Source organism: Bufo bufo, chromosome 11 (assembly GCF_905171765.1).
Source record: "Bufo bufo chromosome 11, aBufBuf1.1, whole genome shotgun sequence".
NCBI lineage: Eukaryota > Metazoa > Chordata > Amphibia > Anura > Bufonidae > Bufo > Bufo bufo.
In genome coordinates, this window is record NC_053399.1 from 77,197,746 (window position 1) to 77,486,103 (window position 288,358).

General features: G+C 45.9%; 5 protein-coding genes and 1 long non-coding RNA gene across 9 annotated transcripts; 2 read left to right on the forward strand and 4 right to left on the reverse strand.

The window, feature by feature from the left end:
• Positions 1–404: 404 nt before the first annotated feature.
• On the reverse strand, positions 405–53,071 carry SPINT1 (serine peptidase inhibitor, Kunitz type 1). 2 transcript variants are annotated; one of them, XM_040411710.1, is made up of 10 exons: positions 52,402–53,071; positions 27,394–27,548; positions 26,145–26,289; positions 24,418–24,597; positions 22,063–22,095; positions 21,792–21,917; positions 13,546–13,596; positions 11,435–11,605; positions 2,681–2,737; positions 405–1,167 (listed from the first exon to the last, which is right to left on the reverse strand). In XM_040411710.1, exons 1-10 carry the CDS (start codon positions 52,796–52,798, stop codon positions 980–982), a joined length of 1,503 nt encoding a protein of 500 aa, XP_040267644.1. In that variant the 5' UTR covers positions 52,799–53,071; the 3' UTR covers positions 405–979. The 2 variants fall into 2 exon arrangements, with proteins under 2 accessions (XP_040267644.1, XP_040267643.1); XM_040411709.1 differs by lacking the exon at positions 52,402–53,071 and adding an exon at positions 39,249–39,681.
• A 29,205-nt stretch (positions 53,072–82,276) lies between these two features.
• On the forward strand, positions 82,277–102,227 carry PPP1R14D (protein phosphatase 1 regulatory inhibitor subunit 14D). The gene is made up of 5 exons (XM_040412138.1): positions 82,277–82,336; positions 82,443–82,719; positions 97,357–97,446; positions 99,963–99,995; positions 101,968–102,227. The coding sequence occupies exons 2-5, from the start codon at positions 82,474–82,476 to the stop codon at positions 102,034–102,036; spliced, it is 438 nt and encodes a 145-aa protein (XP_040268072.1). The 5' UTR covers positions 82,277–82,336; positions 82,443–82,473; the 3' UTR covers positions 102,037–102,227.
• Positions 102,228–122,031: 19,804 nt separating this feature from the next.
• On the reverse strand, positions 122,032–164,424 carry ZFYVE19 (zinc finger FYVE-type containing 19). Of its 2 annotated transcripts, XM_040411918.1 has the most exons (11): positions 164,311–164,424; positions 161,891–162,012; positions 160,810–160,866; positions 158,965–159,125; positions 155,510–155,655; positions 147,696–147,807; positions 140,325–140,543; positions 133,301–133,377; positions 130,790–130,909; positions 123,343–123,500; positions 122,032–122,323 (listed from the first exon to the last, which is right to left on the reverse strand). In XM_040411918.1, exons 1-11 carry the CDS (start codon positions 164,362–164,364, stop codon positions 122,245–122,247), a joined length of 1,305 nt encoding a protein of 434 aa, XP_040267852.1. In that variant the 5' UTR covers positions 164,365–164,424; the 3' UTR covers positions 122,032–122,244. The 2 variants fall into 2 exon arrangements, with proteins under 2 accessions (XP_040267852.1, XP_040267853.1); XM_040411919.1 differs by lacking the exon at positions 160,810–160,866.
• Positions 164,425–164,714: 290 nt separating this feature from the next.
• Positions 164,715–192,902, forward strand: DNAJC17 (DnaJ heat shock protein family (Hsp40) member C17). 2 transcript variants are annotated; one of them, XM_040411677.1, is made up of 11 exons: positions 164,747–164,839; positions 172,440–172,509; positions 175,254–175,312; positions 175,698–175,785; positions 176,648–176,724; positions 177,652–177,748; positions 186,835–186,860; positions 190,379–190,456; positions 191,500–191,580; positions 192,148–192,282; positions 192,769–192,902. In XM_040411677.1, the coding sequence occupies exons 1-11, from the start codon at positions 164,747–164,749 to the stop codon at positions 192,886–192,888; spliced, it is 924 nt and encodes a 307-aa protein (XP_040267611.1). In that variant the 3' UTR covers positions 192,889–192,902. The 2 variants fall into 2 exon arrangements, with proteins under 2 accessions (XP_040267610.1, XP_040267611.1); XM_040411676.1 differs by lacking the exons at positions 186,835–186,860; positions 190,379–190,456; positions 191,500–191,580; positions 192,148–192,282; positions 192,769–192,902 and adding exons at positions 181,440–181,590; positions 183,552–184,206 and having other exon boundaries at positions 164,715–164,839.
• Positions 192,903–203,329: 10,427 nt separating this feature from the next.
• GCHFR (GTP cyclohydrolase I feedback regulator) lies at positions 203,330–227,981 on the reverse strand. The gene is made up of 3 exons (XM_040411678.1): positions 227,844–227,981; positions 204,579–204,673; positions 203,330–204,064 (listed from the first exon to the last, which is right to left on the reverse strand). The coding sequence occupies exons 1-3, from the start codon at positions 227,877–227,879 to the stop codon at positions 203,941–203,943; spliced, it is 255 nt and encodes an 84-aa protein (XP_040267612.1). The 5' UTR covers positions 227,880–227,981; the 3' UTR covers positions 203,330–203,940.
• Positions 221,986–222,488, reverse strand: LOC120981897. The gene is made up of 4 exons (XR_005774809.1): positions 222,402–222,488; positions 222,226–222,253; positions 222,066–222,093; positions 221,986–222,013 (listed from the first exon to the last, which is right to left on the reverse strand). It is a non-coding gene; the product is annotated as an uncharacterized LOC120981897 (long non-coding RNA).
• Positions 227,982–288,358: the final 60,377 nt, after the last annotated feature.

Genomic DNA, 288,358 nt, shown 5'->3' on the forward strand with positions numbered 1-288,358 from the left:
CCTGGTCTAAAATGTTCATCATGGCCGCTTGAATAGGACTTGAAACTCAAACATGGCACTGTGTCTTTAGATATTTCAAGATCCCCTGTTATAAGGCCTGCTCCTTCACAATTACTGTTATCATACTGAGATTTTACATTTCTTAGGTTCTTTTTTACAAAACGTTGTGTATGTTGAGAGTTTCTGACCATCAGATACATTCAGTAGTAGCATCAACCCTGCACATGGCCAGGTTCCATTCTAAGGTCAATGTAAAAGAGGACTGTTAGGACAATAGGTACTGGTTGACAATTGAGAAATAATAAAAGACTGATGGGTTCCATCTTCTCAAGGCAGACTAAACAGAAAATTAAATGTGAAACCACTCTAGCCCATACCCAAAAATAGAGGATACCGCACTTTCGTTTATATACAAAAGATTTACTCATGAAATAAAAGCGGAAACGTTGTCTCTTCAAACTATAAAGAGTCACCAAACAACACAATTCATACAATACTATATCTACATTATAGGTTAAAATTAAAAAATAAAGTGATGTCAGGCCGCCGGGTAGTCAGATGGAGTATTAGAATGGTGTATATATAACTTAAAAGTGCCACGTAATGTCATTACATCATGGGACATCACCTGGCTGCATAGTCACTGGGTACTTATCTACTGCTGCATAAATTAGGAGCCTGTATCACAAGGGGGCGATTCTAGCGAGCAGTGGACAGGTGCACAAAGCCATCAAACAATGACATTATGTAAAGAAATGAAGCTAAATCCCCCCCCCCCCCTCCCCAAGAATAAAGAGATTCTGCCTACGCCCTTGACTGCTGGGTTTATGGCGTCCACCATTTGGCAATGGAAGTGATACATTTTGCAGTCTTTTCCCTCTAAGGGGCTATGTGAGAGCTCCGTGCACTAGACTTTAGTGTGGAGTGTTGAATAAAGTCCAATGGTAAATACATTTCTCCATAGGTTGGCACCAGCTAATCAAACTGGCTTGGTGGTCCGATTATATACTAGGTGTTCTGTGTCTCCCGTTGCAGACACAACAGTATTGTTGACGTTTGCTTGCCGCTTACTGCTCTTCTTCTTTTTCAAATAACAGTATCCAATTACAGCAAGGACAACCAAGATACAAATGCCAAGAAACACTGCAACGGCTACCTCAGCTGAGCCTGTAGAAGAAAAGCACAGATATTTTTATTCAGATTTTTTATTTTTTTTGCTTAACCCTTCAGATATGAAGGTTTAAAAACGCCCTCCCACCCGCATCCTGCTGCCCAAGCTCTGCTCGGGCTTTGGGAAAATGGCCTAACAGTTCAGCCTGAAAAGCAGGGTGGGGGGCTGCTTTAAGCCTTCGTGTTTCAGAAGTTAGAGATATGGACCTGGTCTTGTTTTAAAGCTTAGATTGTAATTTTTCAAACAAGACCAGCATCACAGCATTACCTCCTCTACATAGCCTTTAGTAATCAAAAGGGACAACAGGCGAAAGTGAAAGCAGGTTTCTGCTACTTTCACTCCCAACCAGATTTCTAAAAGGTAATCTCTCATGTTACAGAGGAGATAATGCTGAGATTCTGGGTTTGTTTTAAAACTTAGATTGTCAGCTTTCAAATCTTCTACAGAGCCACTAGATGAAGGCTTAAAGCAACTCTTTCCCCCCCTTCAGATGGCTGTGATCTCGGACAGCCTGGAAAAGGGGGAGCATCTAACAGGCTGCAGTATAGGGGGGCTGGGGAACCCCCTCTCCAATGATAACCATTATCACCAGAGAGGAATCTAATATATTAGCTCTCATACAGTTATTTGTCAGGAAAATAAAAATGTTCTGGGTCTTGCAATTCAGCAACACAAACTGATTATTTTGTAAAAACAAGTATTATGCAGTAGTATAACATAATAAGAATTAAATAAATTTGGCATCATAACTGCAGTGGGGGGAATGTATCGCTCAACAGCAAAAGCAGGATTGAAGCACTCAAACCGGACCATCAGATTCGAAACAGAACCTGGATTGGTCACTAAAGACGATATGGTTCCATTCTGTAGCAATTCAGGTTTATTGTTCATGACACCACTGCAAATGAAGCTGATGGTAGCTGGCTGTCAATGTCAGGACATGTAATGTATGCCGTGACCCCTAAAGTTCCTTCTGCTAAGCTTCTGGAAATGGTCTGGGCAGAGACAGGGGTGTGGAATGAAGGTGCCACCTCTGTCTACATGGTGGACAAAAACTGTCGGAGCTGCTCAGGTTTGTCTGCAGATTAAAAAATCCTCTCTACTGGTGGTCTGTCATCCGAAGCTTGTTTGCCATTTGTACGTTTCCCTCGTGTCACCACTGCTCCCAACAACTCATAACAGCTAGGTCAGAGCTGGCCTAGATGGCAGGCAATACATCAAGTGGCCATCTTTCTTCCCTCAGTCCAATGATGCGCCCCTTGTCAAATTCTGTCAACTGGGCAAAATGTCTTCAAGTGCATCGCAGAGGCACATCTAGCAGTCAACAACCTCTCATCAAGAGGTACACAACCAAAAAGTAGCCTCTGAGAGCATTTTATAGTGGGGGGGGGGGCTTTTATGCCCCCTTGTGGCAAGACCCAGTGTCAATTTATTTACATATCTGTTTGAGACATAACTGCATGCCTCTGTATTACATACATATACACACAAATAGAAAAGTGCACTCACCCAAACCCGCTTCTTGTGCACTAGGATCCTCTTTATTTGTTCTAAAAATATCCTCACCTGTTAAGAAAAAAATAAAAATTATTAATTTATTCCATTATGTACAACGTAATATAATGTAGAAAGTTGGTAAAGTAAGTACGGTGGAAGAAATATTTTGCAGTCTCCGTGGCCATTAAAGGGGCTGTCGCAAGTAAGTGGCATTTATCATGTAGATAAAGTTAATGTATTGCGATTGGCCATATTGCCTCTTTTGCTTTCCGGATTCATTTTTCCATCTCATTATACACTGCTTGTTTCCATGGTTATGACCACCCTGCAATCCATCAGCGGTGGCAGTGCTGGCACAGTATAGGAAAAAGTGCCATTATTCCGCTGCAAGAGATGTATACTCTAGGTTAGACTATTTTCTAATACAGATACAGCGGTATCCCTCCTTGCCTTCTACTCGATTGATTCTAGGACCTTCTCTGATCACGCTATGCTCCATGCTTTTCTGAGATTTCCCCTCCCAGCACCTAAGTCCTGGCAGTGGCGACTGAATGAGTCCCTGATACAGGACTTTGTAATCTCTCAGGACATCCATACGGTTCTCTCATGGATAACGCTGCTCACAAATGTGGTCAGGTGAGCGCTCATCAAGCATGGAGCCAGACGGAAAGAGAGAGAGAGCAGAGGAAATCTACCATCTTCTGGCTGAGGTCTCTCGTCTGGAGCTGGTTCACAGTCACATGCCCAGGCTTCTCGCACAGCCTTGTTGATAGCCAGGAGGAAACTTAAGGAAAAACTAGACATACACACCAAATTCCTGCTAAACAGGGGCAGACGACATTTTTTAACAAATGTAGTAGGACTCTAGCTCAATCATTGCGAGAACAGAGAGCGAGAAACTATGTCCCACTGATTGCCAATCCCAGGGGCCACAACCTAAATGATCCAGATAAGATAACGGAAGCTTTTGCCCAATACTACCAGTTCTTGTATAATCTCCCTTGCTCTAACTCAGCTAGCCCCTCTCTAATACTAGCCATGCGCAAATACCTATCCGACTCAGGTCTCCTGAAAATCCCACGAGAATGCGGAATTAGACAGGCCCATCTCGGAAGAGGAATTAACAGAAGCCTTAAAAACTATGCAACCCGGTAAAGCACCTGGTCCGGACGGACTACCGGCATCTTATTATAAGATATACTTACCTCTCCTACAGGCCCCCCCTCACTAAGGCACTGACTGTAATAGCAAGAGGGACTCCTCTACCTAGAGATAGGACTCGCACACATATCACAGTCATACATAAAGAGGGAAAGGATCCAGCAGCCTGCGCAAGCCATCGCCCTCTGTCATTGCTTAATGTAGACCTCAGGTTGTTTGCAAAGATCTTGGCCACGCGCCTAGTCCCTTTCCGGTCAGACCCGATTCACTCTGATCAAGTAGGCTTTATCCCATCTAGAAGGCTAGGGATAAGACTCCGAAAGTGCTGAACCTGATTCACCATGCTAAATTACAACGCGCCTCTTTCTGCCTTTTATCGACAGATGCTGAAAAGGCGTTTGATAGGGTGGGCTGGCAGTGGTTATTTGAGGTCTTAAACCATGTAGGCATAGCTGGCTCTATGATGGCCTGGATGTGTTCTCTCTATACCTCCCCCTCTGCTGCAACTAAAGTGAATGGGGTCCTATTGTCCACTTTTGAAATACGAAACGGGACCCGACAGGGTTGCCCTCTCTCCCCCTTAATGTTCGTGCCTTCACTGGAACCTCTACTCCAAACAGTCCAGTCAAACCCTAATATTACAGGCCTCTCAGTGGGGGGACAGGAATATAAAGTGGCGGCATACACAGATGACTTGATATTCACAATTACTAAGCCCATGACCTCTTTCCAAAGCTGGATCACTGAGTTTAACATGTACCAGGCAATGACCAATCTAAAAACCCAGAGGCAAGCCCTCTAGAATCCAATCTAGCGGCCTCTTTCTTTTTGATGGGCGGTGGGAGCGGTCAAATATCTGGAAATATGGATTCCACGAGACCTGAGAGAGGTCTATAGCACGAATTTTGACCCTCTGCTAGGTCGGATTAGGGGGATCTGAATAAATGGTCGAAGGGCCTGTACACATGGTTTGGGCGTTGTGCCATTTTTAAGATCAATGTTCTCCCTCGTCTGCTATATCTATTTTAGACACTCCCAGTAAAACTACCACCTAGCTTTTTTGTCACAATCCACTAAGACCTCTTTAAATTCGTCGGGGCCAGAGGCTGGCCCGCTCTCTGCTCCATCTCCTGAAGGAGCGGGGTGTCCTGTGGATTTCGGATCTCCGAACATATTATGCAGCTACCACGCTTCAGTGTGTTTTGGACTGGTGTCGCCATGCTCCTTTTAAGCAATGGGTGACCATTGAACAGCGCTGCTCACGGGCCCCTCTGGAGCTCTTACCTCGGGCGATGGTGCAGACCCCGACAGCACTCTCCACCCACCCCACCCTCCTCCAATTTCACAAATATCCTAATGTGAGCAGGATCTCGCCCACACCTTCCCCTTTATTTCTAGTCCTGCGACACCCAGAATTCCCAGTTAGCTGTTCCTCGGGCCCCTTTTTGCATTGGCGTTTAAGTAGAAAATGTCGAGCTCCCTTCTTTAGAACAGCAGGGAGATGGCTTACACATTCTGAATTACTGGAGCTGTCGGACCCTTGTGCCCTGGGACAGTGGAGAGCTAGACAAATATTTTCTCTCCTCTGTCCCCTCGTCCCAGAGTTTCGACAGGCCTCTTACCCCTTTCGAAAAGGTATGCATAGGCTCAGGTGTATACGGCATTGGTAGTGCCTTACCGGACTTCTGCCCTCCATATATTGACAAATGGAGCTCTGATCTTGGAGTGGACATCCCCCCCCCCCCCCAGACCAGTCATCTCGCGCATAAATCCTCCATTGCTAGTAAATTCCAGGAAGCAAGTTACAAAATACTGTCTAGATGGTACTATGTTCCGACTCGTCTTCAGAAAAGGTTTCCATCTGCATCTCCACTGTGCTGGCGTTGTGAAATCCGCGCCAGGCTCTCTGATCCACATTTTCTGGCATCGCAGTAAAATTAGGCAATTCTGGGAGTCTGTGCATAGCACCATAGCCTCAATCTTTTCCTTTCCCATACCAAACACCCCGGGCTTCTTTCTGTTACGCCTCTCGGACCGATCCAGCAATTTGCTTAATAAATCAATCCTGTGTCACCTAGTTAGTGCAGCTAAGGCCTGCATCCCAGCTAGATGGAAATCACCTTCCCACCCTCTATAGACCTCTGGGTCCACAAGTAGAAGATATTAGGAGAATGGAGGAACTCACAGCTCTAGTGAAAAACACCAACGAGGCATTCAATTCTGCATGGATGCCGTGGTTTGTATTTCAGAACACCCTGGAATACCAGGTTTTATTGGTCTAATAGAAACCTCCCTCATCATTTAATTCCATTTTCCCTAACACCCCCCCCCCCCTTTAGTTTCGATTTATCTACTCGACCTTCCCTAATTTTCCCCTCATGTTACAGTCCGTCTCCCTCTTAATGACATTCCATGTCCCCCTTTGTTCATGATATGTGTTGCACTGGAATCATAAAAGATCGCATATAGATTGATTGTGTCCCATCGTACAAGAACAACCTTAGGACTTCCTATTTTTGATGACCCTGGTATTATTCTACTTTGTTAGGGTACTTTCACACTAGCGTTTTTTGTTTTCAGATATTCAGTTCTGTCACAGGAGCTCAATACTGGAAAAAAACTGATCAGTTTTATCCTTATGCATTCTGAATGGAGAGCAATCCGTTCAGGATGCATCAGTTCAGTCCCGCTTACGTTTTCGGACGGAGAAAATACCGCAGCATGCTGCAGTTTTCTTTCCGGCCAAAAATACTGAACACTTGCCAGATCCGGCATTAAGTGTTTCAGCAAAATGGATCTGGCTTTCCAGTCTGCACATGCGCAGACCTTTAAAAATGCAAAAAAAAAAATACCGGATCCGTTTTTCCGGATGACACTGGAGAGACGGATCCGGTATTTCAATGCATTTGTCAGAAGGATCCGCAACCGGATCAGTCTGACAAATGCCATCCGTTTGCGCCCAGATTGCTGGATCCGGCAGGCAGCAAGTGTGAAAGTACCCTTACACTGATCGGTACAGTCGGCCCTTCGTCTTGTAGACTGATTATTAATGCATTGTCTTTGATTTGACAACGATTGCACTCCACACATACATGTAATCGACTTTTTTTTCTGACGATGATACATTGGTACCCTTTTTTTATTCTTTAAAGGGCTTCTGTCACCCCACTAAGGGCTCTTTCACACTTGCGTTGTTCTTTTCCGGCATAGAGTTCCGTCGTCGGGGCCTGATCAGTTTTATCCTAATGCATTCTGAATGGAGAGAAATCCGTTCAGGATGCATCAGGATGTCTTCAGTTCCGGACCGGAAAGTTTTTTGGCCGGAGAAAATACCGCAGCATGCTGCAGGCCAAAAATCCTGAAGACTTGCCGCAAGGCCGGATCCGGAATTATTGCCCATTGAAAGGCATTAATCCGAATCCGGCCTTAAGCTAAACGTCGTTTCGGCGCATTGCCGGATCCGACGTTTAGCTTTTTCTGAATGGTTACCATGGCTGCCAAGACGCTAAAGTCCTGGCAGCCATGGTAAAGTGTAGTGGGGAGCAGTATACTTACAGTCCGTGCGGCTCCCGGGGCGCTTCAGAATGAAGTCAGGGCGCCGCACGCACAATGATGACGTAATCGCATGGATCACGTCATCCATGCGCATGGGGCGCTCTGACGTCATTCTGGAGCGCCCCGGGAGCCGCACAGACTAAGTATACCGCTCCCCACTACTACTATGGCAGCCAGGACTTTAATAGCGTCCTGGGTGCCATAGTAACACTGAACGCATTTTGAAGACTGATCCGTCTTCAAATGCTTTCAGTACACTTGCGGTGTTACGGATCCGGCGGGCACCTCCGGCAAATGGAGTACATGCCGGATCCGGACAACACAAGTGTGAAACATTTTTTTTTTTTTTGGTTACTTATAATCCCTATACTGTGATTTATGCATACATACTGTAATTAATCATTTTGGTTTAACAGATTCTGTTAAAAACGTACTTTTATAATATGTAAATTACCTGTCTACCAGCAAGTAGGGCGGCTACTTGCTGGTAGCAGCTGCATCCTCCTATACTAAAGACGCCCCCTCCGCATGTTGATTGACAGGGCCAGCGGACGGGATCTTTCTCTGCTGGCCCTGTTGTTTGCATTCAAAATCTGGCGCCTGCGCCGTACCTGTCTTCAGTCGGCGCAGGCGCACTGAGAGGAGGATGCTCGCTCAGCCGCTCCTTCCTCAGTGCGCCGGGTGTAGATGTGACGTCATCAGCGCAGGCGCATTGAGGATGGAGCGGCCGAGCGAGCGCCTCTCAGTGCGCCTGCGCCGACTGAATACCGTTAAGGCGCAGGCGCGAGATCTTGATAGCAGACAGGACCAGCCAGAGGACAATCCCGTCCACTGGCCCTATCAACAGGCGTCTTTAGGATAGGAGGATGCGGCTGCTACCAGCAAGTAACCGCCCTACTTGTTGGTAGCAAGGTAATTTGCATATTTTAAAAGTAAGTTTTTAACAGAATCTGCTGAACCAAAATTATTAATTACAGTATGTATGGATAAATCGCAGTATAGGGACTATAAGTAACCCCAAAAAAAAATAAAAAAAATTTAGTGGGGTGACCGAAGCCCTTTAAGAAAATTTTAAAAGTGCCAGCCCCGTCTTCTCTGATGGCTGAGGCCACGGGAGCACACACAGGCTGGTGCTTTTCCCTATAGTGTGCAAGCATGGCCACCGCTGCTGGATTGCAGGGTGGTCATAACCATGGAAAGCAGCAGTATATAATGCGATGGAAAAGTGAATCCACCAGGTGTCTATGCTTTATAGCATATGCAAGGACTGGAGGTTAATGGACAGGGAAAGGTCAATAGACATTAAGGCCAGGGCTACACCTGGATTTTTTATTGCTGCCTACGAAATAAAAAAAATAAAAAAGGGGTGTGAGCTGCAGAAAACAGGAAGAGTCAAGTTGTCAAAATTAATCGCAACAATAGGTCTTATTTGGCGCCCTTAAAATGGTGTTCCCAGTAGACATGAAAAACAGGCTGTAAAATTCTGGGTCAAGCCTTCCCCACGTCTGCACCATATACAGTACAGACCAAAAGTTTGGACACACCTTCTCATTCAAAGAGTTTTCTTTATTTTCATGACTATGAAAATTGTAGATTCACACTGAAGGCATCAAAACTATGAATTAACACATGTGGAATTATATACACTGCTCAAAAAAATAAAGGGAACACAAAAAATAAAAATGGAAAATCAAATTTTTCAACCCATGGAGGTCTGGATTTGGAGTCACAATCAAAATTAAAGTGGAAAAACACACTACAGGCTGATCCAACTTTGATGTAATGTCCTTAAAACTTGCAGGATAACAGGCCGAACTGGATGGACAAATGTCTTTTTTCGGCCTTATGTACCATCTTACTATGTAAACAAGGCAAAATGAGGCTCAGTAGTGTGTGTGGCCTCCACGTGCCTGTATGACCTCCCTACAACGCCTGTGCATGCTCCTGATGAGGTGGCGGACGGTCTCCCGAGGGATCTCCTCCCAGACCTGGACTAAAGCATCTGCCAACTCCTGGACAGTCTGTGGTGCAACGTGACGTTGGTGGATAGAGCGAGACATTATGTCCCAGATGTGCTCAATTGGATTCAGGTCTGGGGAACGGGCGGGCCAGTCCATAGCATCAATGCCTACGTCTTGCAGGAACTGCTGACACACTCGAGCCACATGAGGTCTAGCATTGTCTTGCATTAGGAGGAACCCAGGGCCAACCGCACCAGCATATGGTCTCACAAGGGGTCTGAGGATCTCATCTCGGTGCCTAATGGCAGTCAGGCTACCTCTGGCGAGCACATGGAGGGCTGTGCAGCCCTCCAAAGAAATGCCACCCCACACCATTACTGACCCAATGCCAAACCGGTCATGCTGGAGGATGTTGCAGGCAGCAGAACGTTCTCCACGGCGTCTCCAGACTCTGTCACGTCTGTCACATGTGCTCAGTGTGAACCTGCTTTCATCTGTGATAAGCACAGGGCGCCAGTGGCGAATTTGACAATCTTGGTGTTCTCTGGCAAATGCCAAACGTCCTGCACGGTGTTGGGCTGTAAGCACAACCCCCACCTGTGGACGTCGGGCCCTCATATCACCCTCATGGAGTCTGTTTCTGACCGTTTGAGCAGACAAATGCACATTTGTGGCCTGCTGGAGGTCATTTTGCAGGGCTCTGGCAGTGCTCCTCCTGTTCTTCCTTACACAAAGGCGGAGGTAGCGGTCCTGCTGCTGGGTTGTTGCCCTCCTACGGCCTCCTCCACGTCTCCTGATGTACTGGCCTGTCTCCTGGTAGCGCCTCCATGCTCTGAACACTACGCTGACAGACACAGCAAACCTTCTTGCCACAGCTCGCATTGATGTGCCATCCTGGATAAGCTGCACTACCTGAGCCACTTGTGTGGGTTGTAGACTCCGTCTCATGCTACCACTAGAGTGAAAGCACAGCCAGCATTCAAAAGTGACCAAAACATCAGCCAGGAAGCATAGGAACTGAGAAATGGTCTGTGGTTACCACCTGCAGAACCACTCCTTTATTGGGGGTGTCTTGCTAATTGCCTATAATTTCCACCTGTTGTCTATCCCATTTGCACAACAGCATGTGAAATTGATTGTCACTCAGTGTTGCTTCCTAAGTGGACAGTTTGATTTCACAGAAGTGTGATTGACTTGGAGTTACATTGTGTTGTTTAAGTGTTCCCTTTATTTTTTTGAGCAGTGTACATAACAAACAAGTGTGAAACAACTGAAAATATGTCATATTCTAGGTTCTTCAAAGTAGCCACCTTTTGCTTTGATTACTGCTTTGCACACTCTTGGCATTCTCTTGATGAGCTTCAAGAGGTAGTCCCCTGAAATGGTTTTTACTTCACAGATGTGCCCTGTCAGGTTTAATAAGTGGGATTTCTTGCCTTATAAATGGGGTTGGGACCATCAGTGGCGTTGAGGAGAAGTCAGGTGGATACACAGCTGATAGTCCTACTGAATAGACTGTTAGAATTTGTATTATGGCAAGAAAAAAGCAGCTAGTAAAGAAAAACGAGTGGCCATCATTACTTTAAGAAATGAAGGTCAGTCAGTCAGCCGAAAAATTGGGAAAACTTTGAAAGTAAGGGCTATTTCACCATGAAGGAGAGTGATGGGGTGCTGCGCCAGATGACCTGGCCTCCACAGTCACCGGACCTGAACCCAATAGAGATGGTTTGGGGTGAGCTGGACCGCAGAGTGAAGGCAAAAGGGCCAACAAGTGCTAAGCATCTCTGGGAACTCCTTCAAGACTGTTGGAAGACCATTTCAGGTGACTACCTCTTGAAGCTCATCAAGAGAATGCCAAGAGTGTGCAAAGCAGTAATCAAAGCAAAAGGTGGCTTCTTTGAAGAACCTAGAATATGACATATTTTCAGTTGTTTCACACTTGTTGGTTATGTATATAATTCCACATGTATTAATTCATAGTTTTGATGCCTTCATAGTCATGAAAATAAAGAAAACTCTTTGAATGAGAAGGTGTGTCCAAACTTTTGGTCTGTACTGTATGTAAAACACCACAACTAGGTACACTTACCAGTAACTCCTCTACAAAACTCTTCACAGTCGTGTTCGTGAACAAAGTTATTTCGGTTTCCCATACAGCCCCCATAAGTAAAGCCCAAGCACTTCTGGATTACAGGATCAAAGTACCAGCGAGAAAAGCTGGCTCGGCATGGACCAGTAACAGGCAATTCCACACATCGAGCTGAAACAAATGAAAAGTAATAAGCATGTGCATGTCCAGTAAGGAATCCACACAGTTCCCCCTCACGTTCAGAGAAGGGGAGATTTATCAAAACCGGCTTAGATTCCACCTCTTATTTTTCTTTGCAGAGCGAATTTCAGGTTATGAAATTTGTTTACTGGTAAAAGGTGAATTGCGTTATGGATTCCGTTACCACGGACCATAACGCAGTTCTATGACTGAATGCCTTTAGAGGCATTCTGTTATTAATTCCATCAGAATAGAAAAGTCTATAGGCTGCAAAACGGATCCGTCCCGTTTCCGTTATGCAGGAGAGGACTCAGGATTAGGAGAGGATTCCCCTGCATAACGGACACAGAACGGATCAGTTTTGCAGCCTATAGACTTCTATTATGGATGGAATGAATATCGGAATGCCTCGAAAGGCATTCAGTCATAGAACTGCGTTATGGTCCGTGGTAATGGAATCCATAACGCAATTCACCTTTTACCAGTAAGCGAAGCGTGAACTAATTTCAAAATATGAAATTCGCTCATCTCTACTTCCTATCCGTCAAAAACTAAACTACTTGCGTTTCCTACATCTACTATCCTACCTAAATCTGATACAGTGCTCCCTCAAGGTACAATATTGGTTCCAGAACGACCATTGTAAGTTGAGTAATCGGTTCCAAAGCCCCAAAAAGTCATCCAAGATCAGAGAAATTGAAGATTTAAGAAAAATAAGCAGATAACTAAGAAAGGTCAAACAAGTCCTTGCATAGAACAGTCAGGAAGAGCTGCTAACTAGTAACTAATCCAGCGATTATACCAGAGAAGGGACCTTGACTGGTTGGATCCAAGTCTGAGGAATTGCATGTTGAGTCTGGTTTCATCTTACGATGGGTCAGAAAACACCATTGTATGTTGAAAATATTGTATCTTGAGTGATCACTGAATTTCTGTGTGTGGTACTACCATAACTCCTGGGCTGCATGACCTCTGTTGGGGTTATGTTTGACCATGATCATTTCTTCCCCCCCTATATTCTATCACTTGCTCGCTCATGCCACCTGCACCTCTTTCTATCATCGGCATTTTTCCTTCTGTGGAAACAAGAACTTATTGTTGCTCTGATCCTCTCTCTCAACTCTTGTACCAGGGCCCATAAGCATTTAGCTACGCCCCTGATTTAATGTTTCATGCCAGCAGAGGAGGTAATGGTTGGCAGGAACAACCACCCTTTTCCTCCTCTCTTGGTCAGAGTGGGCATAGTCCTGCTTCTTGCCAGGATGGGGAGTTCTAGGCTAATGAGACCAAGAAAGGAGTTTGTTTAGATAGTGGGGGAGTGAGGAAGCATGTCAGAGCTCCCACTCCCAAGAATGGTATCTTATTCCACTAGGAGACCAACACTCCAGAGAGGTAAGCAAATCCAGCTTCAAGAAAGCAAGACACGACAGCCAAGTGATCAGCAAAATACAGCTTTACAGACATTGCTGCAAGGTGAGGGACAACAGGTCAGACACCACCACCTACCTAAACCATCGCTAGGCCAGACCAACATTAAGCCTGTACTACAGTGGACCGCTATATATCCACAATTGCTTGCTAGTGCTAACCTACTGCCCATCAAACCTGCCATTATACCACCTCATCTGATGCCAGAGAAACTGCACTGTGTTGCTGCTGGATGTGCACAAGTTATATTTCGCACTAGTAAATAGAGACTGTTCTAGGTTAGTTCTGGCCCGCTTCTCCAGTACTACACTTCCACTGCACCAATCCCCAGGGAGCACTCCAACATGACAACACTTCATCAAGGCCACTACTACTCCCATCCTCTGCACATTCTACAAGGCAAGCACTATGTACAATTGCCATTTTCGCATTATAAGGTGCTGTGGAATATGTTGGTGCTATATAAAGAATTATTATTATATTATTGTGTCTGCAGCACATACCTTTATTGTTTGGCACGTCCAAGTTTTGCAACTTCTTAAATTCTTTATCGTCTACAAAGAAAAAACAGTTATAAATATGCTAATGATAAACTGTATACAGGGCCAATGACACCATGAACAGTATCACTAACCAAGTGAGGGCTCATGCACGGATCAAAATCTCACGGAAGCGCCCTGTAGCGCTTCCGCTCCGTATCTTGCGGATTGCAGACCCATTCAAGTGGATGGGTCCGCATCCGTGATACAGAGAGCCCACAGCCAGTGCAAGGTATATTGCGGACCGCGCACATGACCCCTAAACGAAAGGCTCCATATTTTACTCTACACAATCCAGTCAACGATCATCAAGCTCATCCACAAATACGGACGTGATCGATCAGTGGTGACGTGGAAATATAGGATTACACTTACCGGTAATCATTTTTCCTTGAGCCTATGACAGCACCCATGGATAGCATCCGCCCCCTTCCTCAGGACAGGAAACAGGAAGCACAGCTTCTTCAAAAGGGAGGTACAACCCCCAACATGCCAGTCCTATTCCAAGAACTAAGGAGACAAAAAACCAGACTACACCGCAACAAATCTACAACAGAACAAATGCTTATATCCGTGTGTATATAGAAGTATATGTAAACACACACGTACATCTCTATATATATAAATATATATATATATTTTTTTCTTTTTTTTTTTTTTTTTTTTTTATTTATTTTCTTATTTGGGAGGGAATTAGGCGGGTGCTGTCATAGGCTCAAGGAAAAATGATTACCGGTAAGTGTAATCCTATATTTCCCCCCTCGCCTATGACAGCACCCATGGATATCTAGGCGAGATTATCTAGGGTGGGACAACTGCTTGGAGGACTTTACGCCCAAACCCTAAACCTTCCTGTGAAGGAAGCTGCAGTCTATAGTGCTTAAAGAAGGTATGAGAAGAGGTCCACGTAGCAGCTCTACAAATCTGGTCAATAGAAGCGGAAGCTCTTTCTGCCCAGGTTGTAGATACCGCTCTTGTTGAGTGTGCTCCAAACCCGGCAGGAGGAGGAACCCCTTTAGAGGAATATGCAAGATAAATGGCTTGCTTTATATATCTGGCAATGGACTGAGAGGAAGCAGGGGAGCCCTTCTTCTGTCCCTGAAAGGAAACCACCAGTTTAGAGGACGACCTCCAGTCCTGAGTGGCAGAAAGGTATTGAATTAGACACCTTCTAACATCAAGGCAGTGGAATTCCCTTTCCTTCTGATTCCTGGGTGAGGAACAGAAGGAAGGTAAAACTATATCTTGAGACCGGTGAAAGGATGATGAAACCTTTGGAAGGAAGGCAGGGTCAGGAGATAAAATAACCCTATCTTCTAAAATATTAAGATATGGTCTCTCGATTGAGAAGGCCGATATCTCACTCACTCTTCTAGCTGAAGTAATGGCTAGCAAAAAAACTAATTTATAGGTTAGGATCTTCATTGAGATATCCTCAATAGGCTCAAAGGGATCCCTGGTTAAGGCAGACAAGACTAAATTTAGATCCCAGGGGGGAACCCTAGACTTCTGGACGGGAGCAAGTTTAGAAATTGCAATTACAAATCTTTTAATCCAGGGGTGGTCTGCTAACTTATACTCAAAGAGAGCACTTAAGGCAGAGATATGAACCTTCAAAGTACTAGGCCTTAATTTTTTATTCCAGCCCTCCTGGAGGAAGTTAAGGACTAGAGGTAATTCAGGGGGCTCCAAGACATTAACTGGCTTATCTGCAAATCTAAGGAAGGCCCTCCAAACCCTCAAATAGATTTTAGAAGTGACAGCTTTCCTACTGGACAAGAGGGTGTTTATCACTTCCCCAGAGAGACCCTTCATCTCTAGGATCCGCCTCTCAACAGCCAGGCTGTCAAGTGCAGGCTCTCTAATTCTGGATGAAGTATCGGCCCCTGCACTAGTAGCCCCGGGAAGACAGGAAGTACCCAGGGATCCGCTACTGACATCCTCCTTAGCCAGGAAAACCAGACCCTCCTGGGCCAAAAGGGGGCTATAGTAATTACTAGGGCCTTCTCCTCCCGAATCTTCCTCAGGACCCTTGGGAGTAGTTTTATAGGAGGGAAGGCGTACAGGAGGCCTACTCTCCATGATTGGGCCAATGCGTCCACTGCCGTGGGCCGCTCTGATGGGGACAGAGAGAAGAAACTTTTCACTTTTCTGTTTCCCCTTGTGGCAAAGAGATCTACCACCGGGAGACCCCAAAGAGCCACAATGTCGCTGAAGACCTGTTGATTCAGGGACCATTCCCCCTGTCGAACACAATGCCTGCTCAAAAAATCCGCCGTCACATTCTCCTTTCCCTTTAAGTGTACTGCTCTGATTGATGGAAGGAAAATCTCTGCTAACCCGAAAATCTCTTTGGTGAGGGACATTAGGTCTGGAGATCTGGTCCCCCCCTGACGATTGATATGAGCTACTGCCGTCATGTTGTCTGAGTAGACCAAAATATTTCTGCCTTTTAAGAGGTGGAGGCTCCTCTTCAAGGCCATGAGGATCGCTAGAAGCTCCTTGAAATTGTGAGATTTGGGAACTATCTCCTGATTCCACTGCCCCTGCAGAAGTAGAGAATCTGTGTGAGCTCCCCAACCCCAAGGGCTTGCATCTGTAGTCAGAGTAAGGGAATCCTTCCTTGACCAAGGAACTCCTTTTTGAAGGTTGGAAGGTACCGTCCACCATTCTAGATCGTTTAACGTTTGGGTTGAAAGGAAAAAGAGAGAATCCAAGGATTGGGGATCTTTGTCCCAAACCCCCAGGATCTGCAATTGAAGTGACCTCGAATGGAAGTGGGCCCATTCCACCCCCGGGATTGCGGCCGTCATTAGGCCTAGAACTGACATAGCCTCTCTTAAAGAGATGGAGTGGCGGGCTACCATGTCCTGAACCCTGGAGACTAGCAGAGAAATCTTCCGCGCTGGAAGAAAACATGTTTGCTTCTGGGAGTCGAGGAGTAGCCCCAGAAAGGTGCATATCTGGCTTGGCACAAGATTGGATTTCTGGAGATTTAACTCCCAACCCAACTTCACCAGCACCTCCCTGAACCAGGAAATCTGATTGATTAATTGATCTGGTTCTCGAGAGAGAAGGAGGAAATCGTCTAGATAGGGAATGACAATCAGGTCCTTCTCCCTCAGATGAGCCATCATCTCTGCTACGATCTTTGTGAAAAGCCTGGGTGCCTGAGACAACCCAAACGGCAGGGCCCGAAACTGTACATGAAGGAGTCTGTCCGGGAACTGAACTGCTACTCTTAGATACCTCTGGTGACTGGGATGGATTGGAACGTGGTAATAAGCGTCCCTGAGATCCAGGGTCGCCATGTAGCAGCCTGGAAATAAATTTGGGATTATGGAACTGATAGTCTCCATACGAAACCTCTCGTACACCAGGTATTTGTTGAGCAACCTCAGATTTATTATAGCACGGAAGGTGCCATTTGGCTTTTTTACAAGGAAAAGCGTTGAATAGTATCCCGTCTCCCTCTCTTGAGCTGGGACCTCCTGCAGGACCCTTTTCTTCAGTAAATCCGAAATCTCCAGACTTAATGCTACTAGCTTCTCTGGGCTGGAGCGATAGTCCGTCAAAACGAATCTCTCTGGAGGAGTTCTTAGGAAGTTCAGGCAATAGCCCTCTGAAATGATTGAAAGAATCCAAGGGCTGTTCGAGATCTTCCGCCACTGCTCTGTGAAGAGGGAGAGGCGACCTCCAACCGGGGGTCTGGCGTCATTGTGGAGGTTTTTTAGAGGCCTCTCCTCCTGAAAAAAGAAACCCCTTGTTTCTTCTAGCCGCGTTACCAGATTGTCTAGGGGTTTCTCTTCTCTTGAAGTTAAATCTGGATGCCTGAGAACGAAAGGGCTTCTTAGGAGGCTGCTGATACATAGAAGGGAAACCCTTCTTTCTGTCAGAAGCCTTTTCCAGCAGATCGTCCAACGTGGGCCCGAAGAGGAATTCTCCCTGACAGGGAATAGCACACAATTTCGCCTTTGAACCTGCATCTCCCTTCCAATCCTTTAACCAAATCGCCCTGCGGGCGGAATTTGAAAGAGCTGCGGCTCTCGCTGACAGCTTCAGGGAGTCCACTGAGGCATCTGCTAAAAAGTCCATGGCGCTATACAGAGTTGGAAATGACGAGAGCAATTGTTCCACGGGCGCTCCCATCTTTATTTGCTCTTCCATCTCTTTCATCCACACCTTCAAAGACCTAGCAACAGAAGTGGCGGCTATAGCGGGCCTGAATGAGCCAGCTGTTGCCTCCCAGTTCTTTTTTAAATAAACCTCGGCTCTTCTGTCCATTGGATCCTTCAGAGTACCCGAGTCTTCAAACGGGAGTGCTGCTTTCTTAGAGATTTTTGCTACCGGAGCATCTAGCTTCGGGGCTCTATCCCAGTCAGCTGAGGCTTTGTCTTCGAAGGGATACTTCCTTTTTAAGGCAGACGGCACAAAAAATTTTCTATCTGGCCTACTCCATTCACTCTTAATTACTGAAGTTATGTTTTCATGTAGATCAAAACACTTCAGCCTCCTAGGCCCTAAGCCCTCAAACATGGAATCTCTCATGGACTGGGGTTCTGCCTGATCGTCAAGCCCCATAGTTGCCCTGACAATCCCAACTAGGGAATTAATGTTCTCTGGAAGGAACAGAGGTCTCCCTGCCAGTTGCTCATCCTGGGAGTGATCCGAGGACGGAAGTTCTCCTTCCTCCTCTAATCCCGATAACAACTCCTGATCACTTGAAGCGGGATTAGAGACAGCAGTGGAAGTGCAAGGGCGATCTTCAAGTAGATTACTCAAGGACTTCTTCACTGATTCTTTAACCTCATCCTTGATAATCTTTTTTAGGCTTGACAAGAGAGAAGGGGCCTCATCCTCCAGCAATTTGCTCACGCAGGCCTGGCAGGCAGGTTTACCCCAACCGGACGGTAGCTTTCCTTTGCAAATAGCACAGCCCCGTTCCTTGGACCTTGACCCCCTTTTCTCTTTGGAAGTCTAAACATATAAAATAAACAAAAGACTCCCATCAAGATCTGAAATGAATGAAAGAAAACAGGGCATTCACCCCTCTTACCCCCACCGGTACCAAGGAATCGTTGGTGGTTTCAGTGGGTTCTGCGCGCTGTGTGGGCTCCATTTTCTGCCACTGGCTTTCATCTATGGAGGTCACTGCAGGCCAAAACACCAGCCTGTAGTGAGAGCTGGCTGGATTTGAACTTGCCGGGCGCGAACCGGCACCCTCCTCTTCCGGCCCAAGGCCACGCCTCCTCCCACTGCAGGATCCGGAGGCCAGGATCCGGCGCCAACTAATGACGTCAGCGCCGGCCTGACCTACCCGGAAGTGATGGCGTCGCGCTCCACGCGAACGCCAACCGCAGCCGAACATACAGCACGGCCGCAGCGGTTCGCCGCGCTGGGGACACACAGGGCGGCCCCGACGGGGGAGTGACCGGAACGAGGGGGAGTCCAGAGGTCCAGGCTTCAGCAGCGGCTTCCAAGGAAGGCTTACGCCGCTCGGGTAGGCCCTCCTCCCACGGGTAACAAAACCAAGGGGCTCCCGCAGCTCCGTCTCTTAACTGCTGTGCATCCACCCTGTCCCTTAGGACAGGAAACAGAACTGGCATGTTGGGGGTTGTACCTCCCTTTTGAAGAAGCTGTGCTTCCTGTTTCCTGTCCTGAGGAAGGGGGCGGATGCTATCCATGGGTGCTGTCATAGGCGAGGGGGGAAATCAGTGGTATTATTGCCTTTGTGGTTGTGGACTGTGCATGTTTAGGCCACTACTCATTTCTACAGTCTGTATATTATGCATACAAAAGTTTCCATGTTTAATTAATATAAACTCATTTTTATGGAAGAAAAATTCAGTTGGGCTAAGAGCTTAAAAGGGTTGTGTCACTTCAGCAAATAGCATGCATCATGTAGAGAAAAGTTAATACAAGGCACTTACTAATGTATTGTGATTGTCCATATTGCTTCCTTTGCTGGCTTGATTCATTTTTCCATCACATTATACACGGCTCGTTTCCATGGTTACGGCCACCCTGTAATCCAGTAGCGGTGGAAATGCCAGCCTCTCTGGTGGCCGGGACCGTGGGAGCTCACATAGGCCGATGCTTTTTCTTACAGTGTGCAAGCACGACCACGGCTGATAGATTGCAGGGTGGCCGTAACCATGGAAATGAGCGTGTATAATGTGATTGAAAAGTGAATCCAGCCAGCAAAGGAGGCAATATGGACAATCACAGTACATTAGTAAGTGCCTTGTATTAACATTGTCTACATGATAAATGCCATTTGCTGTAGTGACACAACCCCTTTAAAGTCTATGGACACTTTTGAGCAATTTGATTGCATTTTACTCATTTTGGACGAAATTTTTTGTCAATTAGTCGTTATAAAAAATTCAGCAGTTTTTGAGAATCCGGGAATACAGTGACAGTCACACTGTCACTTTCTGTTTACTCTGAATCCCATCATGTGATGGCTCATGTGTAGCTCTTATCTCCTGACCGCATAAACAAACACTCATTATGGCTAAACTCTTCTCAAACTGATAAAGGCCCCTTTACACCTCCCAAACGTTGGGCAGATTATCGCTACTGAACATTTGTATGAATGCATGTTAGCAATAATCTGCCTGTGTAAAGGGTATATTAGACTGCCAGATTTTTTTACCCGATAATCGCTAAGGAGCGCTCCTATGAAAGCTCGTTAGCGATCATCTGGCCATCCAATACTGCCTCTAAATGCCCGATGAACGAGCTCGTTCATCAGGCAGTGCAGATCTTTCAGCATGCCGAAATATCTGGATGTGTCGGAAGCAGATCGCTCTGTCTAATAGTGATCTGCCACCGGTACACCGCTGTCCTGCATGGGGATGAGCGATGGTATAGCAAATCGCCTCTCCCCATGTTGTGGAGGCAATGGCGTAGCGTGGGGGTGGGGGAACTGAGGCCCGGGCACTAAATTTTAAGGGGCGCCAGCAGAGCCGCACCGCCAATTAGGCAAAGTGAGGCGATTGCCCCAGGCGGCACGGCCCTGGCAGGGCACAGGGAGATGAGCACTGCCATTGTGGAAGCGCTCATCCGCATAGTCATCTGTATCGCCGTCCTCAGGACAGATACATATGGAAGTGCTGCGGCCGAGCAGGGGAGGGAGAGGCGTCTCCCTTCCCCGTTCCTCTGATAGGCTGCAGGCGGCACGAAGACACCATCGCGCCGCCTAAGCTGTACAGCGCGGGATACAGGCCGGAAGAGGCCTGCAGCGCATCGCTGCCATGAACGTAAGTATAAGTGTTAATTTTTTTATATGGTACAATACTGGCTACTGGCACATGGTTGGGGGGAGTCTATGGGGCACTTACTGGCACATTGGGGGCATTTTTTACTGGCACATTATTGGGTGGCACTATGGGGGCATCTACTGAGGCCACAAAGAAGGAGTATTTTATATGGGGGGCACTGTATAGGGGCATTTTATAGTGGGGCACATTATGGTGGGTACTATGAAGGAGGGAAAGGAGTACTATGGGGTCATCGACGGGGGCACTAAGAAGGGGTATTTTATACTTGCAAATTATGGGGGAAACTGAGGGCATCTACTGGGGCATTTTATACTGGTACATTATGGGGGCACTAGGAGGGAGGGGGGAGAGGAGCACTATGGGGGCACTAAAAAAGGGTATTTTTTGCACTGTCACATTATAAGGAGAATTACTACTACTGGGGGGCATTATGGTGGGCTTTATTACTACTGGGGGTCTAGGGCGAACATGATTACTAGTATGGGCACTATGGGAGCATTATTACTTCTGGGGCACAGTGGGGACATGTTGGGGGCACTATTACTACCATGTGTGCTCTAGCAGAGAATTATTCCTATTGGTGGGACTTTTGGGAGCACTATTACTGTGGGGGCACCTTGGCACAGTATCAGCTTACCACAATTATTTTTGGGGGGACGTTAGGTTTACAATATTAGTGTCAGGGGCACTATTTGCTGGGCGCAATTATTTTAGGGCACTGTGTGCCAATAATTATTAAAGGGCAACCCCTTTAATCTTATTACAAAACCTGCTGAAAATCTTTAATTAAAAAAAAAAAACTATTGAAAAAATTATTTGTAGCCCAAAATGAGTAAAATGTCTCCAAGGTGTACGTAGCCTTTAATCCTACAAAAACTAGGAGTAGTGATGAGCAGCAGATGGAGAGCGGGAAAGGATACTCACAATTGTCACAGGAGGACTCATCAGAATTATCATTGCAGTCTTGAGCATCGTCACATTGTAATGCCGCGTCGATGCAGCAGCCGTCAGCACAGCGGAACTGGGATCGCAGACAATTACCATCACACACTGTTAGGATACAGTTTGGATTAGTACACATTCAAAGCATTTGTAAAACAGCATTATAAACCTTAACGTGACCAACACTGAAGCTTGTAAACCTGCACAGGAGGTAGTAATAAAAATACTCAAAAATAAACCAAAATGTATTTACCTGGCTCCGTTCTCCGTCCTTTACCGGAATCATCTGCCAAACAGAAATGGAAGATAATTTAATGCCAACTAAAAGATAAGGTGGAATCCACAGGGGATGTCCCAAAAAGCACATTGCGATTTTAAAGGGAGTCTGTCACCTCATTTTCACCCACGTAACTAACAGCACTGCCCGGGAGAAGATCGCAAAACGCATACTAAACCCGTGTGGACTTTGTGTCCTTATTCCATGTCCAGAAAAAGGACTTTTATTTTGCTGAAAAATGGCTCCCAAGTGAGAGCTTTCACTCCTGACTGTTTCTAACAGCTGTATCTTCCTATATAGCGGAGATAACGCTGTGATTCTGGTCGTGTTTGAAAGCTTGGAATGCCAGCAGGCTCCTATTTCTAGCTTCTACAAATGCCAAGATATGAGCAGCTAAAGCAGCGCTCCCCTCTTCAGTCTGGTTTGTATGCGTTCTTCTGTGGGGCAGTGCTGTTAATTATATTGATGACAATAAGGTGACAGACTGCCTTTAAGAATGTCCCACATCATATAGTTAAAGGGGTTGTCTGAGATTTTTTTTTAATTGATGACCTATCCTCTGAATAGGTCCTCAGTATCTGATCACACCCAGGTCCACCGACAATCAGCTGTTTGAGAAGGCACTGGCGCTCACAGTAAAGGCGCGGCCTTCTCTCCGCTTTCCCTAGGCCAGTGACGTCACATCTATCACATGGCTTAGGCGCAGCTCAGCTTCATTGAAGTGAATGCACCAGTGCTTTCTCAAACAGCTGATCGGTAGGGGTTCCAGGTGAGGTTTTGGACCAACCGACCCCCCCCCCCCCCCAATCAGATACTTATGACCTATCCAGTTCAAAAACCTCAGAAAACCCCTTTAAGGAGACACCCTCTGGTCCACTATTCTGGGTAAGGCTACATTCAAACTACAGGGAAGAAAAAAAAAAAATAAAGAAGTACAATACTTACCTCATCCACTTGAATTCATGGGGACACTAGTTTATCTAACCCTTGCTTTTCAATCAATGCTGTGGGACCCGACGTTCCCAGAGATGTGACATCACGATGCTGGGCGCGCAGGTCCTGCAGCATTCAGTGATTAGAAAGTGTCCCCACACATTCAAGTGGATGAGTTCATTTTAATTTCTGAAAGACACTTGTAGAAGTTTTGGCAGATAGACCAGTGCGTTCCTGTCTATGCGGCCGTTAACAATTGATTTCAATTGAGTCCGTCTGGCAGTGAAAACGGCCAAAAAATAGGATGTCCTATTTTTTTGATGGCCTCTGTCGACTGGCCGTTTGTTGCTTAAACTGAGCTTAGTTGGTTGGGTTATGGACTAAGGTCTTGATCGTTTTCAGTGGTTGTAATGCATTTTTCGATTTATTGAAAAACAAAAAAAATAGTGGGAGTTTGGCAGCTTGACCCCTACAATCTCCACAACAAGCTGGCACTGATCCCCACTGATCCTCAAACTGTGCTCAGTAGAGATACAAAGGAAAAGACAGCATGAGACGACATCTCCTGGATATCGCAACAAACTAGGTGGATAAATAGGGTTTTACTGATATCCATCAGAGGTCGTAACTCTCTGTATGGACATAAATTTAAAAGACAAAATGTGGACTGTCTACAGCCACCACTAGGGGGAGCTCACTACATATAAACATGTGCAGTAAGCTCCCAAATGCATTTAGTGGCAGCTGTGGATTTAAAAAAAAAAAAAAAAAAATTGTATTTTCTTTAGGAAAAAGACGTGGTGTTTTTTTTGCTTTAACGCTATAGACACATTAATGTTTTTTGTTAACTTGCTTCCAAGAAATGTAGCAGATTATATATTAGGTTTGTGGAACTAGAATTTAAAGGGCTTTTCTAGGCCTTGGGTCACCAATATCAGATTGGTGGGGTTTTGACACTGGCACTCCAACCGATCTGCTGTATGAGCAGCCGCCAGTGTCGGAAACTATACAGTGCACTGTGCTGGAGGCAGACAGCACCATACACCGTGTAGTGGCCATGCTGGGGTACTGCAGCTCAGCTCCCATTCACGTGAATGAGAGTTAACAGTACACCAGCGCCTGTCTGTCTCCGGCTCCATATACTGTATAGTCTTCGGCGCTGGCGGCTAACTTAAACAGATTGGTTGGTGTGGCGGTGTCAACCCTTTAATCCCTTATCGCATGACATCGCCCATATGTACGTGATCAGCATGAAGTGGTTGTATGAACTCACGCCATGAGGCGAGATGGAAGGTAGAAAGGAGAAAGGAAAAAGGAAAAAACAAAAACGCAATGCCAAACATTGGCCCAGTCCTCAAGGGGACTTTAGATAGAATATTTTTTTTAAAACACATTTACCTGTACTTTCAGCAGAATTTACACACGTTTGGCGGCAGTCCTCTTTTCGGACATAGTTGTTCTTGTTTGGGTGACAACCTCCGAATATAAACTCTTCGCATTCACTGGCCGTTGGATTATAATACCATCGAGGGAAGGAACCGCGGCATCGACCCACTTTCTTGGGAGAATGACAGTATTCTGGGAACAAATAGGGTTTAGAACTGCATTTATTTCCTGGTATTTCACAGCAAGATCTAGAGGGAGATTTATCAAAACTGGCTTTTTGCCCATAGCAACTAATCAGATTCCACCTTGTATTTTTAAGAGCTCCTTTGAAAAATAAAAGGTGGAATCTGATTGGTTGCTATGAGCCACTAAGCCAGTTCTACTTTACGCCAGTTTTGATAAATCTCCCCATAGAGTTTTCTTATCACATGTATTTACTCATAATAAGATATTTAAACTAAATAAATAAATAAATAAATAATGTAATAAATAAAAAGACGTTCCCAAGAGGGTGAAGGCAGTGTGCATGGCTGGGTGGTTTAATTGGTAGGTACTCTCTATGACAATCGGAGGAGAGGTGATAACGCTTGATGGCAGTGACTCACGTAGGACAGGTCTAAGTTAATGACAGTGTGTCAGTGCTGGGTAGTTGGAGATCATGTCGCAGGGTGTGACGGTACAAGGAGCATGTAAGCAAAAAAAGTGCAATCAGGACTTTCTGCAGTAACCGGTATAAAATCGATTTACATCCTTTGGACGCCATCTTATAGCTTACACGAAGAATTGTTCTACAGTTGAGTAACTTTACAGATCCATTGGATTAATGGGTTAAACGGATTCGGTGTGCACTCCAGGCCACTCATTTTCCAGGATGCCATATATTAGACTGATGGGGGTCCTAATGCTGAAACCCTCACCAATCACGAGAATGGGGGCCCTGTACCCCGTGGAGCCCCTCCCTGAAATGTATGGAGTGGCTGGTCCATTCATCTCTACGGGAGTTCCAGAGAGAGCAGAGTACAGCTCTGCTATGTCATTATTCCATTCAGGTCCATGGGAGCCATAGACATGAATGGAATAATGACGCACATTTCTAACCAGCCATCCATCCATTTCAGTGGGGCTCTATGGGGTACAGGGCCCCCGTTCTTGTGATCAGTGGGGGTCCCAGTAGTAGGACCCCCCGATCTAATAGTTATCCCCTGTCCAATAAAAATAAAAATTATAATCTGAATTGTGATCGTTTCGGGGTAGTGAGCGAGCGTAAAGCTGGCCATACACATTACGGCGGGTTCGTCCTACACACTAATGTGTGTGGGGAGCCTATAACTCTCCCCTGACAGGTGATGTTGGGGGGAGACCAGGACTGTGTGAATTGAATATTTTCACCCAATCCTTTTGCTCTCTGGGGAGATAAGCTGCCGCCAGAAGTGTCTGGCACAGTCTTTCTCCGCTCTCCCCATAGCATATAGACACGTTCAGCCGAGCCAAACATGTCTGTGTACGGGGGAGATGGCTGTCGGGAGACCAATCGTTCGGCCAACAGCTATTGAACATGTATGGCCAGCTTAAGGGTGTCAGTCACACACGGGGCAGATCGGCAGGGTGTCACTGCATGTTGCTTGTAACAATGGTCCAGGAAAGACCATCATATGCTGAAAATATTACAACTGGAGGGATCCCTGCATGTACACAGGTAGACGGAATCACTTTTGTACACCATTATACAGCACACTCACCCTCAGTTTCTTCCGTGGTTAGCACAGTGATGGTGACCGTGGCGGAGCTCTGATGACTCGCAGTGTCAGTAACTACCAGCTCAAAGATGTACTGTCCATACTGAAGATTAGACACCTGCAGGTAAGCTGGTTGGTCTGCAACTGGCTGTAAGAGAATTTTTATTTCCTATGAATGGAAATCCATTTACTACATAGAATGGTACTTCAGCTGGAAGAGGCCCATGAGGGTCAAGCTGCTCCCTCGCACTGTTATATAAAGGAGGTCACGGGAGAAGACCTATATAACAAGATGTTTTTCAAGTTGTGTGCAGGAGAACCTGCCGTGTCACAAGTTCAGCCCTTCTAGCCTTCCTTTTATGAAAAGCAGATGTTCTCTACAGACATTAGACAACCACAAGAAGTTGCTTCCTTAATCCTTACCATCTTCTTCCTCTTTTTTCCCCCCCTCGGTCTCATTTCACTGCCAAGACCGGATACAAGCTAAACCTAAACTGAAACCAAAGCTATGGACAACATGACAATTCTCAGAGCAGCAGGACGTACAGACGGTCCATAGGCATACATATTATAGGAAAGTCCATCATCTCACCACTTCTATAAAGCCATACCTATGGTAATAGGCATGTGTGATATACACACTGCTCTGCTTTATCACTGAAAGGGTGGAAATGATATGTCTAGGTAGGTTTAGCATGTAGAAGGGATCAGAACACTCTAGAGATGTGAAAAATGCGCAGATTTATTTAGAAATAAAAAAAAATTCCCAGGTGGGAACTGAAACGTTGAATTTTTATGGACACAGAGGAATAAATCCACAATTTTGTTCACATCCCTGGAGTGCTGGATCAAGGTCTGGATTGTGTGCACCATACTTGGTCTCCTTTTGTTTATCTAGGTAGGTTCAGATTTGGGGTGGATTTAGACGGGGCAATAATCGGGCAGATTATCGGGAATGAACGTTCCTGCAAACAAAGGTGCAGCCGATCACCCGATGAAGGAGTGAAACGCTCGTTTATCGGTCATTGCTTCAGGCACCTAAATTATCCATTCTGGGCAGATCGCCCTGTCTAAACTGCAATCTACTGACCAGAAACTGCTGTATGAGGACGAGTGATCGCAATAGTGATGCCTCGCCCTCGTACCGTGGAGGTGATCACTCCACTTAACAAGCAGCCGACTGTCAGGAAGGAATGCTTCCTCGGCCCATCTAAATGCACCTTTATTGTACCATCGTTCCAGTGACATTTACCTCATAAACAATGTCAGCATCCCCGGAGAGCAGGCTCCATTCATAATTCACAATCCCTTCTTTATCCCAGCTTTCTATCCCACTCAAGGTGACTTCCTGGTTGGGCTGGGTCTTCACGTCTCTGCTTACTCGGGCTATAGGAGGATCATCCTCTCCTAGAGAAAAGATGGTTGACAAGTACATATTAATAAAGAATCTATACAAATGTAACCCTATCAAAAATGAAAAGAGTAAAATAGATAATTGAAGGCAAACCTTAAAAGAGCAGTACAATGAGGTCACATGCACACCTACAAATATAAACCTCACATCACCACCACTGGAAGGCCTAGTTCACCCTTCAGTGATTGTGAGCCAAAACCAGAAGTGGAGGCTACACCAAGAGAAGATAAGAACCTGCTCTGTGTTTTTGACCTGTACCTGGTTTTGGCTCACAATCACTGAAGTGAGAAGTAGGCCTAACAGGGCACAACTAGGCCTCGGCCCAGAGCAGCTTTTGTCCTTTGACTTTTATGTAGAAAGCAAAGCATCTGTGCTTCAGATGCATTTGGCTTCTGCCAAGTCATTTGTGTCCTCTATCCAGTCTTTGGCCCCACTATACTACCACACCTAACCTCTGCTGAATGTATCCGTCCCTATGGACCTTCTGGATTTCTGCAGGGAATGCACAATAAAATCCATGTGAAAATTCCATCATCTGACCATTCAAGACCGTACCTTGTTGCTGGCTTTTCCAGTTCTACATCCCACAGGATTCTCTCGGTTTTTTCTCCTTATGGACTACCATATCCTCACAGCAGCAAAGTTCTTTTTTTAGTGTTATTTTAGAAGCCCATTCACTGGATGAATGTACCTTGGAGAACCTGACTGGAGGCATCTGGACAGGGATTATGTACAGAAATGTCTAATTCCAGTTCTAGGTCTATGGCACTAACATATTCCGCAGAGCTTGGTTAAAAATTTGCCAACTATGCAGTTGGTCTAAACATAAACATAGTCGTTTAATCAGTATTTTCTGAGAGAATCCAATTTGTATTGCAATTATTTTCACACTAAGCCAATGTAAGCCTTTTATGCCTGTGTCCAAATAAGGGCTCATGCACAGACATTTTTTTTCTCCGTGTCAGTTTTTTCGTTTTTTTTGTGACCCGTATGCAGAATCGGTCACTTCAATGGGTCCGCGAAACAAAAAAAATAAACTGAAATGACTATGTGCATTCCGGATGAAAAAAATAAATAAATAAATAGAACAGGTCATATTCTTGTCCGTTTATTTTTTTTTTAAACTCGCTTTATTGAAGAACAAGCAAGGTACGTTATAGAGTATTCAGAAAAGTATGTGGCGAGTTACACATCTCATAATACAGATCGGAATTCTACAACATCGTGACAAGTAAGAGCAAAGATGCATCGATAATACAGTACGTTATTAAAACATCCTTGTTAACAGTCCCAAATTGTGTTGATTCCTTTAAAGGAGTACCTTCCTAAATTTCGGAATACTGAGTGAGAAGATATACAATGTTACTGCACCATAGAGTGTAAGTGGGCCGTCGTGACAGTCAACGGAGAGGCACACCACGGTCCCCAGATCTTTTGAGGACATCCCCTGCGGGAATAGATAATCCTCTCAAAGGGAATTAGGTTATTGACTAGGGCTTTCCATTGGCCAACCGTGGGGGGCCTGTCCGCCATCCATCTGAGAGCAATAGCCTTTCTGGTGAGGAAAAGAGCCTCCCTAATGAAAGTGAGTGCATAGAGTGATCGCAAATAATCTTCAAGAATTCCTAGGAGACGAGCTTTGGGGCATACCTCTAGAGTATCTGGGATCAAGGTAGATAAGACATCAATTACAGCCCTCCAGTATGGGCGAATGTGACTATAGTCCCACATGAGGTGCCAGAAATCCGCATTTAACTGCACACACCTGTGGCATCCCGTATGGGGCCTCCTACCCATTTTAAAAAGTCTAGTCGGGGTAAGGTAACATCTATGTAGTATAAAAAGTTGTGTCAGTCTATTAGTGAGGGACGGTGATACAACTACTGGAGCCTCTAAGGCCTCGCTACATTCTTCAGCTGACAAAGTAGGTATGTTGCCCCCCCCCCATTTGCACTCCGCACCCAAGGGAGAAGCAGAAAATTTGAGATTGCCCTTTATACACACCTGCTCAGATATCAATCCCCTTGGCCCCCCGAGTTCTAAAAACCCCAATGAGTGGATATGCCGAGATCGGCCCCTTGAGAGCTCGTAATTGGGCCTGGAGGGCATGTCTCAACTGCAAATATCTAAAGAAATGTGGTCTCAAAATTCCAACTTTGGTCTGTAACTGAGAGAAGGAGAATAGAATGCCATTTTCATATAGATCTTTCAGATAGTGTACCCCATATCCTTTCCATACAATGTCCCCTTCACAACGCAACAGATGAGAAAGTAGTGGGTTATTCCACAGTGGAATCTCATCCGGTAGGTCATTGTATTGCTGCATCTTTGCAGCTCTCCGCACCTGGCGCGCAAGTCTATGGATCTGTAAAAGCGAACCTGATACAGATGCAAGGCCTTCAAGAACGGGCCATAGAGTGCAGAGCCGCAAGTACTCCTGCAAATAATATTCAGAATTGGGAAGCTCATCCCGGGTCACCCATGGCACCAAATATCGCAGTTGACCAGCGAGGAAATACAAAAATAAGTCTGGCAAAGCCGTCCCCCCCCCCCCCTTTATCCCAGCTCCTCTGTAGGGATTTAATGGCCAGTTTCCGCCTGTTCCTGCCCCATATGAAGGTCGCCATGATAGAGTGTAATCTAGCAAAAAATGTACGTGGGATTGGTACACAGGCATGTTCCAGCAGATACAGAGCTTTAGGTTGGAGAATCATTTTGATTAGGTTTATCCGACCCATGGTGGACAGCGGTAAGGTGTTCCAAGATTTAAAATTTATCCACGAAATAGGACACCAATGGGATTGTGTTTAGCTCATGTGAGATAGCTGTGTCTTTCGTAATAATAACAACAACACCTAAATACTTAAATCCATCTACTACCATCAAATTATAGTATACGGACGGCCAGTCCGAGGCCCATAAAGGCATGATGGCCGATTTTGCCCAATTTATACATAGTCCAGAGAAGGAGCCAAACTGCTCAATAAGGGTTATTGCTCTGGGCAACGTAGATTCCACTGAATCCATGTATAAAATAAGGCCATCGGCATATAAGCCTAACCGATCCTCCCCATTTCCCAGAGCTATACCTTTGAAAGTAACATCCTGACGGATCCTCAGTGCCAGATGCTCAATAGCTACCGCAAATAAAAGGGGAGACAGAGGGCAACCCTGCCTGGTTCCTCTATATAGTTTAAATGTTGATGACAGGGATCCATTAATCATAATATTCGCGGATGGGGAACTGTAAAGGATATTAACCCAGCTGATGAACGTGGGACCGAAGCCAAAAGTGCCTGAGGACCTGTGTCAAGTAAGGCCATTCAACTGAGTCAAACGCCTTGGCAGTGTCTAGCGCCGCCAAAGCCCATCATTTCCGGTCCGCACATCCAAGCTGAGCAATAACCTGTGCCCTTCGTATGTTACTGGAAGTGGAGCGTCGGACTGGTTTTCGTGTACGAGAGATGATATTACTCTATTCAATCTGTTTGCTAATAATTTGGTGAGAATTTTGTAGTCCAAGTTTAACAGTGATATAGGGCGATATGACCCGCACTCCAAGGGGTCCTTATCGGGCTTTAGCCTCATACAATGATTCCGGGAGTGCACCACCAGCCAAGGACGCCTTATACATGAGCAGGAGCTGCGGTCCCAGAAGGTCCACATATCTGGAATACACCTCCAACGGGATCCCATCCTGTCCCGGGGCCATTCCCAAATTGAATCCTGTGATCGCCTCGTTTTCCTCCTCCAATGTAATCTCTCCATCCAACAGCTCTCTATCTGGTGCGGATAGGAGACCTCCTGGAGGTACTCCTCCAATGTATGAGTAGAGTACTGAACCCGACAACTATATAAATCCCGATAAAATTCCCCAAAACGGTCCAATATACCTTCAGGTTCAGATATCACTACCCCACTATTGTCCGCAATGCGTAATATCGGTGGAGCCATATTGTTCCTACGTACTACCTGCGCCAATACTCTACTACCCTGCTCAAAGGTCTGCTACTGCAAGAATAGCATCTTGCGATCACTTTTTTCCCATAAGTGGTTCATGTAATGTCTGCCCTTCAGCATCCAGTCTAACCTGTTCTCTGTAGGATTAGTGACGTACGCAAGTTCTGCATTCCTGCACGGTGTGCCCAAATCCTCCTCCCTACGACGGGAGAATTTCTTGATATAAGAAATAAAAGATTTAAAGCACCCTCGCAGGAAGGCCTTCAGCGTCTCCCACAGTAAGGCCGGGTCAGTGTCAGCCAAGTTAATTGCAAGAAAGGTATGAAGCTGGTCAGGTACCCGATCATCATGCCGATGATGCGCACATTGTTGCGCCGTGCCCGATTTTCAAGATCATCGCATTTCTGGCGGTACATTTCCACAGACTCCTCCACGGCGGCAAGCCTTGCCGGTAAGGGGCTAGTCAAGTCCTCCAGGTCCGATACTCGTGTCTCGGTAAGCTTAACTCTCTCGCGCAGTTGTTGCACATCCTGGCGCGAGAGACCCAAGTCCACCCTGACCTCTTCTATCTTCCCTGTCAGGGAGACCTGGCACCCTGTTATGGCCGCCATTAGTTGTTGGTGTGAGGTTTGCAGGGTAAATTCCGGCTCAGACTCTGCATCGGAGTGTGATTGCTGTGCCGCCTGGCTCCTGGCGCTGTTCGCACGTGTTGGTGAGGGAGCTGCAGCGCCATGTTGGGAGTCTTGTCTGGCGAATTCTTTAAGGCGTTCTGCCGCCATCTGAGCTTTGCTGGGGCTCACGATTCTGATCTGGCACTTTTGTAGACCTAGGGACACCTTTCAGATCGAAATTCGGCAAGTGTAAAGGTCAGGATGGCTCAGGATTGATGATGGGAGCCGGAGCTGCCATTAGATGCGTCCAGCAATAACGGCCATTCTTGTCAGTTTTGAGGACAAGGACAGGCATTGTTGTTACATTGGTAATCCACAAGAAAAAAAACACACACACAGATGTCACACGGACGCATCCTATTTTTTCAGGATCATTGTTTACAGGATCCCTACAGTGACCATAAAAGAAAAAAAAAAAAAAAAACACTAACTGTGGTGTCAGGTTGAAAAGGACTCCAGATGTCACTCAGCACCTACCATATTACCTGCTGGAACTGGCTGATGCCAGCAAAATTGCCCCGAGTGACCAGGCCACCTGTAGAAGGAAGGCGGAGTGTAGGATGAGGGAACATTCCTAGAAATGCTCGTTCCCTATAATTTCCAGAGTCACTGATCACCCAATGAATGAGAACACACTTGTTCATTAGGTGAAGAAGTCACTGATGAGGTCACTTAAAGGGGTTCTGCACTTTCATTTTACTGATGATCTATCCTCTGGATAGATCATCAGCTTCTGATCGGCGGGGGTCCGACACCCGGGACCCCCGCCGATCAGCTGTTTGAGAAGGCAACGGCGCTCCAGCAGCCCCGCGGCCTTCTCACTGTTTACCGCCGGCCCACTGACGTCACGACTAGTATCAACTAGCGTGGGCGGGGCTAAGCTCCATTTAAGTGAACAGAGCTTAGCCCCACCCAGGCCAGTTGATACTAGTCGTGACGTCACTGGGCCGGCGGTAAACAGTGAGAAGGCCGCGGGGCTGCTGGAGCGCCACTGCCTTCTCAAACAGCTGATCGGCGGGGGTCCCGGGTGTCGGACCACCGCCGATCAGAAGCTGATGATCTATCCAGAGGATAGATCATCGGTTAAATGAAAGTGCAGAACCCCTTTAAATCACCACTACTGGTAAGTAGATCATCCTGTGTAAACGAGGATCTGCTTTCCAGAAACTGTATCAGCAGTGATTCCTCATCTCCATATAGTGGAGATGACTGTTGAAAGCAGCTTTCCCCATACTCTAACATGCAGGCAATCAGGAACCAATGATTCGTTCCCAATAATTGCCTGCTCAGTTGGTTAGGGGGTTGTCTGAGTTATGGGGGAGGGGGAATCTGTGAATCTGACGGTCAGCGATATATAACTAAGCTAAGCAAGTTTTAGGCAAAAAAATACACACTGCTCAAAAAAATAAAGAGAACACTTAAACAACACAATGTAACTCCAAGTCAATCACACTTCTGTGAAATCAAACTGTCCACTTAGGAAGCAACACTGAGTGACAATCAATTTCACATGCTGTTGTGCAAATGGGATAGACAACAGGTGGAAATTATAGGCAATTAGCAAGACACCCCCAATAAAGGAGTGGTTCTGCAGGTGGTGACCACAGACCACTTCTCAGTTCCTATGCTTCCTGGCTTATGTTTTGGTCACTTTTGAATGCTGGCGGTGCTTTTACTCTAGTGGTAGCATGAGACTGAGTCTACAACCCACACAAGTGGCTCAGGTAGTGCAGCTTATCCAGAATGGCACATCAATGCGAGCTGTGGCAAGAAGGTTTGCTGTGTCTGTCAGTGTAGTGTCCAGAGCATGGAGGCGCTACCAGGAGACAGGCCAGTACATCAGGAGACGTGGAGGAGGCCGTAGGAGGGCAACAACCCAGCAGCAGGACCGCTACCTCCGCCTTTGTGCAAGGAGGAACAGGAGGAGCACTGCCAGAGCCCTGCAAAATGACCTCCAGCAGGCCACAAATGTGCATGTGTCTGCTCAAACGGTCAGAAACAGACTCCATGAGGGCCCGACGTCCACAGTTGGGGGTTTTGCTTACAGCCCAACAACGTGCAGGACGTTTGGCATTTGCCAGAGAACACCAAGATTGGCAAATTCGCCACTGGCGCCCTGTGCTCTTCACAGATGAAAGCAGGTTCACACTGAGCACATGTGACAGACGTGACAGTCTGGAGACGCCGTGGAGAACATTCTGCTGCCTGCAACATCCTCCAGCATGACCGGTTTGGCATTGGGTCAGTAATGGTGTGGGGTGGCATTTCTTTGGAGGGCCGCACAGCCCTCCATGTGCTCGCCAGAGGTAGCCTGACTGCCATTAGGTACCGAGATGAGATCCTCAGACCCCTTGTGAGACCATATGCTGGTGTGGTTGGCCCTGGGTTCCTCCTAATGCAAGACAATGCTAGACCTCATGTGGCTGGAGTGTGTCAGCAGTTCCTGCAAGACGAAGGCATTGATGCTATGGACTGGCCCGCCCGTTCCCCAGACCTGAATCCAATTGAGCACATCTGGGACATCATGTCTCGCTCTATCCACCAACGTCACGTTGCACCACAGACTGTCCAGGAGTTGGCAGATGCTTTAGTCCAGGTCTGGGAGGAGATCCCTCAGGAGACCGTCCGCCACCTCATCAGGAGCATGCACAGGCGTTGTAGGGAGGTCATACAGGCACGTGGAGGCCACACACACTACTGAGCCTCATTTTGACTTGTTTTAAAGGACATTACATCAAAGTTGGATCAGCCTGTAGTGTGTTTTTACACTTTGATTTTGAGTGTGACTCCAAATCCAGACCTCCATGGGTTGAAAAATCTGATTTCCATTTTTTTATTTTTGTGTGATTTTGTTGTCAGCACATTCAACTATGTAAAAAACAAAGTATTTCAGAAGAATATTTAATTAATTCAGATCTAGGATGTGTTATTTTTGTGTTCCCTTTATTTTTTTGAGCAGTGTATATATCTACCGGTATTTCCTCATTTCCCTGGTTCTCTTCTGGCCCTTTGTTTACTTGCAATAAAAACAACCTCTGCCCCTCCCCCGCTCTGCTAAGGGAGTGGATACAAGAGCTGCCCTGAGTGACATGTCTGCCTGCTGGGAGACTCTGCAGCATGTTGTATGTGTAGGACTACAAGTCCCAGCTGTATAATGACACTGCTAAGGGAGTGAATACAGGAGCTGCCCTGAGTGACATGTCTGCCTGCTGGGAGACTCAGCAGCATGTTGTATGTGTAGGACTACAAGTCCCAGCGGTATAATGACACTGCTAAGGGAGTGGATACAAGAGCTGCCCTGAGTGACATGTCTGCCTGCTGGGAGACTCTGCAGCATGTTGTATGTGTAGGACTACAAGTCCCAGCTGTATAATGACACTGCTAAGGGAGTGGATACAAGAGCTGCCCTGAGTGACATGTCTGCCTGCTGGGAGACTCTGCAGCATGTTGTATGTGTAGGACTACAAGTCCCAGCTGTATAATGACACTGCTAAGGGAGTGAATACAAGTGCTGCCCTGAGTGACATGTCTGCCTGCTGGGAGACTCTGCAGCATGTTGTATGTGTAGGACTACAAGTCCCAGCTGTATAATGACACTGCTAAGGGAGTGAATACAAGAGCTGCCCTGAGTGACATGTCTGCCTGCTGGGAGACTCTGCAGCATGTAGTATGTGTAGGACTACAAGTCCCAGCTGTATAATGACACTGCTAAGGGAGTGAATACAAGAGCTGCCCTGAGTGACATGTCTGCCTGCTGGGAGACTCTGCAGCATGTTGTATGAGTAGGACTACAAGTCCCAGCTGTATAATGACACTGCTAAGGGAGTGGATACAAGAGCTGCCCTGAGTGACATGTCTGCCTGCTGGGAGACTCTGCAGCATGTTGTATGTGTAGGACTACAAGTCCCAGCTGTATAATGACACTGCTAAGGGAGTGGATACAAGAGCTGCCCTGAGTGACATGTCTGCCTGCTGGGAGACTCTGCAGCATGTTGTATGTGTAGGACTACAAGTCCCAGCTGTATAATGACACTGCTAAGGGAGTGGATACAAGAGCTGCCCTGAGTGACATGTCTGCCTGCTGGGAGACTCTGCAGCATGTTGTATGTGTAGGACTACAAGTCCCAGCTGTATAATGACACTGCTAAGGGAGTGAATACAAGAGCTGCCCTGAGTGACATGTCTGCCTGCTGGGAGACTCTGCAGCATGTTGTATGTGTAGGACTACAAGTCCCAGCTGTATAATGACACTGCTAAGGGAGTGAATACAAGAGCTGCCCTGAGTGACATGTCTGCCTGCTGGGAGACTCTGCAGCATGTTGTATGTGTAGGACTACAAGTCCCAGCTGTATAATGACACTGCTAAGGGAGTGGATACAAGAGCAACCCTGAGTGACATGTCTGCCTGCTGGGAGACTCTGCAGCATGTTGTATGTGTAGGACTACAAGTCCCAGCTGTATAATGACACTGCTAAGGGAGTGAATACAAGTGCTGCCCTGAGTGACATGTCTGCCTGCTGGGAGAAAACAGCAACTTGTAAATGTAGAACTACAAGTTCCACTTATATAATGACACTGGTAATACACACAGGATCTTCCCCCTACCTGCAATGCTCTGCAGAACTTCTCCTTCAGCTCCTGTGCCCAGCATTTGTCTCCTCACTGCCTGCAGCTACACAGAGTAAAACACTTCAGCCCTGAGTCTGTGCAGCTGAAGGGGTCAAAAATCCTGGGAGAGAGCAATAAGCAGCAGCCTGCAGTGCAGGGGGGCGTGGCCAGCACAGTGTCCTGTACAGATCTCTGGAACTTTATCAGAGCAGGGAGAGAAGCTGACATCACAGGTCATGTGACCCTCAGTGAGATCTGAGAAACCAGCCACTGGAGATAAAGTGAGTTAATTGGAAATACATATATAATGGACACATAATGGACACACATACATATATTACACACACAATGATGCAACCAGCCTGTGTACGCCGTCATCTGACACCAACTTGCAATCTAGGAAAGAGTTCAAACATCTAGACAGGTCTACGTAATGCTGGATGACAATTACTGGGGCTCGGTCTAATTTTTCCTATATTGTACGACCTTGAGAGAAGATTTCTGTCCTCTATTCACTTCTCCGCTATGGGAAGGACATGGCCACTCCTGGATTGTGTGCAGCTTGGATCCATCAAAACAGGAGCGGATCTATGTTCTGGCTCACAGAGGAGTGAATTTCGAGCAGGTGACCCTCTTGGTGACCTCCATATGCTCTAACAGGGCAATATGGACAAGCTTTGTCATTATTTGACAACCTCCTCAGACGAGAGGAATAGTTCTAAAGAGAAATGGAATAAGATCTTCTGGCTTCAGCACGGTCATCTGCTTGGGTAGGGATTTTTTTTTTTTAAGTACTGGAGTCAGGTTCAGTGAGTTATACCCAATAATTTGAGAACTGTGCAACATGCTTCAAATTGGACTAGAATCTTTGGGGTTGATATCCAAAGTAACAATTAGAAAAAAATAATAAGCAAACAATAAGGCACTGCTTTCACAAATCAAGGTACCAATACACCTTAGGTTACGGGCACATTTGCACCACAAATCTGGTATTAAGGTCCAGCACGGGAACAGAATACCAGAACCACCAAAACTAGACAGATCCCATTAAGTATAATGGGGTCAGACATGAATACCAGCCAGCCAGAACCTGCGACTCAGATGTGAACCTAACATTTGTCTAAGGTCCATTCACACATCCGTAAGTGTTTTTGCGGATCCGCAAAACACTGACACCTGGAATGTGCGATCCGCAATTTGCGGACCGCACATCACAGACACTATAATAGAAAATGCCTTCTCTGGTCCGCAATTGCAGACAAGAATAGGACATGTTCTATTTTTTTCAGGAACGGAATTGCGGATCCCGAAAATGCAGATTCGAATCCGTTCCAGCCCCATTGAAAGTGAATGGGTCTGCAAATTGCTGAACGAATGCGGACCCAAATTACGGATGTGTGAATGGACCCTAAATTTGATGAAAATGGAAAATTTCAACCAAAACAATTGTTTGTTGCATGCAGTTTAAAGGGCTCTTTACATGGGCCGAGAATCCGAAAGATAATAGTTAACAAGCGTTCACAGGAAAACTCAATGGTTATCTGGCAGTGTAAATGTACTGCCAATTACCCAACGAACTAGAAAAACACTCATTGGGTAATCCGATCATTTGTGTACACACAAAAATAGTCGTTTGCCGGCAGCAGATCGCGTTGTGTAAACAGCATCTACTGCCGGCAAAGAAAGTCAGTAAGGGGACGAGCAATGGCATTAATGGGACCGCTAAAAGACACGGAGGCACACAACATTGTCATCCGCGTCCGTTTTTTTCCAATCATTTGCATGGCAAACCTGTCTTAGATTTTTTTTTTTTACTTTTCCTTTATGTCTGGCGATCCTCCAAAAATAAAGGATGACACACGGAAACGGATCACGGAACAACGGAACCCCATTTTGCGGAACGGAACACAACAACGGTCGTGTGCATGAGGCCTAAAGCAAGAGTAACCACACAATAGTAATTATCACAATGAGAAATTATTTTATCTCCTAACCCAACCAGACAACTTTTGTCCATATGCCTTTGTAGACCACGACCCAGCCGAGAGACGCACCACCTTCAGATGCCTGGCATTTCCACTAACAAAATGGGCCTCTTAGCCAGAGGGACAGCTTCGGTATGACATGGTAGCCCACGCATTTAGATGTCCCTGTGTACATGGGCCACTTGTCTGGGATTAGTCACTGATCTGACCATGAACGATGATGGTTCTGTGGCTCTTTACTGTCGGGGCTTGTAACGTTATGGCTTTACTTTGGGGGAATTGGGTTGTACAAACTAAATCTTTGCCTGGAGTGAAACAAGCCTAGTTGTCATGCCACGTTTTTCTTTCAGATTATTAACGAAGAATCACCCTGTGCTGCTGTATAAACCTGGAGGCACGTGGGTGCACAGTATGGGCACTTAGGTAATGGACACCATATCCATACAAACTTAGATTGCAAAGCACTCACCTTCCTTCTCTTCCCACAGGTGCAGATACTGGCTGCCGACGTCAAGGGTGACGTAGTTGACGAACCCTTCCTGCCGCACGAACTTGCACACAAACTCCTCTTTGTAGAGGCAGTTGAGGAGAAAACAAGACTTGATGACATCATCGTGGCCATGCTCGCGCTCCATCAGCGCCAGGTTACACGCCGGGACCCGGCAGCAGGCGGACAGGCAATCTCGGACCCGGTCCAGGTTGGGCGCAGCGAGGAAGGTCGCCCCGCTGCTCACAGAGTCGTTCAGCTCCAGCACAAAGTTGGGCAGCCCCTTGGTAAAACTGTCCAGGCAGCCCTGTCCATGGAGCTGGGGGCAGACCAGCCAGAGGGACGCGACGATAACGGCGACAGCGAACAGGAGGCGCATCCTGCAGACAAGCCGCCACAGAGGAGAAGAAAAGAGGCACCGACTTCTAGATGGTTAACCAGGGGACAGGAGAAGAACATGCTCCCTCACAGGAAACCCACATGCAATGTAAAGGGGAACTTCTCCTTTGTCATGGTTCCTTACAGTGTTCTTCTACACTAGATGAATTCGCCATAGATTTTTAGCACTTTTCAGATGAAGCAGCATCTCAGGAGACCACGAACGTTCTGAGTGTGAAGACGTCCTAGATAACACCAAGCCATTTGCACCACAGATTTCATGGAGATAAAGCTTTGAGCCCTGTCCCTGGTATATCCTGCACCAGTCTTTGCCCCCTGTACATTAGAATATAAAATATATATATATATAATTTTTTTTTTTTTTTTTATGAACCTGAAAAGGTACATATTGGCATTAATCCACCTTTAACCCTTTACCTGCTGGCTAGGTGGATGGAGTACAGATAATGCTTGTTGGTGGAAATGAAGAGGCAGGAAGTGAAATTGTACACCTGAGGCCTCCTCCCCGACCAGGAGTCACACACAGAGAAAAGCGGTTCCTTCACTAGTCGACAGTGTCACCACAGGGAAAAGGAATGACATACATACAATACAATACAATAAACCGACCGAGACCGAGCCCAGACTGGTAGAAGGCTTTAGGTGTCGTCACATGTTTAACCCAGGGGTTCTCGTTCTAATTGGGCCTGTGAAGAAGTGGAGTTTAAAGAACCGGAGTTTAAGACCAGGAGCAAGAAGTGTAGGTTTGGTAGATTTTCCTTGTGTGTTGTTGGCTTGATTCTAGCTAGTCCTCCAACTACAGCAGACAGGGTCTAATTCGCACTCATATTTACTGTTCATCCCCATTGAACATGTGCTCCATGGATAATGCTACCAAGTGTGTGTCCTGTGCAATGTATGCGTGCCTTGAAGAGCCATTCGAGGGTGACTACATTTGCACTAGATGCAATCATGTTGCATATTTGGAAGCCCAGATCTTGGATCTAAATAAGCAGCTTGAAATACTGGAGAGAGGCTTAGACCTCACTGTGCAGGTGCTGGCTGGGGGTCGGTGAAATGGAGGTGGGAGGAGGAGGGCAAGATCAGGACTATCAGGTGAGCATTTGGGTTAATGTAGGAAGAAGGGGTAGAGGGAAAAGTGCCAGGGAGGCTAGTCCTGAGCTGGAACGCCCAAGTGAATATGCCTGTGTCTGATATTAGGGATGAAAGCCCAGGGCCAGCAACACTGCAGCAGGCGTTTCTCCGAGCAACCAGGAGGATGACCGCTGCAGGAAGGATGGGAAAAGGAGTGCAGCAGAGATCAGACAGATGCTGGTGGTAGGGGACTCTATTAGGAGGACAGGGTCATCTGTCGCCGAGACCTTTGAATGCCGAACAGTGTGTTGTCTGCCGGGGGCTCGGGTTCGGCATTTTGCGGATCGGATTGAGAGATTGCTGGGTGGGGCTGGGGAAGACCCGGCGGTCATGGTACACATTGGCACCAATGACAAAGTCATGGGGAGATGGAAGGTCCTTAAAAATGATTTTGCATCGAGGATTCGTTTGTGTCATGTGACCACGGAGCGGAAGTGAAGCGCTTGCCATTACTTACCGCTCCGCAGTCACCCGCCGGCCCGTACCGCGCTGCACTGGATCCTGACACGTTGTCAGGTCATAGTGCACGTAAGCGCGAACTATGACCCGACGCTGTGTGACGTCAGGATCCAGTGCAGCGCGCGGAGAAGAGGAGGAAGGAGCTGTGGAGTGGCGCCCCTACAGGAAAGGTAAGTATTTTATTTCACTGGCGCTGGAGACATGGCACTGAAGGGGGGGGGGGGGGGGGGGGACATAGAAAAAATGTTAGTAGCAGCACAACGAAAAAATTAAACCTTTCTTGTGGTGGTGCCAACCGTGTTGGGAGCCAGTCTGAAGATCCCCCTTCAGTGCGTCGTATATGAAAAAACCGCAGCACTCGCTTGTCTTCAATTATGCAGGATTTATTCACCAACAAAAATGCGACGTTTCGACAGTCATGGTCTTTCTCAAGCGAAAGACCATGACGGTCGTAACGTCGCATTTTTGTTGGTGAATAAATCCTGCATAATTGAAGACAAGCGAGTGCTGCGGTTTTTTCATATACGACGCACTGAAGGGGGACAGCTGGCAATGGATGGCATGGCCGGGCACTGGGAGACATGGCAATGGATGGCATGGAGGGGCTGATGACACTGGGGTGGGGGACTGATGCACTTGGGCTGATCGCGCAGGGGGGGGGGGGGGGAACGAAGAGTGTTGGAAACAGATGGCAGGGGGGCTGATGAGTTTTTATAAAGGAAAACAGTCTAATAATTCATTTCTTCTTATTAGATTACTTTATTAATCGTAAAAAATTGATCGAATACTCAATTACTGAAATAATTGTTTACTGCAGCCCTACTCAGAAGCTGGTGCAGGAAGGGTTTGGGTTCATGGAGAACTGGGCTGACTTCGCGGTCGGTTACAGGCTCTACAGTAGGGACGGGCTGCACCTCAATGGGGAGGGTGCAACTGCCCTGGGGGGGGGGGGGGGGGAGGTGTCATAATAATAAGGGGGTAGATAGTGTAGACAGAGTGGGTTATAGGAGGGGACAGTGGGGATTTAGTGAGGAAAATAGGGAGAAGACTGGGCATAACTATACATAACTGAACTGCTGGTAACAAGAACCTGTCACATACAAAAATCCACCAAGGTAACCAAAAAATTGTGGATATTCACTCTACAGGTAATAGTAATTTAATATGTATTTTCACAAATGCCAGAAGTCTAGTTGGCAAAATGGGGGAGCTGGAGGCTATGGTAGTAGAAGAACACATAGATGTATTTGGTGTGGGTGAGACATGGTTGGACTCTTCACATGACTGGGCTGTTAATATTGAGGGTTTTACACTATTTAGCAAAGACCGGGTCAATAGAAAATACAGTGGTGTGTGCCCGTATGTGAGGGGTGATCTGAAGACATGTGTGAAAGAGGCAATCGTGGGTGCGGATGGTGAGGATGTAAAAACCTTATGGGTGGAAGTTCAAAGGGATATAAACACTGAAAAAAATAATCCTTGGTGTAATCTATAGACCCCCTAACATCTCAGAGGACATAGAAGCTCAACTGTATAACCAAACAGAGCGGGCGGCACAGGCTGGTACAGTGGTCATAATGGGAGATTTTAACTTCCCAGACATTGACTGGGGTCATGGTTCTGCCTCAACCGCAAATGGAAGAAGATTCCTCAACTTGCTGCAGGACCACTTTATGGGCCAGTTTGTAGAAGCTCCCACTAGGGGCGATGCTCTGTTGGATATGGTAATTTCTAATGATGCAGAGCTGGTTGGCAATGTTACTGTTCGAGAAACACTAGGTAATAGTGACCACAATATAATTATATTCCCTTCAAACTATAAGACGCAACTCTGTCAATTTCCCTGGGTTGAGGGCAGCATTTCAGGGCATAGACTGGGAGCAGCTACTGTCACATAATAAAGGCTCGTTCACACGAACATGTGAAGCCCAAGGGGATCTCAGACCCATTCACTTGAATGGCTCCACGATCCTTCCGTGCCGCAAAAAGATAGAACTTGCTCTATCTTTTTGCAGTGTGGAAGCACAGAACCCCAGAAAGCACTCCGGAGTGCTTCCGTAGTGTTCCGTTCTGCATCTCTGGATTTGCGGAGCCATTGAAATTAATTGGTCCGAATCAGTGATGCGGAATGGCCACGGAACGGTGCCCGTGTTTTGCCGCAAATGCGGTCCGCAATATGGCAACGGGCATTACACATTCGTGTGAACGAGCCCTAATATTGAGGATGAATGGGAGAGCTGTAATTCCACTAAAAAAAATTATTCCTTTAGGTAACAAGTGAAAACGGCTAAAATTAAACCCCCGTGGCTTACAGCTACTGAAAAAAGGGCAATAAAAAACAAAAAAAGGGCATTTAAAAAATACAAATCTGAGGTGTCAGCTGTAGCGTTTGAAGATTACAAAGGGCTTAATAAAATCTGTAAAAAGATAAAATTAGCAAAAATACTAAACGAACAGCAGGTGGCAAAAGAGAGTAAAACAAATCCCCAAAAATTCTTTAAATATATAAATGCTAAAAAAAAAATAAACAAGGTCTGAGCAGGTAGGTCCCCTAAATAATAGTAAATGGGGGGGAGGGTAGTCTCTTAAGATAAGGAAAAGGCAGAGTTCCTAAATAGGTTTTTTAGCTCTGTATATACAAAAGAGAAAGGAGCTGATATCTGTGGTGCTGGGGCTGTTAGTACTCAATTGGCTAACTGTAGATATGGTCCAAGATAAGTTTAATAGGGTAAATGAACAAGGCTCCAGGTCCAGATGGATTACACCCAAGAGTTCTTAAGGAGCTCAGTTCAGTCATTGCTGTGCCCCTGTTTATAATTTTTAAGGATTCTCTAGGGACTGGTACAGTGCCAAGTGATTGGCGCAAGGCAAATGTGGTGGCCATATTCAAAAAAGGATCAATGTCCTCCACAGGTAATTATAGACCAGCTAGTTTAACGTCTGTTGTGGGAAAAATGTTTGAAGGACTCTTAAGGGACTATATACAGGAGTATGTGACTGTAAATAATATTATAAGTGATAACCAGCATGGGTTTACCAAGGACAGAAGTTGTCAGACTAACCTGATTGGTTTTATGAGGAGGCGAGTAGTAGCCTGGACAGAGGGGCGGCTGTGGATGTAGTGAGGTGAGTAGTAGCCTGGACAGAGGGGCGGCTGTGGATGTAGTGAGGTGAGTAGTTGCCTGGACAGAGGGGCGGCTGTGGATGTAGTGAGGTGAGTAGTAGCCTGGACAGAGGGGCGGCTGTGGATGTAGTGAGGTGAGTAGTAGCCTGGACAGAGGGGCGGCTGTGGATGTAGTGAGGTGAGTAGTAGCCTGGACAGAGGGGCGGCTGTGGATGTAGTGAGGTGAGTAGTAGCCTGGACAGAGGGGCGGCTGTGGATGTAGTGAGGTGAGTAGTAGCCTGGACAGAGGGGCGGCTGTGGATGTAGTGAGGTGAGTAGAAGTCTGGACAGAGGGGCGGCTGTGGATGTAGTGAGGTGAGTAGAAGTCTGGACAGAGGGGCGGCTGTGGATGTAGTGAGGTGAGTAGTAGCCTGGACAGAGGGGCGGCTGTGGATGTAGTGAGGCGAGTAGAAGTCTGGACAGAGGGGCGGCTGTGGATGTAGTGTTTCTGGATTTTGCAAAGGCTTTTGATACTGTCCCTCAGACGATTAATAGGCAAAGTAAGGTCTATTGGCTTGTATAGTTTGTAATTGGACCAAAAACTGGCTGAAGGACCGTGTCCAGAGAGTTGTGGTCGATGATTCCTATTCAGAATGGTCCCAGGTTATAAGTGGTGACCCCAAGGTTCAGTGCTGGGTCCTCTATTATTTAATTTTTTTATTAAATGATATAGAGGACAAGATTAGGCTACATGCACATGCACATGAACATGAACATAAGGGTTCCGTGCAGTGGGCCAGCCGCATGCGGATCCATTCACTTAAATGGGGTCCGCGATCCGCACCGCAAAAAAGTAGTGCATGCACTACTTTTTTCCGGTGCAGAGGCACAGCCACAGACACCAAGGAAGCACTCCGTAGTGCTTCCACGGAGTTCCGATCCGTGCCTCCATTCCGCATCTCCGCAATGGCGGACCCATTCAAGTGAATGGGTTCGCGATCAGTGATGCGGAATGCACACGGCCGGTGCCAGTGTATTGCGGAACCGCTGTATGCAGGCCACAATACGGCCACGGGGGGGGGCACACGGTCGTGTGCATGTAGCCTTAATAGCACCATATCTATTTTTGCAGATGACACCAAGCTATGTAGTACTGTACAGTCTACGGAAGATGTCCACAAACTACAACTGCTGATTGGGCATCAACTTGGCAAATTAGGTTTAATGTGGATAAATGTAAAGTTCTGCATCTTGGTAGTAATAATCTCTGTGCTTCCTATGTCCTAGGGGATGTAACACTGGGAGAGTCACTTATAGAGAAGGATTTGGGTGTCCTTGTAGATGGTAGATTAAATAACAGCATACAATGTCAATCAGCTGCTTCTAAGGCCACCATGATATTCTCATGCATTAAACGAGGCATGGACTCGCGGGGCAGGGATGTACTATTACCACTTTACAAAGTGCTGGTGCAGCCTCATCTGGAATACGCAGTCCAGTTCTGGGCACCAGTCCATAGAAAGGACGCACTGCAGCTGGAAAAAGTACACAGGAGAGCGACTAAACTGATAAGGGGCATGTAGGGTCTTAGTTATGAAGAAAGATTAAAAGAATTACATTTATTTAGTATTGAGAAGAGAAGTCTAAAGGCGGGGGACATGATTAACCAATAGGAATATAAAATGGACCATACAAAAAATACGGTGAAAAACTGTTCCATGTAAAATGCCCTCAAAAGACAAGGGGGCACTGCCTCCGACTGGAGAAGAAAAAGTTCAGTCTCCAGAAGCGTCAAAGCTTCTTTACTGTAAGAACTGTGAATCTGTGGAATAGACTTCCTCAGGACGTGGTCACAGCAGGAACAGTGGACAGTTTCAAAAAGGGTTTAGATGAATTCTTAAAAGTAAAAAACATTAATGCTTATGAAAACGTGTAGAAATCTGAGTCTCTCTTCCTTCTGGGATTGGCATCCCCCACCTATCCCTTGATGGACTTATGTAACTCTGTAATCTGTAACCATTACTCATTGTAGATTCCAGGCAACAGCAACGTAAGGAAGGAATGATTCAATATGTAAATTATATATATTAAAAGGGGATGCCTGAGTGAAATTAGAATAAAAAAAAAATATTAGAATTTAGTTTTTTAAATGTATACGTTACCGCCCCAAACCACACGTTCTAGCTTTGTTTTCCTGACTGTAACCGCACATGACCACTGCTGGTAATCAATGGCCTCAGCGGTCTCGTGCCATATACTGCTGAGGCCAAAAACGTCATGACTGCACAGGTGGGGAGGTCTGGAGCAGCAGTGCCGAAACAGTGAGGATAATACATAGGGCCAGATTTATCATTCCTCTGACAGCTCACTCCACTTTCACATATGGCTAAAGTCAGTTTTAGCCAAGTCAGATTTATGATCGGCCCTTTTAGACTGTAATAAATCTGGTTTGATGGTAGCAGTTTATCAGTCAGTAAGCAGCTTTACAAAAGTCGCACATCTTTACGAAAAAGTCGCACGTTTTTATGAAAAAGTCGCATGTTCTATTAAAAAGTCTCATAAGATAAGCATGGTCCTCACTGGAGTGAAATTGGGACTTTTTTGCGACTTTTTTAAATAGTCCCAATAGTAAATCTGTCTAGAGATTCATTTACATAAGAAAACACGCCCACTTTCAGAAAACTGGCGAGCATAGTGCAGAGCAGAAAAAAGTCGCAAATTTGTGCGCAGTTTTAGCGTTTGGGACTTTTTTGGGACTTTTTCACTCCATTATTCTGACCTGAGCTAATGATAAATCTGGCCCATTGTTGTTAGTAGTATTGGGGTTGTCTGAGATAATTAAACGTCTCAGACCAGCCTTCTAATTACTTAAAGAGTAACTACACTTTTTTGAAACTTTTGATACATCATAGGGATATATCAAAAGTGTTGATTGGCGGGGGGTCCCAGCTCGGAGACTCCCACCGATCTCTAGAACGAGAAGTCATGAACGCCAAGACGAGTGCTGCTTCTCCTCTCTGTCGAGCATGGTAGTAAAGACGGTCTCATTAGAAACCCTTTGAGACCATCTTCTCTACCGCGCTCAACAGCATGGAGAAGCAGTGCTCGGCTGAGCGTTTCTGACTTCTCGTTCTAGAGATCGGTGGGAGTCTTAGCGCTGGGACCCCCCCGCCAATCAACACTTTGATAGGCCCCTATGACATCAAAAGTTTAAAAAGAGTGTAGTTCCTCCCCTTTCTACAACATCATTCTCTATGGCACTGGTCCGGTCCTCCTGCCGCTGCTTGTCTTCAACAGTCTTACGCAGAGGACAGCAGCAGCGACAGTCCATACGTCTGCACATCACATGACCACAGCCAATCCATAGGTTGTTATTTTAGGCAATTAGAGGTCTTGTCCAATTTTTTATTTTTATTTTAGGTAGGATAATTTCACTGGGTCCAGGCGGTGCTCCAGCCCTTTCCAGCTATGCTAGAAACGATGAATTCTGTCAGACGTTCCTAGTCTGAAGCTAGCCACATTTCACTGCTTGTGCTGTACATAGTGCGCCCTGCGCTGATGAATGGCGGGTAAAGTCTAAGGCATATTGGTATGCCTTAGACTTTTTCCAGGGTGCGGGTGCTCACAGACAGGGCTCTGAGTGCCGCCTCTGGCACCAGTGCCATAGGTTCGCCACCACTGGGCTAGGGTAACGTGCCCATTGTACAGCACCTGACGCTGGATGCGGCCGCCCACGGGAGCGCAGTGCAAGTCAGATAACCCCTTTAAATTAACATGTATCTGTGGAGCGTAGTCACCCACTATTTCACAGAATCAATGCTGGTTCCGGTTCTTGATGTGCAAACCAGCAGGACTGCCACCGCATTTCATCCTTTACTATAAGGAAAGAGGGAAACTGGTGACATTCCCGACTTTTTACTCATTTACAGTTCACACTGCCCCAGGCACTAAGCCGGAATATGCCCCCATTAAAGGCCTATTTACAATTGCTAACCATCATCATGATTCACTCGTTCCTGAGCAATCGCAATGTTGATTCGTCAGTGTAAAAGTAGAAAGTTTTATTGTTGATTTATCTGCATCATTTTGATGCTGTAAAAAATAAAAAATAATTTTTTTTTTCGCTCAATAAGGGTCTATTAACACGTCCTCAAAATGGGTCCGCATCCGTTCCGCAAACTGCGGAACGGGTGCAGACCCATTCATTCTGTATGGGGCAGGAATGGATTCGGACAGCACACAGTGCGCTGTCCGCATCTGCATTTCCAGAGAGCGACCCCGATCTTCCGGTCCGCGGCTTCGGAAAAAAAAAATAGAACATGTTCTATGGGGGTGCCGGCCGGGTGTGTGAATGGACCCCAAGATGCACTTTTTTTTTTTTTTTTTTTTACACAGAAGCGGGGGAAATAGCAGTGCGTCTTATGGAGCAAATACTAGTGAGCACATCCGTTATGGAAGCGCTCACTGGTATGCAGGAAGCACAGGCAGCGGTGAATGTAGTGCTACCTGCACTCAACACTGCCTAGTCTTCCTCCGGGTGCCGCGTATGTCCTGACTGCGTACAGCATGAGGACGTAGTGCACAATATGACCTGTCACCGTGCAGAGTGGGCCCAGAGAAGACCGGGCAGCAGCGAGTGCCGAAGAGACCGCCAGATTTGCAGAGTGGTGGCGGAGCAGGAGAGGCAAGTCAATCATTTTTTTTATGTCTGATAGAGGGAGGTCAGATGAGGATTGTTGGCGAGATCCGATGAGGATTGGGGGGGTGTGCGAACTGAATCTGAAGTCCGATGAGGATTGGAGGAGGGGGGGGGGGAATCTGAGGTCCGATGAGGATTGGGGGTGTGTGATCTGAGGTCCGATGAGGATGGGGAGGGGGGGGGGGCGATCTGAGGTCCGATGAGGATTGGGGAAGGGGGGGGGGGCGATCTGAGGTCCGATGAGGATTGGGGAAGGGGGGGGGGGGGGCGATCTGAGGTCCGATGAGGATTGGGGAAGGGGGGGGGGGGCGATCTGAGGTCCGATGAGGATTGGGGGGCGATCTGAGGTCCGATGAGGATTGGGGAAGGGGGAGCGATCTGAGGTCCGGGGAAGGGGGAGCGATCTGAGGTCCGATGAGGATTGGGGAAGGGGGACCGATCTGAGGTCCGATGAGGATTGGGGAAGGGGGGGGGCGATCTGAGGTCCGATGAGGATTGGGGAAGGGGGACCGATCTGAGGTCCGATGAGGATTGGGGAAGGGGGGGGCGATCTGAGGTCCGATGAGGATTGGGGAAGGGGGGGGCGATCTGAGGTCCGATGAGGATTGGGGAAGGGGGGGGCGATCTGAGGTCCGATGAGGATTGGGGAAGGGGGGGGGGCGATCTGAGGTCCGATGAGGATTGGGGAAGGGGGGGGGGGGCGATCTGAGGTCCGACGAGGATTGGGGAAGGGGGGGGGGGGGCGATCTGAGGTCCGACGAGGATTGGGGAAGGGGGGGGGGGCGGCGATCTGAGGTCCGACAAAAATTGGGGAAGGGGGGGGGGGGGGGGCGGCGATCTGAGGTCCGACGAGGATTGGGGAAGGGGGGGGGGGGCGATCTGAGGTCCGACGAGGATTGGTCAGCATTGCATCTTGCATTGAGTGCAATGTAAAAAGGATTAAACAACTGACTGAGATCAATTGATAACACTATTGATCACTTTGGTTCCAGGCGGTGGGGCTACTAGCGAGCAGATATTTATCATCTATCCCTTAAAAAGGTGATAAATGTCCATTGTGGCACAACCCCTTTCATGACTATAATAATAACTATGAATGACAATGGGACAGTCCAGGAAATACTAATGTTTTAGGGCTCATGCACACGGCCGTAAGCGTTTTGAGGTCTGCAAATATCTGCTGAGTGCATGCCGCCATATTTTTTTTTCCCTTTACTCCTGCAAAAATGTCCTATCCCTGTCCACAAAATGGGACAAGAATAGGACATGCTCCATTTATCCTGTGAGGCTACGGAACACAGGCGTGCTGTCCGCACATTTTTCCGTCCCATTGAGAAAAATGGAGCCGCATCAGAGATGCAGACAAACTATGGCGTGTGCATGAGCCCTTAAAGGGGTTGACCAGGTTAAAAAGACATAAATTACTCTTACCGGTAATTGGATTTCCCTTTAGCCTCCACAACGGCACGGGATTTACCCAGTCAGGTAGTGCCGTTGTGGGGAAAATTTTTTTTTTTTTTTAAATACTTTACTCACTATTACCTCATCGGACCTCAATCCCGGGAGTCAAGGTGCCCCTGATGTACCGAGGCTGGCAACCAGGAGGTGGGCTCCAGGACGGGGCGAGCAGTAATCAGGAGAGGGTCAGCCCCTCACCTGAGTGCACAATGACCTGTCTCACTTCTGTGGCATGCAGCCTTTAAGATGGGCCCCAGGAGGACGCCCGGTCCTTCTTATAGTCTGCTGTTGATAAGAACTTACCAACTCCATGCAGATGTTGCCCATGGTCAGGTTCAAACCTAGGACCACAACAGTTCTAACCACTGAGCCCCCTCCGTTACCCACGTGGATAACCCTGGGCTAGAAAGCCATCTATACCGCTCACAGTAGGACCTCCTTAGACGTATATGTCGCCAAAAGCATGGCCAACTCAAAGGGCTTGATCACACATTGGAGAGCCAGAGGAAAGTAAAGCTGGGCGCCCAACTGTACAGACGCAAAAGGGTTAAAATAAGACTTCTATAAAACTGGTGTCCTGGACCAACACCAGACCAAGACGTCCGCTCATACCTTGCCTCTTGTCGGTGACGTCACAGGTCCACAAGGGCAGATCCAGAGTGCTCAGCAGTACCAGGAGAAGAAAAAGAAAAGAAACTGCAGCACAAAAGGTTTTACCCGCGGCTTTCAAGGTTTGCAATGCAAAAGGTGGAAACCAGCAGAAGACCAGCAATGATTCCTCCAGCACCACCAGTTTTTTTTTTTCTTCTATGACCTATCCTCAGGATCGGCGTGGGTCCGACACCCAGCGCCGTACATTGTATAGTGGCCATGTCTGGTATTGCAGCCCAGGTCCATTCACTCCTATGGGGCATGCGATTGATGAACGTGACGTCACATGGCCTAGGAAAAGCTGCGTCACTGACTTCTCAAACAACTGAATGGCAGGGGTCCCGGATGTCGGACCCCCACTGATCAGGTACCGATGACAGAATGTGAGAGGTGCGACTTTCAGGGACCGCTCAGACAATCGGCACCAGCGACAACGGATGACGTCCGCACCTTGGAGCCCCCACAAGCCTCCAGATCCAGGGCTCTTCTTCCTCCATGGCCCTGGCACTCATACTAGACACTGGGTGTGGGGGTAGCGGGGTTGACCTGAGGCAGGCAGTGGGGCTGGCGGTGTGCTGTCAGTGTGATGGACCACTGCCTAGTAAAGACGCAGAGGGAACTGCTTAGAGAGGACAATCCCTTTAAGGATGCAGCCTCATAAAACAAAAAAAAATTGCTTTTTAATTTGAGAGCTCGTTTTATTTGGGACAGGTTCTTATTTTTAACAGGGTCTGCTGTATTGTATAACTTTAAAAAAAAAGTTCTGGGGTCCCCTTAGGGGTCTGGACCCTGCGATCACTTGTACTGTGTATTTAGGTGTATGCATATGTAAACATGTGTCGTGACGCCGCGTATTTGCCGTTGAGTAGGGAACCCGTTACATCCACGTGACCGCTGCAGCCACTTATTTTTTTTAACAACATTTTCTGCAACTAGTTTCATTTGTATTAAACTCCTGGACAACCCCTTTAAGTTAAAGGGGTTGTCTCATTCCAGCAAATAGCATTTATCATGTAGAGAAAAGTTACTACAAGGCACTTCCTAATGTATTGTCTCCATGGTTACGACCACCCTGCAATCCGGCCAAACACCCCCTCACCGATCAGACAATTATACCCCACCCTGTGGGCAGCAGGGGATGAATGATCACTACTGTGATCATTCATCTCCCTACAGATTGTCCTGTATAAATGACAGCACATTGTAGGTTTGTGACGTCACCAGGCACTCACCTTCCTTCTCTTCCCACAGGTGCAGATACTGGCTGCTGACGTCAAGCGTGACGTAGTTGACGAACCCTTCCTGCCGCACGAACTTGCAGACAAACTCCTCTTTGTAGAGGCAGTTGAGGAGGAAGCAGGACCTGATGACGTCATCGTGGCCATGCTCGCGCTCCATCAGCGCCAGGTTGCAGGCCGGGACCCGGCAGCAGGCGGACAGGCAGTCCCGGGCCCGGTCCAGGGTGGGCGCCGTCAGGAAGGTGGCGCCGCTGCTCACGGAGTCGTTCAGCTCCAGCACGAAGTTGGGCAGCCCCTTGGTGAAGTTGTCCAGGCAGCCCTGTCCATGGAGCTGGGGGCAGACCAGCCAGAGGGACGCCACGGTGACGGCGGCGGCGAACAGGAGGCGCATCCTGCGGTCCGGCTATACAGGGGCGAGCGCGGCGGTCAGAGGCTCATGTTACCGCACACACTGGGCGGCTCCCGGACTGCGGCTCTCCTCCCGGCACTCGGGTGCGTTTCTGGCGGCGGAGCCGGACAAGTCGTCGTCGTCACCTCCGTGTCCTCCGCGGGTTTCACGTGAAACTGAAATGGGTGTTTCCTATCGGCAGGTATCCACCTTTAACCCCTCACCTGCCGGCCAGGTAGACGTCTGAAGCTGGGAGCCAGGAAGTGAAACTGTACACCTGAGTCCCCTCCCCCACCCCATCAGTGACTCACCGAGGAGGCAGGGGGAGAGTGCGGTCACCTGCCTGCCAGGGAGGAGTACCTGGGGCTGGAGGGGTTAATGGAGGGGGAGAGTGTGGTCACCTGCCTGCCAGGGAGGATTACCTGGGGCTGGAGGGGTTAATGGAGGGCAGGAGGGGGAGAGTGTGGTCACCTGCCTGCCAGGGAGGATTACCTGGGGCAGGAGGGGTTAATGGAGGGCAGGAGGCTGGGGCTGGAGGGGTTAATGGAGGGGGAGGCTAGAGGGGTTAATGGAGGCTGGGGATGGAGGAGTTAATGGAGGCTGGGGCTGGAGGGGTTAATGGAAAGGGAGGCTGGGGCTGGAGGGGGTTAATGGAAAGGGAGGCTGGGGCTGGAGGGGTTAATGGAGGGGAGGCTGGGGTTAATGGAGGGGAGGCTGGGGTTAATGGAGGGGGAGGGGGGGCTGGAGAGGTTAATGGAGGCTCAGGCTGGAGGGGTTAATGGAGTCTGGGGATGGAGGGGGAGGCTAGAGGGGTTAATGGAGGCTGGGGATGGAGGGGTTAATGGAGGCTGGGGATGGAGGGGTTAATGGAAAGGGAGGCTGGGGCTGGAGGGGTTAATGGAGGCTGGGGCTGGAGGGGTTAATGGAGGCTGGGGATGGAGGGGTTAATGGAAAGGGAGGCTGGGGCTGGAGGGGTTAATGGAAAGGGAGGCTGGGGCTGGAGGGGTTAATGGAGGGGGAGGCTGGGGTTAATGGAGGGGGGGGCTGGAGAGGTTAATGGAGGCTCAGGCTGGAGGGGTTAATGGAGGCTGGGGATGCAGGGGTTAATGGAGGCTGGGGCTGGAGGGGTTAATGGAGGGCAGGAGGGGGAGGCTGGGGCTGGAGGGGTTAATGGAGGCTGGAGGGGTTAATGGAGGCTGGGGATGGAGGGGGAGGCTAGAGGGGTTAATGGAGGCTGGGGATGGAGGGGTTAATGGAGGCTGGAGGGGTTAATGGAAAGAGAGGCTGGGGCTGGAGGGGTTAATGGAGGGGGGCTGGAGAGGTTAATGAAGGCTCAGGCTGGAGGGGTTAATGGAGGCTGGGGATGGAGGGGGAGGCTAGAGGGGTTAATGGAGGCTGGGGCTGGAGGGGTTAATGGAAAGGGAGGCTGGGGATGGAGGGGGAGGCTGGAGAGGTTAATGGAGGCTCAGGCTGGAGGGGTTAATGAAGGCTGGGGATGGAGGGGGGGCTAGAGGGGTTAATGGGGGCTGGAGGGTTTAATGGAGGCTGGGGCTGGAGGGGTTAATGGAAAGGGAGGCTGGGGCTGGAGGGGTTAATGGAGGGGGAGGCTGGGGTTAATGGAGGGGAAGGCTGGGGCTGGAGGGGTTAATGGAGGGCAGGAGGAGTGGATGGAGGGCTGGAGGGGTTAATGAAGGGGGAGGCTGGGGCTGGAGGGGTTAATGGAGGGGGAGGCTGGGGATGGAGGGGGGGCTGGAGGGGTTAATGGAGGGGGAGAGTGTCCTCCATGGGGCTGCTGTGGTCACCTGCCTGCTAGGAAGGATTACCTGGGGCAGGAGGGGTTAATGGAGGGCAGGAGGGGGATGCAGGAGGGGGAGGCTGGGACTGGAGAGGTTAATGGAGGGGGGCTGGGGCTGGAGGGGTTAATGGAGGCTGGGGATGGAGGGGGAGGCTGGAGGAGTTAATGGAGGGGGAGGCTAGAGGGGTTAATGGAGGCTGGGGCTGTAGGGGTTAATTGGGACTGGAGGGGTTAATGGAAAGGGGGCTGGAGGGGAGGCTGGGGTTAATGGAGGGTGGGGCTGGAGGGGTTAATGGAGGGGAGGCTGGGGCTGGAGGGGTTAATGGAGGCTCGGGATGGAGGGGGAGGCTGGGGATGGAGGGGGAGGCTAGAGGGGTTAATGGAGGCTGGGGATGGAGGGGTTAATGGAAAGGGAGGCTGGGGCTGGAGGGGTTAATGGAGGGGGAGGCTGGGGCTGGAGGGGTTAATGGAGGGTGGGGCTGGAGGGGTTAATGGAGGGCAGGAGACCAAGCTGTGTCCCTATATAACCATAGAGCTGCACACATGGTTATGCCATAAACATCTGAATTGACAATTGCCCTTTAATGGACACACCTGGAAAATATCCAGTGTCAGACCACCTCCCCCCTTTTTTTTTTCCTGCAGACAGCAGTCTCAAAAAACATTCTGTATAATTTTTTTGTTACCCCCCCTTCCCCCCAAAAAAGACTGCTCCTTCCACAGAAAACAAGTCCTCACACGGTTGTCGGCAAAAAATAAAGTTATGTCTCGCAGAAGATGGCAACTGCTAAAAAAATGTATTTTCCATAAACAGAAATATAAATAATAATAATTAAGGGCTCATGCACACAAATAGAGATGAGCGAATTTCCGGTTATTAAATTGGTTTGCGATTTGTTTACTGGTAAAAGCAGAATTGCGTTATGGATTCCGTTACCACGGACCATAACGCAGTTCATTCCTTCATAATAGAAGTCTATGGGCTGCAAACCGGATCTGTCCCGTTTCCGTTATGCAGGAGCGGCCTCGGGGACCAGGAGTAATGGTATATACTGTATGTACAATATTTCAGTTGCTAACGCCCCTTTACATTTTATTTCCGTCCCTCGTCATTGGTTCAGTCTGGTAATGTTGCCCCCCACCCAGAAAACGTTGTGCCCCCTGGTCTACTGTGAATCAAAAAGTGTTATCTCCAAGATTTTCCTCAGGACAGACCATGGAACTTTCTGGGTCGGTCTCCAGGTCCCCCGCTGATCAGCCGTGGCGCCGCTGTGAACGCGACAGCCGACTCGCAGCTTACCAAGAACAGCGCCGCACTTTGTATAGTGGCTGGGCTTGGTATTGCAGCTCACCCCCTTTCACTGGAATAGGACTGAGCTGCACATAGTCCTTGTGACTGATGAACGTGAAGTCAGAAGAGATGGTAGCACTCACCCAAGGGTGCTGCAAGTCGGGCCACCACCGACCGGCTATCAATAGATCTCGTACTCTCGTAAAAACCCCTTCAATCACCTGCCTATAAGAAAACCTCTCCCATCAGATATTCCACGTGCCCGTACTGGGAATGGTTCTGCCAATTCCTTTCACAGTAGACGTTCTACATCATTCCAGGAGGAGACTACAGGCGCAAGGGCCCGACTCCAGAAAACCCTTTATCCTAGACTGGATTCAACCCACAATGTACGCAGGATAGCGCCTGCGCAGTCAGGCAGCCTCTGAGTACTACCCAGGGGGGTTTTATTTCTGTTGACCATCTGATGACAATTTGTTATAGGCTCCGCCCCTTTCTTGTTTCATCTTTGTGTCTTTCGGATATCGCCCTCTACATTTCTTTTTAGTTTTCTTCTCATCTAGTTAGTTGCCTAAGGGGAGCAGCCACAGATAAGTTAAATTCTTGATGCGTCTCATTCCTGTAAAACAATGGGTGTAGCCCAGCGTCCACCCCAATGCAGTGACATTCCTTTACTTACTGGCCAATTCCTCAGCGCCCTCTGCTGGTAGAACTCTACTCTTGCAGATTGCTGACCATTCGAACACCTCCCCACCAGTGGTACACTTTTATTTCAGTGATGAAGTTCAGATTGCACTGCCTCAAATCAACTGCAGGAAATGTATTTTTTTTTATTTGTGTTTTTTGTTTATTTGTGCGTCATTTTTATTTTAATATTTTTGGTTTTTATCCCTTATAGCCAGGAAAATATTAAAAAAAAGTCTATTTTTCGTGTTTTCAATTTATTTTTTAATAGCACAAAGTGCAACTTGTTATCACAGAAGTCCGTGCCCGCTGCTGCTTCATTATCACAGGTGGGCACTCACCCTTTGGTATCGGACCCACCAGCCTTCTGCAGCTCCCCTCCACCTTCTCCAGTGGGAGGACACTTGACCAATAGGTTTTCAAGCTTTCAGCAAAGGAGTGCCATATCTGTTTATCTGCCTGTGTACCAGCTTATGCTTGATTCCTGGATTCTGACCTGACCCGTGCCTTACCCCCATGGGTCAGCCGTCACCCACACAAAGACTACTCCAGGAGGTAGTGGCCTGATGGCTCTACTGCAGCGAAGTCCAGATCCCTGCCAGGATAATTCCCTTACATTTAGTGCAAAGTGAGATCTGTTGGTTGACACAGTGCGCCATACCCATATGAGCAATAACATCCTAAACTTATTAACCTAAAACACTTTTTAATAAATAATGACGCATAAACCTATGGTGAAATAATGGCCGCGGTCCTTTATTAAGGGTTAATTTACATACCAAATTAAAAATTCATAAATAATCAAATCAATAAATATCCATTGTAACCAGTAACTCAATACTGTCCCTCCAGCAAAGCTGGGTGACTAACCCCCCTCTAATTGAGGACCGCGACTTTAAACTGGGGAGGGCGGGCGGGACGACGTCTTCTTCTTTCAGTGTTCAAGGACAGACAAGCTCCGGACCTGCAGACCACCTGTATAAATACTTGAATTTCCCACCTCTGAAGCTTGGCTGACCAATCGCTGATGGGCAGAAAACAGGGAGGCAACCAGAGGACCAATCACCTCAGATGAGTAGAAATACCTGTGATATAGGGAAAAAACTGAGAAAAGGAGGGACAACGCAATATCACAAATATTTTAATATGCTCAATGACACCATGGTGGTGACTTCGGCATATGCCTACGTGCCCACTTACATGGTGCCATATGAGCAATAACTTCCTAAACTTATTAACCTAAAACACTTTAATAAATAATGACGCGTAAACCTTCTATGGGGAAATAATGGCCGCAGTCCTTTATTAAAGTTTGCAAATTTTTCCAAAATTTGGAAATTTTGTATTTTTTTTTATAAATAAAAAAGATTTATTTTTTTTACTCAATTTTACCAGTGTCATGAAGTACAATATGTGACGAAAAAACAATCTCAGAACGGCCTGGATAAGTAAAAGCGTTTTAAAGTTATCACCACATAAAGTGATACTGGTCAGATTTGCAAGAAATGGCCTGGTCCTTAAGGTGAAATAAGGCTGTGTCCTGAAGGGGTTAAACGGGTTGTGTCATCTCATACATTAGTAGGATAAGCCCCCAGTGTCTCATAGGTGCGGGTCCCACCTCCTGGCTCCACTCGGCTGTTTTTGGCACTCCCATAGAAATTAATCGAGGGCGGCTGTTTGGTGGTTTGCAAGTGGTTAAGCACTTTTTACATTTTAATATAGAATAAATATATTTATAGGGAATATACAGTCACCGCTGTATGTATGTCTTTGTTGGTGAAGAAATCAGTTTATTTAGGCTATGACTTTCAGCAACAAGAGGTACATTCATCAGGTCTTGTACAATAGTGTGCAGATAGTATATACACACACACACAGAAATAAATAGTAAACTTAACTATAGAAACCAGTGTCAGGCAGCTGCTGCCAAGGCCAGTAACATAAGGGGTTGCATCAAAAGGGGCATAGATGTCCATAATGAGAACATAAATTGTCTAGGTCATGGGTGTCAAACATGCGGCCCGCAATGAGTATCTTTGCGGCCCGGCAGTCTAGTATCTCTGAACATGAGCGCTGCTATCGGCGCGCTCATGTTCTCTCAGCAGCACGGGGAGAAGGAAGCTGTCCTCCCTCCCCCCTGTGCTGCTGCCGCTGCCACCAATGAGAAGAGAGGGGGGGAGGAGGGGCGGGCGCACTGCGCCACCAATGAGGAGAGAGGGGCGGGCGCACTGTGCCACCAATGATAGGACTATTCCCATTTCCCACACAGAGCGGCGCCCAGCGATGTCTCAGCACTCACCATTAGTCCTGGGCGCCGCTCCATTCGCCCGCAGTGCCCCATTACTGTCTCCTCTCCTGCTCCACATGCTGCTGATTACTATCGGAGCGATGGGAGGAGACATCAGCTTCACTAGTGGGCGTTCCTTCTCCCTGCGCTGCGATTGGACAGCGCTACAGCCAGGAAGAAGGAACGCCCACTAGTGAAGCTGATGTCTCCTCCCATCGCTCCGATAGTAATCAGCAGCATGTGGAGCAGGAGAGGAGACAGTAATGGAGCACTGCAGGCGAACGGAGCGGCGCCCAGGACTAATGGTGAGTGCTGAGACATCGCTGGGCGCCGCTCTGTGTGGCCTGATAGTAAGAGTCAGTCTTTAACACAATTCAGGAGGCGGGTGCCGGCAGCAGAATCGCATTGCCGGCACCCTGCCGCTGACAGGGAGCTGCGATCAGAGGCAGTTAACCCCTTAGGTGCTGCACCTAAGGGGTTAACTGCTGATCTGCCAGTACCAGCCTCCTGTATAAAGGGGAAATTTATCATTGGTGGTGCAGTGTGCCCCCCCCCCCCCCTCAACCCCCCATCCAATTAAAATCATTGGTGGCACAGTGCGCCAGCCCCTCTCAACCCCCCCAGTATTAAAATCATTGGTGGCAGTGGCCACAGGGACCTCTCCCCTCCCCCTCATTGGTGGTGCAGTGGCAGCTTCTGATCGGAGCCCCAGCTGTGTAAGCCTGGGGCTCCGATCAGTTACCATGGCAGCCAGGACGCTACAGAAGCCCTGGTTGCCATGGTAACATCCCTGATGCTGTGTGCACAAGGCACAGAGCAGCAGGGACAGTGTGAAGTCCTATTCACCCTAATAGAGCTGAATAGGACAAGGGATGAAAGATCCCAGGTTCTCGCCCCTAAGGCTACTTTCACACTTGCGTTCAGAACGGATCCGTCTGCATTATATTGTAAAAAAAAATATTTTTTTTTGATGCGGCCCACATAAACTTAAATTTTTTTTTTTTTTGGCCCATGTTAGCCTTTGAGTTTGACATGCTTGGTCTAGGTGGCTGCCACTCCACAGTATAATATATTCTGGGGCTCAGTGATGGAATAATAATCCCAGAGTAAAGATTCACGGCACTCAAGGTCAGATCATAATAAGATATCTGGAAAGATAACTCGAGGTGAAAAGCAATGGTCATACCAGTTAGTCAGGACAGGTGGACGCTATCTCCTCGACGTACGTTTCGCCGTTCTGCTTCCTCAGGAGGAGTGGTTTCAATGGGGCTAAACAATCAGTTTTTAAGGAGTGAAGTGTCCTATGGGAAGTCGTACGTCAAGGAGATGGCGTCCACCTGTCCTGACTCTAACTGGTAGGACCATTGCTTTTCACCTCGAGTTATCTTTCCAGATATCTCATTATGATCTGACCTTGATTCATGATGTTCAGAGAGTGTGGTATTTCCAGAGGGTGGTTCTCTCTGTCAAACTTAATGCATAACATGTTCACTATACCTTACTCTCTGTCCAGCATTACTCTATAGATTCACTACCCTTAGATGTACATATCCTGGTCAGGTGGCGCTTCGAATTGGATATTTTCACTATATGCTCATTATTTTCTTAATTTATAGGATCATGTTTGGTTAATTTTTGATTTGTGATTTTTTGAATAAACATTATATATTTTTAATCTATGGGACGTGAATCTACTCTTTTTAGTGTGGTATACACAAACATAGAAGAGGATTCTTTACGGTAAGAGCAGTGAGACTATGGAGCTCTCTGCCTGAGGAGGTGGTGATGGTGAGTACAATAAAGGAATTCAAGAGGGGCCTGGATGTATTTCTGGAGTGTAATAATATTACAGGCCATAGCTACTAGAGAGGGGTCGTTGATCCAGGGAGTTAGTCTGATGCCTGATTGGAGTCGGGAAGGAATTTTTTTTTCCCCCTAAAGTGAGGAAAATTGGCTTCTACCTACATAGTTAATATGGTTAATACACAAATCAAAATACAGAAACCACCACAAAAAATATATAGCCAGATACCGAGTAACAATATCTTTATTAATTAAATATCAAAGTAATAATATATCAAAAAGCAGTCACAACAACGGCAAATACATATATGAAACGGAGGTAACAGTGGTCAGGTGTTATCACATGGCATATAATAAGAGGGCTAACCAGGTAGAATGTAGCATACAAATCTATGGTCCGACAAAGTAACTTCAACACAATAGAAATATAAAGTGCATAGTGCAAACACCGTATACCAAGATATAAATCTAAGGAGGCACACTGGTTGGTATTTGAATGCTACATAAGGTTATATTTGTTTTTTCTTGTGGGGCCCCGCATGCGCAACCGCCCTCCATTCATTTCTATGGGGCCGCCGAAAATAGCCGAGCGCTGGCTATTTTCGTCGGCCCCATAGAAATGAATGGGAGCATGGGCCGCGCATGTGCGATACGCTCCCATTCACTTCTATGGGAGCAGTGCTTGGTGGGGTCCTCCAACCACAGCTCTCCCCGCTCCGTTTTCGTTATAGGTGCGGGTCCCAGCAGTGGGACCTCACCTATCAGACAATGGGGGGCATATCCTAGCGATATGCCCCCATTGTCTAAGATGGGAATACCCCTTTAAAGTTTGTAATTCATTCTTACCATTTTATTTGATTTCTTCCACCAAGATGTTAAGTGGACCCAATCTTTAAAAATAGATAAAATCTGGTGGGGACTATTATAAGTTTGTTATTATTTTATAAGAACCCTTTTATAATACCAATCAATAGTTTGCATAAATTCTTATGTTATTTCTCAGAAAGCATGGTGTACTTTTCTATCTATTTTCACAACTTAGATCACTTGTGTTTTTTCTGCGTTTTCCATGCGTTTTTAGGTATATGTGGAGTTTTTTTCCATCTTGAGTGCCATTTCTACTGCATTATCCAATTATGTCTTTATTCTAAAAAAATATATAACATTCTAAAAGATATATAACATTTAAAAAATATATATATTTTCAAAAAATATATAAATATATGTATCTATAACATTTAAAAAAATAATAATAATACTCTTCAAAAATATAATGGGGACGGTACTGTTCTCTACGACATGAAGAGGCCTTCACAAAGGAATGTCACACCGACCCTACTCCCAATAATATGGTGGGGGTGGCATAACTTATGGTATTAATTTATTTTACTAACTTTTACTCCTCTAGTCTTCAATTCCGGTGCACAAACAGCTCAGCATTACATTGATTTGGTTGTGGAAGTGTACCAGGAGACGTTTTCCAACAGGATTATTCCAGGCGCGTGTTGCTTGTGCTACTGTGAGCAGCCTGTGCCACCTAAATGTGCTACAATGGCCTGCAGTGTCTCCGGACTTGTTTCCTATTGAGCAAATCTGGGATGTTATTTGTCGACAATTGCAAAGGGACTGCCAGCAGCGGATCATGATGATTTGAGTGCCCAAGTGCATTCAGCGTGGCTGAACATTCCTCAGACGACCATTAAAAATCTCATTGACCACGAATCCCCCTCACCTCTGGATTTCCTCTGGTTTTTCCCTAGCGACTGTTAAGCGACAGATCACCTACTTGGGGGGTGAAGATTGGTAAGCGCCCTGGGTCACTGTATCAGCTAAACTACCCACCCCTCATAGCGAAACTACAGAGATGGCATTCGCTTCCCTTGTCTCTCCTCGGCAAATGTCAGCTCATCAAAATGATGAGCTTCTCTAAATTACTTTACCCCCTCCAAACGCTCCCGATTCTACTGAAACATGGTGATGTTAGTGCTTTGAATAGGGCATTTACCACCTTCTTGTGGTCTGGTCGGCGACCTCGTATCTCTCTTTCTCAAAGCTCATGTTATGGAAACCAGAGGGAGGGGTGAAATTCCCGAACATACGGGGATACAATCTATCTTGCCTTCTGAGACAGATCTCGGATTGGGTACACAATACCGACCACTTTTTCAAATAGAGAGCTGGAACAAAACCTAGTGACCCCGTGGAATCTAGTGGCATGCCTCCATTCCAATCTGGTTTTGCTTCCCAAGGATATCAAAACCTCACTCTTATTAAGGGATACGCTGGCAGCTTGGAAGGCGATTAGGAAAACAGTTGGCCTGTCTCATTCGATCTCTAAGTGGATGCCACTGTGGGAACATCCTGAGTTCCCCCAAGGGAATCGCACAGGACTCTCTGAGCTGTGGGTGTCTAGAGGGTTGGTCAGGGCGGAACATCTGATGCACCGAGAGGAGAAACGATGGCTGACCCCTAAGGAACTGAAGGAAAAATACGCCCTGCCTGACTCCTATTTCCTGTTGATTATGCAGACTCTGGGTTTCTGTACACACAGGTTACGAGACTTGTCAAAGGAGGCGACTAAGAACTCCTTTGACGATATTCTCAGTTTCTCTCCTCAAACAGTATCTCTCTCGAGGTTATATAGGGCACTCAAAGGTAACTTCACGAAGGCCAAGCCATCCACTCTGTTTAAGAAATGGGAACGCATCACCATGGATGATGAGATCGGGGAAAAAATCCTGGAGGGCTGGGGCAAGGTCCGCCAGTGTGTGATAAGCGAAACGTGGCGTGAAACATACTTTAAAATGATGCACCACGCAATTTTTTGTTTTACTTTTCCAGCCTCTCCTCAATTCCCGGACCGCATCACTCATTGTCCTAATTGCAGAGTCTCGGCAACTGACTTCTGGCATGGTATATGGACGTGTACCAAGGTTGCTAACTTCTGGGTCACCGTGGTCGCTTATATAAAAAAACACTGGCTTTTAGATTTGCCTATGGAGCCCCAGGCTCTGATATTTCACTACATACGTCTTGATGGGGGGGAGTCTGGCTGTCCGACTAAGATCCCGATCATCTTACATTCTACAGTATATTGCTGATGGCCAAAAGAGTTCTGCTGCAACGCTGGCTCATAGATACCATGCCAGACATTTCTGTTGTGATCTCTGAGTTGAAGGTGCTGATGGGTTTTGAAAGAGTGGAGGCAGTAAGACACAACGAGTGCTCGGCTTAAAATTTTTTCATCAAATGGCGAACTTCATTATTGCCCACTTTAGCCCCGCAGATATTGCGGAGCTGGTCATAGCCTTTCAGTATACCTCCTGGCACCTTAAATCCTCTTTGTGTGACACCTTGGGTCCTCTGGCAGTGTAGCCCTGCCCATCTTTTTCCCCACAACCCCCTCTCCCTCCCCTTTTCCCTTCCCCGGTTCTTGTTCACAGTTTTATTTAAAAATGCAGTCAGACACGCATGTTTAAGGCTCATAATCCTTTAAATGCCGCACCGACTCCTTTGTTCTCGCAGTGGGAACATGGGAGATTCATTGTTGTATGATTTGTCTGTACATGACCCTTGTTCTTGTCATTTTGCTGATCTGCTTTCAATAAAAAGAATAATAAAAAAAAAATCTCATTGATGGCATACCAAGGTGTGTAAATGCATGTATTTCTGCACATACCACTCATACACGATCTAATATATAAAGCTGAGTGTATGTATGTATGTATGTATGTATGTTCGCTAAAGGATTCCGCACCTTCGCATTTACAATCACGAAATTTAGCACACAGGTACATCAGGTGTCCGGGAAGGTTTTAGACCGGGTCTTAGCTCTCTAGCACGTACCGTTCCTGAGATATTCCTAAAAAATGCATTAGCCAATAGAAGCCTGGTCACATGACCCTTATCAGCCAATAGAAGCTCGCAGGCCGTTAGTCTCCATATACACACAGTTTTAAACCAGGTTTCCATAACAACCCAGCCATTTTTCTTCACTGCTGTAGGTTAGCTTTAAAGGGGCAGCTTTAAAGGTGCAGGGCGCTGTGGATGACACTGTTAAGGGAGCGGAGTGCTTTGGAGGTCAGAGTTCAGGGGCAGGTAGGGTGGCTATTCAGGCCACCCTCAAAAGACGGACTTAAAAATCCCGCCCCTGGACCCACTGAGCCACGCCTCCAATCCAACGGGGATTGAAAAAATTAAGGTAAAAATCAACTTCTGTCAGCTGCAGGGGTGGGAGGGAGGATGACTTTCTCCCTGCAGCTTACGCTCAGACAGCACAGTGCTGCTGTCTGAGAGTGAGCTGTTCAAAAGAACATCCCTGTGTCTGTCTAGGCCCCGCACTGGATGGAGGACAGGGAGTCTGAAAGCCGGACTGTCCTCCCTAAAACCGGACCTCTGGCCACCTTAGGGACAGGCTGCTGTGGAGGTCACAGTTAAGGGGACGGTCCGCTATGGAGGTCAGTGTTAAGGAGCAGATTGCTGTAGAGGCCACTGTTAAGGTGGCAAGGTGTTGTGGAAGTCACTGTTAATGAGACGGGCTACTATGGAAGTCACTAATAAAGGGGCGGCTGCTGTGGAGGTCACTGTTAAGGGGGCAGGATGCTGTGGTGGTCACTGTTAAAGGGGCGGACGCTGTTGAGGTCTCTGTTAAGGGGGCAGGGAACGGTGGAGGTCACAATTAAGGGGACGGTTCGCTATGGAGGTCAGTGTTAAGGGGCGGGGTGCTGTAGAGGTCACCGTTAAGGGGGCAGGGTGTTGTGGAGGTCACATTTTATGTTTCAAAAGGTATTGGATTTTTGCATAGGTAAGCAAGCATTTACAGTAGTAAATGATAAAATATGTTATACAGAATCAAAAACATTACTTGGAGGAATACATAATATAAAATACATTCTCATTAACATGTCAGGGTTAACACTTTTAAAAAAAAAAGTGCAGTGAATCAACAACATTGCTCAGGATTACAAAAGAAAGAAAAAGGAAACATAAGATCAAAGGGAAATACTAAATCGTAAATCTGGAGAGGAGGAGGAGGATAGCCAAGGTTCCCACACCCTCTCAAATGCGGGAAATGTGTCGGTGTGGATAGCTGACAACTTCTCAAATATCAAGATTTTATTAATCCTATCCACAACAGCTTGGAAGGATAGTGAGTCAGATCGCCATCTAAAAGCTATGTGGATTCTAGCTGCTAGTAGTATGTATTGAGAAAGCTTGAATCTTGCATAGGTTAGCCAGTGGGGTTTGTCCCCTAGTAAGCATAGTGGCAATGTTAGAGGAAAGCTACAGTCTAACACAGACGATATCAGGTTTGTTATTTGGACCCAGAACCGTTTTACAACAGTACAGGACCACCAAGTATGCAACATTGACCCTTCTTCATTACATCCTCTAAAGCACATAGGAGATATCTCGGGGTATATGCCGTGTAGCCGTGCTGGAACCATGTAGGTTCTGTGAAGCACTTTTATTGAGGTTTCTGCTAGTGTAACTTGCCAAGAACCCTTCGTAAGGGTCTGCGAGCGTTGGGACCATTTGGATTGCGAGTATTCTTGCTGTATGTCTTCCTCCCAAGCTCTCATAGAAGCTAGTTTATGACCTTCGGAAATAGAGTTGAGGGCCTCATACATTCTTGACAGGAGACCCTGTCTATATAGTGAGTAGGTAATAGAACGCTCGAACGGTGTAAATTCCATAGTTCGGTTGGGCATCTGAATAGCTCTGAAATATGAAAATACCTGGTTCATGAGAAGGTATTCTCTAACGGGGGGAGTATCTATCCTTGAAGTCTGTAAGGGATATCAGTTTACCTCTAATTAGAAACTTGTGCAGCGTACACAGTTGATTAGTCGACCACCTATTGAAGTTGTGGCATTGAAGGCCCGGTGGAAAAGCTGGGTTTCCTATTAGGCCCAGTAACGGAGATGGTTTGGATTGGAGAGCAAATTTGAATCTAACCGATCTCCAGAGTATCAGCGAGTAATATGAAAGGGGGGAATTGTTACGTAAGGCCGGAGGGATAGGTGCTGTATTCCATATCAGAGCCCTCCATGTGTAAGGGTTAAGATTGGAGCGTTCGAGTGAGATCCATAGCGGGTGTTCTCGTGGATCTAAATGGCTCAAGAACATCTGGGCCAGTCTGGCTGCTTGATAATATTTCACAAAATCCGGTACTGATAACCCTCCCTGAGACTTATGTCTACACATAGTCGACTTGGATATATGAGGACGCTTGTTAGCCCAGATAAACCATATCACATCTCTCTGAACGGATCTCAGGTCCCTCACTAGGACTGGGGTTGGTAGAGCTCTAAATAGGTATAGGAGTCTTGGGAGGACTACCATCCTGACAATGTTAATCCTACCCACCCATGAGGTCTGTAAGGTTTGCCATGTCACCAAATCTTGCCGTATCTTTCTTTAAATAGGTAAGTAATTAGTTATATAAACCATGTCAAGGGCCTTTGGTAACATAACTCCTAGATAAGAGATGTGCTGAGGTCTGTGCTGGAATGGGAAATTTTGGAGTAGTGATGATTTAGTGGAGGAAGAGGTGTTACATAGGAGCATTTCAGATTTGGTGTGGTTAATGGAGAGGCCTGAAGCTTCAGTAAAGGATTCTAGTGGAGGTCACATTTTAAAGGCATGGAGCTCTGTGGAGGTCACTGTTAAGGGGGCGGGATATTGTGGAAATCACTGTTGAGACGGGGTACTGTGGAGGTCACTAATAAAGGGGTCGCCGCTGTGGAGGTCACTGTTAAAGGGGCGGGCACTGTGGAGGTCACTGTTAAGGGAGGAGGGGACTGTGGAGGCCACTATTAAAAGGGCAGCGGGGTACTTTGAGGTCACTGTTAAGTCAGCGGGGTACTGTGAGGTCACTGTTAAGGGAGCAGGGTACTGTGGCATGGCAGTCGCTGTGGAGGTTTCTGTTAAGGGGACCGGGAATGGTGCAGGTCACAGATAAGCGGACTATAACCTATGGTCAGTGTTAAGAGGCGGGTGCTGTAGAGGTCACTGTTAAGGTGGCGGGACCCTGTGGAGGTCACTGTCAAGGGGTGGGGTGCTGTGGAACTCACTGTTAAAGGGGCAGGCTGCTGTGAAGGTCAACGTTAAGGGGGTGGGCTGCTGTGGAGGTCCAATTTTAAGGAGATGGGACACTGTGGGGGGTCAGTGTTAAGGGGTGGGGGGCCGTGGAGGTCACTGTTAAGGGGATGGGGTACTGTAGATGTCACTGGTATAGTGGATACTGTTGATTATATTTTAACGACACACACAAACAAATGAAATAGATTAAATATACCCGTGCAAAGCCGGGTCCTTCAGCTAGTACTGAATAATTTACAATGTTCTGAATATTTTGTTTATATGTGTGTCTCAAAAAATCCAAAAATTAATTTGGTAACCCAACAAATAAATAGTGGGCTGGTCATAAACGGGGTTTTCCAGCCTGCAATTATTGATCTATTACTCAGGATAAGTCATCAATATCAAATCGGTGGGGTTCGAAACCCAGCCTCCTCTATTCATCTGAATGGGAGCAGAACTGCAGTAACCCGGCACAGCTACTACACAGTGGATGTAGCTTTTTGCTCCGTTCACTGTGTTTTTTCTGGCACTGGGTAGCTGCTGAAAACTTCTGATTGGTGGAGGTCCTGGATGTTGGAACAGATATTAATGATCCTCCTAATAGGTCATCAATATCTACAGGTTGGAAACCCCTTTAACACCTCTCATGATTAATCTAAAGAAATGTAAACCCAATATCTCCCCATTCATTGCTGCAATTGCTCTGCTAGTTTTGTTTCAAGCTGGCAGCTTAGGAGGCGTGCACTTTCTGCTGAGGCTAGTGCGTCCATCTCAGCGAGCAGGACAGAGACATTGGAAAAAGCAAACAGCAGGTGGCGCCATACAGATAGTTTTCAGTGAATAACTCAGTGGTTATACAAAATTTTTTAATTACATGCAATTACAAAAGGATTCAAATGCAGGAGCTGGTTTGAAAATGTAGAATATTTTTTGTAGGACAACCCCTTTAAGGTATAATACATTCTAGGTAGGATGGAATCAGCTGAATCAAAAGCCTACATTGTTCTCCAGGATCCACAGTGAGTGATCCACATTGATGGATTGTTACAGGAGAAACTCTACTGTAGTCGCCTCACTACTGTCTAGACCTACAAGGAGTCACTATGATCACAGTGTGATTCATGGACACGTTTAAAGTTTCTATCAAGTGTACAGTGCATTTCACTTTTTTCAGTTTGTTATATTGTGGCCTTGTAATAAAATAAAAATAAAAAAAATCAAGTTTCCCCCATCAATCTGCACCCTGCCCCTTAATAAAAAATGAAAGCAGAAGTAACTAAAATTTCACATGGATGTAAGTATTTAGACCTTTTGCTTTGACACTTCAGCTCTTGAGGCCTCCCATTTCTCTTGATCATCTTTAAGATGTTTCTACACCTTGAATGGAGTCCATCTGTGGTAAATTCAGTCAATTGGACACAGTTTGGAAACACAGGCCTGTGTATACTGTAAGATGGTCTCATAGCTGACAATGCATATCAGAGCAAAATCCAAGCCATGAGGAGAAAAAAACTGACTGTAGAGATCTGGAGAAGAGTACAGACAATTTCTGCTGTACTGAAAGTTCCCAAGAGCACAGTGGCCTCCATAATTCTTAAATGGAGGAAGTTTGATTGACGATTTCTCCAGTCTTAGGAAACTTCTAGCAGCTTGAAAAATGTAGCAACAGTGACCCACGCCTGTATTGCGGTTGCAATGCGCGCATATTACATTGCCGATTGTCGCAATCATGAAAATAATCGCGAATATATGACGAATATTGTTCCAAATATTTGCGAAATATCGCGAATTCTAATATTGCCCCTGCCGCTCATCACTATGCAGCACTTCACTAATCTGAGCTTTATGGCAGAATGGCCAGAAAGAAGCCTCTTCTCAGTAAAGATTATTTAGACAGTAGGAAAGAATCACTGTAGGAACAGAAAGAAAAGGCGCAACATAGGGTAAGTACGTCTTGGGCAATTGCCCAAATACCACGGGCTCCAAATTGGAGGCTCACTTTATGGAGTTGTGCTGAAATAGGCACAACTCTATTGTAGGTTTTTTAGAGAGTACGACCCCAGTTGCCACGTATGCAGCCTCAGGTAGGGTTCCTTTAAACAGAGATGCCCAGTCTTCCAAAAGGTCAGGTACAGCTTCAGTGGTTTACCAATTGGGGCAAAGAACCATCACAACAGGAGGGAGTAGATGAATCTTCTCTTTTATTAAATTCTTGAGCAATAAAACAACGTGTTTCGGGGAAACAAAGGTCCCCTGCTTCAGGTTGAAATGGCATGCAATATTTCCCCATCATTCGTCCAATAGTCAGATGAAAGATAATTCAAGAACAAAAGATCTTTCTACAAAAGAATGTTTCCAGGAAGATCCATTGCCCGGTTTCATTGAAGGTGTATGGGCAGTTTGAACGTCTGTAACGGCCAATATGGACTAAAATGTATATGGCCATGTCTGCGAAACGAACGTCCACCAGATGTTTGTTCAACTGCTGTTCAACCATCCACCAACTTCTATGTAATGTGTATGGCCACCTTTAGATATTCAACAAGTTTACCTGTTCTAGTTCCTCTGGTTCAATAGAGAAAATCTCCTAATCTGGAGTATCCTTGTCCATTGTTTTGCCAGGTAATGCTGCACTTGATAAGAAGTCTGCAGTATACATTTCTGATGCTTTTTTCTTCTACTGTTAAAAACCTTTTACCGAACTCAGGTTCAGTTCCAAGGTACCACTTGGAACCTGTCATGGTCTTACCTTCTTGCTGTTCTCCTTCGTTTGACATGTGCTGGCGGCCATCTTGGTTTCTGGGTTTCTTGTAGCCTTCCACCCTGCGGCTCCTCCTTCCCACTGGGAGGAGCTGGATGCCTAGCTCATATATATAGGAGGTCTGTGGCTTCAGTTCCTTGCTTGGTTCTCCTGTGTTCACATGCTTCTAAGACTGCTGCTGCTTCTGGTTCCTGATCCTGGTTTCGTCTGACCACCCTGCTGGTTCCTGATCCTGGCTTCGTCTGACTACCCTGCTGGTTCCTGATCCTGGCTTCGTCTGACTACCCTGCTGGTTCCTGATCCTGGCTTCGTCTGACTACCCTTCTGGTTCCTGATCTCTGGCCTCTCAAAGACTCTGCTTCGGTTTCACCATTCGTTTGGACTTTTGCTTTACAGCTTTATTTTCAATAAAGCCTTCTTATTTTCACTTATCTCTTGTTGTACGTCTGGTTCATGGTTCCGTGACATTAGGACCAAGCCATGAGTTCTGACGGTACAGGGCCATCCTCGCTACCCATGCTGGTTGCCAGACTTGATCAGCAGGATCACCTGTTGGGTCGGTTCGCTGTGGCGTTGCAAACCTTGCTTGAACGCACGGCTCATTTCGCTCCCGATGCCGATGGGTCGGTTGTCGCTCCCACTGCCGCTCCGGTTGTTGCGCCAGAGTCTACCCCGACACCTGTTGTTGCGCCTGCGGTGTTTCGGGGTATGACCGGTTCTGCCCCTCTTCCACAGCGCTTTGGGGGAGAGCCAACTCAGTGCCGAGGTTTCCTTAACCAGGTGGGCATTTATTTCGAGTTGCTGCCACATGCCTTTCCTACTGAGAGATCAAAGGTGGGCTTCTTGATCTCGCTGCTCTCGGACAAGGCCTTGGCCTGGGCCAGCCCTTTATGGGAGAACAACAATCCGGTGGTTGCCGAGTTTTCCGGTTTTGTTGCTTCTCTTCGGAAGGTATTCGATGTGCCGGCTCGTGCTGCCTCTGCTGCGAAACTCCTTATGTCCATCAGACAGGGTTCACGATCCGTAGCTGAATACGCCATTGAGTTTCGTACCCTGGCAGCAGAGGTGGGCTGGAATAATGAGGCTCTGGTCGCTGCTTTCTCTCATGGTCTCTCGGATGCCTTGAAGGATGAGGTTGCAGCTAAGGACCTACCAGTGGAGCTCGAGTCTCTTATTTCTTTCCTGATTTTGATTGACACCAGACTCAGGGAGAGACCTTCCTTTAAGGAGAGCCTGCGGAGGTCTTCTAACAGATTGGCGCCTACGTTTGCTGTCCCACCCGTGCCTCCCTCTCCTCCCACGCCTCCTGGGGATGACTTGTCTGGGGGTGAACCCATGCAGCTGGGGTTTGCTCGCCTGTCCGAGGGGGAGAGGGTACTCCGGAGACGCGAGGGTCGATGCATGTACTGTGGTCTCGGTGGGCATTTTCGGTTGACATGTCCGAACCGTCCGGGAAACGCTCGTACCTGAGATCCTGTCGGGGGCAGATCTTGGGTGGAGTCTCCTCGTCCCCGGTTTCCCGTGTTGACAAACCACTGATCACTGTTGTCCTCTCCTGGGTCGGGGGCTCGGTGACGACCCAGGCGTTGGTGGACTCTGGTGCTGGTGGTTTGTTCATTGATAGTGTGTTCGCTGCCGCCAATTCCATTCCTCTGCAGGCTCGAGGTTCCCCACTGGCTCTTGAGGCGATAGACGGCAGACCCCTTCTGTCGTCACACGTGACTCATGAGACCCTTCCAGTGGGGATAGCCATTGGTGCCGTTCACAGAGAGTCGGTCTGTCTCCAGGTTATTTCGTCTCCACACTACTCGGTGGTCTTGGGGTACCCCTGGCTCCAGAAGCATAATCCGACTTTCGATTGGAGATCGGCCGAGATCCTCTCGTGGTCACCGCAGTGTGGGGCTAGTTGCATCCATGGGTCTGTCAAGTTGCTGTGTACTTCCTCGGACTCTCTGTTGCCTCCTGAATACGAGGAGTACCGGGATGTATTCGATAAGGTGCGCGCGGTTGCCCTACCTCCGCACCGCCCATACGATTGTGCCATAGAGTTACAACCTGGTGCCGTTCCTCCTCGTGGCAAAGTCTATCCACTGTCGGTAGCGGAGAATGAGGCCATGGAGGAGTACGTGAGGGAGGCGCTTTCACGCGGACACATTCGCAAATCCTCGTCCCCGGCAGGGGCTGGATTTTTCTTTGTGAAAAAGAAGGGCGGTGAGTTGAGGCCTTGCATCGATTACAGGGGTCTCAATCGCATCACGATCAAGAACGCTTACCCGATACCCTTGATTTCCGAGCTGTTCGATCGCCTTAAAGGGGCCACGGTCTTTACCAAACTCGACCTGAGGGAGGCATATAACCTGGTAAGGATCAAGGCGGGCGATGAGTGGAAGACCGCGTTTAACACCAGGACCGGTCATTATGAATCCTTGGTTATGCCCTTTGGGTTGTGCAATGCGCCCGCAGTCTTTCAGGAATTCATCAACGATGTTTTCCGTGACCTGTTGCAGCAGTGTGTGGTGGTCTATTTGGATGACATCTTGGTATATTCTGAATCCATGGAGGCCCACATTCTGGATGTCAGACGAGTGTTGCAACGGTTACGAGAGAACAAGCTGTTCGGTAAGCTTGAGAAATGCGAATTTCACCGATCCCAGGTAACCTTCTTAGGTTACATCATTTCCGCTGAGGGGTTCTCCATGGATCCTGAGAAGGTTTCGGCTGTCTTACAGTGGCCCCAGCCCAGTGGTCTTCGTTCCCTGCAGCGCTTTTTGGGCTTCGCCAATTATTATCGGAAGTTCATCAGGGACTTTTCCATGCTGGCCAAGCCTCTCACGGATCTGACCAGGAAGGGCAGTAATTCCCAGGTCTGGCCGCTCGAGGCCATCCGAGCTTTTGAGGCCCTAAAGTCCGCTTTTGTGTCGGCTCCGATTCTGTCGCATCCCAACCCTGGGTTGTCCTTTGTCCTCGAGGTGGACGCGTCTGAGACGGGAGTAGGCGCCCTTCTGTCTCAGCGTAGAACACCAGAGGGTCCCCTGCTTCCTTGTGGGTTTTACTCCCGGAAACTGTCTTCCGCGGAGTGCAACTATCAGATTGGTGACAGGGAGTTATTGGCCATCGTGCAGGCCCTTAAAGAATGGAGGCACTTGCTCGAGGGTTCGGTGGTTCCGGTTCTCATCCTGACGGACCATAAGAATCTGACCTACCTTTCTGAGGCCAAGAGATTGACACCACGTCAGGCCAGATGGGCTCTGTTCTTGTCACGTTTTAATTACGTGGTCTCCTACCTACCCGGTTCCAAGAACATCAGGGCGGATGCCCTATCACGGCAGTACTCCGAGCTGTCCAGGGAGGAGTCGATTCCGACTTTGGTCATACCTCCGAATCAGATCCTGGCCGCCATTCGCACCAGCCTGACCTCTCCCCTGGGTGAGCAGATTTTGGTGGCTCAATCTGGTGCTCCCTCTGGGAGACCCAACGGCAGATGTTTTGTGCCTGAGGAGTTGCGCACTCGGTTGTTGCGAACCTACCATAACTCCAAGACCGCGGGGCATCCTGGAAAGAATCAGCTGTCCTGGGCTGTTTCACGTCTGTTCTGGTGGCCTTCCCTACGTTCCGACATCGCCGCATATGTAGCGGCATGCTCCGTTTGTGCCCAGAGTAAGTCCCCTCGGCACCTTCCGTTGGGCCTTCTGCAACCCATAGCCACCGGGGAGCGCCCATGGTCACACCTGGGGATGGATTTCATTGTGGACCTCCCTGCATCCCGAGGCCATACGGTCATTCTCATGATTGTGGATCGGTTTTCCAAAATGTGCCACTGTGTTCCTCTCAAGAAGTTACCCTCTGCACAAGAGTTGGCCACGATTTTTGCCAGGGAGGTCTTCCGGTTGCACGGTTTGCCCAAGGAGATTGTGTCGGATCGGGGGAGTCAGTTTGTGTCCAGGTTTTGGCGCGCCTTTTGCTCCCAGTTGGGGATTCATCTCTCCTTCTCCTCGGCCTACCACCCTCAGTCCAATGGGGCCGCAGAACGATCCAATCAGGCCTTGGAGCAATTCCTTCGTTGCTATGTCTCCGATCACCAAGACAATTGGGTTGACCTTCTGCCTTGGGCTGAGTTTGCCAGGAACACGGCGGTGAACTCTTCCTCTGGGACGTCTCCCTTCATGGCCAATTATGGGTTCCAACCTGCCGTGTTACCGGAGGTATTCTCTCCCCAGGATATTCCGGCGGTGGAGGATCACCTTTCCGTCCTACGTGCTTCTTGGGTACAGATCCAGAAGTCCCTTGAGGTCTCTGCGCAGCGCCAGAGACTCCAGGCTGATCGCAGACGAGCGCCTGCTCCTTCCTACCAGGTCGGAGACCGTGTATGGTTGTCCACCCGCAACCTCAACCTTCGAGTGCCCACTCCCAAGCTGGCGCCTCGCTTTGTTGGTCCCTTCCGAGTGCTTCGCAGGGTAAACCCGGTAGCCTATGCCCTTGCGCTTCCTCCTGGCATGCGGATCTCTAACGTGTTTCATGTCTCCCTGTTGAAGCCACTGGTCTGTAATCGTTTCACTTCCTCGGTTCCTCGGCCCCGTCCGGTCCGAGTGGGCAATCATGAGGAGTATGAGGTGAGCAATATCCTGGACTCACGCCTGGTCCGCGGTCGGGTGCAGTTTTTGGTCCATTGGCGTGGTTATGGTCCAGAGGAGCGTTCCTGGGTTCCCTCCGCAGATGTCCATGCTCCTGCCTTGCTCCGAGCCTTCCACGCACGCTTCCCTCAGAAACCGTTTTTTGCTCCGCGGAGGAGGGGCCCTTGAGGGGGAGGTACTGTCATGGTCTTACCTTCTTGCTGTTCTCCTTCTGTGCTGGCGGCCATCTTGGTTTCTGGGTTTCTTGTAGCCTTCCACCCTGCGGCTCCTCCTTCCCACTGGGAGGAGCTGGATGCCTAGCTCATATATATAGGAGGTCTGTGGCTTCAGTTCCTTGCTTGGTCCTCCTGTGTTCACATGCTTCTAAGACTGCTGCTGCTTCTGGTTCCTGATCCTGGTTTCGTCTGACCACCCTGCTGGTTCCTGATCCTGGCTTCGTCTGACTACCCTGCTGGTTCCTGATCCTGGCTTCGTCTGACTACCCTGCTGGTTCCTGATCCTGGCTTCGTCTGACTACCCTGCTGGTTCCTGATCTCTGGCCTCTCAAAGACTCTGCTTCGGTTTCACCATTCGTTTGGACTTTTGCTTTACAGCTTTATTTTCAATAAAGCCTTCTTATTTTCACTTATCTCTTGTTGTACGTCTGGTTCATGGTTCCGTGACAGAACCAAAGCCGAGTTCGGTAAAAGGTTTTCAATAGTAGAAATTAATTTCTGAAGTTATTACCCGAAGTCTCGCAAGACTTTGAGAAGTAATAACTTCGGCTCATCTGAGCCCATACATTCTAATACTGTACGGAGCGCTCGCTCCGTACAGTACTCAAACAAAGTTTTATTCGCTCATCCCTAGTTATCATCCATCAGCACTTACACTGCCCGAAGATCGAGCAATGTAAAACCACCCTTAAAGAGGACCTTTCATCAGTTTTGCAAAAGTGCAATTAGGGTGTTACCTTATAGGGCGGCCCCCACTGATGCCAAGGCATTTTTTTTTTTTTTTCCAAAAGACCCCCCCCCCCCCGTTCGTCCACTGTGGCCCCCCGTTGATTTTGGTGCCTTGTATTATAATGAGGAGTATCGGAACAATGCAGGGATCCTATAGTGCTTACTATTATTTCTGGGCTCCACTCTGTTCGCCCGCTGTGCCCTCCGGTATTTTTCCCACTCAGTATGCTAATTACTAGCATCGGAACAGGGAGGAGACGCCAGGGTTTCTCAGTGGGCGTCTCCTACTCCCTGGCAGTAGCGCTGTCCAGTCGCAGCGCAGAGCGTCACAGGAAAAACCTCCCTGGCTTTGACGCTCTGCGCTGCTATTGGACAGCACTACTGCCATGGAGAAGGAGACGCCCATTGAGAAACCCTGGCGTCTCCTCCCTGTTCTGATGCTAGTAATTAGCATACTGAGTGGGAAAAATACCGGAGGGCACAGCGGGCGAACGGAGTGGAGCCCAGGAATAATAGTAAGCACTATAGGATCCCTGCTTTATGCCTTAACTAACGTGCTACTTATCCTATAAAGTCTGGACCCATGAAAGCTCCTCTTTAAGGCCCTATTACATGGGAAGCTTATTGTTAAGATGATCGCTAACAAGAGTTCATATGAACTGGGCTGATATAAACTGAATGGGCAATTTGACAAGAGCGTATTAAGTGCGAAAAATATGCAGTGTGTTTCCGGAATTTCTCATCCTGCTAAATGGGCATCTTTCATCGTAATGTAGGATCCCTATGAACAAACATTTGCTCATTCATCAGCTGATTGACTGCTCAATTATACGAGCCAATTATCGGGAATGAGCATTTCTATAATCACTTGTTTCCAACAATTTGACCCCCATAGAAGTAATTGGGCTGCGTGAAAATCGCAAGCATCCGCAAGCAAGTGCGGATGCGGTGCGATTTTCACACATGGTTGCTAGGTGACGATCGGGATGGGGACCCGATCATTATTATTTTCCCTTATAACATGGTTATAAGGGAAAATAACAGAATTCTTAATACAGAATGCAAAGTAAATTAGGCATGGAGGGGTTAAAAAATAATAAACAAATTTAACCCCATCCACTTTAACCCCATCCGACTGCGCTCGTCACGTGGCCCATCACATGATCCATCACATGGTCCATCACCATGGTGATGGACCATGTGATGAGCGCAGTGACGTCATCAAAGGTCCTTTACCCAGGTCCTGAAGAAAGAAGAGGAGATCCGCTACGCGACGAAGTGGATGGGGTGAGTTAAATTTGTTTATTATTTTTAACCCCTCCATCACTATTGTACTATGCATTCTGTATTCAGAATGCTATTATTTTCCCTTATAACCATGTTATAAGGGAAAATAATAAAATCTACAGAACACCTAACCCAAACCCGAACTTCTATGAAGAAGTTTGGGTCTGGGTACCAAACATAAGGATTTTTCTCACGCGCGTGCAAAATGCATTAAAACGCTTTGCACTCGCGCGGAAAAATCACGCATTTTCCCGCAACGCAGCCGCATCCTATCGCCCGTGTGAAAGAGGCCTAAGGATATATTCAGACATGATTTCCCAGTCCATGTGCTGTCCAAGTGTAAAATGGACAGGACTCAGAATGAACAATGACCTATTAAACTCAGTTGGTCAATTCACGTGAGCGATTTTCAACACGAACCATAGTTCTGCGCCAGGAAAATTACTGCACGTACCATCCAGCTCCAATTTTCCCTCACAAGTAGATCTTAACATCGCTCATCTGAAAGCATTATGTGCGCAAATAAATTCTTGCATCTTCATATCTCCTAGTGGACTTTCAAAATAAAGTAAAAATAAGTCAATCAGTAGATTTGGTTTTCAGTACCATCTCTATGCTGATGACGCCCAACTATATACCTCATCCTGTGACATCACCCCTCCTGTATTACAAGACTCCAGTGACTGTCTGTCACGGATGATGTTGCAGAAAGCTGGAACTTATAAATAAACATCCGACTGGCTTGATCCCAAACTAAGGAGCATATGGGTGAGACCTATAAAACCCCTAGAGCTCTCCCTGACTGCTATGCCCATGCAAAGGTCTTTATGGTAGACGATTGCATGCCCACGTACCTTATACTGTGTGACACCTGAAAACCCTATAATAGTGAGGGGACTCGACCACCGGCTCCCTGCACTTAATACGGACCGGGTCAGGGTCACCTACAATCAAGCCAGCAAGTAAACACAAATAAAGGAAACAGACTTATCTGAGGAATCAGCAGTAGCAGCCTCCAGCAGTGAACAACTCATCCAGGAAGAAGTATAAACCGCAAAGTGAGGCAGTATGGGAGGGAATATAAAGGGAGACAATCAGTGCAAATAGGTGACAGCTGGGAGAAGGAAAGGAGATGACAAAGTGAAACCAAAACAAAGAACGTCATGCAAGAGGTAGCGAAAAACGTCTACCAGACCTTCTCACAGAGCTGGCGGTGACACTGTCTGTCTGCCGTCTCTTACATCATGTGCTCTCTCTATGTGAAAATGAAATCTGAACTAATGTGTTCTCACCACCATCTAATGGACATAAACCTGATATCTCCCTCTCAGTGTGTGGCACTACCATAGCTCTTGGGTAGCATGCCCGCTGTCTCAATGTTATGTTTGACACTGATCTTTCCTTCACCCCCTATATTCAATTGCCTGCACCTCAAAAACATCTCTAGAATCTGCTCTTTTCTTACTGGAAACAACACAAACTCTCATTATTGCCCTCATCCAATTTCGATTACTGTAAGTCATTACTATTCGGCATTTCCTGATCTAATATTGATAAGCTGTACTAAGGACAGGTCATTAATATCTACAGGCAGGAAAAGCCCTTTAAGTGTGAAATTGGTAGGATTACAGTTTAAAGGGAGTCTGTCAGTGTCTGTGCTTTGACTGTACTAATCTGCTGACAGTACTACGTAGGGGCTGGGGAGAGCAGTACAAACATACCTTCAGTGAAGCTTTTCTCAACAGGAGTAGTGAGAATATGAAGTTTTAATTTGACAAATTCAACTCTTGCAAATTCCCTTCACTGGGAAGTGCTCTGTGCATTCAGTTGCTTCACCCCCCCGCTATGATTGACAGCTGTAACATCCAACCAGGAAACCAGTTCATCTGACAATAAAGGGGGAGGGGCTGTGAAGCATCTAACCGAAGAGAAAGCAGCTAAGGGGGTGCTGGTTCCACTTAAAGGGGTTGTCCAAAAAAATACTGACATTTTTTAAAATACCCCTCCAGTCGGACCTGCACCGTGGCTCCCAGGCTATGTTCACAAGACTACTGATATCCGCATGTAAATTTCCTGCACAGACAGGGTCACATGCACCACAGAAGCTAATGACTGGTCTCAACTGGGTCATGTCCTGTTTGGGGACACATCATCGCTAAAGCCAATTGGCTGCAGAAGTGAACATGACCCTTTCTATGCAGGAAGTTTATGTGCAAGAACTGGAAGTCTGGGGATGACAGCCTGGGAGCCACAGGGCCCAAAGAGAGCAGGTAAGTATTGTTCTCTTCATAGGTCCCGCAGGGGTGGGGGGTAATAAAAAAAAATCCTGAATAACCCCTTTAAGATGACTATATATATATATATATATATATATATATATAGAGAGAGAGAGAGACTTAGGGGGTAATTTGTCAAACTGGTGTAGAGTAGAACTGGCTTAGTTGCCCATAGCAACCAATCAGAGTCTTCCTTTCATTTTCCCAAGGAGTTGTCCAAAATTAAAGGTGGCTTCTGATTGGTTGTTATGGGCAACTAAGCCAGTTCTACTCTACACCATTTTGATAAATGACCCCTTTAGTGTCAATGGGGAAAATATTATGCAGTCTCGCTAGCGCCACCCAAGTTCTATTTTCTGGGAGATAACTCGTGCAAACAAAACTGTACAGTGGTGTCCAGCCCTGGGCGTGTGTAATTTGACACAATAAAACTTCATTTTCACTCTGCTACTGATGAGAAAAGGTATATTTGTACTGCCTTCCCCAGCCCCCGCCTAGTGCTATCAGCAGTTTAGCATCATCAAAACTGCTGACAGACTCCTGAAACATAAATTAAATTGGAAAATACACAATCTATATTATTGAAAGCGCTGCGTATTTTGATGGCAGGAGGTCTTCATCTGGAATTCATGGCAATCTTACCATAGCATGCATATTCAGCATGTCTGCAAGGGTATGTCCACACATGACCGCAGACAATCTTCAGCATTTCTGCCTGAAATCCGCAACAGAATAAAAATCACCAGATGTGTTTTATTTTGTTGCGGATTTCATTGCTTGAATGCTGCTGATCGAAATCTGCTCTGAAAATCCACAGGTCGATTTCCGCTGCATATTATTCCTGTAGCGTGTGGATGAGGATTGCTAAAAACTCATTCACTTTTGTACAATGCTGTGGATCTGCTGCACGAAAATTCATGACAGCAGATCTGCAGCATTTCAGTGATATGTATATAGGCTAACGATCTATTTGTCCTACTGTCATAATTCACCGTCTAGCATTACTTTCTAGTATCTGGCGGTGCTCGGCGTGGTACTCGTCTCTCTGCCACATTTACAACTGTGCTCTGGTTGATCTTTTACTCTCTATTTCTGAAATCATTAAACACGGCTTGTCTATTAACCCAGGCAATATCTTGTAGAAGACACTGCCTTTAATCCCCGCCATCATGATAGTATTATCTCTGGTACTGTGAAGTGAAAGAGAAAATGTGATTTCTTAAAGGGGTTGTCTCAAGTCGGCAAATGACGTTTAACATGTAGACAAAGGTAAAGGGGTTGTGCAGCCTGTTTGTATTGATGATCTGTCCTCAGGACGCGCAGCCGCACAGAGACGCGCAGCCGCACAGAGACGCGCAGCCGCACAGAGACGCGCAGCCGTACTGAATGGCATTTTTTTATTAGAAACATTTTGCATCTGGTTGGTGGGAGTGACTTGGGCAGTAATACAGACTGGAAGAACATCAATGTGAGTGAATGCATGGGCAAGCTCGCTTCTGTCAGTGTACGTGGTTATTGGGCTGACATTTTGTAACAGTTAACATTTGTACTGAACCCCTAGAAATTATTTTTCAAATCCTACATAGAACTATTTTTGATGCATGGCAAATTATCCGGATTTCCATATGATAACGTTCTTAATACATAGCCGTTACTGTATATGGTACTACACGATCATTGCATCTCCTTTTTAAAGGGTTTTTCCAAGATAATTAAAACTCTTGGACATTCCCCCGAATGATGGTAAACTAATAAAAATGACGGTGCACTTACTTCTTTCTTCAGTGCCTTTGTCTGCACCGCCAGCCCGGTCCTCCTGCTTGTTTCCAGACTGCAGTGCTGACAATCAGGTATACAGTACATGATCGCTGCAGGCATACCACTGAGGACAGTGATTGGCTTCAGCGACTACATACTGTATACCTCCACATAGCAGCAAAAATCTATGTGATCAGACCCCATCATGGGACTGGAGGAAAACCTTTCATAAAGCCTTTGGAAAATGGCTTCCTGATTCCCATTGCAGGATCCAGTTGCATTCCTGGCATTAAATATATGGACCCTGTGGGCCGCACTGGCCACCAATGATTTTAATACTGGGGAAGGAGGGGGGCCGCACTGGCCACCAATGATTTTAATACTGGGGAGGGAGGGAGGGGGGGCCGCACTGGCCACCAATGAATTTAATACTGGGGAGGGAGGGGGGCCGCACTGGCCACCAATGATTTTAATACTGGGAAGGGAGGGAGGGGGGCCGCACTGGCCACCAATGATTTTGATAGGGGGGGCCGCACTAACCACCAATGGACTACTCTGTTGGAAAATTCTGAATTAGAGGGGTTTTCCAAGACCTTTTTAACCCATAGGTCATCAGTATCTGATCGGTGGGGATCCAACACCATCAGTTATTTGAGAAACAGGGTTCCCGGGTGTTGGACCCCCACCAACCAGGTACTGATGACCTATCCAGAAGATAAAAATTCTCAGAAAACCCCTTTAATAGAATGGAGAGCCGCTACAAAGACTTTCCCTTGCTTTGTGATGCTTAGGGGGACATTTTGTAATGTTTATATATTTTTTTTTCTAACAAGTAGGGATAGTTCAAAGTGGACAACCCCTTTCAATGTGACGACTCCATGAAGGTCACGTATTAATGGCCTTCACATTATCTCGAGAGACATCTGTGTTGTGATAAGGTAATATGTGAACATTTGATCTCTGTATACATGTGACTAGTGAAACTTTAGAACCTGACAGGTATTTTGCTTCCTGGTTTCCTCTCCTCTTGTACATTTATCCCAGTCGTCTCCAGCCTCCACATCGATTCTGATCCATGCCTATACCTGGAGATCTGTTTCATTCTCAAAAAGCCGTAGAGAAGGCCAGAGACGAGCATATGGCTACAGGCAGCAGCCGTCCAGCTCAGGTCACCTTCCTGGCTCTGGAAAAACAAGATGAAGATGTGACACCCAAGAAGCTTGGTAAACTAACAGTGAAATATAACCGCAAAGAGCTCCAGCGCAGGATTAAACTGGAGGAGTGGATCGATGCCCAAATTCAGGAGCTCTACCAGAGCCAAGTAAGTCGCAAAATGGAACATGCTATTTTGGTGGCTTTTATATACAATTATGAACAGGATGCTTATATTATTAATACAATATTATGTCTAGTGTAAAAAAATTGTGTTTTGTTCATTTTTAACCAGTATAATTAAACCCCTTAGTGACCAGCCTGTTTAGGCTTTAGTAATTAAGCAATTTCATCTCTGCCTTCCAGGAGCTATAACTTTTTTATTTTTCAGTCGATGTTTTTTGTGGGGAAAGTTGTAGTATTTAATGGCACCAATTTGGGGTATGCATAACTTACTGATTAACTCTTTTTGGGGGCGTGAACAATTTAGGTTTCTTTTTACGTTTTACTACTTTTGCACAGTAAAAGCCCTTTTTTGCATTGTCGCGTACCAAGACCCATAACTTTGTTATTTTTCTTTCTACGAAGCTGTGTAAGGGCTTGATTTTTGTGGGATAGCTTACAGTTTTCATTTGTATCATTTTGGGGTACATAACATTTTTTGATCGCTTTTGGTTTTGTTCTTTTAGTGGCAAATAAGCAAAAAACAGCAATTCGGGCATTTTTATTTTTATGTCGTTCACCGTACAGCAGTGTTCCCCAACTCCAGTCCTCAGTGCCCACCTACCGGTCATGATTTGCGAATATCCTACAGAATGAACGCCTGAGGTAAGTCCCGATGCATCAACACTAATTGACAGCCACTATCAGGTCCCACCTCTGCAGGCAGACCTGGGGACCTGGATGCCATGTGAAGACATCTCATTTGCAGGGTGCTAATACGTGACAGAGTGAGCCCCTCACTCTAAACCACTTAGATGCTGCGGCCGATATTGATCGAGGCATGTAAGAGGTTAAATGGGCCGTATAGGCGTTTCTGTCGAGAGAGTTGGGGTCCTGTCATGAGATAGCAGAGCTCCTGCTCTTCACGCTTAGTAAAAAGGCGGCAGCCTAGCCCGAGGCCTGTTAGGGACCACCATAAAAGGCATGTAGACAATCCCTTTAACATAACATAAACAACCTCCAGCAGGTACTATTACCATCTACAGTCTCAGAATTTAGGAGGAGGAGGCTGAGATTAGGTTGAGTACCCTTTCTTTACTCTGGTACTGGGACGGATCGACCCTAGACTCTATAGTGAGCCCTCTTTACATCTGCCAGCCAGGTACATAACGATCTAATGCTCTCAGCAATAATTAATGCTAGAAGTATCAGGTAATCATGCACTTGGCCGGTGGCTGCAGGTGCCCTCCTGAACTAACTGTATTGCCATACTCATGATGATACAGTTAATACTGTGTCTGGGGCGGCAGTATATTGTGCTGCACTGTGCTATTTGGTTCTGCATGGGCGGTATTTTGTGCTGCACTAAGGTATTGCTGGCTCTTACCTACTTGGTATGTCCAGCCTTCTGTACCTACAACATGGGCCCACTTTTAGTTTTTTTTTCAAGAGCCACTTTAAGTTCCCAGTCAGTCCCTGCTGTGGTAACATGGCAATTTTGCCGGTAGGAATCTCTTAAATTAGTAGTACAAACTAATTGCTGTAACAGTACCCGCATTAGCAAATATAGTGGCACAAATTGGCACAGTGTAAGGGATTTTTGGGGCAGACACAATCATACTGTTAAGATGCCTTCACATGCAGCAGGATTTGTTGCAGAAAATGTCTGCATCTGAAAATCAGTTACATTCATCTGATGGCAAGGACTGGGATATGCATTACTCAAAACACAATTTCTTTTTTTACTCCAGACAGACAGATTCCGACCCGTTTTTTAGCTCTCAGTCCTATGATCCCTCAAATAGATTCCCCACACTTAAGCACTCCATCGACATCCCGGTCCTTAAAAATCACCCACTTTTACACTCCAGTCTCGAACATAAAAAAGAAAAAAAGGTCAAACACAGATTTAGAGGATGCAGGGGAGGTAGGAACAAACGCACCTCCAAACCAGAATATTGAATAGGAAATCAAAAGAATTAGAAAGGGCGGTCGGCATTTTCAATTTATCAAAGCACATACTCGTACATAATGAAATAGAACTTCTCGCCAAAGGCCTCTTCTTTTGTCCCACCAACCAACCAGACTTATTTGAATTATTCGTTGATCTTAACCAGTTTATCCGAAACTCACCCTCCATAGACACTTCACTATTAAAGACCTCCAGCATATTGATCCACAGATAGTTTCCAATGCTAACACCAACGTTACCAATCCCACACATGCCCCCGTAGATCTTACAGTCCCAGTAGTCGTACATTCAGAACCCCATACTACCCCCATCCCATCCAATGTGAAAATGAAATCCACCTTTTATCCCCTAGAGAGCAAGGGCCCTCACATCGAGATCTTTTATAACATGGTAATGGCTGATTTTAGGGAGACCCTCTGTTCAATATCCACTACAGAGGACGCGAACAATTTGAACCCCTACCTACTAAAAGCTCTTAACTCTCTGACTATAAATAGGGACATTGTGATCAAGAGTGCTGACAAAGGCGGTGGGGATGTAATTATGGACTCCACTTACTATAGATCCGAATCCCTCCGCATTTTGTCAGATAACGAGTATTATAAACCATTGGCACATGATCCTACCAATGAGTTTAAAAAGGCTTTGTCTGCCTCATAGACGAAGGTTTTAGCACCGGAGTTATTGGAAAAAATAAAAGAACTTTCTTAAAAACACTCCACCCTTCCATAGCAAGATTCTACTTTTTACCAAAGGTCCACAAATCATTAACCAACCCCCCTGGGAGACCCATTATATCTGGAGTCGGATTCCTTACTTCTAACCTCTCTGACTATGTAGACAGCATCCTACAAAGATACGTACTCGAACTGCCCTCCTATCTCAGGGATACTTCTCACCACCCTTGAGACATTTGATTGTAAAGAAGGTTACTGTTGGGCTACTTTGGACATGTGCTCACTATACAGCAACATTACCCATACCTTAGGTTTAAAATCTATAGAAAAAACAGACCCCAAGTTCAGACCCCACGATACCCCAGAGAACCTTTATTCTCAATTTCATTCAATTCATCCTTAACCATAATTATTTTATATTTCAGGATACAGTATACCAGCAAAAAAAAGGGACGGCAATGGGGACAAAATTCGCCCCAGCATTTGCCAATCTTTTAATGGGGGCTTTTGAGGGGGAATTAGGTCTCCTAACATTAGATTTTACAAAAGGTATATCGATGATATTATTTTTATCTGGGATGGAGAAGTTGAGGATTTAACAACCTTTGTCAACCGTATTAATAACAACGACTGGAACTTAGAATTCCCTTTAGAACACCACCCTATCAAGGCCATCTACACTTGAGAATAATCAATAACAAAATTACCACTGAAACACATTTCAAAAAGGTGGATACAAACAGTTATCTAGACTTTACAAGTTGCCAACATCGCAGATGGAAAAATCACATCCCATATAGTCAAATGAAGCGAATTAGAAGAAATTGCTCGAATGATAAAATCATGAAGGAACAATTAAATATTCTCAAGAAAAGATTTAAGGATAAGGGTTACCCCACTAAATTAATACAGGAATCAGAAAAAAACTATTCTGACAGAGAGCCAGGTAGATAGTTTGAAAAGCAAAAAGAGACAAGATGAACCCAAAACATTCAAATTTTAGTTTAAAAACACTGGAAAGTTTTGTTAAAAAGATCCTATTTTGGGGATTAATATTCCGAAAGTTCCGATTCTAACCTTCTGGAAAGCCCGAACTTTAAAAAACCTACAAGCGCCTTCCTGTCCAAAATTAATGAAAGATCATCCCAGCCGAGGGCCTTCTGAGAGTAAAAGCCTAATAAGACCAGGTTCCTCCAAATGCGGAATAAAGAGGTGCAAATATTGTAATATTATCTATTGTGGGAAAATCGTGACACTACCATCCCTTAGAGAACCCATTTCATTACGACACTGCATGAACTGTGGCACCTCGAACGTCATATACTTAATTCAAGCATAGATCTAATATTAAATGCAAAGTCTGCACCCACAGTGTATCCAGTTACTTTGCAGTCGTCATGGTAGTGACCCCACATTGTTCAGATTAACCCCCCTCGAATGGATTCCCCAATCTTACCAGACCCTATGCAGGAAAGAAATATTCTGGATCTACCAGTTGAACACTCTAGCACCATTTGGCCTCAACGAATCACTCGAGCATGTAAATTATTGAAAAAATAATCGAGCAAATAGCCAATACCTAGCTGAATATTCATATTCTTACCCTGCCCCACTCACTACCCATTATCTATTATATACTGTTATTTATTACGTGTGTGGTTAATTTTATAGTGTATTTTATACGTTATTTATTGATTCAGGTATTTTATTTTATTACCTATCATGTGAATACAGAATGCATAGTACAATAGGGCTGGAGGGGTTGAAAAAAAAATAATAATAATTTAACTCACCTTAATCCACTTGTTCGCGCAGCCGACATCTCTTCTGTCTTCTTCTTTGAGGAATAGGACCTTTGATGACGTCAGTGCACTCATCACATGGTCCATCACATGAGCTTTTTTTTACCATGGTGATGGATCATGTGACGGACCATGTAATGAGCGTAGTGACATCACCACAGGTCCTTTTCCTGTGCACAGCAAAGATAAAGACAGAAGAGAAGCCCTCCAGCGCTATTGTACTTTGCATTATGTATTCAGAATGCTATTATTTTCCCTTATAACCATGTTATAAGGGAAAATAATAATGATCGGGTCTCCATCCCGATTGTCTCCTAGCAACCGTGCGTGAAAATCGCACCGCATCCGCACTTGCTTGCGGATGCTTGTGATTTTCACGCAGCCCCATTCACTTCTATGGGGCCTGCGTTGCGTGGAAAACGCACAAAGAGGAGCATGCTGGGATTTTCACGCAACGCACAAGTGATGCGTGAAAATCACCGCTCATGTGCACAGCCCCATAGAAATTAATGGGTCCGGATTCAGTGCGGGTGCAATGACGCATTGCACCCGCGCGGAAATCTCGGACGTGTGAAAGGGGCCTTAATCATATACTCACTTCTCTCTAGACCGTCCCGTGTTAGATGTGTTTCCACTCTTCACGCAGACACTTTCCACTTTATCTTGTGCATTTCTACCAAACGGTCAACTAATTCCGTTAATGGCCATATGGGGAGTGGCGCTCTGTCTTTACACTTGCTGTTTCTCACAAATCAGCACTAAATAGTGGAAATATCTGTGGAATATTCCCCTTCCACCACCACCACATTCTTTTTAGTGCTCACTCTATCAATGCGATTAAGCGTTTAGTAATCACTAATGCTATTCTCAGCCGCCGTCCACCACTATACTTTTACATTCCCTCTTGGATACTATCTTTTCTCTTATCCATTACTTCTGGCGCCCAAAGGTTTCACACTCTCTTCAAAGGGTTCCATCTATCCCCCGAAGATTCGTTTAACCTCCTCCTTTTTCTTTCTATTTATCTATTCTTTGTATAATGCCCCCCCCCCCCATAGTGCCCCCAGTACTGCCTGCCTATTAAAAAAAATAAAAAATACTCATCTTGCTTCCTCACTCCGTCACCCCACTTTCCTAGACTGCTGAATGGCTGATCTGCCTAGCTATGCAGTGTTAGGGAGCGTCAGAAAGCTGACAATCTAACATTCTGGATGTATGCTACAGATAGGGTTGCCACTTTCCCAACAAAAAATACCGGCCAAGTTAAGCCACACTCTAAAGGGGGTGTGATTTTTGGGGTGTTAAGTCACTGTCATACTGTGGCTCACAAAAAGGGTCCATTCACACATCCGTAGTGTATTGCGAATCCGCAATACACCCGGCCGGCACCCCCCTTAATACTGCCAATTCTTGTCCGCAATTGCGGACAAGAATAGGACATGTTCTATTTTTTTGCGGAGCTGTGGACCGGAAGATCGAGGCCGAAGCCCGGAAGCATAGTGTGCTCTCCGCATCTCTTCCGGCACAATAGAGAATGAATGGGTCCGCACCCGTTCCCGATATTGCAGAACGGATGCGGACTCATTTGCGGATGTGTGAATGGACCCTAATATTAATGCCTCCATTACTGCCCCCCAGTAATATTAATGCCCCCATTAGTGCCGCCCAGAATTAGTAGTGCCTCCAATTTTTGCCCCCAGTAATAGTAATGCCCCCATTAGCGCCCTTCAGAATTAATATTGCCCCCATTAATACCCCTAGTAATAGTAATGCCCCCATTAGTGCTCCCCAGAATTAATAATGCCCCCATTAGTGCCCCTCAATAAGAATAATGTCCCCATTAGTGCCCCCCAGTAAGAATAATGACCTCATTAGGGCTCCCCAGTAATAGTAATGCCCCCATTAGTGCCCCCAGTAAGAATAACAACCCCATTTGGAATGATGCCCCCATTAGTGCCCCCCCAGTAATAGTAATGCCCCCATTAGAGCCCCCCCAGTAATAGTAATGCCCCTATTAGTGCTCCCCAGAATTAATAATGCCCTATTAGTGCTCCCCAGTAATAGTAATGCCCCCATTAGTGCCCCCAGTAAGAATAACACCCCCATTTGGAATAGTGCTCCCCCAGTAATAGTAATGCCCCCATTAGTGCCCCCCCAGTAATAGTAATGCCCCCACTAGAACCCCCCAGTAATAGAAATGCCCCCATTAGTGCTCCCCAGAATTAATAATGCCCCCATTAGTGCCCCCCCAGTAATAGTAATGCCCCCATTAGAGCCCCCAGTAATAATTATGCCCCCATTAGAGCCCCCAGTAATAGTAATGCCCCCATTAGTGCCCCCCCAGAATTAATAATGCCCCTATTAGTGCTCCCCAGTAATAGTAATGCCCCCACTAGAGCCCCCCCCAGTAATAGTAATGCCCCCACTAGAGCCCCCCCCAGTAATAGTAATGCCCCCACTAGAGCCCCCCCAGTAATAGTAAGGCCCCCATTAGAGCCCCCCAGTAATAGTAATGCCCCCATTAGTGCTCCCCAGAATTAATAATGCCCCCATTAGTGCCCTCTTCTCTGCAAAAAAAAAAAATATATATTCAGCTATAATAGGGACTGCTGAATACTAACTATACCTAAACAACCGCCCTCCTCACTCCTACCTTCTTCTATTGCTAGGTAGACTTGCCTTTCAGTGTTCTGGGAAAGCTGTAACATACATCTGCAGAATACTATATCATACAAGATAAATCTACCTAATTGTGCCATATCTTGCTCCCCAGCTTTCCCAGGACCATGAAAGGCAAATCTAGAGCAAGAGGGAAATATATCTGGGTAGTTATAATATTCATTAGATCTCTATTACAGATTTACATTGTTTGATACCCAGCTTTCCCAGGATCCTGAAAGGCAAATCTATATGGAGCTGTAATAAATACTATAACTACCTAGGTAAATCTCCCTCTTGCTGACAAATTGTGCCATAGCGTGCTAGATTTTCCTTTCAGGATCCCAGGAAAGCTGTAGTAGAGATATATAATACCAAATGGTGTCATTGATGGCCGGACTTTCCATTCATTAACTTGGAAAACCTGGATAGCCTTTTTCTTCTCAAATTGCAGAAAAAAATATATAAATAAACAACATATAAAATCACTTACTCCAGATGTAATTCTAGGTTCCTACATCCGGTCCTTCATCATTATTCAGCTTAGGCTACTTTCACATTAGCGTTTTTTGCGGATCCGTCATGGACATGGTCCGTTACCATAATACAACCGCATGCATCCGTCATGAACGGATCCGGTTGTATTATGTCTTCTATAGCCATGACGGATCCATCATGAACACCATTGAAAGTCAATGGGGGACGAATCCGTTTTCTATTGTGTCGGAGAAAACGGATCCGTCCCCATTGACTTACATGGTGTGCCAGCGTTATTCTGTCCGTGATGGGGACGCAACCAAACGGAACGGAAGGCATTCTGGTGCTTTCCGTTTTGTTCAGTTCAGTTTTGTCCCCATTGACAATGAATGGGGACAAAACTGACGCGTTTTCTTCCGCTCTTGAGATCCTATGATGGATCTCAATAGCGGAATTGAAAACACTAATGTGAAAGTAGGCTTACAGGCGCCATTATAGTCAATGTGAGCTCAGCCACGCCCCTTTCCCCCAAACCGTCTGCTTTCAGTGACATCATGCTGGTGCACCTCGTAGGTCTCCAGCCCAAGATGGAGGAGGCAAAGCGGCCTCAAAACCAGTACAAATTGCACTAGAGACATAAAGTTCCTGGGTTCCCGATGGAATATGTGTAACCCCCCCACCTACACAAATGGTTTGTTGTATAATGTAATATCATGGATTGTTATGTATTACACCTAGCATAGCTGTGTATGGATAGCACAGCCATGATTAACCCCTTCCCCACCACCATACTGCTATTTATGTCGGCGGTTGGGACTTTAAAGATGGTACCCGCTCCTAAGTGGAGCGGCGCCATAGCCACAGGGTGCCTGCTGTTAATATCCGCGATCGGCGGTAATTCTGTACAGAATAACGGAACAAATTCCATTATTCTGTACAAGTTGCAATATGTGGTATCCATACTGGAGAATGAAGAGCAAAAATCTGTGAATGAAAAAAGAAAATAGGTATGGGAAGGCAGGGAGCAAAAAACGAAAATTAAAAAAAAAAGAAAATCGCCGTGTCAGGAAAGGGTTATGCACTCACCTAAAGAATTATTAGGAACACCATACTAATACGGTGTTGGACCTCCTTTTGCCTTCAGAACTGCCTTAATTCTACGTGGCATTGATTCCACAAGGTGCTGATAGCATTCTTTAGAAATGTTGGCCCATATTGATAGGATAGCATCTTGCAGTTGATGGAGATTTGAGGGATGCACATCCAGGGCACGAAGCTCCCGTTCCACCACATCCCAAAGATGCTCTATTGGGTTGAGATCTGGTGACTGTGGGGGCCATTTTAGTACAGTGAACTCATTGTCATGTTCAAGAAACCAATTTGAAATGATTCGAGCTTTGTGACATGGTGCATTATCCTGCTGGAAGTAGCCATCAGAGGATGGATACATGTTCTCATTCTGTTTACGCCAAATTCAGACTCTACCATTTGAATGTCTCAACAGAAATGGAGACTCATCAGACCAGGCAACATTTTTCCAGTCTTCAACAGTCCAATTTTGGTGAGCTCGTGCAAATTGTAGCCTCTTTTTCCTATTTGTAGTGGAGATGAGTGGTACCCGGTGGGGACTTCTGCTGTTGTAGCCCATCCGCCTCAAGGTTGTGCGTGTTGTGGCTTCACAAATGCTTTGCTGCATACCTCGGTTGTAACGAGTGGTTATTTCAGTCAACGTTGCTCTTCTATCAGCTTGAATCAGTCGGCCCATTCTCCTCTGACCTCTAGCATCCACAAGGCATTTTTGCCCACAGGACTGCCGCATACTGGATGTTTTTCCTTTTTCACACCATTCTTTGTAAACCCTAGAAATGGTTGTGCGTGAAAATCCCAGTAACTGATTAGATTGTGAAATACTCAGACCGGCCCGTCTGGCACCAACAACCATGCCACGCTCAAAATTGCTTAAATCACCTTTCTTTCCCATTCTGACATTCAGTTTGGAGTTCAGGAGATTGTCTTGACCAGGAGCACACCCCTGAATGCATTGAAGCAACTGCCATGTGATTGGTTGACTAGATAATTGCATTAATGAGAAATAGAACAGGTGTTCCTAATAATTCTTTAGGTGAGTGTATATGATATTCTCATTTGGTATGATTTTGCTAACCATGGATCTCCATTGTGATTGCTGAGCCTTCATTTAAGAAATGCAGATGTGCATCTCCATGGTTATAGACTACAAACTCCCTCTGAAGTGGTATAACCCGAGAGCAGGATCAGCTGGCACACGGTGTCTGTTCAGGGGCATAGCTGAAGTGGGCATTTGCCCCAGGCACAGTTAGGAATGAGCATGGAGGAGCAATCACCTAGCCAAACTGTGTATACTGTGTAGGCGATCAGTGGATTCTAAGGCCCCCTGCACACGAACGTGTGCGCCCCGTTGCCGTATTGTGGACCGCATTTGCGGATCTGCAATACACGGGTGCCGTTCCGTGGGCATTCCGCATCACTTGACTGGGTCCGCAAATCCGGAGATGCGGAATGGTACGGAACGGAACCACTACGGAGTGCTTCCGTGGGGTTTCGTCCCGTACTTCCGTTCCGCAAAAAGATAGAACATGTCCTATCTCTTTGCGGAAAGGCCGGATCGCGGACCCATTAAGTGAATGGGTCTGCGATCCGCTGCGGCTGCCCCACGGACTGTGTTTGTGACACGCATTTTGCGGGCCGCAGCATGACCACGGGGCGCACACGTTTGTGTGCAGGGGACCTAAGTGTGGTAGTCAGCTGTGCATTGAAGAAATGTTGTTGGAGCGCAGGTAACCATAGGAGTGCATCGCCTAGTCAGAAGTGTACATGGTGCTGGACAGAACGCCTTCCTGACCATCGTCAGTGTAAACAGCCTCTGTTGCCGCCAAACAATGGGTCAGTATGGGGACGAGCAAGGGCATTAGTGATTGCTCCTCCCCATACTCCACTGACGGGCAGGTGATTGTGTTCCTTCCAATCGCCTGCAAATGTGGCCTGTGTAAAATTCACATAAAACACAATAAAGTTAAGGCCTCATGCACACGACAGTATTTTTTCGCGGTCCGCAAAACGGGGTTCCGTTGTTCCGTGATCCGTTTCCGTTTTTGTTTCCGTGTGTCTTCCTTGATTTTTGGAGGATCACCAGACATGAAAAGTGAAAAAAAATCTAAGTCAAGTTTGCCTTGCAAATGATAGGAAAAAAACGGACGCGGACGACAATCTTGTGTGCCTCCGTGTTTTTTCACGGACCTATTGACTTGAATGGGTCCGCGAACCGTTGTCCGTGAAAAAAATAGGACAGGTCATATTTTTTTTGACGGACTGGAAACACGGATCACGGAAAACAACAACGGACACGGAGCGCAACAACGGTCGTGTGCATGAGGCCTTAGATAAAAAAAGAATATGTCACACTAGCGTTATATACTGCATAACAGAATACATAACGCTGATGTGAACCTACCCTTAGGGTACTTTCACACTAGCGTTATTCTTTTCCGGTATTGAAATCTGGTAAAGGGTCTCAATACCGGAAAAAAACGCATCAGGTTTGTCCTAATGCATTCTGAATGGAAAGCAATCCGTTCAGTATGCATCAGGATGTCTTCCGTTCCGTCCCTTGTACAGTATTTTTTCCGGCCAAAATCCAGAACACTACTGCACTTGCACTAATTTCCATAGAGATGTATGAATGCCGGATCCAGTACCAAGTGTTCCGGAAATTGCCACATCGCTGGATCCAGTTTTCTGGTCTGCGCATGCGCAGTTCTTTCTCGCTGCGAAAATACCGGATCTGGATGATACCAGAAAGACGGATACGGTATTTCAATGCAAAAGTCTAACGGATCCGGAAAATATGGAATGGAACTGCCTGCCGGATTCTTCTAACGTTAGTGTGAAAGTACCCTTACCCATCACAACGTTACCCTCTTATCAGCTTTTATGTTAGTTTTGGTTCATGCATGAACAGTTTTTTGCTTTCCAGATTGAGATAAGGAGCACTCTACATAATGTCACAGTCATCTGGACCTTCGTTGCAAACTTTTACAAACTCATTCATAACTTCTAGAGTAAACATACTGTACCCAGTGGCGTGCCCGGGGGGGGGGGGCCAAAGCGCCCCGGGTGCCAGCAGGTCCAGAAGCAATGAGCGCTTCCATCAATACAGATGGAAGCGCTCATTGCTGAAGCGCTGACACCCATGACCCAGTCCCACATACTGCGGCAGCGCATAGTTCCCTGCCCCGCCGCCGCCTACTAGGCCTGTGTCGGGACTCAGCAGCACAGTGCCGGTGTTCTGAGATATTTTCCTACCTCAGATATTTTCCTACCCGCGAACTGAGCATGCTCAGTTCGCGGGTAGGAAAATATCTGAGGTAGGAAAATATCTGAGGTAGGAAAATATCTCAGAACACCGGGACTCTGCAAGCAAGCTCAGGTACGTATTTAGCTTTTATTTTTTTTTATTTTTTTATGTGCCAACTTTGGGGGACATGAGGGGGCCGGGGTGTACAGAGGACGTGTGGGGGCAAACTTTTATTTTATTTTATAATGTGCCAACTTTGGGGGACATGAGGGGAGTGCACACAGGAGGACGTGGGGGGAATATGGTGGGATACTGTGTGGCACAGTTGGGGGAAATTTATTATGGGAGGGATGGCAGTGTGGGGGACACTACTGTGTGGGGGGCAGCGTGGGGGACACTACTGTGTGGGGGCAGCGTGGGGGAAATTACTGTGTGGGGGCAGTGTGGGGGAAATTACTGTGTGGGGCACACTACTGTATGGGGGCAGTGTGGGGATACTACTGTGTGTGGGGGACACTACTGTGTGGGGGGCAGTGTGGGGGAAATTACTGTGTGGGGGACACTACTGTATGGGGGCAGTGTGGGGATACTACTGTGTGTGGGGGACACTACTGTGTGGGGGGCAGTGTGGGGGAAATTACTGTGTGGGGGACACTACTGTGTGGGGGGCAGTGTGGGGGAAATTACTGTGTGGGGGCAGTGTGAGGGAAACTACTGTGTGGGGGGCAGTGTGGGGGAAATTACTGTGTGGGGGCAGTGTGAGGGAAACTACTGTGTGGGGGGCAGTGTGGGGGAAATTACTGTGTGGGGGCAGTGTGAGGGAAATTACTGTGTGGGGGCAGTGTGAGGGAAATTACTGTGTGGGGGCAGTGTGAGGGAAACTACTGTGTGGGGGGCAGTGTGGGGGAAATTACTGTGTGGGGGCAGTGTGAGGGAAACTACTGTGTGGGGGGCAGTGTGGGGGAAATTACTGTGTGGGGGCAGTGTGGGGGACACTACTGTGTGGGGGGCAGCGTGGGGGACACTACTGTGTGGGGGCAGTGTGAGGGAAACTACTGTGTGGGGGCAGTGTGAGGGAAATTACTGTGTGGGGGCAGTGTGAGGGAAACTACTGTGTGGGGGGCAGTGTGGGGGAAATTACTGTGTGGGGGCAGTGTGGGGGACACTACTGTGTGGGGGGCAGCGTGGGGGACACTACTGTATGGAGGACACTACAGTGTAGGGGACACTACTGTATGGGGGCAGTGTGGGGGACACTACTGTGTGGAGGGCAGTGTGGGGGACACTATTGTGTGGGGGACACTACTGTATGGGGGCAGTGTGGGGGACACTACTGTGTGTGGGGGACACTACTGTGTGGGTGACACTACTGTGTGTGGGGGGGGCAGTGTGGGGGACACTACTGTGTGGGGGCAGCGTGGGGGACACTACTTTTGTGGGGGGCAGTGTGGGGGACACTACTGTGTGGGGGCAGCGTGGGGGAAATTACTGTGTGGGGGCAGTGTGGGGGACACTACTGTGTGGGGGACACTACTGTGTGGGGGGCAGCGTGGGGGACACTACTGTATGGAGGACTCTACAGTGTAGGGGACACTACTGTATGGGGGCAGTGTGGGGGACACTACTGTGTGGGGGGCAGTGTGGGGGACACTACTGTGTGTGGGGGACACTACTGTGTGGGGGACACTACTGTGTGGGGGGCAGCATGGGGGACACTACTGTGTGGGGGACTCTACAGTGTGGGGGACACTACTGTGTGGGGGGCAGTGTGGGGGACACTACTGTGTGTGGGGGACACTACTGTGTGGGTGACACTACTGTGTGGGGGACACTACTGTGTGGGGGGCAGCATGGGGGACACTACTGTGTGGGGGGCAGCATGGGGGGCCTTTCTGTTGGGGAGGCACTGTAGAGGCCAGTCTATTATTTCTGGGGACACTATACAGGGATTATTGCCTGGAGCACAATATAGGGTGTTATTATTACTGGGGGCACTCTAGGGGACATTATAGCTGATGTGGACACTATAGGAACATTTGGGGTCATTTATCAAATTGGTGTAAAGTAGAACTGGGTTAGTTGCCCATAGCAGCCAATCAGATTCCACCTTTCATATTTGACAGCTCTTTTGGAAATCTAGTTCTACTTTACACCAGTTTGATAAATGACTCTAATTATGTCTATTAGGGTCACTATTTTTTCAGCAGTATAGTACCTGGGGCATTGGGGAGCACAACGGGCACAGTATTGGGGGTGGCAGCAGGATGACACTGTGGGGACACCAGGATCGGGAGGTTGATGGAAAAACTGAGAAATCTAACGTGTCTTTATTATAAACTCTGTAGAGACGAGATGCGGCTGAAATAATTTCTCATGGCGGTCTAACGGAGGAGAATAGGAAAGAGAAGGTCTACATGACAGGAGATATCCCTGGATGTAAGAGGTATGTGGTCAATTATTGGGGGGGGTGCCAGAGAAATGACCTGCCCCGGGTGCCAAACACCCTGGGCACGCCACTGACTGTACCTACACTGCCACTCACAGTGGTGGCATCATTGAGAAAATGATGTATTTATTCCATCTCGTGCCATTTGGTAATTGCTGTGTCCTTATGGCCCAAATCTGTTTTATTGATGCCTTTCTGATCAATGTGGTCTATAAAACGACCAGACGTAAACTCTTTCTGCAGGAAAAGTAACCAGGCTGCTTTCATGTCCTGTAACAGGAGGATCTACGGGATGAAGCGGCCGAACCCGAGATCGATATTGATGATCTATTGGATCTTTCATGTGAGGAGCAAAAATCTAGGCTCCAGGTAATTCCTACGATTCATAAGCAAAATCCCCAAATCGCAACCTTTTCAGTAACAATAATTATGTCTAATAATCTTATGAGCACGTTATAGATGATTGTAAAATGCCAGCTACGTAGATTAACCTCTTAATGACACCGACAGTTTAGACCTTTTCATAGAATTTGTTGGGAATGTGTCATCAGAAAATTCTTGTGTGGGTATAACTTAAAATTTTCCATGTCCGTATCCGTAAAACCATAAAAACCTGCAGTCTTCTCATTGACTGCTAGGCTTAATAATAGGCGCCACTTCATGATCTGTACAGATCACTTTACTGCAGTTATCTCCTTATCATCACAAGCAGGATTACACTGAGAAGACAGGATTTGCCATTCATAACAGGTGATATCACAGCTTGTCTACTCCCTCCTGACCGCTGCCTAAAAAACGTTCCCATAGAAGTCAATGAGTCCTCTCTAGTGTTGAGTGAACTTCTGTTTTAAGTTCGGCGTCTAAAGTTCGGCTTCCGGTTAGCGGAGAATCCCGATATGGATTCCGAATTCCGTTGTGGTCCGTGGTAGCGGAATCAATAACTGGCCATTATTGATTCCGCTACCACGGACCACAACGGAATTCAGAATCCATATCGGGATTCTCCGCTAACCGGAAGCCGAACTTTAGACGCCGAACTTAAAACAGAAGTTCGCTCAACACTAGTCCTCTCCATTTTTTTTAAAGTACGTTGGTAATTATTACTCCCAATTTTTCATTTTCACAAAGGTTAACCTGAGAAAAAGCACCCCACAAATTGGTACACATTACTCCGTATGTGGTTGTAAACAGAGGTTAGGGCACATAGTAGGCCTCAGAAACAAAGGAGCATCGTTTAAATTTTGGAGCATGGGTTTTGCTTAACCCCTTAGTCACCACCCATACACCTTTTTAGGGCAGTCACTAAGGGGCTTCAGGCTGGTCCGCTGCCTTTTTAAGGCGGGCCTGTCTAAAACACTGCATGGGTCTCCTGTACATCGCTGTGTTGGGGCATGTCTCTTAAATGAGAGCCACGCTCCTGCTCTAACTGCCCAGACTGTTAGAAGTGCTGATCTGGGCTATGTAATCCTTTAGATGCCATGGTCAATAGCGCCTGCGGCATGTAAGGTGTTACAGGGGGTGCGCGGACTCCCTTTGTCTCCCATTGGCACCGCACAAATGAGACTGTGGGGTGCCGATGTCTGTACATGCAGACTAAGGCCTAATTAGGACCCCAGGTCTGCCTCCAGCATATCCCAGCAGGTGCACCCCTCTGGCGCGGCCTGCTGGTGGATGTCAGTATAGCACTGACTGTAAAATACACTGTACTGCACAAACAGTGCAATGTATTTTAGAAGCGAGCAAAAGATCGGCTATTATACTTCCCTTATAGGGTTAATTAATGGGTAAAGGTTTTTATTAAATAAAAAAAATTCCAAGTAACAAAATACTAATTTTTCCACTGAAAAAACACTTTTCAATGGAAAAAATTGCAAAAATAAAATATGCACATATTTGGTATTGCTGCACCAACGAACCACACTACACAATAGGATCCTTGCACACATAGTCCGTGAGCGGGCAATATGTCCCGGAGCGGCATTGATCGTGCTCACAGGAGCACACAGCATCATAGATTGCGATGATACTGTGCACGTCAGGCTGCCCGCAGGCAACATCCGTGCGGTTTCCAAAGACGGATGCAGACCCATTCAACTTAAATGGGTCCGTGATCCGTCTGCACCGCAATAGAAAAAAACAAGTTCTATATTTTTGCGGGGCAGAGGCACAGAGAGAAACCCCACAGAAGCACAATTATAACGTAAAAACTCAGTGGCAGTATTACTGTTTTTCACATCCCCCTCCCGGAAAGAGTTAATAAAAGTTCATCAGTAAGCTATGTGTATCCCAAAATGATGCCATTAAAAACTACAACTTGTCCTGCAAAAAACGCGCCCTCATACGACTACATGGAAATGGTGCTGGCGTTATAGTCTGGGGAATGTTTTTGTAGCATTTTCTGTCCCCCCCTTCTCCACCATGTGGAAGGCACTCTTAACCAATTTGGGTATGAATCCATCCTTGCAGATCACGTACACCCATACATGCTGATTGTCTTCCCTGGGACGGATGATATCCTCCAGAAAGACAATGAGAAGTCACACGGCTAGAAATGTCTGACATTGGTTGGAAGAGCATGACTAAAACTTCAAGTACTACCCTGGCCCCCTAATTCCCCAGACTTGAACCCAATTGAGCATCTGTGGGACCACCTCAATTGTTGTGGTCGCTCTATGGATCCTCCCCACGCACACCCTCCAGCACTGGGGTCAGCATGGCTCCAGATACCTGTGACAACCAGGACCTTATTGAGTTACTCCAAAGCCTTCTAGCTGCTGTCCATGGTGCACACGGTGGTTACTCTGCTGGTAGTCCTACGAATGTGACTCAACTATATAGTTCTCCATTATAACTATGTTATCATTAGTTTATATTTTTATTCTCAGGATATCCTTCAAGAGTGCCCCAGACCTGCAGAAGTGAGTAACATACTCTGCTATGATGAAAGTTTCCCAAAACTATTCCACACACAAACACATTGCATTGCCAATCAGAAGATTGGTGGGGTCAAGGTACTTTCTGGAACATTGCAGCCCCTTCTCTGCAGGACCTGTTACTGCTCTGTTTGGTACTGAAGGTCAGACGAGTTCACTTGAATGGGCCGAGCCACACACGTAAGGACTGCCCCGAATCCTTCTGTTCAAGTTGGGGTTCTTGGGTTGGGACACCCACCAATCATATATACTAAGCCCATCAATGTAGAGTCCCTTAGAGATCCTGAAAGTGAAGGAGCTGTGCTCTTTTGTTGTGCTCTCTTAGGCTACTTTCACACTTGCGTTTTTAATTCCGGTACTGTGATCCGACAGATGATTTTGCACATCAGGATGCCTCCGTTCCCTTAGGATGCGGTTGTGTGAAATCAAAATGGAAAAAACCCCGGATCTGTCACTAAATACATTAAAAGTCAATGGTCAACAGACCGTTTTTTTTTTAAGCTTCTAAAAAACGGATCCGTCACCCTTGACTTACATAGTTTTCAGTGCCAGATCCATTTTTTTCTCGTTTTTATGACCGGACACAAAACCGCAGCTTCCGGTCAAAGAAACAGAATGTTGCCAGAATGAAAGCATCCAGAACAGATCTCGTGGGACGGTCAAACATATGGCACAGCCGCGGGTCAGCTGTTCCATGCCGCCATGGCACTGGAGGCTAACAGCATTTGGAAGTTGAAGCAGAAGGCTCCTTAGGCTACATTCACACGACCCTATGTATTTTGCGGACCACAAAACACAGATCTGCAAAAAATACAGATGACGTCCGTTTGGTATCCGTATTGCATCCGTTTTTTTTGCGGATCCATTGTAACAATGCCTATCCTTGTCTGCAAAACGGACAAGAATACTACATGTTCTATCATTTGTGTGGGGCTATGGAACGAGCATACAGATGTGGACACTGTTTGCTGTCCGCATTTTTTGCGGATCCATTTAAATGAATGGGTCCGCATCCTATCCGCAAGACAAAAAGGAACGGACACGGAAACAAAATGCGTTCATGTGAATGAGGCCTTAAATGGGACCTTATGGCGCTGTCTGCCTCTAGCTCCGTACACTGTATGGTTTCTGGCGCCACGGCAGCCCAAAACAGCTGGGCAGCTGGGGGGCCGGATGCCTGAACCCCACCAATCTGATGTGGGTGACCAATCCAGAGGCTCTAAGCCAAACTTAGGAACACATACAAAACTGTCAGTGATAAAACTCCTCTTCCCTGTGTTCTCTACTCCTGCTTTTGACTAGAAAAAGGCGTAACACAACTTTATTATGTTGATTACCGCAATAAATGCAATCCGCATGACTCACATCTGCCTCCTTCACTAAAGTGAATAATTTACCCACATGGCGGTAAATGCCGGGAAAACCTCCTACAGCTCACTAGAATGGAAGAGCCTGCTGTGGTACACTGAAACTGTGATTTCTAAACTATCCTCAGGATAGGTCATCTCATCAGTATCTGTCTGGTGGGGGTCCGACACCCGGGACCCCTCTGATCGGCTGTTTAGAAGGCACTGGCGCTCGCATTAGCACTACGTCCTTCATTCTGCTCTCCAAGCACAGCGCCGTACATTGTATAGTGGCTGTGATTGGTATTGCAGCTCAGCCCCATTCTCCTCTATGGGGCTGAGCCTAGACCATGTGACTGATGAACGCGTTGACACTTGGCCTAGGAAAAGCTAGAGAAGGCCGAGGCGCTACTGTGAGAACCACTGCCTTCTCAAACAGCTAATCGACGGGGCTCCCACAGATGTCGAACCCCCACTGATCAGATACTGATGACCTATCCAGAGGATAGGTCATCAGTTAAAAAATCCCAGAAAACCCCTTTAGTATATGGACTACTTACAGAAGCTGTATAATAAGGATGCTAAACACAATATCATCTTTTCTATTCCAGGAATTCACTATGGAGCTGCTGGAGCGTCTAAAAGGACTGCGGAAATTATCAGATTTACAGCACAAATGACTTATATTGAATTTTTAGCTTAGTGTCATAACTGTAGATAGGAGGATCAGCAGTGCATTGCTCGGTACAGTCCTGCTAAAGGAAATCTTAGACCAACATGTTACAAATAGGCACCATAATGTGTGTATGACCAATGCTGTGATGTTTTCATCCATACTCCCAAGATGTATTAAAAATTCAATTCATGTGAATCAATACTACCATTCAATAGTGAGAAGATGGCTAAGCTTTGGCATCTGTCACGCTTCGGTGTGGGAGAGAAACACCACACCGAGCATAGGAGGGAAGGGGGGAAAAGGGAATCGGGCTTGAGAACTAGGGAAGGAAAATGGACACTTCCTAGTGAAAACCCTAACCAAAATCCTGACTGACTACCAGTATGAACAGACCCCAAAGGTAGGTGAGTTCATCCACAGGAATACCTATAGGACCCTGGTACTAATAGCATGGACAAGATTACCTGTTCCTCCAAAAGGAAGGACGAACAGAAGTCTCCTTCAGGCCTAATACAAACAATAGGGAAATGCAACACACAGAACCCAAACAAAATACAAAAGGGCTTCAAAGGAGCAATGAAACACCAGGAACTCAGCCGAGATCCAACCACAATCTATCCAAAGGTCCAAACAGAAGCTATAAACCGCACAGCATTGTGGGAGAAGCAACTATAAATAGAGAAGGTTAAATGACCCTAATAGCCACACCTGGGGAAAGAAGGTGTGACAAGCACCAGAAAAAACACAGACGTCATTTGATCCAAGCAGAAAACATGTCAGGTCAAACCACGCGTTGCCAGTCTCACCGATCTCCTGCCACCTGTCGCGGGAATGTCCGTGACAGTACCCGCCTTCTATGGGTGACCTCCGGACACCCAGGACCGGGTGAGACCTGTGAAAAGCTTTAACCAAACGACTGGCATTCAAGTCAGATGCCGGTACCCACATCCTCTCCTCTGGTCCATAACCCTTCCAGTGAACAAGATACTGAAGAGATCTACGGAGAACTCAAGAGTCAATTATCTTAGCGATCTGAAATTCCAAACTACCCTCCACCATGACAGGAGCGGGTGGCAAGAAAGACGGCTCCAAAGGTTCAACATATCTCTCCAACAAAGATTTATGAAACACATTATGAATTTTCAGGGCCTGAGGGAGTTCAAGACAAAAAGCTACAGGATTAAAAATGGCAGTGATCTTATTATGAACCAATAAATCTTGGACCCAACTTCCAAGAAGGTACGTTCAACTTAATGTTTCTTGTGGACAGCCACACAGAATCACCCACTCTTAGGTCCGGACCATTTATACATTTCCTGTCAGCCACACGTTTATACTTGTTGCCCATATTCATCAAGTTATCTTGAATTTTCAGCCATATAGATGACAATGATGACGAAAAACGTTCTTCCTCAGGGATACCGGAAGTATCTGAACCAGAAAATGTGCCAAACTGTGGGCGAAACTCATATGCCCCAAAAAACGGCTAACCCCCAGTAAATTCCTTTCTAAGATCATTTATGGTAAACTCTGCCAAAGACAAAAACGAAGACCACTCCTCCTGGTTCCCAGAGACAAAACATCTCAAGTAAGTCTCCAGACTCAGATTAGTGCACTCCATCTGTCTGTTCGACTGAGGGTGAAAAGCTGAAGAAAAGGACAGTTGTACCCCTAGTCTGGTACAGAACGCTTTCCAGAATCTGGAAACAAACTGAGTCCCACGATCCGAGACCACATCAGAGGGAATGCCATGTAGTTTCACAATGTTGTCAACAAACACTTGCGCAAGTGTTTTAGCATTAGGTAGACCGGGCAATACTATAAAGTGCACCATTTTACTAAAGCGATCAACTACCACCAGAACAACTGTTTCCTGAAGAATTAGGTAGATCAGTGATAAAATCCATGGTCTGGACGGGATGGGCAACAGAAGTAGAGATCCGGAAGGCCGAGTATGTGTCACCTTAGCGCATGCACAGGTACTACAAGCTGACACATAGTCCTCAACGCACTTACACAACCCCGGAGCACCAGAATCTACGAGAGATGAGGTCAGCAGTGGATCTACTCCCAGGGTGTCCCGTAAGAACCGTACAGTGATGTTCCTCAAACACCTTGTGACACAATTCCGATGGCACATACAGTTTACCAGAGGGGCAAGAATCTGGTCCATCTAACACCTTCACCTCTAGGTCAGGGTAAAGAGCGGATATCACCACCCCTTCCGATAGTATAGGACTCGGATTTTCAAAATCACCACCTCCAGGAAAACTACGTGACAAGGTATCTGCCTTGACGTTCCTAACCACAGGACGATAGGTGACAGTGAAATTGAATTACTGACCATCTGGCCTGCCTCAGGTTTAGCCGACTCCAGGTAAGCCAGGTTTTTGTGATCTGTGAACACCGTGATCCGATGAATCGACCCTTCCAACCAATGACGCCATTCCTCAAAAGCCAACTTAATGGCCAGTAACTCTCTGTTACCCACATCATAATTTCTCTCTGCGGAAGAGAGTTTTTTTTTGGAGAAAAAGGCACATGGACGCCATTTACCAGGTGACAGGCCCTGTGATAAAACTGCTCCTACACCCACCTCGGACGCGTCAACTTCCACAAAACGCCTCCCTAAACAAAATGAAATTATCACGACCCCCAGAAAATCTGTTCGGGGGGGCAACTTTAGGCTCCAGATAGGCCTGGTCTCCACCACTACCACCAGGACCAACAGCCTGTGATCTCTGCATCTGCGAGACGGTTATGCGGAGGTCAGCTACCTCCAAATATAGCCCTTGCAGCTGACCTGCCAGTGCAGCAATAGGATCCATGGCTACACACTGTGACACAGTGAGGGGCTGTGTATGGCAAGGCAGGTATTTTCCTCCCAGCATGTGCGGCTGGGCTGGTTAGGTGAGGTCAAATACCGGACCGGCGTTTAAGTGCCGGTCCGGGTTTTGGCAGCACCTGGCTGTCCTTAAATAGGCAGCTGGGCACAGTAGAGATGTCTCTGTTTATGGGATCTGAGGCTTTGTGCCATGCTGGAGGGCTGAGAGCCGCACGCTGGGGAAACAGGCCCCCTAAAGCCTGTGAACTACTGGAGGCAGAACTGCCAGCAAGGTAACTTGTGTTATATGAACTTTCCATTGTGTGTGAATTAACACCAAGACTGCAAAGTTACATGCTGTTTTGTGCAATTGCCTGAAGTGTGAATAAACACTGACGTTTTGAGTTAAGAACTTGTATTTTGCCTCTGTACTGTGCCCGCTTACCCTATCTACCAGAGCCAAACCCCACAATTGGTGGAGAATGCGGGCAAGAGCAGTGAGGCTGGCGTGAATGCAGATATTTTTAGTTTCTGCATTTTTCAGGCACGGTTGTATGTCCTAACAGTGCCCCACGACAAAATGGAGGCTGTTGTGAAGGCCCTCATGGAGGCTAATCTGCAGCAGCGAGAGACAAACCTGCAGCAACGCAAGGCTAATAAGCAGCAGCAGGAGACTAACCACTTGCTGCTACAACACGTGATGGCTTTGCAGACAGCAGGAGCAACCCCGAGCGTCCACGATGCCTGGAAAGCAGTCTGTGCTGCAAATCCTAAGATGACCCCCGCAGACGACATCGAAACCTACCTGGTGATGTACGAGAAAGTGGCCACCAGGGAAAAGCTACCCCGTGACCAGTGGGCTGAGGTCGTCGCTTCATTCCTGGCATTCGATTCCCAGCGGGTGTATTTCGACTTGCTGGACAATCAAGTGGCTGACTACCAAAAAGTAAAGGGTGAGCTTTTGGCAAGACTGGGGGTGAATGTGTTGGTCCGGGCCCAGCGGGTACATCAGTGGGGGTTTAAGCTGGCTGAGCCTGTGAGGATCCAGTATTATAACCTACTCCACCTCTTGCAAAAGTGGCTACAGCCTGATGTGCTGAGTCCCACAGCTATGCTGGATATACTATTGGCTGATATGTTCTGGAGGGCTCTGCCACCCCCTCTCCAGCACTGGATTGGCCAGGTGTCTCCTGGCAATGCCCTAGAAATGGTGGACCTGGTGGAGCGCTACGAGGCTACTAAGACTGTTACAGGGGGTTCTTTTGGGAGGGGGGCAGTTAAACCCCGTAAATCTCCATCCCAGACCTGGTGACTTGTACCAACCAAACTCCCTCTACCTGTACCCTCTACGGACCTGGCTCTGATAGTCTGCTAGCGGTGTCAGGAGCCGGGCCATGTAAGAGCTGACTCTCCCCATCAGGTGGAACGCATGGATACTAACTATGGCTACCGTCAGTTTCTATATGCCAGGAAGCTGTGTGCAGCAGGTACCCCAAAAACTCTAAACCACCTGTGCCAGGTGGAGGTAGGAGACACTCCAGCGGAGGCTCTGCTGGACTCAGGAAGTCTGGTGTCCCTAGTAAGGGCTCCCAAGTTACGGTCAGCGGAGTATACTGGCAGGAACGTCTGGGTCATGTGCATCCATGGAGACTTCGAAGACTATCCCACCGACCTGATGTCTCTAACCACAGGGGCTGGCAGATGGACTCACGAAGTGGCAGTTGCCCCAAATTTACACTACGAACTTATAATAGGGAGAGACTTCGCGCACTGTGGCCTGCTATGAGAGTGACTGATACCCATGAGACAGGGGTAACCCTAGCAGAGTGGCCCGACTCAGAGAGGAGACCAGAACCCTGGGAACCTGAGACCGAAGGGCCAGCGGTAGGGGTGACCGCCACTTCGGTGGAAGAGGGGGAGACAACCTTGCCAAGTGTTATGGTGGTAGACGTGGAGGACTTTCTGCCGGGTCCTGAATTGGCAGACCTCAATGTCTCCGGGGACAATTTTGGTACCGCCTAACGTCTGGACTCAACACTATCCCGCGCCTGAGAAAATGTGTTAAAAGTAGATGGTGAACCACAACAACCTGGGGCAAAGTCAGTGTTTCCCCATTTTGTGGTTCACCAAGATATGTTGTATCGGGTAAACCAACTATGGGGTGAGCCTATTGAACAGTTGGTGGACCCCAAGGCTTATCGCAAGCTTGTGTTAGATCTAGCCCACCAACACATTCTCGGGGGTCACCTGGCACTGCAGAAAACTCAGGATCGTATTCTACAGCGGTTTTACTGGCCCAGCCTATTCCAAGAAGTGGAAGAGTTTTGTAAGTCTTGCCCGACCTGCCAGATAACTAGCCCCCAGCCACATTTCTGAAGTCCCCTAGTACCTCTCCCAATTATCAAAGTATCGTTTGACCGAATAGCTATGGACCTCATAGGCCCAGTACTGAAGTCCGCCAGAGGGCATCAACACATCTTAGTCATTCTAGACTACGCCACTCGGTACCCGAAGGCGGTGCCGCTGCGACATACCTCAGCTAAACTCATAGCTATGGAGTTAATGGAGATGTTTTCCCGAGTAGGACTAACTAAAGAGATTCTGACCGACCAAGGGACCCCTTTTATGTCCAAGGTGATGAGGGAACTCTGTAAGTAAAACAACAAATAAAACAACTACAGACGTCCGTTTACCATACGCAAACGGACGGTCTGGTAGAACGGTTTAACCAAACATTAAAAAATATGTTGAAAAAGGTAGTGTCTAAAAATGGGAAGGACTGGGACCTCCTTCTGCCCTATCTCATGTTCGCAGTGTGAGAGGTACCCCAGGCCTTTACTGGGTTCTCGCCCTTCGAACTGTTATATGGCAGACACCCTCGCGGTCTCTTGGACGTGGCCAAAGAGGCGTGGGAACAATAACCTACTCCACATAAAAGTGTCATTGATTACGTTACCCAGATGCAAGATCGGATAGAGACAGTGTTGCCTATTGTTAGGGAGAATATGGAGGAAGCTCAGTGAGCCCATAGTCAGGTCTATAATCGGCAGGCTTGGGCGACCGGGTTTTGGTTCTGGTGCCAACTGTGGACAGTAAGTTCCTGGCTAGGTGGCAGGGGCCCTTCGAGATACTCGAGAAAATTGGAGAGGTAAACTACAAGGTACACCAGCCAGGGCGGCGAAAGCCGGAGCAGGTTTACCATGTGAATTTACTCAAACCGTGGAAAGATAGGGAAAGCTGTACAGAAGACGGCCCGCGGCCGGGTTTTCTAGGAGAGGTACCGGCCCCTCTGTCTGATGCAAGAGAGGCGGCTGCCACAGAAGAAATTCCAGACAGCCTCTCCTCTAAAACAGACTCAGGAGGCAAGGGAGTTTGTTAGTCGGACCTCCCTGGACGCGCTTCCATAATCCAGCATGAACTTGTCACTGAGCCTCAGGCAAAAGTCCGATTAAAACCATATCGGGTACCCCAGGCTCGGCAACAAGCCATATCTGAGGAGGTGCAGCTAATGTTGCAGTTAGACGTCATTGAGGAGTCAAAAAGTGAGTGGGTCAGTCCTATAGTATTGATACTCAAGCCAGACGGGACGTTGCGGTTTTGTAACGACTTTCAAAAACTTAACGAGGTTTCCAAATTCGATGTGTATCCCATGCCCCGGGTGGATGAGCTTATCAAGAGGTTAGGACAAGCCCAGTATTTTTCTGTTTTGGACCTCACTGGCAGGTGCCCTTAACGGAGGCTGCCAAAGAGAAAAATGCCTTCATCACGCCTGAGGGGCTGTATCAATATAAGGTCTGCATGGCGCCCCCGCCACTTTTCAGCGACTAATGGACATTGTGCTTCGTCCACATCGTCGGTACGCTTTGGCTTACCTGGACAATATTGTCATGCACAGTATAGACTGGGAAAGTCACCTACCCAAAGTGCAGGCTGTAGTGGACTTCCTTCGGAAAGCTAGCCTAACCGCTAACCCAAAAAAATGTGTGCATGGGTTAGAAGAGTACCTGGGGTATGTCATTGGGCACAAAGTCATCAAACCCCAAGTGAACAAAATAGAGGCGATACGGAGTTGGCCCCGACCTGTCACCACTAGGCAAATAAAGTCATTCCTGGGAATGGAGGGCTATTACATGAGGTTTGTTCCCCACTTTGCTACTCTAGCCGCACCCTTGACAGGGCTTTTGAAGAGATGAAAATCAGTGATGGTTCGCTGGGATGATTGCGTGGAAGAGGCTTTTGCCGCTTTGAAGTCGGCCCTGTGTGGGTCACCGATTTTGGTGACGCCTGACTTCAAGAGGGAGTTTGTGGTACAAACAGATGCCTCGGAAGTAGGCCTCAGTGCTGTACTGTCTCAGGAAGTCAACAGGGAGCAGCATCCCGTTGTCTTGCTAAGCCGCAAGCTCACCCCAGCCAAAATCAGGTACAGTATAGTGGAGAGAGAGTGCCTGGCTTTCAAGTGCGCACTCGAGTCTCTCCGCTACTATTTGTTGGGGAGAAAGTTCCGCCTGGTGAACGACCACTCCCCTCTCAAGTGGATGAGCCAGGCCAAAGACAGGAATGCCCGGGTCACCAGATGGTTTTTGTCTCTGCAGAACTTTAAGTTCTTGGCAGAACACAGAGCAGGCCGGTTGCAGGGAAACGTGGATGCCCTGTCCCGGATGCATTGTCTGGCGTGTGTCCATGCCCTCAGGGTTGAACAAAGGGGGAATATGTGACACAGTGAGGTGTTGTGTCTGGCAAGGCAGGCATTTTCCTCCCAGCATGTGTGGCTGGGCTGGTTTCCAGCCAGGTGAGGTCAAATACTTGACCGGAGTTTAAGTGCCGGTCCGGGTTTTGGCAGCACCTGGCTGTCCTTAAATAGGCAGCTGGGCTCAACAGAGATGTCATTGTTTTGAGGATCTGAGGCTTGTGCTGGAGGGCTGAGAGACGCACGCTGGGGAAACAGGCCCCCTAAAGCCTGCTGTGGACTACTGGAGGCAGAACTGCCAGCAAGGCGACTTGTGTTATATGAACTTTCCATTGTGTGTGAATTAACACCAAGACTGCAAAGTTACATGATGTTTTGTGCAATTGCCTGAAGCGTGAATAAACACTGACGTTTTGAGTTAAGAACTTGTATTTTGCCTCTGTACTGCTCCCGCTTACCCTATCTACCAGAGCGAAACCCCACAACACAAAAAAACTAAAAAAATTATGGTTTTGGCAGTTTATAATGTCACGCTTTGGTGTGAGAGGGAAACACCACACCGAGCATAGGAGGGAAGGGGGGAACAGGGTATCAGGCCTGAGAACTAGGGAAGGAAAATGGACACCTCATAGTGAAAACCCTAACTAAAATCCTGATTGACTACCAGTATGAACAGACCCCAAAGGTAGGTGAGTTCATACGCAGGAATACCTAGAATCCTATCAAGGCCTATAGGACTACTAATGGCAGTGACGAGACTACCTGTTCCTCCAAAAGGAAGGACGAACAGTAGTCTCCTTCAGGCCTAATACAAACAATAGGGAAATGCAACACACAGAACCCAAACAAAATACAAAAGCGAAAGGAATGACTTAACTTCAAAGGACCAATGAAAGCACCAGGAACTCAGCCAAGATCCAATCACAATCTAACCGCACAGCATTGTGGGAGAAGCAAGGTTAAAGAGAAGGTTAAATGACCCTAATAGCCACATCTGGGGAAAGAAGACGTGGCAAGCACCAGAAACAACACAGACGTCATTTGATCCAAACGGAAAACATGTCAGATCAAACCACGTGTTGCCAGTCTCACCAATCTCCTGCCACTTGTCGAGTGAACGTCCGTGACAGCATCACTTGTAACCAGCATTGGCAGCCACAGGGAGTCGCCCCTGCCAGACAACTGTCCCTGTGAGAAAAGTACATTACAAATGTTTAGAAAAGAAAAGAAGATAGGAGAGCAGCGCTGATCGGTGGGATGGCAGGAGAAGGGTAAATAAACAGGCCGGTGAGGCTCACCTGATAGGATTGCGCTAAGAGCACAATACCTGAACCAGTATGTAAACAGAAGAGTCACTGGAGTTGCTTCTCCCTCCAGGCATGGACGGCAAGGTAACAGCAAGTGAGAAGAATCGGGATTGGGGGCGGCGAGGCGCAACCAAATAAGCTCAGATTACAATACGATAAACAATATAGTTTATAGTGTATAATTATTAAGAGAAAACTCTAAATAAACTGTATTGTTTACCATATTGAAATCTGAATTTACATGGCTGCGCCGCTGCCGATCCTTCTCAATTAGATTACAAATGTTCGTCATTGTCATTACAATTAGTTTCAATTTAAAGGCAATGTGTCACCTATATTTTTTTCTGCCAGTTAAAACCAGATAGTGTTCACGTCTCCTTTTTTTCTAACCTGTTTTTATTTTCTGATTGCAGATCTTTTTTCATTCTGTTTCCTAAACTTGGTTATGGGGGCGCCCATCTTGCCTGAGCTGTTCTTAACAGCATTTAGAGATATGCTTTACAGCAGACACTTAGGCCATAGACATAATGGTCTAGAAAGGACTTCTAGACATGTTGTGTGACCTGCGGAGAGGTCATTGTATGAGGAAAGAGTGACATCACCTATTGTGAATTCTGTCACCTATATGTAGGTGATATCTGTCATTGTACAGCATCGAGATACGGCTAGACAGAGTTTTATTGGTATTTATTGGATAGCAATATCTTCTTCTTCTACTCTACCACCGTGTGGACTGAGGTAACACTGCTGTCAAGTCCAATCCTGGTCCCCGGCAGGGATCATGAGCTGCACCTCAATAATCTGCATAGGCCCTTCAGGTTGAACAGCTTTTTGGCGGTTTTTCTCCTCCTACTGTCCATACGGTCCTGTATACGATGCGCTGTACGCGATTATATTTCACATGAAATCATGGAGACCGGCATTACAATCTAGGACTGAGGTATCGGAATATGTACATATAAAAATAGAGGTAAGTTGGTCACATGGAGAGTGGAGTTTTGCTATACTGTGTATACTGCGGACAATAGACTCTTCTGACTTCGTTGTGATTTGTATGAATGTAATAAATAGAGAAAGGAGAATTGTTCCACCAAAGTCAAGTTCCTTGAATCGATTTTCCTTATGCCGGCCAATGGGATACATTGGCAATTCGCCAGGTTTGAGATTTGCCTTTGTTGAGTTTCAGGGGCTTGTTCACATTGGATCAGCTTCTGCTAACTCTACTTTTTGGTGCACAGAAAAGCAGAGTGTCTCAGGTCAGTATGGAACCGCCATAGGCCTTGTATTATGGTTTTGTGTTGTAATAGGGCAGGTACAAGAGCTCTACCTCCATATGATTCCAAAACTGTGGCATGCTACACTGCATACTGTATTACAAAGCTATAAAAAGATATAAAGAAGTCTATCCTCTAAGAGACAAATGCCGTGAATATACCGCTGAAGTCCATGGTGCCTGCTCACCTTCTTGTTTTACATAGCAGACACGGTATCACAGATCATGGACATTTGAGTTGACGCGGTGAATGCTAGGGCTCGAATGGCTTCCCTGCACCAAGATCAAGGGAGCCCGTTGGGTTACTATGGTAGCCTCCAGCCCTCTGAAGGATCCTGCCACAGCAATGTCTCTCTGGAGCCCTGCCCCTGGCAGGGCTGAATAGGAACATAGCAAATCTCCTGTGGACCGCAATGGTAGTTTACTGCAGTCTATGGAAGAAGAGAACAGATGATCATGTGTTTAAAAAATAAATATAAAAATTCACATCACTTTCCCCATATTAAAAAAGTAAAGATCATTGTCATCGCCATGTCCCCAAATACCCATACTATTAAAATATAAAGGTGTTATATCCTATGGTGAATGCAATAACAAAAAAAAAATCTAAATGGCTGATTCGCTGTTTTTTTTCATTGCTTCACCTCACAAAACAAATTGAATAAAAATCGATCAAAAAGTCTTACACACTTCACTCTGGTAAGAATAAAAACTACAGAAAACCCCACAAAAAAAATGAGCCTTGACTCAGTTCCATAGATGTACAGTGAGGAACAGAAGTATTTGAACTACCGTTTAGATAGTCTTGAAGACAGGGAGAGCTGACCCACCCAATTCAAGCAGGCTTTGTATGCAGTGGCCCTGGAGATAAGTGGTGGGTGGTGTTGGCTGCAGCAGGGCCGTGGGCAACGAGCGCTTCCATTGTGGAAGTTCTCATCGCTCTACATTCATCTGTCTTCCTCATTGTACGGTGGATGTGCTTGATATTGAAGTCCAAGACCATTCACTTGAATAGGACTGAAGTGCACATAGACCATGTAACCGATAAACATGACATCACTGGCCTAGGGGAGGCTGCAGAGTCGGACCCCCACTGATACTGAGGATAGGATATCAATCTTTTACTCTCAGAAAACCCCTTTGTCTTCTTTCATAAATGTATCTTCTAGAATTTAGAGTAACTTGGTTGAACTTAATGGACTTATGTCTTTTTTCAACCATATTAACTATGTACCTAATTTAGTCTTGGGTAGTGATTCATGTCTTTTATAAAGCAGAGAGAGCGACATGGTTTCTGTCCAGTTAAAACAAGAGTAATCATCAAGTGCTTGGTCTCAGATTAGAATACCTGACTGCACACGTCACGTCCTAAATAATGAATGTTTTATCTCTGTGACCTGTACTAATGTGTATACAGAATAATAGCCTTGGGACTGACTAAGCGCTCTGGCCTGCCAAACAAGTCCGTGCGAACATGGAGCAGACACGTCTCAACCAGTAACAGAAAAGAAATCTACTTACTGTTGTGACATCAGTGTCCCAAGCAATTTCATGCATATGACCCGATACCGGGCCCATCTCTCACCCCCCTACATAGTAAGGGTTTTACAGTGTATGATCCCCTGACCGCTGAAATGCTTTGATCCTATTTGAAGTACTTCATAATTACCAATATTATAAGGATAAAAGGGTATAAAATGGTATTGTAGATGGTAGGTATACCAAAATACCGAATAGGTGATTGATCCAGAAGGCAGAAGAACAAGTCTCCTGGCCTAACATAGCCAATTTTTCCTCAGGAGGATAATAAATTCCTTCCTGACTCTCCACCATTAGTCGTAAGATAAATATCTGGCCCTGCTTTGTCCACCTCTTCTGGTAGGCCTTTCCGAAGTTGAGGAAACTGTCAGCTAAACGCTCATTGAACCGACATCCATTGACTGGATGAGCCTGCACGTTGTAGAGAATGGAGAGAAAGCTGCTGCCAGACATACAACATGCCCGATCCTTATCTCCACCCGCCTTTGCCATCAGAGGATATTTGGAACAATGTCATACACGGTAGATGGTTGTGTTAACCTGCTAAAATAAGTGAGTCCGGCCAACGTAGATCTAATGTGTATGAACAACTTAAAAGGGGTTGTCCCATGAAAAATATTCTACAGTTTTCAAACCAGCGTCTGGATCTGAATACTTTTGTAATTGTATGTAATTAAAAATTCAGTATGGCCACTGAGTTATTCAATAAAATGTATCTGTATAGCGCCACCTGCTGTTTGTTCTTTTTCTTATTTTTTTTACCTACTCACTAAGAAGGCCGCACATGCTCAGTTTCATCCTTCACCTGCCTCCTGAGCTGTGATAGGGAGAGCTGAGACACGCCCCCTGAGCTGTGATAGGGGGAGCTGAGACACGCCCCCTGAGCTGTGATAGGGGGAGCTGAGACACGCCCCCTGAGCTGTGATAGGGGGAGCTGAGACACGCCCCCTGAGCTGTGATAGGGGGAGCTGAGACACGCCCCCTGAGCGGCAGCAGACAAGACACTCCCCTTGAGCTGTCACCTTGATATAAATCTAGCCGAGCAATGAATGAGGAGATCTCTGGATCCATGTGAGGTACAGGGCTGGTTCTAGCTTTGTTAGAGAGAGACCGCCCCGTACTATATGATGTCTGATGTTCATTTTTACATTAGCCACGGGATAACCCCTTTAACTGTAAAGAACTCTTTCCTGAATTGATGTCTGAATCACCTTTCAGGCATCATGTAACAATTGTCCTCTAATTTTTTGTGTTTCCAGAATGAATAAATTATGTGCCATTTCTTTGACCAGTTATATTCCACCAATTTAAGACTGGGCCATTTACGGTACCCCTAACTGACCAGTTGTATTTTTTTCTTATAAAAAGGAAAAATTTAAGAAAAAAAAAATAGCCTGTTTTTCACATTTCGTAATTAATGTTTTAATTGCACAGTGTGCAACTAAAATACTGTCACCTTTCTATGGTCAAACTAGGTCACCTTTCTATAAGTCATTTTGATATACGCAATACATTGGTTATGGATGCTTGAGCCAGGGCTAGAAGCTGCGTTGCTGTGTATGCATGTAGTGACACTTTTTTTTAATTATTTTTTTATTTTACATTTTGTGCCCCCTATAAGGTAATACAAGACCATTGGGGAAAATGTTATTTTAATTTCTTGCTGATTTTTCCTGTAACTGGGGCTGACATGGTACAACCTCACTGCAGAGCTGATCTGGGTCTGCTAAGGCCCAGCAGCTCCCAAAGACTCCCAACCCCTGTTGATAACATGACCCCTGGGACCAGAGCAGGAAATGGTATTGTCACTTTCCTGACCTCATTGAGTGCCGTGTATAGTTCAAAGAGGAAGGCAAGGACGGTGAAAAACCATACCTGCCTTCTCTATTGGGAGCCCTGCTGTTACTGACAGCGGCCTACCTGCTCCCACACAGCTGCTGCCTCTGCACTGATGTTTTAGGTATACGTATATGTTCATCAGGCAGTGAGCAAGGGGTTAAACAAGTAAATCCGATCACGTCAAAGGCCAGTTTTACATGAGCATGTTTAGCCTGGGAAATATACTCCATGTGACAGTTCCCAAAATAACTGTTGCCTGTCTAACGGGAACTCACTGCATCATAGTGATTTATGATGCTGGGAGATCCTACCTGACCCCGGGCCTACTGTCCCACACTCACAGCAGGTTGTGTATACATAGGGGTAGGATGGTGCTAGCCAAATGCTGCTGGACTACAGGTTATCTTTTCCTAGGCTGCGGATATTTATGTCCTTATTGGATGTGGCATTGTATTAGGGGTACCGTATGTATTTAGGGGGCTTTTGCGCACCGTCTTATTATAGACCCCTATATAGTATTTCTGTAATAGGTGTTTTAGTGGTGTCATAATAAACAACAAAATGAGCCCTAGGTTGGAGCCCTCGGGATGAAAATTCACTTATTATACAAAAGGTCATCCAGACCAAAAAATCCCTTTAGGGGTCCCAACAAAAAAAGTTTAATGTATATAAAACTAAATTCTTTAATTTGTAGCTTTAAAATTAAACCTACAGACGACAGATCATGAACAATTAAAACTATCAGGGACTGGTAATATGTCACTTGTAGTCTTGGAATTGCTGGGAGGACTCAGTGGGTGCTTTATTTATCTGTGTGTTTATGGATATTATTACCACATTGTGTTATATGGAACAGACTCACGTCCCTCTGTCACCATCCACAGTAGCCACTGGGGACGATTAGGACTTATCACAAATTGGCGATCAGGCAGCCACACTGTTTATTATAAGTCTGCGCAACACTACTTAGCAGTTTTCTGCTCAATTCACTACTGTAGGTGCACACACAATGTGGCTGTCTGTATTACCACATATCAATTGTTCCCTGCCAGCGTTCATGCACTGTGGTTATTTGTATTGCCACATTCAAATTGCTCACTTGCGGCATTTATACACTGTGGCCATTTGTATCGCCTCAAATAACTCACTGCCAGCGTACATACAATATGGCTATACTGTATATCACCACCTGCAGATTATTCGCTGCCAGTGTTCATATAATGTGGCTTTTTATATCACCACGTACAAATTCACTGCCAGTGTTCACACAATGTGGCTGTTTATATCACCACATGTGGATTGTCATTGCCAGTGTTCACACAATGTGGCTGTTTATATCACCACATGCCGATTAATCACTGCCAGCCAGGGTTGATTTGATTTAAATCACTAGTCAGTAAGGCTTGATTTAAATCATAGTTTTTTACATAAAGATTCATATTTGGACAATTTTTCTGTTGTACTTAGGAAGGAGAAAAAGAATCTTTACCTTAATAATAACAATTTAAATCGGATTTATTCAACTGAAACAACAACATTACAGCATGTTATTTGCTTAAACATCCATGTTTGTTAAAATAGATATATATTTTCTTTAGCCAAATTAGTTAAGAAACTTAGGCCTAGTTCACACGAATGTTTTTTTTTTGCGAGTGTACGGGACGTTTTTTTGTGTTCCATATACGGAACCATTCATTTCAATGGTTCCGCAAAAAAAAACAAAAATGGAATGTACTCCGTATGCATTCCGTTTCCGTATTTCCGTTCCGTTGAAAGATAGAACATGTCCTATTATTGCCCGCAAATCACGTTCCGTGGCTCCATTCAAGTCAATGGGTCCGCCAAAAAAACGGAACACATACGGAAATGCATCCGTATGTCTTCCGTATCAGTTTTTTGCGGAACCATCTATTGAAAATGTTATGCCCAGGCCAATTTTTTCTATGTAATTACTGCATACTGTATATGCCATACGGAAAAACGGAACAGAAACGGAAACAAAAAAAACGGAACAACGGATCCGTGAAAAACGGACCGCAAAAAACTATAAAAGCCATACATACGTGTGAACTAGGCCTTAGACTGTCAGCCCAGCCTACACAAGAAAAGCTTAACAATGTCCTCTGTAGCTCACTCGTCATCTTCATCTTCTTCTTTGTTCATAATCTGGAAAAGAAAAACAAGCTTTCCTGCTTTATCGGGACCCAAACGATTTCTCAATTTAGAATGAACGAGTCCAAAGGAAGAGAATATTCTTTCAACGCCCGCAGAAGAAGCTACTGCTGTTAAAAGTGAAATCATTACTTGAACAGTCTCTAAATCCAAGTGCTTAAGTGACTTCCACAAGTTCACTGGTGTGACTTTCTTTAAAATATCTTCAGCAAACATATATTTCTTGAATGGTTCCCCCTTGGCTTTGAAGTTCATTATAGTTGGCATTACAGATGGATGATTGCTGGATACCCATGTCATAGCTAACTCCTCTTCCTCAGCACTTAAGTTTTGACCCCAATACTGGATATTGACAATATTATATATATAATATTCTCAACTCTTTTCATGTTATAAATTCAATTTTGAGAACTCCAAAATTAAACCAAGCATCTGTGATAATATCTTGTAGGCAGAGAAACTACCCAGTAATCTTACAAAAACATGACATTGTGAATGGATTAATGGAATTTAACAAAAAATTAAACATATACAGCCTTATTCTACATAATTAAAAAAGTAATCTTTATTTCATAATGAAATAACCTTTGGATGGTAATATATTTTCCTCAAAAAGCATTTTATATTAAAAAATCCAATTTTTTTGATTTTGTTCAAAAAAATCATTGATTTTTATCCACCCTGCTGCCAGCGTTTGTGAAATGTGGCTGTTTGTATCACCGCACTCATTACTATCTGCCGACGTTCCAGCCCATCCACACATGCATCCACACAGTCACTCTATCTATCCTCAGCTGATGTATTGTTTCTATTGCTCAGCCCTGTCTAAAATCACACATACATAATTACTGCCCCTCCCGACATGTTTCGCCGCAGTTGCGACTTCGTCAGGGGAATAGGGGTAATAGGGGTGGTGTCATGGTTCTCATAAAATAAGTGACTGTTCTGTAATTTTCAGACATGTATTTTTTGGTTATTTTGCTTGGTTTTATGTTTTCTTCTATTGTACTCTGTGCTAGGAAATAGGATTTTGAACATAGCCTTATTTCGGGTTTTCTGTAAAAGGCCTTATACTACAGCTATTCAGATTGTAGCCACACAGCAATCTCAAAACAATCCACTTAGGCCTTCTCTTTCACATGAATTTTATTGCACATTATTTATCCACCCTCAACAGTTAGTGTCATAGCCGGTAAAACTGGGTGGTGACATGAGGCATTCTTTGATGTCTATGCTTCCCATACCCTTTGTGCATTCCTGTGAATGCATATGTATGCCTATTAATAACACATAATTATAAAACAGTAATTAAAACATAGCTTAAAAATTGCAGCCTTTTATTTAACAATTACCTCCACCAGAGTGTAAAATACTACAAACATCCCTGACAGAGAAAATAAGACATTGGAAGTAATATAATGTAATCTTGAAAGTGCGCCCACTATGTGCATGCGTCTCTCCCCTTGCTCTAGAGATAGGTGGAGGTCAATGAGCGCAGATCCCTACAGATCTAAACTTTCAATAGGTCTCAAAAGTTAGTGACCATTTAAAAGGGATATTCCATTTTTATTATAAACAGGAAATCATACAATTTTCTAATATGCTTGTATTCAAAATTCTGCATACATGCCTTGCTTATATCAGGTGCTTGACCCCTATATGCAGTAGAGGGTATAGCCCATGTATCAGCCCTGTGTAATGTATTCATGGCCTAACTGAAACATGACATCACTCATGCGACACTCTTCACATCCAGTTAGCAATGTTACATGACACACATGTGTGGGGTCAGCACACACTACATTCATGTGATAAGTAAATAAGATTAGTGGTGGAATCATGCTTTTTATTTTGGTTATTACAATAACTACATTACTGTGTATATTTCAAATGGCCACCTGTCTTGAGGTGATGTTGTCGTATTGTTAATAAAGTAAAAAAACAAACAATGCAGACACTGATAGACATGATGTGATACTGCTGCAGGTAGTAAATCTGTACATATTGTACATGTTCTGCTCCGCAATACACTACTACTGTTAGATACCTGGACAGTTAACTGAAGGCCTGGTCACATGATACTTTTGAAGGTCACATGACCGACACCACGTTAGTCCTATCCAGCTATGCTATGGATGCATTTTACAGGACTAAAATTGGCCGTACCATTTTCTTTTCTTTACGTAGAGGCTCCTAGGTTGATATAATAAAGGTCTGCAACAAATTTTTTTTTATGTATATTATTCCAACATTCTGTTTTCTAAACAAATAAATGTGATTATTAAAACCGGTATACCTCTTTAACCTCTTCAGGACACAGGGCGTACAGGAACGCCCTGATGTACGCCCTGTGTATTTCTGATCACCGCCGCGCGGCGGGCGGTGATCGGAAGCCGGTAGCTGCTAAAATCATTGAGCAGGCACCTCGGCTAAATGCGCGGGGGGGTCCCGTGACCCCCCCCATGTCGGCGATCGCCGCAAACCGCAGGTCAATTCAGACCTGCGGTTTGTGGCTTTTACCTATTGCAGTGGCGGCGGTGCCATCGGGTCCCCATGCGGCTGTAGGGGGGACCCGATAGCAGGGAAGGCAGCGCAATGCCTTCCTTAGGCATCGCACTGCCTTCCGGTGACGAGCCTGTGAGATCCAGCCCCCTGGATCTCACAGGCCGGAAGCTGTATGAGTAATACACACTGTATTACTCATACAGCCAATGCATTCCAATACAGAAGTATTGGAATGCATTGTAAAGGATCAGACCCCCAAAAGTTGGGACAAAAAATAAAGTGAAATAAAAAGTTTAAAAAATAAAGTTTTACCCCCGAAAAATTAAAAGTTTCAAGTAAAAATGAACAAAAACGTAATTTTCCCCAAATAAAGTAAAAAAAAATTGGTAGAAAATAGGGGATTTTTTTTATTTTTTTTTAACATATTGGGTATCGCCAGGTGCGTATCGACCGGCTCTATAAACATATCACATGACCTAACCCCTCAGAAAACTGTGCTAAATAAACAATTTTTTGGTCATCTTACATCACAAAAAGTGTAATAGCAAGCGATCAAAAAGTCATATGCACCCCAAAATAGTGGCAATCAAACCGTCATCTCATGCCGCAAAAAAATGAGACCCTACCTAAGATAATAGCCTAAAAACTGAAAAAACTATGGCTCTCAGACTATGGAGACACTAAAACATGATTCTTTTTGTTTAAAAAAAAAAAAAAATCATTGTGTAAAACTTACATAAATAAAAAAATTGTATACATATTAAGTATCGCCGCGTCCGTGACAACCTGCCCTATAAAAATACCACATGATCTAACCTGTCAGATGAATGTTTTAAATAACAAAAAAAAAACGTGCCAAAACAGCTATTTCTTGTTACGTTGCCTCACAAAAAGTGTAATATAGAGCAACCAAAAATCATATGTACCCTAAACTTGTACCAACAAAACTGCCACCCTATCCCGTAGTTTCTAAAATGGGGTCACTTTTTTGGAGTTTCTACTCTAGGGGTGCATCATGGGGGCTTCAAATGGGACATGGTGTCAAAAAAACCAGTCCAGCTAAATCTGCCTTCCAAAAACCGTATGGCATTCCTTTCCTTCTGCGCCCTGCCGTGTGCCCGTACAGCAGTTTACGACCACATATGGGGTGTTTCTGTAAACTACAGAATCAGGGCCATAAATATAGAGTTTTGTTTGGCTGTTAACCCTTGCTTTGTAACTGGAAAAAAAAAATTTTTAAATGGAAAATCTGCCAAAAAAGTGAAATTTTAAAAATTGTATCTCTATTTTCCATTAATTCTTGTGGAACACCTAAAGGGTTAACAATGTTTGTAAAATCAGTTTTGAATACCTTGAGGGGTGTAGTTTCTATAATGGGGTCATTTTTGGGTGGTTTCTATTATGTAAGCCTCACAAAGTGACTTCAGACCTGAACTCGTCCTTAAAAAGTTGGTTTTTGAACATTTCTGAGAAAGTTCAAGATTTACTTCTAAGCCTTGTAACGTCCCCAAAAATAAAATGTAATTCCCAAAATGATCCTAACATGAAGTATACATATGGGGAATGTAAAGTAATAACTGTTTTTGTAGGTATTACTATGTATTATAGAAGTAGAGAAATTGAAACTTGGAAATTTGCAAATATTTCCAAATTTTTGGCAAATTTGGTATTTTTTTTCTAAATAAAAATGTTTTTGTTTTTTTTACTCCATTTTACCAGTGTCATGAAGTACAATATGTGACGAAAAAACAATCTCAGAATGGCCTGGATAAGTTAAAGCGTTTTAAAGTTATCACCACTTAAAGTGACACTGGTCAGATTTGCAAAAAATGGCCTGGTCCTTAAGTGTTAAAGTCTAGACCACCGGTCCCAAAACGCTGATTCTCCAACAACTACAACTCCCACCAAGCCCTGACAGTTGTAGATTTGCAGCTGCTAGAGAGCCATAAATTAGAGACAACAGGTTTAGGTGTATACATATAATTTTACAGTATGTCTTTATTTTTGTGAAGTTTTCTGCATTTCCTGCGCCAAGTAAACAAATCATGATCATAACTTGGCCATCTTCATCTCCCTTTCTTTCTTCGAGGAGGGCGATAGGCAGAGGTTTGATGCTCCTTCCGGTCACATTCATCATGTCCTTCCCTGAAACAGAAAGAAAGAATAATCTGTCACCTAAAGCAATGGTAAAAGGAGAGATTTATGGTATATCTACAGGATATGCCGTAACTGTATCCCCTGGTGACATGGCTGCCGGACACTGCATCCTGGCAGTGTATGAATGGAGAGATGACCACAGGACTTGTGGCCACTTTTGATGCCGTTTATTTGCGCCAAAGCCAGAAATGTATTCAAAAGAAATGGAAAACGTTAAGTAAGGCCTTAGGCTACTTTCATACTAGCGGCACGGACCTCCGGCAGGCTGTTCCGTCGGGTGAACAGCCTGCCGGATACGTCCTGCCGCTAGTGACCGTGTGCCCCCGGGCTGCCTCTCCGTCCTCATTGACTATAATGGGGGCGGGGGCGAAGTTCCGGCGGAGGCACGGCGAGAGGCTTCCGGAATAAAACTACGACATGTCCGACATTTATTCTGGCAGCCTCTCGCCGTGCACTGCTGTGCCTCCGCCGGAACTCCACACTGCCCCCATTATAGTCAATGGGGACGGAGCAGCAGTCCGGGGGCACACGGTCACTAGCCGCAGGACGGATCCGACAGGCTGTTCACCCGACAGAACAGCCTGCCGGAGGTCCGTGTGTGAAAGTAGCCTTATACTTCTGCTTTCCCAATCTGCTGGATCCACTTCTGGATTTGTCTTAATAACTGCATCAAAAAATTGCAGTGGTGTTTTATTTATTTATTAAAAAGCCTATGTATTAAAAATCCTATGTTCCAATAAACAGAAAAAGCCTAAAGTGAGAGGAATTTAGCAGCAATTATATTTGTTGCAACAGAGAAAAATAAAAGCAGTCAGCAAATTTTTTCTTACTGCACTATAGGCCATACAGCTGTAATAATTTAAAAAACCGCCATACAGATCAACAAAAATATGGATTTGTGCATGGCCCCATAGAAATTAATGGGTCTGTGCACTAGCTGCAAAAAAATGCAGCTAAAACATGGATAAAAAAAATACAGTCGGGTGCATAAGGCCATAAGAAAATACCTGAAGCATCTCTTGCAGTACAGGTCATCGTCGCAATCGTGACATCGCAAAGCAGCATCCGCGTTACAGATACAACACCAGGGCAGCTCTTCCTCATCACTGTCTGGCTCTTGGACCTTTCCTGCTGTGCTCCTCGTAGGATGGATCTGTGCTGCAGGCTTATGTAGAAATATTAGGAAATATTGTCAACCGCAGAACTAGTGCCAAAAGACAAAGAAGGCTCAAAGCTCATAGAAAGAAAGAGCACTTCAATGCTAATGTTCATAGCAAGATACTGGTTTAGACGTACATAATACACTGTATCGCTTGCCAAGGCTCTGATAAACCCCCAAAACACATAATAAATTATTACTACCATCCATTTTTTATTTTAGAGATAATTGCCCCAAATTACAGATACTGCCAAGAAGTGACTGAACAGAGGAAGGCAGCAGGCACCCCGTCATATAACTGATACAGCAATGTTGTACAACCAAACAATGTCAACATCTATCTTCTTGCCTATAATTTGGAGCACCCTTTATGTGTTTTTAGTACTATTTGCTTTGTGAAGTACATATATCTGTTACCCTCCCCCCTCAAATCCTTTATGTAAGGATACAACAGAATACTGAGTAACATTATCAAAATTAATGCATGGAAAAAAAGAAAATTACTTACGGGTAATTGGATTTTCCTGAACCCACGACAGCACCACGAGAGAGGATGGATCTGCCCCCCAAAGACAGGAAACCTGCGGCACAAAAAGGCGGAGACTCCGTATGACATTTCCACGGATTTGAGGAACTCCGCCGTATACGTTAGTTTACTTTTCTATTTTCTCTCTTTTTTGCTACACCCGTGAAAACACTCCACCAGCCAAGAAGGGAGGGAAAATATAAGGGTGCCGTCGTGGGTTCAGGAAAATCCAATTACCCGTAAGTAATTTTCATTTTACCCCTCACCCACGACAGCACCACGAGAGAGAGAGCCAAGGAAAAACTAGGGTGGGATGACAGCAGAAAGCACCGAAGCTCCAAAGAATAAATCAGAAGGAGAGTTCAATTGTAACCGGTAGTGGTTAAAGAAGGTAGAAGGAGAAGACCAAACTGCCGCTTTACAGATGTCCTCGATAGAGACCACAGCTTTTTCAGCCCATGATGTAGATAGGCATAGGCCAGAGGAAAATCCCACCTGTGGAGGAAAGAAATTCAGCCCACAGGGGGATCCTTCTGGAGACAGGGAAAAAAACTTCTCCACCTTTTTGTTCTGTGCCGTGACAAACAGGTCTATATGCGGGAGACCCCAGTTTTTCGAGATCTGAGAGAACACATTCTGGTCCAGACACCACTCTCCCTGGGAAATCTGATAGTGACTCAGAAAGTCCGCCTGAATATTTTCCTTCCCCCTGATGTGGACTGCTGAGATAGACCTGCATTTGCCCTCTACCATCTGGAGGATGCAACTTAGAACTAGCATTAGGTCCTGACTCCTGGTCTCCCCCTGCTGGTTTATGTAGGAGACCACTGTTGTATTGTCGGACATAATTCTTAGATCCTTGCCTACACAGAGGAAGAGCCTCCTGAATTGCTTCCTTCACCGCCATGAGCTCCTTCATGTTGGAGGAAACCTGAAAGGATAACTTCTGAATGTGGGCCCCACGGACTTGCGTCTGTTGTCAGACAAACAATGTTGTTCTTTAGGCAAGAAAGACCTTGATTTAAATTGTCTGTCTTGAGCCACCATCTTAAGTTGAGTAAGGTCTGGAAGGATATTGTGAATTTCATATCTAGAGGCAAACTTCCTTTCTGCCAAGTCTCTAGAATCTCCCACTGCAGCTTTCTTGTATGGAACTGTGCCCAAGTGACAGCTGGGATGCAGGAAGTCAAGCTCCCCAAGATCGACATACCTTTTCTTAGAGTAATCCGGGGATGATCTATTAAGTTTAGAATTTTCGGTCGTATACCGACCATCTTCTCTTCTGTCAAAAAAACACCTCTGGAGCCTGGAGTCCAAGATTAGGCCCAGGAACTGCTGATATTGAATAGGTGTTGGTTTTGACTTCCTGTCGTTGAGAATCCACCCCAGCTTCCTCAAGATGCGGATTACTTCCAAGACCGCCAACTCGCAGGCTTTCTCTGTTTCTGCCACGATCAAAAAATCGTCGAGATAAGGTATGAATAATATGTCCTTTTCCCGGATGTGAGCTGACATTTCTGCTATCACCTTGGTGAAGACCCTGGGGGACATTGCTAAGCCGAATGGGAGTGCCTGAAACTACCAGTGTTTTATTTCTCCTTCCATCTGGACCGCAAATCTCAGGTATTTCTGATAGTCCTGATGAATCGGAACATGGAGATAGGCGTCCTTCAAGTCCAGAACCGCCATGAAGCAACCTAGGAAGAGTAGATTTGTCGTTGAGTTGATAGTCTCCATTCTGAACTTTTTCTCTAAGAGAAAATGGTTCAGTCTCTAAATTGATTATGGTTCTGTAAGAACCATCAGGCTTTTTCACTAAACATAGAGAGGAATAAAACCCCTCTCCTTCCTGATGCGTCGGGACTGCTACTAAGACCTTCTTTTCTGCTAAAGACTGCACTTCTGACGTGATTGCCCCTCCATCTTTTTGCGCTGCTTCCGTAATCACGAACCTTGAAGGAGGACTTAAACGGAATTCCAGCTTTAACCCCTCCTTTAAAAGTGTCCAGAATCCAAGGGCTGCTGGAAATCTGGGTCCATGCAGGTAGAAAGTGTTTTAACCTTCCTCCTACATGGTCCCTGGCGTCATTGCTGTTCAGACTTTTTCTCTCCTCTGGTCTGTTTGTTGAAGAAATAGCCTTTTGCTCCTTCTCTTCGGGATCTTGGTTTGTAAGACTTATCTTCCTTTGTATTTTCTCTGTTACTCCGAAAGGAACGGAAGGTGCGAAAGGATCGGTTGGACCTTTCCCTAGAAAAAAAGACGGTCTGTGTAGGAAATTTTTTCTTCTTGTCAGCAGCCTTATCTAGCAGGTCATCCAGAGCTGATCCGAAGAGATACTCTCCCTCACAAGGTACTGCACATAGTCTTTTCTTAGACTGCAAGTCTCCCTTCCAATTTCTCAGCCATAGAGCCCTGCGAGCGGAGTTGGCCAGTCCTGCTGCGCGGGCGGACAATCTAATAGCGTCCGCTAAAAAATCTACCGCTTTTTTAATAGTAGGGAGACTAGCTAAAATGTCCTCTCTAGGGCTCTTGTTCTTTATTTGTTTCTCTAGGTCAGACAACCACATAATAAGGGATCTGACAGTACAGGTTGAAGCAATCGAAGGTCTGAATGAAGACGTCGAGGCTTCCCAAGCTCCTTTCAAGAACCCCTCAGCTTTCTTATCTAAGGTGTCTCTTAAAGACCCCATGTCCTCGAACGGAAGAGCAGATTTCTTAGCTTCTTTAGAGATGGCCACGTCAACCTTTGGCGCCTTATTCCAGACAGCGGCTACGTCCTCAGAAAAGGGATATTTCCTCTTTAAATTTTTTTAAATGAAAACTCTCTTTGTTTGGTTTGGTTTACACCATTCCTCATTAATTAAGGTGGATACATTTTTATGCAAAGGGAAGGACCTAGACTGCTTTGTCTGCAGCCCCCCAAACATAATGTCCTGCACCGACCTAGTCTCCTCAATGTCTTCTATACCCATAGTTGCTTTGATCGCTTTCAAGAGTTTATCCACATCCTCGACAGGAAAGAAAGCTCTCTTAATTTCGTTATTATCGGAATCCGAGGAGAGGGATGAAGAGTCCGAGTCCAAACCAAAAGACTGGACCTCCTCCCACTCATCTGACTCCGAAGAAACCGCCTTAGACTCCTTTTCCTTTTTTCTTGATTTAGCCTCTCTGAAACTATCGGGCTTTTTGGAGGATAAAGAAGCGTTAATCTCAGCTCTTACGAAATTCTGAAGACAGCTATAAAAAGATGGGAGTCTCCTCAGCCACTGTTTTATCTATACATTGCTGGCATATCCTCTTGCTATATTCAACAGCCAGAGAACATTTGCACAAGGCACATTCTTTGTGACGTCTTTTAGAAACCGCCTTTTTAGGTTTTTCCTGCAAGACACATATACATTCATACATCAAAAGATGGTTATAAAATCAGTGGCTACACCAGCCTCTCACCCCTTCCTGGTACTGAGGTCGGGTTGGCCGCCGGGTCCTCCATAGTCTCTTTCCTTTCCTCTTCCATACTGCAGCTCCTGAGCCCAGATGCTGTCTCTGCATTCGCGACTGCCGGCAGCCATTTCCGGGTTCCAGTGGCGCTTTAAACCACACCCCCCCTGCACGTGACTCCAATCCGTGCGCTCCATGCCTCTCAACCCAGAAGTGGCGGTCTCGTGAGCAGAGCTTCTCCTACGACTCCTTTCCCTGGCCGCATCTCCAGCGCCGACGGATGCTTACTGGTGCTCGTTATCGCACCGAAGCATCATGCCCCTCCAGCGCTTAGGAACGCCGAGCCATCACGCCTCTGCAAGCCCCACTGCGCAGGGGCGTGCCGGATTAAACGGGAGCCACAGGTAACAGGGCAGCCTAGGGGGAAGAGGACGAACCACAGGCTTCCCCTCAAAGACAGGAAACCATACTGAGGGCAGAGAGGAGTCTCCGCCTTTTTGTGCCGCAGGTTTCCTGTCTTTGGGGGGCGGATCCATCCTCTCTCTTGGTGCTGTCGTGGGTGAGGGGTAAAAGTAGAGTTACCCTATCAACCCGTTTTCAGCACTCTCCCTGTAGAGGCCCTTTAAGATAAAAATAAATGCAGCAACCAAACTAGTTGGTATCGGTGACTATTTTCAATGAACTTGTTTTGATACATTTCCATGCCTGTTTGGTCTATTTTTCAAAGCAAAGGAAAAAATTTATTGGACATAGCACATAAAAAAACAATTAATGGAAGCCCAATCCCTTAAAGTGTACCTCTAGTTATAAAACAACTTTCTGTAGATAAGAAACTTTGTAATATATCCCATTAAAGAAAATGCCTCTGTATGCCGTTATCAGACTGCCTTGCCCTTTCCTAATTTTAACATCGAGGTCTACAGAAAGAAGAGGAGGAGGAGATGGCCGCTGGTTGAGAGACAAACAATCTCTAGCTTCTTAGCTCTGCTACACCTAGCACTTTTGACTCCACTATATCGAATAGGATAAGGCTCTACTACTTGTTCAGAATTAGTTAATAAATCACTTACTAGCTGACAGCAGCCTCCTTATCCCCCTTATCAGATATATTACAAAGTTTCTTATAGTCACCTATACTATTTAATTCTGAAAACTTGGTTATAACTGGAGGTACACTTTAACCAAATTCCCTGTCCTGAACTGCAGAACAATAGCCGGAGGTAAACCTTCTGTGTGAAGTCCAAGGACTAGCAGGTGTACATTTCAATGTGCCCAGTTCCAGAAGTACTGTATACCTACCAGTTCTGGTAGATGTGAATATACTTTAACCAGTCACAGGTAGGTTTGCACTGTCCCTGATCCCCATGTACAGCTAGTTTTTATCACTTATTTATGTGTACAGTTTTGGAAACCGGTATAGAATAAAAATATTGCTTAAAGGGACACTACCATTTATTTTTTTATCACACATCAACAACTATATGTGACTATTTTTATTTTTTTTACAAAAACGGGTAGATGGTTTTCAGAATAATTTTTTTTAGATCACTCCATGTATTCTACTTCCTCCTAATTTCCTCCTTTGTATGGACCATTCACTGTGGCCAAAGAGGGAGGAGTGTCTTAATTAGAACATCACACATTACTTCTGTGGGAATCACCATCTAGTCCTATGAAGAGAACAACAAAGCTGTCATCCAAATTCTACTAATCTACTATTATACCAACAGAGAACATATTTCCCAAACAAGAGCAGTAAACAATGGGATTCCTATATAGATAGGAGTTGTATCTCTCATCAGTCTGCTACAGAAGGACAATATTTTGTATGCAATTCCCAATGGTATAGTGCTGCTGAAATAAAAATGGGGAAATAGCCAAAAATTCTTAAACAGTTGTTTTCTATGAATACTGGTTTAAAAAAAATACCCCTTTCTGATGGAAGTGTCCCTTTAACTAGAGTAAGTTTGATGCCAGCAGCAAACTACGTTTATAGAGCATAGTGGACTTCAGTACCGTTAGTATCATTAAAGGGGTTCTGGCTTTTTAGAAAATCAGTCTTTTCTTCTGTTCTGCGGAAGAATGACAGTTCAGTTAGTACTTACCCCTGCGCCATGCCGCCAATGACGACCGTCTCCACTGCACTCACACAGACTGTGGGCTCTTCTGCTTGGGTCCTGATTGGATGCGAGTCCTTCTCTTCCTGTTCATTTACAACTATTATGCAGCAGAACCGGAAGAGAAGGGCCCACATCCAGTTGGGACCAGAGTGGATGAGCACAGACGGTGGTGTAATGGAGGGGTAAGTACTAACTAAATTACCTTTCTTCCACAAGACAAGAAAAAAATATAGGCGTATTTCAGCTTAATAAATGACCCCGATTGCCTAAAAAGCCCGGAGAACCCCTTTAAAAGAGGCTTTCTGATGTTTGGACAAGAAACTTGAAAGAACGTTGCAGGGTCATTACACACTGAGCAATAGTCCAACACCAATACTACATTCTAGACGTCTCTCACATTGGTTCCCAGTTACTGCCACCTAGAAAAGGTTCCTTTAGTATCAGCAAAGAAGGGATTCTTTACTGTAAGAGCAGGGGGATTACAGAACTCTCTGCCTCAGGATGCTGTAATGGTTTATCTAATTACTGGGGTCTGGATGTCTTTCTAGACAGACATATTACATGATGATATCACCTTAGATTGTGAGCCCCATTGGGGACAGTGAGTGATGCGAATGTCTGTAAAGCGCAGTGGAATATAGTAGCGCTATATAAGTGCATAAAATAAATAAATATCGGTGGTAGATGCTGTTAGATAACCTAGGAATTATTTTCTCATGACCATATTTAAAAGTCTTTTCAAGCCCCAAGATGCCATAGTCTTCATTTACATCAGAGAACTTGTATAAAAGAAGATAAACTCTCTGGGCCTGCCGTGTCCTCTGCACTTTCATTGACAGGTCCGGGCATGATCACATTTATACTTGCCTGATCCTGTCCATCAATGTGGAGAGGGCGGCGCAGCAGTTGCAGAGAGACCGGAGCCTCTAGGTGTAACGGTAACGCCCCCGTTGCTCCTAGAGGCTTATTTGCATATATTAAACATCATTTTTCTCAGCAATGCCTGCACATATGAACATGGGACCAACACAGACGCCTTCAGCTGCCAAGTGCACATGTAACAGGTCAGCCAGTGTCATAGGTACAGAACTGCTGACAGATGCTCTTTAGAGACATATGTGTGATCACTCGGTCCACTAATATAACTATAAAATAAAGCCATTGCTGTTACTATTTATCAATCTCTGATGCCTAATAAAATGAATACCTTTTGCGCTGAGGGCTGTTTGTTTCCCGCTTTCACCTCTTTGTGGTTGCTGGCAGTTCTCGTTTGATCGGAGAGATCATTATAGCCACTTGCTTTGTCCAAAAAAACTTCTTCAGACAGCTGCAAAAAAGCACAAAGTCATAAAATCTGGAAATTAGATAATGTATCCATTATAAAAACATGATCACTCTAAGATTACATAGACGTTCATAAAGATCACTGGATGTGTGAATGATACTGCAACGAGAGTTTAAAGGGGTATTCCCATCTGAGACAATGGGGGCATATCGCTAGGATATGGCCCCATTGTCTAATAGGTGCAAGTCCAGCCTCTGGGACCTACACCGAGAACAGAGGGGGGGAGGTGCTGGCTGGGAGGACCCTGGGTTTCCCCGGTTCTGGCCACCACCAAGCGCTCTACCCGTGATAGTGAATGGGAGTGCACTGCGCATGCGCGGCCACCGCTCCCATTCATTTCTATCGGGCCGACGGAAACAGCCGAGCCAGCGCTCCGCTTTTGTCGGCAGTCCCATAGAAATGAATGAAGGGCAGCTGTGCATGCGCAGTGCGCCCTCCACAACTTTCGGGGCTCCGCTCTTGGTGTAGGTGCAGGTCCCAGAGGTGGGACCTCCACCTATCAGACAATGGGGGCATATCCTAGCGATACGCCCCCATTGTCTGAGACGGGAAAACCCCTTTAAGTATACGTAGAACAGTACCAAGTGAGCTGTCCAGTGGAAGCATCCACGCAGTAGAGTATCATTCATTTACATTGGGTTTACTAAACCCCTTCCACATATGGTGGATTATCCACACCATGCCACAAACTTAACCACTATGCAAAAGTTGTGACAAAACTCCCATGTAGCACTTTTTTGGCACAAAAATTTCCACAGCATATCAGCTACATATTTACACCATAAAGTTCAGCTAATCTTTTCTTTAGTACCCAGTACACTGCCAAATGTATCCATCCAAGGGAGCCTGCCCCCCTTTGGCTATTCATACACGCTCACAATCTATGCAAAACCCGCTACTGCCCCAAGTTCCAATTTACAAAGGAAACATCTATGCACCCGTTTTGGGAGTGCCCCTTTGCACAGGGTTTGTTGGATACCCTGGAACATGAACTCAGAGACTGTGTGCCCAGGAACAGCCTAGCACCCATTTCGGTCCTCTAAGGACTATATCCTGTGATACGTACTGTTGGGGCAATCTAGGAGGCCTAGCGCCTTATGAACTGTTGTCCCATTACAACCACTTATATGACCCTTTACAAAGCTTATAAGTGTCTTATCAGCGGGGATCTGACCTCTGGGATCTCCGCCAAGCACAAGAACAGGGGCCCCCGCTACAATGCAATGGAGTCGTGGTTACGCATGCGCACTGCTGCTAAATTCAGCCCTATGGGAGTGCCAGAGATACTCTGCAATCTCCAGCAGTCCCATAGAGCTAAATGTAGACACACGGGTGCATGCCTACGGCTCCATTCAAATGGGAACACGGGCCCCGTTTCTCGTAATAGGCAGGGGCCCCAGCAGTGAGACCCCTGCCGATCAGACACTTATCCTCTATCTTGCGGACAGGGGATAAGTTGTTGAATTGTGACAACCCCTCTGGATAGGTCATCAGTATCTGATCGGTAGGGACCTCTGCCAATCAGCGGTTTGAGAAGGCAGCGGAGCTTACAGTAGCGCCACATCCTTCTCACAGTTTTCCCTGGGCCAGTGACGTCACGTTCATCAGTAACAAAGCCTAGGCGCAGCTCAGGCATATTGACATGAATGGGGTTGAGCACATCACCATGCACAGCTGCTATACAATGTACGGTACCATGCTTGGCGAGCATGGAGAAGGACGCGGCGCTACTGCCAGCACAGATGCCTTCTCAACCAGCTGATCGGGTGGGGGGAGCCCAAATGTCAGACCCAGAGCATAGGTCATCAGTATAGAAGTCTCAGAAAGCCCCTGTTTTCCAATACCATGAACTGCCCCCCACAGGGAATATATACTAACCCTGCTCCCCTCCTGGTCCCCGCACAGCCGCTTCTCCCCGTGTGCCAATGAAAACATCCGGTGTCGGGGGGGGAGCCTCCCTAGCAGGGGTGGACTGGGAACTTAAAGTGGCCCTGGAAAAAAATACTAAAAGTGGCCCCATTTTGTAGTTGGGTCAAATTGATGGAAGGCAGAGCCAGTAATACCATATAGTGGCACATTATATAACCCCATCAGAGCCAAATACCACAGTCCATCACAAAATACATCCCCAAAAACTTCCACTGGCCGGCAGTGAGGAGGGCTCAGGTGGCCACCTGGGCATCAGCCCACCGGGAAATTTCCCTGTAAGGTCTATGGCGAATCCGCCCCTGTGCCCTAGCATCGCGGGTGACGCTACAGAGGCTCATTTCCGCCTACCTTTGGCTGCCCCCCCCCCAAAAAAAATGCACACTGTCAGATATTGGACATGTATCTCCATTATTCACACAATATCAAATAAAACCACAGCCTGACCTGCTTCAGAATCCTCTGCACCGCTTCCTCCTCTGTTTCTTCATCACTATCCGGTAGTTTCAAGTTGTCCATAGTTACTAGAAATGGTTCAAAATACATTAATATTTCACTACTTCTATAAAGTTAATATTCTGAAAACGTGTGCAACAAAGTCAAATAAAATAAAGTCAAACTATCAGCCGCAATTGGCTGTAAACTACATAACCTACACATAGAGTCCCCATCACTCTGTACTAGCGACTCAGGCCTTACGCCTCCATATTGAGATGGTATTCCCTGTTTCCAGGGAGGAATATCTACAGTATCTAATATACAGGGGCAGACTGGGGACTTAAAGTGGCCCTATGTTATAGGAGAGTCCAAAAAGACAAAAAGGCGGGGCAACACAAGTAGGCAGGGCCAGCAATACTGTAGTGCAGCACAAAATACCGCCTCTGCAGAGCCAAATACCACAGTGCAGCACAAAATACCACCACCTTTACAGCAGAATTTAATAGTTTCACTGTTCTGAGGGCGGTGAGGACCAGGTGTATAACAACCTGATACTCCTACATTAATTAATGTTGAGAGATCAGATCATTATGCACCTGATTAGCAACCATAAGTAGGGCTCAGGCAGCCCCCTGGACATTGGCCCACCGGGAAATTTTCCCTGTAGGATCTATGACTAGTCCGCCCCTAGTAATATAGTCATATCTGTCATATCTCATATAATTAAGATGGAAAACAAACATGTATAAAATTGGAGGCCCTATACACTTCTGTGTCAGATGAAATGCAGAATGTAAAAGTAAATTCCCCATTAAAAGTGTCCTGTCTGACCCAGGAAGAAGTACAACAGCGACTTAAAAAGATTAAAATAGGCAAATCGCCAGGACCAGATGGCATACACCCCCGTATCCTAAGGGAATTAAGTAATGTCATAGCCAGACCCTTATTTCTGATATTTGCGGACTCTGTACTGACAGGGAATGTCCCACAGGATTGGCGCATGGCAAATGTGGTGGCAATATTCAAAAAGGGTAAAAAAAACAGACCCTGGAAACTATAGGCCGGTAAGTGTAACATCTGTCGTGGGTAAACAGTTTGAAGGTTTTCTAAGAGATGCTATATTGGTGTACCTCAATGAAAATAAGCAAATAACACCATATCAGCATGATTTCATGAGGGATCGGTCATGTCAAACTAATTTAATCAGTTTCTATGAGGAGGTAAGTTCTAGACTTGACAGCGGCGAATCAATGGATGTCGTGTATCTGGACTTCTCCAAAGCATTTGACACTGTACCTCATAAAAGGTTAGTATATAAAATGAGAATTCTCGGACTGGGAGAAAACGTCTGTATGTGGGTAAGTAACTGGCTGAGTGATAGAAAACAGAGGGTGGTTATTAACGGTACATACTCAGATTGGGTCACTGTCACTAGTGGGGTACCTCAGGGGTCAGTATTGGGCCCTATTCTCTTCAATATATTTATTAATGATATCATAGAAGGCTTGCATAGTAAAATATACATTTTCGCAGATGACACTAAACTGTGTAAAGTAATTAACACTGAAGAGGACAGTATACTACTACAGAGGGATCTGGATAGACTGGAGGCTTGGGCAGATACGTGGCAGATGAGGTTTAACACTGACAAATGTAAAGTTATGCACATGGGAAGGAATAATGCAAGTCACCCGTACATACTAAATGGTAAATCGGTAACACTGACATGGAAAAGGACCTAGGTACGTGTGGCGAGAAAGAGAGAGGCACTCATACGGTAGTGAGATTGAAAAGGTATTTAGGAGAAAAAGGGGTTGCCAATTATTGTGCTCACCTTTTGATGTTGTGCATCAAAAAGGCACAATATTCATGCTGGCGGTAGGTCGGTGCTGCCAGTACCTCTCAATCCTCGTGAGTGGAGTGGCAGGTTCTCTGAAGGAGTGATGTGAGATTCAGTTGGGGAATATGTACCAGAAACAGCGGCCGCGCTGTCTGCAGCTGTTTGGATCCCAAGGTTTGGATCATCCACATGTGAGAAGCTACCCTCTCTGCATCGGCACAGACCCCACAGACTTGAGAAAGGGGTATAATTACTCCGAAACACGTTGTCGCTTATTACCTAATATTAATAAAAATTAAAAAATGAGTTTTACCAACATCCATTGAAGTCGTGTTTGCGCCAAGAAGGTATCCCATTACTGTACTGTTTTTGGTACATATCCCCTACTGAATGGAAAAGGATCTAAGAATTTAAGTGAACCGCAAACTAAGCTGTAGAAACCAGTGTCAGGCAGCTGCTGCCAAGGCCAATAAGATAATGGGTTGCATCAAAAGGGGCATAGATGCCCGTGATAAGAACATAGTCCTACCACTTTACACATCACTAGTCAGACCACACATGGAGTACTGTGTACAGTTCTGGGCTCCTGTGAACAAGGCAGACATAGCAGAGCTGGAGAGGGTTCAGAGGAGGGCAACTAAAGTAATAACTAGATGGGTGGATTACAGTACCCTGAAAGATTATCAACATTAGGGTTATTCACGTTAGAAAAAAAGACGACTGAGGGGAGATCTAATTACTATGTATAAATATATCAGGGGTCAGTACAGAGATCTCTCCCATCATCTATTTATCCCCAGGACTGTGACGGTGACGAGGGGACATCCTCTGCGTCTGGAGGAAAGAAGGTTTGTACACAAACATAGAAGAGGATTCTTTACGGTAAGAGCAGTGAGACTATGGAACTCTCTGCCTGAGGAGGTGGTGATGGGGAGTACAATAAAGGAATTCAAGAGGGGCCTGGATGTATTTCTGGAGCTTAATAATATTACAGGCTATAGCTACTAGAGAGGGGTCGTTGATCCAGGGAGATAGTCTGATTGCCTGATTGGAGTCCGGAAGGAATTTTTTCCCCCCTAAAGTGAGGAAAATTGGCTTCTACCTCACGTTTTTTTTTTTGCCTTCCTCTGGATCAACTTGCAGGATGACAGGCCGAACTGGATGGACAAATGTCTTTTTTCGGCCTTATGTACTATGTTACTAGGTTATAGTAAATTGGGCGGGCCATGTGAAACTCCGCCCCTCCCACTAAGCCCTGCCCCTTTCTTGCCACTTTAGAAAGTCACAAATTATGGGGAAACTATAGCATGCGCCATCATTTCCAATTTTTTTTACACCACAACAGTGGCGTAAAACCTTTAGTAAATGCTCCCCACTGACTCGGCAGTGACGTTCCATACTTGCACACGTGACCGTTGAGGCCAGAAATTAGCTGCTGCAGACGTGTGACCAAGTACAGGTTCTCTTCTGGGCTGTGAGGACATATGTACCTCCACCTGAATGGCTTCTATACACAGTTGAAACTGGAATTTAAGAACCACCGTGAAATCCGAGAATCAGTGGCACTCAGGGCTCTGTCCATTTCCACGTCTGTAAACCTGCGGTCATTGTAATCCCTCCCGGGCATGGTATAGCAATGGGCACAGGAGTAAGAGATAATGGTGGACACATTTACTAGAGGAGAAAAAACTGGTTTCAGATGTCCACTTTTCAAGGGGCATTTCCATCCAAATACTATAAATGCATGACAGGGGAGAATTTCAGAGGTGGTACTAGCATCGACCAGGACAACAGAGGTCCCACATATGCCAACTAAAAGCCGTCTGCTTTTCAATAAAATCCACGGAGAGGTGGCCTCCTACCTTAAGGCTACATTCACAAGAGCGTATTTTGTTTCCGTGTCAGTTCCGTTTTTTTGCGGATAGGATGCAGACTCATTCATTTCAATAGGTCCGCAAAAAATGCGGACACCACACTGTGTACTATCCGCATCCGTATGTCCCTTCCGTAGCCCCGCAAAAAAGATAGAACATGTCTTATTCTTGTCCAATTTGCTGACAAGGACAGGCATTGTAACAATGACACATTACCATTAGGCTACATTCACACGACCGTATGTGTTTTGCGGACCCGCAAAAGACATACGGTCGTGTGAATGTAGTCTAATGGTAAGGTGTCATCACAAATGAACTATTGTCTACATTAGGTCTTTAAATTAAAAATACTTTTGGTGAATTTATTATTTTCCATTCATCAGTCGTCTCATTATCATCACAGGCAGGATTACAATGAAAGGTAACGATACTACCAATATTAGGTGATGGTCACAGCTTATCTACCAACTCCCTGAAAAATGACCTCTGTACAGGTCACAGAGCATGCCTAGAAAACTCTCTCTCAGAAGTCAATGAACAGCAAAAAAAAGTTCTATCAAAGGCTCTTGCCCATGCAGTGAAAACAGCGCTGGTGTGTCAAGGAAGTATTCACTCTACTTGGACGGGGGGTTACGGGAGGAGCACATAACCTGCCCCAGCACCCCTTGTAGACATTGATCATACAACCCGTCTCAAGATGGATCCCGGACTCCAAATGTTGTGGATATACTTTATTACACAATCTACGCGTTTCGAGTAATAACAATGCTCTTCCTCAGGAGTAGGCAAATAAACATAGAAATCAAAGGCAACACACGTACTTCTATACATCTCCAGATATTCCTACTACCAATCATCATCCTGTGACATTTGGAGACTACGATTCACGCTTCTGAAATGAAAGTACGCATGACTTCCGGTAAAGAGCTGGAAGAGATGGGGGCGTTTCAGTGTGAGGAGCAATGCGCTCCGGTGGTACAATAAAGAGACGGGAGGGCTGGATGTGCTTCATCCTGGAGCCCAGAAAGCTGAGAAGCATCTGTGCATTTCATGGCGAGTTCCACGTGAGGCGCTAGAGAGACTATAGGTGGTTTAGGACTGCGGCACCGCTGGCAGGAATCCGCAGTCTATCCGAATATAATAATGTGGTGGTTAATCGTCACATAAAAAGATATTTACAGAACATGATAATTAATTCTCACATTTTCAATGTCAATGGTGTGCGGACATCTGGGAACTATGAAAACAGCATAAAATGCAACAGAAGAAAAAAAAAAAAAAAAAAAGAAAATATCCTGAATAAATATGGATAAACGGGCACTTGTTCATCATTAATCTGCCATAAGAATAAACTATAAATGTGTAAATATTACCAAGAAACTATAGACAGAATTATATAAAATGCAGTCCTAAACCTCCTAAAACAACCTATAGTCTCTAGCGCCTCACGGTGGAACTCACCATGAAACACGCACAGATGCTTCTCAGCTTTCTGGGCTCCAGGATGAAGCACATCCAGCCCTCCCGTCTCTTTATTGTACCACCGGATATGTGCGCAATGCTCTGTACACTGGAACGCCCCCGTTCCTTCTGATTCCTTACCAGAGGTTATGTCATGCGTACTTCCATTTCAGAAGTGCAAATTGTAGTCTCCCAATGACGACTGGTAGTAGAAATATCTGGAGACGTATATAAGTAAGCGTGTTGCCTTTGATTTCCATGTTTGGAGACGTATATAAGTAAGCGTGTTGCCTTTGATTTCTATGTTTATTTGCCTACTCCTGAGGAAGAGCATTGTTATTCCTCCAAACACGTAGATTTTGTGATAAAGTATATCCACAACATTTTGAGTCTGGGGGGAGAGGTGCGGGTGTAGGTTATGTGCTCCCCCTGTAAGCCCCCCTCTCAAGTAGAGTGAATACTTCCTTGACACATCTGCTGTTTTCACTGTATGGGCACGAGCCTTTGATACAACTATTTTTTTACTTTCATATGCTTCCAGTTTATTGTGGTGTTGGACGACCACGCATTTCCACCAATACAGAGGTGGAAGTGCAGCTGCCCAGTAACCGATCTCCTGTGACATTTATTCATACTGAGAAGGAAGCCCCTCACTTTAACCGCTGTTCTCTGTGGCGCCCCCTATCACTTCCCTTACTTGTTCTGCCCAGAAACCCCTCTCCATTTTTTCTGCTTCTCTTGTCCAATAAAAGACCATGACATCCGCTTCTGATCACTGTATCTATAGTCCATGTGGCTGCTGTAAAGCATATCTCTAAAGCGGTTCACAGCGGCTCAGGCAAGATGGCTACCCCTTAATCTAGCATAAAAATTAGGATAATGAAATAGGATAACCGTATAAAAACGTTAAAAAATATAGGCGATTCATTCAAAATCACTGAAAAAGATAAAAACAAAGATAAAAACATCCTGCACTATGTAATAAATGAATACGCGGATGTCCCTGGCCACATTCATGAAAAGAAATCACAGAAAAAAAGATATTAGTGCACTAACAAAATAGATGCTAGCATTATATATGGACTAAGCCCTCACTCTGATGTAATCAAATCTGAGACTCTTAGCCAATATATTTTGATCAAAACACATCTGTGCCCGCCTACCCGCGCCAAGGTGGTCTCAGTCAGGCGTTGCAGAAAATGGGCAGTATGAATGACCGGTAGAATCTGTCTACAGGGAGAGTACCGCTGGGACCCCCGCGATGACCAGAACGGGGGCCCCATACCCCCTGCAATCCCCCTGAAACGAATAGAGCGGACGGTCACACATGCGCGTGGTCGCTCCATTCATTTCTATGGGAATTCTGGAGATTGGCGAGTACAGGGCTCCACTATCTCTGGAATTCCCATAGAGATGAATGGAGCGGCCACACGCATGCCGACCAGCCGCTCTCTTCATTTTAGGGAGGCTGCAGGGGATACGTGGCCCCCATTCTCGTGATCGGAGGGGGTTCCAGCGGTAAGGATACAGGATAACTTCAAACAACTGGATCACCCCTTTAAGTTTCTGTCTTATGTGTAAAAGGTATACAAATGACGTATATGTTAAACAGTCACCAATGGGTTCCTTGTTAAAAAAAAAAAAAAACATTATGCAGGATTCTGCAAAAGCGTAGTGTATTACACTTTTGCATCTCACCCCCCTAAACATAGGGCAAAAACGTAATAAACGAAAGCTGTGATGTGATTGGATGTTCGAAGGAGCAAAGACCATTTTCTTTTAGACAGTTGTATATAAGACATATGTGTTTATTGTAAATGTAAAATATATGTGCCGACCTAATAGCATATGTACATACCTGTCTCAGGATCTCTCCCTTGTAGTGCTGCCAGCCTTTTCGCTATCTCCAACATTTTCTCTTGCCTCGTGTTCTCATCTTGCAGTTCTATTGCTGCTTTGCTCAAAATCCTCTCTTTTTCCTTTTCCAGCTGTGCCGCATCTAATTCAGTATAAAGGCCCGTCCAGCCATCCACATTATCCGCCTTACCCAGGTCATTTACAGGTTGAGAAGGGAATTCTGGAAATGACATCGTACCATATAGGAAACATGAATATACATGTCACCTGGAGAAGTGGACAAAATGTTCTGCATTTAAACAAATGGCAAAATCTTTAAAAGGGAGTCTGTCAGAAGTTCTGACCTTGCTGAACTGCTGCCAGCAGTAGGTGGAGGCTGGGGAGAACAGGACAAACATACCTTTTATCATCAGGAGTAGGGTGATTATGAAGTTTTGTTATGCTAGATTCTGCCACACTGTGAAGTGCTTTCAGCATTGAGCTCTTTCATAGTTCTTCCCCTCTGTTCTGTAGCCTCCAACCAGGAGAACACTACAGCTGCCATGGGCTGAATGCACTTCACAGTGAAGCCCCTTCCTGAGCGCTTGCAGGAGCAGAATAAAACTTCATAATCACACTACTCCTGGTGATAAAAGCTCCACAAAAGGTATGTTTGTCCTCCTCTTTCCAGTCTCTACCTACGGCCGGCAGCAGATTAGTTTGATCAGATCTGCTGAGTTTAGAGTATGGTCCCAAGGGCAAGCGTTTTGGATCTGGCCAAAAATTTGTAAAAATCTTCTAAAAATGGGCTGGAGAAAATGCAATGGGTTTCTTCATCTTTGAATAAATTGACATGCTGAGAACTGAGAAAATGCAGCGCAAGTCAGTCTATGCTGTGAGGTTTCCATCCACCTTGATTTGTACTGTAAATGCTGCGAATTCTCTACACAAATGGCAGCATTTATGCCACGTGTGCACTTAGGGGTTCATGCAGTGGGAACTCCACCGATTGCCAAAAGAAAGGGGCTACAGCATTTTGAGGATGGCTCCTCTTAGAGAGTTAAATGACGATGACCCTTTAATGGCTATCCTGCAGGATCTATAAGGCCTTCTATCCTGCAGGATCATGCATCTTCATTATCCAACAAGATACATGTAATACGGTTTTAGTAACTATTGCCATTCCCCATGTAATAACAATTCTAAAGCATCTATTCATAGGACTCTATGCTGTGCCAATCCTCTATTAGTCCTTCTAGCAGTCTGCAATGAAGGTCCAGATGGGTGTTACCATTTGAGGGGGTGTCCCTGCACGGTCTGACTCCAAACCGTGGTGGGCGTTTCACACATGGTTTAGCTCCATTCAAATGGGCCAAACTCTAAGCAGGTTTCTGGCGTGGAATACGTGGCAGCTTTTGCCTTCGAAGAATCCGCAGTGTGAACTAGCCCTAAGATTTCTTTCATCTCGCATCAATGACACAAAAAAGCTGCTCGATTATCAAATATTTTGGATCATCAAAAGAGCGTAGGAAAGTATAAAAAAACTGTAAGTAAAAAAAAATGCTGGTGGGCGTGTAGTTTGGGCCCCGGAGAGGCGTGCTTGGGCTCTGATGGAGAGCGGGCTGGGCACTAGAGGGGGACGTTCCTGGGCACCAGAAAGATAATAACGCCCCTCTGGGCACCTTACTGCCTAATTTGCATAATACAAAAAGTGGATTTACTCAAAAATGAAAGCCAGAAATGCAGAATGAAGAGTGCATCAAGAAATAAGGTATTTTGTTCCACATGGCAATAGTTTTACTTTCATATTGGTAACCCATGTGACAGATTTCCTTTAAAAGGGTCCTCCAGGATTTGAAAAACTGCTGCTTTCTTTCAAAAACAGCACCACCTTGTCCATCGGCTGTGTCGGGTATTGCAGTTTGGCTCCATTGGAGTGAATGGGGGAGAGCTGCAATACTACATACAACCTGTGGACAAGGGGGGTGCTGTTTTTGGAAGAAAGCAGAAATGTTTTTCTAATCCTGGACAACCCCTTTAATTTGTGTATGTTTTTGTATCCTCTGAAAGAACACGTTTTGGATTATCATTATAAAGTCACTTGACATTTTGATTAGAGGTGAACAGTAATATTTTTATGTTTTTTATTAAACCCATCAAGATAAATGAATAAAGTTAAAGTGGCACTCCCACAAAAATTTTTATTCTCAGACCTGCTACAAAAAGGTACATGATGTAATCTGTAGTGAAAATTAGATTATTGTAAAACTTACCAGTAAAATCTCTTTCTCGCTCTTCATTGGGGGACACAGAGACCGTGGGTAAAGCGATGTCCTCTAGGAGGCGCTGACACTAGTAAAAGCTGTTAGCTCCTCCCCTGGCAGCTATACCCCCTCCAGCCTGTAGGAGAAGCAAGCCCACCAAAGAAAAAACATGGAATCAACCATGGCAGAGGACCCAACAGGGTTCAAACCAGCATCAGCTACAACTGTGGTTGAACAACAATACTGGGTGGTTCCTGTGTCCCCCAATGAAGAGCGAGAAAGAGATTTTACTGGTAAGTTATACAAAATCTCCTTTTCTCGCCCATATTCATTGGGGGACACAGGAACCGTGGGACGTCCTAAAGCAGTCCACAGGGAGGGAAAACCACAGACCCCTGGAAGCAAGCGTCCCTGCTGGCATCTAAGAAACTGCCGCCTGCAAAACCACGCGGTCCAAGGCGGCGTCCACCGATGCAAAGTATGCACCTGGTAAAATCTTGTGAATGTGTGTAAGGAACGATTGTGCAGCCGAAGCGTGATCCCTCCGAGCCCAAGATGCGCCCACCGCATAGAGAGGACTAATTCATATCCGAAGGCGTTAAAAGAGGTCGGCACGGAGGGACCGTATGTGCCACTCCCAGAAAGAAGGTTCTTACAGGTCCTAGGGGGCCAGAGGACGCTGGAAAAAGATAGAAAACGCCAACACCTGACCCTGCCAAGAACTAAGGGCCAGACCAAGGTCCAACCCTGATTGAAGGACAGGACCCTGGGTAGAGAAACAACGAAGTGGGGGAGTGTTCTGGTTCCCCAGAAACCAGGAAGACCTCCCGGTCCTGTAATGGATCCCGGACGATGCAGGCTTCCTGGCCTGAATCATAGTGCGGATGACGTCCGCTAAAAAACCTCTTCACGTCAGAACGGCGGTTGCAATAGTCACGCCGTCAAACGAAGAGACCTTAAATGCTGATAGAAGACCGGACCCTGAAGAGGGTCATCTCTGAGCTGCAGCAACCAAGGGACGTCTCCTAGAAGGAGAACAAGGTCGTTGTATCACGCCAATCCAGAGCGACTAGGAATGTCGTCCATGATGATCTTCCGTAGAACCCTGAATAGGAGGGGGAAGGGGAAAGCACGTAGAGGAGGGGGAACTCCTACCAAGTGGAGAGCAGGACATCCACGCCGCATGCTTCTGGATCTCTGGCTCGGGATAGAAGGGTGGGAAGCTTTGTGTAGACACAGTAAGCACACCCAGGACCAATGGGAAGGATTCCCTGTAAAAGTGGAATGGAAGGCCACAACGAATACCCCGTACAATGCAGATGAGGGAAGGCAGTAACATAGGAGCCACCAAGGCATGCAGGGTGGCTATGAGCCTTAAAAAGTCTACCTGGAGGGGCGCTGAACAACTGCCAAGCTAATGCCAGGGTAGGACCCCCACCTGAGGGGAATGCTTCACTGCAGCGACCACGAACTCGAGCCTTAGCGTAAAATCTGCCCCTGCGGAAGAGAACTGGTTGGAGCAGCTAAACTAGCGTGCCAGCATAAGCACTTTCCCAATAAGGAGGAGTGGTGGATAGAGAATACAGAATCAGCGAAAACACACAACTCGGTGGAACGCACGCACCATATTAGTGCAATGGTGTACGCACTACGTATTGATGCGGACGAATTCATGACCGACTGGAACAGTGGAGGCTCATGGAGATGGGGGGTCTCTGGGACACAAGTGATGCTAGGTAACCCCCTGAAGGCAGAGGAAGTTATAATCCTGCCCAAAACCAGCACCAAAAAGAAGAGGATACAAAGTGGAATAGCCACCACCGTATCCACTGGCGGTACCCATATGCCACTAGATGAAGAGTACCGGGCACCCGCGGGTACCGACTGGTGCCACGCCCCACATGCGAAAGAAAATAAGGCATCCAGGAAGCCAGGCAAGGGGAGTCATACTGAATTGCTAGCCCCCTACTCCAGCAAAGGAGGGGCCACCCGCAGAGGCCACCGAATTCAGTACTAGAAGAATCCGCCACCTGCGAAGAGCTGTGCAGTAAGCACCCCATAAAGCAATTACCACTCCCACAGTAGTAGCCAGCGCTTGCTCCGTCAGTGCAAAACTGAGGGGGAGGCCTGAGACTATCCCGTAGAAGCCATGGTTCAGATGAATTGCGGCATCCCAAGATGGGGGGGTGGGGTCGATGCCTACGGCGGAACTAGTGCTTATGGCGAGTCCTGTACCCCGTGGAAATGCAATTATTGCACCTAAGTAAGGGCTAATGCCTACAGCAGACGTTGCAACCGGAGATAATGTCATCGCGCCACCTATGGAAGGGGCTAATGCATACGTCAGGTACTGAACCCAGTGAAGATGCAATTCCGCCACCTAAGAAGGGGGAAAAAATACATCCGCCACTGAACACCAGTGTTATCGTACTCAGTCCACTTAAGGAAGGGGACAGATATAAAGGAGAGTACTGTATCCCGTAGAAGTGCAATGACTCTGCATATGGAAGGAAAGCCTGGACATGTGCGCGTAAGTCTACCACTCAGAACCTCGCCCCTGGCAGTTGTGAACTGCGCAGGTGGGGGCTTATCAACCAAACTACCCAGGGGGTGGAATAAGAAGTCTAGAGGTCCTCCCTTGGAACGCACAGGCAATGTATTATCACCAAACAACCCCGGAGGGTGGATTGGGAAGTGCCAAAAGGTCCTCCACTGGATTGCGCAGGTGGAGAATTATCAACCAAACGACCCGGAAGGGTGGATAGAAGTCCTTTATTGAAATGCGCAGGTGGAGAATTATCAACCAAACTACCCAGGGGGTGGAATGGGAAGTCTAGAGGTCCTCCACTGGAACGCGCAGGCGATGCATTATCAACCAAACGACCCCGGGGGGGGGGGGGATTGGGAATTCCAGAGGTCCTCAATTGGATTGCGCAGACGGTGCATTATCAACCAAACGACCCGGGGGGGTGGATTGGGAACTACAGAGGTCCTCAACTGGATTGCACCGATGGAAAATAAATCAACCAAGCTAACCCGGAGGGTGGGTTGGGAACTGTCAGAGGTCCTCCACTGGATTACGCAGGTGGAGGATTATCAACCAAACGGCCCCAGAGGGCGGAGTGGGGGTTCTACAGGTGTCCTTCATTGTATTGCGCAGGCGGGGATCCTCCTCATCATTCCCCTTGATAGCCAGCCACACCTCTCCTGCCGCGGAGGGCGGATTGGGAAACTATGAAAGGCCGTCACGTGATCCGGAATGGGGCACAGTCCCATCATGGTGCCGCACAGTCAGAGTGGATTGTGACTGAGGGGAGTAGTTCCCGTATGGATGTAAACGTTTTTATTTCTCCCCCTTTTTTTTTTTTTTTAAACTGGTATGCCTGGCCTCAAGTAATAAGAGGCAGGAAGGGGTTAACTGTGCAATATGATCCCCCGCTAGTAGGCAATTTTGCAAAGCCCATCTAACCCCTGATAATCCGATGCCGGCCTAATTGGCTGGCCAGTAAGGGTTAAAAAAAAGGACTTGAAGCCCAGGGGCGGTGCTGATGGGGGCGGGGGAAGCTAGGAGGGAAGAATTTGCGCCAGCCCGCCTCCCTGCCCCTCACATACTTGGATGGGTTGCGGCCTAGTAGGCAACGAAGCCAGGGCCTAAAGTTCCGATGCTCGGTCAACCGGGACCCTCCCCCTCTGTACTGAAAGTCAGCCGGAGGGTAGAGGGACCCGGAGCGGTGCGCGACATACACCTTCCCGCCGCAGGAGCCGCCCCACGGCCAGAATGACACAGGGGAGGAAGAACCTGTAGGCCCCATTTGAAGCCGGGGCCTAAAGTTTTTCGGCGCCCGGAGACCGGGATGTTCACCCCGCGGTCGGGAACTCGCTCATGCTCCCATGTAGAGTAAGTGCCTCGCGGCGCGAGACTCCCACAAGGGCTCAGGCGTCTGCGATAGGTAAACGGCATTAACCCTTTCTGGTGGACACTGCAGTGGGAGTCGCCCTGCGATCCAGTCTTTCGCTGGAGGTGCCCGGGGAGAAGATACATTAACCCTCTATGAGCCGGACAGCCGTCGGCCTAGAGGGGAAGTGAGAGAGCGGGACCGCGCGTCTTGGTGGCGCATGGTGCCCGCCGGATTAACCCCTTCTCTCTTTAGGGGTCTAGTCCCTAGCTAAATAAAGTCCCCTGGCCATTAACCCTTGAGGGAGGGAGGGAGAGAGGGGGAAGAGGGCTTCATACTTACCTAATCCCGTGTACTCACCTCATCTTCATCCTCTTCTCTTCACCCTCCCTAAGTGGGCCCATAAGGTCACCTTCTCCAGCAGGGTCACCTCCTCAGCAGCTGGCACCGAAGTGGCAGGAGTCTGGTATGGCGGGAGGGTCTTCTCTTTGCGGACCTAGGTGACCCTTTGGCTGGCGGGAGCAGGGGAGCGAGGCTGCCCTGGTCCACCTTGTCTTCTTGTGGGGGGAGGAGGCAGCGTGGCGAACCAACGCTGGCGTGCTCCCCCCCGGGAGAACAGGGAGGCGAGGCGACCACTGTCTCCCACCTAAAATAAAAGAAAAAAATAAACTAAAATAAAAAATCTTGAGCTCTTGCCTCCTATTGACACTAGAAAAAACTGAAGCTCTCTCTCCAGGCTGGAGGGGGTATAGCTGCCAGGGGAGGAGCTAACAGCTTTTACTAGTGTCAACGCCTCCTAGAGGACATAGCTATACCCACAGTTCCTGTGTCCCCCCCAATGAATATGGGCGAGAAAGTACTTTTCTTACCAGTGTCTGTATTTGTTAGCTATAACCTCCCTTCTGATCCTCAGCTGTGTCATGTGACCAACAGTCTGACTCCATTTTGCACATCTTATATGTTGACAGGAAGCCAGTTGCTCTATGTATTCCTATGGGAGCCTCAATGCCAGTATCATAGAAATGAATAGAGAAGTAACTGACTTCCTGTCCTGTGTCAGTTGGAGATGTGATCACATGACACAGCTGAGAAGTAGAAGGGAGGTTATAACTCACAAATACACTCACTGGTGAGAAGATTACATTCATTACTGATTACATCATGTAGCTTTCTAGCAGGTCAGAGAATAAAAATGTTTGCGGGAGTTCTTCTTTAACGTGTATATTTACTTACCTTGCTGAGAATCTGGGTCACACTTTTGATCTATGGCTACCTCATCTTTCAGTTGGGTTAGCAGGTCGTCTACTTTTTGTGTTTGGCTTCTGGTATCAGGTGCTTGATGTTGCTACAAATTGAAAAAAAGAGGAAAAAAAGACATATTAAAAAATATGGAGTCAAATATATATTGTAGAGGAACGCCACTGCTTGTTAACTCCTGCTACCTTTTTCCAGGAGTAAGTATTGAGTAACGAGTATGCTACGTATACAAAACCATACAAGGAAAACAAATACAGCAGCTATCACAACATGACCTATTGTTTAAATCCCATCTTTTCAGAATTTTTCTTTACATTTTCCAGGTCACTATCTATATTTTAAAATGATCTAAAATCCTGCAGTATTCACACTGGCCACGAGGCCTAATACTGTTCAGATGTCCTATTCTGCACAGGTAACTTTTTCAGTCGCTATCACATGATCACAGGCAGGATTACAATGACAGGCATTACCTCTGTATAGATAACATTCACAATAGGTGATATCACAGCTTATCTGCTCCCTCCTGACCTCTGCACAGGTCACACCTAGCAAACTCTCCCATAGAAGTCAGTGAGGTCCCCTCCTGACCCTTGTGTCTATGGCCCATGGGGCCATTCCCAAAGAACAGGAATTCTGCTCATATTTTAGGCCTAGTGGTCAATGTGAAAAATGCACGATCTTAGGGTTAATTACACTGCATAGGTGACCGCTTAGGCCACCGATTGGCTGCAGCAGTCACATACAGCCCCGTCAACAGGATGTCGATTCCCATAGACCCGGGACCTGCAAAGGCAGCCGTGGTGCAATGGAGCTAGCGGCGGCGGGGACAATTTGTTAAAAAATGTTAAAGTTAAATAATCCCGTAAAACTTGATTTAAACTCTAGGTCATTAAAAAGCACTTCAGCAGGATCAATCTTAATTTTAAAAAAATCAAGGTGTGCGATTGGTAGGGTTGATCCTGCTGATTAAAATGATGCATGTGTTATGAATATTGGTTGCAGTTTTCCGAAGGAAAAAAAACAAAACATAAAATAGGTTTGCAAATTAGGTCTTCAGAGGCTGAGGTCAGACCTGTCTACTTGTGCACTGAAGCCCTAGTTTGCATAAAGAATTAGAAAGTAGTTTTTTTTCTGAAGAACAGTACAATCAATTTTCATAAGACAGGTATCATTTTATTCAGCAGGATCAATGCCTGGTTTAATAGGGTTAATCATAATGACTCGTGCTCTCTAAAGGAAACCGACCAAAAACAACATTTCCCATGATCTCCGTTAGGGAGTTCCATATGTCAGCCCATACATAAAATAAAAGTACAATAAAATACTGAAATAGCTGAATTTTTTTATTTCACTATTTATATCTCAGTATTTTATTGTACTTTTTTTTTATTTATTAATTATAAGCATAAAACTGGACCCAGCGATACAGCCTCCAGTGATATCCTAACCAGTGATACAGCCTCCAGTGCTATTAGACCCAGTGATACACCCTCCAGTGATATTAGACCCAGTGATACACCCTCCAGTGATATTAGACCCAGTGATACACCCTCCAGTGATATTAGACCCAGTGATACAGCCTCCACTGATATTAGACCCAGTGATACACCATCCAGTGATATTAGACCCAGTGATACAGCCTCCACTGCTATTAGACCCAGTGATACACCCTCCAGCGATATTAGACCCAGTGATACACCATCCAGTGATATTAGACCCAGTGATACAGCCTCCACTGCTATTAGACCCAGTGATACAGCCTCCACTGCTATTAGACCCAGTGATACACCCTCCAGTGATATTAGACCCAGTGATACAGCCTCCACTGCTATTAGACCCAGTGATACAGCCTCCACTGCTATTAGACCCAGTGATACAGCCTCCACTGCTATTAGACCCAGTGATACAGCCTCCACTGCTATTAGACCCAGTGATACACCCTCCAGTGATATTAGACCCAGTGATACACCCTCCAGTGATATTAGACCCAGTGATACACCATCCAGTGATATTAGACCCAGTGATACACCATCCAGTGATATTAGACCCAGTGATACACCCTCCAGTGATATTAGACCCAGTGATACACCAACCACTGCTATTAGACCCAGTGATACACCCTCCACTGCTATTAGACCCAGTGATACACCCTCCAGTGATATTAGACCCAGTGATACACCAACCACTGCTATTAGACCCAGTGATACACCCTCCACTGCTATTAGACCCAGTGATATTAGACCCAGTGATAAACCCTCAGTGATATTAGACCCAGGGATACACCCTCCAGTGATATTAGACCCAGTGATACAGCCTCCACTGCTATTAGACCCAGTGATACACCCTCCAGCGATATTAGACCCAGTGATACACCATCCAGTGATATTAGACCCAGTGATACAGCCTCCACTGCTATTAGACCCAGTGATACAGCCTCCACTGCTATTAGACCCAGTGATACACCCTCCAGTGATATTAGACCCAGTGATACAGCCTCCACTGCTATTAGACCCAGTGATACACCCTCCAGTGATATTAGACCCAGTGATACAGCCTCCACTGCTATTAGACCCAGTGATACAGCCTCCAGTGATATTAGACCCAGTGATACACCCTCCACTGCTATTAGACCCAGTGATACACCCTCCAGTGATATTAGACCCAGTGATACACCATCCAGTGATATTAGACCCAGTGATACAGCCTCCACTGCTATTAGACCCAGTGATACAGCCTCCAGTGCTATTAGACCCAGTGATACACCAACCACTGCTATTAGACCCAGTGATACACCCTCCACTGCTATTAGACCCAGTGATATTAGACCCAGTGATAAACCCTCAGTGATATTAGACCCAGGGATACACCCTCCAGTGATATTAGACCCAGTGATAAACCCTCCAGTGATATTAGACCCAGTGATACACCCTCCAGTGATATTAGACCCAGTGATACACCCTCCAGTGATATTAGACCCAGTGATACACCCTCAGTGATATTAGACCCAGGGATACACCCTCCAGTGATATTAGACCCAGGGATACACCCTCCAGTGATATTAGACCCAGTGATACAGCCTCCACTGCTATTAGACCCAGTGATACACCATCCAGTGATATTAGACCCAGTGATACACCCTCCAGTGATATTAGACCCAGTGATACACCCTGCAGTGATATTAGACCCAGTGATACACCCTCCAGTGATATTAGACCCAGTGATACAGCCTCCACTGCTATTAGACCCAGTGATACAGCCTCCAGTGATATTAGACCCAGTGATACAGCCTCCACTGCTATTAGACCCAGTGATACACCCTCCAGCGATATTAGACCCAGTGATACACCATCCAGTGATATTAGACCCAGTGATACAGCCTCCAGTGATATTAGACCCAGTGATACAGCCTCCACTGCTATTAGACCCAGTGATACACCCTCCACTGCTATTAGACCCAGTAATACACCCTCCAGCGATATTAGACCCAGTGATACACCATCCAGTGATATTAGACCCAGTGATACAGCCTCCACTGCTATTAGACCCAGTGATACACCCTCCAGTGATATTAGACCCAGTGATACACCCTCCACTGCTATTAGACCCAGTGATACACCCTCCACTGCTATTAGACCCAGTGATATTAGACCCAGTGATATTAGACCCAGTGATACAGCCTCCACTGCTATTAGACCCAGTGATACACCCTCCAGTGATATTCGACCCAGTGATACACCCTCCAGTGATATTAGACCCAGTGATACACCCTCCAGTGATATTAGACCCAGTGATACACCCTCCAGTGATATTAGACCCAGGGATACACCCTCCAGTGATATTAGACCCAGTGATACACCCTCCAGTGATATTAGACCCACTGATACACCCTCCAGTGATATTAGACCCAGGGATACACCCTCAGTGATATTAGACCCAGGGATACACCCTCCAGTGATATCGCACCCAGTGGAGGACAGAGCAATACTTCACTTCAAAGGGAGCAGCTCTGTAGGAAGGAGCTCCCTCCAGTACACCATCGATGATGCTGTGTAGTTCTGGCACTGATTCAGGCGATGGAGCTACAGCCGAACAGCTGATTGGTGAGGGTGCAGCCGATCAACTAGTGATGCCCTATCCAGAGGACAGACCATACATCGGTCAGCAGATCTGTGCCTATGACACTGGCTGACCTGTTACATGTGCACTTGGCAGCTGAAGACATCTGTGTTGGTCCCATGTTCATATGTGCAGGCATTGCTGAGAAAAAAAAGAAGATTTAATATATGCAAATGAGCCTCTAGGAGCAACGGAGGCGTTGCCATTACACCTAGAGGCTCTGCTCTGTCTGCAAATGCTGTGTCCTCTGTACTTTGATTGATAGGACCAGGCAGTGTAAATGTCATTATGCCTGGCCCTGTGGATCGAAATGCAGAGGGCGCTGCAGTTGGAGAGATCAGAGCTTCTAGGTGTAACGGCAACGCCTCCGTTGCTCCTAGAGGCTCACTTGCATATATTAAAAACTTAATTTTTCTCAGGAATGCGGACACATATGAACATGGGCCGAACACAGATGTCTTCAGCTGCCAAGTGCACATTTAACAGGTCAGCCAGTGTCATAGGGACAGAACTGCTCACAGATGACCTTTAAAAAAACTGGACAACCCCTTTAACCTCTTAAGGACACAGGGCTTACATGTACGCCCTGTGTATTTTCGATCACCGCCGCGCGGCGGGCGGTGAGCGGAAACCCGTGCCTGCTCAAATCATTGAGCAGGCACCTCGGCTAAATGCCCGGAGGGGTCCAGTGACCCCCCCATGTCGGCGATCGCAACAAACCGCAGGTCAATTCAGACCTGCGGTTTGCTGCGCTTTCTGCAGTTTCTGATCCCCGCGGTCCGGGGATTGTGGGCGGTGCAGGAGTCGGGCGGTGCGGCAGGCGGGATCGCGATCCCCTGCCCGCCTCCCCTCGAATAATCGTTGGTGTACAGTGGGTATACCAGGGTGTCAGCACATTGCTGACACTCTGGTATAAACGGCTGACATCTGTGATGCGATGTCAGCCGTTTAACCCTTTCCATACCGTGGTCCGTACGGACCGCTGTATGGAAAAGGTTAACAGCTCAGGGAGCTCCCTCCCTCTCCCATCGGGGGGCTGCTGTGCCTTTGCAGCCCCCCGATGGGAGAGGGAGAGAGCCCCCAGACAGCCCCCCTCCTTACCCATCCCCGTCTGCGCAGTTGTGGCCACAACTGAGCAGACGGGGACGGTTCCCATGGCAACAGGACGCCTTCTCAGGCATCCTGCTGTCCATGGTGCTGAACAGATCTGTGCTAAAGGCACAGATCTGTTCAGACAAAGTGTAAGTAAAATACAGTACAAAACACTATATAGTGTACTGTACTGTATTATACAGACATCAGACCCATTGGATCTTCAAAAACCAAGTGGGTCTGGGTCAAAAAAAAAGTGAAAAATAAAGTAAAAATCAAAAAACACATTTATCACTGATTAAAAATGAAAAAAAAAAAATTATTCCCTACACATGTTTGGTATCGCCGCGTCCGTAACGACCTGATCTATAAAATGGTCATGTTACTTTACCCGAACGGTAAACGCCATAAAAAAAAATAAAAAAAAATTTTGCCCACCTTACTTCCCAAAAAAGGTAATAAAAGTCGCATGTACGCCAAAATAGTGCCAATCAAACCGTCATCTCATCCCGCAAAAATCATACCCTACCCAAGATAATCGCCCAAAAACTTAAAAAACTATGGCTCTTAGACTATGGAAACACTAAAACATGTTTTTTTTTGTTTCAAAAATGAAAACATTGTGTAAAACTTACATAAATAAAAATAAAAAGTATACATATTATATATCGCCGCGTCCGTATCGACTGGCTCTATAAAAATATCACATGACCTAACCCCTCAGATGACCACCGTAAAAAAATAAAAATAAAAACGGTGTAGAAAAAGCCATTTTTTGTCATCTTATGTCACAAAAAGTGTAATAGCAAGCGATCAAAAAGTCATATGCACCCCAAAATAGTGCCAAACTCATCTCATCCCGCAAAAAATTAGACCCTACTTAAGATAATCGCCCAAAAACTGAAAAAACTATGGCGACAAACATTTTTTTTGTTTTAAAAATGAAATCATTGTGTAAAACTTACATAAATAAAAAAAAATTGTATACATATTAGGTATCGCCTCGTCCGTGACAACCTGCTCTATAAAATTACCACATGATCTAACCTGTCAGATAAATGTTGTAAATAACAAAAAAAAAAAAAAACGGTGCCAAAAAAGCAGCTATTTCTTGTTACCTTGCCGCACAAAAAGTGTAATATAGAGCAACCAAAAATCATATGTACCCTAAACTAGTACCAACAAAACTGCCACCCTATCCCATAGTTTCTAAAATGGGGTCACTTTTTTGGAGTTTCTACTCTAGGGGTGCATCAGGGAGGCTTCAAATGGGACATGGTGTCAAAAAAAAAAACAGTCCAGCAAAATCTGCCTTCCAAAAACCGTATGGCATTCCTTTCCTTCTGCGCCCTGCTGTGTGCCCGTACAGCGGTTTGTGACCACATATGGTGTGTTTCTGTAAACTACAGAATCAGGGCCATAAATAATGAGTTTTGTTTGACTGTTAACCCTTGCTTTGTAACTGGAAAAAAAATATTAAAATGGAAAATCTGGCCAAAAAGTGAAATTTTGAAATTGTATCTCTATTTTCCATTAAATCTTGTGCAACACCTAAAGGGTTAACAAAGTTTGTAAAATCAGTTTTGAATACCTTGAGGGGTGTATTTTCTTAGATGGGGTCACTTTTATGGAGTTTTTACTCTAGGGGTGCATCAGGGGGGCTGCAAATGGGACATGGTGTCAAAAAACCAGTCCAGCAAAATCAGCCCTCCAAAAACCAAACGGCGCACCTTTCACTCTACGCCCCGCCGTGTGCCCGTACAATAGTTTACGGCCACATATGGGGTGTTTCTGTAAACAGCAGAGTCAGGGCAATAAAGATACAGTCTTGTTTGGCTGTTAACCCTTGCTTTGTTAGTGGAAAAAATGGGTTAAAATGGAAAATTAGGCAAAAAAATGAAATTCTCAAATTTCATCCCCATTTGCCAATAACTCTTGTGAAACACCTAAAGGGTTAACGACGTATGTAAAATCAGTTTTGAATACCTTGAGGGGTGTAGTTTATAGAATGGGGTTATTTTTGGGCGGTTTCTATTATGTAAGCCTCACAAAGTGACTTCAGACCTGTAGTGGTCCCTAAAAATTGGGATTTTGTACATTTCTGAAAAATTTCAAGATTTGCTTCTAAACTTCTAAGTCTTGTAACATCCCCAAAAAATAAAATATCATTCCCAAAATAATTCAAACATGAAGTAGACATATGGGGAATGTAAAAAGTCATCACAATTTTTGGGGGTATTACTAAGTATTACAGAAGTAGAGAAACTGAAACTTTGAAATTTGCTAATTTTTCAAAATTTTTGGTAAATTTGGTATTTTTTTGTGCAAAAAAAAAAATAATTTTTTTGAATTCATTTTACCAGTGTCATGAAGTACAATATGTGACGAAAAAACTATCTCAGAACGGCCTGGATAAGTCAAAGCGTTTTAAAGTTATCAGCACTTAAAGTGACACTGGTCAGATTTGCAAAAAATGGCCAAGTCCTTAAGGTGAAATAAGGCTGTGTCCTTAAGGGGTTAAATCTGCTAGGAAACTAGGCATAATGACAATATGGTCTCTCGGAAGAAAGCAGTAATACCGGCTTGGTTGCTGTAGATGGTGGAACCCTCCCTTGTAATACAGCGAGTCGATCTTCCATTTCTTGCAAGGACGGGGCAGGTGCTTGTGTCTCCTTACGTAAAGCCTCTATCCTGGACTCTATTTCAGCAGTGGAAGGGATTGCTTCTATAAAATGAGAAAGATTGACATCTCTCATAAATATAATAAGCGATCTAATCAGATATGTTATCAAGTTTATCATACATTTGTATCTGTTCAATATTTCAATACTATTAGCAGTGGCATACCTACTAGGGATGAGCGAATTTACTTCGGGTGAAACATCCAAAGTCGATTCGCATAAAACTTTGTTTGAATACAGTACGGAGAATGTATTGGCTCCGATGAGATTGGCTCCCTTGGAACCAAACCCGAGTTTGGTAAAAGGTTTGTAACAGTAGAAAATAATTTCTGAAGTTATAACCCGAAGTCTCGCAAGACTTCACGAAGTAATAACTTCGGCTCATCGGAGCCAATACATTCTAATACTGTACGGGGCGCTCGCTCCGTACAGTATTCAAACAAAGTTTTATGCGAATCAACTTCGGATGTTTCATTTGAAGTCAATTCGCTCATCCCTAATACCTACCATGGAGAAACACAGAGTAACTGCAATTGGGCTTGGCATCCTTCTTCCATTTCAAAGATACATGGCAATTTCCAGCAGCTGCCACTAGAAGGCGTTCAGTGCACAGAGATTTTTACAGCTGTATAAATTCCTATACACTGAGCTCCCTCTAGTGGTGGCTGCAGTCAGACTTTTATCATGTACCATCACTGCTTCTCAAACTGTGGTACACTATGGGGGGACTTATTTCTACTGGGGGGGGCTAGAGTTTGCTATATTAATACTGGGGGCACTATAGGGGCCATTAATACTATTGGGGCACACTATAGGAGCTTTACTACTACTAAAGGTCCTATAGTTTGCTATATTACTACTGGTGGCACTATAGGGGCCATTAATACTATTGGAGCTTTATTACTACTAAAGGTCCTATAGTTTGCTTTATTACTACTGGGGCACTATAGGGGGCATTAATACGACTGAGCCACTACAGTAGGAATTATTTCTACTGGGGCACAGTATGTGGGCTTTATTACTACTGGGGGCACTATGAGGGTCTTTTAGTTCTACTGTGAATCTAAAGAGGGACTTATTACTACTGGGGCACACTATGGAGGTTTTAGTAGCGGCATGATGGTGGGCTTTATTACTACTTGGGACGCTATGAGGAGCTTTACCTCTACTGGGTCACTAAAGGGGGAATTATTACTACTGGGGCACACTATGGGTGGTTTATTACTACTGGGGGCACAATGGTGGGCTTTTTAATCCTACTGGGGTCACTTTGAGGGGCTTTAGTACTACTGGGGGCACTATAGGTGGGAATTATTACTACTGGAAGCATTATAGTAGACTAAACTGAACAATGTACTTTCCATCATCACAGCTTTTCATTCATCCTCGACAGACATAATGGTTCACAATTACTAATGTCAGTGCACCTAGACACGGTCATAAACTGCGTCAAAATTTGGCACAAGTTAGTTCATTTAGTTGTGAGAAATCCTCTATTCCCAGCTCAACATGAGGATGTGGCTTAACAGGAACAGCAGCTTCACAGGAAAGGTGTCATTGCCTAATAATGCGACACCAAAATGACACCACAACTCTGTCTCAAAGAAAGGCAACCAATAGTTGGTCTAGAGTCAGAGAAGAGGGTCTTTCCCTGTACCACATGTATCATCCAGCCTGACCTCCGGTGATAAATCTGGGGCAGGTCTAGACGGCTGGTCTAAGCTTACACCATCTACAGGATTAGTAAGTCTGTCCCAGTATCCACTGTGCAAAAGTACTGTTCTGAGTAATTCCAGTATGATCGAATTGTTCATTCTGCACCACTATTATTAGACACTTAAAGGAAAAACATATACCGTGCTATGGGTAAAGAGGGGTCTGAGCCGGGCGGTGACATGCAACGCTCCCTCAGGACCAGAACTGAACAAATGGGGGGTTATTCAGCACACCCCAGTGCACAGGTGCACGTTGCCATGGCCGAAAGCACAACAGCAAAAACAAACACAATGCAACAGCACTCAGCAAACACAAATAATAAAGTAAATACAATCGTGTCATACTCCCTATAGAAAATGTACGAATGCTAATGCCATGTTATAAATGTGAGATTATTGGCAAATACATTTTGTACAAAATTATTTGTGCCTGTCTGCCAGTGTTAAGGCGATCTCTTTAGGACAGGAAACGACACTAAAATACTTCCTCCTATGGTGCCATACTGGCCTCCATTAATCATTTCACTGTCAAGGATGTACAGATGTAGCAGGGTTAGCACTCCAGCTCTTAAATCATCGCGTTATCTTGAGACAAAAGCCATTGAAAAGCAATTGAAGGGGTTTACTTAGATTAGATAACACAACTCAGAAATCTCAGAAAACAGGAGGGTTAACTCTACTCCATCTGTATGTAATGCGTCATGACTTTAGCCACTTGTCGCTATACATTACATCAGGAAGAAAGATCGGAGCCTGATGCTATCATCGTTTCCCTTGTACAGCCTCCAGTGACCCCAGGGGGCATAAAAGAGCATCTTATCACCCCCTGTCCATAACTAGTACACTGTGAGCCAAGGATTTACTGGTACATCTGGATCATGAAGTTTTCTGGCCTCGGCTGTCCACGTGAATGTGAAGATTTCTGTATGTAGACACAAGTTGCGTGTTTGCTCTGCTTCAGGCCAACTTAGCCACAAACCTCATTTTTTTATTTTATTGTTTTTAACAAAGCTTTACACTTTAAAGCAAAATTGAATGAATATGACTATGATTATAAAATGCTGGGTGACATTTTCACAATGTGCCAGGGGTCTAGTCTCAGAAAATATATGGGTATTTGTCAAAAGTGTGAAAACTGTTCTGACAGTTAAAAGGGTAAATGATGTACATTTTACGTAAATTGATTTATTCTCAATATGTAGGATTACTACGAGAGACCGCAGAAAAAAAATAAAAAATAAAAAAATACAAAAAAAAAATAGTCTAGACGAAAGAGAGAGAAAGAGAAAGAGAAAGAGAAAGAGAAAGAGAAAGAGAAAGAGAAAGAGAAAGAGAAAGAGAAAGAGAAAGAGAAAGAGAAAGAGAAAGAGAAAGAGAGAGATGCCACTCTCGTTTTCTGAGCAATATATATGCGCTGTCTGGGAGGTACTCTCTCATTATGGAGACCTCCTAGTATGCATGTGGAGTATTGTAGGCCAGACAACGCTCCTCTGGGTTTCTGGGAAAGATATTCAAATTAGCTTTCCTAAGCCTATAAATATGTATTTCAGGTAGAATCGATTCATACACATATCCAATGGCAAGAAATTTGCTCATGTGTAGTCTAGAGACATAGATCACATATTTACTGCTACTCACTAGGTTTGGTTTCCTGCTTGAGTTTTGCCAGTCGTTCTGCAATAGCGTGGTCTTCTGGAGACAACCCCTGATACCGGGCGTTGTTTCCAGTACATAACTGCCCTTGACCTTTCTGCATCTCTTTATTCAGACTTTGCTTGGCTTCCAGGGCTGCCATTCTCCTGAAACAAAGAATACGATTTACTTGCAATATATAAAAGAAGAAAGTCCCAAAATCTCTCTATAGCGCCCCCTGGTGTTTGCTCTTTTCCTAATTTCTCTGTCCTGCTTACTGAGATGGAAGTACATGCTCAGTTCCAAGAATGTGCACGTCCCCTAAGCCGCCAGCTTGAAATAAATCTGGCAATGAATGTTTGTTAGAAAGAGACTGCCATGTACTATATGGTATCGGATTTTCATTTATTTTTATTTTTTACATTAATCATGGGATAACCCCTTTAAAGTTTACATTTAGAAACTGCATCATCAGAACTGCTGTTTCTGTCTATTAGAAAAATCTAATAAAAACTATGCATTATCAGAACGGGAAAGGCGTATATAGGAGGTTATGGAGATGTCCATCCACTGCTCCTGTGAGTAGTACATCAGACCAGAGGCCGCTTGTCCTTCTAGTTTACCAGTGGCACATTATTACTGTCCCCACTGGGACACTTCGGTTTGGGCAGATCTTTTTGACTGCACCTGATCGTATTGCATAGCCCCAAAATGGTCTCATTTCAACTCTGTTGGTAGGAGTCTACCGGGAGGGGAGGGGGGGGGCTGGCATGTATGTTGGTCGGTCGACCAGGAGGAAAACAGATTTATCAGAAAGTAAAGGGCGGGTTAGCTAATCATTAATTGCTAGAAAATGAGGAAGAGGTTCGAAAAGTAACCCCATCTCAGCTGGTCTCCTATGCGGAGCAACGCCTATGGGTATTTTTGTCAAATGCCGGCTTGTAACAACGTTAACATTTTCATTTTATATCTTTTTAATTTTTTTAACACAAGAAAAAGCCTCCAAAAAAGTGGAGCTGTATGGTATGGTCGCTAGAGGAAAAGGAAGGGGGGGGGGGGGGGCATAGGAGGGCGTTTTGGGGCAAGTAAAGGTTTAACATTTATTTTTTCACAGTTTTTGCCCTGAGGAGCACAGAGAGGAACGATGACCGGCTTGAATCTTATGTCTCACAGACAGGGGTAGACTAGGAATTTAAAGTGGCCCTGGAAGAAGTGGCCCCATGTTGTAGGCGGGTCCAAATTGACAGAAGGCAGCCAAAATATGTAGACGAAGCCAGGAATACCATTTCACAGTCCAAAATACCACCCCAGCACAAAAAAATGCCCCAGAAGATGCTCCACTTTGGTGGCCAGCACCTAGTTCTGTCCTCCTACTCCAAGTCAGGAGGGCGCCTGTAGCCACCAGCCAGGAACATAGGTACTTGATGCCCCCAGCTCTAGTAGTGTCGGATCATTACTTACTTGGCTGGTGGCCATAAGGAGGGCTCAGGTGTCACCCGTGGGCATCAACCCACTAGGAAGTTTCCCTGTAGGGTCTTTGACCAGTCCACCCCTGCTGACACAGCTGAGAGGATTGGATCCAGGACACATAGGATGACATTCACTTTTGGGAAGAGAAATAGTTGAGTGCTGGGCCCCAACTTGCCCCAGGCCTCATTAGCAACAGCGTGGTCTGCACCCATGGTGGGTACACCACTGCACAAAAGTGTGCCAGGAGACCAGGGCCTGGGACTCTGACCAGTCCCAAGAAGCAAAGATCCTGGAGGACAATCGTGTGCAGCTACCTACCTTCCATAGAAATGAAAGGGATAATAATTCCCTGAGTGAAAAAAAAAAAACATCCATACTTACTTCTTGTAATTCTCTGGGGGAGACCATTTAGATGCATCGTTCCTTGGTGTCTTGGCACTAAAAAAAACAGCAAAAGAAACCATGATGCTGGATGATACTGTGAAAAAGCTTAAAAAGTTCTAAAAAGATAATTTTTATTTAAAGAATTTTTTTAAAAATTGCTCCAAAGGTGTAACGTCTATAAAGGAATGTCAAAACTTCTACGTAGTTCCAGCTCCTGCAGTGCCAAAAGTAACAGGTGAGCTTTAAAGGGGTTGTCCAGGCTTTTTCTAGCGGTAACGTGTCCCCAAGAGACATGTGACCCAGCAGTGACATGCCGCTGAGGCCGGTCATTGGCTGCCATCTGAGTAGAAGTTAAAGGCTATGTACACCTTCAGGGCAATTTTTTATGATCGCATTTTACTCATTTTTGGCTAAAAATCATTTCTTAAACATTTTCAGCAGTTTTGTCCACCTACGTAGGTCCAGGTCTACTTGCTGTACATTATACAGGTCTTAGGTGTCTTGATGCCACATTATTATTATTATTAATGTTTTTACATTTGTGAATGTGCACATTTTCTTGGGTTAGTTGGCCCGTTCTGGTTATTATTTTCAGCAGTTTTTGTAAAGCATGTGGACAAAAATCAGAAAACGCTTCCGTTTTGTCCCCATTCATTGTCAATGGGGACTAAACTGAACTGAACAAAACATAGTGCACCAGAATGCATTGTGTTCCGATTGGTTGCGTCCCCATCGCGGACAGAAAAACGCTGCAAGCAGAGTTTTTCTGTCCGCTATGTGGTGCGTAGCAAGAAGGATCTGTCCTGACACACAATATAAGTCAATGGGGACGGATCCGTTTTCTCTGACACAATAGAAAACGGATCCGTCCTCCATTGACTTTCAATGGTGTTCAAGACGGATCCGTCATGACTATAGAAGACATAATACAACCGGATCCGTTCACGACGGATGCATGCGGTCGTATTATTGTAACGGAAGCGTTTTTGCAGATCCATGACGGATCCGCAAAAGACGCTAATGTGAAAGTAGCGCGAGCCAGCTTTCCTTAATCTCCTCCATTGTCTTGAGCACTCACTTGTTGATACTGTCGTGACATTTCTTGCAGACCTTCTGCTTGGTGTTACCGTACGCAGGTAAAAGCGCTGTGAACGCAAGGCATCCCGCACAGAACGCGTGCCGGCAGGACTTACAGCCACACTGGGAAAGAGATCAGATGAATGCATCGTTAATATGACATTATTGGGGTTCTGTGGAGGTCATCAATATCACATCACTGGCTGTCCGACACCTGGAACCCCCATGATCAGCTGCTTCGGGCTGCCGTGGCACCAGAGACTGGCAGTGTATGGTGGGGAAGCAAAAGGCTCCCTACACCGTGTCGTTTTTGGCACCAGCGTATTCTCTTGAAAGGGAGCTGAGCTGTAGTACCTCACCACGGCCACTACACAGTGTGCGGCGCTGTCTGCCTCCAGCTTTTTTTTTTTTTTTACAGCTCTGCAGTCACTTTACAGGAGGACACATACTTTTACTCAAAAAAAATAAATGTTAGACATGAAAAAAAAAAATCCCTAAAAAAATAAAAATCAGATGCTAAAACAGGACCGCGTGTTGACTATAAAGGGGCACTTGGTCCGCACTTAACCTTTACCTTTACCTGGATCCGGGAAATGCGGTCCATGCGTCAGCTGCATTTCCCGGACAGACTGCATCACAGCGATTACATGATGAGGTCAGGACTGTACGTCCAATTAGACTGGCCGTATCATAAATCACTATGATGTCGGTTCGGGAGATGTGGAACACCGTGTTTACCGGACCGAGCAGGGTTGTGTGAATCAGCCCGTTGCAGCGGCACATAGATCATGCAGCCATGGGAGCACCTAAGAGGTCTACTGTGCATGCGCCAACTGAACTGTCGCCAGCACATGCGCAATATTTCAGGACTAGGTATCGGAACAAGGTTGATGCCTGGCCCTGTCAATCACTTGGAGAGAGAGCGTGACTAAGGCCTCATGCACACAAACGTATTTTGTTTCCGTGTCCGTTCCGTTTTTTTTTGCGGATAGGATGCGGACCTATTCATTTCAATGGGTCCGCAAAAAATGCGGACAGCACACCGTGGGCTATCCGCATCCATATGTCCGTTCTGTAGCCCCACAAAAAAAAAAAATAGAACATGTCCTATTCTTGTCCCTTTTAGGCATTGTTACAATGGATCCGCAAAAAATAAAAAATAAATGGATGGCATACGTTGTTTTTTTGCGGATCCGCAATTTGCAGACCGCAAAACACATACGGTCGTGTGCATGTAGCCTAAGACTGAAAGGTAGAGGTGAAGCGGTGCTCCAAGGGGTTAGGCCTGTCTCTCGGTGCTCCAAGGGGTTAGGCCTGTCTCTCGGTGCTCCAAGCACCTCAGTGTCATAAAAATAAAGTTGTCCAAAATGAGTGATCAAACAGCTACATGGCAGGGGTTGTTGCACTCAGCATGATCCCCCCAACCAATTATTAGGGTTGCTCATGCTGACAGACGCTCTTTAACTCTTTACATCACATGGAACGGATAAATGGAGACTCCTAACAGAAGGAAAGCATGTCCGAGATAGCACACCGTCATAAGCAAATGAACGGTAATTACAGCCGCCTGTTTCCACCCGATTTCTGGCAATCACTTTCTTTATTCAGGTTGTGAGCAGCATCTGTGTACAGCACTATGGAATATGTTGCCACTCTATAAATGGATTAAAAAAAACAAAAAAAAAAAAAACACTATTCGGATAGATGTATTGGAGAGAGATAGGTAGGTAGCAGAATGCTGATTTCAGCTCTGAAGCCAGCAGATTTGTGAAGGCACTTCTAAGTTGTCATACAAGCTGTAAGGGGGATCAATCATTTTACAGCGATTCATTCTATAGGTAAGAGTACTTTCACACTGGCGGCAGGGGATTCCGGCAGGTAGTTCCGTCGCTCCGGACAATCTGGACGCAAACGGTTAGCATTTGTCAGACAGATCCGTCTGACAAATGCATTGAAATACCGGATCAGTCTCTCCGGAAAAATGGATCCGTCAATGCAGCAATTTTAATGCCGGATCCGGCACTAAAACACTTTAATGGAAATTAATGCAAGTGTTCCGGATTTTTGGCTGGACAGAAAAATGCACCGAAAAACTTAAGAGGGACTGAACTGACGCATCCTGAAGGGATTGCTCTCCAGTTTTATCCTAATGCAGTCTGAATGATCCGTTTTTTTTTTCCGGTATAGAGCCCCTAGGATGGAACTCGATACCCGCTAGTGCGACAGTCCCCTAAAATGGCAGGTGCAGGTTTCAGTCTTTGTTTCCTCCATGAATAAGGCAGAAGCACAAACTCTGACCTCAGACATTTATTACAATTGTGGTTTTCTAGAGAACCCCTTTAAATACAGCAGTTACAGCCCACACACACAGGAGGCCATCAAAGGCACTGCACTTCTATGGAGTCACTAATGGACACTCACCTCTTTTTTGAATATAGAAAACTTGGAAGCACAACCAAAGCACCTTCCATCCATGCCAGCCGTCAGACACACAATACAAGCCCTGTGACCACTGACAGGCAACAAACCTCACAACTTTCAGGAAATATTCTAGTCTGCCCTTACAGCGTGGAATGCTGGGAAAAGCAGTCCGCTCACTCATCTGCTACTATGCATCACACGCATTCTTACACTACATTTCCCAGCATGCAGCGCGCGGCAGGGTTTTCTCAGGAACTGGCCACACCTCCCCCGCGTTGCCTCTTGGGAATTATAGTTTTCTCCCTGAGGCTGCGCGGTGACGTGGGACTGTTAGGAACTACATATCCCAGCAGGCTACGAAAACGGAAAGCGGAAAGCCGCTCAAATTCACGAGTTTACTCCTGGGGTACATATTGTCGTTTAGGAAGCCGTCAGGATGGCTTCAGGAAAAATGGCGGCGTCCAAGGAGCTGATGCAGATGGATTTGTATGGGTTGCTTGGTATAGACGCTGAGGCTTCTGAGAAAGAGGTAAGAAAACCCCAAGTCACTCAATTGTCCATGTGACTGATGGAGAGGGGGAGCCGTTGCCCATGGCAACCTATCAGTTTCAAGTTGGAAAAATCTGACCTATGTTTGCTGGAGACCATCTGGTTTCTGAGGCAGATTTGTGGTTGGTCGCGTTTTGGTGTCGACGCCATTCATTGGGAATAAAAATGCGGTGTGTGGAGACGGCTCCATGTACAGTGCCTTGCAAAAGTATTCGCCCCCTGGAGACCGCTCCGTATACAGTGCCTTGCAAAAGTATTCACCCCCTGGAGACGGCTCCGTGTACAGTGCCTTGCAAAAGTATTCACCCCCTGGAGACCGCTCCGTATACAGTGCCTTGCAAAAGTATTCACCCCCTGGAGACCGCTCCGTATACAGTGCCTTGCAAAAGTATTCACCCCCTGGAGACGGCTCCGTGTACAGTGCCTTGCAAAAGTATTCACCCCCTGGAGACCGCTCCGTATACAGTGCCTTGCAAAAGTATTCACCCCCTGGAGACGGCTTTATATACAGTGCCTTGCAAAAGTATTCGCCCCCTGGAGACCGCTCCGTATACAGTGCCTTGCAAAAGTATTCACCCCCTGGAGACGGCTTTATATACAGTGCCTTGCAAAAGTATTCGCCCCCTGGAGACCGCTCCGTATACAGTGCCTTGCAAAAGTATTCACCCCCTGGAGACGGCTCCATGTACAGTGCCTTGCAAAAGTATTCACCCCCTGGAGACGGCTCCATGTACAGTGCCTTGCAAAAGTATTCACCCCCTGGAGACCGCTCCGTATACAGTGCCTTGCAAAAGTATTCACCCCCTGGAGACGGCTCCATGTACAGTGCCTTGCAAAAGTATTCACCCCTTGACTTTTTTTTTCGTGTTTTGTTACATTACAGCCTTAAGTTCAATGTTTTGTTATTCTGAATGTTATGTGATGGATCAGAACACAATAGTCTAAGTCGGTGAAGTGAAATGAGAAAAATATATAAATAAAACTATTGTTTAGAAATAGAAAACAGGAAATTGGCCTGTGTGTATGTACTCACCCCCTTTGTTAGGAAGCCCATAAAAAGCTCTGGTGCAACCAGTTACCTTCAGAAGTCACATAATTAGTGAAATGTTGTCACCTGTGTGCAATCTAAGTGTCATTACATCATCTATCATTACATATACACACCTTTTTTGAAAGGCCCCAGAGGCTGCAACACCTAAGCAAGAGGCATCACTAACCAAACACTGCCATGAAGACCAAGGAACTCTCCAAACAAGTAAGGGACAATGTTATTGAGAAGTACAAGTCAGGGTTAGGTTATAAAAAAAATCCAAATCTTTGATGATCCCCCAGTAGCACCATGAAATCTATCATAACCAAATGGAAAGAACATGGCACCACAGCAAACCTGCCAAGAGATGGCCGCCCACCAAAACTCCCGGACCGGGCAAGGAGGGCATTAATCAGAGAGGCAGCACAGAGACCTAAGGTGACCCTGGAGGAGCTGCAGAGTTCCACAGCAGAGACTGGAGTATCTGTACATAGGACGACAATAAGCCGTACTCTCCATAGAGTTGGGCTTTATGGCAGAGTGGCCAGAAGAAAGCCATTACTTTCAGCTAGAAACAAAAAGGCTCGTTGTGAGTTTGCGAAAAAGCATGTGGGAGACTCCAAAAATGTATGGAGGAAGGTGCTCTGGTCTGATGAGACAAAAATTAAACTTTTCGGCCATCAAAGAAAACGCTGTGTCTAGCACAAACCCAACACATCACATCACCCAAAGAACTCCATCCCCACAGTGAGACATGGTGGTGGCAGCATCATGCTGGGGGGATGGGACTGGGAAACTGGTCAGAGATAAGGGAAAGATGGATGGCGCTAAATCAGGGTGGATTTGATTTAAATCAAACCGATTTTTAACTCACGATTTAAATCACTAGTCAGTAAGGCTTGATTTAAATCATAGTTTTTTACATAAAGATTCATATTTGGACAATTTTTCTGTTGTACTTAGGAAGGAGAAAAATAATCTTTACCTTAATAATAACAATTTAAATAGGATTTATTCAACTGAAACAATAACATTACAGCATGTTATTTGCTTAAACATCCATGTTTGTTAACTAATTTGGCTAATGAAAATATATATATTTTAAGAAACTTAGACTGTCAGCCCAGCCTACACAAGAAAAGCTTAGGCTACTTTCACACCTGCGTTCGGGTGTCCGCTCGTGCGCTCCGTTTGAAGGCTCTCACAAGCGGCCCCGAACGGATCCGTCCAGCCCTAATGCATTCTCAGTGGACGCGGATCCGCTCAGAATGCATCAGTCTGGCAGCGTTCAGCCTCCGCTCCGCTCAGCAGGCGGACACCTGAACGCTGCTTGCAGCCTGGCCGTGCGGAGGCAAACGGATCCGTCCAGACTTACAATGTAAGTCAATGGGGACGGATCCGCTTGAAGTTGACACTATATGCTCAATTTTCAAACTGATCCGTCCCCATTGACTTTCAATGTAAAGTCTGGACGGATCCGTCTGAACAACTTTCAGACTTAGAAATTTTTCTAAGTTATAATGCAGACGGATCCGTTCTGAACGCAAGTGTGAAAGTAGCCTTAAAGGGAACCTGTCACCGGGATTTTGTGTATAGAGCTGAGGACATGGGCTGCTAGATGGCCGCTAGCACATCCGCAATATCCAGTCCCCATAGCTCTGTGTGCTTTTATTGTGTAAAAAAAAGGATTCGATACATATGCAAATTAACCTGAGATGAGTCCTGTATGTGAGATGAGTCAGGGACAGGACTCATCTCAGGTTAATTTGCATATGTATCCAATCGTTTTTTTTTTACATAATAAAAGCACACAGAGCTATGGGGACTGGGTATTGCGGACGTGCTAGCGGCCATCTAGCAGCCCATGTCCTCAGCTCTATACACAAAATCCCGGTGACAGGTTCCCTTTAACAATGTCCTCTGTAGCTCACTCGTCATCTTCATCTTCTTCTTTGTTCATAAGCTGGAAAAGAAAAACAAGCTTTCCTGCTTTATCGGGACCCAAACGCCCGCAGAAGAAGCTACTGCTGTTAAAAGTGAAATCATTACTTGAACAGTCTCTAAATCCAAGTGCTTAAGTGACTTCCACCTGTTCACTGGTGTGACTTTCTTTAAAATATCTTCAGCAAACATATATTTCTTGAATGGTTCCCCCTTGGCTTTGAAGTTCATTATAGTTGGGTATCCAGCAATCATCCATCTGTAATGCCATGTCATAGCTAACTCCTCTTCCTCAGCACTTAAGTTTTGACCCTGATACTGGATATTGACAATATTATATATATAATATTCTCAACTCTTCATGTTATAAATTCAGTTTTGAGAACTCCAAAAGTAAACCAAGCATCTGTGATAATATCTTGTAGGCAGAGAAACTGCCCAATAATCTTACAAAAACCTCTGGAAGAGCATGACATTGTGAATGGATTAATGGTATTTAACAAAAAATTAAACATATACAGCCTTATTCTACATAATTAAAAAAGTAATCTTTATTTCATAATGAAATAACCTTTGGATGGTAATATATTTTCCTCAAAAAGCATTTTATATTAAAAAATCCGATTTAAATAAAAAAAAATCCGATTTTTTTTTTTTTTTTTTTTTGATTGATTTTTATCCACCCTGTGCTAAATACAGGGATATTCTTGAGCAAAACCTGTCCCACTCTGTACGTGATCTGAGGCTAGGACGCAGGTTCACCTTCCAGCAGGACAATGACCCCAAACACACTTGAGTGGTTTACGGGGAAACATGTAAATGTGTTGGAATGGCCGAGTCACAGCCCAGATCTCAATCCTTTAGAAAATCTGTGGTCAGACTTAGGCCTCTTTCACACGGGCGTTGCGGGAAAATGTACGGGTGCGTTGTGGGAACACCTGTGATTTTTCCGCGCGAGTGCAAAACATTGTAATGCGTTTTGCACGCGCGTGAGAAAAATCGCGCATGTTTGGTACCCGAACTTCTTCACAGAAGTTCGGGCTTGGGATCGGTGTTCTGTAGATTGTATTATTTTCCCTTATAACACGGTTATAAGGGAAAATAATAGCATTCTGAATACAGAATGCAAAGTTACATAGCGCTGGAGGGGTTAAATTTAAAAAAAAAAAAAATTTAACTCCCCTTAGTCCACTTGCTCGCGTAGCCGGCATCTCCTTCTGTCTCCTTTGTTGAATAGGACCTGTGGTGAGCATTAATTACAGGTAAAGGACCTTTGGTGACGTAACTCCGGTCATCACATGGTACGTCACCATGGTAAAAGATCATGTGACGACCGGAGTGACGTCATCAAAGGTCCTGTAACTGTATTTAATGCTCACCACAGGTCCTGTTCAACAAAGGAGACAGAAGGAGATGTCGGACCGCGATCAAGTGGACTAAGGGGAGTTAAATTATTTTTTTTATTTTTTTTTTAACTCCTCCAGCGCTATTTTACTTTACATTTTGTATTCAGAATGCTATTATTTTCCCTTATAACCATGTTATAAGGGAAAATAATAATGATCGGGTCTCCATCCCGATCGTCTCCTAACAACCGTGCGTGAAAATCGCACCGCATCTGCACTTGCTTGCGATTTTCACGCAGCCCCATTCACTTCTATGGGGCCTGCGTTGCGTGATAAACGCACAATATAGAGCATGCTGCGATTTTCACGCAACGCACAAGTGATGCGTGAAAATCACCGCTCATGTGCACAGCCCCATAGAAATGAATGGGTCGGTATTCAGTGCGGGTGCAATGCGTTCAACTCGCGCATCGCACCCGACCGGAATACTCGCCCGTGTGAAAGGGGTCTTAAAGATTGCTGTTCACCACTTGAAGGAGCTGGAGCAGTTCTGCAAGGAGGAATGGGCAAAAATCCCAGTGGTAAGATGTGACAACTGCTCATAGAGACTTATCCAAAGCGACTTGGAGCTGTGATTGCCGCAAAAGGCGGCTCTACAAAGTGTTGACTTTAGGGGGTGAATAGTTTTGCACATTGACTTTTTCTGTTATTTTGTCCTATTTGTTGTTTGCTTCACAATAATAAAAAAAAAAAAAAAACACTCTTCAAAGTTGTGGACATGATGCAAATCCTCAAACAATCCAGGTTGGATTACCAAAAAAGTCAAGGGGGGTGAATACTTTTTGCAAGGCACTGTAGTGCAGAGTGCTGGGATCAGTGTCCTCCGCCACCCCAGCTGACGACTCCCAGCATGGACACAAGCCTATAGAGTTGAATGGAGCATGCTGGTAGTTGTAGTTGCAGCCGGAGTGCTGGACAGTGCTGACCCCTGGTGGACACCTATGCTTACAGCGGAGCCTGCACAGCGCATACGCGGCGAACCGTCCCTTCGTTCCTATGAGAGTGAAGAAAATAGCCGAGTGCTGGCTCGGCCCCATAGAAGTGAATAGAGCGGTGGCTGCGCTTGCGCAGTGTGACTCCCTATCATTTCAATAGTCAATTAATAAATTTGACCCCCTAAATGCGGTGGAGCCACAATCTCGAGTTTGTGTTGGATATTTCATCGTTTTAATTCATCTATGGCCAGCATCACAGTTGTAATGATATGATTAGAAATTCTATGCCAGGTAGGTCAGGGCTACTTACTGTACTACTGGTTTATTTATGACATAAATACTGAAATATTGCAGTTCTTATATTGGCCACTAGATGTCAGCAAGCAACACTCCTTTACGACAGCGGTGGGGAACCATTTTGCTGCCAAGGGCCATTTGGATATTTGTAACATCATTCGGGGGCCATTCAAAATTCTCAATAAAAAATTTTTACTGCTGTATTTGGTCAAACATATAATTGACTTAGGGATAAGTTACAGAAATTGCACTTCAATTAAAATAATCTAGAGGGCTGTATTTTTGCAGCACAAAATAGCGCCTGCACTATATATATACAGTATATTACATACCATACAGGCGCCATATTGACCACACATAGCAGTCTAATTTTTAAGTTCAGAATGTTACTTATTTGACATTAATGGCAGGAAGCTAAACCCAGGGGGTCCAGAGAGGGGTTCACCCAGCTTTCACTCTCCCTGCCTCTTTCTTCGCAACTGTCCCTGCCTTTGTCCCTTTCTCAGCAAAATATCTGCCCCCACCTCCATCAGCCTGAAATCAGCCTCCTATCAGACCCCCTAGGCCTACATCAGCCTCAGATCAGACTCCCATCAGACCTCTAAGCCTCAGATTAGACCCCAATCAGACCCTTCCTAGCTTCAGATCAGACTCCCATCAGACCCCCAGCCTCAGACCAGACCCGGATCAGACGCCCAGCCTCAGATCAGCCCCCATCAGACCCCCCAGGGTCAGATCAGCCCCTATAAGACCCCCCAGCCTCAGATCAGACCTTCATAATACCCTCCCTAGCCTCAGATCAGCCCCCATCAGACCCTCCCCAGCCTCAGATCAGCCCCCATCAGCCCCCCTAGTCTCAGATCAGACCCCTATCAAACCCCAGCCTCAGATCAGACACCCCCAGCCTCAGATCAGACCCTCCCAAGCCTCAGATCAGACCCCCATCAGACCCTCCCCACCCTCCTTTAGCCTCAGATCAGCCCCAATCAGACATCAGATCAGATACTGTATTTAAGATAAACAAATAAACTTACCTCTCCAGCTCCGTACGGCGCTGCCTCTTGGCAGATTCACTTACCCTCCCTGTTCTTCTTCCTGCCGCACTATATTGTCACCTCACACCGCACAGCGTCAGGTCATAAGGCACGTCTACGTGCACTGCGTCCTGACGCTGGATGTGTCAGGACACAGTGTGGGGCTGAAAGAAGACCAGGGAAGGTGAGGACAGCCAGTGCAGTGCTGTTCTCACCTTCCTGTGCCTCCCGTATGCTAATGACCGCTTCCATAATGGAAGGGGTCATAAGCATTTTCACATTATGTTCTGGCAGGGGGCCGGGGGCCACATGAAATGATACCGTGGGCCGCATACGGCCCTCGGGCCGGAGGTTCCCCACCCCTGCTTTACGACAACAAAAAAAACACTGAGATATGGAATATATGTATATCTATATATGTATGTGTTCCGCAATCACTCAAAAACAGAACCATCGATTTCAACGAAACTTGGTACACACATCCCTTGCTACCTGTAGGTCAGCTTTAGGGTCCATTCAAACGTCCGTAGGTGTTTTGGGGTCCGCAAATTGCAGATCCGCAAAACACGGACACCGGCAATGTACGTTCCTCATTTTGTGGACCGCACATCGCCGGCACTATATCAGAAAATGCCTTTTCTTGTCCGCAGTTGTTTTTTTTCGGGAACGGAATTGCGGATCCGGAAATGCGGACAGCACATAGTGTGCTGTCCGCATACTTTCCGGCCCCATTGAATGGGTCCGCACCTTGCGGAACGGATCTGGACCCAAGTTGCGGATGTGTGAATGGACCCTTAGGCGGGATAATCCACCTGCGGACCCATGGCAAGAACCTGAAGGCCACCCTCGGGTCTTTCCACACAACCCTTCATGTGAACATACAGTGGCTTCACCGTGTAGCACAGCGGCAAAACTAACCCTTCTTTTTCCATTTTAGATTAAGAAGGCGTACAGGCAGAAAGCTTTAACTTGCCATCCAGACAAAAATCCAGATAACCCACGAGCAGGTGAGAAGATCGCACACATTATGGATCCTGCAATCGTCTTTTGGATCATCATAGCCGAGCGCTTGCGCTGGAGTTGAATTGAGTGGCAGCGCACATGCATGTCCGTTACTCCATTAAAGGGAGGGGAACACAGGGCCCTGTTCTAGTGATTGGCTGTCAGACCCTATCGATCAGACACTTATCCCCTATCCTGTGCATAGAGCAGTGGCAGGCAACCTCCGACTATCCAGCTGGTGTGAAACTACAACTCCCAGCATGCATACTTGTTCGGCTCTTCTAAGAACTCTCATAGAAATGAATGGAGCATGCTGGGAGCTATAGTTTCACAACAGCTGGAGTGCCGAATGTTATAGAGGATAAGTTGTCTTCACAGGACAACCCCTTTAACTGATATGTAATTTTCTTCTCCATTCACACCAAAGTAAATGTTTCTTTCTTGGAATCTCCAGGCTGCTATACATATACAGTCAGGTCCATAAATATTGGGACATGGACACAATTCTCACATTTTTGGCTCTATACACCACCACAATGGATTTGAAATGAAACAAACAAGATGTGCTTTACCTGCAGACTGTCAGCTTTAATTTGAGGGAATTTACATCCAATTCAGGTGAACGGTGCAGGAATTACAACAGGTTGCATATGTGCCTCCTACTTGTTAAGGGACCAAAAGTAATGGGACAATTGGCTTCTCAGCTGTTCCATGGCCAGATGTGTGTTATTCCCTCATTATCCCAATTACAATGAGCAGATAAAAGGTCCAGAGTTCATTTCCAGTCTGCTATTTGCATTTGGAATCTGTTGCTGTCAACTCTCAAGATGAGATCCAAAGAGCTGTCACTATCAGTGAAGGAAGCCATCATTAGGCTGAAAAAACACAACAAACCCATCAGAGAGATAGCAAAAACATTAGGCGTGGCCAAAACAACTGTTTGGAACATTCTTAAAAAGAAGGAACGCACCGGTGAGCTCAGCAACACCAAAAGACCCGGAAGACCACGGAAAACAACTGTGGTGGATGAACAAAGAATTCTTTCCCTGGTGAAGAAAACGCCCTTCACAACAGTTGGCCAGATCAAGAACCCTCTCCAGGAGGTAGGTGTATGTGTGTCAAAGTCAATAATCAAGAGAAGACTTCACCAGAGTGAATACAGAGGGTTCACCACAAGATGTAAACCATTGGTGAGCCTCAAAAACAGGAAGGCCAGATTAGAGTTTGCCAAATAACATCTAAAAAAGCCTTCACAGTTCTGGAACAACATCCTATGGACAGATGAGACCAAGATCAACTTGTACCAGAGTGATGGGAAGAGAAGAGTATGGAGAAGGAAAGGAACTGCTCATGATCCTAAGCATACTACCTCATCAGTGAAGCATGGTGGTGGTAGTGTCATGGCGTGGGCATGTATGGCTGCCAATGGAACTGGTTCTCTTGTATTTATTGATGATGTCACTGCTGACAAAAGCAGCAGGATGAATTCTGAAGTGTTTCGGGCAATATTATCTGCTCATATTCAGCCAAATGCTTCAGAACTAATTGGACGGCGCTTCACAGTGCAGATGGACAATGACCCAAAGCATACTGCAAAAGCAACCAAAGAGTTTTTTAAGGGAAAGAAGTGGAATGTTATGCAATGGCCAAGTCAATCACCGGACCTGAATCCGATTGAGCATGCATTTCACTTGCTGAAGACAAGACTGAAGGGAAAATGCCCCAAGAACAAGCAGGAACTGAAGACAGTTGCAGTAGAGGCCTGGCAGAGCATCACCAGGGATGAAACCCAGCGTCTGGTGATGTCTATGCGTTCCAGACTTCAGGCTGTAATTGACTGCAAAGGATTTGCAACCAAGTATTAAAAAGTGAAAGTTTGATTTATGATTATTTTTCTGTCCCATTACTTTTGGTCCCTTAACAAGTGGGAGGCACATATGCAAACTGTTGTAATTCCTGCACCGTTCACCTGATTTGGATGTAAATACCCTCAAATTAAAGCTGACAGTCTGCAGGTAAAGCACATCTTGTTCGTTTCATTTCAAATCCATTGTGGTGGTGTATAGAGCCAAAAATGTTAGAATTGTGTCGCTGTCTCAATGTTTATGGACCTGACTGTAGGTATTTCTCACAATATGGACAGTTGTTCCTTATTGAAACTCCTCTGTATTGTGCCTTTTGTTCCTGTCCGGCCACCAGTAAGCGCTCTCCCCATAGAAGTGAATGGGAGCGCACCGCGCTTACGTGGCCACTGCTCTCATTCACTTCTATGGGCCGGACAATAATAGCCAAGCCAGCGCCCCGCTATTTTCCGGAAATGAATAGAGGGTGGTTGTGCATGCGCAGTGTGCTCTCCACCACTTTCGGGGTTCCGGTCTCGGGATAGGTCCAGGTCCCAGCGGTGGGACCCGCACCTATAAGACAATGGGGGCATATCCTAGTGATGTGCCCCCATTGTCTGTGATGAGACAACCCCTTTAACTAGGCTGTTCTTGTAACTCCCACAGAAGTATTTTGGTCAGTAAATCGGGGATCGGTATCTGTAACTTTACATCAGGACTGGAGATATATAATGAAGAGAGATGCCTCATGGTTTTGTCTCACAAATGATGCCATATACTGACTGACGTGTGAATGTGGCCATAAGGAAATTCTTGCATTTCATTTGAGTCTTTTTGAAATGTTTTTTCACGTTGTGTAGGGCTACATTGAGTTATTGCTTCTCTTTCCTGTGTTTTTTATTTTTCAGCTGAGCTCTTCCACCAGTTGTCCCAGGCTTTAGAAGTGTTGACTGATGGAGCGGCCAGGGTAAGCATGTGTGATAGAAGGTAAAATGGCTATTGACTATATTCTTCGAGGAGAGCATTGGTTTTGTGTCCCTCTAAAGGGACTTTATAGTTATGGAGCCTGAGCTGGACCCCTTCCCAAAATAGAATGGGGGTGACTGTTTTATTCTTCTTTCAGTCCTGGTAAGGTCAGAGGAAACAAAGCCTTCTGCTTGTGCCTAGTTTCTGGTGCCTTCAGCCACCACGGACAACTGATCAGTGAGGGTGCAGAGTTTCGGACCCCTACCGATCTGATATTGGTGACCTATCCTGAGGATATATCATCGACATCAAGTCCCAGAAAACCCCTTTTTAAGGACTGCCAGTTGCCTGCTTTGTTTCCTGCATATTTGTGCTATTTCTTTTAGGCCGCGTATGACAGACTCAGGAAAGCCAAAGTAGCAGCAGCAAAGAGAACTCAGAAACTCGATGAGAAAAGAAAGAAGGTGAAACTTGGTGAGAATATCCTCAGTTGAATAAATCTGTTAAAAAACCATGCTTCGAAATCAGGCTCTGTTCACACCAGCAGATTTTCCCAGCGTATACAAAGAATGTGCACAATTAACCAGTTCAAGACCAGGCCATTTAAACCCCGTCCCCTTCCTGACCGAATTCATTTTCCATTTATTTTATTTTTTAGTACCCTTTTTTTTTAGTTTGGTTATGTAAATCTTTTTTTGGCCTTTTTTTTCCGGTGATGCATGGGGCTTTATTTTTACATCACTCTTTTAGTTTAGCATTCTTTTGTTCTTATTTATTATATAGTTTGCCTAGAGGTGGGGCTAGAAGCTCCAGCCTGGTGGCAGCTATTTTATCTGTTGAGACTCACTGCAGAGCTAATATGGGTCTGCTAAGACCCAGCAGCTCATGCAGCCACCCGACCCTCAGTGATTAAAGGACCAGAGCAGAAAGCGGCATTGCAACCACCCTTACGCTGTTATAAATGGGGATCATTAACAGGAAGCCAAAAGATCTTCGGACTCTGTTTTGTTCTTGTTATAGTAGCAGTGTGGAGCTCTCAACTAAGTTATTTCTCTTTTTAAGAAGCGAACAAGACTTTTGACCCGATTTTTAATTTCTTCCCTCCCCCACTGGTTCTTCTTGTTTTCCTTCCCTTGTGAAGTCTTTGTCCTATCTTTCATGAAAATGTCTTCATCAGTGTTCGTTACTCTGGCCTATGTGACTGCCGGAGTTACTAATACCCCTTGTTGGTTATTAGCAGAGTCAATGCCTGCAGCATACAAAGCAGTGACAAGTCCAGATATCCTGGTTTACTAAACCTGAACTGAACGTTTCACATCTTCTTTCTCCGTTTAAGATCTTGAAGCTAGGGAGAAAGAAGCACAAGTCACAGATGAGGAAGAGGCGTATGTTGCTCGGACATTCGAGCAAGAGGTAAAACGTGCCTTCTGCAGCGTTAAGTCAATGAAAGGGTTTGTTTAGAGCAGGGATGCCCAACCTGCGGCCCTCCAGCAGTTGCAAAACTACAACTCCCAGCATGCCTGGACAGCCTACAGCTATTGGGGCATGCTGGGAGTTGCAGTTTTGCAACAGCCGGAGGGCCGCAGGTTGAGCATCCCTGATTTAGAGTTGAATTTTTTATTTTTATTTTTTTTTTATAGAAATTTGGTAGGTAATTTTTTTAATTTTTTTAAAGAGCAAATGGGGTCTAATATTATGTGAAGCAATGTGGTCCTTAAAGTGAATCTGCACCTTCTAAAAAGTTTTCATATATCCAAGCCACATATGAAAGGTTGTGATCGGTGGGGGTCTGATGCCGAGATCCCACCTAGAACGAGGAGAGAGAAGTATTCTGCTGCAGGTGACCGAATCAAGATGGGCTATGACTTTCTATTGAGCCCATCTCCTGCAGCGAGGACAGACTAGGAACTATGAGAGCACTTCTCTCTCCTCCTTCTAGCGATTGGTGGGGGTCTCGCCAATTTGAACCCTTTAATATGTTACTATGTCCCATCAAACGTTTTTCAACGTACAGTAACAAACAATAATAGTAATAATGGGCCACAGCTAATTCACAAAAGATGACTTTTTTTGTTCGCTCCATACGTATGCATTAATTTATGGATGTGCTCCATGAAATAGTCATTAAATACAATCCATCCTCCAATTTGTGGTCCACAGGGACTCTGGGAACAAATGGTCGAATAGAACGTTACAATGTAGGAGCGCGTTTTTCCTGCAGTTTTCAGTAAACCTGAACCGAGACTAGTAAAACTAAAGCTTCTATATGCTTGACAAAGGGAAGATACCCAGGTCCTCCTGCTTCTCATGTTTTCTGGTGTTGTCTCCTACGCTTTCCAGATAATACGACTGCGTGAAGAGGGGTCAAGACAACTAGAAGAGCAGCAAAGGTTGGTTCGGGAGCAGATCAGGTTGGAAACGTTGCAGAAGACACAAGGTACTAGAAATTCTACTCTACTGTTTCACTGAGAGACTGTGGCTACCTGTTCAGTATTTAGAGTACTAGACAGATTTCTGAGAACGTTTCTGAACATTTAAAGAAGGCCAGTAAGGGGGAGAGCAGATTTAAGATGCTATACATCGAGGAAGGTGGCACTTTCCCATACGATACATTATACTCTTACATCTATACAGGTACACATTACCGTCTTCTTGTTTTATGGTGTCCTGATGTTTGATTTTTGAGGATAGTGACAAGTTTGTGGCTTGCTCTCCCTTTTACTTCTGGACCGATTTTCTCTAGATAGATGCTGCTCTCTCCTCTGGGGCCCGCTCCTATCTGATGTTTATGGCATATGCCACAAATGTCCCTTTAACTTCAGCAGAGCTTACATTCTATTCTTGCAAGTCTTTACATACTGTGGTGATGTGTACAGTATAAGTCGTGTATATCCCACCCAGATACCTCCGCTGGGTGAGAGAACTGAAATCCAGAAAGCTGCAGGGGTTTCAGGAAAGTGTAGTTTGCTGAGACCGTTTTGTCTAGATGTTCTGGGCTGGATTTCATGTGGACTGGGAGATAGGTTTGGTAGTGGGATCTGCCAGTCCACACCCTTCCACTACATGTATTGTCTTTTGCCGGAGGTGATCGCAGGTGAGGCCTGCTGCTGTAATAAAACCACCCTCTGTGTATGACTTGGGGGGAGAAAGGCCTCTTGCACACAAACTTATTTTCTTTCCGTGTCCGTTCAGTTTTATTTGCGGACCGTATGCAGAACCATTAATTTCTATGGGTCCGCAAAAAAATGTATGGTACTCCGTGTGCATTCCGTTTCCGTATTTCTGTATATCCGTTCCGCTAAAAGATAGAACTTGCCCTATTCTCCGCAAATAACGTTCCGTGGCTCCATTCAAGTCAATGGGTCCGCAAAAAATACGGAACACATCGGTATGTCATCCGTTTTTTGCGGATCCATGCTGTAGTGTTTGGCAACACCAAACATTAGCTGAGCACATGTGTAGGGTGCTGAATCTGGCCCCAGCGTGTCTGCCTTGCCTCCGAACACATGATGGATGTAGAGAAGCTGACATCCCTCATACAAGAGCGTCCCCAGCTGTAGGACACCCGCAGCGATCCATACCACGATCGCCTTACAAAGGAGCGGGCATGGGATGAGGTCACTTGCGAGATGCTGGCCAGAGAGTGGGAGAAGGTGAATTCATCCAAACGGCGCAAATTAGGTAAGCCAACCTATGCGGATGTTTTTTGCTGTGAAAATGTTTGTTGTTTATGTCTACCTTTTTGATGCACTGGCCTGTATATGGTGGAAGTACTAAAATTAGGAAATTATTTTGGGGGCTCCCTAAAGGATGTTATATTACATCAGCGATGGCCACCTCCTGCTGTAGTGAAACTACAATTCCTACCACGTCCTGCTGTAGGCGGATGTCTTCATTAAGTCTGGACATGCTTGGGGTTGTAGTTTGTAAACGGCTGTAGAGCCGCATATTGTGTATCCTTGTATTTGAAATATATAACGTTGGGCACATTTTTGAGCCGTGGCACGTTTCCTTGGTTAGAACAACCCTGCTATCCAGCAGCGGCGGCCATGCTTGCACAGTATAGGAAAAAGTGCCACCCTCTCTGGTGGCTGGGACCACTGGAGCCTGGATAGTCCCGCTTTTTTTCCTGTACTGTGCAAGCGCTGTCACTGCAGCTGGATTTCATGGTGTTCGTAACCATAGAAACAAGAAGTGTAGAAAGTGATTTTAAATTGAAGCCAGCCAGTGTAGGAAGAAATGGGGGGGGGGGGGGGGTCATAAAAATGTACACTGCTCAAAAAAATAAAGGGAACACTTAAACAACACAATGTAACTCCAAGTCAATCACACTTCTGTGAAATCAAACTGTCCACTTAGGAAGCAACACTGAGTGACAATCAATTTCACATGCTGTTGTGCAAATGGGACAGACAACAGGTGGAAATTATAGGCAATTAGCAAGACACCCCCAATAAAGGAGTGCTTCTGCAGGTGGTGACCACAGACCACTTCTCAGTTCCTATGCTTCCTGGCTGATGTTTTGGTCACTTTTCAATGCTGGCGGTGCTTTCACTCTAGTGGTAGCACGAGACGGAGTCTACAACCCACACAAGTGGCTCAGGTAGTGCAGCTTATCCAGGATGGCACATCAATGCGAGCTGTGGCAAGAAGGTTTGCTGTGTCTGCCAGCGTAGTGTCCAGAGCATGGAGGCGCTACCAGGAGACAGGCCAGTACATCAGGAGACGTGGAGGAGGCCGTAGGAGGGCAACAACCCAGCAGCAGGACCGCTACCTTCGCCTTTCTGCAAGGAGGAACAGGAGGAGCACTGCCAGAGCCCTGCAAAATGACCTCCAGCAGGCCACAAATGTGCATGTGTCTGCTCAAACGGTCAGAAACAGACTCCATGAGGTGGATATGAGGGCCCGACGTCCACAGGTGGGGGTTGTGCTTACAGCCCAACACCGTGCAGGACGTTTGGCATTTTCCAGAGAACACCAAGATTGGCAAATTCGCCACTGGCGCCCTGTGCTCTTCACAGATGAAAGCAGGTTCACACTGAGCACATGTGACAGACGTGACAGAGTCTGGAGACGCCGTGGAGAACGTTCTGCTGCCTGCAACATCCTCCAGCATGACCGGTTTGGCATTGGGTCAGTAATGGTGTGGGGTTGCATTTCTTTGGAGGGCCGCACAGCCCTCCATGTGCTCGCCAGAGGTAGCCTGACTGCCATTAGGTACCGAGATGAGATCCTCAGACCCCTTGTGAGACCATATGCTGGTGCGGTTGGCCCTGGGTTCCTCCTAATGCAAGACAATGCTAGACCTCATGTGGCTGGAGTGTGTCAGCAGTTCCTGCAAGACGAAGGCATTGATGCTATGAACTGGCCCGCCTGTTCCCCAGACCTGAATTCAATTGAGCACATCTGGGACATCATGTCTCGCTCTATCCACCAACGTCACGTTGCACCACAGACTGTCCAGGAGTTGGCAGATGCTTTAGTCCAGGTCTGGGAGGAGATCCCTCAGGAGACCGTCCGCCACCTCATCAGGAGCATGCACAGGCATTGTAGGGAGGTCATACAGGCACGTGGAGGCCACACACACTACTGAGCCTCATTTTGACTTGTTTTAAGGACATTACATCAAAGTTGGATCAGCCTGTAGTGTGTTTTTCCACTTTAATTTTGAGTGTGACTCCAAATCCAGACCTCCATGGGTTGAAAAATGTGATTTCCATTTTTTTATTTTTGTGTGATTTTGTTGTCTGCACATTCAACTATGTAAAAAACAAAGTATTTCAGAAGAATATTTAATTAACTCAGATTTGGATGTGTTATTTTTGTGTTCCCTTTATTTTTTTGAGCAGTGTATTATAAAGTGGCTTGTATTCACGTTTTCTACATTATAAATGCTATCTGCTAGAATCAAATAGACTGAAATGTGTGTTTACAGGGCCATTGAATGTATATGGCTCAAATAAATTATTAAATACAATTGTAGTACAATACAGGTTACTGTATATGGGATCAACATAAATGGGTTTCCATCTATACATTTTGTTTAACCATTTGTACACGTACATTTATACGTGTGTGTGTGTGTGTACATATACACTTACAATGGTTGTTATGTTATATTTCTACAGGGCAACGAGGGAAGACCCGCTCATGCCGAGATCGGTTTCGGCGGGAGCTCGTAATTTCCCAGGGACACGGTGGCGATGGGGGTCTTCGCAAGAAGCCATATCTTTATACTAAGCAGCTTCAGTGTTTGAGACCTCTGCTGGATCTTGGGCCGTGAGTACAAAATGTATTTAGTAGTTATAATTGTATACATGCCAAAAAAAGCTTGATTTTGTTTTTATATTTTTTTTGCCTTTTATTTTTTTATGAATGATAACAGCATAGAAGTAATTTTTAATGCTATGCTCTCCCTTGGCCTGGATTGCAGATGCCTGGTACACTCTTGTCCTCAGCCGGTAATATACTGCCCTTGTCCAGACCATGCTAGAAGAAGACTTCCATCTAGCATTGTTTCTCCTGACATGACCTGCACAAATGGGTGACATCTGAAACGGGTGAGGAGAGCGATAAAAGGGACATCCATCTGTGCAGGTCCCGTCAACAGCTCGTCAGCATTAGCCAGGCCGGAGTCGGTGTGGACGGTACATCACTGCCAGCGCTGAAACAGACCTTGCCCCCTGCACTGCAAATAATGTACTTTACGCTACATGAGAGATGAAGGGGTTATTTGGGAACCCAAATAACCACTTTATTAAGAGCTTCTCCAGCCTTTTAATAATGACAAGCAATACTCAAAATAGTTAATCAATATTGTAAAATACTTAAAATATTAGCAGGCACTCTTTACAAATGGAGTATTTATTAACTAAAACTAATAAAAAACCACACACACTTATAAATAATCGGAGTAAACCTAGCAGCATAGGTAATTAATAAGCGGATTATCTGTTAGTAGACTGTAGTTGATCCTCTAGATTCAAGTATTCACAACTTGATACATGTATATCGCTAAGACAATGATATGTCCCTAAATCAACAGTAGTATTGTGGGATTTTCAATCTTCCCTCAATTAGAGATATGTAGGGTCTGTGTTTGATCAACCCTCAAGTAGAAAATGTCAATGGGACAGCTGTAAGAGCAGCGATGTTTAAGGAATCGCCAGCGATTTTTTTATTTTTTTTATTTATTATTTATTTTTTATCTTGCCTCTCAATGAGTTGTCTCTCCCCCCTTCGTAGTCCCATAACGTCTGCTGTATGTGCTTGTATGCAAGTCCCCGACAATCCATCACATTGTCTCCTGGATACCATCACTCTACATTACTACAACGCCGGGAGGAATCCCTGTGAGGTCAGCGCTGACGTCTGCTCTCACGAACAGAGACCACGCGCGCTACCTCAGTCCACGTGGGACGTCGGAGACTTGCACATACAGCAGACGTTACTTACGGGACTACGAAGGGGGGAGAGACAACTCATTGAGAGGTAAGCGCCGTAAAGTACCGAAGAACACCCGGGACAACGCGTCTAGGTACACCGGTCTGAAACCCACTTACCCCTGAACGTAACTCCTTTATTATCTGTTTTGGTGCCGCTACTCTAAAAATCGCTGAATACAGTGGTTCAATTAACAAACTATTTTCAGAGTTTTGGTGCCGATTCCATAAACAGTGGTTCAATTACCATGTACTATATCCTCTCCGTTTTGGTGCCGATTCCTTAAACATCGCTGCTCTTACAGCTGTCCCATTGACATTTTCTACTTGAGGGTTGATCAAACACAGAGACCCTACATATCTCTAATTGAGTGAGGATTGAAAACCCCACAATACTACTGTTGATTTAGGGACTTCATTGTCTTAGCGATATGCATATATGAAGTTGTGAATACTTGAATCTGGAGGATCAACTACAGTCTACTAACAGATAATCCGCTTATTAATTACCTATGCTGCTAGGTTTACTCCGATTATTTATAAATGTGTGGATTTTTATGAGTTTTAGTTAATAAATACGTCCTCCATTTGTAAGAGTGCCTGCTAATACCTTAGACTGGGTGTGTCTTTAGCAGTTTGCACCTTAATCATTCATACTCCCGGTTGAGCAACCCAATACGTTACTCCTTTTAAAATGCTGCTGGACCCCGGTGTTCCAGTGTGGGTTCTTAAATGTGTTTTATATGGTAATACCCTTTAGACCCACATTATTTATTCAAAATGAGCTCTCATTCACAGGACCGTTGACAGCCTGGAGGACCAAGGGGGTCATGCAACGCGCTCGACAGACGATGAGCAAGCTGCTGGTCCCCTGGAATCCCCTCGTCCTGTGGCTGAAGAGGCCGAATCTGTAGAACAGCTGGCTCGTCCTGAGAGTCAGGAGGAGTCTTCTGCTTTGAAGGGAGCTGCTGTAGTTCCATCGAGCCCAGAACGACCCAGGAGACAGCCACGGCGGAGAAGGGGGACTAGAGACCTTCTGGATTCTGCCTCAAATACTCGAGCCCTGATTGATAGTCAGGTGCTCGAGTATTTGAGGCAGAGAAGGGATGAAAGGAAAGTGGAGCGCATGCTCAGTGGGCTCGCTCCCCTGATAGAAAGTTTATCTATCCAGAAAAAAGCATTATTTGTCAACATTATGTCTTCCGTGGCCCTTATCATGGATTCACCAATGGATCCAATGGAGCTTGTGTGCACTTTGGATAACCTGAAGCAGCGGGCTTTAATGTTATCCACAGACCCATAACCTGGGCCCAGCATGGTGTCACACCCTGCTGGGCCCAGCTCTTATTATTCATAGTCCCTATACTCACAGGAGCATGAATATGGCTCCCGGGCGCATTATGAAGGCTCTCGGGACCTTTCATAAGGGAGCTTATGGAGTTTTTTATTTATGTTGTGGTGTTTGTTTGTTTTTTGTTGTTTGGCTTTTAATTCAGCCTGTATCATTTGTTACTTTTCATTTATCATATAAAGAAATATGAAAATGAAAATGTCTGGCCTTTTTATTCAATATGTTATAACCTTCAAACAATAACACCATTTAGTTTTTTTTATTGAAATGCAAAAAGTATACACTGAATACACCTAGTTTAGCTTACTTTATTTTATTAATTACAACTAGGGTTGTGAATATACTTTAAGACAACCATACATATGGCAAAGGATTTTTTTCTAAATGTTCTAATGTGCTGGGATAACCTCCAAAGCCGGGACCTTGGACAGCGTCTTGAAGTGTTCTGCATGCCTTAAGAAATAAAATATGTTGTTAGAGATATCTAAACAGGTGGGCGCGTCATCAAACATAAAAAGGATCCTACACATATCATTATAAAGAGGTATTACAGGGTTTATATAGACAAAAAAATAACATGCTCATGCATATTTCAAAAATGAACCTGAATTAACAGACAGATTTTTTTATTTAATTTTTTTAAGTTTTGGCTACAGTTTAACCCCAGCCTACAAGCCCACGTCAAGGGTCCTCTTTATCTTGTGAGTCCCTACACTATCTACATATAACCCCCCCCCCCCCCCCCCCTCTCCACCACCACCAAAATATGATGACCAGAGTCCAGATCACTTCATAGTCTGCCATGAACTACGTCCATCTGCCACGGCAATGTACCCTCAGGACTTGAAAAATATTCTTCATAGCAGGCCCGAACTACAAGCCCTGCAGTTCCAGGTCGTCCATGAAGGGTCTGGTCCAATCCTCTAGATGAAGAAGATGTACCAGTTTCTAATAAATCAAATTCTGAGGGAGCATCATGAATCCTGACGAAGTTGTGCAGGATCACACATGCTTGAAAACCCAGGTGGCATTCTCTGGTGCCATCTGTAAGGATGACCGTAATACTCTCCACTTGTGTGAGAGTATTCCAAACTCACACTCAACATACTGATGGGCTCTACTCAGCCGATAGTTAAGGATACGTTGTTTGTCATCCAGGTTGTGTCTGGGGAAGGGGCGCATGACATGTGGTGCCAAAGCAAACCCTTCATCAGCCACAATTACAAATGGTGCCGGTGGTCCCGCAGAACCGGGCAGCCTTCTGGCCTCTGGGAGGGCTAGCTGGTTGGCTTGAAGTCTCTCACACATTCTAGAAGAACTGAGAATGCACGCATCTGCAGTGCTCCCATAGGCCCCGATATCCACAATTCTAAGTAGTGTCTGCCAAAGCCAACAGCCCTACTGAAAAGCTGTAGAATCGGGACAGAGTGAGGCGGCTTCTTGACACGTATGTGTTTGCCATCCAGTGCCTTAATACAGTTTGGTAACTGCACATCGACCTAAAAACCGTCCTCCTTGGGCTCTGGCATCACCGCTCCCCTGAGTCGCTGCCAAATCAAATCACAGGTTTGACAAACTATCCGAGAAATAGTTGAGACTCCCAGCAGGAACTCAAAATGCAGAGATGAAAATCAATTCCCAGTTGCCAAAAATCCTGAAAACCCCCAAAAATGAATGCAACACAGAAATACTCTCTCATCAAAAAAACACACCAAAACTACATATGCACATGATCACATTGTAGCTACACCATCACACTTATTACAAATGGCAAAAATAGGAAGAGTTAATAGTTTGCACATTCTGCAAATCTAAAATAATACATGCCTCGCGTTCCTCAGGACAAATGCAGTGCCTCATATTTGTGTCCTGGTATGTGAGTCACTAACAAGTCAAAGCGGTTCACAGACCTACGACAATCCCTGCTGTCGCAGATCCATGTACCTCGTGTGGAAATGACCCTTCCTGCGCCGTTGAGAGACAATAGGGTGAACCCAATGCCTCCTCCTCCTCCTCGGTTCTGCTGTTCCTGGTCACGAGAAATCAGCCAGCACAAGAGAACCACTTCCTCCGAATCGCCAGCCATGATACAATGTCTGCCAAACACAGGATTCCAACTAAGCTCTCGATCCTATAGGGGGAGTGAAAAAGGGGATGCGTCCAAAAATGATGACTACAAAGTTCCTGTTTTCGTTTACGATCTGCAAAAAATGGATCGCCTACGGAAACCAAACGGAGAATTTTTTTTTGCGGAAATAACAGAAACGGAAACACTACGGATGCAAAAAACGGAACAAATGAAATACAGAACGCAGAATACATAATTTGTGTGCAAGAGGCTAAAGGCTGAGGAAGTCTTAAGAGGCTGTGTGTCGTCTCAGCCACAGGGCTTTGCAAAACCTAAAGTTTGGGGGGCCCAGTGACGCCTACAGAAAGAGGGTCGCACGGTCAGAGTCGGGAGGACTTGGACCATCACTCCCCAAGGGTGCTGGTGTGGTCAGAAGCGTGAACGGCGCTCTATAGGTGAGGTAGAGCCCAGACGGGCAGGTGTTTATGTGTGATGGTGCTGAAGTGACGAAATGAAGCACCTTTTGGACTTGAGGAGAAGTCTGTGATTGCGACCCCCAGAGAGCGAGCGATCCCTTACAATACTTACCTATAGAATCGAGATCCTTGGGTAAATGTTTCACAAAGCCTTTAATCCCTTTTACTGCCTTTTTATATTTTCAGAATCTGCAGGACCTGCAAAGCTGAAGGTATGTACTGTCCTGGGCACCTGCAAATCCCATATGTCCTTTTCCTAATAGACTGATCAAGTACATAAAGTCTCACAGTTTGTATTACCTTGGTCGACCGGAAAAGGAAGTTATCGTATCCTAAATCCCTGAATTTGCGCTGACATTATGGACGTTATCATTACTTGTTGTCCCCAATGGAGCTCACAATCTAAGTTCCCAGTCTGTATGTCTTTGGGGTGTTTGAGGAAACCAGTGCAAGTATGGGAGAAGATACAATCTCCATAAAGATGTGGACTTGGTCCAATTTGAACCTAGGACCCCAGCGCTGCAAGGCCAGACTAGAGCCAGAGCATAGCGCTTACCACTGTGTAATAAGTTACGCAGCTTTCTGATGTACTTTGCATCTTGATTCCTCACCATGTTTTACATATTGCCATTCATGCCCATGCTCTGAAAGCAAGCAGAGATTTTGAAAACGGTGAGAAATTTTTCATTTACAAGATTCCTTCACATAAGGGCTCATGCAGATGAACGTATTTTCTTTCCGGGTCGGTTCAGTTTTTTTTTGTTGTTTTTTTTGCAGACTGTATGCGCAACCATTAATTTCAATTGGTCCACACAAAAAAAACGGAAGTTACTCCGTGTGTGTTTCCGTATGTCCGTTCCGCAAAAAAATAAAACCTGTCCTTTCCTTGTCTGTAATGCAGACAATATTTGGACTGTTCTATTGGGAGCCAGCTGTTCCATTTTGCAAAATACAGAATACATACAGACGTCATCCGTATTTTTTGCGGACCGCAAAATACATACGGTCTTTTGCATGAGCCCTAAAGCTGAAGAACTACTTTGTTGGCCAACATTTCCAATGCGCAACCTCCCCTCATCTCCGGCGGTCTGATAGAATCGAATGAAGCACAGTGGATACTCGGGACTGCCCTTCTCAGGATGGGTGGGAGACACAGCTGTTGGACCCCCGTGTGATCAGAGTCTTATCTTCCATCCTTTTCATGGGGTTTTTGTTTTTAGAACAGATTTTTTATTTTATTTAGTTGGAATAATTTTTTTTTTTTTAGCATCATTTTAACAGAGCTGTGAAAAAATATGTACACACTGGAAAAAAAATAAAAATCCAGTAAACTATATCTGGACCAACAGTTGTGCCCATGGCCTCTATGGTTGCTTACATATAGTGGACTTCATCAGTGTATCTTCTCAGATGAAGCAGTCAAGATGATGCCCGTTTGTCTTTAGGACATGAGCTTGAAAGCCGTTATTTCCACAGCTGCTGAAATCCTTAATTAACCCCTTCCCGACATTTGATGTAATAGTACGTCATGGCGGCAAGTGACTTGCAGGGGCCCGGCAGTCCCTGATAGCCGGGCCCCTGCTGTATCCGCCGGATGGATTAACCCCTTCTATGCCGCAGCCAGCGCTGACTGCAGCATAGAAGGGGTTTGCGGCGGATGAAGGAGCTCATCTGACCTCCGCGCTGCTGTGGCGGGGACCAGATGGGTGACGAGGTAACTAGGTAACCTGTTAGTGTATGACTCGGTGTCATACACTAACAGGCAATGCATTACAATACAGATGTATTGTAATGCATTGCAGAGGGGATCAGACCCCCAAAAGTAAAGTCCCAGAGTGGGACAGAAATAAAGTTGGAAAAAAAAAAAAAAAAAAAAGGGTTTTTAATAAAAAAAATATATAAAGTTTGAAGTAGAAAAAGAAAAAAATGCCCCGTTCGCCTGATTTTATAATAAAAAAATAGGAAAAAACACACATATTAGGTATCCCCGTGTCAGTAATGACCGGCTCTATAAATATATCATGATACACCCTGCCCGATAAACGCCATAAAAAAATAAAAACTGTGTAAAAAAAAAATGCATTATTATTATTTTTTGCTTCAAAACTTATTGTGTAAAACTTAAATAAATAAGAAAAAGTATACATATTGGGTATTGCGACGTCCGTAACGACCTGCTGTATAAAAATGTCACATGAGCTAACCCCCTCAGGTGACTGCTGTAAAAATAAATAAAAACTGTGCCAAAATAACTAAAGCCTTACCCCATAAAGCATAATAATGAATGAACAAAAAATCATATGTACCCCAAAATGGTACCAATAAAAACGTCAACTCTTCCTACAAAAAAAGAGCCCCCTTTACAAGACGATCGGCAGGAAAAAAAAAGGCGCTCAGAAAATGGAAACACAAAAACATAATTTTTTTTTCGAAAATGCTTTATTATGTAAAACTGAAACAAAGAAAGTAGACATATTTGATATCATTGCATCCATAACAACCTGCTCTATAAAAATAGCACATAATCTACCCTGTCAGATAAATGTTGTAAAAAATTAAATTTAAAACTGTGCCAAAACAGCCATTTTTTGGTTACCTTGCTTCACAAAAAACTTATATAGAGCAATTAAAAATCATATGTTCCCCAAAATAGTACCAATAAAACTGGCACCTTATCTCCTAGTTTCCAAAATTGGGTCCCCTTTTTGGAAGTTTCTACTGTAAGGTGCATCTGGGGGGCTTCAAATTGGACATGACATCTAAAAACCAGTCCAGCAAAGACCTCATGCACACGGCTGTTGTTTTGGTCCGCATCAGAGCTGCCGTTTTGGCGGCTCAGATGCGGACCCATTCTCTTCAGTGGGGCCGCAAAAGTTGCAGACAGCACTCCGTGTGCTGTCCGCATCAGTTGCTCCGTTCCGTGGCTCTGCTAAAAAAAATATAACATGTCCTATTCTTGTCCGCGCTTTGCGGACAAGAATAGGCATTTATATTAAAGGCTGTCCGTGCCGTTCCGCAAATTGCGGAATGCGCACGGACGCCATCCGTGTTTTGCGGACCGCAAAACACACCACGGTCGTGTGCATGAGGCCAAAATCTGCCTTCCAAAAACCATACTGCGCTCCTTTTCTTCTGCGCCCTGCCATGTGCCCTTACATCAGTTTACCACCGCAGAATCAGGGTAATAAATATTGAGTTTTGTACGGCTGTTAACCCTCGATGTGTTAAAGAAAAAAATGGATTAAAATGGAAAATCTGCCAAAAAAGTGAAATTTAGAAATTTTATCTTTTAACCCTAAAGAGTTTACAAAGTTAGTAAAATCAGTTTTGAGTAACTTGAGGGGTGTAGTTTCTACAATGGGGTCATTTATGGGGGGTTTTGACTGTGTAAAGCCCCACAAATTGACTCCAGAACTGAACTGGTCCTTAAATAGTGGGTTTTGTAAATTTTCTTAAACGTTTTAAGAATTGCTTCTAAAATTCGAATTTATGACTATCATGAAGTACAATGTGTCGCAGAATGGCTTGGATAAATAAGTGTTCCAAAGTTATTACCACATAAAGTGACACATGTCGGATTTGCAAAAAGCTGGCCTGGGGTACAAGGGGTTAAAATTCTCCTCTTCAGGTCACAATTGTAGTGATGTCATACCAGAGCTTCACAGATATTCATATACTTGTGCCTGACCTATATGGGGCTTCCACATAACCCATCCATTATCATTAACAGCTAAAATGGAAATGCAAAAAGGATGACGATAGAAGAGGAGGATACACAGAAGACGTTCTTCAGAGGCTTCTACAAAAGGTTGGTTCATTCATTTTTTTTATTTCTTTTTTTAATTTTCCATCTGTATTTATTTAAAAAAAAAAAATCCTGCAATTTTCACACTGGTCACTTGGCCTAATATGACAATACTTTGCAATCTGTTCAGATCACTTTTCAGTAGTCATCTCATTATCATCACAAGCAGAGTTACAATGAATCCACTATTCACAATGGGTGATGCAACTTACCACTCCCCTCGCTGCACAGTTCTGTACTGGTCACAGAGCATGCCTAGAAGTCAGTGAGGTCAACTCCTGTCCACGGTCCATGTCCAGCTTCTTTAGCAATGCACCTGTATAGATCATTTGCCTCTGGTGCTCCACCTTGTATAACAAAACTGCCTTGTCATTCGTTCAGGGTTGTAAGAAAGCTGGGTGACAACCCTTGTAGATTTATTCTGTACAAAGTTGCTACATGATTATTAAAAGGTTTGTCTGAGATTTTGATATTGATGGCCAATCTTTAGGAGGTGGAGGTCAGACTTACGGCATGAAGAGGCTGCAGCTCTCTGACCTCTTCCTAGTGACGTCATGTTCATTGGTCATGTGGCCAATGTGCAACTCCGGCCTTCGAGTCGCTGGAGAGTGACAGGAGTCAGACCCCCACTGATCTGAGGATAGGTCATCAATATCAAAATCTCGGACAACCCCTTAAAGTGATTACATTAAAGGGCATCTTCAAACGGCATATTTTTCCCAGGAAAAGGGTTTGTCATGCCAAGGATCCGCTTGTGGATTAGCTCCTTCCAGTAGGTCTAACAATCTATGGCTGCGCTCCACGGTTTCCGCGCGTTACATCTTTTTTTTCCGTGGTGTGGATTATTTAAAATCTGCCATATGAACAATGAGAGGGGAATTTTCTGCCATTTTCTGAACATGCCTTGGCAATATGTTTGCATCTATTCATACATCAAGTTCTGATCACATTTGTAATGGGTCATATTGAAATGTCCGGTGAGAAGACACCAGTGTGAGGTCAACATGTCGCCCTTTTATTACTGACCGTACTTATTTATATTGCAGTATGGAGAAGTGTTAAACATAATAGTATCCAGCAAGAAGAAAGGGTCGGCAATAGTTGAATTTGCAACTTTTAAAGCTGCGGTAAGTTTACATCTAAATTATTAAAGGGATTGTCCACTCTTACTACTCCTGACATCCTTCATCTTTACCAATCGGCTGTGTCAGAGCAGCTCCAACCCTGGAACTACCACTTTCACTACACGATGGACACAGCTGTTTAGTTCTGGCATCGGAGCTACTCTTAAACATCTGATTGGTGGGTCGGACCCCCGTCTATCGTATATTAACGGCCTATCCCGAGGACAGGAAAAGTAGTGGACAACTACTGTTGTATCACTGTTGTGCCAAACCATAAACCATGTACAAGTAGGCATGTTGTGGGGAGTAAAAAGGTGACAACCATAGCTCTGGCCCTCAGCATTGTCATTTACATCATAAGCCTACTACTTTTGGGGATAGTTTCGGATATAACTTTGGAAGAGGTGTTTTCTACTATGCACCAGCCTCCAAGTTTGATTTGCAAGTCCCTACATGGAGGGGCATGTGGACCTTGGTGTCATCATAAATTTACAGGGGACTGAAAAATGGTACAAATCGAGGTGATATGATCTGAAGAACTTGTACGATCAAAGATGTCCTATTTTGTAGGAACTGGCTGTGAGAAATGAAGCTGGCTTGTTAAATAATCCTCTGCAAATCTCCTGGCTTGATGCTCCTCCACCATCTGCTATGTCGGAGACTGTCGGCAAAACGGCTTCAAGCGTGTCCAGTCACTCAGCTCAGGTAAGAAGGTGCTCACCACGCCAAAGGGGATTGGTTTAAAGGGTAACCACTAATTACAGAACTGGTATAGGATGAGGGCTATGATCACCAGGTGGAATAACAGAGGAATGGCACCATGCAAAGTTCTAATGAAAGATGCCCATGTCCTTTCTGCCTCCCATTATTTGCAGCCCTGAAGATCTCGGAGGGATGTGTCCCTTCTGCACTGCCTCCCATTAATTGCAGTGGGGGGCAGCCCTGAAGATCTCGGAGGGATGTGTCCCTTCTGCACTGCCTCCCATTATTTGCAGTGGGGGGCAGCCCTGAAGATCTCGGAGGGGATGTGTCCCTTCTGCACTGCCGCCCATTGCAAAGAATGGGAGGCAGAAAGCACACAGCTGCCAAGGGATTTCAGTGGAATCCAAAATTGTAAAAAATAAAATAAAAATTCTGTGTGAAAACCCCATTTTGTGTTTCTGGCTTACTGATGAGTTTTTCCCTCTGCAGGACCCTCTACGATCTGAACGGGACTATGAAAGTTTAGTGCTAATGAGGATGAGACAAGCAGCAGAGCGTCAGAGATTGATAGAACAGCTCCAGAAAGAAGACGAAGAGGCCAACACTTAACTTAATTGTAGCAAATCTATTTTAATACAGTGTATTAAATTTATTATACTTTTTTAGCATGTTTGCGTGATTTCAAAAGAAATGTGTGTAGCCATTGTACTGCTGGCTGACTATAGCCAGTCATGTCGATGCTAAAGGATGCATTTCTGCATGGTGCCCAACCGCCAGGGCACATGACCGCCGAAAGTAGGAAACATTAGATGGCTGCATGGTTCTCGTTTCCCTGCACTGGAGGACCAGGAAGAGGTGAATGCAGCTTCCTGGTCCTCAACCGCTCCCTGTTCTGTGACTGCACACAACGCGAGGACATCAGCACGCTGTGCGCGTTAGGTCACAGCAGGAAGAAGAAGAGAGCTGGATGGGAGGAGCGGTGGTGTCGGGACCAGGAGAGTTTTTTTTTAGTTTTTTTTTAGTTTTTTTTTTTATATTTGATCTGAGCATAGGGGTCATTCACATGGAGATCTGATTGCGGGATGTATTAACATCGGGGGTCTGAACTGATGAAAAATATATATTTTTTCTTATTTTTCTATTGCCTCTGTGCCCTCACCTGTCCTGAACCTGCCTCTTGCTTTTGCTGCTCCACTTGCTAGCCAAATAAGTCATGCTGCTGGCTCTGTTCCCCTTTACAGCGAGGATGAGCTTTGTGATGACAGTCAGCAGTTACAGGCCAGACTTGGAGGAGAGGTCCGCTGCAGATTCCTCTGGGCGTTCAACTACCGATAACAGTCTGGCAGAAGCACATGTTGCGAGACGTCATGGACGTGCACAAGAGAAAGGTGACATTAGTGAGGAACAAACTGATGTAGATGATATAGTCGATCGCACGTGGGAGCCGGGTGAAGAGAGGGCATCGTCATCATCCGGTGGCAGCGTGTCCATGAGACAGCAGGGTGGAAGCAGTGGGAGATCTGCAGCCAAGGGTGCGAGTGTTGGCACAACGGACCTGCATCACCATAAAGTGGCATGGGAAAATCATGCCACCCGTTTAGTTTTACAACCTGATGCTGCAACCGCCTTCAGCAGTCAGGGCTCGCCAACGTCATCAGAAGGAAGCTGTTGGTCCTTCCCATCGATTTTAACGTTGTCTATTGCTACTGATGCTGCTCGTCACTTGTATCGACAGCAATCGATCGCCGAGATCGGTGATCATTTTATCTGTTTTGGACCTACTCCTTTTTTTGGCTTACAAATACTGATGCAAAACACTGACCGTCTGAAAGAGGCTTTATGGATGCTCCAAATACAGGATTAATTTTTTTAGTTTTTTAACTTTCTGTTCTTCTGACGGATCAGAAAAAGAAACAGTGGTGTCAACACAACTGCTGCTGCACCCCCTCACCACTCTGTCATGGTGCTACTACTGTTGCTGCCACCGTCCCCACTCTGCGCGGCTTCCACTTCCATCCCCACTCTGCCATAGGGCCACTACTGCTGCTGACAGCGTCCCCACTCTGTCATGGTGCTACTACTGTTACTGCCACCTTCCCCCCTCTATCACGAGGCCACTTTTGTCACGGTTAGTACCACTGCTGCCACCCTCCCCACTCGGTCATGGGGTCACTACTTGAATCTTGGGGCAGTCTACGGTTAAGTCCATGGCGATAAATTAGACCTGATGCTAATACTGACCTCTAATTCGACAGCTAACAGAAGGGATTACAAAGCATGTGTTTGGACTGCCTCAACACGCATTAAAAGAACAATTTGTTCTCCACTACTTTATTGGTGCTGCCTCCATTTCTTTATTTTGTTCCACTAAGGAGCCATTTGGACACAGGTCCTGCACATTTTTTTTTTTTTTTTTTTGCTTTACTGAAGGATGCTGTATGCTTTTCTTTTTGTTTAACAGAAGGGATTAGCTATGAATCTTGGTGCACACTGTTACTGCTGCTGACTACTTGAATCTTGGTGGACTGCACAGTTAAGTCCACAACGATAAATTTAGACCTGACACTTTTATTGACCTGTAATACTGATGCACAGTAATTCAACAGCTCATAGAAAGCATTAGCTATGAATTTTGGTGCTCTGAACAGTGATGTAAGCAGCGATAAATTACAACTGCCTGTAATACTGATGGCACAGTAACTACAGAACGGATTAAGTTTGAATGTCGGTACACTAGAGCATAATGCACATGGCGATACACTTCTCCCTGCAGTTTAAGTTCCAAGCCTTCACACTGAGATTGGGCTACCAGGTGGGATAAATATGATTAGGCAGAGGGGCCTGGGTACACCAGATTTATCGTGATTCGTGACAAATTAATTTGGAACAAATCGAATTTCGAGACAAAGTTCGGTCAATCGTCTGAATCAAATTTTTCAAAACTTCGCTCATCTCTAGTTGTAGCAATACCCAAGCCGTGGAAGGACCCTAGTTGGCCAGATCATTATCGTCCTATTTCATTGTTGACAACTGATGTTAGGATCCTAGCCAAATCATTAGCCAAGAAGTTAATTAAAGTGTGTTCTGTGAGGACCAATCAGGATTTATGCCGGGTAAGGCCACCTGCATAAGTATTTGTAGGCTCTATCTCAACTTGCAATTTCCTCAGGAGATGTCTGGTTGTTGGGCGGTTCTCCCACTTGACGCTGCCAAAGTGTTTGACAGCATCGAGTGGGAATATTTGTGAGAAGTTTAGGGTCCTATGGGATTTGAACCAGTATTTATTTAATTGGTACAACTACTATATAACCACATCTTAAAGAAAATCGGGGACTATCTGAGAGATTTGCGTTGGAGAGGGGAACTAGGCCGGGTTGCCCCCTGTCTCCCCTCCTCTTTGCTACGGCAATTGAACCTAAGTGCGTCCAGGGAGTTTGATGGTTTGCACAGAGGGAGCAGGGAAGAAAGTGCCTCCCTCTATGCAGATGATATGTTGCTGTATAGTGGTGATGTGAAAAGTTTAATAGAGCCCATAATGGATATCATTACTAATTTTGGTAAGAGATTGGGATTGACCATCAATTGGGAAAAATCAGTTTTCTTTCCCATCGCAATTTTGTTTGAAGGGTACCCTAATCTGTCTCAGATTATTTAGAACCATTGTTAGCAAGATTTGGCACTAAGGTAAATGTTTGGTGTAAGATACCCTTGTCCCCAATTGTTAGAGGATATTTAATTAAAATGATCCTCATGCTGATGCATCTTTTACACAGTACGCCAGTGTCGGTGCTTTTTAGGTTATTTTATAAAATTCACGGTATATTTCGGGAGTTGATTTGGAAGAAAAGAACCCTAGACTTAGGCTAAGGGAGAAGGACTCAGGAGGACTGTACTTTTTGACAGCGTAATCAAGCAGAGAAAAAGATGTTGCTGAGCTCACCTGACCCAATTGTGTGGTGCTAGGAAGATGACACTAGTCCAACTGAAAAATGCAAGATAGGCCCAGCTTCCAAAAATGTTCCAACAGCCTTTATTGTTCCATATGTATAAAATTCATGTATAAAATTTGCGTTTGCTGATCCGGTGGGGAGCAGCCTGCCGGATCCGGCATTGTTGGACGCAACCAGATTGCCGTCCGGTCCCATTAACTATAAGGGGTCTGGTGGTGATCCAGCAAATATGCTGAGAATCGGCCGGATAGATACTCTTTTGTCCGGCTGATTCTCGGCATTCGATGCCGGAACAGGCTGCCGGCAGTGTGAAACAAGCCTAAGTTGTGGAGCCAAAATGTTGCCTGCTAGGTATACTAGACATTGATAATGTGGATGGGGACATGATCTTAGGTAATCGGAGACTATTTTATCAAGCTTGAAAAACTAGCAGCTTGGTGGATGTATCCTGAGCCTTCCATTGTTCAGGACTTTCTTTCCAGAATGAATGAGACGGTCCAGCTTAAAGGGGAATGTAACTTAAGAGGAACTGTATGTCTAAGTTTGAAGCTATGTGGGTAGATGGTTAGATACGGTCATAGTAGAATTTTTGGATGATCCCCAAACAATGTTGTCAGCAATGCTCCAAATCTTAAAATTTAGTCTAGGGGCAGACTGGCAACTCATGGGGCCCCTGGGCAATAGGAGATTATGGGGCCCCTGTGTCCCTGCCCACCCTCAAGCCACACCCACATATTGCACCGCCCACATCACCTATATCAATATGTAAATCCCAGAGAACCCTTTTACCTCATGTTATCTGTAGGGTTACATAGGACTGCAAAAATACCCAGGAGACAAATTACATTTTTAGTTGCCAAATTTAAAATGCATAAATTAGGCTACTTTTACATCTGCGTTTTTGCTGGATCCGGCAGGGTTCAGCAAAAACACTTCCGTTACTGATAATACAACCATCTGCATCCGTTATGAACAGATCCGGTTGTATTATCTGTAACATAGCGAAGACGCATCCGGCATGAACGCCATTGAAAGTCAATAGGGGACTGATCCGTTTTCTATTGTCAGATCCGTCTTGCGCCACATCCCAGGACGCAAAGCAAAATACAACATGTTGCGGTTTGCTCTCAGGTCTGGGAACGCAACTAAACGGAACGGAATGCATTTTGGAGGATACCGTTTAGTTTTGTCCCCATTGACAATGAATGGGGAAAAAACGGAAGCGTTTTTTTCCGGTATTGAGACCCTATGACAGAACTCAATACCGGAAAACTTTAATACTAGTGTGACAGTAGCCTTATAATAAAAACAGACTTGGAGAAGAAGATGAGACGCAGGTCACAGTAGTGAGCCCGCTCTACATATAATAGAATACATACCTGTTACTTCCAGTGACTTCTCCTGTCATGTAGACCTTCTCTTTCCTCTTCTCCCCTGTTTGACCCATGACAAATTCTTTCAGCCGCATCTCGTCTCTACAGAGTTTGTTACACAGACACCGTTAGATTTATCCTAATTGGGGTCATTTATCAAACTGGTGTAAAGTACAATTGGCTTAGTTGCCCATAGCAACCAATCAGATTCCATATTTCATTCTCAAAAGGAGCTGTCTAAAATTAAAAGTGGAATCGGGTTGAAACTAAGCCAGTTCTACTTTACACCAGTTTGATAAATGACCCCCAAATGTCCCTGTGGTGTCTACAGCAGCTATAATGTCCCCTAGAGTTACCCAGTAATAATAACATCCTATATTGTGCTCCAGGTAATAATACCTGTATAGTGTCCCTGAAAAATAATGTCCCCTAATATGTCCTAGTAATAGAAATGCCCCTATAGTTCCTACCCAATAGCGACATCCCCCACACTGCCCCCACAGTAGTAATTGTCCCCCAAAGTGCCTCCACAGTACCAATTGTCCCCCAAAGTGCCTCCACAGTACCAATTGTCCCCCACACTGCCCCCACAGTACCAATTGTCCTCCACAGTACCAATTGTCCCCCACGCTGCCTCCACAGTAGAAATTGTCCCCCAAACTGCCCCCACAGTAGTAATTGGCCCCCACACTAGAAATTGTCCCCCACACTACCAATTATCCCCCACACTGCCTCCACAGTAGAAATTGTCCCCCACACTACCAATTTTCCCCCACACTGCCCCCAGAGTACTAATTGTCCCCCACAGTATTAATTTCTAGTATTCATTTTTTGTATTAATACTACTGCATAGGCTTAGTGCTGATCGGCGGGGCAGGGAACTATGCCCCGCCGTAGTTTGGGTTGGTGATGGGTAATATCGCAAATCGCGACGCTGCGTCAGCCGCCGGGCCCGGGTGAATAACTTTGCAGTCCGTGCACATTATGTTATGTGCACGGCTGCGGCGGGCCCTCAGACCACGTCCGAAGTGCCTGACCGGTCAGTCCGCCCCTGACTAGGGGTTAAAACATGACTCTTAGTGGTATTTGAGACTTCCTCTTCCAGATATTGCAGACTAAGAATATGCGATTACAAACAGTATATAATTTTAAAATTGACAGAAAAGCAGTGTTTAAATAGAATAGATAACTAATATTTAATTATGTTTAATTAATCCTACTACCGTATAGCAGTACACCAGCACTGCCAGCACACGCTTGAGTCTAGGCTCTGGGTCTACTCAGACGTAAAAGTTACTTCTACTGGCAGATCATTTCTGTATTGGGCTCATTACTTTTGTCATTTGACGTCCCTGTGAGCAATGCTCTATTTATTTTGTGGGAGAACTGCGTGAACTGCTTTGCATAACTGTATCGCTCATGTTTAACCTGTTCCTGACTGCCCACTGACTATAAACGTCCTATCTGCACATACCCCGTGTAGATAGCGCGTATATAAACGGTCTGGCAGCCCTTACAGCGCTAGGATTAAAACTCCTGCTCCTACAATCTAGCAGGATCATGTCGGGTTCCGGCTATGAGACACAGCGGGGACCCTGCAGAGAAGACAGGATTGATTTATTACCACTCTTGCCTTCTCCAGTGCCGGCAGGAGCAGAGCTGCAGGGTCTAAGGACTCTTTCACACGGGCGTCATGTTTTTGGCCCGGATAAGATGCGGGTGCGTTGCAGGAAAATGCGCGATTTTTCCGCACGAGTGCAAAACATTGTAATGCGTTTTTCACGCGCGTGAGAAAACTCTGCATGTTTGGTACCCGAACCCGGACTTCTTCCCAGAAGTTCGGGTTTGGGTTAGGTGTTGTGTAGATTTTATTATTTTCCTTTATAACATGGTTATAAGAGAAAATAATAGCATTCTGAAGACAGAACAATACATAGTACAATGGAGGGGTTAAAAAAATAATTTAACTCACCTTAATCCACTTGCTTGCGCAGCCCGGCTTCTCTTCTGTCTTCTTCTTTGAGGAATAGGACCTTTGATGACGTCACTGCCCTCAGCACATGGTCCATCACCATGGTGATGGATCATGTGACGGACCACATGATGACAGCAGTGACGTCACCACAGGTCCTTTTCCTGTGCACAGCAAAGAAGAAGACAGAAGAGAAGCCGGGCTGCGCAAGCAAGTGGATTAAGGCGAGTTAAATTATTTTTTTTAATTTTTTTTAACCCCTCCAGCCCTATTGTACTATGCATTCTGTATTAAGAATGCTATTATTTTCCCTTATAACCATGTTATAAGGAAAAATAATAAAGATCGGGTCCCCTTCCCGATCGTCTCCTAGCAACCGTGCGTGAAAATCGCACCGCATCCGCACTTGCTTGAGGATGCTTGCGATTTTCACGCAGCCCCATTCACTTCTATGTGGAAAACGCACAATACAGAGCATGCTGCGATTTTCACGCAACGCACAAGTGATGCGTCAAAATCACCGCTCATGTGCACAGCCCCATAGAAATGAATGGGTCAGTATTCAGTGCGGGTGCAATGCGTTCACCTCGCGCATTGCACCCGCGCAGAAAACTCGCCCGTGTGAAAGGGGCCTAAGGAGACCCTGATCAGCTCTGCCTGTGTGTCTTGCCCCCACGGGGGGCTGTTTTCCCCCTATAACTGGGGCTCCTGTGGATGCCCCAGTTAAAAAAGTCAGTGTCCTCCAGAGTTCTTTTAATTACTTGGCTTAAACAGAAGAAAATACGCCGTCTGGAGTGGCCCCGTCAGAGTCCTGACCTCAACCCGATTGAGATGCTGTGGCATGACCTCAAGAAAGCGATTCACACCAGACAGCCCAAGAATATTGCTGAACTGAAACAGTTCTGTAAAGAGGAATGGTCAAGAATTACTCCTGACCAGTGATGGCCAGTTCGCAGTGTCCGGGGGCCGTTCTCGGAACTGCCTGCTCCCAGAGACCGCATTTCATTTCAGACCGGCTCGCGCACAGGCACAGGTAAGGACTTACCTGTGCCTCGCCGGACTTGTCAGTTAAGATGGCAGATCGCATGTGTTCGCTGGCCATCACTGCTCCTGACCGTTGTGCACGTCTGATCTGCAACTACAGGAAACGTTTGGTTGAAGTTATTGCTGCCAAAGGAGGTTCAACCAGTTATTAAATCCAAGGGTTCACATACTTTTTCCACCTGCACTGTGAATGTTTACATGGTGTGTTCAATAAAAACATGGTAACATTTATTTCTTTGTGTGTTATTAGTTTAAGCAGACTGTGATTGTCTATTGTTGTGACTTAGATGAAGATCAGATCACATTTTATGACCAATTTGTGCAGAAATCCATATCATTCCAAAGGGTTCACATACTTTTTCTTGCAACTGTATAACAGTGCTTTGAAAATGTATTCACATCCCATGAACTTTTCCAAATTTGTTTTTCGGTTACACGCACAAAATTAAACATATTTTATTAGGATTTTATGTGATAGATCAACCGAAAGTAGCAAGTATGTGTGATGTAAAAAGATAATGATACATGGTTTTCAAAGTTTTTAATAAATAAAAATCTGGAAAGTGTGACGTGCGTTTGTATTCAGTCCCCCTCAAGAGTTAATACTTTGTAGGACTACCTTTCACTGCAATTACAGCTACAAATCTTTTGGGGTATGTCTCTACCAGTTTTGCACATCTAGAGGTTGACATTTTTGTCCATTCTTCTTTGAAAAATAACTCAAGCTCAGTCAGTTTGGATGGAGGGTGTCTGTGAGAAGCATTTTTCAAGTCTTGTCACGTATTCTCAATGGGATTTAGGTCTGGACTTTAACTAGGTCATTCTAACACATGAATATGATTTGATCTAAACCATTCCATTGTAGATCTGGCTGTATGTTTAGGGTCGTCCTGCTGGAAGGTGAACCCCTGCCCCAGTCTCAAGTCTTTTACAACATCTACCAGGTTTTCCTCCAGGATTGCCCTGTATTTAGCTCCATCCATCTTTTCATCAACTCTGACCAGCTTCCCTGTCCCTGCTGAAAAAAAAAGTATCCCCACAGCATGATGCTGCCACCACCATGTTTCATGCTGGGGATGGTGTGTTCAGGATGATGTACAATGTTAGTTTTCTACCACACATAATGTTATGCACTTAGGCCCAAAAGTTACACTTTGGTCTCATCTGACCAGAGCACCTTCTTCCCCACATTTGCTGTGTCCCCTACGTTGCTTGCGGCAAACTGCATTTTTATGGCTTGTTTCAAAATGGCATTCTTCTTGCCACTCTTCCATTAAGGCTAGATTTGTGGAGTATACAACTAATAGTTGTCCTGTGGACAGATTCTCCCACCTGAGCTGTGGATCTCTGCAGCTCCTCAAGAGTGACTAAGGGCCTCTTGGCTGCTTCTCTAATTAATGCTCTCCTTGCCTGGGATGTCAGTTTAGGTGGACGGCCATGTCTTGGTAGGTTTGCAGATGTGCCACACTACATTCATTTTCGAATGATGGATTGAACAGTGTCCGTGAGATGTTCAGAGCTTGGGATAATTTTTTTTTTATAACCTAGCCCTGCATTACACTTCTCCACAACTTAATCCCTGACCTGTCTGGTGTGTTCTTGGTTTTCATGATGCTGTTGGATCACTAATGTTCTCTAACAAACCTCTAGAGGATTTCACAGAACAGCTGTAGTTATACTGACAAATTATACACAGGTGGACTCTATTTACTAATTAGGTGACTTCTGAAGGCAATCGGTCACACTGGATTTTATTTAGGGGTATCAGGGGGCTGAATACAAATGCACGCCACACTTTACAGATTTTAAGTCATTAAACATTTTGAAAACCATGTATCATTTTCTTTTCACTTCTCACATACTGTACTTGCTACTTTGTGTTAGTCCATCACATAAAATCCAAATAAAATACATTTAAGTTTGTGAGTGTAATGTGAAAAAATGTAGACAAGTCCAGAGGGTAAAAATACTTTTTCAAGGCAATATACATAATTTTTTTGGTTAAGGTGACAAAAAAAAAATACTGATGTACCAGTGCAAGACATTCAAGGGAGACTACACTTGCTTCATCCAAAATGGGCACTACCCCTTTTGATAATGGAAATAAAAAAGCATAATCTTGAAAGAAATTTGAGATCATTTATTTTCCAGCACATGTAAAATATTTTCACCTATATCCCAAAAGAAAAGAAAATAGGCAACTGAATAAACTGGTATAACCATTAGAATAGGAAAAAATAAAGCCCGCCCATCAGAGCCGGTGACGTCACCGAACACACTGCTGGGCGGAAGCTTCTGCCCGGCAGTGTGTTATTGTAAATAAAAGAGCCCGCCTGGCAGCTCTAAGGAGAGCCCGGTACGTCACCGGAACTCCAGAAAATGCCTTTGCCCTGCACGATTCAGCGCAGGGCAAAGGAGAGCATCGGAGCATGAAATGAAATGCTCCGATGTAAACATCAGGGGTGCAAGACAGTTTGTCATTCTGTACCAATTCTTTACTGAATTTTGTAGAGCGTTAATCATTACACTCGTAAAATTATATCACTGATGAAATGTGCCATAATGTCCACCTTTACTTCCCAATTTATGGCAGCAGGAAACTAAAGCCATGTTCACACAATGACATTTCTGTGTGGATTTTGACACATTTTCACTACATAACTGCTTCAATGGGAAATCCATGGTATACGTCATACAGTCCATTTTTTTTTGCTCATGGATTGCAAATCCCTGTCACAAACCCACCCCAAAAAGGAACGTGATTAGGGATGAGCGAACTTGTGTTTCAAGTTCGGCGTACAAGGTTCGGGTTCTTGTTATCTAAGAATTCCGTTATGGATTCCTCTACCACGGACCATAAGCTATGGTCCGTGGTAGCTGAATCCATAACAGAATTCTTAGATAACCCGAACTTTGTACGCCAAACTTGAAAACACAAGTTCGCTCGTCCCAAACGTGATCATTCTTGGTGTGAAAAACATATGGAATTTTTATGTGGATTCTGGGCCCAAATTTTCAGTATGCTAAAACAACCATGTGAACATAGCCATAGAGCATATTCACACGGGGCAGACTTGTTGCAGAAGTTTCTGCAATAAATCTGCCTATATCCCTGTGTATATACCCTAATAAAATGTATATATATAACATTTGCATGATGCCTTCATTTTATAGATCACTTCCACTGGGTCGCAGGTGTCCAGGATTTTGAATGGTGAGATTTCTTCACAGATGTCCTCCATCGGAGTCCAACAGTTGGCTTTCTGGACTGTCCTGTATGCTGATCTGATGTATAGGAAGCCGTCCTTAAAGATTGAGGTTTCTACTCTTTATGCAGACACCATACAAGAGTTTGGCCAACCCCTGTCATGCTAATGACACGGTAACCAAGATTTTCAAGGTTGTCCAGGGTCACTCGTGGGGGATCATTAACAACATATTCCGCACTAACAAAAAGAAAAGAAAGACAATAATCCATACATAAGAATTCATATCTTCTTCCTCACAAGGGGCTATTTGGATTCATCCTATTTGCAAAGTAGTCTTGTTCTGAGTTTTTTTTATACAAGTGGTATCTCTAGCCCCCGGCCCCCTCAACTCCTATTCTTAGGACCCGGCTGCTGGTTATTAATGTTGTACCTTTTTGTTTTGCAGAGATCTATTTTTCACAAAATTGGAACAGGCCACAAAATGGGTAGTGCTAAAAAGGGTTGTCTCGTGACATATGGGGTTTGGACATCATAGAGTCCTCCACTTGGGACTCTCTTCTATGATGAAACAACCCCTTCAAGTGTAAAGAGTTCTACAGATTATCCCATATTAAAAAAAGTACCAGACAAGGCATAGAATTCGGTAATGCCAGCCCGCAGATGCAACTTATTTTCACAGACCATGTAAATCTATGAGTATATAAATTATTAATTAGCATATACAGTGACAAAATATAAGGAAAAAGCTTACAAATTATTTCCCAGCATCGTCCTTTTAACTGCTCCAAGTTGCGCCATTAGGCGTGGATCAGAGCTTTCATCCCCAACGATTGTAGGGCCAGTTTCCTGCCAAAAAGAAAATCAATCCCTGTATGAATAATAGTTTATGTAAGGCTAGATGGATATTGCATTCATATGTATAATCTGCAATAATCTGTCCCTACAGGGGAGTAATCTCAACATAATCTGCTTTCACTAAGATTACTTAGAGAATCAGAAACAAGAAAACCCACAATGGCTTCTCTACTGTTTGTAAGGTATCAAGAAGATCAGAAGGAGTAGATGATAATATGATTGCAGGATCTGACTACAGTCAGGGTTTGTTTGTAGTCTGTAACCATGGAGACATGAATGTGGACATGACTATGTGAAAACCAGTGGAGCAGTAATCAAATGTTTGGAAATGTCTTTATAGTCATCAAATTAATAATTTCTCTTCAAGTGACCATCAATATCATTTTGGACACCTCTAGAGCTTCCTAATGTATTTGACAAAATAGTGTGAGATTATAAAAAATTCTGCAACCATGCACTCCTAATTCAGGCCGCTATTAATACAGGAGAATCTCCGGACTAAAAACATCATCTCTCACATTTATCCCTTCGGATCTTAAAGTCCTTTTACAGGGACCAATGTTTCAGCCAATTATCGGGAACCAACCAAAAATCCTGATAATTGTCCGATTGTCCATGCACCCGTCACCTCTGCTTTATGGGGACAAGCAATGGCTAAATGATCGCTTGGCCCCATAGAAAATCATTGTACAGGGCAGCAGATTAGACAGCGGGATCTGCTCCACAAAATTGATAATTTTTTATTCCGGCTGAAAGTCAAAATTACCTGATGAACGAGCATTTGCTTGTTCATCCGGTGATCGCTGGCACCTTTTAGACAGTTCAATTACTGGGAACGAGTGTTTCTTCAAATGCTTATCACCAATAATTAGCCTGATTATCGGTCCATGTATGACCTTAAAGGGGTTGTCGGGGTACAGAGCTGAACCTGGACATATCCCCATTTTCTCCCCGGCAGCCCCCCTGACTTGAACATCGGAGCAGTTCATGCTCCGATGCTCTCCTTTGCCCTGCGGTAAATCGTGCAGCGCAAAGGCATTTTATGGAGTTCTGTGACGTTTCGGGCTCTCCTTAGAGCTGCCAGGCGGAGGCTTCCTCCCAGCAGTGAACCGGTGATGTCACGCTAAAGCCCGCCCATCAGAGACGGTGACGTCACTGAACACACTGCTGGGCGAAAGCCTCCGCCCGGCAGTGTGTTACTGTAAATAAAAGAGCCCTTGCCCTGAGTGATCCTTTAAAGGGGTTATCTAACCCCTATAATGCTCCCCAAAATGCCTGGGCCCCTCATACAGGTTGTACTTACCCTGCTTCCTGGCACCCGCGTCACTCTTGATGCCCTCACGGCCGCCGGCACCCACGTTGCTCCTGATGCCTGTATGGCCTCCGATGCATCTCCTAATCGCGCGGATCAAAACATCCAGCGACAGGGGGGGAAGCCAGTAGCAGGCTGCGTCACCTGAGATGCCTCGGCGGCCATGCAGGCATCAAGAGCGACGCAGGTGCCGGGGTAAGTACAACCTGTATGAGGGGCTCGGGCATTATAGAGGTTGGATAGGGCATTATCCAACCCTCGTATCCAAGACTTTGCTTTTTTTCCATGGACATCATCTAGAAATGTAAATAAGTAAATTACACAACTGGTAATTCCCTAAAACTGATATTATTAGCATCAGTCCCCAAGGGCTCATGCACATGAACGTATTTTTTTTTCCGTGTTTGTTCAGTTTATTTTGTGGCATTCATATGCCCCATTCACGTCAATGGGGGCTGCAAAAAAAAAAAACGGAAATGACTATTGTCATGTCCTAATATTATCCGCATTACGGACAAGGATAGGACTGTTCTATTAGGGGACAGCTGTTTCATTCCACAAAATACATAATGGACACGGCCGGTATCTGTGGTATGCGGACCGCAAAACATCCAACGGTGGTGTGCATGAGGCCTAACACAGATATTGATACAATTCCCTAATATTGTTCAATATTCGTAAAGATTTTTGCAGTGAATGAAGCCACTTGGAGATGGTCTGTAGAAAAGCCGGGAAAATAATCTGTGTATTGTTTTCCATAGACCCAGCTGTGAGCACAGACACATACTGGGAATATTCTCATATACAGATGTTTCAAGCACACTGGAGAATTCGTAAATGAACTTAAAGGGAACCTGTCACCAGTTTTATGGAGTACTAACTAAGGGCAACATAAATAAGTGATTGATTCTCTTAGCAAAATGCTGGGTCACTTTCTTTAATTGACCCAGTCAATCTGCCAACATCTTGTATTGAAAAGCTCCAGCTCATAATGATGAGTCATGAATATTCATGAGCTTCTGACTCTCCCCGCCCACCTGCTGCTGATTGACAGTTTTTTTCCATATGAATCAGCAGCAGGTGGGCAGGGGAGTGGCTATAGCTCTGAATTAAATATACGCTGGACTCAATGACATCACGCTGGACTCAAATCAGCTCATTAGCATGCGGCATGTGGCATCTTTGTCTGTATATTATGAGGTAACCATCCGTCACACCAGTAAGTGAATACATCTAAGGTACTTTTAGTAGTTAATGATTGTATATAATTAGTTAGATTATAATCAAATATCCACATGACAGGTTCCCTTTAAGTGACAAGGGATAAAATGTCATAATTAATAAACCTACTGTATATTCATGTCTAAGCTCAAAAATGGGATACTGTAAAATTCACAGAGGGATGCAGAATGCTAGAACAGTAAACCCTTATTCTAATCTAATATCTATATATTTAAGGCAGACATATTTGATAATGCTGTACAGCGATTGACAACAAACATGTCAGTCCCTGACATGCACATAGCTTCATTTCATGGGAAACCAAATAAAGGGATCATCTGACCTAAAATGGTTCCTTCACCTAACCTGTGGAAATAATACAATTTCAGCAGTACTTACCCTTCCGTTCCTCTACCGATTCCGCAATCCCGACAGGAGTCATACTTTGACATCCCGACCCGATGTGATACTCTTTCTTCATGTTTAGCTACATCTACATTATTCTCCTGAACAGAAAGAAAGAGGAGCACATTTGGTCATGGCGTCAGCGCCCGCGGTCTGTCCGGTGGCCACAGGAACCAGCCGGGATCACAGAATCTGTGGAACGATAGAAGTACTGTAGGAAGTGTATTCTTTGTACAGGTTAACTGATGGAGCCAATTTAGGAAGAGGCCTAAAGAACCACTTTAGCCTATCACCTTGGAAATGTAAGAGGAAACACATTTTTGCCTCCCACATTTTTGTGAAGTGGCAATTGCTATGCAAACGCCAAAATTTGCAAGTTTTTTAAGTGCAAAAATTTGTATCTTTTCAACTCTAGAAAACTGACATAGGGAAATGATGGCAGGGGTGTGGCAAAACATTTAAAAATATTAGGCTCAAGGGGTGTATGCTTCCCATACAGCCTGGGGCTTATAGTATATAGTTTTATTTATCTAACCGATTCGGAGACTTTCTCGTGACACATCGTGCGGTACGTCACCGCCACCTGGATTTAACTAAGCAAATATTTATGAGCCTCCTATTGGATAATTACTGCATGGGCGATTATCTTTCAGCTGGCAACAAGTTATTTAACCCCAACTGGTGTAATGAGTTGCTTCTCATTGATTAAACAACCATGTCGAATGACACATCTCGTGGTCGTGGAAAAGATGTTAGTCCGTTTGAGAAGGGTCAAATCATTGGCATGCATCAAGCAGAGAAAACATCTAAGAAAATTGCAGAAACTACTAAAATTGGGTTAAGCACTGTCCAACGCATTATTAAAAACTGGAAGGATAGTGGGGACCCATCGTATTCGAGGAAAAAATGTGGCGGGAAAAAAATCCTGAATGATCGTGATCGGCGATCACTGAAACGTTTGGTGAAATCAAAATCGAAGAAAAACAACAGTAGAACTCAGGGCTATGTTTAATAGTGAAAGTAAGAGCATTTCCACATGCACAATGCGAAGGGAACTCAAGGGATTGGGACTGAACAGCTGTGTAGCCGTAAGAAAACCACTAATCAGTGGGGCAAACCAGAAAAAAAGGCTTAAATTTGCTAGGGAGCATAAAGATTGGACTCTGGAGCAATGGAAGAAGGTCATGTGGTCTGAGGAGTCCAGATTTACCCTGTTCCAGAGTGATGGGCACATCAGGGTAAGAAGAGAGGCAGATGAAGTGATGCACCCATCATGCCTAGTGCCTCCTGTACAAGCCTGTGGGGGCAGTGCTATGATCTGGGGTTTCTGCAGTTGGTCAGGTCTAGGTTCAGCAACAGTATGTGCTCCAAGAATGAGGTCAGCGACTACCTGAACATCCTGAATGACCAGGTTATTCCATCAATGGATTTTTTCTTCCCTGATGGCACGGGCATATTCCAAGATGACAATGCGAGGATTCATGGATTGGCCACCACAGAGTCCAGACCTTAACCCCATTGAGAATCTTTGGGATGTGCTGGAGAAGGTTTTGCGGAGAGGTCAGACTCTACCATCATCAATGCAAGATCTTGGTGAAAAATTAATGCAACACTGGATGGAAATAAATCTTGCAGAAGCTTATCGAAACAATGCCTCAGCGAATGCGTGCTGTAATCAAAGCTAAATGCAGTCCAACTAAATATTTTTAGTGGCAACTTTTTTTTGGACGGGCAGTGTATATTTCACCTTTATTTATAAAAAAAAAAAAACTAACAGAAAATGTGAAAAAATTAGCAATTTTCTGAATTTGAATTTCTCTGCTTTTAAGACAGATGAGGATACCTCATAAACTAATTATTAAAGGGGTTATCCAATTCTGAAAATGCCCCCAACAATGCCCAGGCCCCTCCATAGATCTACTTACCCCATCACCCATGATGAAGCTGGTGACCGTTGCGGCCTGCTTTTGGCTGCACACCACGTCGCCGTATGTTTTGATCCATGCAACGGTGAGATGCAGCGGCGGCCGTGCAGGGATCCAGAGTGATGCAAGTTACGGGGAGCCGGGTAAGAATAATCTATAGGAGGGGTCCGGGCATTGTGGGGGCATTTTTAGAATTGGATAACCCCTTTAACATTCACCATATATTTACTTTATGTTGCTTTTATTTTGTAAATGTAATTTTATATTTTTTAGAATGTTAGAAGGCTTAGAATTTTAGAAGCAATTTTTCAAGATAATTTCCCAAACTATAACCTCATGAAGAAGCAAAACGCGTTGAGGGTTTGGGGTCCATATTACATTTGATATGCTGCAGTGCAATCTGGTCTGTATGAGCTATTATTATAGAGTACTTGTATTTATAGTACCTGTAATTTACATAGAGCTTCATGGGCAGACTGGGAGTCCAAAGTGGCCCTGGAAAAAACTAAGAGACCCCATGTTGTACTCAGGCAGGCACACATTAATAGAATATGGGGCCAACCATACCACAGGAGGGCAGTATAGGGTGCTACACTTTTGCATTTGGTTCTGCAGCAAAACCAAATACCAAAGTGTAGCACAATACACCGCCCCAGCATAACTTCTGCTGCACTGCACTGTGTAATTTGGTTATTTCGTTGGAGTAGTATACTATGCTTCACTGTGTTATTTGGTTCTTCTCGGGCAGTATATTATGCTGCACTGAGGTATTCGGTTCTTCTGAAACAATAATGACCCCACTTTGCCAATACCAATAATGCAATAATGTCCATCCCCACTGCCCCCAGTAATGTCCATCCCCACTGCCCCCAGTAATGTCCATCCCCACTGCCCCCAGTAATGTCCATCCCCACTGCCCCCAGTAATGTCCATCCCCACTGCCCCCAGTAATGTCCATCCCCACTGCCCCCAGTAATGTCCATCCCCACTGCCCCCAGTAATGTCCATCCCCACTGCCCCCAGTAATGTCCATCCCCACTGCCCCCAGTAATGTCCATCCCCACTGCCCCCAGTAATGTCCATCCCCACTGCCCCCAGTAATGTCCATCCCCACTGCCCCCAGTAATGTCCATCCCCACTGCCCAGAGTAAATGTTCATTCCTACTGCCCAGAGTAATGTCCATCCCCACTGCCCCTAGTAATGTCCATCCCCACTGCCCCTAGTAATGTCCATCCCCACTGCCCCTAGTAATGTCCATCCCCACTGCCCCTAGTAATGTCCATCCCCACTGCCCCTAGTAATGTCCATCCCCACTGCCCAGAGTAATGTCCATCCCCACTGCCCAGAGTAATGTCCATCCCCACTGCCCCTAGTAATGTCCATCCCCACTGCCCCTAGTAATGTCCATCCCCACTGCCCCTAGTAATGTCCATCCCTACTGCCCAGAGTAATGTCCATCCCCACTGCCCCTAGTAATGTCCATCCCCACTGCCCCTAGTAATGTCCATCCCGACTGCCCCTAGTAATGTCCATCCCGACTGCCCCTAGTAATGTCCATCCCTACTGCCCAGAGTAATGTCCATCTCCACTGCCCCTAGTAATGTCCATCCCTACTGCCCCAAGTAAAGTTCCGCTCCCATGTGCGCCGACGGGAGAACACAATATCATTGCAGCCAACCACAGGCCGCAACGATGACCTGCACCCCTTGCGTCATGTGTTGGTTGCAGATTGGTTGCAGTAGTCACATGTGTCCCTGTCGGATGTGTCTTCGGTGCATGTGAGAGTGGAACGCCTGCCCGGGATCCCAACAGACTGAATCCAGCTCCGGGGAGCAAGTGAGCATCATCCGCCCACTCTGGGCTGGGCAGGTCTGGGCAGAAAGGGATGCAAATGAGCTCTTAACAAGCTCTGCCTCTAATCCACAAGAGCACGTACAGTGGATATAAAAAGTCTACACACCCCTGTTAACCGCCTCCGGACCGCCTAACGCAGGATTGCGTTCCGGAGGCGGTCGATTCATTCCTCCTTGACGCGCCGGCGCGTCATCTCGCGAGACGCGAGATTTCCTGTGAACGCGCGCACACAGGAGCACGCGTTCACAGGATCGGAAGGTAAACGAGCTGATCTACAGCCAGCGGCGATCATTCGCTGGCAGGCTGTAGATGCAATTTTTTTAACCCCTGAAAGGTATATTAAACGCTGTTTTGATAACAGCGTCTAATATACCTGCTACCTGGTCCTCTGGTGGTCCCTTTTGCTTGGATCGACCACCAGAGGACACAAGCAGCTCTGTAAGTAGTACTAAACACCACTACACTACACCCCTGTCACTTATTAACCCCTTTTTAACCCCTGATCACCCCATATTAGACTCCCTGATCACCCCCCCTGTCATTGATCACCCCCCTGTAAGGCTCCATTCAGACGTCCGTGCGTGTTTTGCGGATACACGGATCCGCAAAACAGGGACACCGCGGATCCGCAAAACACGGACACCGGCAATGTGCTTTCCGCATTTTGCGGATCGGCACATTGCCAGAACTATATAGAAAATGCCTTTTCTTGTCCGCAATTGCGGACAAGAATAGGACATGTTCTATAGGCTCTACAAAAAACGCAGTGTTCGCCCGATCAGGCCTGATCTTGTGCGCACACTTGCGTTCAGTCCGCCCCACCGCAGTGACAGAATTATTATTTTTTCTGATCACTGCAAAAACACAGTAAAATCGCTGCAGCGCTATAAAGATCACTTTTGAGGGACATGGCGAGTTCATAGAAGATTTTTTTTTTGTCACAAGTTAGCAGAAATTGTAATTTATTTATTTTTTTCTTACAAAGTCTCATATTCCACTAACTTGTGACAAAAAATTAAATCTCACATGAACTCACCATACCCCTCACGGAAACCAAATGCGTAACATTTTTTAGACATTTATATTCCAGACTTCTTCTCACGCTTTAGGGCCCCTAAAATGCCAGGGCAGTATAAATACCCCACATGTGACCCCATTTTGAAAAGAAGACACCCCAAGATAGTTTGTGAGGGGCATGGCGAGTTCATGTAAAATTTTATTTTTTGTCCCATGTTAGTGGAATATGAGACTTTGTAAGAGAAAAAATAAAATATAAATCATTTTCCGCTAACTTGTGCCAAAAAAAAAATATTCGAGTAACTCACCATGCCCCTCACGGAATACCTTGGGGTGTCTTCTTTCAAAAATGGGGTCACTTGTGGGGTAGTTATACTGCCCTGGCATTTTAGGGGACCTAAAGCGTGAGAAGTAGTTTGGAATCCAAATGCGTAAAAAATGCCCTGTGAAATCGTAAAGATTCTCATTGGAATTTGGGCCCCTTTGCGCATCTTGGCTGCAAAAAAGTGTCACACATGTGGTATCGCCGTACTCAGGAGAAGTAGGGCAATGTGTTTTGGGGTGTATTTTTACACTGTCCTCTATGAGCCCCCCCATGAGGCCCCCCAAAACCCCATTGCTTGGTGGCTGCTGCCCTCAAGAATAATATCCAACCAGGAGTTAAAGGGGTTATTCAACCCCTAATGCCCTCCAAAATGCCAGGGGGGGGGGGGTGAGAAGTAGGAGGAAAGCACACTGTCCTCTACGAGCCTCTATGAGAGCCCCCCCTTCCCCCGAGTCTTCTATGAGCCCCTCCCAAAACCCCACTGCTTGATGGATGCTGCCCCCAAGAATAATATCAACCAAGTACCAACCATTAGACTGGTTCGGAGCCGGATTGGGGGGGGTGCCTGCACTCATTGCCATGGGCTGATGACTTGTCAGAGGCATCCAGATCACAGATGCTACGCGGGTACTTGAAGTTAGCGCTGCTAAATGCTGATTGGCCAGTGTGAAATACAGCACGCCCACAGCCCAGGTCATTAGGTTAGACAGGGAGCGGGGGGGGGGCCCGACAAGTGCCGCATGCCCGCATGATTCTCATAAACTGTCTCTGTGCTGAATAGACGAAGGGGGCGGGGCCTTCTGTGCGCGCCGGGCCCACCTGTGCTGCGGGCCCCATAGCTATGGTGTGGTCTGCCTTTATTGGCGGTACGCCACTGGCTATGGGGTAGAGTGGCATGACGAAAGCCTTTTCTTAATAAGAAAAACATCCAAGCCAGGCTACATTTTGCAAAAACACATCTGAAGTCTCCCAAAAGCATGTGGGAAAAGGTGTTATGGTCTGATGAAACCAAGGTTGAACTTTTTGGCTATAATTCCAAAAAATATGTTTGGCACAAAAACAACACTGCACATCACCAAAAGAACACCATCCCCACAGTGAAGCATGGTGGTGGCAGCATCATGCCAAGGGGCTGTTTTTCTTCAGCTGGAACTGGGGCCTTAGTTAAGCTTGAGGGAATTATGAACAGTTCCAAATACCAGTCAATATTGGCACAAAACCTTCAGGCTTCTGCTAGAAAGCTGAACATGAAGAGGCACCTCATCTTTCAGCATGACAACAACCCAAAGCATACATCCAAATCACCAAAGGAATGGCTTTACCAGAAGAAGATTAAAGTTCTGGAATGGCCCAGCCAGAGCCCAGACCTGAATCCGATTGAAAATCTGTGGGGTGATCCGAAGAGGGCTGTGCCCAGGAGATGCCCTCGCAATCTGACAGATTTGGAGTGGGCAAATTTTGCCAAGTCAAAATGTGCCATGCTGATAGACTCATACCCAAAAAGACTGAGTGCTGTAATAAAATCAAAAGGTGCTTCAACAAAGTATTAGTTTATGGGTGTGCAACCACATTATTTTATTTTTATATTTTTTCTTCCTCCACCTAAAAGATTTCAGTTTGTTTTTCAGTTGAGTTGTACAGTTTATAGGTCACATTAAAGGTGGAAAAAGTTCTGAAATGATTTATCTTTGTCTCGTTTTTTTACATCACAGAAACCTGACATTTTAACAGGGGTGTGTAGACTTTTTACATCCACTGTATGGCCTATAAGTCTCCTCACACCAATCCCCAAGGAGAGATAGTACCCCCCAAATCCTGACTTAGGCCTCTCACCCAGTTAAGCCAGTACTCTCTGCTCTGCACTGATAAGAGGCAATCACCCCGAAACAGCTGTCTGCAGATGAGATGCTGGCTTATTTAATATCCGAGTCATGTCTCAAGGCCTATCTAAAGGGTTTAACATTGATTTATAGGATAGCTGCCCTACATCTGGTGGGCTTGTTAAGCGCTCATTTGTATCCCTTCTTCCCAGAATTACAGAGGAGCATGTATGGCCTATAAAAGTCTCCTCAAGCCGCCTAAGGTGCTGTCCCCCCAAGGAGAGATAGTACCCCCCAAAACCTTCACCCTGTTCTCCTGGATTTGTGTCATCGCTGTCACCCGTTGGCAAGGGCAGACTGGGAACCTAAAGAGGCCCTGGAAAAAAACAAAAAGTGGCCCAAATTGGCAGAAGGTGGAGCAATAGAAATACAAAACACTACCTCAGAACTAGATACCACAGGGCAGCCTACATCAGATCCTTATGTATCTGGAGGGCCCTCTGGGCATCGGCCCACAGGGAAATTTCCCAGTCCTTCCATGTGGGGCTATCAGCCATATTAGCTATCATTATAGAGTACTTGTATTTTATAGCACCTGCACTTTACATTCACTTTATGCTGATTTAACCATTGTTACCCAATGTATAGTTAACTTTTTTGTGGATATTTGTGTATGTTTGCACTTTACTTTTTTGCACTTTATTTATGCAGCATATATACTTATTTTTAGGCCATTTGATGTAGATTATTTTTTGTAGCTTAATAGCACAGTTATGGCTCTTTGGACCGTGCAGAGAGTGCGTAGTATACTGATACTATAATTATGAAGCTTTAATATCAGTGGACCTTCATGTAGTATATATCCTCAATCATTTAAAATTTTTGCATTTTTGTGTAATGAAGTAATTGTCGTATGTGCATTGGCATTTTTATAATAAAATATTTTACACGACATTATTTGTGTATTAAATTACAACTAGAGGATTTTCTTAGTTTTTTGTTTCAATAGTTTTTTTCTTAGTTTTTTTTTTAATGGCAATATCTAATATTTAGCTGTCTGTTTCACAAAAAAATATTTCACAACAGATGGTGAAAAATGGCAAAGTGAAAATTGCAATATGCCTAATAGGCTTCTGTAGCTGGCAGGCCCCGAGGCCTAGGAAGCCGATGGTTAAAAGAGCCCTCTCCTCCTGTAAGCACCTTAGATGCCGAAGTCAGCATTGACCGGCACATCTAAGGGGTTAATCCACCGGCATCAGAGTTTTCAGTGACGCCAGTGCCTGGCTGTTAGTAACTGCCTCTGATTGGGCAAGCACATCTCCTGTGCCCTGTGTGCGGTGGGGGTCAGGAAGTCACTTCCCGCCGCACAGTACACGTACGGCGATAATCAGGAAGGGGTTAAAGGGATTGTTTCATGATAACATCTTTCCAAGAGGGGGGCAGCCGAAGGGCCATGGGCTAAAGGGAAGGGGTTAGGTTAAGAAATTGGCATTTGGGAGGGGGGGGGGGTTCTGTTTCAGTTTTCGTCTCAGGCAGCAGAAAAGGCTAGGTGCCCCCCTGGTTACGACACTGCCCTGACCGTAAGCAAAACTCTTGGCACTGAAACTGGTTGTCTCTGGCTAAACGTTTTTTTGGCTAGCGCTACACGGCGAGATGAGTCGCAGAAAAGTCGGGCGACGCAAAAGGGTATGGCTACATGGCGACATTTCATGTAATGTATTTCAATGGTGTCGCCACGCAACATGCTGTGGAGCAACGGTAGCAAATAAATCCGACTTGGATGGATTTTTTGCAACGGTCTGTCGCTGTTGCAGCGTGTCGAGTTGCAACACCATTGAAATACTTTGTATGTCGTGCAACACGTCGCCGTGTAGTCCTAGCCTGAGGCCACATTCACACGACCAAGTGACAGCCATGTCCGTTTTGCAGACCGCGGATCCGCAACACATAGGCACCGGCCGTGTGCGGACCTATTGATTTCACCATGTCCTATCTTTTGTCGCACGGAGGTATGGACCCGAAAGTACACAGAAGCCCTTTTGTGTGCTTATCTCTCTCCACATCTTGCGGATTGTGGACCCCTAAAATCTACTGGTCTGAACTGGACCTCCCACCCCAACATCCCCCTAAGTGTCCTCCACAGATATCCCCCCCCCTTCAGTGTCCTCCACAGATATCCCCCCCCCTTCAGTGTCCTCCACAGATATCCCCTCCTTCAGTGTCCTCCACAGATATCCCCCCCCTTCAGTGTCCTCCACAGATATCCCCTCCTTCAGTGTCCTCCACAGATATCCCCCCCCCTTCAGTGTCCTCCACAGATATCCCCCCCCCCTTCAGTGTCCTCCACAGATATCCCCCCCCCCTTCAGTGTCCTCCACAGATATCCCCCCCCCTTCAGTGTCCCTCCACAGATATCCCCCCCCCTTCAGTGTCCTCCACAGATATCCCCCCCCCTTCAGTGTCCTCCACAGATATCCCCCCCCTTCAGTGTCCTCCACAGATATCCCCCCCCCCTTCAGTGTCCTCCACAGATATCCCCCCCCCCCCTTCAGTGTCCTCCACAGATATGCCCCCCTTCAGTGTCCTCCACAGATATCCCCCCCCTTCAGTGTCCTCCACAGATATCCCCCCCCCCTTCAGTGTCCTCCACAGATATCCCCCCCCCTTCAGTGTCCTCCACAGATATGCCCCCCTTCAGTGTCCTCCACAGATATCCCCCCCCCTTCAGTGTCCTCCACAGATATCCCCCCCTTCAGTGTCCTCCACAGATATCCCCCCCCTTCAGTGACCTCCACAGATATCCCCCCCTTCAGTGTCCTCCACAGATATCCCCCCCTTCAGTGTCCTCCACAGATATCCCCTCCTTCAGTGTCCTCCACAGATATCCCCTCCTTCAGTGTCCTCCACAGATATCCCCTCCTTCAGTGTCCTCCACAGATATCCCCTCCTTCAGTGTCCTCCACAGATATCCCCTCCTTCAGTGTCCCTCCACAGATATCCCCCCCCTTCAGTGTCCTCCACAGATATCCCCTCCTTCAGTGTCCTCCACAGATATCCCCCCCCCTTCAGAGTCCTCCACAGATATCCCCCCCTTCAGTATCCTCCACAGATATCCCCCCCCTTCAGAGTCCTCCACAGATATCCCCCCCTTCAGTATCCTCCACAGATATCCCCCCCTTCAGTGTCCTGCAAATGCAGTGAATAAATTAGCTAGGAGGCGGCGCTGGGCGGGGAGATTGCATCGCTTTGCTGCCTGTGCCGTTCGCAGCGCGCCCTGCGCTGATAAAGTCCGGTCACTGAGCGGGCCGCATGACACGGCTTCGCGGGCCGCATTTGGCCTGCGGGCCGTAGGTTGGGCATCACTGCTCTATATAAATCATATTTTACCAGTTTTAATATTACGTATGCTCAGTTAGCGCTAGTTTCTATATTATAACTTTTAACAGTGTTATATCAAATATACAGAGTCAATACCAGTCCATAGATACGGACAGTCCCGGCATGAACGATGTTCCCCAATCGTTTCAAGAAGAGTATGCTTTGTGTAGCGTTTGGGAGCCTTGGCAACGGGCCACGTGACCGCAAACACAGCAATCATGTGGGGTATCACGTGACCCAACTGCCATCGTAAACTCCCCTGGCTCCAGCATCCTTATCTCCAGGCAACAGGTCACATGACCGAAGTTAGTCACATGACAGCCTCCAGGCTACGGGTCACATGACCGGAATTAGTCACATGACAGCCACCAGTCACGCAACAGCCTCTGATTGGCCGGATCATTGTCTTGTAGTTACTATAGAGCTAGTCACATGACCGGGAGTAGCGCGATCATGTGACTCATTATTGCTCGAGTTTATTCATTATATAAATAATGTTTTAACCATCATTAATAACGAAAAAAATGGACACATCTTTGAGCTCTAAAAACGGTCATTGTTGCAATACATTTATTATTATTTATATGAATATGCCTTTCAGATGTTGATTCTGTATGCTAATGAGACAGCACCTGTGGGGGGTCCCATGAGGCAGAAACCACCCACAGAGGCGTTTTGTTTGGCGTTTTTTTTACGGTTTATAAACCCCCATTTGTACCACACGTATTATCACTTATGGTAACCTGATGAAGGGGACCAAAGCCTTCCCGAAACGCGTTGTTTTTATTCTATGCGCATTTTGATAAAATTAAGACTTTTCTATATTCATAACGGTCTATACCGGGTATTTGAGCGCCGGATAAGGAACTTTGTCTTTCTCTTAAAGCACCATTTGGAGGGACTGGACATCCCTTTCCAAAGGAACTACGACCTGCGGCAGCACACCCGGCGACAAGATCTTGTATAACAAGCCTTCAATAAGATTGAGCCTATATTAGCACAACCCTACAAGGCGGGCCTCCATTGCACGTTTTTTAAATTATAAACACCATTTAGAACGTACTACCCTATTGTGCCCTTTTTTTACTGTGCCCCAAATATCTAAATACGTCCGTAAATCCAAAGAATTGCTGAGATACAGATAGATGTGCTGCGGCGGGGCAGGGGAAGGAAAGGAGCCTCCCTTCACCGACTATAAGAGAGAGACCGGTGCAGGCGGCGCGATGACACTTGTTACTGGCACATGATTGGGGGCATCTATGGGGGCACTTGTTACTGGCACATGATTGGGGGCATCTATGGGGGCACTTGCTACTGGCACATGATTGGGGGCACCTATAGGGGCTCCTGTTACTGGCACATGATTGGGGGCATCTATGGGGGCACTTGCTACTGGCACATGATTGGGGGGCATCTATGGGGGCACTTGTTACTGGCACATGATTGGGGGCATCTATGGGGGCACTTGCTACTGGCACATGATTGGGGGGCAACTGTTACTGGCACATGATTGGGGGGCATTTGTTACTGGCACATGATTGGGGGGCATCTATAGGGGTACTTGTTACTAGCACATGATTGGGGGGCATCTATGGGGGGTACTTGTTACTGGCACATTATTGGGGGGCATCTATGGGGGTACTTGTTACTGGCACGATTTACGGGCATCCATGAGGGTACTTGTTACTGGCACATTATTGGGGGACATCTATGGGGGTACTTGTTACTGGCACGATTTACGGGCATCCATGAGGGTACTTGTTACTGGCACATTATTGGGGGACATCTATGGGGGCACATCTTACTGGCACATTATTGGGGGGCATCTGTGGGGGCACATCTTACTAGCATATTATTGGGGGGCACTGTGGGGGCACTTCTTACTGGCACATCATTGGTGGCACTATGGAGGCATCTAAGGGGGCGCTTGCTGGCACATTATTGGGGGCATCTACTGAGGCCAAAAAGAAGGGGTATTTTATATGGGGGGCTCTGTATAGGGTCATTTTATACTGTGGCACATTATGGTGGGTACTATGGGGAAGGGGAGAGAGGAGTACTATGGGCTCATCTATGGGGGGCACTAAGAAGGAGTATGTTATACTTGCAAATTATGGAGGACACTGAGGGCATCTACTGGGTCACTGTATATGGGGCATTTTATACTGGAACATTATGGGGGGCACTAGGAAGAAGTGGGAAGAGGAGCACTATGAGGGCATTTACTGGGGGCACTATATAGGGGTATTTTATACTGGCACATTATAGGGGCACTATGGGGACATTAGCTCAACTGGGGGCATTAAAAGGGGGTATTTTTTGCACTGGCACAATATAAGGAGAATTATTATGATGGGCTTTATTACTACGGGGGTCTATGGGGAAAACAATTACTAGTATGGGCACTATGGGAGCATTATTACTTCTGGGGCACAGTGGGGACATGTTGGGGGCACTGTAGGAGAACTATTACTACCATGTGTGCTCTAGCAGAGAATTATTCCTATTGGTGGGACTTTTGGGAGCACTATTACTGTGGGGGCACCTTGGCACAGTATCAGCTTACCACAATTATTTTTGGGGGACGTTATGTTTACACTATTAGTGTCAGGGGCACTATTATCTTATTTTAGGGCACTGTGTGCCAATAATTATTGAAGGGCACTATCTGCATGGTACTAGTATTTTCAGGGGGTTTATCTGTTTCTGCAGTATAAGATTGGGGAGCACAGCGGCACAGCATTGGGGTAGTAGGATGATTTGTCCAGAAGATGGGAGGATGATGGAAAAGTAGTAAACTAAGATTTCGTTTGTCAAACTGCAGAGACGAAAAAATGGCTGAAAAATGGTGGTCTGGTCTGAAGGTCTGAAAGGTATGTGGGGCTGTATTACCCTGGATGTAGGGGTGGATGGAGGGGTTAGTAGTACAGTACTATCTGCACATTGTAAAAAACAAAAAGTAATCTGCAAAATAATCGTGCTTTTTAATTTTTAAAATAATGATACAGCCATTTTATTTGATACTTTTGTGCTGATTCTTTATTTTTTCTCTATATTAAAGGACACTATAGTCACCAGAACCACAACAGCTAAACGTAGTAGTTCTGGTGTCTATAGCATGTCTCTGCAAGCTTTTTAATGTAAATACTGCTTTTTCAGGAAAAAAAAGGCAGTATTTACATTACTGCCAAGGAACACCTCTAGTGGCCACTCGTCATTATTAAAGTTTACTACTCTACGAGGTGTGTGGTATTTTTTTTGTGTTTGTGTTGTGGTGGACGGTGTGATTGCCTGCTAGGGTGTGGGAAGGCGGGATCCAGGGGGCCCAAGTAAATTCTTACCCAGGGTCCAATCAATAATAAAGACGGCCCTGGCCTTTACACCGAGATGGTTTTGCCAATGTGGTATTGTATTGTCACTGAGCAGCACTGATATATATCCACAAAATATCACATCATATACAGCTCCTACACCTGTACTGACACGTGTATGTATAGTGCACAGCTCCTACACCTGTACGGACACCTGTATGTATAGTGCACAGCTCCTACACCTGTACGGACACCTGTATGTATAGTGCACAGCTCCTACACCTGTACGGACACCTGTATGTATAGTGCACAGCTCCTACACCTGTACTGACACGTGTATGTATAGTGCACAGCTCCTACACCTGTACGGACACCTGTATGTATAGTGCACAGCTCCTACACCTGTACGGACACCTGTATGTATAGTGCACAGCTCCTACACCTGTACTGACACCTGTATGTATAGTGCACAGCTCCTACACCTGTACGGACACCTGTATGTATAGTGCACAGCTCCTACACCTGTACTGACACCTGTATGTATAGTGCACAGCTCCTACACCTGTACTGACACGTGTATGTATAGTGCACAGCTCCTACACCTGTACTGACACATGTATGTATAGTGCACAGCTCCTACAGCTGTACTGACACCTGTATGTATAGTGCACAGCTCCTACACCTGTACTGACACATGTATGTATAGTGCACAGCTCCTACACCTGAACTGACACCTGTATGTATAGTGCACAGCTCCTACACCTGAACTGACACCTGTATGTATAGTGCACAGCTCCTACACCTGAACTGACACCTGTATGTATAGTGCACAGCTCCTACACCTGTACTGACACGTGTATGTATAGTGCACAGCTCCTACACCTGTACTGACACATGTATGTATGCTGCACAGCTCCTACACCTGTACTGACACCTGTATGTATAGTGCACAGCTCCTACACCTGTACTGACACCTGTATGTATAGTGCACAGCTCCTACACCTGTACTGACACATGTATGTATAGTGCACAGCTCCTACACCTGTACGTATAGTGCACAGCTCATACACCTGTACTGACACATGTATGTATAGTGCACAGCTCCTACAGCTGTATGTATAGTGCACAGCTCATACACCTGTACTGACACCTGTATGTATAGTGCACAGCTCCTACACCTGTATGTATAGTGCACAGCTCCTACACCTGTATGTATAGTGCACAGCTCCTACACCTGTATGTATAGTGCACAGCTCCTACACCTGTACTGACACCTGTATGTATAGTATGTATGTATAGTGCACAGCTCCTACACCTGTACTGACACCTGTATGTATAGTGCACAGCTCCTACACCTGTATGTATAGTGCACAGCTCCTACACCTGTATGTATAGTGCACAGCTCCTACACCTGTACTGACACCTGTACGTATAGTGCACAGCTCCTACACCTGTACTGACACCTGTATGTATAGTGCACAGCTCCTACACCTGTACGGACACCTGTATGTATAGTGCACAGCTCCTACACCTGTACGGACACCTGTATGTATAGTGCACAGCTCCTACACCTGTACTGATACCTGTATGTATAGTGCACAGCTCCTACACCTGTACTGACACATGTATGTATAGTGCACAGCTCCTACACCTGAACTGACACCTGTATGTATAGTGCACAGCTCCTACACCTGTACTGACACATGTATGTATAGTGCACAGCTCCTACAGCTGTACTGACACCTGTATGTATAGTGCACAGCTCCTACACCTGTACTGACACCTGTATGTATAGTGCACAGCTCCTACACCTGTACTGACACCTGTATGTATAGTGCACAGCTCCTACACCTGTACTGACACATGTATGTATAGTGCACAGCTCCTACACCTGAACTGACACCTGTATGTATAGTGCACAGCTCCTACACCTGTACTGACACATGTATGTATGCTGCACAGCTCCTACACCTGTATGTATAGTGCACAGCTCCTACACCTGTACTGACACCTGTATGTATAGTGCACAGCTCCTACACCTGTACTGACACATGTATGTATAGTGCACAGCTCCTACACCTGTACGTATAGTGCACAGCTCATACACCTGTACTGACACATGTATGTATAGTGCACAGCTCCTACACCTGTATGTATAGTGCACAGCTCATACACCTGTACTGACACCTGTATGTATAGTGCACAGCTCCTACACCTGTATGTATAGTGCACAGCTCCTACACCTGTATGTATAGTGCACAGCTCCTACACCTGTATGTATAGTGCACAGCTCCTACACCTGTATGTATAGTATGTATGTATAGTGCACAGCTCCTACACCTGTACTGACACCTGTATGTATAGTGCACAGCTCCTACACCTGTACTGACACCTGTATGTATAGTGCACAGCTCCTACACCTGTATGTATAGTGCACAGCTCCTACACCTGTACTGACACCTGTACGTATAGTGCACAGCTCCTACACCTGTACTGACACCTGTATGTATAGTGCACAGCTCCTACACCTGTACTGACACCTGTATGTATAGTGCACAGCTCCTACACCTGTACTGACACATGTATGTATAGTGCACAGCTCCTACACCTGTACTGACACATGTATGTATAGTGCACAGCTCCTACACCTGTGCTGACACGTGTATGTATAGTGCACAGCTCCGACACCTGTACTGATACCTGTATGTATAGTGCACAGCTCCTACACCTGTACTGACACATGTATGTATAGTGCACAGCTCCTACACCTGAACTGACACCTGTATGTATAGTGCACAGCTCCTACACCTGTACTGACACATGTATGTATAGTGCACAGCTCCTACACCTGAACTGACACCTGTATGTATAGTGCACAGCTCATACACCTGTACTGACACATGTATGTATAGTGCACAGCTCCTACACCTGTATGTATAGTGCACAGCTCATACACCTGTACTGACACATGTATGTATAGTGCACAGCTCCTACACCTGTATGTATAGTGCACAGCTCCTACACCTGTATGTATAGTGCACAGCTCCTACACCTGTATGTATAGTGCACAGCTCCTACACCTGTACTGACACCTGGATGTATAGTGCCCAGCTCCTACACCTGTACGTATAGTGCACAGCTCCTACACCTGTACTGACACCTGTATGTATAGTGCACAGCTCCTACACCTGTACTGACACCTGGATGTATAGTGCACAGCTCCTACACCTGTATGTATAGTGCACAGCTCCTACACCTGTACTGACACCTGTATGTATAGTGCACAGCTCCTACACCTGTACTGACACGTGTATGTATAGTGCACAGCTCCTACACCTGTACGGACACCTGTATGTATAGTGCACAGCTCCTACACCTGTACTGACACCTGTATGTATAGTGCACAGCTCCTACACCTGTACTGACACCTGTATGTATAATGCACAGCTCCTACACCTGTACTGACACCTGTATGTATAGTGCACAGCTCCTACACCTGTATGTATAGTGCACATCTCCTACACCTGTACTGACACATGTATGTATAGTGCACACCTCCTACACCTGTACTGACACATGTATGTATAGTGAACAGCTCCTACACCTGTACTGACACCTGTATGTATAGTGCACAGCTCCTACACCTGTACTGACACCTGTATGTATAGTGCACAGCTCCTACACCTGTACTGACACCTGTATGTATAGTGCACAGCTCCTACACCTGTACTGACACCTGTATGTATAGTGCACAGCTCCTACACCTGTACTGACACCTGTATGTATAGTGCACAGATCCTATACCTGTACTGACACCTGTATGTATAGTGCACAGCTCCTGCACCTGTATGTATAGTGCACAGCTCCTACACCTGTACTGACACCTGTATGTATAGTGCACAGCTCCTACACCTGTACTAACACCTGTATGTATAGTGCACAGCTCCTACACCTGTACTGACACGTGTATGTATAGTGCACAGCTCCTACACCTGTACTGACACATGTATGTATAGTGCACAGCTCCTACACCTGTACTGACACCTGTATGTATAGTGCACAGCTCCTACACCTGTATGTATAGTGCACAGCTCCTACACCTGTACTGACACCTGTATGTATAGTGCACAGCTCCTACACCTGTATGTATAGTGCACAGCTCCTACACCTGTACTGACACCTGTATGTATAGTGCACAGCTCCTACACCTGTATGTATAGTGCACAGCTCCTACACCTGTATGTATAGTGCACAGCTCCTACAGCTGTACTGACACCTGTATGTATAGTGCACAGCTCCTACACCTGTACTGACACCTGTATGTATAGTGCACAGCTCCTACACCTGTACTGACACGTGTATGTATAGTGCACAGCTCCTACACCTGTACTGACACATGTATGTATAGTGCACAGCTCCTACACCTGAACTGACACCTGTATGTATAGTGCACAGCTCCTACACCTGTACTGACACATGTATGTATAGTGCACAGCTCCTACACCTGTACTGACACATGTATGTATAGTGCACAGCTCCTACACCTGTACTGACACCTGTATGTATAGTGCACAGCTCCTACACCTGTATGTATAGTGCACAGCTCCTACACCTGTATGTATAGTGCACAGCTCCTACACCTGTACTGACACCTGTATGTATAGTGCACAGCTCCTACACCTGTACTGACACCTGTATGTATAGTGCACAGCTCCTACACCTGTATGTATAGTGCACAGCTTCTACACCTGAACTGACACCTGTATGTATAGTGCACAGCTCTACACCTGTACTGACACCTGTATGTATAGTGCACAGCTCCTACACCTGTACTGACACCTGTATGTATAGTGCACAGCTCCTACACCTGTACTGACACCTGTATGTATAGTGCACAGCTCCTACACCTGTACTGACACGTGTATGTATAGTGCACAGCTCCTACACCTGTACTGACACGTGTATGTATAGTGCACAGCTCCTACACCTGTACTGACACCTGTATGTATAGTGCACAGCTCCTACACCTGTACTGACACGTGTATGTATAGTGCACAGCTCCTACACCTGTACTGACACGTGTATGTATAGTGCACAGCTCCTACACTGTACTGACACGTGTATGTATAGTGCACAGCTCCTACACCTGTATGTATAGTGCACAGCTCCTACACCTGTACTGACACCTGTATGTATAGTGCACAGCTCCTACACCTGTACTGACACATGTATGTATAGTGCACAGCTCCTACACCTGTATGTATAGTGCACAGCTCCTACACCTGTACTGACACCTGTATGTATAGTGCACAGCTCCTACACCTGTATGTATAGTGCACAGCTCCTACACCTGTATGTATAGTGCACAGCTCCTACACCTGTACTGACACCTGTATGTATAGTGCACAGCTCCTACACCTGTACGTATAGTGCACAGCTCCTACACCTGTACTGACACCTGTATGTATAGTGCACAGCTCCTAGACCTGTACTGACACCTGTATGTATAGTGCACAGCTCCTACACCTGTACTGACACCTGTATGTATAGTGCACAGCTCCTAGACCTGTACTGACACCTGTATGTATAGTGCACAGCTCCTACACCTGTACTGACACCTGTATGTATAGTGCACAGCTCCTACACCTGTACGTATAGTGCACAGCTCCTACACCTGTACTGACACCTGTATGTATAGTGCACAGCTCCTAGACCTGTACTGACACTGTATGTATAGTGCACAGCTCCTACACCTGTACTGACACCTGTATGTATAGTGCACAGCTCCTACACCTGTACTGACACGTGTATGTATAGTGCACAGCTCCTACACCTGTACTGACACATGTATGTATAGTGCACAGCTCCTACACCTGTATGTATAGTGCACAGCTCCTACACCTGTACTGACACCTGTATGTATAGTGCACAGCTCCTACACCTGTACTGACACATGTATGTATAGTGCACAGCTCCTACACCTGTATGTATAGTGCACAGCTCCTACACCTGTACTGACACCTGTATGTATAGTGCACAGCTCCTACACCTGTATGTATAGTGCACAGCTCCTACACCTGTACTGACACCTGTATGTATAGTGCACAGCTCCTACACCTGTACTGACACCTGTATGTATAGTGCACAGCTCCTACACCTGTACGTATAGTGCACAGCTCCTACACCTGTACTGACACCTGTATGTATAGTGCCCAGCTCCTACACCTGTACGTATAGTGCACAGCTCCTACAGCTGTACTGACACCTGTATGTATAGTGCACAGCTCCTACACCTGTACTGACACCTGTATGTATAGTGCACAGCTCCTACACCTGTACTGACACCTGTATGTATAGTGCACAGCTCCTACACCTGTACTGACACCTGTATGTATAGTGCACAGCTCCTACACCTGTACTGACACCTGTATGTATAGTGCACAGCTCCTACACCTGTACTGACACCTGTACGTATAGTGCACAGCCTGTATAGCAGGTAACGCTAGCTGTAGACTACAGACAACATGCTGACTGTCGCAGATAATAACAATGCGATGATCAGTAATCCCCCCGCCCGCTCCCGAGCGCTCACCATGCGGATCTGGGTGCTGATCAGTAGGTAGGGCATGGTGCCTGCTGCTGCCGCCGCTGCGCCCTCTCCGCTGTCACTCCAGCCCCATCTGCTAAGCTGACCTTCCTTATCCCGACTCGCCTCCACCGCTCAACCAATAGAAGGGCTCAGACTGCCGTGACGTCACGGGGCGTCTCCGGAAGTGTAAGGACCAGTGATTGGCTCAGTTATGTGTATAACTGAGGAGGGAATGGAAGGGGTTAACTGTCACTGGAGTCCTGGTTGAAACTGTCGCTTGACGTGTATATAATGTCGCAGTCTCTTCTTACCTCAGTGTGGTATGAGGCATAGAGTATGTGCGGTACACACCTTACCCTGTGGGAAATGTAGAGGGAAATCTGCGGCTTTACCCCAATACACACGTTGTACAAATTGTGACTGGTCCCTGTAAATGGATGTTACCCGTGTGCTGTGATAGGCTCACCTAGCATTGAAGGGTTAAACCTGCATGGTTAGGCTCTGTCCACATTGTGGCTGCCATTTATAACAGATGCCACAATATTCTGCGGGGGCCATCATACAACACAACAGCCCCCTCAGTGCCCCCTCACAGTAGTGTAGCCCCCTCAGTGCCCCCTCACAATAGTGTAGCCTCCTTAGTGCCCCCTCACAGTAGTGTAGCCCCCTTAGTGCCCCTCACAATAGTGTAGCCCCCTTAGTGTCCCCTCACAATAGTGTAGCCCCCTCAGTGCCCCATCACATTAGTGTAGCCCCCTTAGTGCCCCCCTCACAATAGTGTAGCCCCCTTAGTGCCCCCTCACAGTAGTGTAGCCCCCTTAGTGCCACCTCACAATAGTGTAGCCTCCTTAGTGCCCCCTCACAATAGTGTAGCCCCCTTAGTGCCCCCTCACAGTAGTGTAGCCCCCTTAGTGCCCCCTCACAATAGTGTAGCCCCCTTAGTGCCACCTCACAGTAGTGTAGCCCCCTTAGTGCCACCTCACAATAGTGTAGCCTCCTTAGTGCCCCCTCACAATAGTGTAGCCCCCTTAGTGCCCCCTCACAGTAGTGTAGCCCCCTTAGTGCCCCCTCACAACAGTGTAGCCCCCTTAGTGTCCCTTCACAATAGTGTAGCCCCCTTAGTGCCCCCTCACAATAGTGTAGCCCCCTTAGTGCCCCCTCACAATAGTGTAGCCTGCTTAGTGCCCCCTCACAATAGTGTATCCCTCTTAGTGCCCCCTCACAGTAGTGTAGCCCCCTCACAATAGTGTAGCCCCCTTAGTGCCCCCTCACAATAGTGTATCCCCCTTAGTGCCACCTCACAGTAGTGCAGCCCCCTTAGAGCCCCCTCACAACAGTGTAGCCCCCTTAGTGCCCCCCTCATAATAGTGTAACCCCCTTAGTGCCCCCTCATAATAGTGTAACCCCCTTAGTGCCCCCTCATAATAGTGTAACCCCCCTTAGTGCCACCTCACAATAGTGTAACCCCCTTAGTGCCCCCCTCACAATAGTGTAGCCCCCCTTAGTGCCCCCCTTCACATTAGTGTAGCCCCCTTAGTGCCCCCTCACAATAGTGTAGCCCCCTAGTGTCCCTCACAATAGTGTAGCCCCCTCAGTGCCCCATCACATTAGTGTAGCCCCCTTAGTGCCCCCTCACAATAGTGTAGCCCCCTTAGTGCCCCCTCACAATAGTGTAGCCCCCTTAGTGCCCCCTCACAGTAGTGTAGCCACTTTAGTGCCCCCTCACAGTAGTGTAGCCCCCTCAGTGCCCCATCACAATAGTGTAGCCCCCTCAGTGCCCCCATCACAGTAGTGTAGCCCCCTTAGTGTCCCCTCACAATAGTGTAGCCCCCCTCAGTGCCCCCTCACAATAGTGTAGCCCCCTCAGTGCCCCCATCACATTAGTGTAGCCCCCTTAGTGCCCCCTCACAATAGTGTAGCCCCCTTAGTGCCCCCTCACAGTAGTGTAGCCCCCCTTAGTGCCCCCTCACAGTAGTGTAGCCCCCCTCAGTGCCCCATCACAATAGTGTAGCCCCCTCAGTGCCCCCTCACAGTAGTGTAGCCCCCCTTAGTGTCCCCTCACAATAGTGTAGCCCCCTCAGTGCCCCCTCACAATAGTGTAGCCCCCTTAGTGCCCCCATTCACATTAGTGTAGCCCCCTTAGTGCCCCCTCACAATAGTGTAGCCCCCTTAGTGCCCCCTCACAGTAGTGTAGCCCCCTTAGTGCCCCCCTCACAGTAGTGTAGCCCCCTTAGTGCCCCCTCACAACAGTGTAGCCCCCTTAGTGTCCCTTCACAATAGTGTAGCCCCCTTAGTGCCCCCCTCACAATAGTGTAGCCCCTCTTAGTGCCCCCTCACAATAGTGTAGCCCCCTTAGTGCCCCCTCACAATAGTGTAGCCCCGTTAGTGCCCCCTCACAATAGTGTATCCCTCTTAGTGCCCCCTCACAATAGTGTAGCCCCCTTAGTGCCCCCATCACAATAGTGTAGCCCCCTTAGTGCCCCCTCACAATAGTGTAGCCCCGTTAGTGCCCCCTCACAATAGTGTAGCCCCCTTAGTGCCCCCTCACAATAGTGTAGCCCCCTTAGTGCCCCCTCACAATAGTGTAGCCCCGTTAGTGCCCCCTCACAATAGTGTATCCCTCTTAGTGCCCCCTCACAATAGTGTATCCCTCTTAGTGCCCCCTCACAATAGTGTAGCCCCCTTAGTGCCCCCTCACAATATTGTATCCCTCTTAGTGCCCCCTCACAATAGTGTAGCCCCCTAGTGCCACCTCACAATAGTGTAGCCTCCTTAGTGGCCCCCTCACAATAGTGTAGCCCCTTAGTGCCCCCTCACAATAGTGTAGCCCCCTTAGTGCCCCCTCACAGTAGTGTAGCCCCCTTAGTGCCCCCTCACAGTAGTGTAGCTTCCTCACAATAGTGTAGCCCCCTTAGTGCCCCCTCACAATAGTGTATCCCCCTTAGTGCCCCCTCACAGTAGTGTAGCCCTCTTAGTGCCCCCTCACAGTAGTGCAGCCCCCTTAGAGCCCCCTCACAACAGTGTAGCCCCCTTAGTGCCCCCTCATAATAGTGTAACCCCTTAGTGCCCCCTCATAATAGTGTAACCCCCCTTAGTGCCCCCCTCACAATAGTGTAGCCCCCTTTAGTGCCCCCCTCACATTAGTGTAGCCCCCTTAGTGCCCCCTCACAGTAGAGTAGCCCCCTTAGTGCCCCCTCACAGTAGTGTAGCCCCCTTAGAGCCCCCTCACAACAGTGTAGCCCCCTTAGTGCCTCCTCATATAGTGTAACCCCTTAGTGCCCCCTCATAATAGTGTAGCCCCCCTAAGTGCCCCCATCACATTAGTGTAGCCCCATTACTGTCCCCTCCCTATAGTGTAGCCCCCTTAGTCACAAAAAAGTTCTTGCAATCCTACTCCCAGTGCAGTAGAAAACTGGATACCTTTTCTAGACAAAAGTGTTAGGCGCCCTTTCACACGGGCGAGTATTCGCGCGGGTGCGATGCGTGTGAGAGTGAAACGCATTGCACCCGCACTGAATCCGGACCCATTCATTTCTATGGGGCTGTGCACACGAGCGGTGATTTTCACGCATCACTTGTGCGTTGCGTGAAAAAAGCAGCATGCTCCTCTTTGTGCGTTTTTTCACGTAACGCAGGCCCCATAGAAATGAATGGGGCTGCGTGAAAATCGCAAGCATCCGACATAGCAAGTGCGAATGCGGTGCAATTTTCACGCACGGTTGCTAGGAGACGATCGGGATGGAGACTCGATCATTATTATTTCCCCCCCTTAATAACATGGTTACAAGGAAAATAATAGCATTCTGAATACAGAATGCATAGTAAAATAGGGCTGGAGGGGTTAAAAAAAAAATGAAAAAAATTTAAACTCACCTTATCCACTTGTTCGCGCAGCCGACATCTCTTCTGTCTTCATCTGTGAGCAATAGACCTTGATGACGTCACTGTGTTCATCACATGGTCCGTCACATGATCCATCACCATAGTGATGGATCATGTGACGGACCAATGTGATGAGCGTAGTGACGTCATCAAAGGTCCTATTCCTCACAGAACAAGACAGAAGAGATGCAGGCCTGCAGCGAACAAGTGGATTAAGGTGAGTTAAATTTTTTTAATTTTTTTTTAACCCCTCAGTCAAAACTGACTGCAATTGCGTTCCTACTCGCGTGGGTTTGCCGCAATGCCACCGGGACACATCCGGACCTAATCCAGACACGCTCGTCTGCAAGGGGCCTAAGTTTAAAGGGAGTCTGTACCGCAATTTGACTATATACAACTGCTTACATAGCGCTGTAGCATAATGTACATGATTCAAATGGTATCTGTGTTGTTTTGCTCTGAAGTTCACCAGCAGCAAAACCGCAGTTTTATATGCAAACGAGGGCTCACAAGTGCCCAGGGGCGGCGTTCGGGCTGTAAGTGCCCAGGCCGCTCATCCTTCTTCTCACACCCCACCCCAGCCCGCCCAGTAAGCCCCTTGCGTCATCTAGTGTGCTGGCCTAGAACCCGCCGGCGCATGCGCACTGCATGGAGCGATGCCGCTGCCCACAATGGTCATCACAGTACACATGCTTGGACCCGGTGGTGAACTGCACCGTTACGGGATCTCGGCCAGCACACTGGATGATGCGAGAGGCTTACAGGGCGGCCCAAGAGAGGGGCTGGGGAGGAGTTTACCTGAGAAGAAGGATGAGCGGCCTACAGCCCGAACGCAGCCCTAAGCACTTACAGCCCGAACGCTGCCCCTGGGCACTTACAGCCCGAACGCCGCCCCTGGGCACTTACAGCCCAAATGCCGTCCCCGGGCACTTACAGCCCGAACGCCGTCCCCGGGCACTTACAGCCCGAACGCTGCTATGGGCACTTACAGCCCGAACGCCGCCATGGGCACTTACAGCCCGAACGCCGCCCTGGGCACTTACAGCCCGAACGCCGTCCCCGGGCACTTACAGCCCGAACGCCTCCATGGGCACTTACAGCCCGAACGCCGCCCCCGGGCACTTACAGCCCGAATGCTGCCATGGGCACTTACAGCCCGAACGCCGCCCCGGGCACTTACAGCCCGAACGCCGCCCCGGGCACTTACAGCCCGAACGCCGCCATGGGCACTTACAGCCCGAACGCCGCCCTGGGCACTTACAGCCCGAACGCCGTCCCCGGGCACTTACAGCCCGAACGCCGCCATGGGCACTTACAGCCCGAACGCCGCCCTGGGCACTTACAGCCCGAACGCCGTCCCCGGGCACTTACAGCCCGAACGCCTCCATGGGCACTTACAGCCCGAACGCCGTCCCCGGGCACTTACAGCCCGAATGCTGCCATGGGCACTTACAGCCCGAACGCCGCCCCGGGCACTTACAGCCCGAACGCCGCCCCGGGCACTTACAGCCCGAACGCCGCCCTGGGCACTTACAGCCCGAACGCCGTCCCCGGGCACTTACAGCCCGAACGCCGCCATGGGCACTTACAGCCCGAACGCCGCCCTCGGCACTTTCGATCCCTCATTTGCATATCAATAAAACTGCGTTTTTTGCTGCTGGTCAATGTCATAACAAAAGAACAAAGGTACCATTTGACACATGTATATTTATGCTACAGCGCTATGTAAGCAGTGTATGAAATGAAATTGTGGTGACAGACTTCCTTTAAGGTAAATGTATCAAACAACATGTGACATTTGACAAATATGGCATAAAGCGTGACAACACAGACTCAACTGATTCCCCTCATGATATATTCCGTATCTAGCTGTTAACTACATTGCCACATGTCTGCTGTAATGATGTCCTTTGTCCAGACTTCTAGAGCATGTGACTGAGGATTTTATTAGTTTTTAGGGCTGTTTGGGTCACCTCTCCTTCTTCAGCTGTAGGATTATTTATATCCTTTTGTCCTGCAATGGTTATTATCTGTTCATTTGGTTTGACTCTATATGTACAGTCGTGGCCAAAAGTTTTGAGAATTACATAAATATTGGAAATTGGAAAAGTTGCTGCTTAAGTTTTTATAATAGCAATTTGCATATACTCCAGAATGTTATGAAGAGTGATCAGATGAATTGCATAGTCCTTCTTTGCCATGAAAATTAACTTAATCCCAAAAAAACCTTTCCACTGCATTTCATTGCTGTCATTAAAGGACCTGCTGAGATCATTTCAGTAATCGTCTTGTTATCTCAGGTGAAAATGTTGACGAGCACAAGGCTGGAGATCATTATGTCAGGCTGATTGGGTTAAAATGGCAGACTTGACATGTTAAAAGGAGGGTGATGCTTGAAATCATTGTTCTTCCATTGTTAACCATGGTGACCTGCAAAGAAACGCGTGCAGCCATTATTGCGTTGCATAAAAATGGCTTCACAGGCAAGGATATTGTGGCTACTAAGATTGCACCTCAATCAACAATTTATAGGATCATCAAGAACTTCAAGGAAAGAGGTTCAATTCTTGTTAAGAAGGCTTCAGGGCGTCCAAGAAAGTCCAGCAAGCGCCAGGATCGTCTCCTAAAGAGGATTCAGCTGCGGGATCGGAGTGCCACCAGTGCAGAGCTTGCTCAGGAATGGCAGCAGGCAGGTGTGAGCGCATCTGCACGCACAGGTGAGGCGAAGGACTTTTGGAAGATGGCATGGTGTCAGAAGGGCAGCAAAGAAGCCACTTCCTCTCCAAAAAAAACATCAGGGACAGATTGATCTTTTGCAGAAAGTATGGTGAATGGACTGCTGAGGACTGGGGCCAAGTCATATTCTCCGATGAAAGCCTCTTTCCGATTGTTTGGGGCATCTGGAAAAAGGCTTGTCCGAGAGAAGAAAAGTGATAACGCTACCATCAGTCCTGTGTCATGCCAACAGTAAAGCATCCTGAGACCATTCATGTGTGGGGTTGCTTCTCATCCAAGGAGTGGGCGTTACTCACCATTTTGCCCAAAAACACAGCAATTCGAATAAGAATGGTACCAAAACACCCTCCAAACAGCAACTTCTTCAACATTCCAACAACAGTTTGGTGAAGAACAATGCATTTTCCAGCACGATGGAGCACCGTGCCATAAGGCAAAAGTGATAACTAAGTGCCTCGGGGACCCAAAACGTTGACATTTTGGGTCCATGGCCAGGAAACTCCCCAGATCTTTAATCCTATTGAGAACTTGTGAGTCAATCCTCAAGAGGCGGGTGGACAAACAAAAACCCACTAATTCTGACAAACACTCCTTTTCCATACTAGTGCGGAATTTTAGAAAATATTCATTCGGAGATATAAAGCACTGTTCAAACGACGACATCTAAATATTTGCGTAGGGCCGGGGCCACATTCGCACCCATCACCGTCCCACGCTGCTGCCCAATAAAAATGATCTCCAAAAAGAAAATAGTTCTGATAAAGAACTACCTTCAACAAATGGAGAAAAAATCGCTGTTGTTCAGCAGAAAAATGACTCTGTTCTAATGCCAGATGTAATTGACACTATACCTTTTTGATGTTCAATTGACGTTATATAAGCTCACTACGTCAATGGTTACCAACCAACTATCCTCAGGTATATTTTCCAAATCTCTAATCACTGCAAAAAGGAGAGACGTATCAAAGAAAGAACGGGTATTCTTAACTAATGGAGTAAACGCCTTTTCCAACACTATTGCCAAAGGTGATAGCACTGAATCGATCGAAGCCACAATGGGTCGGCCTGGTGGATTTATCAAGCTTTTATGCACCTTTGGCAATATGTAGAACACAGGTGTCACCGGTGAGTGATTGACCAAACAATTCGCTCAATTTCTCGTCGATGATTCCCCTGAGCCTTATATCGGTCAATATATACAAACTAAGAAGACAGGTTTGGCATTAGCAGGAGGTGCTCAAACCCCACATGCAGTTGTGCATATATATAGGGGAGCAAATCCTGCACTTGTGGCCCGTTGCTAATGGCAATCCCAGCAAAATGCATACAATGGAGGATGCCCGCGCGCGAACCACAAGTACCACAATAGACATCCTACACAAGGTAACAAGTGCGAATGTCATAATTAATATAACAATATAACAAAACAATAACAAACACAGGTGCACTCTGCAGTCTCACTAAACCCTCAAACTGATTTTAAAATTGAGAGATTAGTCAACATGTCCTACGGTGTAGAACATGTCTAAGCCCGGGCACCGCGCCAAGGTTTCTCAAGTAGCTCGGGACCCTACACTCTCCTACCTGAGCCGTATGGGCGATACCAGGAGCCAGTGGGCAAATTACAGGAGCATAAGGCCGACTCACAAACAGCTCACCAGTTACCTCCAGCATGTGGCCATGCTTCCAATGGGAGGAGGGAGGAGTCTGCGAGTCCCACTCAAGACTTGCTGATATGTCCCAGGCCTCACAGGTGCACCTAAATGTGGCCTGTAGATGGAAAACATATTCGGTCCCCAACCCCATGATCTTTTCCTTAATTCGAAAAACTGGGGTGTGATCCAATTTCCTATAGGTTTTAGTGTCGGACAGTTGGCTATAAACTTCTTGTAAATATTGAACCTTATCCATGATCACAATCGATCCGCCTTTATCGGCGGGTTTCACAATAAGGGACTTGTCCCCCATCAAATCGCGCACAGCTCTCCTTTCTTCTGTGGTAATATTCAGCATATTCGAAAGATCGCCCCTCTTTATGATGTCCAACTTCTGTTGTATTTCTTTAGTGACAAGATGAACAAATGTCTCAATGGGATGATAGCTTTTTTTTTGGGGGGGGGGGGGGTAAAGTGGCTCTTGACCCGCAAATCCAGGTCAGGTGTTTCAAATGGGTTGATACTAATTGCGATGTGATGTCATTTCCTGTTTAAATTGATTGGCAGGGTCAGGTGACTAAGCTTATAAATATGTGATATCTTCAGTTGAGGAAGGCTGGACGGGCCGAAACGCGTCCTGTGTATGGATCAATCTGTGTATGGAATAAAGCATTGAAGAAAAAATCGATACGCCTGCTGGGATTTATTTAGATTTTATAGTGGGAGCGATTCCTTCCCGTGCAAGCGAATTTACAAGGTGGTGAGCTGTCTTTCTTCTATATCCACCTGTCCCTACTGGGGCTCACAATCACTGCTTCTGCCTGTGTCCGTGCAGTGTGGCTAAATTCTGGCATAGTACATCATTACCCATGCCTAGTGTGGCCACTCGGTTCACCCCCCCAAAACACATTAGCCACGCCCCCAACTCTGCTAGGCCACACCCCTACTGCTGACAAAGATTAAAAAAAACGGCTGGAAGAACATCGGGTGAGTTGCGAAGGGAGGGTCAGTTCGTGCCTGCTGCTGTCTGAGCGTGAGCTACTGGAAAGGAGGACATCCCTGCGTCCATCCCGACTCTGCGCCCGATGGGGCCTTGGAAAGCTGCCTGGAGCAGAGCTCTGGTGAGTGCAGCAGAGGTGCCGGGACTCAGACCCCTGACGATGTGATAGTCCTGAGGATAGGACATTATTATCAATTCCTGGATAATAATTTTCCTTCCCTTTCCCCCCCCCTTTTTTTTATAGACTTTTGGGATCATTTATCAAACTGGTATTAAGTGGAACTGGTTTAGTTGCCCATAGCAACCAATCAGATTTCACCTTTCATTTTCCAAAGGAGCTGTGAGAAATGAAAGGTGGAATCTGATTGGTTGCTGTGGACAACTGAGCCAGTTCTACTTAGTTTGATAAATGACCCCAAACGTTTCCCCTTATTTTACATGAAGTGTATTTGGTAATGTCTTATTTATTGCCCACCGTAAACCATTTTCATATTATAGCGCGTGATGAATGGCAATATTTAAAGTCACAAAGATAAAGGGGGGGTCATTTATTAAGACCGGCGCTTTAGACGTCAATCTTAATGAGGCCGTGGGCTGGCGGTGGATCCACCAAAGTTATGAAGAGGCGCTGGCCTCTATATGACTGCAGCATATCCAGCGTCCGAGCTGTCTTACATTTAGACCATTTTTTACGCCTAAATCAGCCCGTCGGCCCGTCCCCTTCCCCACCCACTTTTTTAGACCTGGTGTGAGCGGGGAATAGTTGCAAATTGCGGCGCAACTCTGCGTCATAAATACGCCTAATATAGGCGTATTTCTGGTTAGTAAATGACCCCCAATGAGTTTTTCCTAATAGATTGCTTTTATTTTTGGTCAAGTAACTATATGTCAAACACCTTGATCACCCCCTCTCCTATTGATGTTACTATGGAACATCTTCAAATGACACAGTAAACATAGAGAAACCATATTTATTATTTTATTTCTTAAATGTATGCACTTATATAGCGCTACTATATTCCGCAGCGCTTTACAGACATTAGTATCACGCGGTCCCCTATGGGGATCACAATCTAAGCCCATCTGTATGTGTATGGAGTGTGGGAGGAAACCAGGGAACCCGGAGGAAACCGGGGAACTTCTCTGATCAAAATGTGCATTATGAGGTACACGGCGGTACCAATACTCCTTGCAATAAATGAAAGAAACAACTGGTCCTACCTCACCCAGGGTGTCGCTGGCGTGTCGGCTTGATGTCCTCTAGATCTGGAACAAGGTCCCTGTGGTAATAAAGCAAAAAGTATAATCACATAAGGAAGGGATGGTGACTGTACCTGGTAAATGCCTACAAGGGGGCGCTGTGCTGGTCCTGTAAGACCAAGCCATCCCAATGTATAACAGGGTAATCTAGGACATTTCCCCTTAATGCTACCACACAGTACTAATGCCCACATTGTGCCCTCTCACAGTAATTATGTCCACATTGTGCCTCCTTTACAGAATTCCAGAGGAGCATGTACGGCCTATAAGTCTCCTCACACTGATTAAGGTGTTCTCTCCCTAAGGAGAGTTAGTTCCCCCCTGACTCCTTTACAGCAGATATGATCACATTATGTCCCCTCACAGTATTTATGCCTACCTTTGTGCCCCTTCAGGGTAGTTAACCCACATTGCGACCCCTTCACAGTACTTATGTCCTCCAAGTGGTCCCTTCACAGTAGTTATGTCCTCCTTGTGCCCCCTCACTGTAATTATATCCTCCTTGTGCCTCTCACTCTGGTTATGTCCTCCTTGTGCCCCCGTACTGTGGCTATATCCTCCTTGTGCCCCCTCACAGTAGTTATGTCCTCCTTGTACCCCCTCACAGTAGCTATGTCCTCCTTCTGCCCCTCACTGTGGTTATATCCTCCTTGTGCCCCCTCACAGTAGTTATGTCCTCCTTGTGCCCCTTCACAGTAGTTATGTCCTCCTTGTGCCCCTTCACAGTAGTTATGTCCTCCTTGTGCCCCTTCACAGTAGTTATGTCCTCCTTGTGCCCCTTCACAGTAGTTACATCTTACTTGTGCCCCTCACTGTGGTTATATCCTCCTTGTTTTCCCTGTGGGGATTCGTTCTGGTCCGTTGTGCGGACGCAGTACAGAGGCAAATTACCAGTTCTTAAATTAAACTTCCGTGTGTATTCACACATAAAGCAAAAACAAAACGTCACTTTGCAGTCTTGGTGTTAGTTCACACACAATGGAATAGTCCACATATCAAAAATCACCTTGTTGGCAGGTCTGCCTCCAGCAGTTCATAGCAGGCTTTTAGGGGGCCTGTTTCCCTTACAGACGAGTCTCAGCCCTCCAGCACGGCACAAGCTTCAGATCCCAACACACACACCTCCTGGGCTCCACTGTCAGACTGAGGCAATCCTCCTCACCTGGCAGTGCTGGCTGGTTTTCAGGCCTGGCAAAACCCGGGCCTGGAACATGGGGAGTAGTCACCCACCCAGCACTTTGACTACTCCCAGTAAGAGTTGTCCCGGATCAGCAATACAGCCATACTAAGTATTAAGGTGTCATACAGCAACTGCTGCTGACACATAAAACCGGCTCTTACTCCACCGAGGCCAGGAACCTCGGTGACACGTACCTATCATCAAAGACGATTCCTTGTACCTTCTTACACCCTTCACAGTAGTTATGTCCTCCTTGTGCCCCTCGCTGTCGTTATACGCTCCTTGTGCCCCTTCACAGTAGTTATGTCCTCCTTGTGTCCCCTCACAGTAGTTATGTCCTCCTTGTGCTTCTCACTGTGGTTATATCCTCCTTGTGCCCCGGGCCCCCTCACAGTAGTTATGTCCTCCTTGTGCCCCTCACTGTGGTTATATCCTCCTTCTTCCCCGGGCCCCCTCACAGTTATGTCCTCCTTGTGCTCCTCACTGTGATTACATCCTCCTTGTGCCCCGGGCCCCCTCACAGTAGTTATGTCCTCCTTGTGCTCCTCACTGTGGTTATATCCTCCTTGTGCCCCGGGCCCCCTCACAGTAGTTATGTCCTCCTTGTGCCCCTCACTTTGGTTATATCCTCCTTGTGCCCCCTCACAGTAGTTATGTCCTCCTTATGCCCCCTCACTGTAGTTATGTCCTCCTTGTGCCCCCTCACAGTAGTTATGTCCTCCTTATGCCCCCTCACTGTAGTTATGTCCTCCTTGTGCCCCCTCACTGTAGTTATGTCCTCCTTGTGCCCCCTCACTGTAGTTATGGTCTCCTTGTGCCCCTCTTTGGCCCCTACTGCTCTCTCCAGCTCCATTCAAAAAAACACAAATACTTACCCGTTTCCCTGATGACCGGCACATCCTGTGTCCCCTGCAACAGGACGCGCTCCCACACACACATCGCGCTGCTGGCTGTGCAGGAGGCTGATTCCCAGACTTTCACCGCTCCTCCCACACAGCCAGCAGCACAATGTGCGGCCTGAGGGGGGAGCGCCGGAGATCAGCAGAAGGGTGAAGCAGGGAGCAGACGGCTCCCCGCATCGCCATGGAAATGAACTGCCTGGTGGTGTGCCCGGCTTCCCCCCCTCCTCGCTACGCCCCTGATGCCATATCCAGAGAGTAGATTAGTCTATTTTTTTCATGTTTTTTGATGAAGTTTTTGAAGCCCAAATCAGGTCATAAAAGAAGAGAATTAATACCAGTACTACTATTTATTGAATCCACTCTCATGAATGTTTTCCAAGATTTTAGAAAAATAGGCAGTGGGTGGTATAAAATAACTTTATTCACCACCACTCCGATCCTCACCGTGCCTGGAGCAGGCCTGTACCATTCATCATTCATGTGACCACTGCAACCCGTCTGCGGCCTCTAATCACAAGCTGTTTAGGTCAGTGTCGTTTTTTTCTTTATTTTATACCCAGTGTTCTTTATTTGATTATTACGATAACTTTAGTATTCGTATATACTTGATTTAGGTCTGTTTCTATTTTCCTATCATTGGCTGGAATAGCATTTTCTTATTATGAGCAAGAAAATTTAATCATTTGGTCTTATGAAACTGCCTTACAGTCCAGCTGAAACAAAAGTTGGCGTTCTCTATGCATTCTAGATTTTCCCTGTGGACCCAATATTTAATCTAAGTATGCAAATTACTCAAAAATAAGTCGTCTTCATCCATTGAGGGGTTAGAGCTCCATCAATGTGGTCAAAATTAAAATTTTGCAGTCAGAGGCTGCTTTGGGGATGGAGGCCCTAGGCGACTGCCCAGTCCCCCTTCCTCCAGTGACATCTCTGGTCAATATGGGTTGCCAACAATCTGTAATGTAAATTCCCGGACAGCTCATAAACTAAATTGATGTGTCCATGACTATTTTAGAAGCTGTGGGAGGTGGTTCAGATTAATTACTATTGTAACAGACACACATCACTTATCTTTAACATTTATTATGATTTTCCAGTTTATCCATAAAAAATGTTGGCTGTCTGTGATTTCTGGATAAGTTGTACAGGGTATGAAAAAAAAAAAGACCAGAATCCTGTCGGAAAAAATCAGTGTCAAAGCTGACAACACTGCAAACAAAGGTGATGGTGGCTGGTTGTCAATGGCAGATACGTAATGGGAACCATAATACCAAATTTCCTTTTGCTAAGCTCCTTCAAAAAGTCTGGGCAGAGAAAAGGGTGTTTAATGAAGGTGCCACCTGTGTCTGAGTGGTGGACAACGAAACTGTGGGCGTTCTGGAGCCTGTTCGCCGTATGTATGTACCCTCACTTAACCATTGCTCTCAACACCTCCTAACAGGTAGGTCAGAAACGCCTAGATGGTGGGCAACTGTGAAACGACCATCCTGTTTCTCTCAGTCCAATGATCCTCCTCCTCTCGAAGTCTGTCAAGTGGGCAAAATGTATTTAAGTGTGTCATAAAGGCATGTCTAGCGCCGGTGTCCACATGTCTTTCGCCCCAGTACAGGCCTGATGAAGGTCTACTTATAGCCTGAAACGTTGCTTGAAACTACTAATGATATACACATATTGAAGTGAATGTTCCTGAGGTGGAGCTAGGAACGAAACTAGGCGTGCACCCAATTGAAACCAGTGAATGGATGAGTGCTGTGATCACTTGAAGTGAACCATAAAAGCATGTCTAGCAGTCACCGGTTTCTCGCCAAGAGTACACTACCCAAAAGTGCCCTCTGAGAGCTTTTTATATGGCCACAAGGGAAGTCATTTTACGCCCTCTTGTGGCAAGATTCAGTGTTTAATCAGACCACACCTGTAATCATGAAATATCTGCCTGAGATATAACTGTATGTGGAGTTTTGCAGCAATCCGACATTTCTGGGTTTGTAATTTTTTGGTCATTGAGTGAAAAAGGCCATTTATTATGCATAAAAAAATACAGTGGTTCTTGAAAGCTTGTGACTCTCACCTACAGTGGAATCCTTTAAAAGAACCCTGAAAACCCACCTCTTCAGACAAGCCTACAACCAGTGACCCTGCTGCCTCTATACCGCCACGACCAACTTCACCCTCTCCTACTGTGTCTTTCCTCCATGCTTTGTAGATTGTAAGCCCTCGTGGGCAGGGCCCTCTCTCCTTCTGTACCAGTCTGTAGCTCATCTTGTTCATGCTTAGTGCAATTCTATGTATTATGTATGTGCACCCCTTTTTATATGTACATGGAATGAATGGCGCTGAAATAAATAATAATAACCTAGTGGCATAGTTACTGTATAGGGTACATAGTGATCACAATTGCAACTGGGCCCCTAAGCCAAGGGGGCCCACAGGTCTGATTTGGGGGTCTGATCAGAGTTCTGATATGGGGGGTCTAACATGGAGGTCCGATGACGGTCTCATCTGAAGTTTGATATGGGGGTCTGATTTGAGGATCTGATATGGGGGTCTGATCTGAGGTCGGATATGGGGGTCTGATTTGAGGATCTGATATGGGGGTCTGATCTGAGGTTGGATATGGGGGTCTGATTTGAGGATCTGATATGGGGGTCTGATCTGAGGTCGGATATGGGGGTCTGATTTGAGGATCTGATATGGGGGTCTGATCTGAGGTCGGATATGGGGGTCTGATTTGAGGATCTGATATGGGGGTCTGATCTGATATGGTGGTCTGAACTGAAAGGTAAGGGGGTATTTTTTGTGTTGGCACACATCATAAGGGGGTATTTTTGTACTGGCACACATTATAAGGAAAATTATTACTACTGGGAGACTATGGGGAACATGATTACTGGTATGGGCACAATGGTGGCATTATTACCTTTGGGGGCACTGCTAAAAGGGAACCTGTCACCTCCTAAAAACATCCCAAGCTGGCAGCAGTACCTGAGAGTAGCCAGCAGCGTGTTTGTAACGATCATTTTCTTCCTGCAGGTAGTTTAAGCAAAAGCTGTAAAAACGTTCTTTAATCCCCTGCCGGAGCGCTTCTCTAGTCAGGCTTGAAGTCAAGGGGGCAGCGGCCTCCTTGCTTCAAGTCGCGGTAACCACGCCCCTTTGCTGTGATTGACAGCGCTTATGCACGACAGTTCGGCTGGCTTTGCCGAACCGCCTGCTGTCAATCACAGCAAAGGGGCAGGGAAGGGGGCGTGGTTACCGCGACTTGAAGCAAGGAGGCCGCTGGCTACTCTCAGGTACTGCTGCCAGCTCGGGATGTTTTTAGGAGGTGACTGGTTCTCTTTAACACTATACACACTGGCAGATCATTTTTTACTATTGGTGGGTGTGACGAATACCACGCCTCGTGCCCGCTTGATGTCACCTACGTCGAGCTCACGAGACGCGGTATGGTCACGGGTTACCTAAAGCGTGACGTTACGCCCTCCAGAGGAGCAGGTAAGGTCAGCTTGGTGCAGGTTACACAGACACCTCCTGTCCACGCGGGCACAGAGAGGCTACAGGCTGAGAGAGCCTTTCACTGCCGCCGCGAAACAACGCCTTCTCAGCCCAGGTATACTGCCACAAGCTTCTCGTTTGATATAAGCCCAGTCCGCTAACGGGATTATATAGGGTCAGAAACCAACCCGCTGTAGCTTATAACTAGGCCGAAACACGGACGTGGGAATTTGTGATCGAGATACAAGACAGCACAAGATTAAATTATATATTTAATCGCCTTAGGGGCTCACTAGATATAACACAATATACACAGAGAATATATACAGTGGTCTGAGGTTACAGATACAGGTGATATAGGTACAACAGGGTTAAGCAGAGTAAAAGTCAGTTATCGGGTAAGATGAAAATTCCTTTGGGTTAAAATGGTGGAATAGTCCTTGGCTGCAGTCACATGGGGGCAGTGAGGTCAGCTGGTTCTCGGTCTCTCCAAACACATTGGCACGATGTGACCCCCTTCAGAAAAGACACCGCCCGCTGGCTTGCATGGGCTTATGACTTGTAGCCGGCCGCTCCCCTCCCAGCCTATGGGTAGGGTCCACCCCTCCTTCTCTGGTGCTGGCAGCCAATGACCCATAAAACGCCTTAGGGCTTATAGCCCCAGACCAGAATGTTGCAGGAAGATGGTTCCGGGCCCAATTGATCCGCCTGGGTTCTGGCTACAACTAGAGTCCAAGCATAGTACCGTTATTTGGTTTCTGTGGGGAGATAGGTATATCTTCCCTCCCGGGCATCCTATCATCAAGCCAGGACCACGTGGATGTTTGGCTTTGCCCCAGGATCTCAAAAGATAACCAAATTATGCCTGGGATGAACGGACGATTCATAATTCCGTATGAAATGTAGGTGCCAAGATGTCTGGGAGGTATCATTGATCCTGGCCAAAGGCTGAGACCTCCTGCTGGGGGTTTTCCTGCAGGATTAGCTTGCCTCCAAACTGGCTGGTTGAGGTGTGACTTTATCCACCTGGGGCCTCCTTAAAGCCTGGACCCCTGGGGCTTCCCCCCTTGCTAGCTGACAGCAGATGGTCGGTGGTGGGGGGGGGGGAGAACATATTTTGCATGTACACTGACTGTGTACATGCCAAAAGGTGAATCAAGTGACAATCAGGGCTGCCAATAAATGATCATCCATATTCCTCACAGTGGGACTTTGAGGAGCACTATTACTGCGGGGGGCACCCTGGCAAAATATCAGTTTAACACTATTATTTTTGGAGACATTATGTCTACACTATTAGTCCCCTTTCACACGGGCACAAATTCTGCGCTGGCGCAATGCGTGAGGTGAACGCATTGCACCTGCACTGAATCCAGACTCATTAGCTTCAATGGGGCTGTTCAGATGAGCGGTGATTTTCACGCATCACTTGTGCGTTGTGTGAAAATCGCAGCATGTTCTATTTTCTGCGTTTTTCACGCAACGGAGGCCCCATAGAAATGAATGGGTCTGTGTAAAAATTGCAAGCAAGTGCGGATGCGGTGCGATTTTCACTCATGGTTGCTAAGGAGATGAGGAATGAGCAACCCCATTTAAGTCAATTCACTGTATTGTTTTCCCTTATAACATGGTTATAAGGGAATATAATAGCTTTCTTAATACAGAATGCTTACTAAAATGTGGCTTGAGGGACCTGCAAAAGGACCTTTGATGACGTAATCGCGCTCACCACGTGGTGACGTCAGCGCAGGTCCTGCTTAATGAAGATAAAAGGATTACATCATCAAAGGTCCTTTTGCAGGTCCTGAAAGAAGAAGAAAGAAGACGATGCCGACTGCGCGAACAAGAGGATGAGGTGAGTTAATTTTTATTTATTTTTTTAACCCCTCAAGCCACATTTTACTAAGCATTCTGTATTAAGAATGTTATTATTTTCCTTTATAACCAGGTTATAAGGGAAAATAATAAAATGAATAGAACACCTAAATCGCTGCTAAAGGTGCACCTTTAGCAGCGATTTATGTATTTTTATATTTGCATCCACACACTACTCCATCTTGTGTAGGATGCTTTTGTGGTGCATGTGTGTAGTATACGGGAGTTGTAATACCCGTTACTACCAAAGGTCACTTGGTGTGCTGTCGTCCCTCCTAATTATGGGAAGTTGCTATATGTCAGTTTTATAAAATGTAATGTAATGTGTGTATTTTCCTGTCACTGAAACTTGCACTTACAGGCCTGCTAGGGGTGTCATTCCTACTTCTAGTCCATAGAGGGAGCTAGGGAGCCCTAGTTTATATAAGGCCAGACAGGGAAGTGCAGGGGAGACGGAGTCTAGTTTCAGTAAGCTACAGTTGGAGATTAGACAATGTCTGAGACAAGTCCAGGCCTGAAGCCTGCTGTTCAGGAGAAGATTCCCTCCTGAATACCCATATGCAGAAGCAGGAACATCTTAGCCTAAGGGCCTGAGGAACCATTCAGAAGCTAGGAGAGACTGAGGCAAAGATCAGAGGAGCCAGAGGTACTGAGAGAAACAGAGGAGGTACTTATTTAAGCCATAATCAAGGAGATAAAGCCAGACTTAGGTTAATGGGCCTTGGTGAAGAATTGCTACATTCCAGGATCAGACAGAGTTAGAGTGCAAGCTCCTTTGCTGCAAATCCTGTGTTCAACACTCTGTAATTACCCTGCTGTACTGAATTGCCTGCATCGACCGAATTGCAAAATCGACTGTATGCTGAGGAACTGCGTTTCCAATATTGTCTCTGCCTGCAAACTACTAAAGTTGAAGTTCTGTTTTAACACTACGTTTCCTCAATTTATTCCTGCATCCGCAAACGGCGTGCCACCGTTTACTTGGCACTGGCGTCACGAACTATTCCCTACCTATACCTGCCCTTGCAGAGAGTCAGCTGTACCAGGTTAGTGTCTATTGCACTACATCACCCAGAAACACCTACTACACACAACTTGAGTACGCTGCACGTGGTCCGCTGCCGACATCCTCCATTGTAAGCATTTTTGCTGGGGATGGTCGTTAGCAACGGATCACATGCGGAGGAATTGCTCCCCCGGTTATAAACACGCCACAGTGTTTGGGGTTTTTGAGCATTCCCTCCCATGTAGGCCACTTTATTTCAGTTATTTTTGAATAGAACACCTAACCCAAACCCGAACTTCAGTGAAGAAGTCCGGGTTCGGGTCTGGGTACCACATTCAGTTTTTTCTGTGTGCGGCCTGTGCCTGTATTGAATGGGTCCGAAAAACTGCAAGATACGGAGCAGTGCGGATGCACGTAGCGAAAGCCCATGGAAGCACTACGGAGTGCTTCCGTGGGATTTCTGTCTGTGCCTCCGCACTGCAAAAAAAAATAAAAAATAGAACATGTTTTATGTTTTTTGAGGTGCGGACTGAATGCTATGGACTCATTCAAGTGAATGGGTCCACATCCGCAAACAGCAGACACAAGGCCAGTACCTGTGCATTGCGGACTGCTATTTGAGGTCCTCAGCATGGGCAGAGGGTGCACACATTGGTGTGCATGAACTCTAAGGCCCCTTTCACACGAGTGAGATTTCCGCGCGGGTGCAATGCGCGAGGTGGACGCATTGCACCCGCACTGAATCCGGACCCATTCATTTCTATGGGGCTGTGCACATGAGCGGTGATTTTCACGCATCACTTGTGCGTTGCGTGAAAATCGCAGCATGCTCCTCTTTGTGCGTTTTTTCACGTAACGCAGGCCCCATAGAAATGAATGGGGTTGCGTGAAAATCGCAAGCATCCGCAAGCAAGTGCGGATGCGGTGCGATTTTCACGCACGGTTGCTAGGTGACGATCGGGATGGGGACCCGATCATTATTATTTTCCCTTATAACATGGAGGAGTTAAAAAAATAATAATAATAATTTAACTTACCTTAACCCACTTGTTCGCGCAGCCGGCATCTCTTCTGTCTTCTTTCTTCAGGACCTGGGTAAAGGACCTGTGGTGACGTCACTACGCTCATCACATGATCCATCACCATGGTGATAGATCATGTGAATGACCATGTGATGAGCGTAGTGACGTCATCAAAGGTCCTATTGCTCACAGATGAAGACAGAAGAGATGCCGACTTCGCGAACAAGTGGATTAAGGTTAAATTAGAGTTAAATTATTATTATTATTATTATTTTTTTAACCCCTCCAGCGCTATTGTACTATGCATTCTGTATTAAGAATGCTATTATTTTCCCTTATAACCATGTTATAAGGGGAAATAATACAATCTACACAACCTTGAACCCAAACCTGAACTTCTGTGAAGAAGTTCGGGTCTGGGTACCACATTCAGTTTTTTATCACGCGCATGCAAAACACATTGCACCCGTGCGATAAAAACTGAACAACGGAACGCAATCGCAGTCAAAACTGACTGCAATTGGGTACCTACTCGCGCGGGTTTGCTGCAATGCACTGGGACGCATCCGGACCTAATCCGGACACGCTCGTCTGCAAGGTGCCTAAGGCCCCTTTCCCACGGGCGCGTTCGCCACGTTGCCGTATTCGTGGGTCTGCAAATCTGGAGATGCGGAATAGTGCGGAACGGAACCACGGAACAGAACCACTATGGAGTGCTTCCGTGGGGTTTCGTCCTGTACTTCCGTACTGCAAAAAGATAGAACATGTCCTATCTTTTTGCGGAACGGCCGGATCGCGGACCCATTCAAGTGAATGGGTCCGCGATCCACTGCGGCTGCCCCACAGACTTTGCTCGTGCATTGCGGCCCGCATTTTGCAGGCCGCAGCACGACCACGAGGCAGACACGCTCGTGGGAAAGAGGCCTAAGGCAGCAGAAAGGCTAGGTGCACTCCTGCCCCTTGCCACAAAGCATGGGCCCTGGTTCAAGAGCTGAACTCTTGAACCAGGGCCCAGGAGCCTTTAGCTATGCCCCTGTCTGAACCCTTCAGAATTTTCTATCTTTCAGCATAAATTTTGCCTAAAACCATCAGATTTTGATGCAAATCCTAAAAAATCATGTTTGTGAGTAGCAAAAGTATGTAAACCTTTAGGATTAGTAGATAGTTTCAAGGTGAAATTAGAGTCAGGTGTTTTCAATCAATGGGATAACAATCAGGTGTGACTGTATGACCAATTTTAGGGGCTGATTGGACATAGACCTTACAAGGAAAGTTCCCAGTGGGCTGATGCCCAGAGGGCCGTCTGAGCCCTCCTCATGGCCGGCCAGTGGAAGTTTTTGGGGATGTACTTTGTGCTGCTGGCAGCATTTTGTGATAGACTGTGATATTTGGCACTGTTGGTGTGGTATAATGTGCCACTATATGGTATTGCTGGCCCTGCCTTCCATCAATTTGGACCCGAGTACAAAACGGGGCAACTTTTAGTATTTTTCTAGGCAACTTTAAGTTCCTTGTCTGCCCCTGCCTATTTTATTTAAACAACAGGGATCTATCAAAGTCTGCACAACACGTTTGTTGAAGTGTACTATAGCACAAACAAAGAAAATACAGTTGCAAGAAAAAGTTTGTGAACCCTTTGGAATGATATTGATTTCTGCACAAATTGGTCATAAAATGTGATCTGATCTTCATCTAAGTCACAACAATAGACAATCACAGTCTGCTTAAACTAATAACACACAAAGAATTAAATGTTACCATGTTTTTATTGAACACACCATGTAAACATTCACAGTGCAGGTGGAAAAAGTATGTGAACCCCTAGACTAATGACATATTTAAGAGCTAATTGGAGTGAGGTGTCAGCCAACTGGAGTCCAATCAATGAGATGAGATTGGAGGTGTTGGTTACAGCTGCCCTGCCCTATAAAAAACACACACCAGTTCTGGGTTTGCTTTTCACAAGAAGCATTGCCTGATGTGAATGATGCCTCGCACAAAAGAGCTCTCAGAAGACCTACGATTAAGAATGGTTGACTTGCATAAAGCTGGAAAGGGTTATAAAAGTATCTCCAAAAGCCTTGCTGTTCATCAGTCCACGGTAAGACAAATTGTCTATAAATGGAGAAAGTTCAGCACTGCTGCTACTCTCCCTAGGAGTGGCCGTCCTGTAAAGATGACTGCAAGAGGACAGCGCAGACTGCTCAATGAGGTGAAGAAGAATCCTAGAGTGTCAGCTAAAGACTTACAAAAGTCTCTGGCATATGCTAACATCCCTGTTAGCGAATCCACGATACGTAAAACACTAAACAAGAATGGCTTTCATCGGAGGATACCACAGAGGAAGCCACTGCTGTCCAAAAAAAACATTGCTGCACATCTACAGTTTGCATCAGAGCACCTGGATGTTCCACAGCAGTACTGGCAAAATATTCTGTGGACAGATGAAACCAAAGTTGAGTTGTTTGGAAGAAACACACAACACTATGTGTGGAGAAAAAGAGGCACAGCACACCAACATCAAAACCTCATCCCAACTGTGAAGTATGGTGGTGGGGGCATCATAGTTTGGGACTGCCATCATCAAAGGAAAAATGAATTCCCAAGTTTATCAAGACATTTTGCAGAAGAACTTAAGGCCATCTGTCCACCAGCTGAAGTTCAACAGAAGATGGGTGTTGCAACAGGACAACGACCCAAAGCATAGAAGTAAATCAATAACAGAATGGCTTAAACAGAAGAAAATACGCCTTCTGGCCTCGACGTAGCGGCATGACGTAGGTGTGCCGCGCTCCTCCTCTGGCTGCCCTCTCCCCTCTCTCCTCACCTCGTCCCTGGATGTAACCGCTGATGGGAACGCCGATTCCAGACCAGCCCTGACTAATCGAGCCCAGATGTGACTGATGGGATTGCGATCTGCCTGCCGCCTGCTGCTCTGTTACCAGCTTTGAGCGGTCTCCTGATGTGCCATGCCGCTTGCCGCTCCGTCCGGCCGCCTGCTGGGATCCGTCTGTTACCTGCCCTGAGCTACTTGATGTGACCCGCTGCCTGCCGCTTCGTCCTGCCGCTTGCTGCCTGCCTCACGGTACCTGCTTTGCTCCACTGCCTGCGGTCCGCTGTAATGTGTTTGCTCTGCCCTGCGTTTGTCTCCCGGCTGTGACCCGCCGCATGCTGTTCATTTCCGCTGACCTATGGTGTCCTTGTGTCTTGCCGCATGTGGTTTGCAGCCTGTGAAGTATTGGGGGCGCTGGAGCTGATGAGCCTGATGGATTGCTGTGCCGTGGTTTCCGTGGGTGGAGTGGAGAGCTCGGGTTTGGTGACCGGTGGATGAATTCGGTGAATTTTCTTTACCAACATACTAACATTCCTTTGGGAGGTGGCAGTGGTCTGGTGTGGTTGGTGGGGGCGTTGTGAGGCTGGGGGATTTTTTATTCCACAAGTTTTCTGTGGTCCTAGTTGGATCCCCGTGTGACTGTTAGCTGTATGACTCGTAGTGGTCACTGGAGTTGGGTCCTCCCGTAAGGAACGGTTCCCCCCCCTCTTCTTTACAGATGAAGCGACAAGGCCCAAGAGGATCCCTTTCCACCGATAGATGTTAGGACCCCCTTTGTCTTTTTCTATTTGGATGGACTGTCTAGATGGACTGATTCTTTGAAAATTGCACTCGACAGGGGGGCCCTTACTTGGGTACTTGTGTCATTATAGCGGGGTGGCGAAAAGCTATATTTTTGGGGCTCTAATCAGGAAGCAAGAGCGGAGTTAGTATTGGGTATTCTGCTGTCGTACTTGTAAATTGGATTCATACACTAATCCTAACTAATCCTAACTGCAATAAGCTATTTAATTTCAATAAGTTATCTAGTTATTTAGGGGTCCTGGCATACTTTCATGAATATGATTCTCATAGATTGATTAACAAATATATTTTCTTTGTTAATGGCTTTGTACCGTTCTCTGCTCTAGGTGATGAGTGTTATATAATTACCTGTAATCGTTTATAGTCCTTTATTTGGGGGATGTAATTATTTATGCAGTCTGCAATTATCTTGTCTTTAGGGGTGCGTATTTATTCCGTACTCGCTCTCCCTTGGGGTTAGGTTTACTTGTAACTTATCTTTTCCTGCTTATGTGTATCTGATACTATTAATAGTTGGGTCCATAGTTGGGGTGTTGAAGTGTGTTTATAATTGTAGCTCACTTACTTAGATAAAAATGCCGCCAAAGTTTCGCAAATCAGGAGGAGTGACCTCCCCAAAAGGAGGATCAGGGGGGAGCCCACAGGCCCGATTAGGTAAATTTCTGAAGTCACCACCACCCAAAACTAGAGGAGGTGTACATAGATCCGCCTCTCAGATCGAGCCAGGATTAGATAATACGGATCAGTTAGAACGGGGTTTATCAAAGGCCAGCTCCTCCCATAGTGAAGGTTTTGACAGTATTAATAAAAAACTCCAGGATATATTGGGAGTAGTAAACGCTACTAATACCTCGGTGGCAGAGTTGACTTCTTCCCTTGCAGTAGTTCAAGGTGATGTCACCATAATAAAAGACGAAATGTCGAAGTTGAGACTAAAGGTGAAGGAATTGGAATCTGTAGTCAACTCTGTCACCGTAGAGAATGTCGCATTAAAGAACAGACTAGAAGAAATAGATGAAGATCGCTCTTGGTTAAGAAGAAAAGTGGTAGAGCTGGAGGATAGATCCCGTAGATATAACCTGCAGTTAGTAGGGTTTCCCGAAGGGGCAGAGCAGGATAATCCCTCGAATTTCATTCAGAAATGGCTGGTAGAAAGTCTGGGACCAGACTATGATATATCTACCTTCTGTGTTGAAAGAGCCCATAGAGTCCCTTTAAAAAAAAAAACTCCAGGAGCCCCTCCCAGGGCTATCCTGGCAAAGTTTGTTTGCTCAAAGGATCGGGATTGGGTCCTTAGACGCAAAAGAGAAGTAGCAGACATACAATTTAATGGTAATCTGATATCAATCTTTCCTGATTTTTCGCGAGAGACCCAAAATAAAAGAAGATCCTTTTTTGACGTGAAAAAAAGATTGATTGCAGCTAAGATTAACTACTCAATGCTATATCCCGCTAAATTGAGAGTGGTATATAATGATTCTGTACAGTTTTTTTCCACACAGTCGGAAGTGGAGCAATGGTTGGACCTAAAGGGCCTATGAAATGTACGGAAGGTGGGTGAGGTGGGAGGTTAATGAGGGGAGGTGGCGGGGGGGAGGTTTGGTGGAAGGAGAGAGGTTGATGGGTATTGTGAAATGCCCTGTCAACCAGGTAGGGTTTTTTTTTTTTGGGGTGGGTTTAAGGGAGGGTTTGGCTGCCGTCGTTTGCTGTGTAGATATGCGTGCCTCTCCGTTAAGGAAGGGGGTTTTGGAAATCCTTTTTATTTGTAGGATATGCCGTGTAATATTCTATTTTGGAATGTGAGAGGGCTGGGAGACAGGGTGAAGAGGACGGTGGTATTTGACCTCGTGGTCCGCCACCTGCCGGCGATTGTGGTTCTATTGGAGACCCATGCTACAATAGATAGGATTTACACACTGAAAAGGAAGTGGGCTTCTCTTGAGTATCACGCTTGCTACTCTTCTTATGCAAGAGGGGTTAGCGTGTATATTCATCATGGGATGGAGTATCAACCGCTAGATAGTCTGATTGATAAAGAAGGTAGATTTGTATTTCTTCATGGGTATTGGAAAGAGCAGGAAGTCATATTGGCTTTTATTTATATCCCCCCACTATTTAATGCAATGGTGTTTTCACAGCTGGTCCAATATATATCCACAAAAAATCAATGCGCGCTTTTAGTGGCAGGTGACTTTAATGCGGTACATGACCCTGAGTTGGATCGGTTCTCATCGTTCTCCGGGCGCGGCCGCACGGGATCCCCCTTGACCGCTGTATGCCAGGAGTTGGCGTTGGTTGATATCTGGCGACACCTCTATGGCAATAAATAAATCTTTTCATGTTTTAGCCAGTCATTCGGGTCAATGTCCCGTATAGATCTGGCATTCGCGAGTCGGGATCTGTGCGGTCGGGTCCTGAGAATGCGGTATGAACCTCATGGAATCTCGGATCACTCCCCAGTTCTTGTTATATTTGAGGAGGCTCCAAATACCGGTAGAATTTTTAAACTGAACCCGCACTGGTTTGATGTGATAGGGGAGCAATCCCGAATAGATCAAGATATTCAGGAATTTTGGGACCTTAACGTAGGATCGGCACATATTCACTACGTGTGGGATGCTTTGAAGGCTTTTATAAGGGGCTTATACTTTAGTAAAATTAATAGGTTCAGAACGGAAGTACGGCGCCGGGAAAAACAATTGACAGACTTAATAAGGAGTTTACGCGCCGCATTAATTGACTCCTATACGGAGCAATCCATTAATCAGTTAAAAGAAGCCAATTTACAGCTTAAGACGCTCCTATATAAAAAAGCACAACATAAGCTCCTATTTCAAGGCCAGAATCGTTTTTGCGAATCTGGTAAAACGGGTAGGTTTTTGGCTCGTCTGGTGGCCAACCAGAGAGAGGCTACTAGTATAAGAGAAATCAGGAACTTACAGGGTGTTGGGGTGAGTTCTGCAGAGGAGATAAGGGAGGAATTTGCGAGATATTACTCTACTCTGTATAAATCTGAGTCTATGTCTAGTCGCACCGATATGGAGCAATATCTTCAAAAGTTAGAGCTCCCCCAGTTATGTTCTCAAGATAGAGAGCGCTTGGACTCCCCCATTCTCTTGGAGGAACTCCAAGCGACTCTTTCCTCTCTAAAATATAAATCAGCCCCTGGATCAGATGGATTGCCGTTTGATCTATATAGGTACCACGCCAGAGTACTCTTGCCGATCCTGCTTCTAGTCCTGAATGAATCCCGCGCATGCTCCTCTTTACCTCCATCATTTGGTGAGGCAGTGATTATTTTGATCTTAAAAAAGGAGAAGGATCCGTGTGATATGGGGTCATATAGACCCATATCACTTCTAAACACGGATTATAAGATTTTTGCAAAAATTCTGGCCAATCGTTTAAAGAGGGTTATTGCGGGTTTGGTACACCCCAATCAGACGGGCTTTATCCCGGGACGGCAAATACAGATGAGTCTATATAGGGTTTATTTGAATTTGTCTGTTGGGGGTAGTATAGACCACTCCATTCTGTCCTTAGACGCCGCAAAGGCGTTTGACAGGATGGAGTGGCCTTTTTTGTGGGCTACAATGTCCCATTTTGGCCTTGGGAATCCTTTCTTGGAAATGACTCAAATGCTATATGCACATCCAGTTGCATATATCAGCGTCAATGGTATTAGTTCTTCCCCCGTTACGATGCAGAGAGGGATGCGACAGGGTTGTCCCCTGTCTCCTCTCCTCTTCGCTCTTTTTATTGAACCATTGGCTTCCCGGATTCGTTTAGATAGTCGTATAGACGGTTTTGGGGTGGCGGGAGTGGGCGATAAAATAAGTCTATATGCCGATGACGTGATTCTGTTTTTGGATCAGGGATGGAAAATTCTCCCGTACGTTATAGAGGTAATAGAGGATTATGGTAAACTATCAGGCTATAGAATCAACTGGTCAAAATCATCGCTCCTCCCGCTGAACCGCAAAGCTGTAGATGAGGGGAGGCGTGTCCGTGTTTTGGTCCCTAATGACACCTTAGAATATTTGGGGGTTAAGATTGGGGTCCCTATAAATAGGTTTTATGATCTTAATCTGGCCCCGGTTCTGAATAAAGTCAGGGACAAAATCAGTGCTTGGCGGAAATTGTTATTGGCGCAGACGGATCGAATAGCTTTGATTAAAATGATTATCTTACTGATGGTTTTGTTTCCGTTGTGTGCCTCCCCCATCTGGATAGATGATATTTTCTTCCATAGGTTGGAGACTATGATTAATGATTTAATTTGGGGAAGGAAGAGGGTTCGTATAAAGCAGAGATATCTATGGTTGTCGGAGGTAGATGGTGGGCTGTCATTACCCTTTTTTCAAGGTTATTATTTATGTGCACAGATTCAGCGGTGTTGTAATTGGAAAGAGAGTTTACTTTCACGATATTTGACAAAACTTTTTGATAAACCAGTTGATAATATTTTTGCATTTTGGAGAATGGGTTTATGGGAATGAGGAGGTCCTTGCTGATCCCGTGCTCACTGCAGAGGGTCTGGAACAGACTGAAGAAGGTCCTTAAATCTTCAGGTCCGTCTGTTTTCACCCCTCTGTGGGAGAATAGGGGGCTGGAGGAGTTCTTCAAAATTACAGATTTTGGCTATTGGTTACGTAACGGCATTAACCGGGTGTCTGACCTTTTTTATATGGGTCGGTTTAAATCACTTTTGGAATTTGGTTTTACTGATAGTTCACCATTAGATTTATTCATGTATTCACGTTTGAAACATATATTTGAAGCTTCTAGGAATACGGGCATCATTCTTCCACGAGAGAATATATTTTTTGATTTTTGTGACGCTCAGAAGTATGAAAAAGTGAAGTTATCTAGACTTTATGCGAAACTCCGAACGGCACTGGCAACTGTAACTCCTTTCAAAAGCACAGATAAGTGGGAGCAAGAGTTGAATTGCTCCCCACTACAGTTGTCTACTATTTATAGGAATGTGAGAAGGGTGACAGTTTCCAGTGCGCATAGGTTAATTTAATTTAAGATCCTCCATAGACTCTACTATACGCCTAAAACCCAAGGAAAATTTCCCCAAAATAAAGTTAACGCAAACTATGTCCATTTGCTTTGGAGCTGCAGCAAAATAAGAAATTATTGGGATGAGGTTTTTGCTACTCTACAAAAGGAGAGTTCAATGAACTATAACCCGGGGATTTTGATAGTGATCTTTGGAGATTATGGCTCAGAAGTGGGAATCCCGCCCCAGGTTAGACGGATTTGGATGCGGGGATTGATGGTCGCTAAAGCTATATTGATAAAGTATTGGGGCTCTGTCTCCCCGCCCTCAACAAGGGAGTGGAGTTCATATCTTCAAAGAATTAGAGTATATGAGGAAATTGAAAGGAAACGGAGAGTTGCACGCAGAGCTACATAGCTATAATTAATAATGATACTATTCTATATATTAATGAATGGAGTGGACAGCAGCCAATGGGGGGGGGGGGGTCGGTATAGTTATTATTATATATTGTTATGAGGGTGTTCTTAGGATGTTATATAAAATTTTTCTTGTAAGGATGTTTATGATTGCCATGCTAGGCATACCGTTGTGATTATTATTGTTTTATGTATTAATACTATGATCTGGAAAATAAAAATATATATTTACTAAAAAAAAAAAAAAAAAAAATACGCCTTCTGGAGTGGCCCAGTCAGAGTCCTGACCTCAACCCGATTGAGATGCTGTGGCATGACCTCAAGAAAGCGATTCACACCAGACATCCCAAGAATATTACTGAACTGAAACAGTTCTGTAAAGAGGAATGGTCAAGAATTACTCCTGACCGTTGTGCACGTCTGATCTGCAACTACAGGAAACGTTTGGTTGAAGTTATTGCTGCCAAAGGAGGTTCAACCAGTTATTAAATCCAAGGGTTCACATACTTTTTCCACCTGCACTGTGAATGTTTACATGGTGTATTCAATAAAAACATGGTAACATTTAATTCTTTGTGTGTTATTAGTTTAAGCAGACTGTGATTGTCTATTGTTGTGACTTAGATGAAGATCAGATCACATTTTATGACCAATTTGTGCAGAAATCCATATTATTCCAAAGGGTTCACATACTTTTTCTTGCAACTGTATGTAAGGAACTCAGGAGAAGAGTTGCTGATGCTCATTAGGCTTCCAAAGGTTACAAAAACATCTCTAAAGAGTTTGGACTCCACCATTTCACAGTCAAACAGATTGTCTACAAGTGGAGAAAATTTAAGACAGTTATTATTACCCTCCCCCGGTGTGACTGCCTAATAAAGATCACACCAAGAGTAGAGAGGCCGGAACTTATTCCTATAGTGTGCAAGCATGGCTATCACTGATGGATTGCAGGGTGGTCATAACCATGGAAACGGGCAGTGTATAATGTGATGGAAAAATGAATCCAGCCAGCAAAGGAGGCAATATGGACAGTCACAATACATTAGTAAGTGCCTTGTATTACATTTCTCTACATGATAAGTGCCATTTGCTAAAGTGAAACAACCCCTTTAAATACCAAACTAGGCTGTGTCCTTAATGGGTTAAATCAATGCAGAATTGACAACAGACGATAGGGAAAATATATTAACCCTATGTAAAGACCATAGTGGCTTATGAAGAATCGTAAATTCTGTGTCAGGAAATTCCACGGCTTGAATTTTCTTACACTGGATTTGTGATCATAGCAGGTCCTCCACTGGCCCCCGACTGACGAATAATACATGTGGTACACTTTTGTCTAACTTTCTAACACCTATTGGTTGGCTCATTTTGTGACCGAAGTCTGTATTAAAATATTGGTGCAGATTGTAAGCTTTTGTGGGCAGGATCCTCTGCCGCTCTGTACCAGTCTGTAAATAGGTATGTAATACTTAATATATTATGCATGTGTATTATTATTATTCAATTGAAACCGCCATTAATTCCATGGCACTGTACATCAAGAGGGGGCCATGGAATTAATGGCGGTTTCAATTGAATAATAACGCCTCCTTACCCACCAAGCCACCTGCTCGAGTGAGGTGCAGCGGATTATTCTTTTTGGCACATTTGCTTCATATATATATATATAAAACGTGATGCAACATTCTAGGCCAATGTATGAGTAAATGCGACATATTTTCATTCTCATCATATACGATGATGATCACTCGATGAAAACAATGGGCACATTTTTTAAATCATATTTTAAAGAGTGTTTATAATTTTCTGTAGAACGTTTCTCGGAGTAAAAGCTCGCCATGCAAACCATCCTTCACTCAGCAGGACTCTGGCCACCCACAAATGTCAGCTGCAACGCATTCTTAGCTTTCCATAAAATTCATTTGTTATTAATGTATAAAAAAGCTAAATCATACAATGCTGGGTTTGGATTGAATATGTATGAAGCAGTCATAAAATGTATAAACCTCATAGTCTAGCATAGCTGAAATATATATTCCGCCAGAGAGTCATTGTGTTTCCTACCAGTCCGCCCTTGCTTTTCTCTAAACCTCAGGATTATAAAAAGATTAATGTCTAAAATAATAAAACCTGTGACCTCTTTTTCTCTTGAAATGGAGAGGTTTAAGAACTAGTGGCCTGTGTTGTCCATACTAAATGGTAAAACACTGAGTAACACTGACATGGAAAAGGACCTAGGAATTTTAGTGAACCGCAAACTAAGCTGTAGAAACCAGTGTCAGGCAGCTGCTGCCAAGGCCAATAAGATAATGGGTTACATCAAAAGGGGCATAGATGCCCATGATGAGAACATAGTCCTACCACTTTACACATCACTAGTCAGACCACACATGGAGTACTGTGTACAGTTCTGGGCTCCTGTGAACAAGACAGACATAGCAGAGCTGGAGAGGGTCCAGAGGAGGGCAACTAAAGTAATAACTGGAAGATTATCAACATTAGGGTTATTCACTTTAGAAAAAAGACGACTGAGGGGAGATCTAATTACTATGTATAAATATATCAGGGGGCAGTACAGAGATCTCTCCCATCATCTATTTATCCCCAGGACTGTGACGAGGGGACATCCTCTGCGTCTAGAGGAAAGAAGGTTTGTACACAAACATAGAAGAGGATTCTTTACGGTAAGAGCAGTGAGACTATGGAACTCTCTGCCTGAGGAGGTGGTGATGGTGAGTACAATAAAGGAATTCAAGAGGGGCCTGGATGTATTTCTGGAGTGTAATAATATTACAGGCTATAGCTACTTGAGAGGGGTCGTTGATCCAGGGAGTTATTCTGATGCCTGATTGGAGTCGGGAAGGAATTTTTTCCCCAAAAAATTTGAAAAATTGCAGGGTAACAGTCTGAACTGGATGGACAGATGTTTTTTTCAGCCTATGTTACTATGTTTACTATGGGTGACACCATTGGGTCTACACAGGAGAAATGAGTGAATTAGCAGATATTATTCATTTTTCTTGGATATTTACCAATGTGAAAGTCCAGTTTTCCCCTAGAAATTTGATGACTCATTTTTAAAGGGGTTGTCCTCTTTAGTTATATTCATGACCTATCCTCAGGGGTCCCCTCCCCTCCTCATTGGTGGTGCAGTGGCAGTTCTAAATGGAGCCCCAGCAGTGTAATTACGGGGCTCCAATCCAGGACCCTACTGAAGCCCTGGCTGCCATAGTCAGCTCCCTGCTGCTGTGTGCACAGAGCACAGAGCAGCAGGGAGAGTGTGACGTCCTATTCACCCTGATAGAGCTCTATCAGGGTGAATAGGGCAAGGGATTAAAATATCCCAGGGAAATAGTTATTAAATAAAAAGTAAAAGAAAAAGTTTTAAAACAAACACCAAAATATTAAGTATAAATCACCCCCTTTCCCAATTTTACATATAAAATATATAAACAATAAATAAATAAACATATTACATATCGCCACGTCCAAAAAGTCCAAAGTATTAAAATATTTAAAAATATCTCCTATCCGGTGAACGCTGTAACAAAAAAAAAAAAATTTAAACCGAGCAATTCGCCAGTTTTTTGGTCACCTTGTCCCCCCAAAAAATAGGATAGGACTGTACAATTATGGGCCGGACGTTCCATAAAATGCGGAATGCACGCTGCTTTTTTGGTGTTTTATTTTTTTCGCGTGGTATCGAATGGTATCGAGTATCGCAATACTTTTTTATGGTATCAAAATCAAATCAAAATTTTGGTATCGTGACAACCCTACTATCCTGGGGATAGGTATTCAATATAAATAAAGCGGACAACCCATTTAAGTGTTATTCATTAAAACCCCTCTACCCCGGGACATTTGCCCCCTTCCTGCCCAGGCCTATTTTTGCAAATCTGACATGTCTCACTTTATGTGGTAATAAGTTTGGAATGGTTTTACTTATCTAACCGATTCTGAGACTGTTTTCTGGCGGCACATTGCATTTCATATTAGCGGTAAATTTGGGTCAATAACTTTTCCCTTGATTTATAAAAAATTCTAAATCTACTATAATTACTACAATTTTCTAAATTTTTATTTCGACACTTTTAAGACAGATAGTAATACCCCATAAAATAGTTATCAATTATCATTCCCCATATGTCTACTTTATGTTGGCATAATTTTGTAAATGTCATTTTATTTTTTTAGGGCGTTAGAAGGTTTAGAATTTTCGAAGCAATTTTTTTAGAAAAATTTTTAAGCACCAATTCAGTTATAAAGTGATTCTGAGGGGCTTGCATAATAGAAACCACCCATAAATGACCTTATTTTAGAAACTTCACCCCTCAAATTATTCAAAACTACTTGGTTAACCCTTGAGGTGTTGCACAAGAGTTGAAGGAAAATAAAGGTGCAATTTCAAATTTGCATTTTTTTTTACAGATTATTTATGTTAATCCATTTTTTCCTGCAACACAGCAAGAGTTAACATCAAAATAAATCTTAATATTTATTACTTTCATTCTGCAGTTTACAGAAACACCTTATATGTGGTTGAAAACTACTCTATGGGCACATGGCAGCGGTCAGAAGGGAAGGAGCGCCACATGGTTTTTGGAGGGCAGGCTTTGTTGAAATAGTTTTTGGGCGCCATGTTGTATTTGAAGAGACCCTGATATACCCCTACAGTCGAAACCCACAAAAAGTACACCCCTCAAGGAATTGAGTAAGGGGTGTACTGAGCACTTTTACTCCACAGGCGTTTTATGGAATTTAGAAACAGTAAATGTGAAAATGAAAAATGTCATTTCTTCCAATAAAGTGTTGCTTTAGCCCCACATTCTTCACGTTCACAAGCGGAGAGAAAAAGAACCCCATAATTTGTTACAAATTTTCTCCTGAATACGGCAACACCCGATATGTGATCCCCGTCACTGTATCGCGGGGAGCCGATGGGGACAGAGAGGGTGTTAACCCTATACATTCCGCGCTCAGTGCTGATTGTGGCATAGAAGGGGTTAATGGGCTGGCATCCGAGTATTCACCGATGCCGGCGTATACATCAGGGGCTCAGCTGTCAGTAACAGCTGCTGATCGAGTGGGTGCATCTCCTTCATCTGCCCTATCAGAGCGCCGCGTGGCACCAGGCGGCAAGTCACATCCCGAATTGCTGTACATGTACGGAGCTGGTTGTGAAGGGGTTAAAATCATGGTCGGTTGTTAAAGTAAAAATATTCAAAAATTTTCTGAAAACACAGTTTGAGTTATAGACAAAGAAAAAAAAATACATATTTCTGCTGGTATGTTGATAGGCATTATTCCCATGGGATGATGTCTGTGCTGTAGTAGCGTGCGAGCAAGCTATAAAATTTGGGGTAATATATCTCAGAGGTGCAGTTTTTCACATGGATCAACTCATTCCACTTGGCCGGGGCTCCTGCTAGTCTCAGACGCAGCTGATCTGTGATACAGAACGTTTGCAGCCAACAGAAACAGGACTTTTGGAAGGGGGTCTGTTTGCTTAGCTTTTTCGCTGTTTTTTTTCACAGCATTCCTAACAACAGAACAAAGGTTATTTGGCTCTTATTTTGCTCATATTCAATGACCAGAACACCGAAATTTAGATATTTTAACAAATAAAATTGCTTATTACTGCTCAAAATAAATTTTCCTGCCATATCGTGATAAGTTTTATTGTACAATGTGTTTCAATCTCAAAGTAAGGTCTTCTTCATGCGTGAACAAAAACCCCTCAGGGTTGAGGAGCCCTCACCATAAAGCCTTTACTTCTCTGGATTTCTACATCATTGGAACCATTTTAATATCGGATTCCAATTTACATTCCATGATGAATCTGACTTGCCAAAAACAGTAAGACGCTTTGTATTTTTCCTTGTTTCTCGATGTTTCTCACCTCAGATCCAGCATTGTGTGCATGGTGATAACAAGGAGGGCAGCAGCTTTTACTCATCCATATGGACTGTCCCCATCTTCAACAGGTTCAGCATATCATTGGAGTGTATTCTGTATTTTTGCACCTAATATTCTATGAGATGCGTCTCTTTTTGTTTTACTTCTGAGTTTACAAAGCAAGCCACTACCCAATGCCACCAATTGTAAGGCTTGGAGAACGTTCCTTCTAGCTGTGATGGGAAACCTCTGGCACTCTGGTAAAAACTACAACTCCCAAGATGCACACTTGCTTCGTTGTTTTCAGAACTCCATAGAAATGAATGGAGCATGCTGGGAGTTGTAGTTTCACCACAGCTGGAGTGCCGGATGTTAGCCATCACTGCTCTACTGCCTTGGAAAGCCTGCCCTAATATTCTTTACAGGGACGTACGCAGGCTTTTCTAAAGGTCTGAATTAAAGAGAATTCTTTATAGACAGGGCCGGGATGAGGTAGTTTGGTGCCCTAGGCAGAGCAAGCAAAAGGCCCCCTCCCCCCGAATAAATTTAAAGTGAGCCTACTTACTAATAAATAGATTAAAACACATTTAAGAGAAGCAGTCAGGGACAGATACAGTGACTTACAGGTGACGTCTCCACGGATTTCAGTTCAATTTCCTTTTCTTCTCCATTTGTTCCAGACCATCACACGCAGACGTCTGTGGTCAGTTGTGTGCAGCCCCCTCTGCCACATAAGAAGATGCCAGTATTACTATATGGCACACGGGGAACTTTTCTGTTTTGAAAATCAGCCCCAAAATTTTTACAGGCCACTATCACTCTGCTGCTACTCCTAATACTGCACCCGCTGTGCTACCCCATGGACTTGGATACACCAAGGACTTATAGTAGGGCTAGACTGGACAGTCACAAAAACAACATACAGTCAGGTCCATAAATATTGGGACATGGACACAATTCTAACATTTTTGGCTCTATACACCACCACAATGGATCTGAAATGAAACAAACAAGATGTGCTTTACCTGCAGACTGTCAGCTTTAATTTGAGGGCATTTACATCCAAATCAGGTGAACGGTGCAGGAATTACAACAGTTTGCATATGTGCCTCCCACTTGTTAAGGGACCAAAAGTAATGGGACAATTAGCTTCTCAGCTGTTCCATGGCCAGGTGTGTGTTATTCCCTCATTATCCCAATTACAATGAGCAGATAAAAGGTCCAGAGTTCATTTCCAGTCTGCTATTTGTATTTGGAATCTGTTGTTGTCAACTCTCAAGATGAGATCCAAAGAGCTGTCACTATCAGTGAAGCAAGCCATCATTAGGGTGAAAAAACAAAACAAACCCATCAGAGAGATAGCAAAAACATTAGGCGTGGCCAAAACAACTGTTCGGAACATTCTTAAAAAGAAGGAACGCACCGGTGAGCTCAGCAACACCAAAAGACCCGGAAGACCACGGAAAACAACTGTGGTGGATGACCGAAGAATTCTTTCCCTGGTGAAGAAAACACTCTTCACAACAGTTGGCCAGATCAAGAACACTCTCCAGGAGGTAGGTGTATGTGTGTCAAAGTCAACAATCAAGAGAAGACTTCACCAGAGTGAATACAGAGGGTTCACCACAAGATGTAAACCATTGGCGAGCCTCAAAAACAGGAAGGCCAGATTAGAGTTTGCCAAACGACATCTAAAAAAGCCTTCACAGTTCTGGAACAACATCCTATGGACAGATGAGACCAAGATCAACTTGTACCAGTGATGGGAAGAGAAGAGTATGGAGAAGGAAAGGAACTGCTCATGATCCTAAGCATACCACCTCATCACTGAAGCATGGTGGTGGTAGTGTCATGGCATGGGCATGTATGGCTGCCAATGGAACTGGTTCTCTTGTATTTATTGATGATGTGACTGCTGACAAAAGCAGCAGGATGAATTCTGAAGTGTTTCGGGCAATATTATCTGCTCATATTCAGCCAAATGCTTCAGAACTCATTGGACGGCGCTTCACAGTACAGATGGACAATGACCCAAAGCATACTGCAAAAGCAACCAAAGAGTTTTTTAAGGGAAAGAAGTGGAATGTTATGCAATGGCCAAGTCAATCACCTGACCTGAATCCGATTGAGCATGCATTTCGGAATAAGTGACTTTTAAAAATACCTTTAATGGTGATAAAGTGGGTATAGGTATGTATATACCAACTGTGAGTACTACAATTTCAAAAGGATTATATATACATTTCTTTTGACAGGGGAGTAGTGACCCCTAACTAAAAACATATGCTAGTGATACAGAAACTATCAGTAGACTTACGGCGGTTCAAGGATATATCGAAAAATATAAATACACGATAGGGTCTGAGGGAAAGAGGGCAGGGCAGACCGGATGCTTACCCTAAATGCCCTGAATACTGCTCAGCCCAGGGTAACCCCCTGATGGTGGAGGTTCCCTGTCCCCGAACCTACACCTGTCAACTCCCTAGTTTGACCCTAGCCAGGGAATAGTGATAGGTATGCAACATTAATATCAGGATATAACGGAGGGAAAAGGTGGTTCAGGTAATCAGGGTCACCACCCGTCCTCTCTGAGATTCAAATAAACATATAATGGATACAGAAAAAAAGGAATGGGAAGGGGTCCAGATACTCAGGAAATCACCAATCCTCTCAGATAAATAATGCGCACGTTTTAAAATATGCACATCTTGTTACACAGACCTCAACGCGTTTCACCTGTATAAAATCAGGCTCATCAGGAGGTAGGTAGAAAAGTGGACAGAGTCCAGTAAAGATACAGATGTGACCAATGATAGCGTTAATATAGATGGAACGATACTTAGCTATGGATGTTCAATGGAAGGCCCAAAGCAGGCTACTGGGGGAGTCAATGGCCAGCATCAACACCATGTATCACGTATTGATGTAGCTATCTTGCCATCTGGTAACACTATATCTACGCCTCCTCCATTGAACATCCATAGCTAAGTATCGTTCCATCTATATTAACGCTATCATTGGTCACATCTGTATCTTTACTGGACTCTGTCCACTTTTCTACCTACCTCCTGATGAGCCTGATTTTATACAGGTGAAACGCGTTGAGGTCTGTGTAACAAGATGTGCATATTTTAAAACGTGCGTATTATTTATCTGAGAGGATTGGTGATTTCCTGAGTATCTGGACCCCTTCCCATTCCTTTTTTTCTGTATCCATTATATGTTTATTTGAATCTCAGAGAGGACGGGTGGTGACCCTGATTACCTGAACCACCTTTTCCCTCCGTTATATCCTGATATTAATGTTGTATACCTATCACTATTCCCTGGCTAGAGTCAAACTAGGGAGTTGACAGGTGTAGGTTCGGGGACAGGGAACCTCCACCATCAGGGGGTTACCCTGGGCTGAGCAGTATTCAGGGCATTTAGGGTAAGCATCCGGTCTGCCCTGCCCTCTTTCCCTCAGACCCTATCGTGTATTTATATTTTTCGATATATCCTCGAACCGCCGTAAGTCTACTGATAGTTTCTGTATCACTAGCATATGTTTTTAGTTAGGGGTCACTACTCCCCTGTCAAAAGAAATTTATATATAATCCTTTTGAAATTGTAGTACTCACTGTTGGTATATACATACCTATACCCACTTTATCACCATTAAAGGTATTTTTAAAAGTCACTTATTCCGAATAGCAATACACTTAAAAACCCACGTGATAATATAATCTAATAATAATCAAATTACTAGGCAATCTACTGAGCATGCATTTCACTTGCTGAAGACAAAACTGAAGGGAAAATGCCCCAAGAACAAGCAGGAACTGAAGACAGTTGCAGTAGAGGCCTGGCAGAGCATCACCAGGGATGAAACCCAGCGTCTGGTGATGTCTATGCGTTCCAGACTTCAGGCTGTAATTGACTGCAAAGGATTTGCAAACAAGTATTAAAAAGTGAAAGTTTGATTTATGATTATTATTCTGTCCCATTACTTTTGGTCCCTTAACAAGTGGGAGGCACATATGCAAACTGCTGTAATTCCTGCACCGTTCACCTGATTTGGATGTAAATACCCTCAAATTAAAGCTGACAGTCTGCAGGTAAAGCACATCTTGTCTGTTTCATTTCTAATCCGTTGTGGTGGTGTATAGAGCCAAAAATGTTAGAATTGTGTCGATGTCCCAATATTTATGGACCTGACTGTATATGCCCCCAACGCACATCAAGTGGTATTTTTGCAAAGAGTTATGAAAAAGGTAAATGGCATGAAAAAAGGCAAATTGATTATTTGTGGGGACTTCAATATAGTAGTGGATCTGACAATTGATTCCACTAATATCTGTCGCAGAACGGAGACGGGCATGTCCTCAGTGTTACAGGCGGAAGGGCTCTTGGACATATGGAGGGCTCAACACGGCACAGAAAGGGATTATACATACTTCTCACACTCATCCTACTCACACATAGACCTATTTTTAGTGGACCGTACAACCCTGTTCCACTCAATATCCACCACAATAGGCCTCATACAGTGGTCGGACCATGCTCCAATAATTTATACAGGAACAATCTCAGACACAAAGTGTGGATAACACCTTTACAATGAGTCACAAGAGATACTTTTATGAGATACCCATTTAAGTGCCCAGGTTTATCTCATGTATATATGTATATAGATATGCCCCATGTAGCTATATAAATATATATACCTATGTTATGCAGCCAATATGCTGCCCCCCAGCGCAGGTACCCCCCAAGCTGATTAATCCTCCTGCAGGTGCATACTAGCACTTACAGGGGTGAGGTGCCGATAACTGGACAATTATGTCCAGTTTCGGTCACTTCAAAGGACAGGGGATCAATAGATCTGCCCTTTTGATGACACCTCCGGCAGTGCTGGAGAACAAAGGGCTCCCCTGCCATTGTAGGCCACGTACCTCCGGCGGTGTAATTAACAAGCCAGAAATACGTGGTTGCTTCACAGGCGGGAGATTCAAATCATCCCCCACCTGGAAGCGTGCGCCGGGACGTGAGGGATGGTGCGGTGACGTCATATCACCGTGTACTCGCCTGCAACGCAGGAGCGAGCGCCGCAGAGTTTAAATAACTCGGCAGCGCTGCGCTCAGGAGTCGGAATGAGGGAAGGGAAATTGAGGCAAGAAGAGAATCATCCCCAGGGCGATGAGCAACCCCTGGAGACGAGCATGAATGGCTAAGTACCCTTTCCCTACCCCTTAGAACCCCAGCATTTATCCACCCCTTAACCCCTGAAGTCCCTCACTGCATTATTAACCCCAGAACCACCAATACCCCAGTCCCTGATACATTAACCCCTGAACCACCACACCATAAAATTAACCCCTGATATAGCCTATACCACCAACGCCCTGCCCTGCCCTGCATTATACCCCTGAACCTCTGCATTACCTTAACTGCATTGCCCTGCATTTACTACTGTATTATATTAACCCCTTCCCTGCATTGCCCTGTTATCCATGTTGCCCTGATATTCCCACTGTCACCAATCATTAACCCATACTATCTCTGGCCTGCATTAACCCTTGCAGTGCCATCATCACCCTGATTGTGTTTAACCCCTTGTTTTTCCCATAGGAACAGTGTGTAGCCAGAAGGGTGGGCGCTGCTACTTACCGTGTGTGTGTAAGTGTATTTTTAGGTAGAGTTTGGGGTGGAATTGTGTAAGATATTGTATTGTGTTTAGTGTACTTCGGTGTATTGTAGTGTTGTTAATATATTACTGTGTGACTATAAGTATATATATATATATAGTGGGGATTCGCTCTGGTAGACAGGGTGTGCGGACACAGTACAGAGGCAAATTACCAGTTCTTAAATCAAACTTCCATGTTTATTCACACATAAAGCAAAAACAAAACGTCACTTTGCAGTCTTGGCGTTAGTTCACACACAATGGAAAGTCCACATACTGTAGCAGAAATCACCTTGTTGGCAGTTCTGCCTTCAGCAGTCCATAGCAGGCTTTTAGGGGGCCTGTTTCCCTTACAGCCGGGTCTCAGCCCTCCAGCACGGCACAGCCCTCAGATCCCAGCACACACACACCTCCTGAGCTCCACTGTCAGACTGAGGTAATCCTCCTCACCTGGCAGTGCTGGCTGGTTTTTAGGCCTGGCAAAACCCGGCCTGGAACATGGGGAGTAGTCACCCACCCAGCACTTTGACTACTCCCAGTAAGAGCCGTCCCAGATCAGCTATACAGCCATACTAAGTATTAAGGTGTCAAACAGCAACTGCTGCTGACACATAAAAACCGGCTCTTACTCCACCGAGGCCAGGAACCTCGGTGACACGTACCTATCATCCACGATAGTTCCTTGTACCTTCTTACAATATTTATATGTCCATTGATATAAATATATATAGTTTTTGCAATAATTAGACTGTAGACTTGTTATTGTATAATAAATACGTTATTATTCATAGTGCAGAGTATAGTCATTTATTGTAGTAGTCGCCGCTGTAGTAGTAATTCGCACGTAGTTCAGTTCAAAGTAAGTGCAACAAGGAAGTTAGTTAGTATTTTTAGTATAAATAGGCGGATCCATCAATAGACGATTCACGCCAATTTATGAATATTAATGCAAAATATTAATAATTGATATTTTCCTTTTACAATATTAAATATCTTTAATTATGTAGAAGTGAAGAAAATCCCACTCCTTGCTATAACCTTGGACGCTGAGAAGGCTTTTGATAGGCTACCATGGTCATATGCCTTCTCGGTGTTGGATGAGATTGGATTTCAAGGCCTAATCAGGCGCGCCATTTCTAGCCTTTATGCAAATCCGTCTGGACAAGTTTATACAAACTGAGTCACATCCCACAGATTTAACATTACAAATGGGTCGCGACAGGGATGTCCCTTATCACCACTAATGTTCATTCTCACCCTAGAGCCTTTAGCGCAACACATTAGGAACACCACAGCAATAGAAGGATTAAATATTGGCCAACATGTGTGTAAGATAGCATTGTAAGCGGACGACATCATACTCACCCTGACAAACCCGGGGCAATCTCTGCAAAAAGCTATGGAGATCATCTCGAACGTTGGCATGTTTTGGCATGTCTCGAACAGGCTTGTCTTCAATTGAGGATTGTGTTTCAGACTCCTACTCCCTCTATCAAAAGCACTGGCCAGACATACAATATTCTAGGGGACAAGAACCTATTTATCAAAACTCCTCCCATTCTAGCATGGGAAGCGGAGTTGAATAAGGAATTCACAAAAGAAGAGTGGGTCATTTAACCCCTTCCCGACCTATGACATACTACTACGTCATGGGAACCACTGCGTTCCCGCAATTTGACGCAATAGTACGTCATGGTGATTGTGCGGGCATCGGAGCGGTGCGCGCGTGATCACTGCAGGGGCCCCGCAGTTCGTGGTAGCTGGGCCCCTGCTGTATCCGCCGGCATCACTGTAAAAAACCAGTTCAGGTAAATCTGCCTTCCAATAATCATATGGCGTTCTTTACCTACTGCGCCCTGCCGTGTGCCCGTACAGCAGTTTACGACCACATGTGGGGTGTTTTTGTAAACGGCAGAATCAGGGTAATAAATATTGAGTTTTATTTGGCTGTTAACCCTTGCTTTGCTACTGGAAAAAATGGATTCAAATGTAAAATCTGCCAAAAAAGTGAAATTCTGAAATTTCATCTCCATTTCCCTGTAATTCTTGTGGAACACCTAAAGAGTTAACAATGTTGGTAAAATCAGTTTTGAATACCTTGAGGGGTGTAGTTTCTAAAATGGAGTCATTTTTGGGTGGTTTCTATTATGTAAACCTCACAAAGTGACTTCAGACCTGAACTGGTCCTTAAAAAGTGGGTTTTAGAAATTTTCCGAAATATTTCAAGATTTGCTTCCAAACTTCTAAGCCTTAATTTTCAAAATGATCCAAACATGAAGTAGACATATGGGGAATGTAAAGTAATTACTATTTTTGGAGGTATTACTATCTATTATAAAAGTAGAGAAATTGAAATTTGGAAATTTGCTAATTTTTCAAAATTTTTGGTAAATTTGGTATTTTTTTAATAATAAATAAAAATTATTATTTTTACCACTGTCATGAAGTACAATATGTGACGAGAAAACAATCTCAGAATGGCCTGGATAAGTCAAAGTGTTTTAAAGTTATTACCACATAAAGGCCTCTTTCACACGGGCGAGATTTCCACGCGTGAGTTGAACGCATTGCACCCGCACTGAATCCGGACCATTCATTTCTATGGGGCTGTGCACATGAGCAGTGATTTTCACACATCACTTGTGCGTTGCGTGAAAATCGCCACATGCTCTATATTGTGTGTTTTCCACGCAACACAGGCCCCATAGAAGTGAATGGGGCTGTGTGAAAATCGCAAGCAAGTGCGGATGCGGTGCGATTTTCACGCACGGTTGCTAGGAGACGATTGGGATGGAGACCCAATCATTATTATTTTCCCTTATAACATGGTTATAAGGGAAAATAATAGCATTCTGAATACAGAATGCATAGTACAATAGGGCTGGAGGGGTTAAAAAAAATTAAAAAAAATTTAACTCACCTTAATCCACTTGTTCGCGCAGCCCGGCTTCTCTTCTGTCTTCATCTTTGCAGTGCACAGGAATAGGACCTTTGATGACGTCACTGCGCTCATCACATGGTCCATCACATGATCCATTACCATGGTAAAAGATCATGTGATGGACCATGTGATGAGCGCATCAAAGGTCCTATTCCTGTGCACAGCAAAGATGAAGACAGAAGAGATGCCGGCTGTGCGAGCAAGTGGATTAAGGTGAGTTAAAAAAAATTTTCTTTTTTTTTAACCCCTCCAGCCCTATTGTAATATCCGACATCAGCAATGAGGAAACGCGACCATCACCAGCTTTGGCTTTCTTATTTTTATGAATATACTTATAGGTCACATAGTATTAAGCGCCAGGTTGTCGATAACCCGTCATTGGAAAGAGCCGACTCCTCCAAAAATAGAAGAAGTATATGGTCCTTTAAATTCGACCTGTCGTTATGAGAACGTTACCAGATCCACTGATTAATAGGAAAGTGGAGAGTGGAGAGGAGTTGGGAACCTTGGTTGAAACACCCCAAAAACCAAAACTGATACTCACTAATACACATAAAGTCTCCAAAAATGAAACACGCACACATTCACTGAGAGAGCTGGTTTAATGTTATTCCTTTATTGTTCTTTTCTTTGTCTATTTTTGTTACCGGTATACACCTAGAAACTATATTCTTGCCGGGTTGTGTGCCATGTCTGGCGGCATCCATGCGGAGGCCATGGTCCATGATTTTCGGCAACATGACTAGTGATGTGCCATTGTTCGTTCTGACTGGAAAACACATAGGACCTTTGATGACGTCACTGCGCTCATCACATGGTCCGTCACATGATCCATCACCATGTGATCAGACATCCATCACCATGTGATCAGACATCCATCACCATGTGATCAGACACCCATCACCATGTGATCAGACATGGCTGCGTCCACTGACAATGTGCATTATCTTCAAGTTATTCAAACAAAAAATGAATAAAAAGATTGAATAATAATTCGGTCCTGTGAAAGATATGTACCTTAAGGGAACACGGGTAAAAACAATGTGGTTAAATAAAACAGTAAGAAGCGTAATAAATGAGAAAAAGAAAGTGTTAAAAGCTACAAAAACAAGAACATGCTACTAAGGGCTCATGCACACGAACGTATTTTCTTTCCGCTTCCGTTCTGTTTTTTTTGCGGACTGTATGTGGAACCATTCACTTCAATGGCTCCACAAAACAACGGAAGGCACTGCGTGTGCCTTTCGTTTCCGTATTTACGTTCCGCAAAAAAGTAGTGCATGTCCTATTATTGTCCGCAAATCACGGTCTAAGTCAATGGGTCCGCAAAAAATACGGAACGCACACGGAACACATCCGAATTTTGTGGATCCATACTGTAGAAATGCTATGCCCAGCCCATATTGCTCATATGTTTGGTGATTAATAAGTTACTGTTTCCGATCCGCAAAAAACGTATCGCATACGGAAACCGTACGGATGCGTTTTGTGGAATAACGATGAATGTGCCTATTTTTTGCAAAATTGGAACCCAAAAACCGGTATACCTGCTTGTACTGCATTTATCTAATGTATTAGACACCTATTCACACCTCATCTGTCAATGGCGTGCCTTAGCAAAAAGAGCTGTGGCCTAAATGCACCAACGTGCACAAAGGCTGGGTTCAGACCTGAGCGTTTTACAGCGCGTTCCTACGCGCTGTAAAACGCTCAACAGGCAAGAACCAATGCTTCCCTATGGCCATGGTTCTTACCTGAGCGTTTTACAGCGCGTACGATCGCGCTGTAAAACGCCTGACGCCCCAAGAAGTACAGGAGCTTCTTTGGGGCGTCTTGTCGCGTGTTCCCGTACATAGACTTCAGAGGGAACGCGCGACAATGGGCGTTCGCTTGTTCCGGAGCCGCATCTGTAAACACGCATACAATCGCGCATACAGAGCGCTCCATCCCGTACGCTCAGGTCTGAATGCAGCGTAAAAGTGCACCAAAATTCTGGTGCATTTTTTGGAGTAAAACTTAGCCAACTTGTAGGTGACATAAACGAAGACAGCGCCGTCCTAAAGATCCCACAGATTTATCATCCAACATCAGCCACTGTGTGAATTCCATATCATGGATGCGGACCCATTGACTTGAACAGGTCCGCAATCCGCAAGATACGGAGCGGAGGCACGTACAGGAAGTGCCTCTGCACTGCAAAAGATAGGACGTGTCCTATCTTTTGCGTCTATTGCGGATCGTGGGCCCATTCAAGTCAAGGGGTTTGTGTCGCAATAGGGAATTCACATGGCTGGTGCCCGTGCGTTGTGGACCGCAATTTGCGGTTCGCAGCACGGACAGCTTACGTTTATGTGAATGAGGCAGTATTAGTCCATCTGCCTGTACAATTGTAGACACCTATGTATAAGAAGGACATAGCCGAACTGAAAGAGCATGATCTAGGAAATAAAAAAAGACTTCCAAAAAAAAGTGCATCATATATTACACAGAAGATTATTCTCATATAATGTGTTATTTTTTGAAAGGATACTTTTCCGGATAAAAATATTTCAAGTCAAGTTAGTATAATGCTTCTATTTGTTGCTAAGTAACCATGGCAGCCAAGACTGCAATAGCGTCTTGGCTGCCATGGTAACCGATCGGAGCCCCAGCGATTTAAACTGGGACTCCGATCGGTACTCTCCGCTGCCACTAATGATCGGGGGGGGGGGGGGGGGGGGGGGGGGGGGGGAAGAGGGGAGGCCGCACTGGTCACAATACTTGGAATCCGCACTGGCCGGGCCACCAATGAATATAGAGGGAGGGGGAGGCCGCACTGGTCATATTTAATACTGGGGAGGGAGGGAGGGGGAGGCCGCACTGGTCATATTTAATACTGGGGAGGGAGGGAGGGGGAGGCCGCACTGGTCATATTTAATACTGGGGAGGGAGGGGGAGGCCGCACTGGTCATATTTAATACTGGGGAGGGAGGGAGGGGGAGGCCGCACTGGTCATATTTAATACTGGGGAGGGAGGGGGAGGCCGCACTGGTCATATTTAATACTGGGGAGGAGGGAGGGGGAGGCCGCACTGGTCATATTTAATACTGGGGAGGGAGGGAGGGGGAGGCCGCACTGGTCATATTTAATACTGGGGAGGGAGGGAGGGAGGGGGAGGCCGCACTGGTCATATTACTGGGAATCCGCACTGGCCACCGATGAATATAGAGGGAGGGGGGCCGCACTGGTTACAATTAATACTGGGGAGGGAGGGGGGGCCGCACTGGCCACCAATAAGTTAAATACAGGAGGGGGGGGGGGGGGTCTGCAGCATCTGCCAGGCAGCAGGGGGCAGTCATGTACACAGTTCTCAGTATATTCTAACTTGAAGTGTCCCCATCACCATGGGAACGCCTCTGTGTTAGAATATACTGTCGGATCTGAGTTTCACAATGTAACTCAAATCCGATGGTATATTCTAACATAGAGGCGTTTCCATGGTGATGGGGACGCTTCAAGTTAAAATATACCATCGGATTGGAGAAAACTCCGATCTGATGGTATATTAATAGGGACTCCTGACTTTACATTGAAAGTCAATGGGGGACGGATCCGTTTGAAATTGCACCATATTGGTCAACGTCAAACGGATCCGTCCCCATTGACTTGCATTGTAACTCTGGACGGATCCGTTTGCCTCCGCACGGCCAGGCGGACACGAAAATGCTGCAAGCTGCGTTCAGGTGTCCGCCTGCTGAGCGGAGCGGAGGACAAACGGAGCCAGACTGATGCATTCTGAGCGGATCCGCATCCACTCAGAATGCATTGGGGCAGTACGGATCCGTTCGGGGCCGCTTGTGAGAGCCTTCAAACGTAGCCCCGAACGCTAGTGTGAAAGTAGCCTAACCCATGTATACGCTGGTTCCTGTAATCTTTATAAATCAATCATCCCACTCTTTGGGGTTGGTCTGTTGTTCTCCCATGTTCTTCCCTGTACCAAAAGCACCACTAACTCTCCGGGTCCTAATGATGGGATGACCAACATGAAACCCTGCAGTAACCAAAAGTATTGCTCCAAAACAAAAGAACGATCCTATGAACAATTGGTCGTTTCAATATATTGTCAATAGATCCAGGGAGTAAACGTGCTGATCGATTTCCTACATTGGTAAAGTAGCACTTCCACAAAAATCTTTGGGGGTCATTTATTAAGACTTTTAGACGCCGGTCTTAGTAACCCCTACATCTGTCGGTGGATCTGCCGAAGTTATGAACAGGCACCGGCCTCTACATAACTTTGGCACATCAAGCGCCAGTCTAAATGTAAGACCGCTTCCTAGCTGGCTACATTTAGACTATTTTCTAAGCCTAAAAATGTGTAGAACATGTTAAATGAGACGGGTCGGCAGGCCCCACCCACTATTTTAGACCTGGCGTGAGCGGGGAATAATATAGGCATATTTCTGGATAATAAATAACCCCCTTTATTTTCTGACCTGAAAGGTAAATGATGTAAACTGTAGCAAATGTAATCTTCTCACCTGTGACTATATTTGTGAGTTATAACCTCCCTTCTGATCCTCAGCTGTGTCATGTGACCAACACTCTGCTCTCCAACTGATGCAGGACAGGATGTCAGTTACTTCTCTATTCATTCCTATTAGACTGACATTGAGGCGCCCATAAGAATACATAGAGAAAATGACTTCCTGTCCACATATAAGATGCCGTGCGAATTGGAGTCAGACTGTTGGTCACATGACACAGCTGAGGATCAGAAGGGAGGTTATATCTCACAAATACAGAAACTGGTAAAAAGATTACCTTCTCTCCAGTTTACATCATGCACCTTTCTAACATGCTGCAGGGATGGCCAACCTGCGGCTCTCCAGCTGTTGCAAAACTACAACTCCCAGCATGCACAGACTGCCTACAGCTATCAGCCTACTGCAGGGCATGGTGGGAATTGTAGTTTTACAACAGCTGGAGAGCCTCAGGTTGGCCAGCCCTGTGCTAGGGAATAAAAAAAATTGTGGGAATGCTACTTTAATTATTTGCTGGTCATCTAATCATGAAACTGGACACTTAGATTGGTTAAAGGGGTTATCTAATCCTATAAAAAAGCCAGCCCAAACTGAATATACTTACCTGGGTCCCCGCTCCGCTCCTGGTCTCCACACCGCCGCTGCTGCTTATCCCGTGCGCTGATGAAAACATCCGGAGATGCGCACAGGGAGAAGCAGCGGTGCAGGGACCAGGAGCGGCGCGGGGAGCGGGGACCCAGGTAAGTATATTCAGTGTGGGGGGGGGGCCCAGCATATGTGGGGTTATTTTATAGGATTGGATAACCCCTTTAAGGAGTTAGCTGCCAAAAACATGGACTTTTTCAGGCAGAAAATATGAAATTTACAGATATTTCTCATTATTTTTGTGATCTTCTAAAACCAAGCATAACAATAGCCATGCCCCGAAGGCTGGGTGATGCATACATATAACTGTTCTATATTTCAATTACCTTTTTGTTTTATTTTATCTGTTCGGCATTAGAACGTTTCACGTAACACTGGATGCTATCCATTTGGCAGACAGAGATCTGGTTGCAGTGGTAAAGGATTGTTCCAGCCTGACCGCCATCGTGAAGCTGACCAGGATCCCATGGGAAATATTGTACTTTGGCAGTGGATCGCCTTCTGCAGATGAATTGTTTTAAACCCAGAGTGCGTGTAACGTTACAATGTCTCAGTGCCATAACCGTAGTCTCTACGCTGTCAGAGCCTTGACTAATCTAGCGTGGCCTTATGCGTGTCTTAAAACCGAATGCTTGCTTGACATGGTTATTAATGACACGGCCCACACATTGAATCTGACCTGTGGCGCGGTTTCGTAAACCGGACTGCTTCATGCCAACGAATAATAAAACAGTTCTGGCATAACAACGTCTGGAAGCCAAGACATACACCGTGTCTATAAATGTAATCTAGGCGAAGAAATGCTGTATTTTCTACATTTTATACCTAGAAATATCTTGTTCTAAAACCCATTGTAGAAGTTGAAGGCTTTGTGGCAAATGGATGGTTCACCGTGATGATTGTCATAACATATTGCCATTACATATTTCTTTTAACTGCTAATAAAAACCCACTCAGCAGCATCCTCCCTAAGTCGGCGCTGTGCTTGTAATGCTGTGAAGTGGCTGCATGCCTTAGTGACGCACACGTGGCCTCTTCTAATGGCTGAATGGCAGTTGTCGGAGCCCCACAGATCAGATATTGATGACCTATCCTGAGAAAGGGTGGTTTGAAGGATCAGGCCAGAATCAAAAAAAAGTATAAGGGTACGTCTACACAATGGCATTTGTCGCGGTAATGTCACGCAACATTTTTTATAATGACAGTCTATGGTGATGCACCGCGATGCGACAATCACACAAAGATCCATTCAAGTTGTGTGACACCATAGACTGTCATCACATAAAATGTTTTGTGAAATTACTGCGACACAAGTACTTAATGTCGTCTTGTGGAATATACAGTAGTATTAAATACAAAGTGCAGTTTCAGTCACCAGGTAATGAGGTATGGTGGCTGGTTAGGTGGCAAATAAATGGCACTTGCCAAAACACGTTTCCACGGTGGAATACAGGCCTGGAGTTGAGACTGGACAGACAGAGGTCTAAGCGATGGATGTTTGAGCCATAGTCCCGCACCTGCAGCAGGGTCTGTAAAGATGCCTAAGCACACTGAAGCTTTTTGAAAGCAGGATTCTGGACTCCAGCAATCTTTGTGGAGTAAGGGTCACACTCGCTACACTCATTTACATCCCTGCCAGAGATGTCTGGATCTGGCTCTGCCAGACGCTACCGGTTACCTGCTGGCCCCATTACTATAATGGGGACAAGAGTAGATCTGGTCGCAACCCGGCAAACATACAGAGAATCGGGCCAGAGGTTTTCATCCGGCCGATTCTCTGCACATTTGCCCGAGTGTGGCCAGATCTCCACAGGTATCCATTATAGTTAATGGGGCTGGAAGGAATTCCGACAGTGACGGATCTGTGAGATAGGCCTAAAGTTTTTTGCAGTAGGAGCTCTGGCATGAGCTTCTTATCTCCTTCACTATAGGAACTCCCCCCCCCCCCTCCTTGCAGGAAGCAGGACCAGCCCACTCTTACCAAGAGAGGAGATGGACAGGGTGGTTAGCCCCGTTCTTGCCAACCATACCCCATTTCCTGGAGTACATGGCGCAACATTAAAATCGAAATAACTAAAATACCTCCACGTCTGCGGTACTGCAAAAGCAAAGCATAAGTGTCTACCAGACTCATGAAACACCTCTCTTTGGTACCAAAGGATAATATGACGTTACAAACCAAACTGCTGATGTCGGAGAACCACATAGATGGCCAGCTTTGCGTTGTTGTCCTGAACGTCTTAGGGACATAACTATAGTTTTACTTTTCAGTTCAGACAGCTGTATGAGAGCATGGTTTTTTTGCAGGACAAGTTGTACTTTTTTTTTTTAAACACATTAATTAGAATTTTGCCAATAATGTTACAAACACAAGAAACTAGAGATACAGAACTATCCCCGAGGAGCACCTGAACCTGAGTATAATAAAACACAACCATATAGGATAGAGGTCCTTTTGACTTAATTGATGCACATTTATTAAACCTTTAGTTGGAGTACGTCTCTGTGGATGGGCAGTAGGAAATAAAAGGGTTCTCTGATAGGTCATCGGTATCTGATCGGTGGGGGTCCGACACCTGGGACCCCCGCTGATCAGCTGTTTGAGAAGGCATTGGCACTCCCCAAGCATAGTGCCATACATTGTATAGCGGCTGTACGGAGTGCTTCCGTGGGGTTTCGTCCCGTACTTCCGTTCCGCAAACCTATTAAAGTGAATGGGTCCGCGATCCGCTGCGGGCTGCCCCACGGTGGGTGTTCGAGCGTTGCGGCCCGCAGCACGGCCATGGGGCGCACACGTTCGTGTGAAAGAGGCCTTATAGTTTGTAGGCAACAATACCAGTTATGTTTATTTTTTGCAAACTGGTGAAAAGGGGCGATTTGATTGATTATTTAAAACCTTTTACATTTTATTTTTAGCCCCCCCCTAGGGGAACTGAACACGAGATCATTATGTCACTGATAACAAAGACTGCAATCATTTACTATTGCCATCTATGGCAAAATCACTATGTTCCTACAAATGTATAGCAGGTGTCTGACAGGGGTTAATCTCCAGCACCATTAGTCAGAATTTTGGACTTATTCAGATAGACATCATTTTGGGAGGCCTTAGTATATGATGTCACTATTTCAGAGGGAAAACAGGTAAGTTTGCCAAAAAATACATATTTGCTTAACACAACGCCTATTAGTCTCCCAGTAGTTAATATAGTTGCCCTCTTGCAAATTTTTGTGCAAACTTTTTGAAAACCCCTGTTTGCATTTGTCTGCTGAGCTTTGTTCTAAGCCACATAGGTTTAGAATGACAGTAAATCGCTGTATTTGCCCTCTCCGGGAATAAACTGGCTAGTAAATCTATCTCTGGGCTCTCACATTTAACAAGATGACTGCAGCAAGTCAGAATAGAACTGTGGGCGTCCCATAGGGGGGCGCACGCCTGCCTCCCCGCGCGGCCCCTAGGCGGGGTTACAAGGTTAAATAGCAGCTTCCTCTTCCAGGAAGTTGCCTGAGCGTTGAGTTACTAACAGTAAGGGCTCATGCACACGGCCGTACCGGTTTTTTTTTGCGCTTCGCACAAGAGTGCTGTCCGCTTTTTTTGCGGACCCATTGAAATGAATGGTTCCGTATACGGAATCAAAATACGGTCCGTATACGGAACGCAAAATACTGTCGTGTGCATGAGCCCTAATAGTTAAGGTGTTTGGATCTGACATTCTGTCTTTGACCCAGCCTTTTTGCCTGCATCAACTACTGGACCTGTCCGACCCTCTGTACCACCACGCTACCATCTGATACCGGCTTCGGACAATCATCAGCTGCTGCCTTTACTCCAGTCTTCTCTGCAATACCACTTCTCACCACTGCTATTGGACTCCGTTCACACTAACTGCGGTTCTTACTGATCGTTACCTGTTGTGAGTCAGCCAACCATATTGGCTAATCCTGTAGACATTGGTTCAGTTTTTCTCTTGCTGTAGTCTATCCTGTGCTCATTAACACCCTAGAGCAGGGCTGGCCAACCTGCGGCTCTCCAGCGGTTGCAAAACTACAACTCCCAGCATGCCTAGACTGCTTACAGCTATCAGCCTACAGCAGGGCATGGTGGGAGTTGTAGTTTTACAACAGCTGGAGAGCCGCAGGTTGGCCAGCCCTGCCCTAGAGGTTAGTGGCTGCCATCCCTTAGTTGACACAGAGCAGGGATGGCCAACCTGCGGCTCTCCAGCTGTTGTAAAACTACAACTCCCACCATGCCCGGCTGTAGTCAGTCTGGGCATGCTGGGAGTTGTAGGCCTCAGGTTGGCCATCCCTGACACAGAGAATCCACACTCTTTGGTTTGGGTCGTAACACCCTGAACACTTTTTAATCCGATCGCTGCAAATAATGAATATGCTTTAAATGTGTAAAATACGTCAATGTGTTAGCGTTGTTTTTTCCTTTAGTAGTTTACACAATGACCCCCCCGATACTTCTCATCACATCCTGCCAAATCTCCATTTTTCCCAATAACGTAAGCCTGTGCTCGCGTTCAGATACCATCTTTAATATCCGCTAATATACAAGATACCATCTTTCTTGACAACAATGTGCCCTTTGGTGACTGCATTGTCCCCCTGTACAAAAACCCGACCGCATTTCATATCCTCAGAACGTTATCAGCACGCGGAGTACGTTTTCAATAACTAGGACGCAAAGAGATAGGAAAGCAAATGACATTTTCATCCCCTGCATTGTAAATGTGTAGGGCTGGAGCCATATTAGTTCCAGAGCCCTGTACCTAGAATATATTCAGTATTATCCATTTTTTGTTTCTCGTAAGAATATGCCACCAATGCCCAATACCTGAGGTCGGACCACTGTGAACCATCATTGCTAACGAATACACCAGCTCAGGTTGAGATCCTCTTTAGAGAGAGAGGAGACCACACACAACGCCATATGAAGAGTAAAATATAGAATACGTTTATTAGGGTAACCGTGATGATCAGGCAAATGTATTAAGTAAATACAAAGAATAGAAAACTTACAAAGAACAAGGGTTAGGCCCCTTTCACACAGGGGGCGAGTATTCCGCACGGATGCGATACGTGAGGTGAACGCATTGCACCCGCACTGAATCCGGACCCATTCACTTCTGTGGGGCTGTGCACATGAGCGGTGATTTTCACGCATCACTTGTGCGTTGCGTGAAAATCGTAGCATGCTCTATATTGTGATTTTTTTCACGCAACGCAGGCCCCATAGAAGTGAATGGGGCTGCGTGAAAATCGCAAGCAAGTGATGGGGACCCGATCATTATTATTTTTTTTCCCTTATAACATGGTTATAAGAGAAAATAATAGCATTCGGAGTACAGAACGCATAGTACAATAGGGCTGGAGGGGTTAAAAACAAAACAAAAAACAATTTAACTCACCTTAATCCACTTGTTCGCGCAGCCGGCATCTCTTCTGTCTTCTTCTTTGAGGAATAGGACCTTTGATGACGTCACTGCGCTCATCACATGGTCCGTCACATTATCTATTACCATGGAGATGGATCATGTGCCAGACCATGTGATGAGCGCAGTGACGTCACCACAGGTCCTATTCCTACTGCACAGCAAAAATGAAGACAGAAGCGATGCCGGCAGCGCGAACAAGTGGATTAAGGTGAGTTCAATTGTTTTTGAATTTTTTTTTAACCCCTCCAGCCCTATTGTACTGTGCATTCTGTATTAAGAATGCTATTATTTTCCCTTATATCCATGTTATAAGGGAAAATAATAAAATCTACACAACACCTAACCCAAACCCCAACTTCTGTGAAGAAGTTTGGGTACCAAACATGCCGATTTTTCTAAAACTAATTCAAATGTTTTGCACTCGCACTGAAAAATCGTGCATTTTCCCGCGACGCACCCGCATCTTATCCGGCCCAAAACCATGACGCCCGGGTGAAAGAGGCCTTAGATACAACACATACACTTCACGGTCCTGACTACATCCAGAATGAAGGTACTCACCAAAGAGGTTGTCAAGTACTTACTATTGGTGACCTATACTCTGGATAGGTCATCAATAGAGTTGAGCGAAGCGAGCTTCAGATGCTTAATCCAAAGTCGCTTTGTTCAAAACTTCAGAAAAATACTGTACGGAGATTCATCTCCGTACAGTATTAGAATGTATGGGCTCCGATGAGACTTTGTTGATTGGTCATTACAGTGAAAAACCTTGAAACCCGAACTCGGCTTCTGTGTCAAGGTACCACTTGGAATCAAAGACGAGTTCGGTTCCAAGTTTTGAAGTGTTTTTTTACTGTAATAATTGTCGAAGTTATTCAACGAAGTAACATAGTACATAAGCCCGAAAAAAGACATCTGTCCATCCAGTTCGGCCTGTTATCCTGCGTGACTTTGGCTCATCAGAGCCCATACATTCTAATACTGTACGGAGACGAATCTCTGTACAGCATTATTGCAAAGTTTTGAAGATTAAGCATCCGAAGCTTCGCTCAACTCTAGTCTTCAATGTCTGATTGGTGGGGGTCTGATCTGTTATTATTTCAGACCTTGGAGTGGTCCCAGATCGGCAGTAAATCTAAATCCCAAGATAACCTTGGCCGACAACATACCTCTCCTTGACACACGTTTCTAAACAACTCCTTGTTCCTTTACAGGTCCTCACATCAATGGGACATTACCTGTACACATCTCTCAGGCCTGTCCAGGTGTCATCAACATTTCCACACTGGTTTCTTTGTTCATTTGATCAGACGGACAAAGTCTCAAACAAACAAGTGAGACAAGGATTCAGTTCATACATACATCAGGCTAATTTCATCAATGAGTTCCAGGTGATCAGAAGTGGGACCAGCACTAGGAAAGCCATGTGGCTGGACTGATCTTGAGGCCTCCAAAGAAAGTCAAGCAATGCTGAAAGAGTACAAGGTAGCTCATTGCTTTCCTATTGCTGCTGCCACTTCGTTCTTGTAACCATCGAGGTCAGACATTGGTATCTTCTGACATGGAAGTGGGGGTCCCCCTTAGTCACAATTGGCTAAACAAGGACGGGGAGTCTTATGGATTGCATGGTCTTCCCCTATACAGGGATCTGCGGTGGTAGTATAACAGTCAGAAACAAGTCACTAGGTAGTTAGCAAACGTCTGGAGCATGTAGAAAGAGGGCATACTCAGCATAGTCTAGATCAGGCACGCTCAACCTGCGGCCCTCCAGCTGTTGCAAAACTACAACTCCCAGCATTCCTGGACAGCATACAGCTATCAGCAGGGCATGGAGGGAGTTGAAGTTTTACAACAGCTGAAGGGGCCGCAGGTTGAGCATCCCTGGTCTAGATCAAAGCAGAAGAGAAGAGCAGCATCAAGCGAAAGTCCAAAGGATTACACAAGAGGACCATCAGACGTAAAGGCGAAGTCAGGCCAGGCTTCATGGCGGAACGAGCAGGGAAAAGACCTCCATATTGGGTTTCTGTGAACTTTTTGCTACGATGAGGGAGAAGGGGGGTGAATGATGTGTAGAGATGGCGCTGTGGGGGGATTAGACGTAGAGAAGGCGATGTGGGGGGGGGGATTAGACAGAGATGGCGCTGTGGGGTGAATGATGTGTAGAGATGGCGCTGTGGGGTGAATGATGTGTAGAGATGGCGCTGTGGGGGGGATTAGACGTAGAGATGGCGCTGTGGGGGGGATTAGACGTAGAGATGGCGCTGTGGGGGGGATTAGACGTAGAGATGGCGCTGTGGGGGGGATTAGACGTAGAGATGGCGCTGGGGGGGGGATTAGACGTAGAGATGGCGCTGTGGGGGGGATTAGACGTAGAGATGGCGCTGTGGGGGGGATTAGACGTAGAGATGGCGCTGTGGGGGGGATTAGACGTAGAGATGGCGCTGTGGGGGGGATTAGACGTAGAGATGGCGCTGTGGGGGGGATTAGACGTAGAGATGGCGCTGTGGGGGGGATTAGACGTAGAGATGGCGCTGTGGGGGGATTAGACGTAGAGATGGCGCTGTGGGGGGGATTAGACGTAGAGATGGCGCTGTGGGGGGATTAGACGTAGAGATGGCGCTGTGGGGGGATTAGACGTAGAGATGGCGCTGTGGGGGGATTAGACGTAGAGATGGCGCTGTGGGGGGATTAGACGTAGAGATGGCGCTGTGGGGGGAATTAGACGTAGAGATGGCGCTGTGGGGGGATTAGACGTAGAGATGGCGCTGTGGGAGGATTAGACTTAGAGATGGCGCTGTGGGGGGGATTAGACGTAGAGATGGCGCTGTGGAGGGGATTAGACGTAGAGATGGCGCTGTGGGGGGGATTAGACGTAGAGATGGCGCTGTGGGGGGGGATTAGACGTAGAGATGGCGCTGTGGGGGGGATTAGACGTAGAGATGGCGCTGTGGGGGGATTAGACGTAGAGATGGCGCTGTGGGGGGGGATTAGACGTAGAGATGGCGCTGTGGGGGGGATTAGACGTAGAGATGGCGCTGTGGGGGGGATTAGACGTAGAGATGGCGCTGTGGGGGGGATTAGACGTAGAGATGGCGCTGTGGGGGGGATTAGACGTAGAGATGGCGCTGTGGGGGGATTAGATTTAGAGAAGGCGCTGTGGGGGGGATTAGACGTAGAGATGGCGCTGTGGGGGGGATTAGACGTAGAGATGGCGCTGTGGGGGGGATTAGATTTAGAGAGTTTAGAGATGGCGCTGTGGGGGGATTAGACGTAGAGATGGCGCTGTGGGGGGATTAGACGTAGAGATGGCGCTGTGGGGGGGATTAGATTTAGAGAGTTTAGAGATGGCGCTGTGGGGGGGATTAGACGTAGAGAAGGCGCTGTGGGGGGGATTCGATTTAGAGAAGGCGCTGTGGGGGGGATTAGATTTAGAGAAGGCGCTGTGGGGGGGGGATTAGATTTAGAGAAGGCGCTGTGGGGGGGGGATTAGACGTAGAGATGGCGCTGTGGGGGGGGATTAGACGTAGAGATGGCGCTGTGGGGGGATTAGACGTAGAGATGGCGCTGTGGGGGGAATTAGACGTAGAGATGGCGCTGTGGGGGGAATTAGACGTAGAGATGGCGCTGTGGGGGGAATTAGACGTAGAGATGGCGCTGTGGGGGGCATTAGACGTAGAGATGGCGCTGTGGGGGGGATTAGACGTAGAGATGGCGCTGTGGGGGGATTAGACGTAGAGATGGCGCTGTGGGGGGAATTAGACGTAGAGATGGCGCTGTGGGGGGCATTAGACGTAGAGATGGCGCTGTGGGGGGCATTAGACTTAGAGATGGCGCTGTGGGGGGCATTAGACGTAGAGATGGCGCTGTGGGGGGATTAGACGTAGAGATGGCGCTGTGGGGGGATTAGACGTAGAGATGGCGCTGTGGGGGGATTAGACGTAGAGATGGCGCTGTGGGGGGATTAGACGTAGAGAAGGCGCTGTGGGAGGATTAGATTTAGAGATGGCGCTGTGGGGGGATTAGACGTAGAGATGGCGCTGTGGGGGGGGATTAGACGTAGAGATGGCGCTGTGGGGGGGATTAGATTTAGAGATGGCGCTGTGGGGGGGATTAGACTTAGAGATGGCGCTGTGGGGGGATTAGACGTAGAGATGGCGCTGTGGGAGGATTAGATTTAGAGATGGCGCTGTGGGAGGATTAGACGTAGAGATGGCGCTGTGGGGGGCATTAGACGTAGAGATGGCGCTGTGGGGGGATTAGACGTAGAGATGGCGCTGTGGGGGGATTAGACGTAGAGATGGCGCTGTGGGGGGATTAGACTTAGAGATGGCGCTGTGGGGGGATTAGACTTAGAGATGGCGCTGTGGGGGGATTAGACGTAGAGAAGGCGCTGTGGGAGGATTAGATTTAGAGATGGCGCTGTGGGGGGGATTAGACGTAGAGATGGCGCTGTGGGGGGGGATTAGATTTAGAGATGGCGCTGTGGGGGGGATTAGACTTAGAGATGGCGCTGTGGGGGGGATTAGACTTAGAGATGGCGCTGTGGGGGGATTAGATTTAGAGATGGCGCTGTGGGAGGATTAGATTTAGAGATGGCGCTGTGGGGGGGATTAGACGTAGAGATGGCGCTGTGGGGGGGGATTAGACGTAGAGATGGCGCTGTGGGGGGGATTAGACGTAGAGATGACGCTGTGGAGGGGGATTAGATTTAGAGATGGCGCTGTGGGGGGGATTAGATTTAGAGAGTTTAGAGATGGCGCTGTGGGGGGATTAGACGTAGAGATGGCGCTGTGGGGGGATTAGACGTAGAGATGGCGCTGTGGGGGGATTAGACGTAGAGATGGCGCTGTGGGGGGGATTAGATTTAGAGAGTTTAGAGATGGCGCTGTGGGGGGGATTAGACGTAGAGATGGCGCTGTGGGGGGGATTAGATTTAGAGAGTTTAGAGATGGCGCTGTGGGGGGGATTAGACGTAGAGATGGCGCTGTGGGCGGGATTCGATTTAGAGAAGGCGCTGTGGGGGGGGATTAGATTTAGAGAAGGCGCTGTGGGGGGGATTAGATTTAGAGAAGGCGCTGTGGGGGGGATTAGATTTAGAGAAGGCGCTGTGGGGGGGATTAGATTTAGAGAAGGCGCTGTGGGGGGGGGATTAGACGTAGAGATGGCGCTGTGGGGGGGGATTAGACGTAGAGATGGCGCTGTGGGGGGATTAGACGTAGAGATGGCGCTGTGGGGGGATTAGACGTAGAGATGGCGCTGTGGGGGGAATTAGACGTAGAGATGGCGCTGTGGGGGGAATTAGACGTAGAGATGGCGCTGTGGGGGGCATTAGACGTAGAGATGGCGCTGTGGGGGGGATTAGACGTAGAGATGGCGCTGTGGGGGGGATTAGACGTAGAGATGGCGCTGTGGGGGGAATTAGACGTAGAGATGGCGCTGTGGGGGGCATTAGACGTAGAGATGGCGCTGTGGGGGGATTAGACGTAGAGATGGCGCTGTGGGGGGATTAGATTTAGAGATGGCGCTGTGGGGGGGATTAGACGTAGAGATGGCGCTGTGGGGGGGGATTAGACGTAGAGATGGCGCTGTGGGGGGGATTAGATTTAGAGATGGCGCTGTGGGGGGGATTAGATTTAGAGATGGCGCTGTGGGAGGATTAGATTTAGAGATGGCGCTGTGGGAGGATTAGACGTAGAGATGGCGCTGTGGGGGGCATTAGACGTAGAGATGGCGCTGTGGGAGGATTAGACTTAGAGATGGCGCTGTGGGAGGATTAGACGTAGAGATGGCGCTGTGGGGGGCATTAGACGTAGAGAAGGCGCTGTGGGAGGATTAGATTTAGAGATGGCGCTGTGGGGGGATTAGACGTAGAGATGGCGCTGTGGGGGGATTAGACGTAGAGATGGCGCTGTGGGAGGATTAGACGTAGAGATGGCGCTGTGGGAGGATTAGACGTAGAGATGGCGCTGTGGGGGGCATTAGACGTAGAGATGGCGCTGTGGGGGGATTAGACGTAGAGATGGCGCTGTGGGGGGATTAGACTTAGAGATGGCGCTGTGGGGGGATTAGACGTAGAGAAGGCGCTGTGGGGGGATTAGACGTAGAGATGGCGCTGTGGGGGGATTAGACGTAGAGATGGCGCTGTGGGGGGGATTAGACGTAGAGATGGCGCTGTGGGGGGATTAGACGTAGAGATGGCGCTGTGGGAGGATTAGACGTAGAGATGGCGCTGTGGGGGCATTAGACGTAGAGATGGCGCTGTGGGGGCATTAGACGTAGAGATGGCGCTGTGGGGGCATTAGACGTAGAGATGGCGCTGTGGGGG

Bases quoted from the DNA above. Each gene is read 5' to 3' on its own strand.
- SPINT1 (XM_040411710.1), bottom strand. From the start codon at position 52,798: ATGCGCCTCCTGTTCGCCGCCGCCGTCACCGTGGCGTCCCTCTGGCTG. The intron at 24,598-26,144 runs GTGAGTGTGCTG...ATTTGTTCCCAG, and splicing joins AACCACGGAAGAAACTGAGG to AATACTGTCATTCTCCCAAG. The intron at 2,738-11,434 runs GTAAGTGTACCT...TTTTCTTAACAG, and splicing joins GTTTTGTAGAGGAGTTACTG to GTGAGGATATTTTTAGAACA.
- PPP1R14D (XM_040412138.1), top strand. From the start codon at position 82,474: ATGCCTATACCTGGAGATCTGTTTCATTCTCAAAAAGCCGTAGAGAAG. The intron at 97,447-99,962 runs GTAATTCCTACG...TTTTATTCTCAG, and splicing joins AGCAAAAATCTAGGCTCCAG to GATATCCTTCAAGAGTGCCC. The intron at 99,996-101,967 runs GTGAGTAACATA...TTTCTATTCCAG, and splicing joins AGTGCCCCAGACCTGCAGAA to GAATTCACTATGGAGCTGCT.
- ZFYVE19 (XM_040411918.1), bottom strand. From the start codon at position 164,364: ATGGATGGAAGGTGCTTTGGTTGTGCTTCCAAGTTTTCTATATTCAAA. The intron at 155,656-158,964 runs GTGAGTAGCAGT...CTCATTTTATAG, and splicing joins CAAGCAGGAAACCAAACCTA to AAGCAATCCCTTCCACTGCT. The intron at 140,544-147,695 runs GTAAGTAAATAT...TGTCATTTCCAG, and splicing joins TGACCCAGATTCTCAGCAAG to AATTCCCTTCTCAACCTGTA.
- DNAJC17 (XM_040411676.1), top strand. From the start codon at position 164,747: ATGGCTTCAGGAAAAATGGCGGCGTCCAAGGAGCTGATGCAGATGGAT. The intron at 164,840-172,439 runs GTAAGAAAACCC...TTTCCATTTTAG, and splicing joins CTGAGGCTTCTGAGAAAGAG to ATTAAGAAGGCGTACAGGCA. The intron at 177,749-181,439 runs GTACTAGAAATT...ATATTTCTACAG, and splicing joins AACGTTGCAGAAGACACAAG to GGCAACGAGGGAAGACCCGC.
- GCHFR (XM_040411678.1), bottom strand. From the start codon at position 227,879: ATGCCCTACCTACTGATCAGCACCCAGATCCGCATG. The intron at 204,674-227,843 runs GTGAGCGCTCGG...TCTTTTTGGCAG, and splicing joins TCAGCACCCAGATCCGCATG to GAAACTGGCCCTACAATCGT. The intron at 204,065-204,578 runs GTAAGCTTTTTC...TCTTTTTGTTAG, and splicing joins ACGATGCTGGGAAATAATTT to TGCGGAATATGTTGTTAATG.